Source organism: Aethalodelphis obliquidens, unplaced genomic scaffold (genome assembly GCF_003676395.1).
Source record: "Aethalodelphis obliquidens isolate GAN/ISIS:26980383/991018 unplaced genomic scaffold, ASM367639v1 scaffold37, whole genome shotgun sequence".
NCBI classification, from domain to species: domain Eukaryota; kingdom Metazoa; phylum Chordata; class Mammalia; order Artiodactyla; family Delphinidae; genus Aethalodelphis; species Aethalodelphis obliquidens.
Window position 1 is genome coordinate 10,144,454 of NW_020837981.1, and position 288,358 is coordinate 10,432,811.

At 41.1% G+C, this 288,358-nt stretch overlaps 4 protein-coding genes across 14 annotated transcripts in view; 1 reads left to right on the forward strand and 3 right to left on the reverse strand.

Annotated features, from left to right (window-relative positions):
• The window catches only part of SAMD8 (sterile alpha motif domain containing 8), an 85,762-nt gene extending 81,073 nt beyond the window's left edge, over window positions 1-4,689 (reverse strand). The window contains exon 1 of the mRNA XM_027129796.1: window positions 4,582-4,689. The gene's annotated coding sequence lies outside the window, so the exon portion shown is untranslated. The remainder of the gene's footprint in view (window positions 1-4,581) is intronic.
• Window positions 4,690-8,889: 4,200 nt separating this feature from the next.
• DUSP29 (dual specificity phosphatase 29) lies at window positions 8,890-34,430 on the forward strand. The gene is made up of 3 exons (XM_027129806.1): window positions 8,890-10,639; window positions 24,490-24,710; window positions 33,692-34,430. The coding sequence occupies exons 1-3, from the start codon at window positions 10,398-10,400 to the stop codon at window positions 33,919-33,921; spliced, it is 693 nt and encodes a 230-aa protein (XP_026985607.1). The 5' UTR covers window positions 8,890-10,397; the 3' UTR covers window positions 33,922-34,430.
• A 4,624-nt stretch (window positions 34,431-39,054) lies between these two features.
• Window positions 39,055-234,445, reverse strand: KAT6B (lysine acetyltransferase 6B). Of its 6 annotated transcripts, none has more exons than XM_027129789.1 (18): window positions 233,840-234,445; window positions 209,013-209,082; window positions 204,482-205,360; window positions 105,364-105,472; window positions 95,688-95,803; window positions 95,379-95,460; window positions 92,799-92,931; window positions 89,033-89,964; window positions 87,919-88,040; window positions 86,251-86,366; window positions 83,819-83,960; window positions 80,216-80,377; window positions 77,011-77,104; window positions 49,833-50,064; window positions 49,357-49,516; window positions 48,423-48,761; window positions 45,866-46,157; window positions 39,055-43,191 (listed from the first exon to the last, which is right to left on the reverse strand). In XM_027129789.1, exons 3-18 carry the CDS (start codon window positions 205,100-205,102, stop codon window positions 40,667-40,669), a joined length of 6,177 nt encoding a protein of 2,058 aa, XP_026985590.1. In that variant the 5' UTR covers window positions 205,103-205,360; window positions 209,013-209,082; window positions 233,840-234,445; the 3' UTR covers window positions 39,055-40,666. The 6 variants fall into 6 exon arrangements, with proteins under 6 accessions (XP_026985590.1, XP_026985589.1, XP_026985591.1 ...); XM_027129788.1 differs by lacking the exon at window positions 233,840-234,445 and adding an exon at window positions 220,739-220,792; XM_027129790.1 differs by lacking the exon at window positions 233,840-234,445 and adding an exon at window positions 219,633-220,004 and having other exon boundaries at window positions 89,582-89,964.
• Window positions 234,446-277,291: 42,846 nt separating this feature from the next.
• Window positions 277,292-288,358, reverse strand: part of ADK (adenosine kinase) — a 486,725-nt gene continuing 475,658 nt past the window's right edge. For 4 of the 6 annotated variants that reach the window (XM_027129820.1, XM_027129819.1, XM_027129818.1 and 1 more), the window contains one exon: window positions 277,980-278,104. In XM_027129820.1, coding sequence (XP_026985621.1) covers window positions 277,980-278,104 — 125 coding nt within the window. Of the gene's footprint in view, window positions 278,105-288,358 lie in introns of all 6 variants that reach the window. The other 2 variants (XM_027129816.1, XM_027129817.1) reach the window with 1 other exon arrangement.

Here is a 288,358-nt window from a genome sequence, read left to right on the forward strand (position 1 = left end):
AGTGGCCCCTCACGGGCCTGGAACCCAAGGAGTGGGGGGCTCTGACTGTTCAGAAAAGCTGAAAACATTCCAAAGGGAAAAACTGCTGAGTAAGATGGGACAGGGCATGGGGTGTATGTGGGGCGGGGTCTCCTCGCTTCCGATCCCAGCATCTGAGGGGCTCTGGTACTCAGTGTTTGTTCTTTTGCCCTTCCTTGTTCTCTTCATGGCACAAGCAGATTGTTCCCACCAAATGACATTTGCAAACAACACCTGAAGGGCTTCTGACTGAGTCCCGTACAAGGGAAGAGCCTTGGGTATTGTCGGGGCGGGGGGGCAGTGGGACGTGGGAGAGGGTCTGAGGAGTGACGGGGAGGTCGGAGACTCTTCGGGGGCAAAAGCAGATCTGGGCTGAGGGTGAGGGGGGGACATTGGTCCTCTACCATCTGATAAGCTGAAGCCCTCACGGTGGACCTTTCGGTCCTGGGGTGGCACTGGGTTGGAGGGAACTGAGTCCTGACGGAGGGTGGAGTTCCTGTGGCTGTTGACAAACTCGAGGGGTACAAGGACCAGAGAGGGGCCCTGAGGCCGGGGGCTTGGCTGTTAGTGTTCCCTGCAACCCTGGTGATGCCCAGCTGGGTCCACTTGGGGAGGGGGCAGCCTGACCTCCACAGAGCCAGGGTTGGCCTTCCCCCGACGCCGTGCAACTCCGTGAATCGTTAAGGGGCCCTGGCTGACCGTGTGCCAGGCACGGTTCCGAGAGCTTCCCTTCTGAGTAGCAGCTCATGTACTTACTCCTCAGAACTGCGGCAGCCCTGGGCGGGGTGTACCTTGTCGACGTCGCTTCAGATGAGGAAACTGAGACACAAGGCCGTGGAGTGCTTTGCCCGACATCACACAGCCCAGACCGCAGTGAGGCCAGTGCGCCTCAGGGCCTGACGGCAGAGCCACTGAGCTTGGGTGTCCCTCCCGCGGGGTGAGCTGGGGGCGGGGGCACGCCTCTCTCTCTCGCTTCCCCCCCCTGCCTGAACTCCCACCTGGGCCTGGGGGCGGCCTCTCCAGGTCCCGGTGCCGGGGAAGCCGGGCTGGGGCCGCGCGGGGGGTAGCTGCGTTAGTCCTCTTCAGCCTGACTCCAGGGCACGCACGTGGTGCTTGACTTTTCGCTTCAGGTGAGCCTTGATGGTTCTGGGCCTACCACTTGCGCAGTAAACAGGGGATCAAGTCTCATCACAGCCTGGCATGGCCACCAGGTATCAACAGGCTGGAGAGAGACCTTACTCCCCCTCCCAAAAGCCTTGCCTGTACTTCACCCATGAGCAAAGGCGCCCCATCACTCAGAGGAGGATGCTCAGACTCATTAGCGCCCTGACCCATTTGCCACAAGTACAAAAACCCTTGGTCCCTGCCAAACTGCTTTACCCCGCTCCCTTACTCTCCCTTAGCTAAGTGCTAAGCTCAGCACTTAGCTCCCAACACAGCTGGGAATTCCCCACCCGCCCCCGCCGCTCCTGTCCCCCTACATGACACGCTCTCCGAGTCCACGTCCATGTGTTAAGGACTCATGTTATCCCCTTTAACCAACAAGCAGGGAGGCGCCGATGTTATCCCCATTCTGCAGATGAGGAAGCTGAAGCCTGGGTACGTGAGCCCCCAAGGCCGGTGAGGGCTCTTCCACAACTTCCCACTGCTCTGGGGTTCACGTGGGGAGGGAGGTCTAGGCCCAGGCCCGCCCTCAGGAACGTATACCTTGTGACTAAGATACAGTGACCTATCTAGTGGCCTGGGTGCGGATGCTTGGCTGCCTGGGTTGAGGCCCAGTCATACCACTTACTAGCTTGGTATCATGTGACTAAACTCTCTGACCCTCATTTTTCTCATCTGTAAAGTGGGGGCAGCTATTCCCTATCGAGGAGGTTTTGAGAGTAGATAATCACCAGGCACACGTTAAGAGTCACCGAGTATACTGGTCATTTCGCTGGGTCCTGCCAGGGCCTGGGTTTCTCAGTGAGCTTTTGTGGCATCTTTAAGAGGTGGGAGCATGGCCTACAGCCTTCCCAAGGTCCAGAGCCTGCCCCGTGCAGCACTGAGACACCGGCCTAGTGAGTAACAGTGGTGGGGACAGGAAGTGAGAGGTGGTGAGACCATGGTGAGGGCTGCACCCCGCCAGTCTACCCCCCCATCTTTCTCCCACACAAGGAAGCCTAATGTTCTGAGGTGACACAGAGTGGGCAGTGATTCTCAAAAGAGCGGGGCTAAAAGGCCATCTGTTCCTGAATTCATGAGCTGTGTAATTGCCTGCAGTGTTTCCACCACAGCTGGCCTGGTCAGACATCATGGCCTCTTGTCTCCTGACCCAGAGCTTCCTCAGCCCCACTGGGCCGACCACAGAGATCAAGTCCATCCCGGCCGGCCACCTTGTCTAAGAAGGAAGCCACATGTGAGCATTCAGCCCCCTCACAGTTTCCAGGAGGCCCAACTCTGCCAGACTGAGATTGGAAAAATCAATTAGGAGTTCATAAATTACCACCCCAAAGCATTTTGAAACCATCTGAAGAGTTAATCAAACAAGTTAATGACATCAACACCATCTTAGAAGAAATATTAAATTACCTCTTTAAATGAAGTCATTTCTGTTTTTTAAATAAAAGGGTTTTCTATTAATTCACATAATTGCCTCCTATTAACATACTTGCCAGAATCCAAAAGAAAAAAGTATCTGTTAAACTTGGATTGTATCTGATACATTAGGAATTAAACTATAGCAACAAAAAATTCCTAGGGTTTTTACGGCCAGGTTTTAACTTTTTAAAAATCCCACAACTTTTATTTCCTAGTTGGGATCGTTTTTGTAGATTTAAGATGAGTAAGGACAAGCATGACTTGCAGTAAATTAAAAATATGTATATGTATATATGTATACTGCTGCCAAATTCTGCCCCTCCACGTACCCTGGCAGTAGGTATTACTCTCCTAATAGAGTAATTTTCCCAACCACAATAACATTTGTACCCTCCCTCTTCTTTCAAGGCACATTCCAAACCCAACTTGGGTGGTGTCATGGAAAAAATGTGGTATGCATGCAACACACACTAACTTTCCCCCATGAGCCCAACGCATTAAGGAACGTAAATATGTGATATCCACAGATACAGAATACCTTCAAAGGAAGAGGACACATTTTTAAAAGATTAGATTATAACTGCTCTACTAGACCAAAAACTTGAAGAAGGCAGAGACCTTTCTGGCCCAGCCCATCCCTGGTGCTGAACAGAGGGATGTGAAGGCATGTGGGGGCAGGCAGGGCCAGGCCGAACATCTGAGGTGAAGTAAAAAACAACAAGGGAATTTCCTGGGTCCAGTGGTTAGGACTCTGAGCTTTCACTGCGGACAACTCGGGTTCAATCCCTGGTTGGGGAACTAAGATCCCACAGGCTGCACACGTGGCACGGTCAAACAAACAAACAAACAAAACAAGGCCACTTCCCATGCCCACGCATGACCCACCAGAGCACCCCTGATGCTGGCTGACTTAGCCTAAACCAAGACCAAGGGCAGGAAAGTCAAAGAGCCCCAAGGGATGGGGAGGGATGCTGCCCTCTTCATCTGAGGTCTGCCTCCAGTCAAAGGGGAAGGAATCTTCTTTCAGAGGTAGATTTACCCCAAAGCTTCAGAACCCCTTGCACCAGCCTCTTCTAAGGCCCTGCACCTGTTTGTTTTTCTTTTTCTTAAAGAAATGGTATACATTTCAGGAGCCATAAAACTTGACTTCCTTCTGGTTTCCCGGGAAGCACTGAGGGATTAGAACGACTTTGTGACACGACCTAGGCCTGGTTCTGCCACCAGAGGGCTCAAGGAGGACACAGGCCCGCCTTTGGGGAGCTCACACTGACTGGGAGGGCGCTCAGTGCCACATGTGATGTAAAGAACACCTGGTTAGGCCTTGTCCTGAAGGCCTCCTTCCCGTGCCTCAGCCCGTAGGTTTAGGGTGGGCATCTGCTACATCCAGAACGGTTCTCAAATACAACTTTCACAGGCTCTTTTTCCCCCTCCATATACTCAAGTAATATATGTTCAGCACAGAGATTTATAGAGAAGATGGTTCCTTAAAAAAAAAGAATCGCATATAATTTTTCATCATTCTAAAATAAACATAGAGCCAGTGTTAATATTTTGGTGACATGTATTTTTCTATAAGAACGGAATCAGACTGTCCACGCTGCTGCATAAACTTCTGGTCTCTTCTCTCTACCAGCACAAGCCTCTTCCCCTTTGATTTCTCAAACCCACCACGAACACAGCTGTCTGTCCTAACAATTTCACTGAAGGTTTGGGGTGACAAAGAGAGGGCTGACGCTGCCGGGGGCGCCGCAAAGTTAGGCATTAGGGTCACTTTTCTCAGGAGTCCCGTGGCTGTGTGCCCTGGATGCTTCTCACCTGGCTGTCTCTGGCCCCAAGCCCTCCCTTCGCCACTCCGCAGCAGGGTCCCTCACACCCCTTCTGGGGATGTTCTAGAGGCTTGGAACGCCCCTTGGTTTCTTGCACAGAACAATTTAGCTCTCTTTGTTCACTCCATCACTTTCTGAATCACGCTTTAGGACTTACCTTTTCCCCAAGAAAAGGATCCTTAAATTGTGTTTTTTTGTTGAGCAGGAGGCCTGTTCTGTGGCTCACACTCCTGGGCATGGCTACCCGGCCAGTCTCTGCAGGCTCAAGGGGTCCACTTAGGGGTTTAAGTTGCCCACTCAAATGAATGATGCATCTCTCCACTGGGCTTCTCCCATCTTCCACCTTAGAAAGCAAAAGAATTCAGGTTGGGTTTTTGTTTGTTTGTTTTTAAAATCGCCTTTACCTCTCTTGTTACAGCTCCATTTTATTAAAGAAGAAAGCGAAGCTCAGGGAGGATAAGACGTGTAGATCTGAGTCCTCAGTGACTGCTGGGGCTCTGAGAGCAGAGAAGAGCCACAAGCCAGTGAATGTGGGGAGAGAGGGACAGAGAGGTAGAGGAGCCCCAGGAAAGAGCCAGGTCCTGGGAACACGTAAGATGCAGTGAGAAGTCACAAGCAGCTTCCAGCCCAGACTGTTCTATTTGGCCAGCATAGTTAAAAAAATATAGACATGGTTATTTATTATAAAATAGGATTATTTATTAAAAGAATCCCAAAACAGAAGACAGGAAAAAAATCTCCCTGAGTCCCGCCACTGTCCACAGTATTGATCTTTTGCTGGGTTTTTTTTTTCTAGTTAAAAACAAGAACAAAAATATACAAGTTAGTTTTTTTCTTAATTGAAGTATAGTTGATTTAGAATGTTGTGTTAGTTTCAGGGGTACAGCACAGTGATTCAGTTATATACTATATATATATATATATATATATATATTTGTTTTTTTCTTTTTCAGATTCTTTTCCCTTATAGATTATTACGAAATATTGAGTACAGTTCCCTGTGCTACACAGTAGGTCCTTGTTGGTTATCTATTTTATATATAGTAGTGTGTATGTGTTAATCCTAAATTCTATAAGGGTTTTTTTTTAATATATAAAGTCAAATCATGGTGTCAAAACTATATTTTTGAATTCAGATTAAAGCCTTTCCTCACTGGGCAAGGGAAACCTTTAACCAAACACGAGCTGTACCACTGAAAAGTCTGAAATGGAGTCAGGATAGGGATCCCTATTTTGATTATTCCTGGATATAGCTCCTCAAAGGCAAGGGCACTGTTTCACAGAGGAAGATGGCACTCCAGATTTTATGGGTCAAGTAACACTTGGCCCTGCATTCTCTGTTATCACAGTGTCTTTAAATGCTTTAAAATTAGCAGTATCTTAGTTTGGGTTCCCTCAAAGGTGGACGCTGAGACCAGAGTTTGGGAACAAATTGTTTGTGAGGTGTTCCAGGAAGCAGGTAACTCCATGACCAGCACAAAGACCAGAAAACAGCCTCAATCAGGGAAATACAGGGGCTTGTGTGAGGAAGCCTTTTGTGTAAGGGAGCTGTCCACTTATACCACAGTGATCTCAGCTGAGGAATGTGACACGACAAGGATAGCCTGTTACAGCTGCCTGCTGACTTAAAATTTTAAAATCAGCAGATTTCCCACAAAACTCTGGCTTTCTGACTTTTCATAAAACCATCCGACCATCTGGGCTTGCATTCCCACATGGAATGGCAAGCTGCCACCCCCTTCCGTGGGGGCATTTGCTCTCTACTCTGCCACAGTCCCCACCACTCCCTGATGCCTCCTACCTGAGGCCAATAGTTAGGTTCTTGCTTGTTTGTTTTATTCTTTAACACCCAATGCACTTAACTCCTCTGTGTTACCTGCCTGGCCCATCCAGGAAGGAGCCTGAGTCTGCTATCCTTTGAGGAAGAGGCAGGCTGCTGCTGCACATATAGGCCATATAGCCTTCAAGTTGGCATGTGGTTTCCTGGGACCAAACCTTTAAATATGAAGCTGTAACAGGAACCTGGAGGCCTCTCTTGACAACCTGCCCAGCTCTCATTATGACATTTAGCCTGTGATTGATATTGTATGTGTCATCAAGACCTTGGCAGTTAATCTCTAGGTCGAATCTATGGAAACCAAACAGAACAGATTTGTCTTCCCCTTCCATTTTGGCTGTGATCTGGGAAACAGACACTCCCGGCCTTTCTGAGATTCAAAGATCTGGGAGCCATGCAGAGAGGGATGCACACAAGCCGCCTTCAGGATTTGGAAAGATTACAGGTCTGTGGTTTCTGGACGGCTCTGTGCTTTGTTCTCGTACCCCATCCAATCTGCATGCTGGAGGATAATAGATCCCAGAGCTCCCTCTGCGTGCCAAGCCGCTCTGGGTAGACCACACCACTTCCTCTTCTGTCTAGAAATCCAGCCGAGGCTTTCAGCACGGAGATGGGGATGGGGATGGCTCCTTCCACAGTATAATGAAGGAGGACCAGCCTCCGCAAGGGTGAGGTCAGCTTCAGTAATACAAGGAGGCGGGCAGAAGGTTCAGCATGCAGTTACTCCAGTGTCTCCCTAAAATCCCTTCTTCTGAAGCCTCCTTTGGTGGCAGGCAGGGTTCAAAATGGCCCAAACCTCTAAATTTAGGTAAATGGTGCCCAGCTTTGACTCCCTTGGAAACAAGAAGAGCTGGTGCCACAGACGGGCAGAACTCCAGACTTCTCAAAGTCAAGGCGCCTCAGGCCTGCAGCGGGGAGGGCGTGGCCACTCTCAGGAGACTGAGGTGTCTGGACTGGCTCTGCTGTAGAAGTTTCAGACCATCCCTTAAAATAACACCTCCTTTGGTGACTGGATATGCCAGCCGCCAGGCCCCAGAGTGAAGTTCGGGTCTGAGCAAGTCCCTGCTGCAGAGGGCTGTCCATCCTGTACTCTGTTCCTCGCTCACCTTCCCCCGCCTCCAAATTAGCCCAAGGCTCCATCCTGCCTCATCAGCTCCAACTGAGCCCCTAGCACAGGCCCCCCAGTCTTACTCGTTCACCCCGAGTCACTCCTTCCATTCATTCACTAGGCCATCCCCTCATTCACCTTCTGAGCACCTCTTATGTGTCAGACACCGAGGCTGAAAACAACATGAAAGAGCATCTTCAAGGAGCCTTGGAATAAGGCTGTCCAGCCCTTCCCTCGTCCCAGTCCCACACCCTTACTCTGGGCTAAATACCTGGGTCTGCACGTCAATGAGAAGATGGAAAGCATATTGAGCACCCTTCCTACCCTTCTCTTGACTCAACAGCTCCTTGACTCTTTTTTTTCTTTTTTTTTTGGCTGCGTTGGGTCTTAGTTGTGGCACGCAGGATCTTCATTGAGGTATGCGGGCTCTTGGTTAAGGCGCGTGGGCTTCTCTCTAGGTGTGTCTCGCAGGCTCCAGGGCGCGTGGGCTCTGTAGTTTGCAGCACGCGGGCTCTCTAGTTGAGGTGCACGAGCTTGGTAGTCATGGCGTGTGGGCTTAGTTGCCCCGCGGCATGTGGGATCTTAGTTCCCTGACCAGGGATCGAACCCGCGTCCCCCGCATTGAAAGGCAGATTCTTTACCACTGGACCACCAGGGTTATCCCAGCTCCTTGACTCTTGAACCACATTCTTGGGCAATTATTATCAAACTTTAGTGAGCAACAGACTCACTTGGGAGCTTGTTAAAATACAGACTCCTAGGCCCCACTCTGGCCTAGGGTGCAACCCAGGAGTCTGTATTTTTAGCAAGTGCCAGATGATTCTGTGGGAGGTGGTCTTTAGATCATGCTTTGGCAGACTCCAAAGAAGGGTGGCCTCTGTAGCCCATGGCCCCCCCACACCTCAACTCAGGATTCTGCAGGAGAAAGTCACAGATCCAGGCTTCCCCCCAAACACTGCTAGCCAGTGATCCTTTAATTCATCTCCTGTGAACTTGGGAGAATCAAATTTCCCAGAGCGGTGGTTTCAGCATTTTCCTGTTCTTTTTTTAAAAAATTTAATGGACAATTTCAAACACAAAGAGGAACAGTATGACCTTGCAGCCATCATCCTTGGCAAATCCTGCCTCATCATACCTCCACCTATACCCCTCTCTCCGACACAATATATTATTGTATTTTCCAATAGTATTATTTTTGAAGCAAATCCCAGACATTATATCATTTCATCTGTGAACATTTTACTACGTATTTCCAAAAGATAAGGCCCTGAGGTATAATTTAACTGTCTTCTGAATCTCCTGCAAATTGGTTGCTAGATCTAGACTCTGAGGACTCTGTTCAAAGATCCAGGTCTTCCTTTGGCGAGGCTCCTTTCATGGTAGCGGTGGTGTGTTCCTCCATCAGAAGGCCCGTAACGTCTGACGTCTCTTATGCTGCCAGCAGTCAGTGCTCAGTGCCTACATCCATTAGCTCATCGGGTGTTGTAAAATGGTGCTTCCTTCCTTCTTTATTGAAGTTCTTCTATAAAAGAAGATTTCCCTCATCTATCCAGTAGTACAGTTTGCATCCAAAAGGAATGACAAATGCTAGCTCCCTTCCTTTCACTGGCCTGTCTTCATAATGAGCTGACTCTCTAGCATCTTCCAAAAGTGAATAATTGTTTTCAGTATCATTATGATTTAAATGTTTGATGTGTTTCTACTAACTGCAGTTATTTTTATTATTCATGCTCAAATTGTCCCATTTTTGATAAGTGGGAGCCTCTTCAAGATGTGTTCTGGGTCTTTTCGATAGGATCCTAATGGTCTTTGAAGCTACTGGGGCTTTATTACATTCTTCAAGTCCCTGGCCTGCCCCTCCCCACCCTGCATCCTCCACCCCAACCCCTACCCTCTGGGCAATTTTTTTTTTTTCTCGGAAGACTTAGACCATGTGTTATAAGCATCCTCAATTTACAGTTTTCCTCATCTCCAAAATGGAGATAATCATGGTGCCTGTTTCTTAGGGTTGTTAAGAAGATTAAATGAGTTAATAATTGCAAAGCACTTGGAACAGTGCCTAGCACACAGTAAGTGCTACATATTTGTTATATAAATGAGTAACGTTCCCTCCCCATCACTCACCTGCACTCACATTTCTCAGTCACTCCACCCTTTCCCCCTTCCCTCCAGTCTCCCAGCAGGACGAGTATAACCTCCCTTCCCAGGCTGCCTGAGTGTATCCGTCACTCAGCTCACGGAACACATGGTGCCCAATTCCTCAATGAATTCATTTCTTCGGGGACAATGGAAACTCTTCACCCATATTCCACCCGCAGAGCCTGACAAGCTCTGCAAATACACGTTCCAATCTGCAGACACAGCTTTCTAGCTTGGAATGTCTCTTCCAAACCCCTGGTAAGCTAGCACAACTGCCAGCCTCCTAGTGTGAGAGCAGCCAGCGTTGACTTCAACTTCCTAACAAGTTGACAAACCCTCACACAGCCAAGTTTCCTTCCACCCCAAGACTTCCGAAGCCCCGGAATGTGTGTGGCTGCCCAGACCACACAGGCTCTGGATTTCCAGGTGTGCCCTTTCCACTGGATGACAGCTCTCTGCAGACGCTGAATACCACAGGCCTGGAATGGCAGGGACCTCCTGGGCCTTCTTATTCAGGTTCTAAATGGCCTGAGCCAGCAGACTCCGGTCACATAAAGGAAAGAACAGGCACCAAAAAAGGGGTTAAATCTAAAAGAAAGGTGGCAGAGGACAGGCAGCCTGCAGGGATTTCTTAGACCTGAAGCCTGTTTGTGTCTGCAGCAAATGCCCACTTCAGAGGGTGCCCAGCATGCTTGCTTTGCAGGAGAATGGAATCTTGGGGAAGTGCTGTTTAACTGCTATTATGGCCTTCCCTATTGACCTCTGTGGCCTGGGAAGAGGAAGCAGGAGCATAACAGGCTGGGGAAATGCCAGCTTATATACCCTCCTCTTTTTTGTAAAGCCCATTCCCTTCCTCTGTCCCTGCTAACCGCAATCCTGACCCTCTTTCATGACCAGCTGCAGAAAGGAAAGAAAATCCCTTGGCTCCAAAATGACATCCAGAGAACCGAAGACAAGCCTCAAGAATGCTTACCCGTCTGCCAAGAAGCTGCTGCCGAAGGTGGAGGAGGAGAGGGAGGCTGAGGATTACTGTACCCCCGGAGCCTTTGAGCTGGAGCGTCTCTTCTGGAAGGGCAGTCCCCAGTACACGCATGTCAACGAGGTCTGGCCCAAGCTCTACATCGGCGATGAGTAAGTGGCGAGGCCCAGCCTCACCTTTGGTAGCCAGCCCTCCCCAGGGCACAGCCCTCGCCACCTTCCTGCCATGAGCTCTTGCTTTTTAGGTTGGTTCTGAGAGAACTCTATTAGCTAGGGCTGGGTTTATTTTCCTATCACAGAAAACTCAGAAAACGGGCTTGGGCTTCCCTGGTGGCGCAGTGGTTGAGAGTCCGATGCAGGGGACGCGGGTTCGTGCTCGGTCCGGGAAGATCCCACATGACGCGGAGAGGCTGGGCCCGTGGGCCATGGCCGCTGAGCCTGCGCATCCGGAGCCTGAGCTCCGCAACGGGAGAGGCCACAGCGGTGAGAGGCCCGCGTACCGCCAAAAAAAAAAAAAAAAAAAAAGGGGCTTAAGCAAGATAGAGATTGGTTTCTCTCTCACATAAAAGAAGTGCAGAGGAAGGCGAGCTGGGGCTGGCATAGTGACTCCAGGGTCACCAGGGGCTCAGGCTCCCAGGCTCGGCCTCCACCATCCCCAGGGTGTGGTCTCTTCCTCCAGGGTTGCTTCAAGGTCTGACACTGCTAACAGGGACCCTGCCATCAACTGTAGGATCCAGACCACCGGAAGGCTGAAGGCAAGGAAGAGGAAAAGGACATCTTCCCGAAGGGAAGTCCCACCCAAGACTTCCCCTGCCCTTAGCTGCAAGGGAAGCTGGGAAATGTAGTCTTTTATTTTAGATGGGTATAAGACCGGCAAGAATAAAGTCAGTTCTCAGGTGGGTGGCATAAGAGCACATCACCATATGTGTCAGGAAGCACGGTAGACCTAGCAAAGTTGAGGTCACTGTCCCCTCTAGATTTTTATAGTCACCATTCCCCACTCTTCAAACAATTAGGAAGTGCCTACTGTAAATAATAATAATAATTGTACTTATTCTTTATTGAATACTATGTGCCAGGCACTGTGCTAAGCATCTTGCATGCATGACCTCACTTTATTTTCACTACAGCCCAATGAGAGGTCATCTAATTACTCCCATTTTAAAGACAAGGAAACTGAGGCACAGAGCAGTTAAGTAACTGGCCCAAGGTCCACAGCTCAGTAAATGGCTGAGAGCTGGGATTCAAATGCCGTTTGGCCTAACCCAGAAGCTTTCATCCTGACCAGCACTCCTGCTCCTCCCGCCATCCCCCAGGATTCCAGCTCATGGCTCATCTCTCTGAGATGGTGCAGGACCACTGCATGTGTGATTTTTAATAAACACCTTGCTGCTTAAAAACCTAGAGATAACTGTCTAGTCATGGGAAATCAGGGGCAGAACCCATTTTCTTTTTTTTTCTTAATATTTTTAAATGGAAAAAGTTACAAAAATTATATGCCCTTTTACACTAAATTAAACTAAATAGAGGGTTATAAAAAACTGCATAATCTCCCTTTGTCCTCTCTTAACTCTGCCCTGAGTAACCAGCATTAAGCTCACTTTATGTATGTTATTGCAAACATAAGGAAATATATGCATACATTTAAAGGATTTTTGTGTGTATGTGTGTGTGTGGTACGCAGGCCTCTCACTGTTGTGGCCTCTCCCGTTGCGGAGCACAGGCTCCGGACGCGCAGGCTCAGCGGCCATGGCTCACGGGCTCAGCCGCTCCGCGGCATGTGGGATCTTCCCGGACTGGGGCACGAACCCGTGTCCCCTGCATCGGCAGGTGGACTCTCAACCACTGCGCCACCAGGGAAGCCCAAGATTTTTATTTCTTTTAAATAATTTTTAGCAGAAAAAAGGAATTATACTCTTCTGTACTTTCAATATTCCTTAGTATAGCTGTACCATAATTTATCCAATCATTTCTCAGTTATGAACATTGGAGAATGTGGGTTCCCCTAAATAGGGACTCTATTGTTTACTTTTTAAAAAACAATAGCTTTATTGAGATATAACTTGCATTCCATAAAATTCACCCTTTTAGAGTGTACAATTCAGTGGTTTTATTATATTTACAGAGCTGTACAACCACCAGCTAATTTCAAAGCATTTCCATCACCTCAAAAGGAAACCCTGAACCCGTTAAGTAATCACTCTCAATTCCCCATATTCCCCCAGCCTTAGGCAGCCAACAATCTGCTGTTTCTATGTATTTACCTATCCTGGACATTTCATATAAATGGAATAATAATAAATGGCCAATTGTGACTGGCTTCTTACACTTAGCATACTGTTTTCAAGGTTCATCCAAGCTGTAGTGTGTATCAGTGTTTTATTCTTCTTTATTGCCAAATAATCTCTGTACTATTTTTGCAACTTTTCTGTAAGTCTAAAATTAGTTCAAAATAAAAAAGGCATGCATACACTTTGACCTCAAATATCGCTTTCAGAAATGTGACTTACAGAAATAAGAGTACCAATACACAAGGAAATATGTACAATGTTTATCATTATTTGAAGTAGCAAAAAAGGGGGGGAAATCTGAATCTCTTATCTTTTAATAATAAAATATTACATAAACGTAGTAACTATATTGTTTTCCTATTTTAAAAGTAATGTAAACTCATTGTATAAATATAGACCTCTTAGCTTCCCTATTTGTAACAGGTTAACAAGAGAACCTTCCTCATAGGATTGTATGGATTGAGATAATATATGTCAAATATTAGTGCAGTGCTTAGTACAGAGTAAGCACTGAAAAAGTTTAGCTATAATAATAAAATAGTGATTAATGTAAGGAAGAAAACTTTTAAATATCTCAAAACAATCACCCAAGTCCATCACGCCAAGCCTACTAAGACTGCAGTACATTTCCTCCTACACTTTCTACATGATACATTTGGTTTTAAATTCTTTTTATATAGTTGTGACAATATTGATTATTCATTTTATCTTGTCTCTTTTCCACATAGCGTCATTCATAAACTTTTCCCTTACTATATACTTCTCATATATTTCATTATAATATAATAGTAACTATAATTATATATGTATTATATCAAATGGATAGAAGATCATTTATTTAACCACCTTCCCTACTATTGGACATATCGGTCACTTTCACGTTCTCACTTTTATAAATAATGCTGCAGTGGACATCTTTACTCATAAACTTATTTTTATATTTAGGATTATTTCCTGAGATCTGACCCTACAAATGGTATAAATAGGGAAGGAGGATTAAGATTTAAAGATTTACACTGTCTCTGTGTCTTTCTCTGTGCTGTTCCCTTTGCCTAAAATGCCCTTCCCTTCACCTCATCTCCGTGTCCAGATTCTATGCATTCTTCAAAGTCCACTCAAATCACTTCTGCCATGAAGTTAGCTTTCCCAATCCCCATGGTGAGAAGTAAGTTTTTTCTCTCTGTATATTACATACTACATTTACCTTCCCTACAGCTTATAATAGTAACAATAGCCAAATTATATTGGATTCTTACCATGTGCCGTGCCCTGTGCTAGGCATCATTGAACCCCCCTAACAACTCTATGAAGGAGGTACTATTATCTCTCCCATTTAACAAATGAGCAAACCAAGGCTCATGGAGTTCATCCATTTAGTCAGTCAGTATTTACTGGGCACCTTGCTAGGAGCTTTGGGGGATACAAAGAGGAAACTGAGGTTCAGAGAAATTAAGTGACCAGCCCAAGGGTACACCACCAGGCAGTGGCAGGATATATTCTCAAACCAGGATCAAGAAAATGTGGTCAGTCAGATAAAGAAGCTGTTTTCCAGTTGAGGAGAAGAGATGTGTAGACATGTAACAGGGAATAGAAAGAGAAATAGGTAGTGGGTTGGAAGGAGCATGGGGTTGAGTCTTGGCTCTGCCATTTACCAGTGTGTGATTTTGGACAAGTTATTTTACCTCTCTTCCTCTTCTATGGCAACAGTAACAAGGCTTATCTCACAGGTGAAGATTAAATGAATTAAAACAAGTGAAGTGCTAGAGTAGTAGCTGCCACATAGTAAATGCTCAGTAAGTGCTTGGTATTATGGATCTGAGAAAGCATCATAGGAGTGGTGAGTTCTAAGCTTGGCTTTGGAAGATGGATAGGATTTCAACAGAATTCTAGGCAGAGGGAACAGGGTGAGAAAAGGCATGGAGGTGCGAACAAACAGGGTGATTCATCTGGAACATTGGGGATGAATGCAGTAGAGAATGTGCTTCCAGAGGGTCTGAGATTAAGCCAAGTTTCACTACTGTGTGATCGGCTTAGACTTAGCTATGCTGTGATGACGGGTATCCCCAACATCTTGTTGGCCTACCAGAACAGTGGTTTACTTCTCCCTCATGTGACATGTCCATGGTCTCTCCACTCGACTCCAGGACTCAGGACTCAGCCCCTCTCTGGGATATTGTCAGGCTCCCGGCAGAGGGAAAAGAGAGACATGGCAAACCACAGACTGACTTGGAAGTGACACAAGACACTGATGCCCACATTTCACTGGCCAAAGCAAGTCCATGCCAAAGCCTCATGACAATGGGGCAGGAAAGTGTAACACACCCCTCCGGATGGGCAGCAAACATTCCAAAGGGTAACACACAAGGTACCACAGCCACAGTCGTCTCCAGGTGCAGAGGCTTTGGGTAGGTCCTTTCACCTTTCTGGGCCTCAAAAGATGGTTACTGAGAGGATTAAAAGAAATAATGGAATGTGAAGCATTTTGTAAATTATGAAGTAGCAGACAAATGCAAATGTTGTTATTATTGCTACTTAGTGAGAAAGAAACCTGGGAAGGTAGGTCAGGGCCAAGGGACTTTATTCAGGAAGCCACTGAGTGTCTGAGCAGGATACAAATGTCCTAGTGTAATAGAGTGACAGACAATAGGGTTTGACGCAATAAGATATGCTTACTTCCTTGACATCTGACCATAAGTTTGCTTCCTTCAAGCAAGGGAATGTCACTGCCCTTTTGATTCAATCCAGCTCTGCCTAACTGAGCCCCCAAACAAACACACATGCACAGTCTAGGCAGGCTCCACAGTCAGCGTGTGTAACCTGCGTGCACAGCCCAGGAGAGGACCAAGGTCAGCACCCACCTGACCTTGTCCCCATCTCTGCTCAGGGTCCCTCCTTGACACCCACTTAACAAGGTTAATGAGACTCACAGATGCTTACTGAGAAAGAAGTTAATTCCACCGTCAACGCAACCACACCAAGGTTACAGCCTGGCTGAAAGCAGGCACAGCTGCCCGTGTCTCTCCGTCTCTTTGTAGGTATTGGCCAGAGCAGTGAAATGCTCATAGCTGGCTCCTCATGGACGAAGCCTCAGTTTTAATTTGATATTTGCATTTAGGTTGAGTGTTTCCTTCCCTAAAAGCGCCTAAGATCCTTAAAAGCCAAGGATCTGAAAGTTAAGGTGGTTAGGATCCAGGAGTGAGAATGGGCGTCCTGAGGCAGCTAGCGCCACCGGCTGCTCCTGAAGTCTAGACCAACGATGCCTAGACCTGCCTAGACCTGGGACCTGCTGGGCACCAGACTGACCCCCAAGAAGCAGCTCACTCTTTCCCCACTCCTCTCTCCTCAAGCACAGAATGGCTGGGCATCTGCTCTGGAGCCACAACGTCTGGGTCAAATTACTGGTTCCCATGTGGCCTTGGGCAAGTCACTCAAGCTTTCGGAGCTTCAATTTCTTCACCTAGAAGATGTGGATTCAATGGGTTAATACATCTGATTCTCAGCACAGTTCCTGGCACACCCACTGTGTGTGAACTACTAGAGATCAGGCAGCTTCTGGAAATCCAACTCACAGTGTGAGACGGAGGTAAAGAACAGTCACTACACTTTGCCACTCAGCGTCCCTCTGCTAAGGGCAGCCTTGGGACAGAAAACACCCCTGGTCAAATTTCTCCCAGGAGATGCTATCATGAACCCAAGTCCAGGTTGGAAGGAAGGAAGTCCCTCTTAATGGGCCTTCTCCAGCCTACTCCCTCCATGGATGCTGTCCCGGCCTTCCAGGGACCCGGGTGGCCTAAGGCCTGAGGGGGCAGTACCACATCAAAGCCTCACACGCTTGTGGGTTTCAGAACGTCTAAAGCATTTTCTCAATCTCAGCTTATTCCAAGGGGATCACCAAATGGGATGCCTGGTGACTCCAAGTGTCTGTTGCTTACCAGCCTGAGGAGAGCAGAGATGTCCCCCCCATCCTCCCACCCACTCCACCATCACCACAGCCTGGCGAGAAGAGGCCACTGACAGAGGGATGTGGCTGGTGTGAAATGTGCTGGGTCAGCGGTGGGGGTCAGTGCAGGCCAGGCAGCTACCTTTTGGTGGCCTCGTGGGGAAGTCTTCCTTGCTCAAGGGCTCAAAGCACAGCCACCCTCTCCCACCCATTTCCTACAACTTGGTAGGCGGTCTGAATCTGCAAGTGGGAACCTTGGGAACAGTGTGGAGCAGAGCGAAAGCCCTCCAGCAGGATTCGGGGCAGAGAGTTCAAGCCTCCAGTGTGGGTGGCCATTCCGTGTGGCCTTTGGCAAAACATCTTATTGTTCTGGGACTCAGTTTCTTTATTTGCAAAATAAAGGGATGATTTCCAACGTCCCTTCCAGCTCTAAAGTAAAATTCTTTAAGAAATGTCTTATTAAATAAATTAGGCTTTATTAGGCTCAAGCACGTACTTGTTTTACTACTTTTAAGTCATACAAATTAGATTCAAATTAGGTTAACCAAGGGTTGCCCTCCAGAGAGCCAGGGACCGGCATTGATGATGAGATAAGAATAATTCATCACCTCTTATCAATCAGCAGTCCCTAAATGGGTGCTTCAGAAGTGCTTGAGGATGCTTGAAAGCACTAAATTTCTGTAATTTAAATATTCTCACTTTAATCTCACTCACATCTTCCATTTTCTGAGCAAATTCTTTTTTCTTTCTGTCTTGCTTCTCCCCAGTAGTCAGCAGGAGGGGAAATATCCTGGCTACCATCAAAGAGATTGTAAAGTCCCAGGCAGGACAGGCTCCCCATAGTAAGGCTTGGTTGCAACAGGATAATTGAGAAATCTCTCTTCCCTCTCACGATAGAGGCAGCCCTATAAGCCAACACCAAGGCTCTGCGAAGCTGCTCTGCCTCTGCCTGAATGGTGGGAGCCCTATTTTTATTATAACTACAGTTGCCTCCAAGGTCTGGCTTTTGGGGTCATCGACAGCCAGCAGCCCCTCCCTATAAAGCCTGACTCTTCAAATGCCTGGGCCAGCTCCACCCAGCCTGAGCTCACTTGCCAGGGGCCTCTCCAGCTCACCCTTTCTGCTTTTCTGCTCCCAACCAGACCGACAGCCTCTGAAGCCAGTGGCAGCTCTGGGGCTGGCCTGTAGTCGAAGAGGCTGGAGAGTGAGATGAAGGCAAATCAATGGCTGAGACGGTGCTCAGCTCAAGAGAGGACCTCTCACTGGTGCACCTGGACAGCTGCAATCTCTCCCCCCAAAAAAGAAAGGACTAATTCAGCCTTGAGGCACCAAGTAGAGCTAAAACTTGACCTGCTTGTCCAGGGTGGGCAGCAAAAACACAGCCAAGGTTGACAATTTAACATGCTGAATGTCACCTGAAAGAACTAGAAAACCTGGACTCTGAGCCTCCAGGTACCGAAGGCGACTAAGGTACAACTGGGCACCAGTCGTGGGCAAGGTGCCCAGGGTGAGACGCGGTGGCCCTGGCCTGGCTGGGCCTTCTCATGCTGGGTGACAGCTTTTCACCCAGCGATGTCAACCATTTCCTTTCGTGGTTAGCCAAATGCCTAGTCTAGTGATTAATACAACACCATTTCTTGAAACCAGGCTTCCCATGCATTGTCTTTCCCCTCTTAGCCTCCATCCTTGGAGGTCTAGAGTCTAGGGGGGTGGGGAAGATGATGAAGAGATTTCTAAGGAGTTAAAAACACCGAGACCACCTTATGTCTTTGCAACAGTCTCTCCTGAGAACTAAGGATAGAACATCAATAAAAATCATGGTATAGATTTACCCACTAAGTGAATATACGTTATGTTCATTACTGAAAATTTACAAAGCACAGACAAAAAGAATATTAAAATTCCCTATAATTCTGTTACCCAGAGATAACCACTGATAACATTTTGTCGTGCATCTTCCTATTGTTTGCCCCCCACCCTGGAATTTATCTTTTAACCTTTTAAGGAAACTTGAATATTGCATCACTCAACTTTACAAGAATCTTGTAAGGAAAGTACTGCCAATGTAATTGGTTCTATTTAACAAATAAAGAAAACTGAGGGTCCCAGAGGGTCATTGTTTTGGTTCATGCAGCAGTTTAAGCTTACAAACTACACCTGTGAGCCCTGTGTTTTCTGCAGAGCCTCACAGCCAAACAGCTTCATCATCAGCAAGTAACAAGAACACGCAAAAAACCAGACAGCTAGTGAATTTTGCCTTCATATCAGGTGAATTGAGGGAGATCAAAAGCTAGAAATGTGCCTGCTGTTTTAAAATTCACTTGCAAGGAGTAGGTGTGGTCAAGACTCCAGAGAAGGAGAAGGTCACCATCAGGGTCATGCCCACGAACTGATGTGCCACCACAAGTGTCACACGCATCAGAATAAATAAGGTGCCAGATTACAGGATGTGGGCCGTGGACGAACAGGAGTCCATGATTAGGTGCGGGAACTCAGTGGGTCCTCACAGACGTGAGGGTACGGAGAACTGCCCAAGCTTTAGTGGACTTTCGTCAATGCCCAGTGCAGAATCCTGGCAACATGGAAGCAGCTGGTTCCCCACTGCAAGACAGCTGGTGGATGGCTTGTACAGATGCGTACTTGCATGTCCCTCCTCCTCTCTGTGACAGCACACATCTGTGGGAAATAGACTTCCGGGCAGGGGCTGAGGTATGTAGGCTAGGAATCAGGAGGGCCCCCAAGAGGTCCGAAAAAGTGGAATGCCAAGAGCTCTGCCCAGGGAGACTGCTCTTACTTGCCACTCCTCAACGCTGGTTAAAGCAAGTTTCCTGGAGGAACTCTGAGGGGCTGAAAGGAGGCTGGTCCAGGCCGGAGAAGGGGGAAGGGAGGGAAGGTCTCTGAGGAAGAAAGTCCCTTTCTCGGCCCTCCAACACAGATTCAGAATCCAGAGCGAGGCCAGAGGTTCACAGGCAGGAAGAAGAGCTAAAGAGATCTGGGTCAGAAACAGGGATGTGACAACGTTCTGCAAAAGTAAAACCGTACAAGTCCAACAAATGTGGGAGAAAATGTTCAGCCTCATTGCTAAAATTAATGAAAATGAGATTTTTTTGGTCTATGAAATTAGAAATGAACAAAAATCAGAATGTTAATTTGAGCAAACTTTCTGGAAGACAATTTAGTAACGAGTATCAACTGTGTTTAAAATGCTCATATCTGTTGACCAGCAATTCCACTTCAAAAAAATCTCTCCTAAGGACACAGAGATGTGCCCAAAGAAACACAGCAAGTTGTTTGTTTACAGTGTTTCTCATTGTAACACCCATCACTCTGTCTCCAGGAGAGAGACAGACGAGAGAGACAGACGAGAGAGAGAGAACACAAATGTCCAAAGCTAGGGGCTTGGTGAGATAAAATTGAGATTTACCTATGGAATGGAATAGTATGCAGCTATTGAAGGCTGTATGTTGACCTAACAAGATGTTTACAGGGACTTCCCTGGTTGCGCAGTGGTTAAGAATCCACCTGCCAATGCAGGGGTCATGGGTTTGAGCCCTGGTCCAGGAAGATCTCACATACTGTGGAGCAACTAAGCCTGTGCACCACAGCTACTGAGCCTGAGCTCTAGAGCCCGCGAGCCACAACTACTGAGCTTGTGTGCCACAGCTACTGAAGCCCATGCGCCTAGAGCCCGTGCTCTGCAACAAAAAGAAGTCTCTGCTCACCGCAACTAGAGAAAGCCCGCGCGCACAACGAAGACCCAACGCAGCCAAAAATAAATAAATAAAATAAACTTTAAAAAATGCTTCCAAAAAAAGAGTTTACAATATATCACCATGCAAAGTTTTGGAAACTGTATATATAGTATTGTATATAGTATTGTAACCCCCACCCCAACCTTTATATAAAATATACAAATCTATTCATGGAAAAACAACTGGAAGATCTTTTTTTTTTTTTTAACATCTTTATTGGAGTATAATTGCTCTACAATGGTGTGTTAGTTTCTGCTTACAATTGGAAGATCTTATATCAAAAGGCAAATAGTCTTTATCTCTAGGGAGTAGAAATACAGGTGTTTCGTGTGTGTGTGGGAGGGAATATGTTTTCCACATTCTGCATAGAACATGTGTTATTTTTGTAATTAAATGACATATTTTAATTCTTTAATATCTTTATTGGAGTGTAATTGCTTTACATTGTTGTGTTAGTTTCTGCTGTATCACAAAGTGAATCAGCTATGTGTATACTTATATCCCCATATCCTCTCCCTCTTGCGTCTCCCTCCCACCCTCCCTATCCCACCCCTCTAGGTGGTCACAAAGCACCGATCTGATCTCCCTGTGCTATGTGGCTGCTTCCCACTAGCTAACTATTTTACATTTGGTAGTGTATATATGTCCATGCCACTCTCTCACATCGTCCCAGCTTACCCTCTCCCGCCCCCATGTCCTCAATAGATTACTTACACCTAAGATTTTTCTTAAACAACCAGAAACTGATGTTTAGGCTCCTGAATCACCTAAATCCTTGAAGTAATTTCTTAACCCTGTTTTTCTTCTAAGCTTTTCTCCTTCAGCAGAGGCACATTTCTTAGTCTTTCCCACATATCTGAGCAGGTGGCCCTGAAAGTTAAGAAAATTAAACAACGCAGCACCAGGCAGCACCCTTCGACCCTACCCCACTCCCAGTGATAGATGAGCTAGGTGTCTGGGCCAACTGGGCATCTGCCTCCCAAACAGCCACTGTCTACTGAGAGTCACTCTGTGTATTTGCAAATCCCCATCCTGCCGTGGATACCACCCAGAGCCCTCAACTGGACTCTAAGTAAGCCAAGCTGGGGGAAATCTCCTGAGGGGTGTGTGAGGACGCCACCTCCCCTTCCGGGCCCAGGTAGCCACAGAGCCCAAAAACCTGCAATGGGCTTCAGGATACCCACCAGGTCTAATCCTCCGCATGAGCCCCTTTCTCTCCCTCAGACACAGTCAAAACCAGCTCTGGTGGGGCGGCACGGTGAATGTAGAGGTATCATGCAATGAGTCTTGTTGCATATCTACCCTGATCCTTGACCCCCAAAGCAGCAAAGTGCAAACTGTTACTGCCAGTTGATTATGTTGAAACCCAGCTGCAGAACCCAGCGAGACCAGTCGTTATGGTGGGTAGGAACTTCCTGTCAAGGACAGTTAATTTTAATTTTTCCACTGAGCTCAACCTCAAAGTAAGGTTGATTGCTACTCAGCAAGATGGACTGCATTAGTGGAGGCTTTAATTGAGCGCAGATCTATGTCCCCAAAGCATAATGTTTGTTGTATACATACTTTGGGATGAGGAGAAAAATGAAAAACAGACCTTTCTGAGGAAAAATTGAAAGCAGAATGGGTTTCGTAGTCAGGATGGCAGCCCTAAAAGCCAGCTGCAGGGCTTGGTGTAACTCCCCATCTCCCCACGCCTCAGTTCCCATGGGCTGTTTGCACATGTTTCTAAAAGCTCAAGGCCTGTGTTCAGGTCTTCCAAACACTGGACTCCACTGTGGTTCCTCTCATGACCAATAAAAAGCCCCAGGAAAGCAGCGATACCCAAGGGGCCCTTGGCCGAGGGACCATGGCTTGTGTTTCTACTGCATGGAGCCTCCCCGCTCAGGGTGTGGATCCACATTGGCATCCAATATGCTCACTTCTGTCCACGTCCTTTTACCAGTGGCCTTGAGATGAGTCCTCAGCTGGAGCGCATTGCCACTTTTAGCCTCCTACTGTTACAGTTCCAGACCCTTGTCACCTCTTCCCTGAGCTGTAGAACTGGGCTTTGTGCTGTTGAGGGAGACGTCATCTCGAAGCTCAGATGGGATCACCCTCCTCAAACACCATCAAAAGCTCTCCCTGACGCCCAAATGCAGATCCTGACATCCAAGCACGCCACGGTCAAATCCCACACTCCCTCTCCAGACCTTTCTCATCTCTCCTCTCATATGCTATGCTCTGGCCAAACCAGTCCCCTCCTCCCTGCCCCCATTCCCCATCCATCAGCAAGTCTGCTGTGACTTACTCCAGCCACCTTCCTCTCTTGGCTGTATAACCGTGACAGCCTCCAACAGAGCTCCCGCTTCTATTTTATGTTCCTCTCCAACCCATCTCCATGCATCAGCCAGACTGATCTTTAAAAAAGCAAACAATGCTCAGCCCTTCCTTAAACTCCTCTGTGGCACGTGGCACACCACATTACTCAGAGTAAAATCCAAACTCTTCCCTATGGTCTACAGGGTCCACCGTGAACCAGCCCCCCTTTTCAGCTTCCCCTTGTACCACTACTACCTTTGCTATTACAGCCACACTAGTCTCCCTTCTGTTCTTAGCATCTGCTGTTGCCTCTGCCTGGAGGAAACACTTTCCCTCCAAATCTTCCCCTGCCTAGGCCCTTATCACCCCTCAGTCTTAGCTTAAATGCCACCTCCCCGCAGGGGCCTTCCCTGACTACCTTACCAAAAACAGGACCACGGTCACTCTACACAGCTCTTACTGCTATCTGAAATTATTTATCCACTTATTTGCTTTCCCCATCAGAATCTAAGCTTCCCAAGGGACCTTGACTAACCTGCTTATTGCTGCATCATCAGTACCCAGGACAGTGCTCGGCACGCAATAGATTCTAAATCATTAAATTGGGGATAAATGATTGGTTACAGGAAATAATAAACATTTCCTGGAAGCCCTTCATTATCTCCAGCCTCCATCCCTTAGGTTGTGCTATTTCTTTGGCTTGGGCATGCCCTTGCCTCCCTCTTCCCCTCCATCACCAAGTGTTGACACTTGTAGTAAGGCAGGCTCAAAGCCCTCTCTCCAATAAAGTATCCCCTGGCCCTTCTAGGCCGAAATAACTCCTGCTTCCTTTGCCCCATGTTCCAAAGCCACCTACTTTAACATGACTTTTACTCTTTGCTCCTGGAAATTCTTGGCTTCAAGAACTTCCTAAAATCAATTCCAGTAACAGACTGCTCAAACAGCTCTCCTCTTCAGAACAGTGCTTTGCCCAAGTAGACAATGATTCACTTATCAAAGCAAAGGTTTTGCACTGTGTTCACCATCAAGATTAAGAATTTTGCCAGATCCCAATCAAACATCAAGATTAAGAATTTTGCCAGATCCCAATCAAACCGTCACACTGAATGACCCATCTTATTTTTTTTTTCAAGTTTTTGTTTTTTTGGGGGGAGGGCACAACACACTGGCTTGTGGGATCTTAGTTCCTCTGCACAGGGATCGAACCCGTGGCCCCTGCAGTGGAAGGGTGGAGTCCTAACTACTGGACCATCAGGGAATTCCCTGAATGACCCATCTGAAACCATTCATTCGAGCCCCAACCTCCAAACACTGTCAACATCCAGAGGGTTCAGAGGAGGGGCTGGCTTTAAAGGGTCTCCCCAAGGCTCTATGAAGGTGGCCCTCTCCCTTACATTCAGCTTTGCCTGATGAACAGGTTATTCTGATGGCCTTAGAGGGGATCTGGCAGCTGACAGTCCACTCCCGCGGACCACTGGGGTCTCCAGCACCAAGCTCTTCTGTATTTGGTGAATGAAAGAATGAATGGACAAAAGAATAGGGCACAGTGGCCAAGGGGTCAGTAAGAGCAGGGCTTGGAGTAGGCAAGTCCTTCATTTCAACGGCTAGGCCTTATTTTGGAAGCCGGAATCGAGAGTGGAAACCCATGGGCTGCACCCGACTTTCCCCCAGATCCAGGCCAAGGCTCCGCGCAGCCGACCAGCCTCTTTCCCTCGCACCCAGGGCGACGGCGCTGGACCGCTACAGCCTGCAGAAGGCAGGCTTCACGCACGTGCTGAACGCGGCCCACGGCCGCTGGAACGTAGACACCGGGCCCGACTACTACCGCGACATGGCCATCGAGTACCACGGCGTCGAGGCCGATGACCTGCCCACCTTCGACCTCAGCGTCTTCTTTTACCCAGCGGCCGCTTTCATTGATGCTGCGCTCCGCTACGATCACAGTAAGAGACATTCGGCCTGCGCACGGCCCCGCCCCCAGCCCTTTGCCACCTCAAGGCCCCGCCCCAGCCCGAGGCCCCACCCCCAGCCTGAGGCCCCGCCCCTCAGCCTGGTGGGAAGAGGCATCTGCACACTTTAAGTAAGCTCCCCTTGCAAATCCCGCCCTGCCAGGGTTGCTGGAAATGTCTGCTCCCCTGGAGGCTGTGAGCACCACTGAGCTTGCTGCTGCTGGGGTCTGGCCCTTGGTTGCCGCTATGGGAAATCAGACTCAGGAGGGCTCAGAGGAGAGGCCTTTGGCCTGAATCTGTCTTCCCTGAGGCACAGCAGCCATCTTTTGAACGCCAGGGGTGGTTGGGAGCCCTCAACGGTGGGATGCTGCCAAGGTGCTAATTGTGCCTGGGTCCAGACCAGACTAATAGCCAAGGGCCTCGATGCTCGAAAACCCTCCGGGAGCTGACTTGAGTGGGAATCTAGGGGAGACTTCAGATTCTTCTGCCAGCCAACCAAGTTCATACCTGCCTCCCTCATCCTCCCACCCTAGTCATATTCAGTCTAGTGAACCCTCCTGTAGAAAGCTGACAACCTGTTCTTTCTAAGTGGCAAACTATATTTGAGAATCTGAGTTTTACACTTATGATGTCCAAGTTTCCCAAAGTTAATTAACCGTCTTTTAAATCACAGTACTAGTCCTCGTAGCCAAAATGCAGTTTTAGCGGCCCTAATCCAGGTAAAGTCTACAAGGCTACTCTGGAGAGAAGGGCACAGTGTAGGTATGTATCTGGCTGAGCCAATATGCCGTGATTACTGCAGGATGTATCTCAGTGACATTCCACAGAGGCCAGAGGGACTTCAACTCCCTGATCTATGCTCTGACTTCAGCCCCACGTGTCACACCCTTTTATGGGGCCATCACATAATTCAGGGTATACAGCTACTAAAGGCCTTTCTTACCACAAGTGGTTGGGATTACAAGACTCAGTGACTGACCAACGGGCCTGTTTCAGGAACTGCAACCTGCAGCTGGGCCTAGGCCACGTCTGCTGGACGGTCCCAGAGTTTGTCTTTATTTTGGCTCAGAAGGCTATGACAGAGGGAAGGAAAAAAAAAAAAAACCCCACAGAGCTGAAGTTCTTGTCTTAGGGGATACCTCATTTCAAAGTCATCCTTTTTATGAGTCTATTTATGGACCATCTTTTGAGTTAGGCACATTCTGGGTTTCCAAGCAGGATCAAAAAAGCAACTGGACTCTGACTCATCACCATAAGGTGAAATTCGCCTCACAGTATTTGAAGTTAACTGAAAACATATTTGACATGAAAAAACAAAAAGCTACCACCACACGATCCTTCCGATTCTGTTTAATGTGCTCAACTTGCCGTTACTACATCTTCAACCATCCCCTTAATGCAAGGGGCCTGGAAGGCTTTGGAGAAGACGAGGCTGCATTCAAATTCACGCTGCACAACAATGTGATTTCTAAGCCTTGATTTCTCCATCCGGTGATGAAAATATTTACCTTGAAAGGTTATAATGAGGATCAGCAGTAACCCACAAAAAGCACTTAGCCTAGAACCTGGTGCACAGCAGGCTGTCAGATGTGTTTGATAAAGAGAGGTCTCGCACCACGAAGCACATAACCACACCAGCACGTGCACATCATCATAATAAAGTTTCCAACCCCCAGAGGGGGTAAAAAAAAAAATGAAAAAAAGACATTCCAACTTTGAACTACAGTGGTATGATACACGCAGAGGACAGCCTGCCGGGGTCCTGGCATGCCATTTTAGAGTCTGCCCCCACTGCCGGATTAGGAAAGAATGGGCTTTGGGGTCATATGTTTAGGCCTGGACAGATCTCAGAGCATCGATGTGGAGATGTCAGGCTGGTGTGGGTCGTGACGGGTAGACCGGGTGGTCGCAAGCACCTAGCCGAGAAACAGTCAAGAGGGAAAAGCACATCCACAGGTCAGAGGACATGCAGGGAGTGTGGGCCTCGCCCAGCTGGCTAGGGATGGGAAGCAGGACAGGACCCTGTTGCCAGTGGGAGGCCAGACTCCCTTCTCTGTGCCCTTTGTATTTGCATATCTAAAGAATTCCTCAAGCTGAGGGCTCAAACCCCAACCCTTCAGGACCAGGAAGAGGCCATAAATGGATGACGCTGGCTGCGTGTGGCCGCGGGGTCAGGGGAGACGGTGATTGTGGCTGAGCTGAGAGCCCCATATCCCCCCCAAAGGGGACAGCTGCTACTCAGTCCCAAACCAATGATTGTCTTGTGAGAATCAGTGCCAATGTGGTAGATCTGACTTTTCATGAAAAGTCTCCAATCTGGATTTTAACGTAAAATTGCTCAAGTTTTAAGTGTTGGCAACAAATTGAAAATCTCTTAAAACGCGGCACAGCCCAGACAAAAGAAACCCAGTGGCCATCAGTTTGTAACCTGTGCCCTGAGTAGTCAGAGTAACAAAACAAAAAGCTCGTCAGCATTGTCAGAGACTCCATACGTGGAGATGGCGTGTGCTCAGCATGTATGGCACAGGCAGTAGGCAGCCTGGACGGGTCTAGTCACTCCCTGGAAAACCACGGGACACTCCTGTAGCATTTTAGGAGCCAGACGCACTCGTATATTCCTTATTATACTCTCGATGTAAGAGGTGTTGATGGACAGTCTGGCCAAAAGGCAAAGACATGTCCTTTTCCTCGCTCTGTCTTTCCTGTTCTTCCTTGGCTAGCTTCAGCTTAGTGTATAGCGTTTCCCACCACGGCTCCTCACAGCCAGTCTCGTTCCCTCTTTTTGAAAAGCATCCCTTGTGGTGCTGCAGAGCTGTACCTGTGGTCTGTAATCTGCCACATGGGGCCCACCCCTGTGTCTGCCCTACCCTGATCTGACCCTTCCGAAAGAACTCCCCAGGCAACCTCAGACACTCTTGAGAAATCTTAGAGATAATCTAGTCCAGTGTTCTGCCCTGAGAGCTGGGGAAACAGAGACCCAGAGAAGCCAGCTGATGTGCTGAGGGTCACAGAGTTAATCAGGGGCCAACGGGCATCGCTTCTGTCACTCAGGCCTCACGGAAGAGTCCTTTGTCCTTATTTTGAGCATCTGGTGACTTTGCTGTATAAGAGGTCACCCAATATCATGGAAGGTGAGACATTCCAGCTGGTTATAGGATCTAAAACAACTGAACTTGTCCTTCTTCATCAGAAAAAGAAGTACAGACAACATACTGCCTCGGGAGCCCCATTTGGACTGCCTTCACTGCTCCTGGCACAGCATCCTCAGAGCTGAGTTACTGTGGTTTTAATTTAATGAAATCTTCTAAGAAATCCCAGGGCGGATACCATGCGGCTCTAAAGATCAGATTGTAGTATCACCACTCTCCTTTTATTCTTTCTTTTACTTGAACAAACAGTCCACAGGCTGCTTTGGAAGCCATCTTATAATCTATTATGGATACGGTAGGTTTGAAGAAATAAATGAAGTCTGTGTTTGAGCAAGAGGCTGTTTCTCCGGCGCTTCTGAGCTTTAATCAGACCAGATTTTCAGGGTATTTTAAGGGTATCCTGACCCACTGCAGCACATACAAGCCTGCCCCCTGGCAGTTCTAAAACATGCCATGCATCCTTTTTCTGAGGACTTCCATGTGTGCAGAACTATTTTGGGAGAAGTAGGAACTCTGCTTTTGCAGGTTCCAAGGTAGTGAGTGGGAGACAAAGGGCATCCCACACAAACCAAGGAAGTCAGGGGGGTGGTTGGTGATAACAGGCTTAGCCTATACGTCTGATTTGAGTGACAGAGGCCCACCTTCTGGTTGCCAGTGAAAACGTGCCATTAGGTAAACAGTAGAGGTTCTGGATTTGGCTTTTCTTCATAAGATTGTGGGAATTCACCTTTTGGTGAAGGCCAAAGGAGAAATATTTAATTGAAACCATCATTTTTCAAACATAAATTGTGGCCTATCAGTGGGTTATAAAATCAATTTCGTGGCTTTGACTAGGATTTCTTTAAAAAAAAAATTGAAAAGATTAGGAAAGAATAGAAGACCTCAGCGTACACTGCATGTAAAAAAAGCACAAATTGTGAAAGTCTTGTCTGATACACACGTACCTGTGAAGCCCCCTTAACATCTAAGTCCTCTGGCTTCAGTGGCCTGGGCTTGAATCATAGTCCTGCCACTTCCCAGCTGTGTGACTCAGACACATGGCTTCTCTGCACTTCAGCTACCTCCTCGATAAAACAGGGATACTAATTTCATCTACCTCATCAGGTTGTTCTGAGGACCGACTACAACGAACATATAAAGTGCTTGGAAGATATGGGGTAGGCTGAACCCATGTACTTGTTAGCTGTGAATTTTATGATTTGCGGGGGGCGGGAGGCGGTTGTCACACAAAAAAGTGTGAAAGCCACTGACCTAGAAAATGCCAAGCCTGACAATGCTCCCTTCGGCTTCCTCTGGTATGGACCATGCTGTGAACAGGCTGAATGCAGCCTTCCTTGCATGTCTCCCGAACTCTCCTGAGAGCAGTTTCTCACCATCCAACGCTGGGCCCCAAAGGGTGGTGCTTAGCAGAGCCACACAGCAAAGAGGGAGCAGTGCCCTGAGAGTCTGGGGACGGGTCCTCTACCCTAGGAGGCCCACCAAGCTCACACGGCTGACAGCATTAGTGCTGCTGTCGTGAAAGCAAAGTTTAGCCGGGAGGACCTTCTGCTGGAGCGGAGGACCCCCATCCCCTTCCCCCTCTCTCTCCCCTCCCCCCTCCCACTTAACAGACTTCAGGCTCCCTAAAGACTTAATGAACTACAGCTTTCGTCTGTTTCAAGTCTTTAGTCATGACAGAAAGAATTATCCTTTTTGCCAGGGGAGGAAGAAACGCTTTAGTTATCAGCAGAGCTGGCAAGGGGCCAGGCAGCCTCTGGAACAGTCTGTGGGGATTAGAATGCCAGAGGTAGACGTTCCAGTCCAGGAGGACAGTCATGTCTATGAGCTGGGCCAGCCACCCCCAAACCCCACCCAGCACTGAAGAAGCCGCCCTGCTTCTCGCCCTCTGGCCTTTCTGGCCCAGGTGCACGGGGGGGAAAAGGCAGCCACACTCTTGCAGCTCAGCGATGGGGATTGGAGGCCTGCATGGTTAGCCTGTGGAGATGCGTGGAAACGAATCGTGATAAAATTAACAGTTCTTTATGGGCGCCTTCTGTGTCAGCACTGTGTGTGCGGAAAGGCCACCAGCAGGGTCCTTACCATAGGGCAGGGTGTGCAGGCCTCTCCAGCTGGGGTGGGTGGGGAAAGAGAATCCTGGTGCCTGGTATCGGGCCCATCTGCACGGCTCATGCTGCCACGGTTGCTGACCATCACCGCTGTCCTGGGCTTGGTCCCATGAGGCAGGTGGGGAGTGGAGGTGAGAGGGACACGGGGAGCCACGTCCATTCAGAAGTGTTCTTTGCCAAGCTCATCTCCTGCTGGTGCTCCATAAACCCGGTGATGTCCGTGAGTGTCTCCTTGGTCATCCTTCCAGGCCTCAGGCATAAGAATCAGGAACAGGGACAGCACTGGGGTCACACAGCTCAAGGTGCCCCAGCCAGCTTGACCCCAGCAAAGGGATCCCAGAACCACAGGAGAGGGCCGCCACTGGGATGGCAGTGGTGGCAGTGCTGGGGACAGCCAGAGACGCTAATCTCATTACTTTTTCTGTCCCCAGAGCACAGCAGCAAGTAGCCACCACACAGTAGGGTCTCAACAACAAGTTGCTTTGAACTATTTCTGGAGATGGCGCCATCTTTCTGGGTGACCTCTAGCAGTCATTTCGCCTCGACTCTTTCCCCATCTGTAAAGCAGGGATGCGGATGATGAAATCTTGATGGTTGTATTAAGGATGAAATGAGATAAAACATGTTGAGGTGCTTTGTGAGCTCGAGTGCCACCAAATGGAGGCCTGAAGGATGGAAAGCTGCTTCTCATGGTGATTTCTCATTCGGCCCAGCTGTTGCCATGATAGTGGTGGAAGGGAGCTTTTTTCTTGTGGAGGGTTTTCTCTAGTTGTGTAGTCGTGGCGAGCGGGAGCTACTCTTCGTTGTGGTGCATGGGCTTCTCACTGCGATGGCTTCTCTTGTTGCGGAGCACGGGCTCTAGGCGCACGGGCTTCAGTAGTTGTGGCTCACGGGCTCTAGAGCATGGGCTCAGTAGTTGTGGTGCACCGGCTTAGTTGCCCTGTGGTATGTGGGATCTTCCCAGACCAGGGCTCAAACCCATGTCTCCTGCACTGGCAGGGGGATTCTTAACCACTGGTCCACCAGGGAAGTCCAGTGTGGAGATGCTTCTAGATCTTCCAGTTCTCAAACTTTATGGTCTCAGATCCCTTTCACACTCCTAAAAATTATTGAAGGCCTCAAAGAGCATTTATGTAGGGTAGATCTATCAATATCTACTCTATTAGAAATAAGAACTGAAAATTGTAAAAATATTTATTTAAAACTAATAAAGTGAACCCACTGCATATTAACATATTTTTATGAAAAAAATTATATTTTCCAAAATAAAGTATGGAGAAGCACGGCATTATTTTACATTTTTGCAAATCTCTTTGATGTTAGGCTTATGAGAATCCAGGTGGGTTTTTATATCTGCTTCTGCATTCAGTCTGTTGTGATATGGTGTTTTGGTGGAAGTATATGGAGAAAATCCAGCCTTACTCAGATATATAGCTGGAGAAGGAAGGGCTATGTTAACAGCCTTTTCAGAAAACTGTGGATATTCCTCTTTGATACTACACCAAAACTTGACAAGTGATAGCGTCTTAAAGGTGAGTTGTGATGTGGAATCTGAAACCATACCTATAAACTTCGTACTCTGTTACATGAAAATCCATTGGTCTCTCTTGCATTTTGAATGGATTTTTTACCCACACATGATTTTGTAATATCTCACATTGGTTATGTGGAAAATCTTGTTCACTAAGTTATGCAGATCTTCCAAATGTTGACACTTTCACTGTACATTGTCAGAAGACACATTTGTTAATATGACTGCCGATCTTAACAGAAAAATCTTAAGCGTATTGTGAAACTGTCAATCTCACAGTAGATACAAGTTTTCCAAAATTCTAATTTTTGCTTGAAAGCTTGCATTTTATCACTGGCAACGGATACTCTCAATTGTTTTCTTTGATGTGACAGGCTCACTTTGTTCACCTTCGAGAAAAAGTCTGCCAAATACCCGTTTGAATTACCATGGTTTTTCTGTCATTTACTCTTTTAAGTAAAAATGGTGTTTCATGAAACAGTGGCTAATTCAGCTTGCAACTCAATCTCCCATAAGCTTTTCCTTGAGATAACAATCGTACTTCGGTATGCAGCCAGAGTGCTTTATGTACACGTCCCATTTCATCACACAGAATATTAAGAAGTGTAACCAAGGGCTGAAATTCGATAAAATTAATTTTTACTGCTTCATCAAAGATATTCTTAAAGGAAATTGGCTTGTTTTTTCCCCAAGAGTGCTTGGTGGTGAATGCAACGATTACTACTACAGTTCAGTGTCCCTGCCATAATTCACGCTAAGGCACCAGCAGTTCTTCCCACCACTGCCTTTGTGCCATCAGTGCAAATGTCAAAACAGTGAAAGAGACAAACACCGCCGCAGTACTATTTTGAAAATAATGTTAACTCCACAGATCTCCTCAGAGTACCTTGGGAACCCCCAGGGTCTTGGCTCATGCTTAGAGAACCGCTGATCTAGATGACAATTTGGTCACCTAAGCTATAAGACTATTCATCCCCTGGTTATACCACATGACACAATAAAACTATTTTAATTTTTAAAAAATCTGACCGTGTGATTTTTACTGAATTGGCTTTGCTCACAGCTGATCTGAGGTTGCTGCCCCTTTTGACAGCTGAGGAAGTAGAGGCGCCACAGGCTGAGTGGCTTACCCCACACCCAGGTGGTTAGTAGCAGAACCGATCTCGAACCCAGGACTGCAAGAGAGAAGGCCAGGGCTCTGCAGGCTCCTGAGGCCACGTGAATGCTCACAGACTCCACGGCAAGCAGACTGCACCCTCTGTCTCAGCCCCTCAAAGGGCCCTTTGGGACTGTGGGTGCTCTCTCCTTATCCGAGGTCAAATGCAGCAGCACTGCAAATGGTGCAGAAAGCCTGCATTCCTCCACAATCCACCTGCAGCCGTGGAATGCATCCCGTTCAAAGTGGATTATGGTTCATCCCTACAGAGGAACTCTGTGCTGCCACAAGAAAAAAATAACAAAGAGAGAACTCTTCAGAGACTGATATACAAAGGTCTCCAAGATATATTGTTAAATGGAAGAAGCAAGGTATAGAAAAGTTTGTAAAGCTTGCTACCTTTTGGGCAAGAAAAGAAGAGAAAAAATATGTTCTTGCTATGTATATGCACAGATAATTCTCCGGAAGAAGAAACTGGTAATACTTGTTGCTTTGGGGAACTGAGGAGGTGGGTGCGAGGGAGGCTTTTCAATGCCATCATTTTATACCTTTTGAAATCCGAACCCTAGTGGCTGCCCTATTCAAAATAAGTAACCATTAAGTAAATAAATAATATGAATATATTATAAATATAATAAATTAAAAGTGAGCGTTAAAAAAAAACTCATAAGGCTCTCCCTTGGAGGTGCTTTGGCAGGTAGGAAGCATCAGTTTCAATCCCGCCTCCTCCTCACCGAGGCAACAATTATAACATCTGTGACTTATTGAACCTTTAATACGCACCAAGCAGTGTACCAAGTTGCTTTGCACCAATTGCCTTCACACCGACCCTAATGAAGAGGATACTGACAGTATCCCCATTGTACAAATGGGGAAGCTGGGGCTCCCAGCCACTCAGTAACCTGCCCAGGGTCCTACAATAGTGGGAGAGTCAGGATCTGAGCTGGCTCTGCGTGAGCCTCACACCTATGCCCCACCCTCCAGGCCACCCTGCCCCTACAACGCAGGTGTTTCTTCTCCCCACTCCACTGCAGATAAGATCCTGGTTCACTGCGCCATGGGCCGCAGCCGGTCGGCGACTCTCGTCCTGGCCTACCTGATGATCCACAGGAACATGACCCTGGTGGACGCCATCCAACAAGTGGCCAAGAACCGCTGTGTCCTACCCAACCGGGGCTTTCTGAAGCAGCTCCGGGAACTGGACAAGCAACTGGTGCAGCAGAGGCGACAGGCCCGGCGCGGCGCGGACGGTGCGGAGCTGTAAGGCCCCCTCACGGGGTGAGCAGGATACTCGGGAATGAAGGGGCAAGGTTGAAAATAGCTCTGGCCTGTGACTTCCTTTGTCACAGAGAAGGGACGTGAAACCAAAGCTTGACTCCTTCCAAACAATCTTAAACTTCCCAGGGGCCGGTGAACAGAGCGGGTAATTCATAGCGGCCTCCGGTAGGAGGCCAGCACTTGGCTTCACCGCAAAATGGGGCAGACGGGCTTCCCAGAGGAACTGGCTGCAAGTGAGCACGCATGCGCCGTTTTTCTGTTTTTTTGTTTGTTTGTTTGTTTTGTTTTGTTGTTGTTGTTGGTAAGACGGATGCGGAGAAGGATTTAAAGATGCGTAGACATTGTGCTGATTAAATATTTGGCTTTGTCTGAAAGTCACATTCTTTAAAAAATAATTTAAAAATATAACTATTTTCTAACCACAGAAAAGTGCCTGCGAGAGCTGTTACAGGAGAGTTTGCACCGCTTGTTAGTCAGTCGGCTGTCTGGGGTAGGGGGTGGGCATGGGGAGGACGCGCATTTCCTTACCGGCGGCTCCTGCATCTTCCTTTCGATGGAATCCCCAGGCTCAGGTCACCATCCATAGATGCTGCTCTGTGGAGGAGGCAGAGAGCAATTCATCTGGTAGGGGTAGGGAGTGGCGGTCCCCTGCACAGAGGCCGCCCGCTTTGGGCTCCCCTACCTTCCTCAGGGAGCCAGGGCTGTTCAGAATCTTAGCCAGAGGCGCCACTACCCAGAAAAATTCAACAAATTCTGGTAAATTTGAACAAGAGTTTGACTTTATAATTTTGGAAGGAGACAATCTTTGGGGGACCGGAACTTGGGGAAGCTTCTTTTGCTTTGATTCTAGTCAAAGCAACATGAGCTTGTTTTCAGTCCCCGAAGAAAGTATTTGCAAATGTGTTTGCCCTGGAATGAGAGAACCAGGCAGCCGGGTGAGCTCAGGTGTGGAGATGCCCCCGCCCCTGAGAGCTAAGCCATTCACCATGATGGCGTGATTCTCATTCTTGAGGAGAAAACAGCAGCAGGCACCAAGCGGGGAGAGATGGCTTCTAGAACCAGGAGCTGGAAACCAGACAGAACCCAGAGAGAGATGCTGATGGAGATGCCAGCAGTCCAGGACCAGAAATCAAAACTGCCTGATAAAGGCCTACGGGGAAAACAGGAAAAGGGGCCCACTAGGGGCTCAGCAGCTTTGTAAAGCCACCCGAGGGTCACCCTGTAACCTTAGGGCGGCTGCCCTGCTTTTGTGCCAGAGAGGAGGACCTGTGGCCTGGGCCCCTGTGGCTGGTAGGGCTTCCTGGGACTGCCTAGTATCTGCTCTGGGATGGTCACCTTGGCCCATAATGGGTCCTTATAATGACTCAGATTTGGGTGTAAGGGGAGCCATATACACAGGCTTTTGGGAAAGAGATGTAGACCAAAAGGGATTCTAGTGGCCCCTACCTAGACCTTCCCATCATAGGATCCCAATAGCCCCCTCTAAACTCAGTTATCTCCTAGGTCTGATCTATTACTTATCCAGAAAGAAAGATTTCCATTTTAATAAAATGTTAACTTTTATCCATCATAATGAAGTATTTACATTTAAATGAATCCGTATGTGGGAAGGACAGGTCCAGTGCTGGTGTTCCTGGAGTGCTCTTTCGGTGTTCTCTCTCCAACCTTCCCACACGTTCCCACCTCTTTGTGGGGCTGTAAGTCCTGCTAAGGAAAGCAGAAGTTGGAGGTCTGGTCTCTTTAAGATGGGAGCCAGGGGTAGGGGAAAGGAGGAACAGAAGTTTTTTGTTTTTTTAATAAATGTATTTATTTTTGGCTGTGTTGGGTCTTCGCTGCTGCACGTGGGCTTTCTCTAGTTGCGGCGAGTGGGGGCTACTCTTCGTTGGGGCGCACGGCCTTCTCATTTCAGTCGCTTCTCTTGTTGCGGAGCACAGGCTCTAGGTGCATGGGCTTCAGTAGTTGTGGCTTGCAGGCTCTAGAGCGTAGGCTCAGTAGTTGTGGTGCACGGGCTTAGTTGCTCCGCGGCATGTGGGATCTTCCCGGACCAGGGCTCGAACCCGTGTCCCCTGCATTGGCAGGCAGATTCTTAACCACTGAACCACCAGGGAAATCCAAGGAACAGTTTTTGCAAAAGCATTTAAATTCTTCAGAAATAAACTATTCATTTGGTCAACAAGTATTTGAGAACCTACCACATGCTAAAATTTGGGTTAGGAGGCCAATGCAAAAATGTATGCTGTGATAAAGTGGAATGAGGGAAGCAGGTACTGAGGTGGAGAAGCATGGGGATGGGATGGGGAAAAACCCACTTTAGACGAGGTGGTTGAAGAAGACCTGAGCGGATGGGATGAGTGAGACTTGAAGGAGAGCACCTGCCAAATGGGGAGGGAACATTCTAGGCTGAGGAACAGCACAGGTGAAGTGGCACCAAAGTGGCAAAGAGATGTGTTTCTAACCCGAGGTGGTGTGTTTCAGGAGTTGCCCATCCGTGAAGCTGGAGCTTGTGGGTGAGAGGGCAGGTGGACGCAGAAGGGTAGAGAGATTGGACTTTATTCCAAGTACAAATAAGAACCACCGATGAATTTTAAGCAGCAGAATGGTCTGATCTATGTTTTAAGAAGATCACTCTGGAAAGAAAAAAATATCACCCTGACTGAAGTAGAGAGAATGGACTGCAGGGAGGAGGCAACCAGTAAGGAGGTTGTGGAGCTGTTGACAGGAAGGAGGAAGATGGTCTGGACTAAGCTAGTGCCAGGGGACTAGTATTCAAGATTATTTTGGAATTATCTTGGGGAATACACAGAACCTGCTGGGAGGGGCGAGAGAATTAGAAGATAGTGATTCGGTTTCTTGGTGGTGCCTTAATACTGAGATGGGGTTGACAGGGCCAGAAATGGGGGTAGGGGGTTGGACATCACCAGTTATATCATGTCTAAGACATACAAAAGGCGTCCCATGTCATTTCACCTTGAATCTAGAGAGAGCTCAAAGGAAGGTCCACTACTAGAGACATAATCCTGGGCATTATCTGCATAGAGGTGGTGTTGGAAGTCATTGTACTGGGTGAGATAATGAGAGAAAACAGAGAGGGAGCCCCAGGCCTGAGTGTTTGTTTGTTGGGAGGCAGATCCAGGAAAGAAGATGGAGGAGGGGGAAGGAAGACCAGGAGTGTGGGTACGGAGAAATTGAAGGTCCTGCTTCAGAATATAACAGTACTTGTACTGTAAACCAGGACTGCTTGTAACAACAAAGTAACCTATATATGTAGAGCACCTAACAGTTTTAAAAGCATCATGTATTTGTTACCTATGCCTTTAAATCAGAGAGATGACAAGTTAGGGCTTTTTCCCAGAGGGAAGTGTTCTAGGACAAAGGGCTGCGATTTGGAGAGAACCAAGTTTGTTTCTGCTCACAGATTTCAGCTGAGTGTGTTTGGGCAATTAGGTTAGCTTGTTTGAGCCTCAATCCCCTCATGTGTAAATTGGAGAAACTGCCCCATTTCCTACATAGGGTGGATGTTTGTGAGTCATTATTTTTGTGATACTATTTGTGAGCCATTGTTTCTAACACGTAATGTTGGCGAGGAAAGCCGATGCCTTCACACCTGGGTAGGCACGACTTGTGCCGGTAAAAAATAAAGGCTGCAACTGACAACCACTTGTTAAGCCTCCTATAAATGAAAGAACACGTTACTGGGTTTACAAGATGGGGCCTGCTGATGAATCTCACCTAATGGTGACTCTGTTTCAGTCCTGATGAATCCAAGCTCCTGTTCTCCCAGATCGTTGGTGCCACATTTAAGGCCGAGCTGATTTCTCTGAGAGTAAGGAAGTGCAGAGCAGCGGGCAGGGTGATCTGAGGCCACCTCAGATCAGCAGTTTCCCTCCTACACCAAGCCTTTCCCTTCTGTCAATGAACGTTAGGACTTTGGGCCAGCAGAGGGGCTCCCCTTTCTGGCTATGCCGCAATCCCTAGGGAGCCTGTGAAACACAAGGAGTCCCCAGTACTGTTCTTAAATTATGGTGCGGCAGGTCTGGGGCAGTGACTGGGACTTGTCCTCAAGTTCCCGGGAGGACTATGAGGCAGGCAGAGTGGGGGGAGCCCAGATGCCCCACACAGACCACAAGTGTGTGGTTACAAGCCATTGCAACACATGGAACAGAGGACCATCTCAGTTCCCAAAGAACCTTACTTAACCCAAGAGGAGACCAACCATGAGAAGGTTTCAAGGTGGGCCCTGTGGGAGGTTCTGCGTGGTTTCTCTTCAGCTGGTTACCAGGTTCACCCCCGCCCCGCCCCCACCCCCACGTCCAGGCTGGCAGCCTCTTGCCTGAGGTGTGGATCCACTGGGCTGCTAAGATCCTCAGCAGCTCCCACACAGATGCCAGCAGTTGATTCCAACAGGCAGCACACCATCGCTTCCCGCTCTGGAGGGGGATGAGAGGTTTCCTTTCCTACCAGCAAAGCACCTTAAAGCTTCTCTTCTCCTCGTGGTGATGACAGCCCTTGCAGACGCGTCTTCTTGGAAGCCCTCCTCAGCCACTACAGATACTCCCCGCACTGGCTATGCAGTTGTGGGGAGAAGGGACCAAAAGATAAAATCTTGACACTAAGCCCAGACTGCTTCGTAACTGTGGGAAAAGATAATAAGGGTGAGTGCAGAAGGCAAAACCCTGCCGGGCATCCTCCCTCCATTGGGACCTATGATTCGGGGCTGTATGTACTGTCCTCCTTTCCACATGGGTGCCAAGTCAAGCATTCATTTCAAGGCCTGTCACTTGAATAAGTAAATGTTTTAACAGTCAGACAGAACTTTCTCTGAATGCCGTAAGATAACGTTTGTGAACAATAACTTTTTTTTTTTAGAATCTAAACTTTAGATTCTAAAAAATAACATCCAATCACTCATTCACAACAGAGCAAAACTTTCACGCCTTTTTCAAGAAAATGATTTTTCAAACATACAAGTCCAAATTGGGTGTTTTTTGTATTAATCTTTAAAAAAATGAAGTTTGCTACCACTGGACTAGGCCCTGAGGCGAGTTTATACAGACTGTATAAATGAGGCAGCTGGGTATTTGGGCAGGATCCCTTTGCAAATGAAGATCAAAGTCAAAAAGAAAAAAACAAATTCACTTTATTTTAAAGACAATGATTGGCATACAGAAGGTATGCACTAGCATAAAATAAACTTTCATGAAAAGCATTAAAATCCATTATAAATTAATTTATTAAATAGGTATTTGGTATATGTGATGGTTTTATTAGATATTACTCTTATTTATTGCCAACCCCCTCCCACAAAGTCAAAACAAATCAGAAAACCTCTTAACTCTGATTTACACTAAATAATTTATTTTCCCAAAATGTGTATGTGTTCTGAGATGTGACACATGATACAGTTCAATTGGTCATTCTCTATCAATCATAATATGACAGGACACAAGAGGCTAAAAATGGCTCATCATAATTTATTTTATGTTAAAATGTACAGCTTTTTTTGTTTTTTTTGTTTTTTTTTCTTGAAGTGACTGACTAAAAAGAGAACAGATAAATACAAGAGTGTCGCTGGCTCCTATTTTATACAAGGATTACGCCTCTCCTGCTTGGCCCTTACAGTCACCCTGTACAGGTACAAAGGCTACAAAAAAGGAAGCAATATAAACAGACACAAATAACTTTTTTGCTTTTTTACATGCGATTTGTAAGCTTAGTTTGAGCTATTCACAAGCTACTTCTCTATTTTTCCTTAAAAAATAACTCCAATATTTTATAAAGATAGAAAAATCTACAGATGGAATGAAAATGTAAAGTTAGAGGCATTTCCATAAAATAGCAACTTTACACCAAATTCACTATTTTTTTTTAAATCCTGCCAAGTATTTGGACATATATGAAATGTTTCAAAACCTGACAGATAAACACTGAGATATGCTTCATTCAATAAACAGAAGTCTGCATTTATAAAACAGAAAGCTGCCTTTTTTTCCCCAAAGAAATCTGTCACCAAAATGGAAAAGGGTCTCAACTTTACACCAAACATTTAGCAATAAAACCCTTTTGACTAACCAAATGGGAATAGCTTTTATAGCTCTTTACAGTTTTATAATTAACAAAAATATAGTTTTTTTTTAAACCCTCAAATTAGGGCACCCTAATCAAGGCAAAAAACTTAAGAAATGGCTTACCGTTAGCACAACACTTGTACAGTACTACAAAATGCACTGTCACTAACAAAGACATTAGCGGCATGCTGAAGTGTCACCTCAAACAAAATATACAATAACTGAAATGCTAAAGGCATTTACATGGAGTAGACGGGGAAGAAAAAAAAACTCTAGGTTCAGTATTAAAACAGATAATTGGGGGTGGGCTGGGGCATGGGGCTTGATATCCACATTGTTTAATGGAAGCAGGCACAGCAAGTGGCTGGCTCCAAACTGTAGTCCAAAGAGAGGCCTTCCTTTGCAGAGAATTTCATATAAAAGGAACAGAAACAAAGGTACCAAAAAAGAAAAAGGAAAAAAAAAAAAGAAAAAAGAAGAAAGAAAAACAACTTGTATAAGGCTTTCTGCTGCATACAGCTTTTTTTTTTTTTTTTTAAATAAATGGTGCCAACAAATGTTTTTGCATTCACACCAATTGCTGGTTTTGAAATCGTACTCTTCGAAGGTATTTGTGCAGATCAATCCGAGAGTGATGCCCAGGGGTTTTGAGACTGCCCATTTTGCCTACCTTCTCATGTAGGACCCATTGAGAGACTGTTTGGACATGCCCGGGTTCATGTAGCCGTGATGCCCGGGGGCCGTGTACATCATGTTACTGTGGGGTGGGGTCTGCATTGGCTGCTGGGCATATGGCTGGGTTCCCATCATGCCCATCTGCATCTGCATAGGGTATTGGGGCGTTTGATTCATGTAGCCATGATTGCTGTGGTAGCCACTGTTCATCATCGGCTGGGACATGCTGTACCCATTCATGGCATTGAGAGTGTTCATGTTCATGTTCACAGAGTTGACATTGTAGGCTGGGGATGGCATCAAGTTCACACTCATGTTCATGCCTCTTTGCATCGTTAAAGTCCGTGCAGGACCCTGCATGGCTACAGTCTGGGAGCGCCCATAGATTTGCGACTGATGGGTGGCAGCGGCTGGTGACAGAGATGCCGATTTGGTTCTCATGGAGACGTGGCCCTTGCTGGCAATCTGGGTTTGCAGTCTTTGGCTGTGGGAGATGCCAATGTTTGATGCAGCCATGTTCCGTTGCAAAAGAGGCGGTGGCAGATTCATCGGAGGAGGAGTCAGGTTGGGGGGTGGGGTCATGGTAGCTTGTGCTTGGGGTCCCCCGGGGACGGAGTGTGGAGACTGAGAAAGCTGAACAAGCCCTGTGTTACTTAATGGTGTGGACAAAGAGGCACTGTTTGCATAGGAAGTTACAGCAGCGGAATGGCTGTAAGGCAATGAATGATCAATAAGTGTATTAGTTAACTGCTGTAGTTTGGCAAGGCTGAAGGTGGCTGACGGCTGTGGATAATGCCCAGCCCCAAAATCACTCTGACCCATTCGTTCATATAAGCCAAGGTTGGAATTGCCGGTCTCGGGGATCTCAGCCAGCTGCATGGGCGGCGTGAAGTTAGCAGCCATGCTACACTGAGCCAGCTGCTGGCTGCTGCTCGGGGGCCTCTCCACCACGCAGCCTTGAGGAGACTTGACACTGCAGGTCGGGGGAGAGCTGATGCTGGTCTGCTGCAGCATGCTGCAGCTCCCACTGATGTTGGACATCTGCTGGGTGACAGCACAGCTGCTCTGTGTCAGATTGCTGGAGGTGAGGTTGCTATAGGAGCAGCTGTTCTGTGAAGAGCCGTTTCCACAAATGCTGCCACCCATAGTAGAATCATAGCTGCTTGGGTTCTCGTAGTTCTCAGTTGTACTCTCGATACTGCCCAGGTCACTAAATCCGCTGTCTACGACTTGCTGTGAGTGATCTGAAACGGATGGGACATCCATCATTGGACTGGTTTCCATGTTCTGCAAAGATGGCACTGAGATGGCATTTTGATCTGGGCTGATTTGGGCATAGCTGTTTTCCAGGGCAGGGACACTTGGGCTGTTGACAGAACGTACTGACTGGCTGGGGTGGGAATGGACGGATGAAACTGGGCTGCTGTGGTCTGACTGTTGGCAGTCGTCTAGACTGGCGGCGACCTGTGGGCTTTGGTCTGCGTGAGTGTAGTTCTGTAGGCTTCTACAGGCCTCTTGAGTCTCGGCACAATCCTGAAAGGTATCGTCCTGTTCACTGTTCTCCTGGGTCAAGGACTGAACCGCTTGGACGGTCTCAGAGTCGATTTCCAAGGTTGCTGTGTTTCCCTCTTTGAACTCAGAATCTACTTCTTCACTGTTCTTTTGGTCCTGCTCCTGTGCCTGTTCTCCTGCGGGTTCCTCATCAGATTCAGGGGCGGTTTCAGTGGCTCCAGCAAGCTCCTTAGGTTCACTGTTACACGAAGCTGTAAGGTCAACGCCGCAGTCCATTAGGACCTCTGCGTTTGAATGACTAGGCTGCACACTAAGGTCTAAAAAAGCCTCCTGGGTTTCCAGCACTTCTTTGAAGCCTTCTCTTGGGCGTTCTTCCTTCTCCGATTCGGCAGACTCCATGTGACTGTCATCTTCATCGTCTGCATCATGCCCCTCGTTGTGAGATGGCTCTTCATCCTCTTCCTCCTCCTCTTCATGGTCATCCAAACGCACGGGGTCTTCTTTGTCCGTGCAGACTTCTGGCTCCTCTTTTTCCTGGCTTTGGGCACCACAGGGGTCTTTTTCTACATTTCCTTCTTCTTCCTCTTCCTCCTCCTCCTCCTCCTCCTCCTCGTCCTCCTCGGGTTTGATTAGATCGTCTTCAGGTTTTTCACCTGGCGATTTATTTGGACTTACAGGTGCACACATTTCCTCCCTTCTGTTTTCGTCCCCAGGCAGCAGGGGTTCCACGGCTTCCTTGACCTCCTCCTCAGTCCTGGTGGGAGCGGGGCTGGTTTTGTCTGCTGGAGTCTCCTTCTGTTCTTCCACTATTACCTGGTCATCGGGCTCCATGGGTGTTTCTGGTGGGGTGTACAAGTTCAGTTTAAATCCAGTCTTCCTCTCTTTGTTTGGTCTCCACTTAGATAGACCACGCTTTGTTCCTTTTGGCCATTGTTTGCACTTTAGAGGTTCAGGATTGTCTCTACTGGCTTCTTTCAAGTTATTTGCATCATCATCCATATTGTCTTAGTGAGGAGACAGACAGAAAGAGAGAGGAAGGAAAATAAAATCTTAGAAAGCATCACCATGAACAACTTGAATTTCTTCTTCTAAACAATTTAGCACATACTGCTTTCAATTTAGCATTTTAAGAGTTGATGCTAACGACACAGTCAAACCTAATACAGAATAATATTGTGGTATAAATGGAGTAAATAACCTAGGCCCGGAAAACAATATATGGCGCACACACCACACACCTCCACACACAACCCACTCTTAACAGAAAGCTGTGCTTTTTATAGGAAGCACATGGATACAGGCCACTATAATAAACGTATTTGAGTTTGACAAACAAGACATTGTCTGATACAAAAGCCTGGAATTCCACAATGTAAAGAGAATCAATTTGAATATTTGCAAATTAGGAAATGCAGGGGAAAGGGTTAAAGTTAGCTCAGATCCCAATCACCACTGTACTGGAGAAATGAATAGAACTAACTTGCATATTTATCCTGAGAAAGTGAACTTCAGCTTGTGGACATTTACTGGATTGAAATGATCTCAGATGACATTATTTACTTTGATGCGAATGTTCTCTCTGGCATAAAAATAAACTATGTACCTCTGAAACAAATGAATAAATAACTAAATAACCAGAACATAAATACATCTGTAATCTACTCCAGGATCATCATTTCTGGATGACACAAACTATAATGTATTTACCATGAAATTATTGAACATTTAAAATACAGGTATTCTTTTTATCACTAATTCTATCCACATTGCATTTTGGATCAATGTGCAAATGTATGGTATGGTTTGAATATTAAATAAGAAGCAAACCATAACTGTCAAGTTCATTTTAGCTCAGCTAATCTTATTTTTACTGTACCTATATGCATATATGAATATAAATAAATATGTAAATATATTTATATATTATAAATATATTTATATAAATATAAGCAAGCAAACAAGTAAATATATGAATAAATACAAACATAAAACACCCAAGTCTTAAGATATTTATAAAATTAAAGATTATACTAATCTCCTAGAGGGGTCAATTTAAAGGAAAAGCTTCACAAAGAGAAATAGCCTTATTAGAAACACTATTTTGGAGAACAAAAACAAGATCTAATAATCAGTGTGGAACAGAGATCCCTTTTGCCAGATTGGATATCTAATCCTATCAGTGCAGAACAGGGTAAGCTCTTAGCTCATTTATGTAATAAAAGGATTACATGTAAACTTACCTGAATGTATTACATTCAAATTGGTTAGCTGAAAAGATACGGTGCTGTAGACTGATTCCTTCCGAAGTGCAAAGTACAACCTCCAGTTAATAGACATCTCACTAAGTTCATATGTCTATACGTATGGACAGGCAACAGGCATGCCAATGACCTTGGATTCCACATTCTTATTCCACGTGCTACTAGACCTATCAGCATTTGTAGGAAACCCCTCTAAGTCAGAAGATGAGCTTTCCAATAATTATTTTTTAAGAAAGAAGATCCTGAAAGGAATCAGGTATAATATGGCAACTTGGAATTTTTAAAGCAAGTGGCACAAAGTGGAGCATGAAGGCAGTGATGATTCATGTACAGGCTCCCGAGAAGACAGCTAAGAAGTGGAAATAAGGCTCAAATTCCAGACCAAAAAATGACCTCTTTCTGCAGTTGTTTCGTATGTTTATTTGTTTAAGGAAACTAACAAACAAGGCTTGGTTCCTCTATACCCAGGGCGAAATGTCACTGCCTCAGCGAAGTATGTATGTGGCAATAGTATTCTTGTTAATTAAGAAAGTCAAGGAGCTGCTTGCTCATGTTCTTAAAACAGTGGCTTTTCAAAGGCAGGAGTGATAACCTGTGGTTTCCAGGGAAGTGAGATGGCCTGTTCTCTAGACTGAAATAAAGTAAGGTTTTGAATAGAGTCATTTCCATTGTAGAGTACAGACTGTCCCACAAATCCTCACGAATTCAGCTGGGAGCTCAAGTTCCCAGCCTGACAGGCAAGGGATGGTTTCTTTTAAATAGGGCATCAAACAGGAGTCAATGGTGTTTAATATTTTTTTTAGAAGATGGGGTGGGGTGTCCCTGCCAATAGCAACTGTAAAACAGTATTTGAAAGGAAGGATAATCTCCTGATTTCCACATTATCCTATATTATCAAAGCTAATAGTGATGGTGTGTGTAGGTTTTAGATGATTCTTGATAAGAACATATCCAAAGACACCACTGATTATAGGACACATCATCAATTTACTAATATTTGTTTTTCAGGAAGAAAGAAACTACTGCATTCAATGCTCACATCAATAATAATATATACCCTGATTTCAGAAATGTTAAATGTGAAAAAAAGTACATATTAGAATCAAGGAAGTGCAATGTGTTTCTTATTGACAGACTTCAAAATTTTGGAGGATAAGCCAATTTCTGGAAAGTAAGATGAACCCACCTAGAGGGATGTTCTGGACTATGTTAAACTTCTAAAGTTGTTGAACATAAAAATCCAATTCCAAGAAGAAGGGATAGAACCTTTTATGAATGAGAAAGGACAGATGAGCACTTATTTCTGGTGGGTTGGTACAGCCTCAGAAGTGCCTTTGGGTAGAATTCAGCTGCCTGCTTTTTGGCAATAATAGACAGATATTCACAAGGGTAAGGTTCTTATAATTCCTCCACTTACTTCTACAAGGGTCAGCATTCTTAAAGCAATGATTGTCTTTTCCTTCCTCTTCCTCTGTCTGTCTTTTCTTCCCAGGCTGATGTTGGAATGCTTTTCTCAGCACTGGCTTCCCGCCATCCTCCTCTACTTCAATCTCACAGGTAGGCTCCAGCTGTGGCATTGGCCTCTCTTCGTCTGAGTTGTCAAAGGGCTCGTTCAGTACTTCTGTCGTCTCTGAAATGGTCTCAGTTGTTACACTGCTGTTGATCCTTCTGCGTTTACGACCCCTTTTCTTCTTTAGCACAAAAGGCCTCTGAAATTAATGCCAAACATAATACATCAGAGCTCATGAGAAATTACAGTGTTGAGTCGATATGCAGCAAACATGTACTGAACACGTGTCTGAGACTCTTACACGCAAAAACTTCTGTAATGTCTTTGTACTTAACCTTCCATGTGATGTTTAACATCCCTCTCGGGCTCCTACTACAGAGACAAGTGCTTTCCAAATAAAACAATTGTTTACTCAAGCAGATGCTTTGAGAGGGAACATCCTAGCAGCTGAACTGTAGATTTTAAAAGCTAAGGTTTGCTTTTCTAGCATGTATTTTCCAGTAGTACCTGCTGGCTTCAAAATCCTGTATACCATAGTGATTAAGTCATCATGGACACCAATGTTTCTATAAATGTTTCAACAATCAACTAGCCACTGGGTCACTCATTTTAATACTTGATAACTGTTCAAGGAGCACCTACTCTGTGCAAAGCACTGTAAGATATATGATGGTGTACAAGACTAGCCTACCTGTTCCCCATTTCATAGGACGTCAGGAATGATGCAAAGGAAGAAAGGGTACTTGAAGAAAGAATTAGTCTGTTTACAATGTTAGAGTCATATATTGGTGGCTGCAGGGATATCACTGATAATTTTACTTTTTTTCTTTTTTTGGCCGTTCCACGAGGCTTGTGGAATCTTAGCCCCTGGCAGTGGAAGCGTGCAGTCCTAACCACTGGACCGCCAGGGAATTCCCCAAAATATTTCAACATAGATGGCATCTAAAGAAAATCTAAAGACATGTGGAAAGTGTCTTATTTACATAAGATATAATTTTTTTTTCTAATTGTACTACGGGTTGGCACAAATGACTCTCCATAATTGCAAATATAAAATGTTTTTTTTTTTTCCAAGCAAAAAGTACTCAATGATACAAAATTCAAATATAAGAACAGGCAGATTTGCTGCTAAGATGTAATCTGTCAATAATGGGTCTGAAAAATTATTGGAAATACATTGCAAAGAAGGGTTCAATATGCGTGGTTAAAACTCAAACTCTAAGTAAACTGTATCCAAGAATTATTGTGTCTCACATTTTTAACTGCCTGAATGTTCACTGAAGTGCACATATAAATCCTGACAGTCACATTCTGTAATTTAACACTTATAATTATTAATCCCCCCAGCTGGCCTGCTCTCTCCCTAATCCATTAGAATTTTCCCAAACATAAATATAGCCAATATACAGAACTGGTTTTCTTTAGGTTGAGTCCACTTATATGACAGTAGGCATTTATCATGCCTTGGATAATTCTGGTTTTTGATGTTTTTAAAACAAATTTCTTTTGTTGTATACATAATGCATGAATACATTTTCCTTGTAAGAAATCGAAATATTATTCATAAGCCTAAAGTCCACTCTATGGGATGCTCCTTTCTAGCACCTCCCCACAGCTGCCCTTCCACTAGAATATTGCCAGGCTTAGATGAAGGCACACCAAGCTGGGAGTCAGAACAGCAGGTTCTTTGACAGACACCACGTAGGGTGGCCTTGGGGCACAGCCTTAACTTGCGCTGTCACTATTAGTCTTGGCTATCCTGCAGTGTCTGGTCCCTCTCTATGTCACAGACAGATACTAAAGACAAAGACATCAGCTCTGGGTTGAGCAGTTACCTAAAGACAAAAGCAATTTTTTACTTTCTGCACAGGGTATGTGTATCTAGAGGAACCACCAGGCTACTAAGATATGAGACATTTCAGTAATGTGTACTTGCATAAATGCAAAATAGCATTAAACTGAAGGGCTTAAAATACCTTCTAACAATTCTATGCCAAGAACAAGAAATAGCATCAGGAGTGCTGGGCTTGGAGTCTGAGCACTCATCTGGTTCTGCCTCCATCTCTAAAGAGTTGTGTGACCTTGGACAAGTCTCCTATCCTCTCTCAGCCTTGCTGTTTTCATCGAAATTCACTGAAGGGTGGTTTAAGTGCTCCCCTGGGCCCTTTTCTGTTCACATAGCCTGATTTACTCCAGTCCTATGAACCAGCAGGTGGCAGTAACTACCAGACTAGCAAGCCTGCCTGTCCCTGGTTTCCTGTCACAGCACTAACAAACCACAAAGAATAAACACAATCATAACTGGAAGATAAACAATGACGATACATGATCAGTGGGACTGGATACAAATAAATTACATCTAAAGAATGGAGAGTGAAACAAATACTAATAGATAGAATGTTTGCAATGACAAATAAGATGTGATTGAAACTGACTCAGACGGAAAATCTAAACAGACACATACCTTTCTCTTTATGGCAACTGACTGTGGTTTAGTCAACCTTGGAGGAGAGCTTTGAATATTTTCTTCTTCCTCCTCCTCTTCCTCCTCCTCCTCCTCCTCCTCTTCCTCCTCCTCCTCCTCCTCCTCTTCCTCTTCCTCTTCCTCTTCCTCTTCACTGCTCTCTTTAGACAGCTCCATTAGCTGCCCTCGCTCCCCTGCCACGGGCCGGCTCTCCGGGGAATGCAAATATTTGTTTTTCGATTGTACTTTTGCAGGTGATTGCCTACTGTTAGCTCTAGATGACAGGATTTCTTGCTCCTCCTTTTCCCAGCAGCTAGCTTGTTCCATTAGCCGCTCAGCCTAAGGGGGGAGGGTAAAAATAGCGGGCCAGTGAGAGGGCAGTTACAGAGCCAGAGCCTCTAAGGATCAAAGGCAAAGGATCTCTAAGTCGTTTCTGATCAGGATAGTCAGCCAGCCAAGCAGCATTCCAGCTGCATCATCTCAGAACTCTTTTGCATCAGTTAGGATAACAAATCAAAGAAGATTGGGTTTCATGGGATATTTAGCAGTATTAATGATGCAGCGAATTGGTTTGAGTCCTTTATCACTACATTACATGCTCACTGGCATGGAGCACTTTAAGCAAGTTCATAAACACAAAGAATCGATTGACATTGCAGCCTTGGAGCTCAGCACCGAATTTGATCTGATTACATGCTGTCAGTAGTGAAAAATGCTGCTTTGTGATCAATGATAAATGTTTCATTTTTCATACTCAATTCAATAAAATTATCATGTCTTACCACACAACCTCAGTTAGGATAAATTAGTGCCCTATCATTTCACGAGCTCTCTCTAGATAACCAAGCTTTTGACAATGACGTTAATGACTTTCTGAGCTTCAGAATGCTACAAGATTGAAGTTACACAACTTAGGCTGATGAAGCCGAATTACCTCTTTTTCAGCTTCTCGTTCTTCTTCAGAAACTGCAGCATTAGAAATTAAAATTGGGGTCCACCTCAGACTCTCTGGATCAAGCTCATTAGTCCGGGAACAGGTTTTCAACTTTTCCATGTGGCCCAATATCAACTTTTCCCGTCTAATGATGACAAACCTGTAATGTGAGGAGGCAGAACAAAGTGCAATCAAAAGCTGAAATTTCATTTCACCTTCACATACTGACGTATGCCAGCACTAATATTATCTGTTTAGGAAAAGCCAGAAAGCTCAGCAATGAAAGGGTACAGCAAACTGAAAATCTGGGCAGCAAAAAGTGTCATTTCCTGTTTTCTTTTTAGGAGAAAGGTTTTGATAATACCGTTGGGGAACCTCTTGTCTTTAACTGGAATGAATCCACCTCACTTTAGGGACCCTTTCTGATGTAAGATGCTTAAGAGGCAGCCAGCTCGCCCCAGGGCACCAGTACTCACCTGCCGTCCCTCTTGTCAATCATGTGGAGGTGCTGCAGCGTGGTGGCGATGTCATGTGGGCACATGCCCGTAGCTCTGCTGATGGCCTTGATGCTGATGTGCCGCTCATGGTGGTGGTAGAGATATTCTAAGATGACACTCTTCCAGTAGGCCAGGTAGGAGAGACGGCCCAGATCAGAGAGTGGCTTTTCAGGAGATCCTGCTTGGCCTTCTCTTCTAGAAAGCAAATAGCCTAGGGCAGAAAAAGCAAAAGCGGACCTCACTGTGGTGTTTTCAGACATTGGAACAGGGGCCACTTGAAATAATATAAGTAGCAACAAGGTTAAAACATCACATCAGAGAAGTGCATTAATTTTATGTATAGTCTCTTCCCAGCTACAGTGATTTGATCTCCACGAAGTTTATGCTCCTGAGTCTTTTATAGCAGCCCTGTAAGTCAATTCACGCACGTAGCTGGTGGCAGCATTCGACATACACTGTGGCATATTTAACGAAGCTAAGGTTGAACACATTACTTCTGATAAGTTTCAACGTCCAAGTTCCCCAGCTTTAGATCCTTTCAAGAACTAAATGTCAGGCACTCACTCAGAAATCCTGTCGAGGGACCACCCCAAACATTAATGGGCGAGTTGTTTTCCACAGGAAGGACCGAATGACCCTTTGACGGCTGGGTCTTAATAAAAGAGAAGGGCCTCTGTTGACTGAGATCCTATATTGCTACATTTAACTAGCGGCTGATCTGAAGCTTTGTTTTAGGACTAATAAAAGAATGTCTTTTAAGTCAACTGCTGCAACTCATATCAGCTCCACTAGCTCTATTTTCACCTCTTTCATGGAAATTAATTTATAATCCAACCGTTGCTCCTACAAATTAAAGCAAAACAACCTCCTTAAGACACACTGTTTCACATGAGCTCAGGAAAGCCCTGAGCACGGTATGCTTCTGAACGCGCACTCGACAGCATTGCTGTGAAGGTTCCTTGGCAAAGGAACTTTAAAATGAGAAAAACTTTAAACCCACTTGAAGGTAATGAATGAAAGCTGGCGGCTGTCTCGGTAATTAAGAGCCACTTATGGAGTAGAGAAGAAATGTTATAAACTAATGATGTCTACCTTGCTCTAATTATCTATTTCAACAGCCTCACCTTCATGAACTTCCTAAATTTAAACAAACATCAACCACATACAGTAGGTGGCAGCAATTACAAAATCATGCTGCTCTGTAAACCACCCAAATCTTCAGCATTTTTCTTCTTTATCTACATTTTCAAAATGGCCGCATTTTCAAGGATTTTCTCAATTTTGGATTTTTTGTTAGAAGAAATCAATGCCTCTGATGCATTTTCCTGCCTCAGAATCACTGTAAATGCAAAAATATAGAACAAGAAATTCACTCTGACCCTGGAGCGGTATAACCACAACATTTTGCATTTTGATGGTTTTAATCTGAACACTATTATAAAGGATAGGCATATATTTAACTTTAGGTTTTGTTGAAGTCTTTTTGACTTGTCTCTTTAACTCATGTTTAAGTGCAAAGTATTTGATTGAATGCAAACAAGCGCCGCAAAATTTGACAGTCACACCACTGTGGACACGTCATTCGGCTCCACACCAAGGCTTTCAAGAGCAGTATGTCAGGAATCCTAACGCTGACGGCCACCGTGCAGAATCCAGCCCAGATCGTGCCCTGTCAATGTGAAGAAGAGCTCTCTGTCACCAGAGTACAAAGTGTGCCCAAACTTCAGAACACAGATAATTGGCACATCTGTCACCTGCCCCCTAAGTGCCTGGCACATGCTGAGAAATTTACTCCGTCGGCTGGAGGTCCCAGCTCTGTACTTCTGGGGCAGTGGGTGGGGGGGAGGGGAGGGAAAAAGAGCCACAGTATCGCAGATGTGGGACTATCTACTTTTGTCCAAGAGACCCCGCCATTAAAAGTCTCCTGCAGTGACTGTGAAATTCCCTAGCCCCTCGTTGGTTCTTATCTGAACCCCACAGCTGGGGACAGAAAGCACCCCCTGCCACCACCCCAGCCCAGCAGAAAAAAATCTCTGTACAACCAAAGTGGTCAGAAGGTAGTATGTGCCCTCCCTACCTTCTGTCCCCACTGTGATGAGCAACCTTACGCAGGAAGCACATGTATTTCTTTGTTCTGTCTTCTCTTCCCACAATCCCTACACTGGGCTAAGAGAAAGCAGCCAGAATCCCTCCCAAAGGTAGTTTACACAGTGCAAGCTTTTACACCCTGAGGTAATAGCATATACCTTCTCAGGGTCTGAGACCAGATGGGTTAGCCCCTGGAACTCTCAGGCAACCTGGAGTCTGTGGAGAGAGAGCATCTAGGCATGGACCTTTCAGCACCTGCTGCTCCCACTGTGTTAAGTGGCTGTCTCCTGGGACACTCCCTTGGACACAGTCTGTGGTCTATGACTGAGCCCCACCGAGCCCACCGGACACTGACAGCGAACACGTCTGTACTGTGCTAGCGAAGGCTGCAAAGGCTACCAACACCTGCCAGGAAGTGATACTTTCCTGGATGCGGGAGAGAAAAAACTGCAAACCCAAACTCCAGCCAGAAAACATCAAGCAGGTTTTCAGGGATGATGGGCACCAACATTACAGACCCCACAACACCACTGTCCGAAGGCATCACTGCACTGCCTGCAGTTAGTTTTTCCTTCTCCTCTCGGACTCACAAGCCCCTCAAGGAGCTTACACCAGTGGAAGGAACTTAAACTTATGCTAAGAGCCATTTGTAAGCCCACGAAGTCTCCTCCTGAAGGAGAAATTTTTGGTTTAAATGGAATCCATTTCAACAACCAAAATGACCAAGGACAAATTTCTGGTTCCCTACGAATTAACTGCAATCACTGGTAATATGTTAAAATATGTACAGTAGCTTAGCAGGAAAAGTTGTGCCATGTCTCCTCTACTGCATTTGTGCACAAGGTTGATGTAATACATGATTTAAAGTCTACCTGCAGCAGCACTTGTCCTCAAAAAAGCTGTAGCTGGTGGCACTTCATGACTTGACCTCCATAACATGGAATGTTTTAAATAATGAATTTCTTGCCATCTTTTGTTTCCTTCTAATTTTTCCAGGCTCCTTAAATCATCATTACTATAGAGCCCACTGACATCATAATTTTTGGTAAGAACATTTACTTATTGAGTGATTATAGAGATGTGGTGCTTTAAGTTACAGCTCTTAAATTTAACTTACCAAAAAGATTCCAAATAATTGATCTAAGATGCAGGGAAATAAAAAGCACTTATCTTGGAAGCCGGTGTATTATCCTGAAGCATCTGAAACAAGTACAATACACCCCTGGTGAATAGATTCCCGTGGTGCTCTAACACCTTTCCTTAACTCAGGATACTTTCAATCAGAAAACCTGAACTACCCCTGGGGAAACCTGGCTGTTCAGACTGGAAACAGTGATGTCTGGAGGACAAATCCCAGTAGCTGCAGTATAATTAATCGCTGGTGAAATTATTCCCTTTAAATTGTCTGTGAGCCAGAGGCGCTGGTGAACAGCACTTACTCTGTGATCGGGAGACTTGCAATTGAAAGCTGACTGGCCCGTATAAACCTCATCCACACATCAACTATCTTGATAACTATCTCGAGGAAACTAGCTGCTGCTTTTGCTTCACTGGAACTACTTACCCAAAGGAAAGTGAGGTCTGAGTTTCAGTGTATGGACCACACACTATATTCAAAAAATTATCAAGGTATTTGCTTACAGGGAAAGTAAGAACAAGGTGATGTCTGCAAAAAAGTAAACGTTTCTAGGCTGTATTGCATGGGACCCAAATTTAACCTCACCTCTGTTAAGTCTGACCTACTTGTAAGATAATCAGTCCTCATGTTAACTACCTCTGATCTCTAATGTTTGAAATGGTTAACTCTCTCCTAGGGGTTGGAAAAAAAGTGGTAGAGAGTTGCCTTCCTGTAGTCAGATCCATTAGGATAAGGAAGGAACTATCTGGACAAGGTCACAATTTGTTTTCGCAGCCTAAATTCCCAAATTAGCTGAACTCCCAGCATATTAAATGCAAGGTTAACCCTTGCTTAATATGAAACATTCCTTCCTTTTAAACAAGTAATATTTAAAGAATATTAGACTAGACCAGAGTGGAATAATGTTCTTCAGCAAGGGGGTAGGCACAGGTAAGGATTTCCCTCCCAAAGGCAGCCACCCTCACCCTTGCACACCTTTTTCTTCTACCACCTGGAGCCAAACCATATGAACAAAAGGGCAGACTTTGGCAAGGTACTCCCAAATCCCATCTATCTGGATTATATGGGTTTGGAGTAACTAGCTGCTTCTAGGGAAAAATAATCTTCAAGGATTATACACTTTTCATCGGACACCTGTTCAGTTCAGCAAACCCCGCTGAAGGGTTCTTATCAGTAGTCAGCACTGGGTTTACAAGCCTGGGAACTAACAGCAGGCCAGGGATTTATGGCCGCTTTCGATCAGAGGAAATCCAATGGCTCTAACCATGTATCTCATGACTGGGGACGGAAATTCAGTGGTCCACGCTCATCTGTTACTGGTTTCTGGGGTTAAGCAGCTCTGTGACCAAGTGGACAAATGGCATGTTATCAGTTTAAAAAGTGGAGATAAATGAATTTCACAGGCTATTTATGTCTCCTCACTGAAATTTTGTGGTGATTTTGCAATTAGTAAAGAAGGAAGCTGAACCTTAGCCTTCCTACTGCCTGTTGCAGAGCACAGGCTACGGACATGCAGGCTCAGCGGCCATGGCTCACGGGCCCAGCCGCTCCGCGGCATGTGGGATCTTCCCAGACCGGGGCACGAACCCGCATCCCCTGCATCGGCAGGCGGACTCTCAACCACTGCACCACCAGGGAAGCCCCTTTCCTACTGTTTTAAGAGACTAGGGGTATTCTAAATGATCTGGGACCTGCCTGAATTCTTACTGCTTTCCATTTATTAAAAGATACAGATGCGTCCCCAGTAAAATTGGAAAATTTGAATTTTTGAGATATTTTGTATTTTAAAAGTTTGGTTTTGAAAATGTGGAAGTTTAAGACATCGCTCCCATAATTATATGGGCTTGATGTAATTATGTAACAACTTGAATAAACATTGCTTGACTTCTCAGTCTACTGTCTACAGACCAGTGGTTTTCAGAGCATGGTACCAGACCAACAGTATCAGCATCACCTGGGAACTTGCTAGAACTGCAAATTCTCAGGCCTATGAATCAGAACTTTTGGGGGCAGAACCCAGCGCCCGGCCTTTAACAAGTCCTCCAGGTGATTCTGATGCACACAAGTTTGAGGACCATAAACTCTGCTGTGGGGCTGCTGACTTTGATGGGGATGTGAAAACCGTCTTGTGCAGTAGGAGAGCCAATGAAGAGACAGTGGGACTGAAGAATCTCAGGTGAGGAGACCTCACCCAGATCCTTGGTGGTAGAACACTGGGGGCAGGAATCTCCAAAGCCCCACCATACTGAAATTCAGCCAGGGTCACTGAGTCGCAGAGTGCCTTTGTCCATAGCTTCTATGCCTATGCTTCTCAACCTTCACTATGCAAACAATCACCTCTCGTTACAACTGGTTTCTGATTTAGTAGGTGTGCGGTGGGGCCCGAGATTCTGCATTTCTAACAAGCTCCTATACCATGAACCACACTTGAAGAGCAAGGGTTTATACATTAAATCAGTGATTCTCAAACTTTTGGGTCTCAGGATCTCTTTACATTAAAAACAAGTTGTTTAAGAGCTTCTGTTCATAAGGGCTATAGGTATTAATTTTAGAGAGAAATGTGACAAATATTTATTTACTCATTCATACAAAAAAAAAAACCCCATAAACCCATTATGTGTTAACATGATTTTCTAAAATACAAAACAAAAAGTGAGAAGAGTGGCACTGTTTTACATTTTTGCAAAACTCTCACACAACTGGCTTGAGAGAAAACAGCTAGATTCTCATATCTGTTTTGGTATTCAATCTGTTGTGATATCACAGGTCATGAAATTCTTGACAACTCCGCTGAACACTCGCGGGAGAATGAGAGTGAAAAGGACAAATAGTATCTTACTATTACTTTGAAAATAGTTATCTTGCATATTCCCTGAAGGGGCCTTAGGGATTCCCCAGGGGTCCCTAGACCATCTGCATTAAATAAAAGGTGATAAGAATTTTTAAAAGATGGGCAACAAGGTCACAAGTATTTTAAAACAATATGGCACTTACTGAATACAGTATAACAGATCATAAGAGGCTTTACAGGTTGGTTAAGGGCAAGGGTTCTAGAGCTAGACTGCCTGCAATGTAATCCAGGGTCTGCATGTACCAGCTATGTGGCTTCGGGCAAGTTATTTAATCTCTTGTAGGGATCCTTCATCCATACAATGTGGAGAGTAATCATACTGACCACTTAGGGTTGTCATAATAATTAAATGAATTAATACAAAGCATGTAGAACAGTGCTTGGCATATTACAGAAACCTTGTGAGTGTTCGCTATTATTATTATTCAACATATTGAATCAATAAAATCTCAAGGTGATCATTTGGTGACTAGATATCCTTACTGTAGGGGAAATAAAATTTGGACAGAAGGAGACAGACTGCTTGCTGTATGGAGTCAGACTGAGGAGAGCTACTTTTCCTTTTTCCTACTTTTGCCTGAGACGCCTGAAAACCATTCCACCCACTCTACTGCCTCAGACAGTTCTCCTCCCACGCCCACCCACATCTAACCACCCAAATATAAATTTAATTAAAGGAAGAAGCTATGAAAAAGCAAACAAACAAACATATTCTGCCTCGAGGAACGATCTTAAGAAACTGGCGGCTGAAAGCTCCCAGCAAGCACAGTTCTGTGCTCCCTAAATTCCCTTTGGCCCTGAAGCCCTTAACTTCAAGGACTACCCTCAGGAAACAGCAAGGCTATCAAACCACAATAACAATGATGGCTGGAGGGCTTCAGCAGAACCCAGGGACGGTCCCAGGACAGATGAAACAAAGACCAAATGTTCTAGAAGACCCAAGTGTGTCCCTGGGAACATGGCCTGAGCCAGTGAAACCCAGAGAATGGAAACAGCCAGTCTTTGGAGAAGGAGGCTGCCCTGGGTCACATGCCACCCTGTTTCTCTAAGACCCCTTTATTTTGTTTTTATTTTTACTTTTTTTAACATCTTTATTGGAGTATAACTGCTTTACAATGGTGTGTTAGTTTCTGCTGTATCACAAAGTGAATCAGCTACACATATACATATATCCCCATATCCCCTCCCTCTTGTGTCTCCCTCCCACCCTCCTTATCCAACCCCTCTAGGTGGTCACAAAGCACCGAGCTGACCTCCCTGTGCTATGTGGCTGCTTCCCACTAGCTATCTATTTTACATTTGGTAGTGTATATATGTCCATGCCACTCTCTCACTTCGTCCCAGCTTACCCTTCCCCCTCCCCGTGTCCTCAAGTCCATTCCCTATGTCTGCATCTTTATTCCTGTCCTGCCCCTAGGTTCTTCAGAACCATTTCTTTTTGTTTTTTAGATTCCATATATATGTGTTAGCATACGGTATTTGTTTTTCTCTTTCTGACTTACTTCACTCTGTGTGACAGACTCCAGGTCCACCCACCTCACTACAAATAACTCAATTTTGTTTCTTTTTATGTTAGCCGCCCTTTAAAATCTCCCTTCTCAAAGATCCCACCAGCTCCTCCGCAGACTGCTCTGGTGCTGGGCTCTCAGTCACGCAGCGGGACCACTGGTCTTTCTTACTGCACACCCCCGCCTCTCTCCCAAGTCTAGTGGAAGAGGAATGAGGGGAAGCTGTATGATTGGGGCATGATGTCCCTGCTGTGCTGTGTGTGCGCGCTCGCGTGCATGCAAGCCTACAAGACCATGCTGGAATTTACCAGATGAGTTCCATGATTCTGTGAACAGGCATGGCCTCTCTTGAAGGGGGTGGTCATTTTGTGGGTCAGTCACTCAGGGAAAAGGTAGGTATTTATATGAACTCACGAAAACAAACTCATAAGCAGGGCACCAGGAGGCAGGAAAGGGGACTCTCCTCCCTCTGTGGTGCCCTTGTGTTGATGAGGGTGAACATCTGTGAATGAGTTCCTAAGTTGGGGGTGACCAGGGCTAGAGACAGACCCCTGTGAGACAGCCACAGGCCAAAGATGAGTTAATGGTGTTTTATAACCGATAATCTAATTGAGTGAGACTGCATCGCTTTATTTCTCCTTTTTCTATCTTCTGGTCTAGCCCAATGGTTCTCAACCCTGGCTGCACACCAGAATCACTCAGGGGCTTTAAAAAACTACAGATGTCCGTATCCCACCCAGTCTCAACTCTTGCCTCTCAAGCCACTCTGGTCTCAGATGTATTAGGGGGTATATTAGGCAAAGGGTCTTGGGGACTACACCTTGGCCAGAATATTAAGTTGGGGTGCAACACCAATCCCAATTCTCCATTTGTCTCCCCAAATGGCTGTGGTTGTAGCAAGCAGAAGGTGAATCTTGGGCGAAACAGAGACCTCTAAGAGCTGAGGCCAGGGAGGAGAGGGTCACTTGGCTCTGTGATAGACTTCACAGAAGCTTCACTTATTTAAACATCTAACTGAGAAACATTTGTTTATGTATGGCATGTCCCACACCAGCAAGGTCCTGGTCTGGTGTCTTAGAACAATATAATTTTTCTTTCTAAGAAGATGATCATGTATGAAATAGATTCAGTCTCTCAATTTTCTTGTTAGGAAAACAAGGCACCTCTGACAAGGATAAAATGATGAGGGAATGAGAGATGTTATACTTTGTCAGTATCACTTATTCCCAAACTAAAATCATTTGGGGAAGGCAAGAATTTTAAAAAATATCTTTCCTTAAATATATTTGGGAAGTAACCAGATTCTTCATGAGGCCCTTGCCTATTGCAAATTAAGTAAAGCTCTGACTCATCACTCAGAGGCACCTCTGGTTAGGTAACAGCAATACAGTACGGGTACCATGACCTCTGAAGTGACAGAAATTAGAAAGACATGTCAGAAGAATGCCCTCCTCTTTGATCTTTTGTAGGTTTCCACAGTTCAAACCACTTTTAAATTCTGGAAAGTTTTGGGAAAAACAAATTTACCCCCCCAATTTTTTTTACGATATACTCCCCAAACTTTTTTACGATGAAGTAATTTGGCATTTAAAAATTATGTCCTTTCTTGTAAATAGGCAAAGGTCCACTTTGGAGATTCAATCTGAAAAACGATTTCAGAAACTAATTTCTTCCAAGTTGAAACCTGGAAAAAATTTTCATATTTAAGTTACAAAATCCTGGTAACAAAAATTTATCTTTGAACAGTTACAACATTTTAAATACCGCATTAAACCCATACACGCTTCAAATAAAGCATCTCCTCTGAGCAAGTAACTGTATGTACTCATAATACTTCACCTGTGAGACCATTCTCCTGTAAAACATTACAACTGAACTCTCCTTTAAGTAAAGTACTAAAACCAAAAACTGGAGTTTCTTTTGACTACTGAGGTTCTGTGGTTCTGGGGGGGTAGCTGAGAGAGTTCACTGTCTGGTCTAATCCTCCTGGCCGACTGAGGAGGAGCATTTAAACCAACGTGGACACTGGCCACTGATTTCAGACCAAGTTTGGAGATAAGACAGAAGAGCAACTTGCCTTTCCATTTGCTCTCCCACAACTCCCCTAAAATACTGTGTGTGTGTGTGTGTGTGTGTGTGTGTGTGTGTGTGTGTGTGTGTATCTACCTGCTAATCCTGGGTGATAAGCTTTCACACAGCAAACATAAGAATACAGCAAGACTGAAGAAAGAAAAAAGTGGGAAGAGAAATCTCTCTAAAATTTTTCTTTGTTTTCAAAGTACATTTCAAAAGGGATTTGTCAGTCTTTGAGACAACTTTCTAAAATCAAAGCACGGCCTATCTCTCAATCTGACTGATCAACTAATGATGAAAATGTAAGGCAGAGAAACTATCTCTAGTTGTCCTCAGGTCATCTAGACAACAGTCCTATTCTGCTGGTCTACAGAAGTCGAAAACTTCTCTTTTCATTTATTTTTTATTTATCTCCTATAAGCTTTCAAACAGGATTCTAGGTAAAAAGCCTCTGGCAATAAATTGGTATCCCCACAGGGTTACCGATGAGCCCATTCTGACAGATGCGCAGGCTTCGGGGGGTGGGGTAGGGAGCTGGGCTGGGGTGAGGTATTCAGTCAAGTGACTGGCTGGTTTGCCAGTGGACTTGGTATCATGTAGGTATCTAGCCATTAATCCTATAGGGATCTTAAAGCCCAAACTGGCTACAGTCAGATGTTAGCTGTTGGAAAAACAAAAACCTATGCAATATCATCACTAGCAGTATGAAAAGACATCAGTTTTTACCCCTTTAGTTAGTGGGTGATACCTTTCTCAAAGTCCACTGTTTAGATTGGCTCCCAATTCTAGCAGTACTTAGAGCTGAGACTTCAGTAACAATATATTAATATTACCCCCCATAAGCCTTTATACTCTGTGGTCACTGTTAATCAAAGAATGTCCATCCAACTTTCCAAGCGTTGGGATGGTTTAGCAGTGCGTTTAGCAGCTGAGCGCCCACTACGTTCTAGGCACTTTTCTAGTTAAGCTGTAGACAGACACTCCATTTTCCAAATTTAATAAGCAAAAAGGCTCTGGGAGTTTAATTTGTTAACCAGTATGCAACTGTTGAACACAAGAACCACAAACTACGTAAATAACAGGAACTCAAATAGACATGTTAACAGCTAACGTTCATTTTTAAGAATCAATTCAATATGCTACTTGCAAGCAATCAATTACACTGCAATCATCATTTACGAATCAAACTATGATGCGGATACTCATGGGGGTATATACAACTAGGTGGAAGTGTGTGATTAAGGACAAACAGATTGAAACTGTGAATTATGTAACTGTCTCTTGTAATTACCCTGCTTGAGAACCAAAAGAAACTTCCTGTATAATTTTGCAGGAGAATGTGGATCGAGATATAGAATTGCTTTTTATTTGGTTTTAACCCTTCAACACTTATTTAATTATGTGTGATGAGGTCAAAGAAAGTTTATGCTTAATTTATGAAAAGTTGGCAGGGAGGTATTTCAAAGTGATCCTCTGAAAAGCTCCAGATTATTCACGAAAACTGAGGATTTCTCTTCCTTTTCAAGAAAGATTTATCTAAATTATTTGGTAAAATAAACAACATTTAAAACAAATTCACAGTCATCATTCATTTTATTTCCTCTCTTAAAACATTCTTTATGGTCTGCAAGTTTTTAACTGGATATAACTGAAAGCTGCAGGGGTAGAAGGCTGTCAGAGCCCTCAGACACGTCTTCTGCTTTGGTAGGAAAAAAACTCTCATTAGCTTCCTTAAGTCACGGGGAAAAGCTCCAACACTGGGCAAACCATAGGGCAGGACTTCTAATCTATGAACAGAGAATCATCTGCTTCTTAAGAAGGAGGAAGCCTGTTTTTGCAATAAATAATCAGCAGAACCTTGTTTCAGCATATTTTAAGACACTCTAGCCTTTTTCTTTCTCTTTCTTAAAATCTAAGTTTTTAACATCTTTTCTCTTCTGTAAGTGCTGTTTCTAGTGCCTAAAAATCTTCCCCAAATATTAGAACTGCTGAACACCTAGCATTCTAGGTGGAAGGAAGGGCAATTTCCTACACTTATAATGTCTTCCAGTATTGCTTTCCCTCATTTTGGATAAAAAAAAAAAAAAGGAAGGAAGGAAAGATGGAAGGTAGGAGATGGAGGAAGAGAGGGAGGGAGGGAGGGAGGAAAGAGAAAAGTCCCAATGCTGCAGTGTCTCTATCTCTTTGGCCTTTCTGTTCCATATTTTCTCCTCAGTCCACCCAGTTCTGCACAGCTATTCCTTGCCCAAATCCTCTATTTTATCACCTGTATTAACACACAGCCCTTCATTTATGTTTCTCTAGGTTTAAGAGTGGAAGTGTAATTTACAGGTATGCTATTTTTCTAAAGGACTTGACTCAACACGTGAGAGGATATGATTCTAGTAAATTTCAGTACCTTTCCTTCACATAAAAATGATTCTGCAAAGTCTGACATAAAGGTGATACCAATACACCAAATACCCTTGTACTCATGTTTCGATCTCAAAGCAGAAAAGGTGAAAAACTACATCTTTTAAAAACATCACTAATATAATGCCACCAATAAATAAAAAAGTTTTCCAGTTCTAAGAGTTACAAAAATCTAAGCCCTAAAACACACCATAGGGCACAACCTCCTATTTTAAGACCACCACTTTCTTTAAAAAACAAACAACAAAAGCAAAAATAAAACAGAGATACGAAAAACTACATTAAACAAATATATACAGCTTAATGGATTATTATAAGACAACCACCCTTATAACCATCACTCGGGATCAATAGAAGTTTGCCAGCTATCCCCCAAAACCTCCCACCTGTCCCATCCCGTTCACCCCTCCTTTTTCCCTCATAAGTGACCACAATCGTGACTAATAGTAATCCCTCGTGTTTCTTTATACTTTTATCACCAAAATGTCCCCAGGCACTACAGTATAATCTTGTCCATTAAAAAAAAAGAATAAGCAATGTCTTTTAAGTCTCTTTTAATCTATGAGTTCCCCCCTCCACTCCCTTGTTTTCCTTATAATTTATCTGCTGATGAACAGGGGCCATTTGACTAGTTTCCTAAATCTGGATTTTCCTGATTGCATACATCCAATGCAGTTCAATTTGTTCCTTTTTCCTCTGTTTTCCTGCAAAATGGCAGCTGGATCCAGAGGCTTGATTAGACTTGAGTTCGATTCATTGGCAAAACTACAGATGATGGTATGTTCCTTGATCACGAAGCATATAAATTCTGTCCCCCTTTTTGCAATGTTTGCTGCTGCTCTTGTTCAATGTCTAGATCCATTAATTCACTGGCCAAACTGCAAAATGTGATGTTTTAATTCTATCATTTTAATTCTATCATTTCATTTCATTTATTAGCTGGAATACGTTTATAAAAAGATGCTTGCCTTCATTTACTATTTGGTTACCTAGTGGTATAGTTCATATAGGAAAGGCAGGTTAAATGCTTTATTTACCAGTTTGCAAGATAAGATACTAGTTCCCATCATCCTCTTTTGTTTGTTTTAAAATGTCATCATGAATGTGTGAGGTTATACATTTGATGAGTTTCAATTAGTTGCAATTGTTACCTTTATTATTATATTTAATGTCTAGTGGGAGCCTCCTCAAGTTGAATCCTGAGTCCTTTTGACAAGACCCTAATATAATTTTTGCCTCCTTGCTGTCTAGTATGAAACAAAGGAAAACTCCTTTTACAGAAAGAATTCTCTACATCATTCTATTATTTATTGGCTGCGTTGGGTCTTTGTTGCAGTGCGCGGGCTTCTCAATGCAGTGGCTTCTCTTGTTGTGGAGCACGGGCTCTAGGCACACGGGCTTCAGTAGTTGTGGCTCACAGGCTCTACAGTGCAGGCTCAGTAGTTGTGGCGCACGGGCTTGGTTGCTCTGCGGCATGTGTGATCTTCCCAGACAAGGGCTCGTGCCCCCTGCACTGGCAGGCGGATTATTAAACATTGTGCCACCAGGGAAGTCCCTCTACTTCATTTTAAATAATGGTTCAATTTGGCCCCCGAAAAGGACACATGCAAACATATTGGGTATAGTGAGGTCTACTTATATTACATTTTCCTCAAGATTTCAGCAACACTTCTTTCAATACCTTCTGCTGTATTTTTTTCAATGTGGATAAATGCATAACTGAATTACTTTTAATCCACCCAACTATTTTTAAGCAGTTTATAAACATTAATTTAAAACAATTTTGTTGAAAAAAGGAGCTCCTCCATGATGTTAATTCAAAGCAGGACTCAACATGAATAAGTATAAAACAAGGTTTTTATATTGGCAAACATGAAAATATAGCACTAATATTAGAGCAGAAACACATTAAACACAAATCTATGGGGGAGAAAAAAAAATCAGATTTCTTTCTTTCTTTTTCTTTTTTTTTGGCTGCACCGCACAGCTTTCAGGGTCTTAGTTCTCCAACCAGGGATCGAACCAGGGCCCCCAGCACTGGAATAGCAGAGGACTAACTCCTGGACCGCTAGGGAATTCCCCAGATTTCTAACTAGTATTTTCCTAACAGAATTCTAAACAAATGCAAGAAAATTGCTTTACCCAAAACAAATTGATATTAAAAAATTACTACCTTACAACCAGCTGAAATTATAAATATATTATTTAGAAATACCCTCATGAGAGGATGTTATCAAACTATTATCTTAGAAAATTCTACTTCAAACATACTACTACAAGCTGGAAAATATGTTTATGGGGAATATAGTTCCCTTGAAACCAAAACTAGGTATAGCACCAAGTTCTACCAATCAGAACAAAATCTTTCTTGCTCTTGGTTTAATAATGGAAAAATGCTTCCCTTGCATATATCTTAACTGGGAAAATGGAAACGAGAGTTGGAAGCATTTCCTCCTCTGCACTGATGAAGCCCCACACACATGGCATACATGGCAGGGTGAATCCTCGGTGTCTCTATCCACTTCCCTGTGGGCAAGAACTGGAGCATTTATCCTAATGGTCTCATCACCAAGGCCAACTCTGGCAGAGCATGTTGACTGAAGGAAAGGACGAAGGGATCAATGTTTATTGAAGGGATCAATAAACAAAGACAGAGAGGAGATCTGAGATCAAGCACCAATTCTGTCATAAGCTGGCTGGGTGAATCTGGCAGGTGTTGTCAGTGACACAAAGAAGAGGACTGAGTACATTTGGGGATTCATTTATTCACTCACTCCCTCAACAAACCTTTTGTGGGCTGGCCTCCTACGTGCATGGCATTGTGCTTGTGGTTTGGATTTGGCAGTGAACACGTCCTAGCCCCCGTGATGGTGTTGCCAGGGTTCCCTTTACTCCTTTTATTTAGCCTCGCTGCACGGCTTGTGGGATCTTAGTTCCTCGACCAGCGATTGAACCCGGGCCCTTGGCAGTGAGAGCATGGAGTCCTAACCACTGGACCGCCAGGGTATTCCCAGGGTTCCCTTTACTCTTGAAGGCTAGGTTTCCTCATACTAATTATTGGAGTGGAATTTGCCCAGTAGTGGGTTTCAAAATGACTTGCTGAAAATGCTGGTCAATGTTAGAAATCTAAACAGACAAAAGATTTGTTAAAAAAAAAAAAAAAAACCACCTGCATGCCAAAACTTGAAAAATTCTCAGCTCTGTAAGGCAAAATGGTAGCTGCAGACCGTATGTTTCATATTTACAATGTTTTCATTGAAGCAATGAATACAAACTATTCTATAAGAGCTATTTATTTGCTCTTATTTATGACAAGCTTAGTTTAAAAAAAGATACATAAATAAATCGTTAGCTGCACTGCCTCATGCAACTCATTTCAATGTATTCAGTAAAAGTCACCCTCTGAATAAATCACCGAGAGCTCAATTTTCAACCTTGATGTTATCTTTAGCATATTAAAATATAGTGTACTTCAGCCCAATGTAATAAAGCAGTCATGACAAAGGCTTCTAGTGCAACATATTATAATGAGAAAATAAGGAAAAATAGCCATTTTCCTTATTATATTATAAACTAGGAGCCTATTAAAATATATGTCATCATTATACTTGATTACACAGGTCAAAACATGTCTTCTAAAACCCAGCAGAAGTCTGAGGATACAGCTGCTGGTTCTATCTTCCAACAAGTGTCATGGTGGAGGTGGGGAAGCAGTTATTTTCTCAGAAAAGGCCAGAAAGGACTCGAGCACCATTTCAAAAGCATAACTTATTATTCTTTAATGGTTGCCTTGCCTGTGCTCACCCAGGGAGGACAGCTGCTGGGAAAGCTCTGCAGAGAGAAGCGTTCTTGACAGTTTCCAAGGACTAAAGTTGGAATTCTCCTTCCAAAATAAATGCATGAAGAAACGAACTATCTGATAGAAGTAAGGAAAAGATAAGTGTCTCTTCGACCAACTGTGTGTAAATGTGAATTCTGTCACAGCTCTCATTTCTCTGCCCAAGGTTTATAGTAACTTAACGACAGCCTCCTTTCTGATGCAACTTATATGATCCTAAGATAGAGGCTGCCCTTGAACAAAAATACCAGACCTCAAAAGAAGGCAGGGCGTACCTGACATCATTTGGAAGTAAGCAAACCAAATTAATTTGGTTTGATTAATTATGTTCTAATAATATAAAATTCTTCTTCCTAAGAATCATGTGTGAGAAGAGAAAGTACATTAAGAAAGCTCTTTCAGAGGTAATTCATTTAACATTTATTCAATATATAATATTCAATATATAATAAGGACCTACTCAGTGCCAGGCTCTTCCAGGAGGTGAGATTACAGCTGAGAACAAAGACTCTACCTCCATCACAGGTAATAAACCATGAATATATAAGACATATGCAACTTTCTAAATGATTTTGCACTTACTCAGTCTAGAACATGTTTTTTATGGTCAGTGCCATTGAAAAAAGAGAAAACTATTAAATAAAAATTGCATAAGTAGGTAAATACCACATGTCAAATGTACAGCTCTTTCATTCAGTTTGCTTAACTCCTCACAGGGGGTCAGAGTGTTTCAGTCATAGATCATGTACCTAAGACACACTGTCATGGTCTCTCAGAACACATCTTTGATGCTTGGCTTATGGGGCTCACAAATGGGGGAAAGTGAAATATTTACCCTGCAGCTTACCCAACAGAGAGTTGATGCCCCTAGGGAGTGCTGCATGACTTCTACCCCACCAGGGAGAAGACAGAATTCATATGCCTGCCAGGGTAAAAGGATAAGTCTGCTCAGGGTGAGGTGACTGGCACCAGAGCTATTAAGTTAGCACCATCTCTGGCTACCTGGACTGGTTCCTGGTTCACTTGTTGGAAAGTGTAGCCCTAAGTCAACCACAATGGTGCAGAGATGCCCACAGACCCTCGCTAGAGCATCAGGTGTCTCACCAGGGCCTGTCAGGCTAGGACCCAGTTCCTACGGGCTCGCCCTGATGTTGTACTCAACTTGCCCCCCGAGAGAAGCTAGTGACTCCTGTCCAGTTTTGGTTCTTTAGAATTTATGGTAAAATGTGGTACACTGGAACCCAACCAACCAAATTTCTAAATTAAAACTCCTACTTTCTGGGCTTCCCTAGTGGCGCAGTGGTTGAGAGTCTGCCTGCCGATGCAGGGGACACGGGTGCGTGCCCCGGTCCGGGAAGATCCCACATGCCGCGGAGCGGCTATACCCGTGAGCCATGGCCGCTGAGCCTGCGCGTCCGGAGCCTGTGCTCCGCAACGGGAGAGGCCACAACAGTAAGAGGCCCGCGTACCGCAAAAAAAAACAAAACAAACAAAAAAAAACCCTCCTACTTTCTATAGGAGATAGGCCAGTCAGGATCAAAAACTCGTTCCAAAAAAGCAATTTTCAGGTAGGATGAAATTACTCTAAATCTTTGCTTAATAGTATTCTTAAATTTTATTTAAATTGCGTTTTGAAAAAAAAGTTTGTAAGTGGTAGCTCTTTTAAAGTAATCTACTGAAGGCTGTTAAAACCGGAAGTTGCTAGCTGATAACCTGAGATACTGTGAAATGTATTCCTCTATTTAGATATATAATATAACATTTAAGCTAGTAGCTAGCATCTAAGATACAGGGGAAGAAGTTTTCTCTTTGAGAGAGTTAACATGATTAGCCTCTCAACATCACACCCTTCTAGGCAGAGATGCAGGATGTGACTTTCTAATTCTGCTTGATGGACCTAGAAGGGCAGAGAAGTAGGGAGAGCAGGAAAGCAGAGAGAAGATGCTTTCTCATCTAAGTGGTGCTTCCTCAAGAAATCAACCAAGAGTTATAAGGAGGCTAAAGGAAAGACAAGCTTAGGTCTGGACTCTCTGAAGTACCTAACGAAGAGATCTCTGTCATTAGAACCAGACCAGCGAAAGAATGAGGGCGTGGAAAATTAACCCATTAATTGTCAGTGAGAGTGAAACTAGATATTAAATTGTACCCAGAAGCAACCTTCCATAAAAGTTTATTGTATTTCTTATTTTCCTTAAGTCCAGGTGTGTGTGTGCACACACACCATTCTTAAGAAATCGGAACAAGTACAAGGACACTGCTAACCACACTGCGACGTGACCAAGTTCATAACTTGTAGGCACAAAACTGGGTCATCTGCAGCCATCTTCTAGCAGCACGCACTAATGACAGACTCAGTTTGTAAACAGTATACATTCCCCAGGAAAGCCAAAGTGAAACCTCTCAACATATAAGATCATAGAAAAGAACAGCAAAGGGGATTTCCTGAAATGAGTGCCTAACTCATTCCACCACTCCTAATTCCTCTAGAGTGAGTTCTGTGCCATTAAGTACAACCCTGACACATCGTACAGTATTTTAATATTGAATAAAGAAAGCCAAGAACTGAAGCTGCTTACAAACTTTTATGATTAGCCTACAAATAGACAGTCGTTTTTAAAATGACTGAAGGTAGAGCTAACTGACAATTTATGTAATTGACAAACTTGTCATCTGTATACCAGTCTCAAGAAAACTATAGATTTATGTTTGTAGACTCTTGGACCCAACTGTCATCTACCCTTTATAGCTCCCCTAAGAGTAAGTCAAGTCTGAAACAAAGAAGAAAAAGTTAATACAAGATTTAGAATTCTTATAATTCAAGTTAGTATGTTTGATTATTTTAAATTAGCAAAGAGTATTGAATTTCATCAAATGCCTTTTCTCAGTTTGTACTAAACAACCCATCTGGTTATCACTTTTTGTTTTCTCTTTGATTTTATCCATCAGTGCTCCCCTCTCCTCTTTCCGCCAATGCTCCAGTCTCTCTAGCTTAAAAACAAAAACAACCTACAGCCCTTGACAGTCGAGCTTTTTGAATCTACTTCTTTAAATTCCACTTATACACAGTCCTCCAAAGTATACTTTTTACACCTTATCTTAACCTTCTTCTCTGGGGCACTGAACAGTGGCTTGGGAGTGACCTTAGACAAGTTTCTTAGTGCCTCTGTGACCTGCAAAGAGATATGATAACAGTACCAACCTCCTAGGGTCTTTGCAAGGATTAAGCGAGTTAATGTGTGTGATTTGGGTGACAGTGCCTGACACATAGTAAGTGCTCTAGAAATGTCAGCTATGATTATAAGTACCACTGTTGTTGAAATACTGACCTCTTTTGGCTTCCCTGACACCATTTTTTCTCTTGATCCTCTTCCTACTTCTGGATGCTTTACAATTTTCTTGATGACTTCATCCTCTATTAGCCCCTGGAATGTTGGAACTCCAAGAACGCCATTCTCAGCCCTGTTTCCCTACACTCTCCCTGGGTTGTCCTCATTCACACCTATGGTTTTAACCACTATGGCACGCCCACGATTCCCTGTAGCCTCCCCCTACTGCATACCCTTACTGAACTCTGAACTCCATGGGAAGCTGCACATGGATGCCTAAAATCACAGCAAAGGCGACGTGGCCAAAGCTGCACTCACTACCTTTCCAAGCTCAGTTCATTCACTTATTCAAATAGTATTTACTGAGCACCACTAGGTGCCTGGCAGAGTTCTACCTGCTGCAGAACGAACAGGAAAACACCTGCCTCATTTCCACACATCCTCATTGCCACTGCCCTATATCAGGCCTTCCCTGACTCTTGTTTCTTAAATTAATTTGCTTTTTAGTTACAACAAAAGGTATAAGGAAATTAAAATTGCCTGTAATTCTAATTCTAGAGTTAATATGGAAGTGTATTTCCTTTCTTTCTGTCCATATACTATTTACATAATTGAGAACATATTATATATACAATTTTGAAAGCCACTTATTTATCATAAGTATTTTCTTATTTTATTAAAAATTCTTCAAAACATAATTCTCAATGGCTAATAATATTCCATTATATGAATGTACCGTTCTCAGGGGAATGGTTCTCTCTTACCTTTGAATACTGAGGTTATTCTGTTTTTGTTTTTTTTTCTATTGTCAGTAGTTTCCTCACCCGTACAATGAGGTTAAAATAAAAGCACACATCTCAACAGCTGATGTGAGGACAGAATGAGTCAGGACTCCTAGGACAGTGACTGGCACATATTAGACACTCAGTAAATGTCAGCAATGTTGCTGCCCCCAATGATTTTCCTTTTCTGCACATTCTGTGTTCATGTCCTCTGCTCATTTTTCCATTAGGGTTTATGTTTCAACACTATCAAACCTTTACTTTTATATTCATTTAAATACTATAGATATCAAAACTTTGCCTGGTATATTTGTTGCAAATATCTTTCCCATTATGTTTACTTTTAAATATTAATACTTTTTCCTACATAGAAGTTTTACGCTTTTATACAGTGAAGTTTATGTATTTTTTGTGTGACTTCTTTCATTCTTTTAATGCTTAGGATGTCCTTGACCATCTAAAGATTAGATAAATAATTAGATATCCTTTCTTCTACTTTTTTTCTTTTTAAAAAAATTATTTATTTATTTATTTAGTTTTAAAATTTTTTGGCTGTGAGGCATGTGGGATCACAGTTCCCCGACCAGGGATCGAACTGCACCTCCTGCATTGGAAGCGCAGTCTTAACTGCTGGACTGCCAGGGAAGTCCCCTCTTCTTCTTTTTTTAATGTCTTTATTTTTTATTTTTGTTAATCCCTAAGTCTTTAATCTACTTGGAGTTTCTCTTGTTGTTATCCAAACATCTAACATGTTTCCTTAGGTGGCCACGCTTTTGAATATGCTGTTTCCCTCAGCCTGGAATGTTTTCACTTTAACTTCTCATGCCATGAGCTCTCAATATCTACTGTAGAAATGTACTGCCCAGCAACTGATGGCTTGTCACACCCGTCAAGAGCTATGTCTTCTTCATTTTTGTTGCTGGTATATAGCAGAGTGTAGACTAAGGTGCCCCAATCAACAAATGTTAAATGAAGAGGTAAGAAATGAATCTTCTCATCCTTCTCCATTATCCAGTTTAGAATCTGATAAATGCATTTACACAAACACACAAGTAAGTGCTGATGCCAGCCTCTTTCACCATGACCTGGCACAATGTCCTGCAACCTACTGCTGAATCAGCTGCTTTCCCTGGGTCTCTCCCAGGTCAGTCAAGGAGCATGGATTTTGTATCCTGCTCCCCAGGCAGGGTTTGGGCTCTGCAGACTTGACTAAAAGCTCGTTATCTGCTGGGTAATGGCCCAGCCAAGCAGAGTCCTAAAAAACTGAAAGTATATATAACAGACTCTCACCGCTCTGTAAGAATGTATCAGTCAAAATCTGCCCAAGCTACTTACTATAGCACTTTTTAAATTGTGACATATTGGAAACAACCTATATGTCTATACCTAGGAGACTAGGTGAATACAGTACATACATCCACACACTGGAGAACCATGCAGCTGTAGAAGAAAATAAGAAGATCTCTATGAAGTGGCATGGAGTGATTTCCAGGATATATTCTTAAGCGGAAAAAAGCAAAACATAAAAGACCATCTATAGTATGCTACCTTTTGTGTAAGAAAGGAGGAGAAATTAGAAGACACACATCAATTTTCTCATTTGTACCAAAAGAAACACAGGAAGGATAAACTAGATACTAATAAGATTGGTGACCTGCAGGAAAGGGTCAGGAATGGGACTGGGGGAGGGAGGGGAGGAGGGGAATGACACTTGTCTGAGTATACCTTCTAATATAGTTTCAACTTTGAAAATCATGTTAATGTTTTATAGTCTTAAAAAAAAAAAACAAGGATAGAGAAAAACTAAAGTGGATAACAAACAGAAACAAATAAGCCTAACTGTATTTCAAATGAATAATATAACCTCCCTGAAGGGGGAAAAATTAAAAAGAACTAACCTCACTAACATTTGGAAACAGTCCTTTAACTAAAAGTACACTCAGGGTAAAGTCAAAAAGAGCTACATACAAAAACTGACCTCTGGTTAGGAGGTTTGTTTTACACAGTGGTATGAGCTAGCAATTCTAAAACTACTTAATGTGTATTCTAGGACTGAGCCCATAAATAAATATATTGTGGGTAATGGAAGTCAGGTTTCTCACTATCGGAGAAGAGAGTTACAAATGCAGAAATATGGAAGGATAGACTAAAACCTTGCAGTGGTGTTGATCTGGAATGCTAAGGAAGTGGCTGAAGGGTCAGACATGTCAGAAGGACACAGGAGCCAGCTTGAAGCAGTTCCCACTGAATAAATCTGGGGCAATGTAACATCAAAACACACAATGGCAGCAACAGGTTATAATCCAAAGAATAAAATAAAAATCCATGAGTAGTCCATAATTATATAAATTAAAGACTAATGAAATAAATGAAGTAATTATTTAACTAAAAAATTAATAAAGGAAGCTCTTCCCTACAGCAAATGTCAACAAATAAGTAGAATATACAATGGGATTTAAAAAAATCACCATTTGGTAGTTACCAAAGTAATAACTATTTTAGCTAAGAATCATAAATAAATGCTAAACGTAGTAGGTAAAAACTGGATGAGAAACAGGATATTTACACAATCCCAAAGTATCTTCTTACCAGATATTTACTGATTACAAAGGGAAAAATGTTATTTTACAATGAAGAAACCTGAAAGGTACCACCTTAAGCCAGTGATGGGACAAATAAATGATCATGTAATCCTGATAAGAGGCACTGAGGAGGACCCAGCAGCACTTCTGTGGTATTCCTGCCAAAAAAATCGAGAACTTGAATATGACCATGAGAAAACATCAGACAAGCCCAAATTGAGGGACACTGTACAAAATAAATGGCCTGTATACTTCAAAAATGTCAAGGTAACAACAAAACAAAACAAAAAAAATGACTAAGGTATTATTCCAGATTACTCAAGAGACATAACTCAACATGAGATCTTGGACTGGGGAAAAAACATTTTTCCCCACCCCTGGAAAAGGGCTTTAGTTGAAAACTGGCAAAATTTGAAATTTGAACAAGGTAGAGAGATTAGATAATAGTGCTGAATTAACATTAACTTCTTGGTTTTGATAATTTGTGGTTACATGCGAGAGCATCTTTGTTTTTAGAAAAACACTCTGAAATAGTAAGGGTAAAGGTGCTACAGGTCTGCAATTTACTCTCAAATGGTTCCGAAAAAGAAATACATCTCAATATGATAGAGGGGGATGGGGAGGGAGTGGGAGGGAAATAAAAGCAAAAAGCAGATGTGATTAAATGTCAATATCTGGGGAACTGAGGTAGAGAGTCATATGGGAATTCTTGGTGCCATTTTTATAACTTTTCTCTAAGTCTGAAATTATTTCAAAATTAAAGGAAAAATAGTAAGCTGGATAAGGCATTGCTGGGCAGCTCTGGCAGCAGGGGCAGGGCATGGCCTGGCAGGGAACACGCGGCTGCCCCAGGATCCAGCAACACCCTGGGAGGAAAAGCAGCTACTTGCCTTGTCCTGGGCAGCTCGGAAGCAGGAATCACAAAAGTTTCGTGGGGCGGGGGCTTCTCTGAAGTTTTGACATGCCTGGTGGGGATGGAGAATGGTGTGTATGTGTGTGTGTGTGTGTGTTTAGAAAGAGACGGGGAGGACTTTAAAATTTTCTGACTGAGGGAGAAAGGGAATCTCAGAAACCAGGAGAGAAAAGGAGATGGAGTATCAGCTTCAACCCATGACAAGCCACTCCTTCCTCTAGCCACTTAAGTTTAGGGCAGAGTTACAAAACCCCTGAGTTGGTTTATGAGCAGATTGGGAGTTGGTGCCCGTTAGTCACTCTGGCAAAGCTCTGCAGATGACCTCCTGGGAAGCCCTGCTCAGACACATCCCAGACAAGCTGTCCTAGGAAGAGACAGACAACAACATTATTCCAAGGACAGCATTTGGTCCTGGGATGACCATTCCACCTCTTGACTGTCCTGGAGAACAGTGTTCAAAGCTTTGGATTCACAGTTCTTTATATACACACAACACATCATTTTTCACTCATGTCTGTGATCCAGTGTGCCAATGGGCAGCTGGGCAGAGAACAGCTTTCCTTCTGTCGGTATCTTGTTTTGGCTTCCTGAACCAGCAGTGATTACAGACAAAATAAAGATTTCCTGCCTTACAACTTTCTTTGAATTACTGAAAATACCTCCCCGACCAAAAGACCCTCAGGCTCATGTACAAACAGAAATAAAATAAATCTAACCGTTAAAAGGTTCCTTTAAAAAACAGAGCAGATTTTAGAAAACCTGTAACCCCAGTTATCTGTTTTTCCCTGAGTTCTGAAATGTAAGGTTGACAAGGATTATGCGAGGTCATGGGGTTTATCTCCTACTTCTGCAAAAGACTGGATCTAATCATCATAGAAAGATATTTATCTACTATTATTTTAAGTAACTCCAAAGAAGGAGATGCTATCAATTTTTTCAGCAGCCTACTCTATCTTCTTTAAAACCTGTGTAGCCAAGGAGTTATTTTTTCGCTTTAAATTGAATTTCTGTTGGGTTTACACCAGTCCCTATTTTCTCTGAGCGCTATAAAATTCTTCCCCTGGTCTTCTCTTCTCTGAAGAAATAGCACCAATTCCCTTTCAACTTTATTCAAATCATTCATCATATTCCTTAACCCTCTCCAGTGCAGGATGATACCAAGGGTATATGAAAGAGAAAATCTAAAATGACACCTGTAGCACTGCATTGCCTGGATGCACCCTAATGGATGGCATTTATCATGATGGCCCTGAGACATCCAGATAGGTTCCACTGTGTTCCCTAGTTCATGTTTTAGAAAAACAGAGTAGACTCTAATACAGTTTTCAAATAAAATGGTTAACATAAAGATTTAGCATCTGAAGGGAATGTCTTTGTTCCTGGGTTGTTATTTTATGCATTAAGGCCTCAGTACCAGATCACACTGTACAAGTCAGACGCTACTGTATTTAGAGACTTGCATTTTTACCTGGTAAGTACCAGTCTCTTTTAAATTTTAGGTGGAAAATTATCGTGGGCAGTGACCATATCACTTAGGAGATTCAATACAACTAAACAAAAATACATCTAATGCAGATTATTGAGTGCACTGTCCACCTGAATACAAAAAAGGTATCCAAGGAGTTGACAGTAAGTTGGAAGTATGACACTTAGATCAAATAATTACCACAAAAGAATGAATTGAGTCTAAGTGCTATACTGCAGAGATACGGAGCGAAGAAGAGAACGGGATGAAACTCCAGGAGGTGGGATCAAAAAGAAGAGGCTCCTGAGCTAGCTCTGTAACAATGGGTAGGATTTTGAACAGAGGCTGGAGAAGGAAGAAGTGGTCATTTCAGGAAGGGACTGCACAAAGAATGGAAGTATGGGAACCTGCTCAGAATATTTGAGCAAATGGAGATTAATATATGAAATAATACATGAAAAAGCCTAGAACATAGGCTGGAACTAGCTGTCGGAAGACCTTGAATATTGAGCTAAGAAGTTTGCCTTACTCTGTAAGCATGCAGATACTATCCAAAGTTTAAGGCTCGAATGGCTGCTATGCATACCAGAAATTATAGTATTTAGGATCAGCTTGTGAACAGTGGCCCCAAAAATCTCCAAAACAACACAATCGGATTTGCCCTTAGAACTCATTACAACTAGGACTGTAAAGTAAAAATGGTAAACTTCTGGTAAGACGGCCCTCCATGGGATGACTAGATCAAGAAAGAAGAGTAAGACTAGGGTAACGAATTAAATAACTAGAAATGCCATCTGAAAATGTAAAAATAATCAATAAAGATACTTCAAAAAAGAATATCCGGGCTTCCCTGGTGGCGCAGTGGTTGAGAATCCGCCTGCCAATGCAGGGGACACGGGTTCGAGCCCTGGTCTGGGAAGATCCCACATGCCACGGAGCAACTAGGCCGGTGAGCCACAACTACTGAGCCTGCGCGTCTGGAGCCTGTGCCCCGCAACAAGAGAGGCCACGACAGTGAAAGGCCCGCGCACTGCGATGAAGAGAGGCCCCCGCTTGCCACAACTAGAGAAAGCCCTCGCACAGAAACGAAGACCCAACACAGCCAAAAATAAATAAATTAATTAATTAAAAAAAAAAAAAAAAAAACGAATATCCTTCGATGTCAGTAAATTATACAAATCCGTCCAAAGCTGCTATACGGTTATATTTTACACCCAAACTTTAACATTTCAACATCTAATAATATAGATTTAGACTCAACATGTTACTTCATGGTTTTCCTTGAGGACATTTACATTTTGCTTTTGCATCTGATGTACGTTATGAAGATTACATCATCTGCTATATTTTCCTTCTTTCAGTTTAAAATCTGGTAATGAAGAAGCACACAGTTCCTAGCGACAGATTTTTACAAGTGATTATTATCATGGGATACCCCGCCTTCGTGTTATCTGGATACTTTGAATCCATTCTCGAAATGCAGCCTTAATACTACATTAACACATCCAGTATAATATAAACAGGGAGAAAAAAACTACCAATTTTTAAAAAACATTACCCTATGCGTACTTTAAAATAGTATTCCGATTTTCACTGAGGAGACTCAGAAGATACAAATGTGTATAAAAAATATTTCTTGGGCAACCTCTAGATACGAACACTGTAATAATTTCTGTAATAGAAAAGGGAAATTAACAAAACAAGATGTTTATTTCTACCAGACAGCCAAGAAGGATAGGCTACCTAAAGAATTGTTTTTCTGAAGATAAAGATCCCTTTCCTGCTCTGTACTGCACAAGATTATAGGCAAAATTTTAGAAAGCTGAAAATCCTTTTAAATAACAATTCCTTTGGCTTTAATCACAAATAATTGCCTCTTTTGGTGCTAATGAGCATGAGCCCCACAGAATGGAATGTAATTCTGCCGGTTCATTCAGGGTAATGGCTTTGTGAGCTGGTGACACTGCCGAGAGATCGAGTCTCAATTTCCTAGAGTACAATAGTGAGCAGCAGTACATTTTTCACTTGAGGAAGATTTTCTAACCTGTGTAAATATAAGTAGTAAACCCGTTATCTATTGATAAAAACAACAAAGTAGATTAAATAAAGTTTTATGTGCTACTCTCCTTTAACAGCCATCAGCTCCCTGGATCATGAAAGTAAATAAAGTACTTCACTTACTGAAATCAATGAGAAACCGTCCAAATCCTTGCCTCTGGTGCTGGGGCATGATCATTATGCAGGAGACGTTATACTTCTGCTGGCAAAGCTTTTCCTGAGGGAAAGAGAGACAGATCAAGTATGTCAGAGCACTGCTGAAGTGGGCAATTCCCTGCACCCGCCATCGTCCTTGTACCACCGTCCACTAAGGTGAGCCAATGTGTTAGGTCAGGATCAAGCAGAATCATCCTACCGTCCTAATCAATCAAACTATCAGCTAACAACAAACTACCCACTCCAGGCATGCCTCTCAATTACATCTTTATTCTTGAATGTCAGTACCATGAAATACGAATAAAGAATCCAAGGAAATGTGAGTCAAATGAAACAGAACACAGACAGTATGGAAGAAATGTTTTCCGTGCTCAAACAACCTGGGAGATGGGGATTAAAAAAAAAAAAAAAAAACCATCCAGAGAGTCACCCAGTGGGGTCAGTTAGGAATATTTTGCGAAAGGCCCCAGTGAAACTAAAATACTGTATGTGTGGGTAGACTTACACAAATACATTTCTCCTATGAGTAAACAAAGTAAAAAGCTGGAGAAATAATTCATCTGCATTTCAAAGTAGGACAACAAGACAAAAAAGACAACAGCAACAAGAAATCCCCAAGCCTCCAAACCAAAGTGGAGGCCAAAATATTACCAACAGTCTGAAACCAGGAGGAAGACTGGAAAGAATATGGTGGGAAATGGTTCTTATAGTTCAGGAAAAATTCGCAATTTTCATGGGATATGGCATCAGAGCAGCAATATTTTCTTCAGGGTACATAGAAGCCGCCAAAACCTACACAGGGGAGATCTGGAAAAGGCTTTTGAGGTTGTGAATGCTCTGGCCAAATATAAACCACAAATTAGACTGACCACAAATGGTACTAACCACACCAAAGAATTACTTAGGAACACCCAGATCTTTAATGAACCTATTTGAAAGATCACAGGAAATGGTTGTAGAAAAAAACCCTACAGGGCAGAATTAAAGATTCCTTTGTGAAAAAGATATGCTCCTGACTTTTGCACATTTGTAGCTGTCTGTGGAGTCTCCAAGAAATGAGGAGGAAGAAATGATGTGTGTCAATTTTCCTAAGAAACTGGATTGTCCATCACTGGCTGTGCATATCTGTGGCAAAGATTCAAATAATTAGTCTACTTTGCAAAGTCAGACAAATGGGTCACAAATCTAAAAAGAGATGTACTCTGGGTTTAAGGATTCATCCTTGATGCCGGTCTTTTCTTTGTCCCAAACTATTCTTACCTGTATACGATTTTTGGAAATCCCACTCAAGAGTTGTCCTTCCCCCACCCCAGCCCCTGCCCCCTGCCCTTTAACACATTACTACAGCTAAACTCTAATCTATGGATAAAATAACTCCTCCTCCTTTCCTTCCTGTTTTGAGTCATCTATTATGTGCTTGGAAAGTCACATGCATGTAATGGTTTACACTGAACTTTTCTAGGTCATCTTGGCCATTCTCTGGCTATAACATCTAGAATTTGGTTTAAGTATAACCCCAAAGGGCCATAGTCCTTCACACTCCAATTGACATGTTAGAATATGGTTTAATTTGAGTCTAGTCTTTTAACATGGCTGTTTTTCTAGATTGACTTTTGTTTTACTGCACTGCCAAAGAATATAATAGCATTCCGGGTATAGTAAGAAATGATAGTAGTTGCTGCCATACTATAAAAGAAACTGTGACAAAATGTAAAAACTTTAGCTTGTTCTAAGTAAAATGTTGGGCTCCCTGGGAGGAAGAGAGGCAGAGATTCGAACCCCAAGAGTTACCAAGAACTGAGACCCAGAGGCCAACTTGAGACAAGGCAGGACAAGGGCAGCAGGCACCACTGAGCATCTGTTTTTAAACTCAGATACATTTAAAGAAACACCATTTTTGCACAGGAAGGACAGTTATGACCACTATTCTTTTCAACTCTTTGGAGAAAAAGATGTTTACACATCTATACAGAACGTAAAATGTTTAATAAGTTATATAAATAGATTTCCTAGTTATTGTTTCACCTTGTGTTAATTCTCTATCACCTTTCGAATCCATAACCTATAAAGTTAACTTTCTTCTTTTTCGTTTTAGAGCTTTACCAAATATGTGGATTAAGACGTTGAGGCTGTTTTCCACGAGTGCTGTCACTTATTCCTATTTTTGTTTATGGTCTCTGGATTGATTCGTAAATTTAGAAAAACTTCCGTATGCAAAGGACCTTCATATATATTCTATCTTTTGATCTTCCATGAAAATGACACTTCCATTAGGCATTCCATTTACATTATGCAACAGTAGAGTCAGTGAAATTCACTTATCACCTAACATGCACACATACATCATAAAAAAAATAAGATACAGGGTTTGGATCATTTACCTTCTGCCTGGAAGTCTTATAATTACCATCCTGGCATATTAAACTATTTCCTAAGTACCTAAGAAAAGTTAAGGTCATTACCTGGTAAATATTTCCAAACTCAGATTTCCTTTATTACATATGAGTTATTGTTTCTCAGAAGCCTTTGAACAGAAGAATGTGAGAGAATTGCTCTGAACCAGTGAAAAAGACAAACTACATCCACTCACTATGTCAAGGGCTCCCCTATGTTAACAGCTGGAGATAACTTAGGCTTTCTAAAGGTGGGGCTGCTTTAGATCTTAAAACAATAGCACAGAGAATAAGAGACAAAAGAGTAAAACCAGCCATTATATTAGCTTAACTGTCCAAATGCCAATGTTCTAACTCACTGAGATACTGATGATCACAGAGGAAATGCAACGAGGAGAAATGAGAATTATCTTTTAAATGCTACGTTACATTGAAAGCTTCATGTTGACACCACTTAGGGGGAAAAGGGAAATAAGCTTAACATTTAGAAGATGAAAGATGCTAGGTGGTCTGCAAGGCAGCAATTATAACGTTATGTGAATGATGACAGTGAGACAGCAAACAGTGCTGAGGTCCTTTACACACTTCCTAGGCACGTTGCTTATTGTTTTTTTGTTGTTGTTGTTGTTTTTAATGAGCTCTGAATAAGAATCTGAGCTTTTCAGAAACATGTGTCACTTATTCAAATTAGAGTCATAAAAAAGCCCTGTTTGAAGAATTGGGCTCTACCAAAAACACTTTGAAAAAGAAAATGAAGGTCATACTGGCTCTTGTTTTACCTTAGAGAAGTATCCAACCAGATGACAGCCCTTTTCATCATTTTTTGTAAGGACATAAAAAAGGAATGGCTCGACATCATAATACAACGTTTTGTGGTCCAGGAAGAGCTTGGCTAACAAGCAAAGGTTTTGGCAATAAATTTTGCTCATATTCCCATCAACCTAGCAAAGAGAAACAGACAACATTATTTAACATAAAAATACCACTCAAAATAAAATTGTTTCTTTCATACGGTATTTTGGAAAGTATATAATTTTATTTCCAAATCCCAAACTGAGCAATTAAAACACTCCATTAACCAAGTATAAAGTTTACCAGAAAATAGCTGTCATTTGGCAAATCAGAATTCCACCTTTTCTCTTAAATTGGAGTAAATTTTAGGTAGCTTAAATTTCTCTTTACACTACCTGAAGAAAGACCACACTGCTAACAAAGAAGTAATTTTTATTTGCAATTTATTACGAGTAAAAAATGATTAGGCAGGTCCTCTCTGTTTGAACCAAGTAAATTGGAATTAAAGAAATGTAAAACGATCAAAATACTGCTCGAGGAAGTTAAACTTTATGTTGCTTTCAAAAGGGCTTCACATAAAAATAAAATAAATAAACTCTATTATCCTGATTCCTTAGAAGTGTGGATTAACAAAAGAGGCTTCCATTTTGGTTTTATTCCAAGCATCATGTTAAATATAATTGGAAAAGATAAAATTTCTGTGTTGGGAATACAGAGAAAGTGAGATGAATTTCAACCTACAATAAGTACCATGATTACCGTCTACTTCTCTTCAAAATAAAAGAATCAAGCTGTGATACTGACGGTTAGACAGAGAAGGCTAGGCACAAATGTCAATTTCTTTGATCAAATGTAGTTACTTGCTGAAAACAGAAAGCACAGCAGATTCTAGAATTTCCCTAGCACTTTTCTAAGGGGAAATGGATGTTTGCTAACCAGAGCTCTTTAACAATGAACTTGACCGTTCTCAAGTCTCCTGTGGACCATACAGGTTCTCATACTGCAAATTATTTTTAGACTTCGTATAACTATTTCCCTTGGATGAGACCTAGGTCCCACACATGGCAACATAATCAAATGTGGGCAAGGGGCACAGAGGATACAATTGTCTCTTTAATTAAAGGAAGTTTTTATGTATTTGGGAGGATGGTCCTTTTGGAAATGGTAGCATATTACAAAAAGACGGAGATAGATGTATGTATCCCTGAACCAGAAAAACAGAGAGATGACAATGCTGAAGCAAAATTCTTGTCAGTTGTGAAAGGTCTAAAATGGCATGCTTTCAAGAGGGATAAAGAAAAGATAGGAAAGTAGTAATCTGTGATTATTATTCATTTATTTTATAAGTTACTTAGGACACTGCTAAGAGAAAATTTCCTACATGCTGTACTCTTAGTATTAACTCAGATTCTAGAATAGGGACCTTGGCAATTATCCAATCCAACTCCTTCAATAATTTTTATGCATAAATTTTACAGATCTGCTTCTGATTTTTCCCCTTTCATCTCTGTATGGTCCCAAAACACCCACCCTGAAATAGACCATTCTTATCAGGATAACAAGACTGAGTCTCTCTTACCCCTGAGAAGACTCTCTCTGGATTTATGAGAGTTTCGCCCCCTCAGGCAGAGTTATACTCATTTATTTAACAATTACTTAAAGCCAACAATGTGTTTCACCCTTTGAGAAACAATGAGACAATGATTTTCATTTTCTTTTGGTTAGAAGAAAGCTTCCAAGGCATTAAGAAAGGTGCCAAAGGTTAAGTGGAACTTGTGACATTCAATAATTAAGGTTCAACTGAGAGCAGCTCTGTTGTCTCAACCTGTTGGGGCTGGCCAAGTAGCATCCCAATACTAACAACAGGAAGACAGCGACTTGCATTCGGCTTTCTCGTTAGCCCAGTGGTCCTCACTGGGGGGTGACTTTTGTTCCCCAAGGGACATTGGCTATGTCTGGAGATGTTTTTCGTTGTTCTGACTGGAGGAGGTGTGGTGCTACTGGCATCTAGTGGGCAGAGGCCAGGGATGCTGCTAAACGTCCTACAATGCACGGGATGCCCCCTACACCAAAGAATCATCCAGCCTGAAATGTGAACAGTCCCCTGGTTGAGAAACCCTGTGCCTCCTGTTTAGTAAAAACAAACATATTACCAAATCTTCCTAGCAACAATACCCTTCTTCCTTCAAGCTTGCCGAAAGAGCCTGATATAACCAGGAAGAGGAGTTTTAAAAAATCATAAGATGGGCTTCCCTGGTGGCGCAGTGGTTGAGAGTCCGCCTGCCGATGCAGGGGACACGGGTTCGTGCCCCGGTCCGGGAAGATCCCACATGCCGCGGAGCGGCTGGGCCCACGAGCCATGGCCGCTGAGCCTGCGCGTCCAGAGCCTGTGCTCTGGAACGGGAGAGGCCACAACAGTGTGAGGGCCCACATACCGCAAAAAAAAAAAAAAAAAAAAAATCATAAGATACAGTTGGAGTTACATGCGTTCTCTGATGAGTCTTGGGAAAAAAGTAATGGGCCCAAGACTGTCTGAGAGAGGAAGCCTGGTCCATGAGAGAAACCTATGTATGACCCTCCCCTAAGTTAAATTTAATGCAAAACATTACAGACAAGAATTAAAGAGAAATGTGGTTCAGAATAATATATTTCCAGTCTGAACAACTCAGAAAAAGAGAATCCTAAAGTAAAATTGTTATCTCAGAGAAAGAAGATATCATATCTGCTGTCCAAGGAAGGCTTGCTCTGAGCATCCAGGAATGAAAGCAATGTACCAAGATGGGTAACAGAAAAGAAAATAAGTCAGGGCAATGGAAGTGCTCAACCAGAGTGACAGAATTAAGAAGGCCTGTGACCAGGCAATAACAGGAAAAAAGGCATGGCCTCCTCAAGGTACAACTGACTCAGCTAAGCTGGATCCCTGAAACTGACAATAGAACATGATGAAACAATGATATGATATAGCGGCAAAGACCTTCTGCTACTAAATCATTTCTGAAAACACAAAATGTCTTCAAGAACACACAGTGACAGACACATGGCCACAAGGGGTTCGTGTGAAGAGCAGAGTTCTCCAGGGGTGGCCATCTACCCAGATGGGGGTCGGGGGAGTCCCAACATCTGCTGGGATCTCACCAAAAGGATTATCTACCCTGCCAAGAAATGGACGGAAACACAGGTGGTTGTGTATTGAGGAGATATGTACAGCTGCTCAATTCCCTGGAAGAGTGAGCACCTGCCAGACATTGGCTGGAGCTGCTGAACAAAGCTAATTTCTCCTGCCAAAGAAAGTAGAATTTACGAAGAGCTGAGGAGACCATAAATTCACTGGCGAATATATCTGGTGCAGACAGGGATTTGGGAGAAGACAAAAAAGTTAATGTGATGGAGTAGGAATTCATCATCAATCTCAACGGTTGCTTAATATGGTTAGAAAAACATTCCAAAACATGGAGATATTTGAAAAAGCAGTCTGAATTTCAGTGCCAAAACTGAATATACTTTGTACCTTCTACGAACAAATCAGTACATAGTCAACAATTAGAAACACTAGGTTTCAGATGCTGAGTTTTTTATTTATACATGCTTACCTCAAATACTGAAAGGTCTTTCCTTCGGTAGATTTCATTTGCTGGAGGATGAAACCATCCACATTTCCTTGAGTGTCTTAACAAAATATTTTTACTTTTCATATATTTAAGACAGAATTCACACAGGTAAAGCTTTGGTAATCTGTTGAAATTTTAAAATCAAAGAATATAATCAGATTGACTATACTCCTGGGGAAAAATATTAAATATTGTTCTATTTTCTCTAAGCCATAAAAAGGCTGTATAATAGTATTTGAAAGAAGTAGTTTCAACAAAAGAAAAAGGAAAAAGAAAGCCAGTAGTAGAGTGTACAAACCTTATAGTATTTTTCAATCTAATAATATTTGCTGCCTTTACTGTGTGAACAAATAATTTGTTTCCTTAGAAATGTCCTATAGAAAGAAAGGTTTTCAGACTTGGAACTATGACTCTAAAAACAATGGCGTCCTGTCATCCATGCATATTTTTTAAATTTCAGACTTAATGTCATAATTTCAACAGTACGTGTAATCAGTGGTGTAACTATAACAATCTTTTACTCAGAGAGAAGTGAATTCATTATTTTTAAAATGATCTGTGTACTTATAAGGCAGAGAAGTCCCAGAATTTAGTTGTTTCCATTTCTTATGGATGAGGTAACTTTAAAGTTATCATCAGTACATGGTCTAAAGGAGTAAATATAGTCAAGTCAAAAGACCTTATTTGTTCCTACCAATTCCACCGACTCTTTGAATAACATTAGACAAACAGCTTTCTCTCCTCTGCTGACTTTTTCTCCACCTTAAAAATTATACCATTTTTTACTTGTGCCCTATCATGCTTGAGTGGACATTGCTAATATTTACAAGAGAATGTTTAAAAGCACTTTCAACGTCTTTGGGGCATAAAAATGGGGAGAAGTGTTTTGGGAAGAATTAGATACAGACTCATCACAGTAATTTCAAATCTTGGATTCGTATGCAAAATTATTCAAAGCTCTTAGAACACATGATTTACAATTACCCATACAAGTAAAAGCTCTTAGGTGTTTTTCAAAAGTTTTTAAGATATTGGCTCGGTGCTTTGTGACAGCCTGGAGGGGTGGGATAGGGAGGGTGGGAGGGAGGGAGACGCATGAGGGAAGACATATGGGAACATAATGTATATGTATAACTGATTCACTTTGTTATAAAGCAGAAACTAACACACCATTGTAAAGCAATTATACCCCAATAAAGATGTTAAAAAAAAAAAAGTTTTTAAGGAACATACAGCTAAGTGATATGAGCTGGGAAAAGAAACCAAGACTCCTGACTCTTAGTTTGTCACTTAACTTCTAGAACGCCCTCCCCGTTTTCTCTGATGATTGGGCAGACACCCACGAGAAAGAGAAAAGGACGATATCTATTCTACAAGAAAAGCAAATTTGTGATTACCAGAAACTTTGCAGGCTAAAGCATTTGAGAAGATACTAATAAACTGTGCCCTGACATACCTGAAGGAAGAAATCTGTTCACAAGATACCCATTTTTAGATATATTAGTTCAAGACAATTTCACAGCTAATCTTAGTTCAAGACAAAAGAAAATTCTAGTACCATTATTTTCTCTTCATTTTTAACAAGTTAGTCACAAATGGCTCTAAAAGTCAAGATTTGGGGAAGGGTCTCTTAAGGCTACCCACGCCTACCTACTTTCTCCCATTTTTCCTTCTTTTGCTATAATTTCGCTAAAAAAACTTGACAATAAAATGCCAGAAATCAGAGATAAAAGTAACAGGCCTAATTAGGAAAACGAAAAAGGCAACTGAGAAGAAACCACCAAATGTTTTACAACAGCTAATTTTTTTTCTTGATTTGGTTTCTTACACAAACAATACTTCCCCAATTAACCAAAGAGAGAAAAAAACGATCTAAAAGTTAAAAGGCAAAATTTACAACACTTGTGTAACTAAGGAGTATAAGGCATTTACATACGACAGTGAATGCTATAAGAAGGTACTGGCAAAAGTAATAGTTTTGCAATCACTTAGACTTGACTATCAGGACAGCCCTGTGGCACATTGGTTAAGAATCCGCCTGCCAATGCAGGGGACGTGGGTTCGATCCCTGGTTCGGGAAGATCCCACATGCCTCAGAGTGACTAAGCCCGAGAGCCACAACTACTGAGCCTATGTGCTGAAACTACTGAAGTCCACACGCCTAGAGGCCGTGCTCCGCAACAAGAGAAACCACCGCAATGAGGAGCCCGTGTACCGCAACGAAAAGTAGCCCCCCGCTTGCTGCCACTACATAAAGCCCACACGCAGAAACGAAGAACCACTGCGGCCGAAAGAAAAAAAAGAATTGACTATTAAAATTTATGTCCTAAAAATCACCTAATTCCAGCTTCAGAATGTTCCTTCCTCACATGAGAGACATTAAGGTTGTATACCTGCCTGGCTTATTCCATTACCTTGCATATTCCTGTGGGTAAGGCGAGGAGTACCAGGTTTGGATTTCATATTTCCCAAATTCTATTACAGAAGGGTACCGGCCACAGTCTTCTACTCCACTTTCACACTCTATTTTCTGTCAGACAGAAAGAAAACAAAATATGAGGATTTCTTCATTTACATTTTGGTTCTTTCACCAGTGGATATGAAAATCTATCAAGACCAGAACACTAATCGTAATTGTGAATTTTCATGTTGTTGAAAAAAAACATTATAGGCCCTTGTGAAATAATAATCAACTTTGTATAAGATTCATATATAAATACCCTAAGAAACAGTATTACCAAGATAGGAAATGAATACCTGTTAATACATACAAATGTCTATTGAATTAAATTTAATGATCTGCTACAATGTATTAAAACTGAGGAAATTATAAGATGATGTGGCTGTTACACACTGTCACACTGTTACAGTCCCCTGTTCCTCCACCAAGTAATAGTTAACCGGACTGTAGATAAATAATCAATTGTGAAGTTTGCAGTTTGATACCCATCTCCTTTTACTCCCATGCAGGAGGTTAAGAACTCTGCTGGCCTGATTCACTGTGGCATTCCCTGGGTCTAGCCCAGTGCCTGACACAGACAAGAAATGTTCTTGAATGAAAACGCCAGTGTTGCCAGTTGGAAAGAAAGGCCTTGGATTTAGCAGTAACTTTCATGTAATTGCCTGCTGTTCATCACGTCTATATATGAACGCCAGATACGGTCCCCCCAAATGGTCATATTTAAGGACTTCAAATCTCAGTGATGGCGGGGCAGGGTGGGGGGGATTTAACATTTTATCTTAGCCAAAGGAAACACTACAAAGAATGCAGAATGAGGAATGGAAATATCCAATGGCCCCGCAAGTAGAAATAAGCACAAGTATTTAGCCCAAGTGGTTGCTACAAAAAATAAAGCTTAAGAGCCTATAGATAGCCTCCTACTCCCCCAAAAAGGAAGTGAGGTGGGGGTGGGAATCTATCCATGAATATGGTGCCCTGGAAACAGAATGTGGTCTACTGACAGAAGAATTCACAATCCATAATAAATTTGTCTTTCAGAAGTCCAACAGCCTTTCCTTTCAATGTTTTGCTGACAATAAGCTATGTAGAGTTAACATGTTAAGGGAAATCATTTAAAGAAATTACTGGACGATGAAAATAAAAGTGATTACAACTGATAATGCAACACGATATTGCCTTCGCCAATGCCCAACAGTTAAAATCAGGAGACATTTTTCATATGGTTGGCCACCTGTGCTGGAAGAAACATCGATCACTTTAAAAGTGATGTTCTTCTTTTTGTGAATGATTTAAAAGGACTATTTTCTTAATTTGAGCAAAAATAATCAGAAATCTATTCCTTCACCCCTAGAAGCGTTTTTCAAAATCTGCCTCAATAACTGCTACTCTGGCCTATTCTGTGAGACCACCTGAGCCATTACTAACTTTTAAGAGTGGAGACAACACTATATAAAGTGATTACTTTCGAATGTAGAGTCAACAGAAATGATGGTAACAGTTAAAGAACCACAAAAGATTTTGAGGGGGATTCTTTATAAAATCAAGGCAGTTAATTTCATAGTACTCATATATAAAGGTCACGTATTATCCTCATTACTAGAATGCAGTATCCTGGCCTTACCTCCCAAGACAGTTCCTGGGCCTGCTTAAAAACATCCAAATCCTCTTCAGTAACGGTATCCTTGTTTCCAATCACATTTATATCTGTACTTTCTTGTTTGATGCTTATTTTGATTTCTGTATCTGTCATTTAAAACCAGCAGAAAGTGTATTCACTGACTTGCATCATGAATAACCACCATATAATTACCAAAATGGCACCAAATTACCAAAGTGGGCAAATATGGATTTTTTTTAAAGCTTTATTAGCTTTTACATCTAAGCACTGCTCACAGATCCAGCAGTACCTTTTCCCTGCTGTACCCAAATTGTTATTTGAATCATTGCTGTTGTCATCTTTTTATAGCTTCAACAAATAAATGACGGAAAGAGCGAGCAATACAAAGCAAAATCATAGTTTTCAACCAAGATTAGAAGGCATATCAATGTCTAGGTATAGAATTCCCACGATCACGTTTGAGATAATAAAATCTACCACTTTGTCCAAATGACACATTTTTGGCTTTTGTTTCATAAAGGGTAGCAAATGTAACGGGCCAATTTGTTAAATGAATTCATGAAATCAGTTTTCTCCCTGAGGTGAGTACACACACAGACACACTCACATCCAAAAGCACACTTCACAGAGTCACAGATCAGGCTTTGTTGAGAAGGAAGCAGGATGAACTTTGTCATGAGAAAGCAATGGACAGAGGGAGACGAGGAGCTGATGTCCCCGCTGCCGGAAGCACGGACAGCACATGGCCACGCAGTGCTGTGGCTGAAGAGGTAGCACGGGGAGGAACATGGCAGAGGCGTTAACAGTGGCTACTCATGCGGGACTACAAAGCCATAAGCAATGCTACGGACGCATCTGGGGGGGTCCTAGTGTCACTACAAATGGAAATAAGTCATAAAAAGTGGGAGAGTATTAGTTGGAAAAACAACATTTTGGAAGTTTAGTCAGCATTAGAAAAAGGTCAAAGTTTCACTGCTTCTGTATGAAAGTGAAGTGAGAACAAGAGAAATAGCTAAGACCTATGTGACAAATAGGAATTGACTGATTCTTTTTTTGGGGGGGTTGGGGAGAAAGGGACGGGACGCAGGTTTGGTTGGAGCTTTGACCTTTTGCTTACCATCATCCTGATCAGGTTTAATCCTTCCGTCTGTCAAGCTCCCCTTCCCTGGTGAGGGGGTCCCCATCTGAGGGGTCACTTTATATTTTAACCTGCCTAGCATCCTGTGCTTTTTAAGGAAAGTTGTTCGCTTGAAGTGAGCAATTGCTTTAAAAATACGTCCTCTAGCCATCCCCCAGCTAGAGGAGGAGGGGTGAGAAATAAATCTACTTCTAATATCTCTTTTTCCAAAGAAATGGGCTTTTGATTTTGCCGTGGAAGGGAATTCGATTTTACGACGCATACGTTTAGGTGGTGCATAACTTGGGTGTCCCTTTTGGCGAGACTGTCCCTGAGTGGTATAGATATGAGAGAGCCCATCAAAGAGTGCCTTCAGCTGGCTGTTATTAGTGAGACTGCTAAAGGAGGGCACACTGGACTGGCTGGAAGAACTCTGGGGAGAGGTAGAAGAAACAGAAGTGCTGGACTTTTGTGAACTGGGGCTCTGACCAGAGATGGGGGTTGTGGGTGGGAGTGAAGAAGGTGGAGGTTTTAGCTTTTGTGTGGTACCTGGAGCCAACACATGAGAAGTGCATGACTGTTTCTGAGAGACCTTTTTCCTTGGACGATAGTGCTTTGAAAAGTCTATTATTTCACCTCGTGATCTGCGACCATCAGGTGATGGTGTAAAAAACTTAGTAAGGCCATCAATGAGCCCTTTGGTTTTCTTGTTAACTTTAAGTGTAGAGGCAGAAATGTAGGTGGAGGTGGTGGTGATTTTGGTGGTGGCACCAGGCCGAGTGGGGTCTGTAACAGCCAATCTGCTGCTTGAGTCCTTCCCAGATGCAGCATGACCAGATGAAGGTGTGGTACAGACTTTAGTCTTTTGACCCCTACCAGGTGACCCCCTTCCTGTGAATGCATTCATGGATCCTTCATCACTGGTTACAGACCTAGGCAAAAATTTAGAGAATAGTATCAGCATTTAATAATAGAATTATAAAGGTATCTAACACAAGTTTATAGCAACTAGATGCATTCAATGTGCTTAAACTTAAGAAACTGAATTGCAACCCTAAGCGCTGCTTGTGTGTGTGTGCCTCCACCTAGGTGTTTCTCTGTTGAAACAGGTTGTAGCCCCTACACTGGCATGTCATGATTCTCCCAGGGCCCATCCAACAGGTACTGGAAAAATCATGTGGAACCAAGGGCAATATGGATAAGAAAATTTTTGAAGAGACTAAAAGATCACCCAATGCTTTTAAATAAAAATGTGACCCCTTGTGTCGTCACAAGTAATTATGATTTCCTGAAATGTCTTTTTTAAAGTATTAAAGGAAATAAGTCATAAGTATTATCTAGAAGCAAAAGAAGAAGCTTATCTAATCTCTAGTTAGAAGTAATTTTAACTCAAATGGAAAATTTATATAAATAGAATTTGGTTACATCTATAAATTAGTACATCTTTTTTTTTTTTTAAAGAAAACATTAAAAGATTTCCACTTAGCACTTTATGCTTAGGATGACAAGATAACCAATAATACTCTCTAAGTAGAGGAGACAATTAATTACAGCATAAAATACTGCTGAAAAAAGGACAACAATAGCAAAAAACTGAAGAAATGATTAAAGAAAAGCTACAGCGGGTCAGACATGACATGGAAAGTCTGGTGAAGAAGCAGCACATTTACCATGGTCATTATCAGACACTTGGCATCAGAATCTTTATACACTGGTTCTGACTGCTGTTTCAGTTCATTTGATGCTGGTTCTGCCCATACAGCTGTGTGGTCAATGGAGACCGGAGGTCACTCCCCTAGCACAGCTGCTTACAGAAATGGCAGCTGCCTGTCCTCACCTCAGGCTAGGGCTTGGAAAGCTACCCATTTTGCAGCAGAATTTTATTCAACAGAAACACTTGCATGTGAATTATGGCAGTGCTGGGGCCCAAGAATGGAGCTTAAAAATTATCAACTGAGCTGAAGGCTAGTAATGATGAAATGGAAGCCTGAAAATGATATGATCTTGAATTATAAAAATATCTTAAATAATTACAAATAGAAGAGCATAGCTTAGTGGTCATCCTATACACAGAGATTTAATGAATAATTCTGGCAGTCAGCTAAAGGGGAGGCTGGCGCAGATCAACAGAGTGAGCTACTAGGCTCATCCGAAGCAGCTCAACTGCCAGGAGCTTCACCCAATGCCACCGAGTCAGCCAAATCAGGTTAGAGCTAGAGATCTCTAGTGTCACAGTGAGAGTTACCAATAAACTACTCATCCAGGCTAAAATGTTTCACATCAGAATGCTACATTTGGACTGTATCTGGAATCAATTGTCCAGAAAGGATAATACGTTTATAAAGCATGTAAAAAGGAAAACTCCCTAGACTGTCTTAAAAATTCCTAAGCTCAAAGGACAATTTTGGACAAACAAAAAGTTAGGATTGGTGCCAGATGCAATTTTCAGCTGTGTCCTTTGTTTAGAAAGTTATATCCTAATTTGGTTTTTTTAATTGGGCCCTGAGGATACAGTCCCATTTCGGGAAAAATGCTTACACTGGACGAATGCAAAAACATATAATTTCTACTTCAAGAGATGCTAATATGAAAGATTTTATTCATGAATAGGTTTCATGTTTGCCTCTAGAAATGAACACAAATTCCATATTAAGATGTCCACCAGTTAGAAGGTTTTCATAACGTTTCATAGAACACTTTAGAAAGGAGCATGCATTTTTCTATTTCTCCTTTGGGAGGTAAAGGTGCGGGAGAATACTGTTTTTCTGAGAGCAGGTAATAAAGTGAATTGCTTCAGATAAAATTGGGGGGGGGAAGAGTAAGCAAGTAAATTAGACACCTGGTGTTTCTTCACTGTGTGTGCAGAGCTCTATTCATTTCTACATCACAGTGACCCTTTCACTAAGCCTAAAGAGAAGGGCAACGGTCTTATTGATAGAGCTGCTTCAGATATGCAAGTCTACTGATTTCATTTCTAAACATCTTACCTAATGCTGATAGTCAGTCAGTTCTATACTCTATATAGGTTAAAAAAAAATACATCCATTTCTCCTCTTATCTTTTCTCTACTTCTCCAAGTAACTCCTACTAAATGTTCTACTTGGCTTTAAAGGCATCTATGTGGCAACAGGCTAGAGGAAATGGGGCTATCATAGTAGAACTGCAGGCTACTGCAAATATATTATTTTGTCTGTATGTTTGCACACATGTGCACATACCAAATGGTCTTGTCTAACTCTTTGGAGGCAAATTAGGACAGTAGTTTGCAGGTTTCTTAGAAGCTCCTATTTCAGAAAAGGGATCTTAAAAAGTTGTAATACTAAATTAGCACCAGAAAAGAGAAGTATTTTTCTAAAACGTTATCTGGGGTAACAAAAGAGAGTCACTAGAGATGTGAACAAATCCCTCTCTTGTTTTAAAAACCCCCAGAAAAAATATTCATATAAGTAAGCTCTTCTAATGTTCAGCCAATAATAAAGTAGACAGAAAAACTGTTTCCAATTCTTACATTCTGCTTCTATCCTGCTGCTTGAAAAATGTCACTTAGCATCACAGATACTGCCAACAGAAGACCCCGAAATGCCAACTGTAATTTAAAATGTTATTTTCAAAAAAATTTCCACAGCTTATGCAAAAGGAGAAATAGTCCTCATCCCTTGAGTTTGTAAAAATGATACTAAAAAGATAATGGAATCTAAGGGGGTTACAATCAACTATATCTTAAAGCACAACATTAAAGATTTCTTTTGATAAGATCTCAACCTACAACAATCGTTGCTTTAATTTATTTTTCGGTCGTCCAATGGGTTTTGCATATCGTCGTTTTATTTGTGCAGCTTTCTCATGAAGTAGTTTTCTTCCCTTTTTCTTTGGTCTGCAGACTTGGCAAATCCACATCCCTGAATTAATATATATATGAGAAAAATATTTTAATGTTTGATTTTAGGAGAGAGATTAAATATAAACTGCAGCTGTAATAAGCTGCCCAAGGATGCCTATATGCAGAAATTGACCCTAGAAGATGGATCACTCCCTTCTGTCATTCTCCTCAGGAAGCTGTCATTAAAGGTCAATTTCCCCAGGGTCAAGGTGCTGAGAGCAGAGGGCTGACCCATCTCAGAACTCTTCCAATAAGGCTTTTCCCAACATGTCACCAAGCTTCCCTAGACCATGTAAACACACATGAAAACCCAATCTTGTCATATTATATATCTTTTGATTGGAGGGAGACATTTTCAAGTCAATTGTTTTTTTGAAATTTCTGGGAAAAAAGTATTTGTTTTGTCTCTTTTTGAAAATTTTCTAACTAAATTATAAGATATAGTTTTTAAAATTAAAACTTAAAATGTTTAAGTACTATGGAGCTACAATAATTAAAACTATGCACCTGGCATATGGAAGCAGGTCAATGGATAAGAACTGAAAGGCCAGAACAACTGAAAAGTTTAGCATATCATGAAGGTTGTATTTCAAATCAGTGGGGAAAGGATGAAACGATTGAGTAAAGGGTGATAGAACATACAGCTGTCTATCTGGAAGGAAAATAATTATTTCCTATCTTTTATAAACACAAATTCTAGGCAGATGAATATTATATGGCAAAATTAAATGTTACAAGCACCAGGAAAACTACGTGGATATTAATATAATCTAAGCATGACTGACATGTAAGACTGAAGCCATAAAGAAAGAGATTCATGGATTTGACTACCTAAAAATATAAAGAGCTTCTGCAAATCAGTAAGAAAAAAGTGAAAACCCCAATGAAAAATGATTAATGAATAAAAACAGGTACTTTACAAGATGATATACAAACAGCCAATAATCAAACACAAAAAAGTTCAATTTCATTATTTAAAGAAAAAAATCATCAGACATCTTTTTTCTGTTACCTAATTGGTAAAAATTTTAAATAAAAACACTGTATTACATTGAATCTAAGATACCACTGACTATAAGATGCATCTGATTTCAAAGATGTTAAAATGTTTTTTAAAAAAGTGTGTCTTAGATTCAACGAAATATAGTAATAGTGAGTGCTGGTCATTTATACAGGGAAACAGGTATTCTCATACACTGGTGGTTGGTCTGAAAACTGATACAACCTTTCATGTACACAGTCTTTGATCCAGCAATTCCTCCCGGAGGAATTTATCTTAAGGCAATAATTGTGGATGGAAAAAATTGGAAACATTTGTAATATCCACAATAGGGGATTGGTTAAATAAGTTATTCTTTTCTTTACATGGGGTTGCAAAATCAATTATGTTCAGGAACCACCCAGGTATAATATATATGACTGAAGCAAGCTGGAATGTAAGGCAACAGGTTGCAGTGAGACTGAGGCAGAATGGGGCACTGACAATTCAAATGCAAAATTTTAAAAATATTGCACCAGCTCTTCTGTAACGCAGTTAAGAGAAGTCTTTAAAAAATATATAGAGAGATACAGATAGATAGATGATAGATAGATAGATAACCAACAAAACATTTCTGTGGCCCACAGTCACCAGGTTTGTAACCCCTGCTCTATGTACTATGGAGTTCTACACACTTATTAAAAAGTGTGTTTAGGAGAACATTTAATGATGCGGGAATGTGAAAAGCTATTGTTAAGAGGGAAAAACCATAAACATGTACAGACTGTTCCATTTCTTTTTAAAGGGGTGGGTGGGGGCAGGGAAGGAATTTCTAACTGATTGTTCTTATTCCTTTTTGCCAATCTATATTTTCTACATCTTTCACAATGAAAATGTATAAATTTTGTAATAAGAAAGCAAAGTTATTTTTAATGTTTAATATATTATCATATGAGAAAAAGAAGGCTGAGCTTGGCTGACTACCCGATAAACAGAAAAGAAAATCCATATTCTATATGGATATATCCATGTAAGATAGTTCAGATCCTCATGTTCAAAATTATCAACTAATGGCCAAGAAAATGGTGATGGCTCCTGTCATAGGACTTTTCTGGAGTCATCATTATCACCATCATTGAAAATAGGTAATTTCTTACCTCTGAACATTGTACTGAATAACATGGAGAGTACTCTAAACTTTTGACCTACCTAATCTAAACTTATTCTAATAGGGGAGTGGTTTCAGGACAGGAATGGTCTTTTTAGTCCTGTGGATGAATTAGAGTATTTATCATATACATTACCCCCAAACTCAATGCTTTTACACTTCTCTGCTCACAACCTGTACTAAACCCTCAAGTATAGGGAAGGTAGGAGGGATGAAAAAAATGCTTAAGGAACCTGTATACTTCTGAGCTGTCAGACATTAGGACAAGGCTAATGTGTACACAATAAAACACATTTTTAAATATGGTTTAAAATTTCACCTTTTGGCATTCTGGAAAGTGGGGGATCACAGCACTCCATATGGAATCCTCTATCGCAGGAGTCACAGAAAAGCATATTATCCTGCAATATAACATATTAGAGACTAATTGAGACTGAAATCAACTGTAAAAGGCCACAAATTCTTATGTTATCCAATTAACAAAAATAAAATATAAGGAAGGAGCACCACGATCCCTGTTGAAATGTATTTAAACATTTAAAAATAGCAACAATCTATAAAAATGAAAAACCTTAACACTGAAAACTAACAATTTACCTGGAGACAGACTACTGAGAGCCATACTTACTGCATTTTTGCCTTGGATTCTACATGCACTGCATGTCTTGCATTCGATGCACTGCCACCTTAAGGCCTTTACGTTTGTTGTTAATTCAGGACAAAATTTCAAACAGGATGGGTGTCCTATAAGAATAAAAAGCAAATTGCTTTATGGGACTGGTGCCTTCAATTTTTTAAACTCCCGTTCCCTAATATTTAATAGATGGTGATGATGCCAGCCAAAGAACCTTAGGAACCTGAAAGTACAAAAAGATCAAAGAGGGAATTCCCTGGCAGTCTAATGGTTAGAACTCCGAGCTTCCATTGCAGGGGGCACAGGTTCGATTCCTGGTTGGGGAACTAAGATCCCCCGCAAGCTGCATAGTGAGGCCAGAAAACAAACAAAAAACCATATCAAAAAAAAATATATATATATATCAAAGAATCCAAATTACACTTTCCTTTCTGTCTCCCCCGGCCCACCCCCATATGTGAGAGAGTGACTGTACAAATGTTTTCCCTAAGAGAAATTTGGAAAATTTACGCCAATTCTAATCACAGGTGTTGGAGAACTTGAAGATAACGTATGCTCAAGATCATGTTCTCATGCCTGTGCCTTCTGTTAAATCTCTTGACCTCGCCCTCTTCATCGATCACCATCTACTCCGAAGTTTTTTGGCTTGCCAGCCTGCGAGGAGAGTGCCGAAGTTCAAACAATTCCTGCTCTCTGAGTATAATGAAATCTTAAAACAACAGTTAACTAACTAAAAATCTGCGGCTGCTTAACATAATACAACAAACAAATGGAAAAAAGAAAAAAAAATCCAATAGCATACAAAGAATGTCCCATTGCTGGGATACACAAAGAAGAAACTATTGCCATCTTGCCCCTGGGACGCTGAACTTAAAATCTGTAAGTAGGAGTAGAAACAGTGAATTTGGAAGTTGCAAGATCCAGGCTAAATGGAATATGCCAAGAAACATACCCTTAGCAAGCGTTCCCCCATTTTTCTGAGTGTTCAGCTTTTCTGCACTGTTTTGTTTGTTTGTTTGTTTGTGGTTTTTTTGCGGTATGTGGGCCTCTCACTGTTGTGGCCTCTCCCATTGCGGAGCACAGGCTCCGAACGCGCAGGCTCAGAGGCCATCTGCACTGTTTTGGACACACTTTTCATCTAGCAGCTCTCACCTCACAGAGGAAAACTGGAGACCCAGAGGGGCAACGCCATTCAAGGAAGCCAGCCAGGCTACGCTGAATAATAGATTGCTCCAAAAGGTTTGGGGAGTGTGAGCCTAGACTCTTTGGAAGGCAGTTCAGTTTAAAATTTGATGGTCTTTTATCACATAAACCTAAGATCTCCAAATTTGATTTTACTTTTCTAAATCTGGTCTTAAAACAGTAAGAACGTTAGTAAATTCCATGTGAAAGAACTTATTACCAAGCTGCAAAAGAAACCTGAGGGGTAATAAAAAAAAAAAAAAAGCAGATCCTGAAATTTCAAAACTGTTTTATAATTTCCTGACTTTGGCAGGCTCATTGTTTAAATATGTAGTTTGGGTTGCTGCCAAAAAGGTCCTCCTCCCTAAAGCTTAACAGGTGCTTCATGAAATTCCACCCACCAGGAGACTTGGCTTTTTGAAGTAAAAACATTCAAAATCAATCATCAATACTGTTAATAAAAGCACACTATTACTGAGTTAAAAAAAAAAATCTAAACATCTGTATTTAAGATGTTGAGCAAATAAAATGTTGTCATAGGATTACGACCTCAGGCAGGAGAGACACCCAGGCAGATGCATTTAACCTATGACACTATTCTTTTACAAGGGCTTCTCTCATTCAAATGAATGTCGGGGGGGGGGGGGAAGAGTTTAAATATATAAAAATGGTTATCAATCACCTCTGTCTGCTCAGGAACAGCAAAGACAGCTTGCTTTTTGACTTTAAGAAGTACACTCTGAAGGGGGAGGGGAAGTTCTACTTTGATCAGGTTTTTCCCCTCCCCTTAGGTAGGAAGGGGGGTAAAAACTCAAGTTTTAAAGAACAGCAATTTAAATTCCACCCTTAAAATGGGTCCCATCAGCTTAAAAGTATACCATTTACTTCTCTTTTTTTCTCCCTTTTTATTACTTCCTGTAAGTCATACATCACCAGCACATATGACCTCAATTTCATGCACTAAATTTTTCTCTATATCAAAATCTGCTTCTGTACTTTATAGCTCAACATCCAGCAACTAAGGTAATTCACATCGTATTATATAGCTCAGTATTTATTCTCGCAGATATCCTATGAAAAGTACTTCTTAATAATTAATTGTACCTTTTGAAAGTTAATGGATTTCAGCCACTTTTAATCAAGAGCAAGGAATATGTTTCCTCTTATTGCTTTCTCTCAAAGTAATATTATATCTCAACTACTACCACTTAAGCTACCCTATCAAATTCTAAAATCTTCAGCCTATCTTTTCTTTAGGCAGCAATCTTACCTTTATTTAGCTCAAGAGAATTGGCCATAGATCCCTTCCAGCTCTAAATTTCTATGATTCTGTAAAGGATGCTGAGAGATGAAGAAACATTTCCTCTTTACTTTCTCACGGCCAACTTTAAAATAACACAAAAGACTGTAACTGAATCTTGACATACTACTACACAATCTATAATAATTAGATAAAGGACAACAATACTATTGATAATGCAAGTCCTTACCTCCCATTTAGCCATTCCATAAATTCAACAGTTCCCCCTAAAATTTGGGTTCTCTCTGATGACACAATTCAGGGCGGTTTACCCTTCTGGAGTTTGTTTTATTTTTGTGGTTTGCAATTTATCTGATTTGAGAACATAATATATATATTCATTCACTCATTCATTCCTATTACCAGCACATACTAAGCACTGGTAGCTTATAACAGTTTTATCTAGCAAAACCAGAGGCGTATTGTTTAAAATTAAACAAGTACCAGTGAGACCACAAACCAGTAGAAATGATTTTTGGAGTAAGTACTATGGGAGAAAAAAAAACATGGGCTCTGTAGTAGACAGAATAATGCCCCCCAAAGATATCTATACTGTAATCCCTATAACTTGCCAATATAGTACCTGACATGGCAAAAGGGGCTTTGCAGACGTGACTAAGGGTACAGGCCTTGAGATGGGGAGACTATCCTGAATTATCTGGGTAGGCCCAATCTAATCACGAGTACTTAAAAGCAGAGAATCTTCCAGCTGGGTTAGTAAGATGAGATGAAACGAGGAGGAGGAGAGGTTCAAAATAGCAGAAGGACTCCACCCAGTGTGGGGGAAGCCACACACAAGCCAAGGAATATGGGTGTCCATTAGAAGCAGGGAATGCCGTTCACCTGACAGCAAGAAAATGGGGATCTCGGTCCTGCATACGCAAGGAACTGAATTCTGTCAACAATTTTGTGGCAACGTGTTATAGCAGCAACGGAAAACTATGAAAGATTCAAGACACTCGGTCCCTCGGATTGGCTATCTGACCAACCATCTGTCCATCTGAGACACAGTGAGGAAAAAGACAGACATTTCAGATCACACAGTCCACCAGGAAAGACAACCATTAGACAAGAATTAGGATGGGGTGGCTTGGAGATATGGGTAAATCTAGCAGGAGGTTAGAGGCAGGCCTTCCTAAAGAAGAGACCCAAAGGATGAGTGGGAACAGATGGGACCAGAGGGGGGAGCAGGGTGGGAGAAGACGGCATGTGCAGAGGGAGAGGAGAACACGGTGACATTCAAGAAGAGGAAAGAGGTTTGATATAACTAGTGTGAAGGGGATGGTGATGTGCAAAGGGGTCAACAGGAGCCCAATCCAGAAGAGTGTTTTGGGCTTGGATTTTTCCTAAGGTTAACTGGAGGACACTAAAAAATTCTGTAATTAGATTTACAATTTTAAAAAGTAAGTTAGGCTTAAGTATGGAAAATGGATAAGGGGAAAGAGGGTAAATATTAAAGTTAGGTTATTACAATAGCAGCTCTGAGCAGGTCTGGTGCGGGTTATGGATATACTGAGGATGTAGGATACATATTAGGACATAAAACCAATGCATTTTTGGTGATTTCTTGCTATGAGAGAATAGGATAGAGGAGGGCTTGTAGAACTGAATGAGTAGCTGGTGGGATGCCATTTGCTGAAATGGGAAATCCCTGAGGAGAAGCAGGATGTTGTCTGTTTGCTAAGATTTCTTTTTTTATTGTGGTGGTTGTATTTTGGGGGGAAGGAGCAGTGTAAGGTTCATCAGCTGCTTTGGATATTATCTCTGAGGAGCCTGCAGGGTGTCAAGTGGAGAAGTTCTGGAGGCATTTTTATCTAATGGTCTGGAACTCAAGAGAAGCTATGAAGCACAGTGAGGAAACACAGGGCCAAGGACAGAATCCTGAAGAAACTATGAGGGGATGAAGAGAGGCCAAGGAGCTCACAAAAGATCTGAAAGAAGTGGTAGAGAGAAAACACAGAGAATATGAAATCACGGAAGCCAAAGGATGAGAACATTTCAAGGAAAAATATTCTCAACAAGTCAAGTATGGCTGAGAGGAATATCTGGTGTGGACTGAAAGATGTCCATTAGATTGTGACCAAAACTTAGAAGGCACCTTTAGATTTTGCTACATGGAGGTCACTGTTAATCATACCAGCATAAGTTTAGTGAAGTAACAGGCCTGAACAAGGCTTCTGCTTCCTGTTACTCTGCTTGGATGGTCAATCCAGCTTTGGGCTTGTGGAGGGTGGGGCTCACCAACCCTTCCTCCTCCATCCCTGTCTATTCCTCTTTGGAGTCCATCTTGAGGTTTCTTTCTAGTCAAGGGTCTCCTTCTAAACCTAATTATTTCTGTATCTACTCAGTGTGAAACTGGATGACTAACCAACAAATCCCTGGGGCATTTTCTCACAGTAACCTTAAGAAACTAGTGATTTTAAAAATACACACACACACACACACACACTATACACACACTGGTATACCGGTATATTACACCAACAAGCTCAGTCTGGGAACAGAAGGCAGGCAAGTTTTGTTTAGGGTTAACATACAAATAAAGACGAGCCCAGGAGAGACTTCAGGTCTCCTGAGGGTGGGCTGACATTGGACCCTGTGGCTCTGGCTCCCTTTACTGTACAAAGGTGATATTCCATCTCTCCCAGCTGCATCACAGCAGCCTTGCTGTCTCCAGTGTCAATGAGCTTCCACTTAGAATGATGCTATAATTTTGAACTGTGCACTTATCTTAGATTTGCTAATTTGAAAACACACATGCACACAACTCATCTGTAAGTAAGATTTAACCACCCAGCAATCTGAGCAGCAGACACAAAATTTCATTTGGTATAATATCTAATACTTATGTGAAGCTAATTAAAGATAATTTGGTCTTAATGAGGCAAAGAGAATATAACAGTGTTAATTTCAAAGTAGGCTGATCCATGAAAGTCAAGTAAAATCACTTCCTAGTCCCAACATTTCCATAGACCTGAAGACTACGTAATGAGTCCCACATTCATTTTAGTGCTTCGAATAATCTTTCATCTTTGGGTAATGTTTTATAGTTACTGATAATCTTCATAGCATTATCTCACTGGATCCTCACAACAGCCCTGTGGATGTGGGGTGCAGACGTCACCCTCTGAATTTCACAGATGTCTAAAGTTACAGTTCCATAGCCAGCAAGCAAAGAGGACTGGAACACCACATTTGGGTCTCCTTGTACTATGTACCTCACTTCACATTTTTACTACCTGCAAACTTGAATTATTTTTTTCAAAAGAACTTCCAGCAGGAAAAGCATAGTTAAAGAATATACTGCCCATTTGCAGCACTGAGCCATCTTTAAAAACACAGAAATTTCTAATTGGCTTTACTTTATGATGTAAGCAGAAGGAAACACTTATTACTCAGGTCTATGAAATCTAAGCAGAGTCTAAATGTGATATCATACAAATGGTACTTCAGATAGAGGTGACTAAAAACCTACAGGAACATATGGGAAACACATTTAAGAGTGATCCTCCTTATGGGCTGCCATCTATATTTCCTTTTTTGGGTTTTATACTGCTATGGGTATTTTTTTCACAGAAACATCTTACATTAGGGATTCCTTTGATCATTACAAACAGTCTCAATGCAATCCCAGAACCAGTGGACTCTCTTGAGTGTTAGACAGTGGCCACTTCCATGAGGCCAACCAGGGCTACCAGCCACTCTGTAATTCCCACTTCCGAAACTGAACTGGACCATGACAATGGGGATCTCACCATTACTGGAGGACACCATTGAGCCAGCGGTGTCTAGCCTATTTTATTCTTTTTCCTTTATAATCACCAACCTGTCACAACAGAGCATTATAACTACAAAATCCCTCCAAGCTCTCTAAGAAGAACCATATTTTATTTTGGTCCTTCTATTTCAAGACTAGCAAATTGCAAAGTCCACTCATATACTAGATGAAGTAAATGTCTACAGTGCATCTCCCTGAGTTTGGAAAAAAAATTTTTTTTGGGGGGAGAAACTAAACTAGCTAAATCCAGACTGGCACAGTACACTCAAGGGAAGATTAAGTGAACCTTAACACTAGAGCCAGATCACACTGTGGAGTCCAGAGAAGTACTCCGAGCCCGTCCTCTACCCTAAACAAAGGGACATGATGACCCCAGGGCTTGAATTTCTGCCACGACCCATATCTCAACTCCAAAGCCTCTAGCTCATTCTACCTGAAGGGAGGAGGCTCACAAAATGACTCTGGATAGAAGCCTTCTAGATAGCATCCGCAATCCATTCTTCTCCATTTGTTAACACATTCTTGGCCGGAGACATATTTCGGCCACAGGCGTTAGTTTCTGCAAAAATCCCCCAGTCAATAATGTGTTAAAAAAGAAAATAAGAGATCATTTTTGAAAAGAGAAAACATAACACTACACCTATACACCCTGGAAAAGTAAGAAACTTCAGGGGGAAAAATATTTCAGTGACCTCCAAGTATAAAGGAAATCAAACCTCTCCTTTGGCAGGTCTTCCATCTGGGAAAGACGAAGGGAGATTGGTTACATCAGAAGATCTAAGATCTACCTGTTTAGAATTACAAGCCTTTATACCCTGTGAAAGAGGCCTTGAAGTTATGATCTAGGAGATAATGATCTCTTATCAGCTCAAGTAAGTGTATCACCAGAGGTAAGGAAATATATGAAGGGAACTTTTCTTTCCAGATTTAAGTATGTCTTTAATCTGTCTAGGCGCCCAGATAAATAGATACTCAAGAAATGAAACAGTTAAGGGTGTTTTTAAAGTACCACCTTAAAAATCACAAAGGGTAAACCCTAGACAAGAGAACACCACTAAATTTATCAGGCAGTTACACAAAACAATAATTCATTCAGAATGAGCCTCGTGGGAAAACCCAAAAGATAACTACAGAGTCAGAACTGATGAGTGAGGCACTACCTCACCAGGATAAAACAAGGAGATTGCAGGAGTGAAATTTATTAACCTGAACATACAGATAATGTTTCCATGCCCTTTTGTCACTAGCTATGATACCATGGGCAGGTGAAAGAGTTTTAATGAATCTGTAAAGCCCATCAAAAAGACTGTCAGAAAGCATTTCTCAAGCAGAGTTTGAAATGTCTTATTTCCAAGGCTCTCTCCTCTTAGTCAGGTTCTGAGAGCTGCAGAACCACTCAGGGCCTATCAAGTTAAACCTTCACAGGAGGAGGAAGAATCATCACACAACAGTGCCATTCGTCAGTGTGAAACATTTCCTCTATCCAACCAACAAGCAGCTGTCATAAATGATAAGATTTTAAATTACTTGCAGCAATCAAGAAAAATATCAAACATGCCAAACAACAACAAAAATCCCACAACTGCTGGCATTTATAACACACTTACCAGAGTTGTTGCAGACCTTATGTTAGGCTATTTACTTGTGTTCTCTCCTTTAACTTCCATACAACCCAAGAGGTAGGTGCCACCATTATCTCTAGTTTTCTAATAAGGAAACTGAGGCTCAGAATGGTTAAGTAACTCATTCAAGGCAGAGGAGCTGTGGCTGCCTTTCTACTTTGCTCTTAACCACTATACTAAACTGACTTCCTAAATGAGAGTATGCTATTGTGTTTTGCAGATTTGTTGATGTTTTTAAAGAATTAACTGTAACCAGAGAAATACTTGGTAATTAATTTTAAGATAACATTTTGGGGAGAAAAGTTTCAGTAGGCTGGGAGAAGAAAATTTAAAGATTAACACAGAGATTAATTTTTAAAAACCCAATAACTGCTACTCACTCTGTTGAGAGAGATACGTATGGAGACACACACACACACACACACGCACACGTGTATGTGTGTGTGTATACATACATACATATAACCATATATATCTCACCTGGGCAACTTATCACCTGCTTAACAGGAAGGAAGATTGGCTGGTAAGACAAATTCTTTTAGTGTAAGCACAATTTGAGTTTTTTGGGTTTTTTTGCGGTACACGGGCCTCTCACTGCTGTGGCCTCTCCCGCTGCGGAGCACAGGCTCCGGACTTGCAGGCCCAGCGGCCATGGCTCACGGGCCCAGCCGCTCCGCAGCACGTGGGATCTTCCCGGACCGGGGCACGAACCCGCGTCCCCTGCATCGGCAGGCGGACTCCCAACCACTGCGCCACCAGGGAAGCCCAATTTGAGTTTTAATTTCCATTATAAAAGTGGAGGTGCGGTCTTAAAATCCTATGCTGAGAAAAAGCGGTGACAGCAACCTTGAAAGCTCTTTGGGTATTGCAATTTGCCAAAGGCCCAGTGTCCCTACCCAGCAATTCCTTGATTGCAACATCACCTTCTGCATAGACCACCCTTTTCCTTTCTTATCCTGGGCAATATAAATTTCTTTCATGCCTGATGACTTCTGGATTCTATCAATGTGGTTTCCAGAATACTGTCCATCCCTTTCCAGCTGTCACACAGAGCTGGGCTGTAATATTATATTTCACCAGTAGGTGTCAGGACCTGAAACACTATGTATTCCAACTGAAACGTCTTAAATTGAGACTTCAGGTTATAGAAAACTAGTGATTCTAGGTGCATTCAGCATGAAAGTTTAGAATTCTCTACCTTGAATTTACCTGCAATGTAGAATAGTCCAAGTTGAATTATTAATGCTGGTATGAAATCAAGCTTAATTTAAAAGATGAATATACGGGCCTCCCTCGTGGTGCAGTGGTTAAGAATCCGCCTGCCAATGCAAGGGACATGGGTTCAAGCCCTGGTCTGGGAAGATCCCATATGCTGCGGAGCAACTAAGCCTGTGAGCCACGACTACTGAGCCTGCACTCTAGAGCCCTCAAGCCACAACTACTGAGCCCGTGTGCTCAGAGCCCATGCTCCACAAGAGAAGCCACTGCAATGAGAAGCCCGCGTACCACAAAAAAACTAGAGAAAGACCCAACGCAGCCAGAAATAAATAAATAAATAATTTTTTAAAGCTTTTTAAAAAAATTTTATTTATTTTATTTTATGACATATGGTTTATGTCAGTGTTAATATACTCACACTTCCCCCCCACCTGCATTTACTTTTTAAATTTAAAGCTTACTCTATTATCAAATATTGCTTTAAATAACAAACTTTTTTTCGATAGAGAGAAATCGCATGTAGCTATAATGGGGAGTCATTGTACACACATACACAAAATACCAACTTACCACTACTGCCACAATCTGCACAGGAGAGGAGTTCTTCTGGTTTCTTTTCACGATTAGATTCTTTTGTCCCCAGACAGAAGCTGCATATTGGAATGGGATCGGCACGGGGCTACGAAAAAAATTAAAATGAAAAAACACTGTTAGTTTTCCATTTCAAAATTTAAAACAAAACATTAAAATCAAAAGCTTCTTACATATTTCTTTACCAAAGAAAAACTGCTGAAATAAGGTATTCATATCAACATTTTCTGCTAATAAAAAACCCCTCGAATTATTTGACACTAAAGTATTGCCAGAATAATGCATTTATGTGTAATGTATAAGAGTCAGAAGTAATTTTCATTAACCCAATGAAATCTAAAACCTTTATATATTACACTACCTTCCTGAAATAAACATTAAGAATTCATTTGAAGTCTCAATTGTTCCCGTAATCTATATGCCTACTATAAATTGATTCACCTATTCAGTATTACAGTCTATGAGTATCTTCTAGTCAGACCAGATTGTTTAATTAAACTTTATCAAATGTTTTAGTACAGGTTACTATTATGCATCAATTAAATATTTGACATAAAATACTGGTATGTTAAAAGGTGACATAGTAACAGCATTAGAACTAAGCAAGAACTTTAAAATTCTATGGGATCACTTGAGATGATCAAAAGACCATTAACAAGACCTTTCTGGCACCAAGGTCTTCAAAAGTAAACCACACCATGCCACACAAAGGAGACAAACTCTCAATCTCTGACATTCCCACTTTCAATAAAAGAAAGAACAAAACATTTGTCTAACCCCCAGCACCCCTTTAACTCTCACTATGGAAATTGCTTCTAACAATGTATAAATCTGCATACATTTTAGTGCCTCCATTGTTATTTATGAGTACCAGCAACACTAGTATTCCCATCCAAATGAAGAGTTGACTGTGTCTACAGATCTGGTCACATTATTTTGAACAGCCAAACTGTATGAAAACTAAAATTTTATTTCATATTCCAAGCTTCACACATGTTGTCTGCTAGCCATCTGAATGTAACTATAATGTATTTATATTTGAATCTCATGAATCAAAAATTTAGGGCAAGAAAGCTTAGTATAATCACAAATTTTTTTAATGTAAATTAAAAACAAGATTTTGCTAGGCCTAACTTTCTAAATATACATCAGCGTAAAATAAACCTCATTTGTTCAGCCACTCTGTTCCAAACGCCTGATACATTGCCTGATGCACAGCAGGCACTCAAAATGTATTTGCTAACTATATAAAAATATATTTGAATATAAATGAAAGAAACATATGCTAGTTTAAAAACACTTATCTCTAAAATAATATTTCAAATGGTAATAATGATTCCAACAAACGTTCAATGTGACATGTCATCAAAAACCAGAATTCACCTTATGACCAAGCATTTGCAAAACTGTTCGTTATGACTGTTAATTTCATCTTACAATATAAGTGTTCATTATCTTGCCCTATTTTTCGGTTTAATTTGTTCTTTTAATATGCACAGGTTTCACTTTCTGAGGTAACTATGCAAATGCGTTTTTGTAGCCCCAGTTAAAAAGCAGAGTATAAAACACTGTATTAGAAAAACCAAAAAAGACAAGCTACAACAAACTGGTCACTGACTCCTGCCACCATTTTTTAAATGCCAGATAATCAGCACTGCATAATTATGGATCCATAGTTATTACTCACAACTGCTCAACTGCAGCACCTCGGGAACACTTTTGTTCCTTTAAATAGCAATTAAAAGAACAATCTGGTTTTCAAGTGACAACATTCCCCTGATAGATTCTAGCTAAAACCCAGTCCTTATACTAATGGGATTGCTGCTTTCATTTGATATAACAATGCTCAAGCCATTGCTGCCATCCTTGCACTGATAAATAATTTACAAAATGTCACATATCATTCATGCAGTGAAACCAATCCAAATCTGCAATCCCATTTTTCCTTCCCAGATGAATTTTTAGCTGTAAGAAAGACATGGCCATCAGCCAGCATTCATGCTCATTTTTCGTTTTTAACTAAAGGTAACACAAAGGACAAAGGTTGCTAGTAGTTCATGGCCAGAAAGACCGATGTCCCACACTCTGCTCAATAATAGAAAGCATAGATGATATCACTTCACGCCACACTCAAGCAAGCCCCACCATGCTGATGTATGCTCACAACCATTTATTTTAGGGATAACTGTCTCACAATACTCTATAAAACCACTACATTATACAGAAATGTCTGCCCTGCTGAATTATTGATAATTCAAAGCACTTTTTGCTAACCTCAGTATAGCGGAGTCTAATTAACTTTAAAAAGCTGTCACTTGTATGAAATGAAACTTTTACAGTAATGCACGTAAATGGGTCACAGAATTATTATGATTCACTATTCTCGATCAGACTACACATAAACTGTTTCAAAAAATAATCCCTGGTAATAGATTAAAATGGATTGCAGTCAGAAAGAGGTCTGAATCAATGGCAACTCAATTCTATATAAATCCACTACTGACAAATCATATTTAAGAGGTCTGAAAATGGAACCAAACATCTCCCAGTTCTGAATTCCTTTCTTTGAAATTTCACACCACCACCTAACCTGTTGATCACATTTTCTTATCAACATGCCTGAATACTTCAGTCTGATCTTGAGAACGAACACTCACGGACAGGTTTAAACTCTGCAAACTGCTCGGGAAGCATTTCTTCCTCACCTCCCATGTGATGGTCCTGGGGCAGCTACTAGGCTAGAGGCCACTCATACACTAGCTCATTTAATCATCTTAACAATCCTGCCAGGAATGTATATTATTATGCCCATTATAGGAAAGAAATTGAGGCTCCGAGAAGTGAGGTAACTTTTCTAAAGTTGCAGAGGTTCAAGTGTGGAGCTGGGATTCAAACACAAGTGTGTCTTCTTCGGTAAAGCCCATTTCTCACCTTTACTACCTCCCCTCCTTATCTCTCCTCAAGAAAAACCAATGTTTAAAAATTATTTTCCATCAGCAGTAATAACTCTAATGTGCTCATAATCTCTGCCATCCAATTTCTCCCATGACCAATGGCATACGTTTTGTAAACTATTAAAAAAGCAACCTTTAATATGCTATAGATTATTTATTGATTACAATGGGGAAATGGTACCTTTACAATGGAAAAGTCTGGTAGACAAACCCTTAACTGAGCAATCGAACCTATCAGCCATTATGGGACAAACTGACATGAGATGCCTCCCAAGCATGGTGCTGAAGGACTCAGCACTGCCTATGCAGTGTTCTTACTGGAAACATTTAGCCTCAATCTAATCATAAGGAGACAATCAGGCAAATCCAAATTTAGGGACATGCTGGCCTGGACTCTTCAAAAACTGTTGATGCCATGTAAGACCCAAAAAAGAGCAGAACCAATTTAGGCGATTAAAGTGGTGGGAAAACTAAATACAATTTGCAATCTTTGCTTGGATTTCGAATTTTTAAAAAATAACTCACGGCTGTAAAGAACACTATTTGGATAATTAGGGTAACATGCACTAAATAGCAGACAACACATAAACTAGACTGTGATTACATAAGAATTGTCTTAGGAGTTATGTGCTGAAATATTTTGGGGTAAAGTGTCATGATGTCTGTAACTTGAGCTCAAATGATGCAGGGGGAAAAATCTATGTGTATTACTAGTGTATGTGTGTGCAGAGAGGAAGAGAGAAAGCAAATGTGGCAAATGTTAACGGCTGGTGAATCTATATAAAGGTACTTGGATGTTCATGACATTATCCGTTCAATTGTCTAATTATTTGTTTCAATGTTTACAAGTTTCCAAGCAAAAAGCTGGGGGCACTTTCAAAAAAAAGATACAGAATGAGTTATTATATAGTTGGATTACAACATTTCTAAAGTAAAGTATCTCAATCCAATTACTGCTTCACAGGAAATACAGAGGACAGAGGAACATGTCAATCTACACAGCAGAGGGATGCAAGTACCAAAACTCTTGAAGACAAATGACCCAGTTTCTTCAACAAGTAAATTAAAAGGGTGAAAGAATGAGTGAGGGAGACAGAAACAGATATGGAAGAAGAACCAATAGATTAAGAGATTTAAAAGGCTTATCAGCCAATTACAACATATAGTCCTTATCTTGATTATGATTCGAATAAACTGTAAAACAAAACAAAATGACCTACTGAAGCAACTTGGGGCTGGTTGGCTGGGAAGAGACTGTTGGGAGGGGACAAGCAGGGTGTCTTCATCCAGGGGTAGGGGTTAGATTTGTTCTCCATGCCTCCATGCCCCAATGAGTCATCTTAGACTCCAACTTTCCAACAGAGCTGTCCAGCAACGAAATGAAATTTTTTCTTGCTTCTTTATTTTACTTTTTACACTGGTAAAATGTGTGTGTGTACGTGTGTATGTATGTGTATGTATGTGTGTGTATATATATATAACATAAAATTCACCATGTTAATCATTTTTAAGTACACAGTTCAGTGGCGTTAAGTATGTTCACAATGTTGTACAACCACCATTGATCTCCAGAACTTTTTCATCTTCCCAAACTGATACTCTGTCCCCATTAAATACTAACTTCCCATTCCCCCAGGCCCCAGGCAACCGCCCTTCTGCTTTCTGTCTCCATGAGTTTGAGTAACCTAGGTACCTCATAAGTGAACTCACACAGTCTTTGTAATCAGAAGCCATGGAGATACTGCATGGACCCTATCAGGATGGCGAGGATGCCACAGTGGACAAAGGAGCCTCCCGCGAGTTGGGATCTGGGACCTTTTCAAAGGTCCTTTCCAGATCAAATAGTTTAATGGTTCCATGGCTGGATAATTTCTAAGGCCCTTCCCAACTCAGCTCTAATTTTTCATTGCTTCTATTATACTTTTTTAAAAAGAGATTTTAAAAGCCTTCAGGACACTTGATATCAAAATAAGACAGCCTTTTCTGAGGAAACATTCTTAAATCCAAGACAACACATCTTTGATAAGTTTTATATTTACATACGGTTACTTTTATTTCTACCCTGAAGGAAAAAAAGATGCTTGTTAGTCTTGTTAGTCTGAGAAACTGGAAAAAAAAGGAACGGAGGGAGGGAGGGAGGGAGGAAGGGAGGAAGTTCATGCACAGATCAGAGCCATGGGCATCCAGGCTCACATCCTCTTCCTGACAAAGACACCAAAAGGGGTTTTGCCTCCACGGTCTCCACTCACAATGATCAGAGACACAGCCCTCTCTTTCCATAATCCCTTAAGGATTCTTCTGGAGTCATCTACAAAATTTCCTGAATCTACTTATAAAACATACCATTTTAGTAATTCCAAGTGTTGGAAACAATTCAGCATTTTTCATTCATATATTCACACTTGTATCATGGAAAGACCTGAATTTAAATTCTGTTCTCTGAGCCTTGGGTTCCCTCTTTTGTGAAAGGGCACAATAGCGTCCACCTTGTCTTGCTCCAGGGTTGCTAAAGTTCCCATGTGAGTGAGTGTGTGAAGCACTTTTGTAAACTATAAGGTTCTATTCAAACATTGTTAACAATTATTGCAAAATTCACTCTGGCTATAAAAACAAACAGGGCAAACAAACAACTTCAAGTCCTTAATAAACATCAGTGCAAATAATTTGTTCTGGAGTTTAGAATTACTCTATAAAAGATGGATGTTGTGAGCCCCCATGAAAAGTATTCATCTTAGAGGATTTTTTTGTTTTTTGTTTTTAATGGATTAATCAGGGAGTACAGGAACAGCGTAGAAAATGCTCAACTGAGAGTCAAGAGGACTGTAACTAATTTAATAAAAGGAAAGCTTCAAAGGAAAAGCAAAGAAAAAGATGTCAAAGCAAGAAAAGCACAAACAACTATAAAATCTTAAACTAATAATACCACAAAAGCAAACAAAGATGAATATAAATCCTGTACACCCCAGTATCAAACAGTTCATCTTTAGAGAATGTTCTCTACACTTTAGCTCAGACAACTCAATTCAATAACTCCACAACAAGCTGTATGGAAGGGCTGTTTTAAGACTCTGCTGTATTTATCTCTTTAATTTATACCCTCTTATCGTCTCACACTGAAATTTGAAGTCGAGGTACTACTTTCCTTTACCAAAATGCTTTTCTCAAGTGTCTCACTTGTGCCGAACACAAACCCTGTGAAATAGGCTTGGTGGCTCTTTCTGTCTCCGTGTCACAGGTAAGTTAAATGCCTCCCTATGGTCACAAAGCTATAAAGACAGAGGGAGCCCAGCCTGCTGACTCTAAGCTCTTAGCTGTTTCGCTTCCCATGGCTGCTCCCTCATTTCCTTTGGAGCTGGATTCACGTTATCACCTATCAGAAAGGCTATCCCTGACCACTCTCTCTAAAACAGCACTCCACCAGCACCTCTGGATCCTCCATGCCTTGCTGTATCTTTCTGCATAGCACTCATCACTATCTGACATATGATGTATCATTCATCTATTTTGTTTCACTTACTAAACATTAAGAGAGCAGAGATTAGTTGTTGTAGCTCCAGTCTCAAAGTACATTCATGGAATAAATGAATGAACAAATGAACAGACTGCTTTCAGGTTTGGAACTGGCTCCTCCGGTTCAACAGGTCCCAAAATACTGACTACTGTTCTTTATTTTAATGTATATTTTTAATGACTACAATATGAAGCAACCATGGCAAGGTGGGTCCCATCACTATCTAATCTGAATGCTTTTTTCCTACTCTGACCATTTATAATGAATGGCACTTATGTTTGTACATAATTGTACTTCCATGGGTCTAATCTGACAAGATAGAACCAAAATTTTAAAATCAGCTGGGAGGAAAATTGCCTCACCACTCCCACAAGTATTAACTATTGGGACTCACTCACTAATAGCCACTATAGGTTGTATGCAAGATAGCTTTGGGGCCACGCCCAGCTGCCAGTACCTAACTGTGACCACCGTCCCCTTTGCCTCTCAAGAAATAACACAATAAAAATTTAAAAAAAGAAATCAAGAAAGATGAATACACTGCAGTGAGAGTAACAAAATTATAAAAAAGCATCTATCTGTTCAATCTATTTAACAAATATTTTATAAACTTTGGTGTTTTATTATTGGTAATGAATTATTTTCCAGACTGTACAACAGATAGCACTGGGACAACAGAGGTTGAAACTGTTCATGTTGTTTTAGGTAACATACTTTTTTTTTTTTTAGCCACCTCAGCACTATACTTGACACTTATCTAATAAAGAGCTAGACTTCATTTCTTGCCACTTAACCCACTTATTCAACTGATATATGTCTGAACAGATGAAGCCCACTCCTAATTAGGATATGGATCATGCACACTCAGGATTTTCCTTTACAGCAATCTGCTTAAGCTGTGGTCTTGGGAAATAAACTAACTCTAAAAGTAGAGTATATTCCTGTGATAATCTAAACCATTTTGTATTTTAAGAGCATTATCTTGTCCCCGTCAGCATGTGCTGTAACAGTGGTCAGTGCAGCCATCCCTCTGCAAGGTTTGGTGAGCAGCATGCCCTCACAGCAGTCCCGGGGCTACTTCAGATCCTTCAGGCACAACAGAACTCTGTTCACAGCATGTCTACTGCCATTTTCTCTACACTCATGTACCCTTTTGCTTTATTCTAAGGCAATTCTTGCACTTCTGTCATGAATCTTGACCTGAATAGATGCCTAAATAATTTCTTCTGGAAGATAATTGGAGATATACTTATTACAAGACTTTTCATAGCAACAATTTTACCCTAATTTTCCTCTGGCCATATAGGTTTTATTGTATCACCTCCCCTGCTCATTATACTTCTCTGTGGGTGATTGGTTCTGTGAGGGAGCACTATATCATCCCCACTGGCTCTAAATTGAGTTTCTGTTATTACTCAGGGCAAAAGGATTTATTATTGCTAATGTATGGAGATCTTGAATGTGACTGCTGTATTTTACCTCCTTGTCACAGTCAAGGGAGTTTTCTGTATTTTAAGAGTGATAACGAGTAAATTAAATCTAATAAAAATATTTAAAAGCATCCCTACACATATCCATAAATACATCACTTCTTTTTTAAGGAATCACTTAGAAACAAAACCAATATCAATGACCACATACGGATAAATTCCCACAATCAAAGGCTGATTCAGAAGTATAAAATTATAAAAAGCTTAGCCACAGAGGAATAAGAAGAGGAGAGAAGGGAAGACTTTCTAAGCACATCAGTCACAATAGTTATCACATGTGTGGAGCTAACTGAAATGCTCACACTGTATCCTGTTGTCTAGAACTTGTTCTAATTAGGCAGGTGTGCCATTTATAAGAGTGCTGATTAAGGAAAGGGATTCTATTGGAAGGAAACAAATCTAATCCTGCACACTGCATTTAACAATAGCATCTCATTTGTTCTTTTTTTGGGGGGGGGAGTAAATAAATGAGGCCTACAAGTTGGTGGGAGGGGGGAGAAGGTAGGACAATGAAACAACTGCCTTCCCCAGGGTCTTTAAATTCTTATCTGGGCAGAGACTTGGCTTTGAAGATTTCGTCTGAAAGTCTCTCCTACACCCCTACCATTAGAAACTGCAGATATTGCATTTATCTTCTTAAGAGGGATCAAAGTCTGATTCAACACCGCTGGAAATTCAACACATGGTTATAGGAAGTCAGCTTAGGATTTACAAACTATTCTCTTCAGCAAGTATGTCATAATATTAGCAATATAATATAAACGCTACCCTATATTTTGAAAAATGGAATTTTAAAGTCAATTCATATTCAAGTATCACAAATCTTTAATAGTTTCTCTTTTTTTTAAAATTTTTTTTGCGGTACGCGGGCCTCTCACTGTTGTGGCCTCTCCCATTGTGGAGCACAGGCTCCCGACGCGCAGGCTCAGCGGCTCACGGGCCCAGCCGCTCCGCGGCATTGTGGGATCTTCCCAGACCAGGGCACGAACCCATGTCCCCTGCAACGGCAGGCGGACTCTCAACCACTGCGCCACCAGGGAAGCCCTAGACTTCTTTTTTAAGAGCAATTTTAAGTTCACAGGAAAACTGAGAGGAAGGTACAGAAATTTCCCACATGCCCCCCGCCCCCACAGGTGCACAGCCTCCCTCATTAACAACATTCCCCCACCAGACTCATACATTTGTTACAACTGATGACCCTACACTGACACATCATTATCACCCAAAGTCCATCCAAAGATTACATTAGGGTTCCCTCTTTGTGTTGTACATTCTATGGGTTTGGACAAATTTATGATGACATGTATCTACCACTGTAGTATCATACAGAGTATTTTACTGCCCCCCAAAACCCTTGCGCTCTGCCTATTCGTCTCTCCCTCCCTCCTCTAATCCGTTAACCGCTAATTTTTTTTTACTGTATCCATAGTTTTGCTCTTTCCAGAGTGTCATATATTAGTTGGAATCATACAGTGGCTTGCTCAGTTGCCCCAAGGCATCCGTTTTAATCTAGATGGTGCCTACATACAACTCCACCTAGGCAAGATGTGAACATAAACATTCTCATTACCAGTTCAACCAAGAGAAACCTGAATTAACTGCTCAGAGACACAGGCAACTGAATTGATTGTAATTAGATACAAACAGGGAAGTAGAATGAAAAGATGAGGCATAGGTAGATGGATATTAACAAGCTAGAAAAGTCACATGGTAGTCACTTTCTCAATAAGATTACCATCACCACCACCATCCCCTCCAACAATGTCCTGTCTTCACAGAGATTTACATGGTAGTTGAGATGCTAGGCACTATTCAACAAGTTACTAATATTTACTCAGCACCCAAGTATGCCAATAGAATACAACTGGTACTCCAAGCGCTTGTCCTCACAGAACCAATAAAAGTAGTGTGATTCCATTATCACACTTAATTTGCGATTGCCCGGTGGGCACATTAAACCCACTGGTGGGTAGAATTTCCATGCCCCTGGCTTTTCTGCTTTTGTTTTCTTCACTTTCAGAGTACCTTTGACCCCTTCAATTACAGTAGTCCTAAGACGTAGGAAAGGAGGATGGTAATTACTACCTGAATGTCAAGAGCTCTGACCTTGTTTTTTGGACTCTGCCCTAAACCTCTTTGTGGTGGAAGTTCTAGATCCACTAATGCTTTAGGCCAGGCACCAACCCAGCACTTACAGGTATATTATCAGTGAAAGTCTGCTCTCTGGTCCTTTAGCATCACTGCAGGCTATGTAGGGAGGGCACAAAACATAAACCCCTCCCCTGTCAATGCAAACTACAGCAAGGCCAGGAAGAGAAACACCAGAGTGACAGGCTTTACCCCAGGGCAAGGATTTTTAAGCTTCCCTAGAACTTCAAGAGTCTACAGAAACCTACTAAAGGGTATACAGTAGGTTGAAGAAAGCTCTTTATTTTTGTGAAATCAATTTTTTTTTGCATATTTTAGGTCAAAGCTTAGTACACTATGAGCTCTTTGAAGGAGATCCTTGTTTGCTTTATCTTAGCAAGAACTATACCCACTGTAGCTATTTGATAAATATTTGTTGAATATATAAATGTAACATTATTTCTCATACATGGTTCTTTCTCATCATTTTCTAAATTACATTCTTATTTTAGTATATAAATGGTAAATAGAGAAATAATAATAAAACAGCGCATTATATGAGGAAAAATAAACACTTTAAATGTTTGTCCATTTAGAACCTTCATATCACATCCACCCACTTACATTTTTTAAACTGTAAGATACACGTAACATAAAATGTACCATTTTAACTGTTTTTAAATGTATGGTTCAATGTAAAGTATATTCGCAACATTGTACAACTAAGTTCAGATATATTTTTATATACAATGATACAGTTCAGAGAGTTCTGAAAACACCCCTTCACTCATGTAACCCATATTGCTATCAAGATATAGAGCATTCCATAACCCCAGAAAGTTCTCTCCTGTTCCTTCCCAGTCAACCCCTTCCCACTCTCCTTCCCAAGCAACCACTATTCTTTTTTTTTTTTGCGGTACGCGGGCCTCTCACTGTTTTGGCCTCTCCCGTTGCGGAGCACAGGCTCCAGACGCGCAGGCTCAGCGGCCATGGCTCATGGGCCTAGCCGCTCCGCGGCATGTGGGATCCTCCCAGACCAGGGCACGAACCCGTGTCCCCTGCATTGGCAGGCAGATTTTTAACCACTGCGCCACCAGGGAAGCCCCCTCAACCACTATTCTTTTTTTTTTTTTTTTTTTTTTGCTGTACGCAGGCCTCTCACCATTGTGGCCTCTGCCATTGCGGAGCACAGGCTCCGGACACGCAGGCCCAGCGGCCATGGCTCACGGGCCCAGCCGCTCCGTGGCACGTGGGATCTTCCCAGACCGGGGTATGAACCCGTGTCCCCTGCATCAGCAGGCGGACTCCCAACCACTGCGCCACCAGGGAAGCCCTCAACCACTATTCTTGATTTCTACCTCCACAGTTTGGATTGGCCTGTTCTAAAACTTCATATGAATGGAAGCAGACACTGAGTTCTTTTGTGTAGGGTTTCTTTTACTAACCGTATTATCATATTCATTCATACCGTCGCATATATCAGCAATTCATTTCTTTTTATTACCGAGTAGTATTTTATTGTAAAATATACAAAAATTTATTTATTTTCTCTATAGTTGATCAACATTTAAGTCTTCTTCAGTTTAGAGCTAAAATGAATAAAACTGTTCTGAACATTCTTGTTTAAGTATTTTTGTTAGGTGTTTTCATCTCTTTTGAGTAAATACCTAGGAGTGGAAATGCAGGGTCATAAGGTAGGCAGATGGTTAATTTTATTATTAGAAACCTCTAGTTTGAATAATTAAGAAAAATGCTAATTAGCAATACCAGGAAGTAAGCAGGGGATACTACTACAAATCTTGAAGACATTAAAATGATGGGAAATATTATGAACAGCTTTATGCCAATAAATTAGACAACTTAGTAAAATGGACTTCGCTGATAGACTAAACCAACAAAACTAACACCAGAAGAAATAGAAAATGTGAATAACTTTAAATCCATTAAAGAAAATGATTCATAACTTAAAACCTCCACACAACAGACCCCAGCTTTGCTGGTGAATTCTTTCAAAGATTAAGAAGACTACAATACCAATCTTTTTTTTTTTTTTCCGATACCAATCTTAAATGATCAACTTCAAAAAACAAAAGAAGAAATATTTCCCTGCTCATTTTATGAGGCCAGCATAATTCTGATATCAAAATCGGATAAAAGCATTACAAAAAAAGTAAGTTAAAAGAACAACCAATATCCCACATGAACATAAACCCTCATCTGTTTTTCTTCTTCTTAAATCTTACTTAAAAAAAAAACTTTACTGAGGTGCAATTTACAATAATAATATGTACCCTTTTAAAGTTTGGACAAATATACATATCCGCATAATTATCACAACAATTAAGAAACAGAACCCTCAAAAAGTTCCCTCAAGCCCTTTTGCAGTTCCATTTCCTTTGCAGACCGGGCAACTATTGATCGGCTTTCTATCATTACAGATTATTTTGCCTGCTCTAGAATTTCACATATGAAATCACACAGTATGTACTCTTTTGTGACTTCCTTATGCTTAGCATGTTTGTGAGATTCATCCATGGTGTTGCATGTATGAACAGTTTATTCTTTTTTTTTTTTTTTTTTTTTTTGCGGTACGCGGGCCTCTCACCGCTGCGGCCTCCCCCGTCGCGGAGCACAGGCTCCGGACGCGCAGGCTCAGCGGCCACGGCCCACGGGCCCACGGGCCCAGCTGCTCCGCGGCATGCGGGATCCTCCCGGTCCGGGGCACGAACCCACGTCCCCTGCATCGGCAGGTGGACTCCCAACCACTGAGCCACGAGGGAAGCCCAGTTTATTCTTTTTAATGCTACATACTATCTCATTATATCAATATACCTAAATTCATTTATCCATGCACCTGCTGATGGACATCTGTGCTATTTACAGTTTTCAGCTGTATGAATAAAGCTAATACGAACATTTGTGTTAAAGTCTTTTTGTATACATGTTTTCATTTCTCTTTGGTAAATACCTAGGAGTGGAATTGCTGGGTCATATGTTAAGTATATGTTTAACTTTATAAGAAACTGTCAGAGTGGGGACTTCCCTGGTGGCACAATGGTTAAGAATTCGCCTGCCATTGCAGGGGACACAGGTTTGATCCCTGGTGTGGGAGGATCCCACGAGCCGCAGAGCAACTAAGCCCGCGTGCCACAACTGCTGAGCCTGCGCTCTAGAGCTCAGGAGCCACAACTGCTGAGCCTATGTGCCACAACTACTGAAGCCCACACGCCTAGAGCCAGTGCTCCACAACAGGAGAGGCCACCATAATGAGAAGCACATGCAACGCAACGAAGACCCAACGCAGCCAAACATAAATTAAAAAAAAATAAATTCATTAAAAAGAAAAAGAAACTGTCAGAGTGGTTTCTAAAGTGATTATACCATTTAACACTCCTGGTTGCACTTGGTTTTGCCAGTCTTTTTAATTTTAACCGTTCTAGAAAATGTGTAGGAATATCTCATATATCCTTGATGGCTAGTGACGTTGCCTGTTTTCATGTGCTCAGTGGCCATTCATATATCTTCTTTTGTACAGTTTCTGTTAGACTCTTCTGCCTGTCATCATGGTCTAATGCAATACATTGCCAAACCCTCTTCCAATGAAAAACCTTTGGCCCCAGCTATTGAAAATGCTACCAGCAGGCAGTTTTCAGTTGTCACTCCCTTCAGGGATTGCTTCAGTTGTAGAGTCATGTCACCCAAGGACATGCCCCTTCCAGCAGTGGCCCATATACAAGTGGTAGAGGTTCTCATCTCTGAGTGATACAGAAATATAAAGGCTTGGTCATCTTGGCCCAACTCTTGTACCAACTCTGTCCCAACTCCGAAGGACCAATGTAGTTCTAGAGCTACATATAAAGTCAGCCAAGGCTGTTATTGAGCTGCATCACTGCTCAACCCCTTCCTCTGCCCAATAATGCTTCATTGCCATTCCTTCCACAAGAGTTGATACTAAGTAAGGGCTTCCCTTAGTAAATACTCCACCATAAAACTTTATCTCAGTGCCTGCTTCCTAATGAACACAAACTATAACACCTATTTTTTAAATTGGGTTGCTTGTCTTACTGAGTTGCAAGACCTTCATATATATATGTGTTCTAGCTACAAGTCCTTTGTATACATACATACATAACATATAAAATATATGTACTGTGGGACATCTCTGGTGGCCCAGTGGTTGAGAATCCGCCTGCCAATGCAGGGAACACTGGTTCGATCTCTGGTCTGGGAAGATCCCACATGTCGCGGAGCAACTAAGCCGGTGTGCCGCAACTACTGAGCCTGTGCTCTAGAGCCTGCGAGCCACAACTACTGAGCCCATGTGCCACAACTACTGAAGCCCGTGCGCCTAGAGCCCATGCTCCACAATGAGAGAAGCCACTGCAGTGAGAAGCCTGCACCACAAAGAAGAGTAGCCCCTGTTAGCTGCAACAAGAGGAAGCCCGTGCGCAGCAACAAAGACCCAACACAGCCAAAAATAAATAAATGTATTAAAAAAATATATATATGTACTGTGAATATTTTCTCTCATTCTGTGGCTTGTCTCTTCATTTTCCTAATAATTTCTTTTGAGAAACACCAGTTTTTAATTTTTATGAGGTCCCATTTACTTATTTTTCTACTTTTTATGTCCAATCTAAGAAATCTTTGTGTATTCCAAAGTTGCAAAGGCTTTATCCTATATTTTCTTTTAGTTTCCTGGTTTTAGTTTATAAATTAAGTTCATGATGCATTTTTAGTTAATTTTTATGTACAGAATGAGGTAAGGGTCAAGATTCACTTTTTTTCCATATGCATACCCAGTTATTCCAGGACAATTAGCTGAGATTTTCTTCTTCCCATTGAATTAGTCCTTCAACTTTGGTCTTCCTTTTCAAAATTTGTTTTAGCTATTCTAGATCCTTTGTATTACCATATCAATTTTTTTAATCAGTTTGTCAATTTCTAGAACAAAGCCTGCTGGGATCTTTATTGTGACTGTATTGACTGTATAGATCAGTTTGGGGAGTGTTGACTTGGTAACATTATTGAGTCTTCCAACCCATGAAATGTACATTTCTCCATTTACTTAGGTCTTCTTTACTTTCTTTCAGTAACAGTTATAGTTTTCAGGGTACATATTTTGCTAAATTCATCCCTATATATTTCATACTGTTTGATGCTATTGTAAATGGTATTCAATTTCTGAATGTTCGCTGCTACTATAGAAAATACAATTGTGTTACCTCCTTCTTTCTGAAAGAATTTATCTAACAGTTGTATTTGTTAAATGTTTGAGACTTCACCATTAAAGTTGTGTGTTGTCTGAGCCTAGAGTTTTCTTTGTACCACAGTTTTAAATTTTGAACTCAATTTCTTCAGTAGATATAGAGCTACTCAGAATTTCTATTTTGAATGTATGTGAGCTGTGGTGATCTGGGCATTCAAGGAATTTTCCCATTTCATCTAAACTACCCAATTTATTGGCATAAAATTGCCCATAATATTCCCTTATTATTCTTTTTATGTCTTCAGTGATATCCTCGCTCCCATGCCTATTACTGGTAATTTGTGTTTTCCCTTTATTTTTTCATTGGCCTACCTAGAGATTTCTGAATTTTATTGATGTTTTCAAAGAATCAGCTTTTGATTTCCCCTATTTACTTTCGATGTTCTTTATATGAGGAAAAATGTTGATTCTTATGCGGAAACCTGATTTGTTATTATCACTATCATTATCATTTTTATTCTAATACAACAGCTAGAGCCATGTGGTTATTCAAAATGCCATTCCCTTTTCTTTGGCTGTAGAGCAGAGGGTCCACGCATTCTACTCCGGTGCCACATCAACTCCTGGGAGGCTGGAGCAGGGAGGAGGTAACAGTTGGTGCCTTAGTGTTAGAGGAACCCTACCGAGAACTGCTCTCTAGACAGTGGTTCTTAAACAGGTATGAACATTAGGATGTACACGCCTAAGCAACATGCATGGATTTTGATTAAATAGGTCTGCAGCTGACTTAGGCATCTTGATTTTTTTAAAAGCTTCGAGGAGATTCTGGTGGTACCCCAGGTTGAGAATCACAGCTCTGAATGATTAGGACATCAGGCAGTTTATGCTCAGAAGAGTCTGAGAAGCACAAGAGTAAATACAGAGCTGAGAGGCTACTGAGAATTTGTTGCCTACTCCTAAAAACTGTGGGTCTGAGGGCCCCAGAGACATAATAAGTTTATGTCACATGAACATGCTTTAAAGGTAGGGGGAAATATACACATGCATCTAAAACATGGCTTAAATTTCTTCAATACGAGGGCTATTTTGTTGATTTTTAAAGTTACGTTTGTGTGTGTGTTTTAATTCAAATAGCACAAAGATATACAGAATGGAAAATAGGTTTCCCTCCTATGGTTAATCCCTGGACACGCAAATTCCCTCTCAAAAGGTTCACTGAGACACTTCCATCTCAAAAAAAATTAAAAGTTGAGGTGTACTAAACCAGTTTTATTCTAATAGATATTGAGGTTAATACCATTCTTTTGCTTCTACGGAAATGTACACATGTGCATTTGCATGTGCAAATACACCTGCAGAATAAATGCCTAGCTGTGAGATTGCTGGGTCACAGAACATAGGCATTTTTAACTGCATGAGGTTGTGTCACTCTATACTCCTAACATGTTTTATCAAATTTTTTCCTTGCCAATTTAACAGTTGGAAACCATACCATATTTTAACTTAAATTTGTTTTTCAAATTAACTTTTAAAAACTGGATTCAAAGGTCATATTTTAAGTAAAAAAACTAGTAATTTTCTTTATCCCCTAGTATGTGATAATACAAATAAAGCTGTGCCTCCACAACCATCCATAGTTCAAGGTTAATCAAAGACCAGTGTTCTTATACGTCCTCACAACCTCTACATTGGAGTAAACAAACCAAACAAAGTGGAAGCACTAGCCAAGGGACAGGGAGGAAAGTAAATGAAACTCTACTCTCCTATCCACTGATCTTTTAGGATCAGTACATTAAGAACATCATCTTCGCATCAAAAAGCTAAATGAAGCATGATTATAAGAGGACTGCACTATGTACGTGTGTGTTTAAGAAAATAAGGGGTGCATACTAATTTTTGAGACCAAGTTAAAAGGAAACTTTGCAAGGTAAGTTTGACAGATCACTGGAACTTACAGAGCCACAGAAATTTGCTAGCAGCCCATAAAATTTCAGTACTTCTTTCCACAGTCCGTGTTACAACAAAGAACAATCTGAAATCAGTGAGCACAGACCCACCTATAGAATTACAGTAACAGTACTGTCAGGCATGGTTTTTCTTCCTCCCTCCTTCCTTTTATCTTCCCTTCTTTCTAATTAACTGCCTGTCTGTTTTGAGGGCCTGGCTCACGTGATACTGCTTGGTGGTCCACTGCTGGTAGTCATCTCTAAGTTATTCAGATGATTTTGAGGATAGGGGAGGGGCCAGGAAATGATAGAGATAAATACTTCTCAAACTTTAATATACAAACAAAACACCTGGAGATCTTGTTAAAATGCAGGTTCTGGTTCAGTAATGCTGGAATGGGGCCAGAGATTCTGCATTTCTAAGAGGCTCCCCCATGATACTAACGCTGATCTGTGGTCCACACCTTTGAGCAATCAGAATATAGATACTTTTAAAAAGTAACCCCCAGGGCTTCCCTGGTGGCGCAGTGGTTGAGAGTCCGTCTGCCGATGCAGGGGACGCGGGTTCGTGCCCCGGTCCGGGAAGATCCCACATGCCGAGGAGCGGCTGGGCCCATGAGCCATGGCCGCTGAGCCTGCGCGTCCGGAGCCTGTGATCCGCAGCGGGAGAGGCCACAACAGTGAGAGATCCGCGTACCGCAAAAAAAAAAAAAATAAAAAATAACCCCCAAATTATTCATATTCAACTCTGGGATGTGTTTTACCATTTCAATATAAGGATTCACGGAAGAGCAGAACCCTGGAGTTAATGCCCTGCCGGAGGAACTATTTTATTAGTCACAGTAATGCAGTAGTTGGTGTGGTAGCAGTTGTAGTAGCAGCAGCAGCAGGAGTAACAGTAATTAGCAGCAGCAAATATTTGAAAAGCACTAAGAACAGATTTTCAGGTTAGCACTTAATCAATCATTAAAATGCCAGAAGGTAGGTACTATTATCTCCACACTACAGATGAGAAAACAGAAGTTAACTTTCCCCAAACAGTTAGGCTCCAGGACCACTGCAGTACCTCTCCGGTTATCAAGTTCACAATCACTGTGTTGTTAGTAATGAATGTCATCATTTCTCAAGTTGACACGTGGGAAGGGGCAATTGTTTAAAGGCCTTATTTTCTAGCTCCTGTAAAGTCCAGCTTAGATAAATAAATAGATCATTGTAACTGATCAGTCTGGGGCAAGGTCAGGAAGAATTTAAACCTATTATTTGACACTACAGACAATCTACTTTGGATAATCAAGAGTGGCTGTGAGTTCAGAGGCCCCAGAGATGATAATGTTGTTGTTTTAAATCTTCTGGCTTTATTTGTTAACTAAGGTGTGACAGAGTGGAATGGCTTGCTTTAGAAGTTATCCAAAGACTAACACTGGTTACAATATGAATTCCAGCATATTTGGCTTCGAAGCTACATTTTACGTTTCCTAAAAAGAGATCAAACTAAATATACAGTTCTCAGTCAAAAAGCCCTGTAGAGTAACCTGATCTGAGCAGGGGCACTTTAACTCACTGCCAAATAGAAAAGCATGATCGCCTTATTCCACACACACAAATACCATTCTAGGAGAGGCCAATTAATCATGAATATAACTTTTCAGACATTACATAATTTCACATAGACTTGCTTCTAATGCCTGCCAAGGAAAACAGCAATTTGTATCACCAGGAATAAATCTACATTTGAAAAGAAACGAAAGTTACAAATATGAAACAGTGTAACTCTGGTCACCTCTTTCATGCCACCCTTCCTCATAAGTTCTCTAATTATTTTATTTTATAAAACTGGCATTAATAAAACAACCGAAAATGATGTAAGCTGTAAAATTACATAAATAAATGAAAATAGGGAAATCCAAGTAATTTTTATATCTACAAGAGTAGCAACCTCTAAGATATGATAAATAGCAATGCACACACACACACACACATATAAAATAAAGTCATATGCACACTGCATACTTCTGGGTCCTTCAATATTACACAAAAAACACTGGTATATTAAATCATTTATTATAATTTTTAAGAGATTCAATTTTCATATCTAAAATTATTTCTGTTTTCTACATGTTTCACTGATATAACCCTGGTAAATCAGGAATAAGTGATTAATTTGAAAGCAATCCAATGATATCTACAGTCAACATTTTCAAATATAAATAATGAACATAAGCCTGGTAAGTATTCTATTTAGAAAATATACCCATCAGCCCAGGATTACCTTCAGTACGTTTATAAAATTCCTTAACAGAATATTTATAAGCAACAAAACTAGGAAAACAAAACAAAAGCAATTAATTATCCTCTTATTAAATAATGGCTGTACTGAAGAACATCAGACTTTAAAGGGGGATGCATAAACTCATGACAGACTTATCTGAATAGTTCCCTTCTACAGTCATTTTTTAAAAGAATGCTCTCCTTCACACTATCCTTTTTTAAAAAATTAATTTCTCCTTCATTTACTTAAGGTTGGGTGGACTAGCTCCTGCTTTTGAAACTTCCCTAAGGAAAACCTGACACCCTAATCATGGTCACTCAAAAGCAAGCCAAGTACCCATACATGCATCTGAGGCTCTGGTGCTTTTAAACAAAGACCAAACCACTAATGCCAGACCTTTAGTAAATGTGCAGAAACAAATGGTACAGTGCACTTCCCCACCTCTGTTGAAACCCTTGCCTAGCCAGCCAAGATTTTGTTCTTTATGTGTTTTTCATTTAAAAATAAGTATTTTTCACTTTCTAAAAAAGAAATGATATTCTGAATGTTTCCCCAAAACTATGTAACTATGTATGTGAATGTAGATGTGTGCACATATGTATACATGTATGTACATGTGTGTATGCATGTGTATGTGTGTAGATATAGATATGGGCATATTAAATAGGGGTGTGTTCTTCATTCTCTCCCCCAGTTAAAAATAATAATAATAACAGCTAATATTTATTGCATGTGACCATGTGCCAGATACTGTATGAGGTGCTTAAATTATTTCAACAATCTCAGCGAGGTGTTCTTATTGTTCCAGTCTTATTAAGGAGGAAACTGTGGCACAGAAAGGTTAAATAATGGGCCCAAAGGAGCACAGCTGCCACTGGCAGAGATCAGATTCCAGTCAGGCAGCTGACCTCAGAACCTGCTTTCTTCACCCCCGTGTAAGCCTCTAAATTAGGAACAGTAACCAGAGCAGGAATGGGATACACACATAAGTCAAGGGCAAGGGTCATTTTGGAATTAGGAAGCAGAGGTGAGTTTATAACGGGTGTAGATATTAGAGGAAGAAGCCACAGGAGGTTTTTTATTGTCAGAGTGGATGAAGAGGAGACCATCAGCAATTCTCTACTTAATTCAAAATGACTTTTACAGAAGATTGGCTTTCAGGAGTTATTTAGAACAGAAGAAAAAAGCACAGTTTGTTGAGAAGAGAATCTAAGAAAATGACAGTGCTTGGGAGACAGCTCAGAAGACTGATGTAATGAATTCACAAGGAAGGTGCTACCTAGAGGAACGGAGCCGAATGGAGAGAGAGAAGGCTGGGACCTGAGCAGCAGATGAGGGAAATGAGATAATCCAGAGCCTGCTGGAGGCTAGCTTTGATGCATGGGGCGAACAGCCAGAGGAGATGCAAAAGGAAATGAGAAGCCCCTGTAAAGATTTAAGGAAGGGGTTGGCATGGTCAGGAAGTCCACCTGGCAGGAGGTAACAGCCCATTCTAGGAACTTGGAAGAGGAGGCAAGGAGAGGAGAATGACAGGCCTAGAAGCTACTGAGTTCAGTGGATTTCATGATGATTTCATAAAGACGTGTTATTCTGGACATGTCTGTATGTTGAGGAAGAAAAGTCAGCCAGAAATTGCTCTAAATTTAATAAAGTCTTCAGAAAAAGTTGCCAAGGCAGAAAACTTCCTAGTGACTCTGCCAATACAGCTAATTGCTTAGCAATTACTGGCCATAAGCATCACGGAAATTGTAGACATTTTTAAACCCTTACACTGTGAGGACCTATGTCTCAAAGCCCTTGAAATTTTTATCAGTATTTGGGTGTGCTCTGAGCCAAGTTCTCTACCCATGTCACCAGAAAAAAAGATGATAATTTTCCAGAGAAAACTGTTATGTTGTCTCCTCCATTGGGCCAGAGTCATCCTCAGCTAAGATGTACATGTGAATAATTTATATTCACCTGGAATGGTTAACATACGAGCATGCTGTTCCAAAGGTACAGTTGGTTTTCTTAACAGTCCAGATCATAGAAATTTCTCATGGTCCTTCTCATTTAGTTAAAGGGATAAAATACAAATATTTATGGGAGAAAAACAACTTTTGTAGCCTATTGATTTAGCTTAAGGAGTATTTCACAACTGAGTCCTTTTTAACAACATACAACCAGGGACATAGGTCTAATCAATACTGAACATCTACCTTGCAGTTGGGGCTTATGAATTAATCAGCATCTACTCTAACTCAAACCATCAGACAAAAATCAACAGTGACCTACATTTTTTTGAACACTGTAGAACCACCTAAACAATGTTATCATTTACAATAATGACAACAATCTTGAACCCTGACCACAAACACCAAAACTAGTGTCTCTACTCATGAGTTATTTATTTCTAGGTTATCTCTTTTTCCAGGGAACTAACAGCAGGAATTCAGGTTGTCACATGCAACACTTCCTATATACATTAGCCACATCATGTTAACACTGCTAACCAAAAGCTGGGAAAGAGCACCTGATGACCCCAAGGCCACACAGCAAAATTAGGCAGTATGGGGAATCTGGATCTCTCCACCCAATTCAATGGTCTATTGTTAGGCCAAGTAACCTGTTTCCCGATTAGCATACGAAACAATAGAGGATAAAATAGTGTGTAAGCAGAAAGTCTTTCCTGGTGAGCTGCAAATTATCTAAAGAAGGTTTTATTTCTAATTATGGTCATATAATTACAGACACTTTAAGGAGAAGAGCTTGTTTGTTCTGCCTGATGTGAGCAACTCACTGATTTAGGCTCTCTTCAAGCCAGCAGCCAAGTCGCAGTGGCAAAGACCCAGGAGTTCCTGGAGGAGAACAGATGGACAGCTATCCTAAAAAAAAAAGAGCTCCCCAATGTCGCCCAGCAATAAGATGTGAGAGCTTGATAACTCTACCATCCCCATTCAGGTGTTACATGTATAAAATGAAAGAGTTCACCGTTAAGTAGATATATTTTTCATTGGGTAGCAGAGAGTACCATGCTTGGTCTCCCATTCTCTCATTTTCTAACAAGGCCTTCCCAAGGCTTCCTACTTAGCATAAATTGGCTTCACCTAAGTTTTTATTTTTCCAATTGGTTTTGTGAAGAAAATATTCATATTTCATCAAATTTTCAGAACTTCTTACAGAAAGTTTCTGAAAAGCTGGTGACACACACTGTAGCAAAGGAATTGAGGGCCTAGAATCTGGAATCAGATTCTCTGGGTTTGAGTTCCAGCTCTACCACTTTCTAGTTGTGTGACCATAGCCAAGTATTTGACTCCTCCCTTAGTTTCTACATCTGTAAAATGGGAATAACAATAGTTGAGTGACTTATATGAGATCATATATATAAAGTGCTATGTGCTACAGCATGTGGGAACTGCTCAGAAGACGTTAGCATCTGTGAGTTATCACTGTATTTGATGTAGACATTTTGGCCAATCAACATTTTTTTCAGTACCTGATACTTACTTCAACTGTGCAAGAGCACAGACTCTCTATCCACTGGGCCACAGAAGATTCAAAGAATGAGAACTTACGACCCATGCCTTTGCAGAGTTTACAAATCACAGGTGGAAAGAGCATACATATACAATTCAAGAACATGTTTCAGACAACACAATCCCACAGACACATGGGTTTCTTGCTTTCTTCAATAGTATATTCTGTGGAAAGTTGGCAAGTCACATTCTAAAAGGCCAGTTCCTCTACCTCCTTTAAAAGAAAGGTACGGTGAACACTTGAAAATTAAACATCTCAAGAACTGTCACAGGTCAATTATAACTCAATAAAACTGGGGGTGGGGTGCAGGGAAAGAACTGTCCTATTTTCTTTTATAGGTTCATATGGCTAAAGAAATATTTGAGCACTTACTATACATAAAGGACACTATATTTAATACTAAAATTCAACTGTTTGAAGTTTTATTTCATTAAAGCTATACAGATAGTATATAAATTATCAACAGAAGTATAAAAGTTGGGTAGAGTCAATCCATAGGGCTTCTAAAAGGGGGTGAATTTTGATGCAAAATTTCAAATGGAGGATGGGAGGGATTTCAGGTAGAAACAAACAGCAGGGGCTAAGGGCAGCAGACTTGGGTGGAAAGGGGAGAGGTGGCAGCTATAATGATGATAATACATAGACTTGAGCAAGGATTCATGTGGGGACAGGATAAAAAGGAGGTCCTTTAGATGGAGAGCCAAGTTAGCAAGAGCCTCAAATTTAAAAAAAAAAAGAAAGAAAGAAAGAAAGAAAGAAAGCTCTCCTCACTGACTACCATGTCACAGCTTCACCAGCCCAGAGCTCTTGATTTCCCCACAAAATGCTCAACACTGGTGGCTAATAAGCTATTGTCTAGGACACCCGTGCACTTCTGCTTCCACCTGTTGAGTTCTATGCTTAATTGTGTTTGTTTTCAAATCTGTTTATGTCAGTTATGCCTGTTACTATAATTAAGTACCTTAATTAAACACTGTTATCCAACACCCAATAAACTATGTGTACAAAGAGAGTTGTAGTCTCTATGGACACTTTGTTGAATGTTTTCGGACAGATCTGACTAACAGTGAAAAAAATTATTACAAGACTGGAGGAAATTACAACTAGAAGAATTGCTTCACAAGTGCATCTAAGGAAACAGATTGAAAGTTGTAGAGGAAAAAGATGGGAAACTCCAACCTATGCTCAAAGAAAAGGCTGGAGCCTCCACCAAACAACTGGCAAATATATACACATGATACATATTTTATAAGATAAAATATTAATAAAATGTTGCCATATATATATACAGATATAATTTTTTATTCCCTACTTTTAACCAGCTTTTTGGGTTAACCAACCAATTCTTAATCACATCAAATACAAAAGCTTCTACTATAATGAAATCAAGTGGACTGCACAGTCAAACTTGAAAGAAAACTATCAAAGAACTGCACCTGCAAATAGGTGGGGGAAGTTCTATTCAAATACATAAATTTTTATATCTATATTCACTATATCTCATTTCAGCTATGTGAGTCAAAAGAACGGGTAAATGAAATACAAACTTTGTTAAATATTTTGCCCACAAAACTCCAATCTGAATACTGAATTTAAATAGATATTTGCATTTGTAGACCCAAACTTAATACATTGTCATTTTATCTAATGCACAATACTTTATTTCTAATACAAAAGAAGTCAAAATGGATATTAAGTATTTCGAAGTACCTTAAAATGATCAAGCAACGATAAATAAAAGCAAGGATAATCAGTCTCTGAAAAGCAATCATTTTTCAAACAATATAATTTGCTCTTGACTGATTTTAAGACCTAAATAATATTACTATAAAGAATGGTAGATACCTCCTACCTGTGCTCACTTTTTTCTTGAGTGGGTTAAAATACAGGTAAGAACCAACCTAGGATTATTAAAAAGAATTATTTTATTTACTGTGAATTATTTTGAATACACACTCACTGCTTATATATCTGAAACGAGCAGCCCAGTATGAACCACGTATATTTTCCTATTAATTACCCAGAGCAGGTTATTCATCAAGCAATTAATTGCAAACAATTTGCCCAACTGATGGCTCCTTGTTTTTAGTTTGTTTTTTTTTTTGACATCACCATTTCACAGATTAGACTATAAAACCACTAAATAGGGATTGTGTCTTGGACTATGTTCTGTACATGATGAATACACTGGTGGCGCTCAGTCAATGTATGACTAATGATAACACTGTCATTCGTTTATTTTTCAAATACTTTATGTTCACTGAAAAATATTTATCACAGGATTTCACTGTATGCAAGAGCATCTGTAACACAGGGTAGAAACGGAATGTTTTCAAAACAGAGAGCCTGGAAACATTAGCCAGAACTCAGGCGGCCAGTATTTTGGGATTTTTTGGCAGGCACATAAAATAGATCAGACATCCTGGTTGAAAACTAAATCTCCCAACAGTAAACAGAAGAAACCAATTTCATTCAAGATAAATGACTTTTTTTCAAATTCCATTAAGAGGAAAGAATCTCCGTTTTGCAGAGATAGGCATAAAATTGTGAAAGATGTATCCAGATATACGAGATGAGGCCCAAACCACCACCAGCACCTCGTACTATGTAGTGTTTCCCATTACAGAGCCTCACAAGATTTGCGAATTTTTTTCTAATTAATTATAAATCACTAAACAAATCCTGACAATAGTGAGAATGCAGCTTGGACAGAAACAGTCTGAACATTTCTAATTCAAGTTCTACCACACAAGAAAAGAGAAATATATTCAGCAAGGGAAAACAAAGGTTCTTGGCTAAAAGCTCAACTCACCATCTTGTACTTATCAAAGTCATCTTAAGAGACATTATTCTAGGGTTATACTCAGCTGTTGTTTAAAAATGAAAAAATGTACATGCACTGGTCCAAGGTCAGTGCTCAAAAAATACTTGTTGACTTGATGTCTTAATTTTTCAAGAAAAGGACTCTGAAAATTTCAACAACTATGTATAAAAACTAAAGATTTTTTTCTACAAAAAGGTAAGTTCATATGTCAAATGACCTAAAAACTGTAAGGCACCAAATAAAACCCAGGCTCTCTGTCAGTGATTAAATCAGTGATTCAAGATGTTCTTCTTGACAGGAGAATAGAAAATATTACTAATATTTATTTCTTCTGTAGTAGTGGATTTTACTAAATAATATCTATTTTTTATCTCTCTTTCTGCATACACGGCACTTAAAGCTGAAATCAATCATACACTATTACACTTGATTACTACTCAAAATATCAAGTATTCTGTTTCACATGCATAATCTTATCCATTTAATCATACCACTAGTTTCTTGAGAGAGGGTCTTATACTTTCTATATCCTTTTCGGGGCCTAATGCCCCATTAGGATATAAGAGTTTTTAAAAATTACTTATCTATCAAGCAAGTGATAATCTAACCATGGCAAGAGAAGCAAACTCTTGCATCTGGCATAAACAATGGATACTTGATTTATTCAAGTATCCTGGTTCATAAAGTGGGATTAACAATTTCACAAATTTTGAGCAGAGTAAAAAATCTGGTATTACAGTCAAACAAAATACAATTACTTTTCCTTGAGTTTTGCATTGTACACTCTTGCATTATTACCCTTGACGAAATAAGAGGACTGCCAGCTAAAAGAAATGTACAAATAATAAATGCCAGGTAGACCATTTGTTTCTCCTAAGAGCATTCTTTGTTGAGTTCAGATGCCTGACTCATGACGCGGGTTAGCTTACGTAAGCCTGTGGAGTCCTCTGAGTTAAGGGTGGCTCAGAGGGTCTCTCTACCTCCCAGCATTGGAAAGCAGTACATGACCACTGGTCTGCATACTTCCCAGGCTGGAGAGCACACGGTCCAAGGGCAAAGATCACTGTGGAAGCCACCCAATAGCCCCCCAGCAGCACTGCAGTGGTGCTGGATGCCTATAAACAGCAGAGGACACTAACAAAGGCGGCTGTGTGGGAAAAACAACATCCACTCCAAGCAAGCATGAGAAAGACACGTGAGGAAGGGCAAGGAGCTGGGGAGATGGGCTACTGAGAGAACCCAGAGCTCCCTGAGGCTTCCCCCTCCTCCCAACCCCATCAGTGAATAATCCAGCCTATCACTACTTGCTGACATTCTGAATCAGAAAGGATCTTAAATTATCTGTTTCTTAAAAAGGAGATTTTCAATTTCCCCAACAAGTCTGTCAGAGCCCCCATCCCCCAAAAAAGGTTTCTTACAGCAGGTTCTAGTCAGCCAAGGAGGGGTGCCTCCTGCTGAGCCACTGGCTCCCCACTTCAGATTTTCTGAATCATTCAGGCTCTCCTGGAGGTTTCTTTATACCCACAGAAACAGCGAGGTCTCACTCCACGGGGAACTGCTCTAGGCAGCCCCTTGCCAGTCGACAAATATGACTCCTAATTCATTAGCAGCCTGTACTATTGGAGCGAGGGGTTGAAGTGATATTACAGAAGCTTGAAAGGGGCCTTGTCAAGCACCTCTACTGGGCCAACACACTAATTGGTAGAGAATAGTTTATTATATTAACATCTAGGTCAAACCTAGAACGCTGGCGTCTTCAGAAAGATTTTGTAATTACATTTCTGGAATGTGTATTGTAAGGAACAACAGCAGTGTAGTAATAATTAATGTTGATTATGATGATTCCACCCCCTTACATTTATTGAACATGCTTAACTCTTACTTCATTACTACATTTAATCCTCACAGCCCTGTGTGAGAAGAGCAAGAATAAATACCCCAAAATGAAGGAGTAGGACACACAGCTGACCAGACTAGAGGTCACTCCTTCCTGAGAGCCAAAACAAGAGGTCTCCGGTGTACACTGAGGAAAGTATGGAAACAGTCATTCCTTAAACAAACCTCTGTCTGACGCCTCCATGGGAAATGATGGACCAAACTCTAGAATTTCAGATACAATATAACATAGTCCTTGTTCTAAGGGAGTTGTGAGATGACACGGAAGGAACAAGGTGGCATTTAGGCTGGGTCTGGAAGGGTGAGTGGGTGTTGCTAGTGAAGAAGACTAGAATATGTATGTGAACATGTTCAGAGGCGTGGACCCAAGAAAGAACTTGGGTCAGGTTATCTTAAAAAATAAATAAATAGAATAAAATAAATAAGTAGTTTACATTTTCTCTTATAGGCAGTATACATACAATGGTGTTCCCCCCCACAATGGTGTATATTAGTATGTATACACAGCATACATATTAATATACATATTAGGTACCGAGTTACACATTCACTGTGCTCCGCACCTATCACCACTGTAACTGCCCAGGTTTACTGCCCCCACTGCCCTCCACCCCACCATGGGCTGTGAGCTCCACACGGCACAGACTGTGTCTGTTTTGCTTACTACTGTGCCTCCAGCACACACGCCATGTCCATGTCCGGCACATGAGGAGCAGTCAGTACACTCTTCCAATGAATGAATGAATGAATGAATGTATAGCGGGCACTATGTTATAAAAGAATTCCCACAGAATAGAGTGACACCTAAAAATTAATAATACTAGGTAATGAGTGTTATAAAAGTTATTGTTAAAGAGCTTTGAAAACACAAAGGAGCAAATAAACTAGTTCAGATATCCTCCTACACCATCACCCTGTATAGACAGTTTCCACCCTTAATAATTTGCTTTTATAACAAATGCTCGTCCAACAGAAACTACGTTATTCTGTGAAGGAAATTTAAGCAGTAAAAGTGACTCAACTTCCAGGTATAAGTTTCACAGAATGCTTTATTCTCTGCCAACCACTGTGATTATCAGTGCCTTTGTGAGGATTATGAAAAAGAAATGTTACTATATAGAAACACTGGAACAAGACTAACCTCTAGATCTACTCAGGAAATCCTCTTCATTGAAAATTTTCAGTGGGGGAAAGGGGGTGGCTTAGAGGGAGAGGAAGTATAGAATGATTATCCCACCATATTAGAACTTTAGCTTTCAGATGTTAAAACACACTTTATGCCCCAAAGGCTCAATTAAAACAAAGTTGGAAAAAAATTCAATAGAGCAAACTGACAGATTTCATCACAGAGCAGCGAGAAGTGTTTAACTGGCCTATGGAGAGATCGAAGAGTGGTTCTCTTGGCTGGAAGGCACTACATCCAATGCTGTTTTTTGGCGAAAGGAGACATGTCCAAACATCATAGTAGAGAGCATGTCATAGACTTTCTAATTTTAAAAAGGCAGTTTCATGGTTAAGAAGGATGTTTTGATGGTAATCAATACCTTTTCATTTTAAAAACCTGACCATGAGAACATCCAACTAAGATAGTTATTTCCAAGGATGTCTCTTCCTTTCAAAGTTAAAACTCTTCATATTTACTTGGCTTGGACCATGTTTTTTAGTCATTCCCATTCTTTGAATCTTTGCCTAATACAAGCTTTCATTTGGATACACCACTCCCTTTGATGTTTCTAAGAATGTCTTGCTATTAACCTCTAACCCAATTAGTCACCAAATTGGCAGAATACATTGCTATTTGGAAGCCAACAGCTTATGAAGGACGTTTTTAAAAATCTGCAAAATGAGCTATATTATGACTACTTTATTTATAGTTTTTAAAAAGCATTCCAGGAAATCTACAGTAACAAATTCGGAATAAAGGCAAGTACAGGTCCTTTGTGTGCAACGGGGTAGGGAGGTGTGGCTATTGTAAACAAAAATAAGTTAAAAACTTAAATGTACAGTCCACCTTCTCCTTTTGCCATTTCCCCCCTTTCCTCTCCTCTGTTCATCTCAGTAAAGGAAAACTTCATCCTTCTAGTTACTCAGGCCAATAACCTTGAAGCCTCCTCTTTTTCTAACACTGTACGTCGAAGCCTACCTACACATTCTGTTGGCTCTACTTCAAAATATATCCAGAATCTGTTCACGTATCACCACTCTCCACCATCACTCTAGCCTAAGCTATTACCTCCTGCTTGATTTACAGCCCTACCCTCCTAGCTGGCCCCCTTGGTGCCACCCTACAGTTTCTTCTCAACACAGCAGCCAGAACATCTGGTTAAAACTAAGTCAGTCAGATCATGACCCTCATGGCTCAAAACCTTGCAAAGCCTCCCCATCTTAGTCCCAGAAAAGCCAGAAGCCTTACACTGGTTCCCAAAGCCTGGCATAAGCTGGGACCTTTCTTCCCCTCTGTGCTCATCTCTTACTACTCTCCTCCTCCATTCCAGCCACACTGGCCTCCCTTCTGTTTCTCAGACAGTTCACAACACACTCTCATCATCGGAGTCTTTGCACCTGCTATTCCCTTGTCTAGAACACTCCTTCCCCATGCACGGCATGCTCCCTCCTGCACTTCCTTCAGAATCAAATATCACTTTCTCAGGGAGGCCTTTCCCTAATCAAACTAATTAAAATAGCAATCCTGCCTCCCCAATCTGTCACTAACTCTGCTTTATTTATCTCTATAGTACTCATCACCAGGTGACATGCTATATATCTACTTGTTTATTATCTGTCTCTTCCCATTAGAATGTAAATGAATTTCATGAGGGCAGAGAAATGCCTGTTTTGTTCCTTGTGTATCCCCAATGACTACAACAGAGCCTGACATACAGCAGGTGCTCAGGAAATACCGGTTGATTTAATGAATAAATAAATGCGTAAATGCCAGACTTTTCCTTCTCCTTCCACTCCTTCTCCATACTACTTCCAGTAGTAGAATTATTTGCCCATGATTTGTCAATAAAATTGTCTTGAGTTCATTTCTCAAAGATCTGTTTTAAATATAACTCTCATTATCCTACCTGAGGGTACACCTAATAAATAACCAGGAAATTAAGAAACCAACTTATTCACCTTCTAGCTAAACATTAGGGACTTGAATCTTTCCAATAACCTCTGCCTGATTCTGAGGGCCTGCAGTTTCTTCTGTGGCAGTGTACAATCCAGACAGTGTTTTCCAATCCTCAGTCACTCCCAGACCATCCTCAGCAATTTTGCTTCATCTACACATCACCAGTGCTATTATCTTCTTAACAATGTTTTAAACTTAGCTCACTTTTGCTCTTTTTAAAAAAACGTACGTAGGGCTTCTCTGGTGGCGCAGTGGTTAAGAATCTGCCTGTCAATGCAGGGGACACGAGTTCAAGCCCTGGTCCAGGAAAATCCCACATGCCGCGGAGCAACTAAGCCCGTGTGCCACAACTACTGAGCCTGCGCTCTAGAGCCCGTGATCCACAACAAGAGAAGCCACCACGATGAGAAGCCCGCACACTGCAACGAAGAGTAGCCCCCGCTCGCCGCAACTAGAGAATGCGCGGGTGCTGCAACGAAGACCCAACTCAGCCAAAAATAAATAAATAAAAATAAATACATTTAAAAACATGTATGTAAGAAGAAACTCATCTTAAGCAGTAATATCTATGAAGTGATAGGTCTGAAGCAGGTTTTGCCCCCCTAAAACATAAAAATAAAAGTATGACCACATGAATGAAGTGTTTGTCTATGGTCCACCACCAGTGTACAATACCATACTCCAGCATTCACTGATATAAGCCAAAAAGTTTATCTTGAGGCCTGCAATACCTTTAGGAAGTAACACACACACACACACACACACACACACACACACACACACACACACACTCCCCTTTGCTTTACACCATGTAAGTTAAGAATTCAAGTCCCAAAAGAATCAGATCATCTATATACTCCAAACATATCATGAAGAAATGTCTAAGTTCCTAGTCAGATTAATTCAGACCATCAAAGCTAAGCTCCTACAGGGAATATCTGTTCAATTACTCACTGGGTCCTTTTGCAAGATATTATCTGCTAAAATGCTCTAGTAAAGAGTAAACTTGTATGCTTTTCTAGATAAGTTCTTTTTTTGAGCATCTACCTATCTATCTGTCTGTCTATCTTCTTTCCTTCTTCCCTCCCTTCTCTCCCTTCCTTCCTTCCTTGGTTTCTTCTAGGAGGGGGTCAGTTGGGGTAAAAAGACCTGGGAGACATTTCCTAAACTTGATGATTTCTTCCTAATAGCAATTTTACAGTTTATTTCTAGTGCTTTATCAAATTTGACTTCTAAAGATTACTTTTCTATTTTAGAGATTGATAGTAAGAAATCTCTTGATTGAGAATAATGATCTTTTACAAACTAAAAGGCCATTCTTATATTCAAACATGTTTTAAAATGTGAGCAGTATTCTAAACTTGCTTCAGACAGCCCATACAATCGCAAGAGTTATTTTAAGAAAAAGACTCAGATGGACACATCCACGGAAGCTAATACTAATGTGCTGTTCTTCCAACGAAAAGGTTACTGACCTATCAGTAGGAGTTGTCTTTTCTGGCAGAGATGATAGATTTGCCTTGTCTTATCTACACCCCCTGCTCTGTCCCCATAATGAGCCATGGCATACATGTGCAAGACAGCTGGCAAAGGGGGAGTCAGAGTCTGTGGCCATGGGCCAGAGCAAAGATTACCAACCCACTCAGAGCCTGGACCTATGACCCATGTCTCATTAGCACCTTGCTCCAAGCAACTGAGCTGCCACAAAAATCAACAGTGGCTTAAGCCATTTTGTTTACAAGTGAAACAAATCAGGTCAGTCTGACAACCAATAGTTCAAGCAGCCACTAGAGAACTGCCAAAAATACAGAAGAACCAGTGGTGAGGGGGAATTATAAGGGTCTTGCTGTCTTGCTTTTGCCCTCCATCCACCAAAGTAAGGACGAATTTGGAAGGGAAGTGAGAATATAATAGGCAAGTCCATTTGTAATATACCAGGTATTCAGTGCATGTTAACAGAAGATAATAAAAGAAGAAAAGCATATTTACAACTTCCTAGGTGACACCCTTCTTACTCAGTGGTTAGAATATACTTGAAACATGCACAAAAAAGAGCAAGAGACAGTTGTACTTGAGAACTGCAAGCTTAAAAAATCTACAGTCAAAAAATACTTGGATTACAGTAATCCATTTACATTAGGAAACCATTTGATCTTAAGGCAAAATGAAAGAAACAAAAATAAATCCACAGCAAATCAAGTTCAAGAGAAATCATTACATAATTTTTTTTTTTTTTAACAGTACGCGGGCCTCTCACTGTTGTGGCTTCTCCCGTTCCGGAGCACAGGCTCCGGACGCGCAGGCTCAGCAACCATGGCCCACGGGCCCAGCCGCTCCGCAGCATGTGGGATCTTCCCGGACCGGGGCACGAACCCGTGTCCCCTGCATCGGCAGGTGGACTCTCAACCACTGCGCCACCAGGGAAGCCCTAAACCTAACTTTTATATGCACTAGGAAACCAAAAAATTTGTGACTCGTTTTATTTCAGTATTCACTTTATTGCGGTGTTATGGAACTAAACCCGCAATATCTCTGAGGTCTGCCTGTATTGAAAATACAGGCAAACGTTAAAAAACAATTACATTTACTATATTCAAAGAGATAAAAACCAAGTTTAAAGATTTGGCAGGGAACTGTCAACTATTAAAATGTGACAAACTTGAAAAATAACTAAATAAAAATTCTATAACTGAAATAGACAATAATTGAAATTAGGAATTCAATAAATGAATTTAATAGCTTATTAGATACGGTTGAAGAATGACCTAGTAAACTGCAATTGAGAAGAAATCCTGAGTATGGCTCAGAGAAAAAGTTGAAAAATACAGAAGAGAGGGTAAGGGGCACAGGGTATACAGTGAGAAATTGTAACATATCTTTTATGTTACAAACCCAAAAAGAGAAAAGAAAGAGGATGAGGCAGGAACAGTATATAAAGAAATAATGGCTTAGGATTTTTCTAAACTAATGAAAGATACCAATCTTCAGATCCCTAGCAGAATACATAAAAAGATATTCATATCTAGACACATCATAGCAAAACTTCAAAGATAAAAACCAAAGAAAAGAGTTTAAAAATCAACAAGAGAAAAGGCATTTGCCTTAGTTTGACAAATGAAGTCATAAGACAATGGAATATCTTCAATGTGTTCAAAGAAAATAACCATCCAGAATTCCATACCTAGCAAAAATAATCTTCAAGAATGAATGTAAGATAAAGATAAAATTATCTGTACCATCAAACTTATACTCAATAAAACTCTTTTTCTTCTTTAAGACCCAGTCATATATTTATTCATTTTTTTTTATCCTGTGTATTACATAAGGTAGGCAGGAAACAAATGCTTGACAAACTGCCCTGCCCTGTTAACTCAAATATATTACAACAAAAACCACTAGAATGTACTGGAACAAGAATAGGAATTTTTATCTGTTTTCTTTGCTGCTATATCCCTCACTTTAAAAAGTGTATGTCATATAATAGGTGCTCAAAGATATTATAAAATAAATTCATATTATTAACAGAATTTTTAAAAGATTTTAGGTTCTACTACAAGAGCTGAACATAATTATTTGTTCCCTTTGTTTGTCCAGACAATAAAATCTCTATGTTATACATTCTAAAATTAGAAACACTAATTACAAATTAAATACCCATAAGTATGGTTAACTTGAAATTTTTTTAAAAAGTCAAAACTTACCTCATAAGTATGAGAATACATCTACATTATTAAAAAGCAGTGAAAAAAGGTGGTTCCTAACTGTGTTACTAGTTTCATCTTTCACTATGGTCTCCACATACCCTATGCTCCATTTCTATTAAGTGATGTGCCAGTCTACACAGTCACAGTCTGTCTGTCATGCATTCATGCCAAATACTGTTGTCTCTGTTCACAATGTCTTCTTCCATGCCAGTTCTCCAAGAAGAAAAGTTCTCTTATTTTTTAAGACCTAGATCAAATGTCCTTTCTTCTGAAAAGGCCACCTCAACACTATCACCCCATGAGTTAGTATTAACTCTCTCCTCTTATTCAGATAGTACGAAGGCCTTTTATAGAAGGTACTACATTGTGTTCATCATTTGTATATGGTGTCTACCTCATGAGACCTAGAAGGTAAGGGCCATGTCTTTTCCATTCTTTTATCTCCCTACTGCCAAGCACCAATCTTAGTGTTTAGGACATAGTGAGTATCCAAAACTGTTTGCTAAGGTGATGAAAGAAAGAATGAGGAAGTGTAACAACCTGGAGGAGACAAAGAAGAAACAACAACTAAAGGCAATGTGGGATCCCAGATTGGATCCTGAGACAAAAAAATACAGTAGGTGAAAAACTGGTGAAACTCAAATAAGGACTGTAGTTTAGTTTAATAGTACTGTACCAATAAATTTCTGGTTTTGATAATCATACTACAGCTATGTAAGTGGTTAACATTAGGGGATGCTGGGTAAAGGGTATATACAAACTACTATTTTTGTAACTTCTCTGTATTATTTTCAAAATAATTTCCTTAAAGTGCTTGCTGGATTGAGTTATTTTATCAAATTGTAGAAACATCACAAAGAAATGTTCAGTTTTATACATGTTCAGATATACAAAGTAAATAAATAACGGGATAGGTCAAAGGAACCATTACCAGATCTACACTATCTGAATTTTTACCAAGAATGAATTCATATACACATGTATCAAGTATAATTAAAAAACAAAGCCAAGCAAATAAAGTATATGAAAACTACAAAGCAAATTTAATATAACTGCAAATATGTCTACGGCCAGCACAGTCAATAAAGATACAGGACTCTGAGCCACTTCTATAAGCATTCCCTGGATAACGTGGAACTTGGTGATATACAGAAGAATATGGAAATCAAAATACATGAAATCCAGTACTACTGTGCAGATATTTCATTCTGACTCATCACTGCACATGAAACCAAGCTCTATATAAAAGCACTGTGCCATGCTAGAGAATACAATAGAAAACTATGTCCCTGATAAAACTGTTGAGATTGTAAAACTACAAATGTGAGAAGGTCAGTTTAACTTAGACAAAAGTGAGAATTATCAAAGAAAGCACCAAATCAACAAAACATTTAGAACTATAGATATAAGGGAAAATGCAAACGGATCTACAAGACACATTACCATTAAGGCATTATGATATCTCGCAGGGCCACTACAATGGCAACAGCAGTATAAAAAAATTATACATTTTACATATCATCAAGCAATGTAAGTGAATTTTAAATCACCTTTGGAATACCGATAACAGTGGCAATGGGCAGCAATATTGGAGTGCGGTGTTATTTGAATTGATCTGCCAGCACATGTAACCTTTAAATTATTTCAATTTAAGACAAAGGTAACTAGATAATTCTTTATCTGAAAGACTGGTGACAAGAAAGGAAACAGTCTTTCATTCTACAGATATTCACTGCAATTTAGTATGTGCCAGGCACTGTGGTAGTATTGGGGACACAGAAAGATACAGTTCCTGCCTTATTGGGGTTTATAATGAGACAGCACTAATAAATGTGATGATGTTACGTGAGAGAGAAACAGGAGGCAATGGAAGCTCAGAGCCTGGTCAGGGAAGGCGCCTCCCAGATTCCAGTTACATTGACCCTGAGGTCTAAAGGATGAGTGAGAGTTGGCTAGACAAAGGGAGTGAAGGCGGGAAGTGGGGTTCTTGGCAGGTGAGGCACCTTACATGAAGGAAGATCTGGAAGCACATGGAGCATGGCAGATCAAGGAAGTGAGGAGAATTCAGAATGCCAGAACGCCAGTGGGATGCGGTAGTATATGCATTTATCAGCCCATAGCATGATTTTCAAAAACACAGAGAGACTTATAAGGATGTTTTTCTTAAGCTACATATAGTAATGGTTTATCATTATGATTATCACTACTTTTACCAAAGTAAGAACAGGTTTTAATGAAAAGCTGTATTTCAAAGATGTTTTCTTTGCTTTTAAGGAAACTGCATAAACTAGACTTTGAAAACAAAGTAGAATATGTCAACAGGGGGAAAAAGATCAATTTGCACTAAGGGTACACTGGAATCATAACCTAACTATCCAGGCCTTTTAAATTGTTGAATTCAAAAAAAGATGGCTCATTATTAAAGAAATTCCTAATTTCTTCAGCCAGCTACTTTGAAAAAGTTACCAAGTCTGGCTGAAGTTCCTTACTCATAAGATCCTAAAACTTTCCAGAAGAAATAAAGTGCTTTAACCTTGGCAGTAAATAATAATTAAATGTGATAAATACTGAATTAACCAAATCCAAATTAGTTCTACGCATCTAATATCAAGAAAATTATGTTGAAAGCTACCCACGTAACAATTCTTCTATTTAAAAGGAATTCATTTAAATAATAAACCTGATTGAATTTTATTTCTCATTTTTTGTGAGTTCAGCATCTGCTTTCTGTCACAGGTCTTTTAATTTCTGGGTTAACTAATTATATGTTGAGAAAGCACAGTGATACACTGTATGAAGAAAATGCTACAGACTTGCTAAATAAATAACACGTAAAGTTCATGCTGGTCTTGAGGACAGGTCTACTGTACTGGCCTAAGAGAACTGGGTAGCAGGAGACTCAGGCACTGGGCGCAGCTCTCTGGCAGGAAAGGCCTGGGTCCGATCTCCGCAGGTCAGCTTGCTTCCTGTCTCTCAATGTATTGATAGACCTGTTAGCGGGACTCGGGCATACAAGTTTTCTTCCACCTTTGTGCACTCTCTGAAAGGGGCAAATTTCTAAAATACAAATTGTTGCTTGACTAACATCAGGTAATGTGCTTCTGTAGCAAGACCAAAGTCTATTTCAATCCTTGTGAATTCTAGAAGCAATTAACATTATGTGAATATTTTGAAATCTATTTCGAAGTTTATGTGGGGGGTGCTTGACTTCAGATTTCCCTAACAAAAGTTATCTGCAGAGTTCCCAATGAATAGCTTGTGACACCAAACTTCTCCTTCCAACCACCTGCCTACCCCCTTCCCTCTCTTTACACCCTCAAATGCAAGTAACACTTCACATGACACTTATCTCTGGGATTATCATATAACTACCATTTATGGTTAGATCCATTTTTTTGGCACTTGACTGAACAATCCAATCAATAGCAACAAGGACACTCTGCTGTCAAAAACAGACGCTGCTCCAGCTGCTGGCTCCCCTGGGGCCGATGCTGGGGCACCATGTTGGAGAGTCCTGCCAGGCCGGCCCCACGTGCCATGATCACTCTGCTCCATCACACACACACAGACATAGACATCAGGTAGAGCACTAACTCACATGGGTCATTAATGAACTTGACTGTAATTAGGCAACGCTACAGGCCAATATATGATAGCCTCCTTTGTAATTCCGAAAGCCTAAATATTAGACATGGCTGCCCATACTATAAACTGCATTCATATCTGTTATAACTGACAAAAAGAGGGAGAAATAAGAGAAAGCAAATGCTCATATAATAAATAACCTTTCTACAATACAGGCAGAGAGCTAAATACAAGATACATGGCTGAGCTGCATTAACATACTCACAATATAGGAAATGATATACCTGAATGACTATTTAATAGAAAACCTACTGAAAGTTAGGATTCCTCCTCCAACCCTATCCTCTTCAACCTTTATCTATCACACATATATATGCGAAACAGTTGAGTAACATGCCCAAACAACCTAGAAATTAGGATATTTGAATGCTGAAATCAATAGCTACTGAAGACACGATTAGAAGGAAACCAGTTTAGAAATCCTTTGTAATATAAAAGGGAATATAATTTTACAAAATACAATCTGCTTTTAAAAAAGTAATCATGGGACTTTCCTGGTGGCGCAGTGGTTAAGAATCCGCCTGCCAATGCAGGGGACATAGCTTCAAGCCCTGGTCCGGGAAGATCCCACATGTCGCGGAGCAACTAAGCCCGTGAGCCACAACTACTGAGCCTGTGTTCTAGAGCCCATGAGCCACAACTACTGAGCCCACATGCCACAACTACTGAAACCCGCGCGCCTAGATCCCATGCTCCGCAACTAGAGAAGCCACTGCAATGAAAAGCCCACACACTGCAACGCAGAGTAGTCCCCGCTCGCCACAACCAGAGAAAGCCCGCGTGCAGCAACGAAGACCAATGCAGCCAAAATAAATTTTATTAAAAATTTAAAAAAGTAATCACAAACACTTACTGTTTTTCCCCCAGATTATGGACATACACATTCCAGAAAATGTATCAAATATTTTTAAAGGAAAGATAATTTGAAATGGATGTAAGAATCTCAAATACTACAAAATAATAATTTAAAAATCATGATGAGAAGAAAGACAGGGAATTCATCAAGAGAAAATGACATGGCTCTATAAAACTGGCATAGAACAGCAGGTGGACTAAGTTCTAAAGTAAGTGAAGACAGTTAAAATTTATGCTCAATCAACTTAAAAAAATATGTTCACACATGCACACAAGTCTCACACACATATATGCTGTCATTTAACAGCATGAATCCCAGAGGAATGCAAACATTGTTTATCAAATATCTTCACACATATAATACTCCGCTAGGCTACCCACAGTAAAGAAAAATAAAAGTTGTTTTGAAGATTTTAGAGGAAAGATGCTTTACATGATAAAGTACCAATCTCAAAATATATTTTAAAAACATATTCTTTCAGGAATGAAGAAAAATACCCAAGATCCTCTAACAAGAATCAAAGGAAAAGATCTTGAAAATGGCAAAGGGTAGGCTAGACAAGACAAACAGCTCAAGCCCAAGATCAGGGAAGAAATGGTAACAGAGGACCTAGCTTCTGTATGTATGTGTATTTACTCCCTGCATTCATCCATAAAAGATGAGTGTTGATACCTGTTTTATACAAGTTCAAGTTTCCAGGTCTCAGCAAACTTCCTCTTAAACCCAAGAGGACTTACCAGGGAGGTAGCAGACCTGCAGTCAATTAAGTTTTTAAAGTCAGGGAGAATGGCTGAGATGCCAGAAGTCTGAATATGAGCAAATGCCAACAACAACAAAGTTAAGGACGAAAATTCAGAAAATAACAGGCAAGAAAATAATGCACTCACCCTCAGCAAAAAACTTTAGAAAAAATTAAACAGATTATTTCTGAGTACCCAGAATTAAAGTATCAATATCTTTAGATGCCAGGATGGAGTTACTAGGCACTAAACCTCAAAAACTAAGCTCATTTCTCCTCTTAATAAGGCAGGTGACAAATTATTTTCATGCTATAATTATGGAGAAGAGAGAAAAATAAGTGTAAGGCAGTTAGGTGAATTCACTAATTGACTTAAAGACTAAAATATAAATAACCAAAGTAGACTGATTAGTAAAGCAACGACAATGGGAGGGAGGTCTCCCTTTGCCCTATCCTACTCAATACATACGTAACCTCAATAAAGCAGGAGTAAAACAGTGAGAATGTTAGGAAAGATGAGATAGCTGAATGCAAAAGCATAATAACCTCCTCCCTCAAAGTAGTTTGGGATGTAAGTGCTCTGGGGTGGGGCTTGGATGCTGGGCCCTCTGCTCATCCTGTAGGGACTACAACTGCTCCACGAAATTTCCTTTGAAATAACAACAGGTAAAGGACACTAAGCACACATGAAATATGAACAAAAAACTTAAGAAATTTAAGCCTGCTGTAGAACTCAAGCTGGTCCAAACTTAAGTCAGAAAGTACCTTTGGCCATAGAACCCCCTCCTCATCAGAAGGCCAGTATCCATGCAGAACCCAAGAGAGCTAAGGGGAAGGTGCGCACAGCCACGAGGAGGAGGACATGAGCCGGGAGCTTTTTTTTTTTTCTGCTGTACACGGGCCTCTCACTGTTGTGGCCTCTCCCACTGCGGAGCACAGGCTCCGGACGCGCAGGCCCAGCGGCCATGGCTCACGGGCCCAGCCGCTCCGCGGCATGTGGGATCTTCCCGGACCGGGGCACGAACCCGTGTCCCCTGCATCAGCAGGCAGACTCTCAACCACTGTGCCACCAGGGAAGCCCAGAGCCGGGAGCTTTTGCACAAAGCGGGTGGGATTACCCAGAAGGATGTGGGAGTCCAGTTTTGGCGTAATACTAACCCAAATCTGAGCACTTCCACCTGGTATCCAGCCAATAAAGAGCTAGACAGGGAACAATTCTGCACAATCAAGAGGATAAGCTCTAAAACTGATTTTAGGGAACAGGCCTGGCCTCGTTTACATATTAATAAGGCCAAGATGACGACCTTTACTATTACTTTTCAGATGTCTCATGTCCCCACTACTGACTCCCCCCGCCAACCTCTTCATATATATATTGTGGATATTGTGATTAAGAAACCTTGGTTCAGAGTGCAAAAAGGAGAGAAGTTGAGGAAGAATTCACAGTTGATCTGGGGAAGAGGAGCCCAGGCAGAATCTGAGCTGCCGTGGGGTCAAGAGCCTGTGGTCTCCCAGAGTAAGGATAAACATAAATAATAAAAACATATAAAAGGAAAAAAAGAACTATGAACTTATAAGTTAAGTGACAGGAGGTTATTTAAACTAGAAGAATATATAAACTGAAAAAAAACCCAGAGAATCAGGAGGAATATATTGGATTGACCCACGTAAAATTGCCATTTTCATAGATCCAAAAAAGTCCAGTATCAGCAATTTTATAAAGTTCAAATGAATAACTACACAGTGCTTTGCACTGAAAAATTCAGTGTAACTACACTGGAGAGCACCAGAATGAAGAGAAGTTTCAGACTCAGTGTGAAGGATGCACCTCTGACAAACAGAGCAAATGGAGTATGCAAACAAACAGAACAGGGTAACCCTCTCTCAAGAGATTTCTGTATTGGGTGGTCTCTAAAGTCCCTTCTGAATATTCTGAAAGTTCTTGCCCACTTAGTCTAAGCAATTTCTGGTGGGTTTAAGACAGGTGGATTTGAAAGGAATGTACCCTGAAAAGAGAATGGGACGAGAGAAATTCAGGAAGGCAAGAAAATGACCGCTTCCACCACGTTCAGCCCACTCTCTGCAGAACCGAGTGATCATCCTGCCTTGACCACAGTGAAATCTCAACCAACATCTTGCAGGCAGGGGGAAGAAATGAGCCCTATAAACAAGTGCTTGCTATAAATTTAAAGGAAGGATTTAGCACCAGTAAAATGCAGAACAGGGTCTGGAAGGTAAGGCTTCATTGAGCTAAAGGGACTTAAACTGCAGAACTGTGCCTTAGGTAGTAGTTAGGGACACAGAATGGAGAGCATTCCAGGGGCTGAAGCCCAAGAAGCAGCCCAGCAGAGACAGAGACAATGAATTTGAACAGTCTGGGGTGATAACTCAGAACAAGTGGGTTGAGGCCAAGACTAGAGACAAGGACCATCCTGATTGCCAAGCTCAGGTTGACACTGTAAGTTTGTTCACTATAGTCTTTTAAGTATAGTTTATAGACAAAATGGAAGACTGAAATAATAAGTGAAGGGATAGTTCATGTCTTCATGCACATGTTTGAAGTATCACCATGTTTAGGACCCAGACAAAGAAAAAAAGCAAAAACATGTTTTGATTAATCAGTTGCTGCTTCATTTTTCTTTCAGGTCAGATCTTGCTACATTTTACTCTTAATGGTTTACAAGCCATATTAAAAATGTCTTGTTGTTTTTATTACGCCAATTTTTCTACACACTTCTACCACAAATGTTATTAGCCCATGTTTACCTTGCATTTCCTCTCTAATGAAAACACCCACCTCAGCTCAAATGTGAGAAAAGCAGTAACAGCAAACATTTTTGGGGCGTTTACCGGCAAGGCAGTGGCATTTCAAGGGGCTGAATGGGGCTTCCCTGGTGGCGCAGTGGTTGAGAGTCCACCTGCCGATGCAAGGGACGTGGGTTCGTGCCCTGGTCCGGGAAGATCCCACATGCCGCGGAGCGGCTGGGCCCGTGAGCCATGGCCGCTGAGCCTGCGCGTCCGGAGCCTGTGCTCTGCAACGGGAGAGGCCACAACAGTGAGAGGCCCGCGTACCGCAAAAAAAACAAAAACAAAAACAAAACAAGGGGCTGAATGGAAGGATTGGTCCACGTGGGGTACAGGCAACAGGGGGTACACCTTGTCTGTAGAGAATTTAAAATCAGTAATAAACTGACTACAGTCAGTCTGCCGCTTATTATCACTCTGCATAAGCAATTCTAAACAATTCTGACTCTTCCCTGCTGGGGCTGATGCCTCCCATCTCAGCCATCTCTCCTTGGTCTACCATCAGTACTAGTGCTCAGCATCATATGAAGTGTTTTACACGAACTCTTCTTTAACCCTCATTTTACAGATGGGAAAAGAGGCTCGGGAGACTGAGGTAAATGGGAGAATGAGGATTTACCCCAGGCAGCCTGATTACCAGGGCTGCATGTTTAACCTACAAGCTACTACCACTCAGGGAAAATGAGCAAAAGACAGGAGAAATCCCCAGTTTCTCCAGCATTCATTTTAATGAAGTCCAGCATTCATTTTAATGAACAATGACATCTATGTTTAGGTACTGTCAAAACTGACATAATAGAATTTTTTTTCTTAATTGCTTTAATTTTAGACTGTGCCTTTTACTGGAAGTCATCACATTGAGAGAATGTAGAACGCAAATAAGCAAGAAACAACGTACTTGCATTTCTTCAATGGTTAATAATTTAACTATGTAAACAACTCATTTCCTCTCCTAAGTTTCTCCATCTATTAAGTAGAATGTTAAGTTACAGTCTTCAAAAGTTCAGTGAGGGCAGAATTTCTCTAATAATATAAAATCTTTAGACCATAAAACTACAAAGAGGGACTTCCCTGGTGGCGCAGTGGTTAAGAATACGCCTGCCAATGCAGGCAGGGGACATGGGTTCGAGCCCTGGTCCAGGAAGACCCCACATGCCGCAGAGCAACTAAGCCCATGCGCCACAACTACTGAGCCTGCGAGCCACAACTACTGAAGCCTGCACACCCTAGAGCCCGCGTGCCACAACTACTGAGCCCACGTGCTGCAACTACTGAAGCCCGTGTGCCTAGAGACTGTACTCTGCAACAAGAGAAGCCACCGCAATGAGAAGCCTGCACACCGCGAAGAGTGGCCCCTGCTCACTGCAACTAGAGAAAACCCCACGCACAGCACGCGCAGCAACGAAGACCCAACATAGCCCCAAAGCAAAACAAAACAAACAAAAACTACCAAGAGAGGTCACTGTTGTCAGGACCTTGGAAATTACAGTGAAGACATCTTCCCTCATGCCATCCCCCAAATACTGAAAGGGAAAAGATAAGAGAAATAAACTTGCCTTCACAAATTTAAACTTAAAAATCAATACATACTGAATATGAATAGAACCATGTAGTAGCTTTAGAGATGCAAAAACAGCTTCCAAGCCCAGACTTCCAAACACTGGATGTATTAACACAACTAAAGAAGGAAGTGACAGACAGCAGGTAGTCAGCAATGTATGCAGAGAGACTAAAGCAGTGGTAGGCAGAATTCTAGGATGGCCTCCTAGTGTATACATCCTCTATAATTCCCTTCCCTTGAGTGTGGGCAGGACCATGAATATTATGGGTTTCACCCTCTATAATTAGGTTAAGTTATATGACCAAGGTAAGGAAATTTTGCAGATGTAATTAAGGCCCCAAATCCATTGGTTCTCAAGTCCATCAAGACGGAGACCATCTAGGGTGAAACTAATAATCAGATGGAGGCTTTTCAAAGGATCAGAGATTGTAAGTCTGTAAAAGATTCTCAAAGTGACCTTGAAGAAGCAAAAAACTATGTTGTGGAGAAGGACATGTGGCAGGGCAGCCTCTAGGAGCAAAGGGCTTCAGTCCTACAACCACAAGGACCTGAACTCTGCCCACAGCCACTGAGCTTGGATGAGGAACCCAACTTTTGGAAAAGATCACAGCCCCAGCCACCATCATTCACACCAAACTGCACAGCATTTTTTTTTTTTTTTTTTTTTTTTTGGTACGCAGGCCTCTCACTGTTGTGGCCTCTCCCGTCGCGGAGCACAGGCTCCGGACGCGCAGGCCCAGCAGCCATGGCTCACGGGCCCAGCCGCTCCGCGGTATGTGGGATCCTCAGGGACCGGGGCACGAACCTGTGTCCCCTGCATCAGCAGACGGACTCTCAACCACTGCGCCACCAGGGACGCCCCTGCACAGCTTTTAATACAAGTCTCACAGCCTGAGTATTCCTACACATGTCATGTAGTACATATGAAGACCTTTAAAACATTACCATTGTAAAGCAATTATACCCCAATAAAGATGTTAAAAAAAAAAAATTACCAATATGATTCTGAATTGGGGGGGCTGTTTAATGTATATTCACTTTTTAATGTGTATTCAGTTTTTAATGTGTAAACAAGAAAAAATATGAGAGGAAATATACCAAAGTGGTTATTAGCTATTTGAATAGTGGGAATCACAAGAGATTTTAACTGCATTTGTATTAATTTTTAATTTTTCTCATTTTTTTCCCAATAAGCATGTAACAGCACTTTCATAACCAGAAAAAAATATATATGTATATTTATATGTGCATTTATCTTGGGCAAGTCTTGGTATTTGGTCCAAACAAACTTTCTTTCAAGCCAAAACCGATCCTGTGGATACGCCTTGCTCTAGAAAACACAGAAGCTTTGACAGAGCACCCGACTATCCGGAATCTGAATAAGGAAACAAACTTGTTAACAGCAGGAACCAGAGCTGAAAGGATACAAGAGAGCTGAAACTAACAGGGGCCACAACAAATCTGTGGCTTGAGAAAAAAGAAATGCTGAGTAAACAAGAAGCTATGGGGTGGAGGAAAAGATGGAAAGAGGGTGAGGAAACCAGCAGGTGAGAGTGGAGAGCAGAGCCCATGACATGCAGAGGAAGGCAACAACACAGAGACCAGAGGGGACTAAAGGAGAATGAATGGGTGGGCAGACAGACAGGAAGATGGAAGGACGGACAAACAGATGGACAGAGAGCCATAGCTAGCATCCGCTTCTCCTAGGGCTCCTTTGATTTCTAAGAATTTTCCAGCCCCCTTGGCTAGAATCTTTTGTTTGTTTTTTTGATGTGGACCAATTTTAAAGTCTTTATTGAATTTGTTTAAATACTGCTTCTGTTTTATTTTTCATTTTTTGGCTGCGAGGCATGTGGGATCTTAGCTCCCTGACCAGGGATTGAACCTGCACCCCCTGCATTGGAAGGCAAAGTCTTAGCCACTGGACCGCCAGGAAAGTCCCCAGAATCTTTTTTTTTTTTTTTAACATCTTTATTGGAAGTATAACTGCGTTACATTGTTGTGTTACCTGGAATCATTTTTAATAAATGATTTTTCATTCCTTTCAACCAAAATGAGCCCAACTAAAATTACATTAAAAACATTACTTCCGTAAGGCTAAAAATTAAAACAAAAGACCAGTTCTTAAAGGTCTTTTATTTATTTTTTGCAGTACGCGGGCCTCTCACTGTTGTGGCCTCTCCCATTGCAGAGCACAGGCTCCGGAAGCGCAGGCTCAGCGGCCATGGCTCACGGGCACAGCCGCTCCGCGGCATGTGGGATCTTCCCGGACCGGGGCACGAACCCGTGTCCCGTGCATCGGCAGGTGGACTCTCAACCACTGCGCCACCAGGGAAGCCCTCTTAAAGGTCTTTTAAAAGACAATTTCTTAATTTAGACTTTTCGCTTCTTCAAATCTAGCTCCTCCCCAAAGCTGGTGAGAACGTGGGAATCTCTGGCCCTCCTCATCCACAGCACTCACAAACACAATAATCCCAGCCAGAAAAGGATTTGCCTATTAGCCACGCTATCTCCACCAAGACATCAGCCTTATTAAATTACAACCGTTTGAACAAGGTCAAGCACTCAGAGTTTAATTCAAAGTGCTTCCAGGTATAATGCTGTCAGGTCAACTTAAACAAGCCAACAGAGGCTTGGAGCCTGATTAAATATTAAAACAGAATCTTTCACATCTGTTTTTACCCAAGGATGAAATTACTGTACATCACTTCCACCAGCTCATTAATACACTACACACACATCTTGCCTCAAAGGTTACAGGAATATCAATGCTTCAGAGGCCTGCAGTGAAACCTGCCCACACAGCCAGAAGTGAGGTCACTGCATACTTCACAGGACGTCAATATTTCTTTATAAAATGTGAGAGATAATCAGTTAGACATAGACACATTTTAAATTAAAGGATGAAAAAAAAAAAAAAAAAAAAAATTAAAGGATGAAAATCTCCATGAAGTTAAGCCAGTTGCTTTTGATCTGAACCTTTTAATCATTCATTCAGTTGGCTTTGATAGGTAACTTGACGGCACACGTTGAGCAAAAATTTTGATTCAACAGTAATTATTTTATAAAATGGAGGGCTGTCATATCCAAATAGATGGCCATGGTGATTACATTTTTTAACTTACAAAAGCACAAATATAAAAGATACATATAAATATTTCAAAGCACAAACACTTGGGACACTAAGAATATATACTTTCATGGTGTATTAAGTAGAAGAGTAGTTGAAGATTGGCTACTTTAAAAACTATAATAGGGCTTCCCTGGTGGCACAGTGGTTGAGAGTCCGCCTGCTGATGCAGGAGACACGGGTTTGTGCCCCGATCTGGGAAGATCCCACATGCCGCGGAGCGGCTGGGCCCGTGAGCCATGGCTGCTGAGCCTGCGTGTCCGGGTGCTCCGCAATGGGAGAGGCAACAACAGTGAGAGGCCCGCGTTCCACAAAAAAAAAAAAAAAACAAAAAACTGATAACAGGGAATGACACCTGGACCAACTGTCTAGAATTACTCAGAGTATTCCCCTGCGTTTAACACCCCCATACCTGAACCCACTGAACAATTTAAAAACTGTTTTGCAGTCCTATGTCGTAGACTATGATAGATATTATTTGCGCTGCTGTGCACATTTCCCACTCTCTCCTCTTCCTCTGGTACATCACTCTTTCTCCTGGGGAACCCATTTCCACTTCTGGTCCTGGAGAACTGTCAATCATCGTGTCCTCACCCCTACTCACATGGATGGGAACATCCTCCAAACCACGGTCCCCCGGCCTCCAGTGACAGTAGCTAGTCTAAGGGGCGGGCACATGCTTCAGGAAGGCTGTTTCTATATATGTGCTGGGAGAGAAAAGTCTTTGGGGGCTGGAACTGCTCACCTGGCAAGATGTATGAGTGGCCATTTTCCCAACTCCAAGGAGAGAGCCTATAGGCACAGCAAGCCCATATACAGAGGGAGCAGAGCTCGAGATGCAGAGAAACAGCCCTGAACGCATCCTCTGAGCAACACAAGCCAATTGAGCCTAATCCATCTCCACTTTCTGTTTTGAACATTAGATGTCTCCAGACAATATTAACGTTAGTTAATGCCAGATTTATCTGTGTTTAGATATTAGCAGTAAGATAATAGAAAAAAGCTATTTTTTCTGACCAAGACGCAGCTAAACTCACACTTCCTCTAGGAAATCCTACTGATCTTTTTCTTTTCTGAAGTTCTACAGAACTTCACCTTCTACAACATTACCTACAGATGTTTATCTTGCACTGTTTTCTTACTGTTTCATCTGTGTAATTAATTTAAAGTTTTAAATCTCATTGGTATATATTAAAAAGAATATAAAGGCTGCTTAAGTCTAAGATATTCTAAATTTGACTAGGATAAGGATGATAAATTCTAGCTATGTAATACACATCTGGCCAAAAATAACGACGCTGGTACTGATGTGTGACTTGTGGAGTCTGTTTCGTTACAACACTGCCATACCTCATATATTCAGGTTTGTTTTCAACAAAAGAGATGATCACTCATTTTCTCAAGAGTGGAGGTCAACTTCACACCCAAAGAACAGTGGTGACAGTGCAGAGACCCCAAGCGATAAAACGTTTTCAATCCAACTTACACGCTTCAGGTGAAGATTTATTCAAGAACTATTCGTTGGATTATGGAGTTTTTAAAAATCCATTTAGAATGGTGATATATTATCTAACCTTTCATAGAAATAGTGGTTGCTTCCATAAATATATGAAAAACATTTCCTTTCTTTGGACTAATTGACTATAAATAAAAGAATGATTTGGGAGATGAAAAATCAAAGATTCATTTCTTCCCCCAAAGATATAATCACACTGGAAAATGAAAGTGACTATCAGCAGAGAACTGCTTTATGCTTCTTTCTTCTGCCACTGCACAGTATTAAATAGCACGTCAGTGGGGAAAATGGGGAAACCATGGGATGTGGACCAGGAGACCCAAGCTGGAGTTCTTGCTCTGTCACCGACTGGCCATGAAAAAGATAGGACATACAAAGCACAAAACTTCTCTTGAACCTGTTTTCTTAGTTGTTCAAGGACAGTAATGCCTGCCTTACCCACCGTCTAAGTGGGCAGTAAAGACCCAAAGAGATGAAGTTTAAAAAATAAATAAAATAGCATCACCTGAAAGCAATTCACAAATATAAGTTGCTGTCTAGAGAAAATAAATTAGTTCATATCATGTGCTATGTGCAAACATGATCTTAATCCTCTTCCAATTTATAAATGAGAAAATAAAGCTTCGTCAGAGGTTAAACCTAACTTGTGCAAAGTCACACAGCAGGTACAAGAAGCAGGTCAGACAACAGCCCCCATTCTTCCCGTCACAACCCTGCCTCCAGTGACTTCAGAACAAGGAGGCTACATACCTTGACTCGAGAGGATCCAAATTCTAGGTGGCTTCACCTAGTTTACAAATGCATTTCATGTGTGTTGAGAGGATGAACGTTCTATAAGAAGCACTTTGCTGTTGTTCTTTTTTACTAAACAAACATACAGTTTATTATTAACAAAGAAAAGGACCGGCAAATACACATAAGGACCTACTGTGTTTAGTTGAACAAACTAATTTAAAAGTGTCTGTTTGTCTTCTGTGCTTGGTATGGTTAAAATTCTAATTTAATATGGCAAAAATATCTGCAACTGAATTACAGTTAATTTCCTATGGAGTTTTCAAGTTCTAAGAAACATAATAACTCCCAAATTTTCAATTTGCAAAGTCTAAAAAGCAACATAGATCCTTGCTTATAGGTTCACAGTGTTCATTTACCGAATGTAAACCATGAAGAATACATTTCAATTTTTAATAGAATTAATTTTTATAGAAAAGCTGAAATTTCTTGACTAGTAATTTAAATCATGATGAAAGCTAAAATCATTTAAAAATCAAGACCATTTGGATGAAGTTCACTGCTAAGACACAAAACAGATGCTGGTCTCATCTCTTATATTCTGTAGGATGCAAGCAGCACGCCTTGTGAGAAGGTAACAGAAAAAAGAAAGTCTCCAGCTAGTGGTGACTTACTGGATTTTCACTGCCCACAGGCTTAATGGAAGTCAAAGGAACTGACCAGCCTATTGGGACAGAAGATAAGAGGTCTGCCTGTGGGATACCACAGTGGGGAGGGGAGCTGCAGTACCACGGCCACGGGACTTGGGCCACCACTCTAGGCGCACTGCTCTCAGTGCTGTCAGGTGGGGGTGAGGAGCAGTGGGGGGCGGATGGGCTCACCGGGTGAGCGCTGGAGCGAGTGCCTGTGCCTGCGCTTGTTTCAAGGGTGGGGAAGGATGCAGTGAAACCAGAAGGTTAGGCTGCAGGATTATAATAAAAACACTTGAAGACTTACGAAACAAGGCTTTTTGAAATCCTAAACCATTAAATTTAAACACCAGTCGTTAATAAACCATAAAGTAATTTGTTTAAGAGAAAATAGAATTTTAATACGGCACAATCTTACATCAAACTCACACTGGAACAATAAAATCGAGCAGAGTAAACCACACTAAATGTAAAATCAATAAATTCTTTTTTGATTGTTGAACCCTCCCCCCAGTCATCGCCACCATCAAAGAAAAGACTATAAGGAACTTAACAGAAGGAAATTAATCATCATAATACTTTGGGTTCAATACTGATCTACAGTGCAATAATTTGGGCATTAGTTCAGTTTATTTGAAATAAGATTTAAAGCAGCACATTTAAAAGAAACAGAATTCATTAAGCAACCTCTCAAAAGAATCATTTCCTCTAATTATTGCTTTTACAACAGAAGACAAAAGCAACCCAATGTAAGTTCATAAAATCCACAATTAGCTGCCAAACTCTTACCAGATAAAATTAGAAGAGAAAAGATACTTCAGACATATAACTGGCAAAAAGTTCTGTTACTTCTAGAAAGGCATTTTCTGTTTCTTTCTATCCATAACCATTTAAAAAAGACAAATACTTTGGGCCAGATATTGTGGCAGGTCCACAGGAATGAAGGACTAAAAAGACAAGACAAAGCTGGGTGCGCTAAAAGTTTACAGTGCTGGGTTGGGGGGGGGGGTGGGTAATAAAAATCCTCACAATATCTCCAGACAAATGTTCGAACCTGGGCTGTATGTAAGAAGCTATGGAAGAAGGAGGCTGCTGATTGACTGGTTGAGTCTTAAAGGAGCATGAGCCTGCAAAGGTAAAACAAGAAGGAAAGTAAGGCTCTCCATATTCCATAGACAAGAAACTACAGTGTGTGAAAGGGTACAGACAGAAGGATGAAACCGAATATTTTTAGGGAATCTTTGGACAGAGGAGGAGCGGGAAAGAATAAGGAGGAATGATGATGGAGTGCACAAAGCTGGAATGGTTGATGGGAACCAGATTATGCAAGAGCATTTTAGTCAAATGATGGAATTAATTCAAGCTTCATGCCCTAATTCAACAGGGCCTACTGGGAAAATGTTGAAGATCTGATCAAAATGTCATACTATTTCCTAAACTTTTCAGTATTTCAAAATACTTAAATCATTATAATTAGTGTTTTAACTGCAAAAAAATATATGATTAAAGGACAAAGTGAAAAGGCAACCTATGGAATGGGAGAAAATATTTTCAAATCATATATCTGATAAGAGGTTAACATCCAGAATATATAAAGAAATGCTACACTCAACCACCAAAAATGAATAATCTGATTAAAAAATGGGCAAAAGACTTGAACAGACATTTCTTCAAATAAGATATACAAATGGCCAACAAGCATATGAAAAGATACTTGGGCTTCCCTGGTGGGCCAGTGGTTAAGAATCCTCCTGCCAATGCAGGGGACACGGGTTCGAGCCCTGGTCTGGGAAGATCCCACATGCCATGGAGCAACTAAGCCCGTGAGCCACAACTACCAAGCCCACGTGCCACAGCTACTGAAGCCCTAGCACCTAGAGCTCGTGCTCTGCAACAGGAGAAGCCCCTGCTCGCTGCAACTAGAAGAAAGCCCATGCACAGCAACCAAGACCCAATGTAGCCAAAATGAATAAATAAAATAAAAAAATTAAAAAAAAAAGATAATCAACATCACTGATCATAAGAGAAATCCAAATCAAAACCACAATGGGGGGTTTCCCTGATGGCGCAGTGGTTGAGAATCTGCCTGCTAATGCAAGGGACACGGGTTCGAGCCCTGGTCTGGGAGGATCCCACATGCCCCGGAACAAATAGGCCCGTGAGCCACAACTACTGAGCCTGCGCATCTGGAGCCTGTGCTCCGCAACAAGAGAGGGAGCGATAGTGAGAGGCCTGCACACTGAGATGAAGAGTGAGAAAGTCCTCGCACAGAAACGAAGACCCAACACAGCAAAAATAAATAAATTAATTAATAAACTCCTACCCCCAACATCTTAAAAAAAAAAAAACCACAATGGGGAATCACCTCATATCCATCAAGATGGCCACTATCAAAACAACAGAAAATAACAAGTGTTGGTGAAGATGTGGATAAATTGGAACCCTAGTGCACTGTTGGTAGGAATATAACACGGCCACTATGGAAAATAGTATAAAGGTTCCTCAAAAAATTGAAAATAGAACTACCATATGATCTAGCAATCTCACTTCTGGGAACATATTCAAAAGAATTGAAAACAGGATCTCAAAGAGATACTTGCACATCCATGTTCATTGCAGCATTATTCACAATAGGTAAGAGGTGGAAGCAAGTGACCATCAATGGATGAATGAGTCAACAAAAGGTGGTATATACATAAAATGGAATATTATTGCCTTAAAAAACGGAAGGAAATCTTGTCATATGCTACAATACAGATGAACCTTGAGGATATTATGCTAAGTGAAAAAAGCCAGTCACAAAAAGACAAATATTGCATGATACCACTTATATGAGGTATCTAAAATAAGCAGACTCTTAGAAGTAGAAAGCACAACGGTGGTTGCCATTGGTTTGGGGGAGGGGGGAACGGGCAGAGGAATAGTGTTTAATGGGTACAGATCTGCAGTTTTACAAGATGAAGTTCTAGAGATCTGTTACATGACAATGCACATAGTTAACACTACTGAACTACGCACTTTAAAAATATACTGTACTATGTACTTTACACTTTAAAAATGGTTGAGATGGTAAATTTTATTATGTTTTTCACCACACTTTAAAAAAGGGGTTCCAAATGCCAATATAGGGACATGACTTGTACTAGCTATAAAATTAGTTAGCAAGTTTACAATGTTCAGCTTATAGTAAATTTCAGCTTTCTCAGATGACAAAGTAATTGCTGGCAAGTTGTACACCTGAAATCTTCAGGGTACAAAATAAGTGAAACTACACTTAATTGTAAAACCCAGCTCTAATCTGCTGGTGCTGACAACGTTGACTGTGCCATCATGGAAGGCTTTTTCCAAGTTCAGTAACAGAACTACTGATTTGTAGTTAGAGTTTAAAAAAGAAATTATCTTAAATAAATAAAGCCAAACTTTCAGGTATTAAAAAGTCCAATCTAATCTAAATCAAAACTAATTTCATCCAATGTGAAGCTTTTCCCCTAAGACCAACAGTGAGGAAAGTGTGGGGTGCCAGAGAGTGAAAAGAGGCAAATGTCAGAAAAAGGAAACGGAAATGTCCACCCATTTGTCTGTGGTCCTCCGGCCTGTAAAACATCTGCCAATTCCAAGAGTCCAAATGCCAGATCTCTCTGGTGAGACCCCGTCTCTGGAACCTCCATGCTGCCTGATGCAGGCAAGGGGGGCCTTTGGCTTGTCTCTCACAGCCTCCTCTCAGCCCCTGCCCCTGTGGTTCACCCACAGCCTCTTTCCCCTGGGGTCTCACACCCAGCGGACAGGCTGCACCTGCAGGTAAGGTCTTTCAAGGTGACTCAGTGGCTGCCTCCAGGCAGACCTCCTGGCCAGCAGGAAGTGTCAGGCGTTTGCTGTTCCCTCTCTACACACTGCTCCCCCCACTCCCCACCCCGGGTAGCCCCAGCCACAGAGAGGAAGACACCAGGCTCTGTTCACAGACACCTCCAAACTTCAGGAGAGACATGCCACACTCCCTCAGTAACTGTTCCTCAGGATTCCATCCTAATCCCATAGCAGCACCTGGCTGGTGACTGCAGTTCAATAAAATGTCCATCTCCTTTTGCAATCAACCCCGACCTTTCCTTTTTCTCTTGGGGCCTCTCTCAAATGAGTGGGAGAAGGACAGAGAGGAAGAAACCTTCACTTCCCTTGGGAAGAGCAGTCCCTCCTACTAGGAGTTCCTTGCATGAAATCCATTTCTAGTCTTCCTGACACAGGCTGGGTTATAGGGTGGAGGGTATAATAGTCGCTAGACCCATTTAGCCACCTCCTCACAAGCCCCACAATGGATACTTCTAGAATCCCTTGAGACTATGTGGGTACTTACTGCCTACTGGTTACAGCTTTGGGACCTTGGCCAGAATTTTAGGCAACGGAAAACTCACATTTAACATGCTATCATATATATTTGTATAGTAATAGGACAGAAAAATGAGACGGACTATATCAAATTGAGGTACCCTGTTATCAGGTGTCTAAGGTACCTCCATGAAGTGGACAATCCCTCTAAGGACAGTGTGAAATTCAACTCTATTAAGTATTCAAATAACTGCACAAATAAGCACTGTTGCACAGAAAAAGCAGTCAACCCTGATGAACCCAAGCTGCTAGCTGGCAGACAGTGTCACCACGCAATAGCTTGAACTGTCTGTCACCAATGCTCAGGGTTCTGATTATGTGCACAAAAGCTGGTTAGAGGTATCAGTGCGAAATGTACAAAAGTAAAGGCTAAGCCCACCTGTATTAACACTCATGTGTGTGACAAGGACTATCCAGGGAAGAAGAATCCTGGCAATTTTAGTAACTCTACTGCCACTACTAACTGTCCCTGCATTTTATACCATTCTCTCCAGATTCAAACTCCAGGGTGAAAGCAGTCAGCAGGCTGAGCCTAAGTAGTGAGCCCACCCCTGTAACTCCCAGGAAGCAAGGCCAGGAAATTTGACCTGCGCCAACTTCCATAGCAGAAGGTCCACTCTACCATGGACCACCAGAGGGCAACCCATAGTGGATGCCAAATGTCTGTTATAGATGCTCCTATCTTCCTTAAAGAACTCATAACTCAAAACAACCCTGGCAATGATAAACAATGTTATTTCTGCCAGTCTACATTACATGCTAATAGCATTCTGACTAAAAAAATAATTTATAAAAGCGTATCACTACCACAGTCTGCCATCATCAGTCAGAGTCAACAAAAAATGAAAGCTCCCAGGAAGGCTAAAATAAAATCATTAATGCAACGCTGATGACAAAGATGCCAGGAGATTATTTAATTTTTTATGTCAGATCATGTTAATTGTCATGTTTAAATTTGTAAATTGCTGCTTGTTAAACTATCCATTTACTAAAATAATAAACAATCCATGTTGTGACATATTAGTGAAATTATTATTTTTAAAAGCATCACAGACACAGATTAATAACCATTTCAGTGCAACCCCTTGTACCATTTAGGGGAAAAGAAGACCTGTTAAGTTATACTGTGGCAGAAAAAGCAAGAATTGCTATCACATTTCCCTACCCCAAACTAACCCTCCACATTTCAGATTCCTAAGGTCAGTTCAGCTCAGCAAGGCACCTGGGGAGCCAAAACCAGAATCCAGAAAGTTGACTGGAGGCTTCCTGCCAAAGACAGCCATCGAAGCAGCAGCTCCAGCTAACATCGAGGGTGAGCTGGCAACAGAAGGGTGGTCAGGTTTAAAAGAAAGCCTGTAAGGAACTGCCAGGACCAGAGAAGCTGTTCCAAATCATACCTCAGCAAAGGTAACAAGGATCACAGCTTTCTCTAAACAATGCTCGCCCATTTTCATCTGCCACTAATCTTACTCAGTAAATCTTTCATGTTCAATTTCACCTCTTCATACAAGGGCTCAGTTCCTCACTTTCATTGAATGGAGATAAAAACTAGGGTCTCCTATGATCTCCTGTGAAAGGAAAGTGGTTATTTGCAAATGCTGGCTGGCAGAGAGTAAAAACAAAGTTTGTAGAACAAATGTAATTTTGAAATTCCATCATTTGATTGAAAACAAAAACAACCCTGTGCTCTATATACTTTTAACACAAGATTTGAACATATATCGAAAAACTCTCAGAAAAATCTAAAGTGACCACATTTTTAAAAAATCAAACCAATGATGGTACAAAAATACTTGATAACCAAAAGATTCAATATAAAACGTGTGCCTACTGAATCAAGGTCAAACTCCTAAACTGGCACCCTCAGCTCTTCATGGCCTGGCTGTAAGCTACGTTTTAAAATCTTGGACTTTCCTGGTGGTACAGTGGTTAAGAATCTGCCTGCCAAACAAATCAGGAGACACGGGTTCGAGTCCTCGTCCGGGAAGATCCCACATGCCGCGGAGCAACTAAGCCCGTGCGCCACAACTACTGAGCCTGTGTGCCACAACTACTGAAGCCCGTGCGCCTACAGCCCGTGCTCTACAACAAGAGAAGCCGCTGCAATGAGAAGCCTGCACATCGCAACGAAGAGCAGCCCCTGCTCGACGCAATTAGAGAAAGCCTGCGCTCAGCAACGAAGACCCAACGCAGCCAAAAATAAATTTAAAATAAAATAAAATAAAATAAAATCTTACTTCCTACTGCTTCCCTTTTATAGACCTTTTCCATCTACCTGTTTATATGCCTGTACCAAGAAACTGTACTGCTCACACTTCCTCATATTCTCCTTTGTGCCCCTGTTCACAGTGATGAGCCCTCCTTCCCTTCCTCCCACATCCTTCCTTAAAAAGCAACAGGTTCAAATTCTACTCTTCCTCCAATGACTACCTCAAATGACATCTTGGCCAAGAAGTCTTCCTGGGTTTCCCAGAGAGTGCTCTCTTCTTCCTCTGGCTCCCAAAGCCCTGGCTGACCTCTTACAATAAGCTACACTCTGTACTTTTTTAGTAGTCATCTCTTTATAGTGTTTGTACTAAACTCTTCGTGTTTATCTTCAAAACGCAGCTCTTGCTTTACGGAGAGGCACCCACACTCTGCTCTGTGTACAAAGGTTCCTTGCTCAGGCCTCCAGAACAGAGCAGACCCTACCTCCAACCTATGGCTCCTGCCTGCCTTTTTACGCCCCTCAGATTTAAAAGTCCACTTAACTCCTTTGGCTCTTCACCACTAGGGCTTAGTTCTCCACCCAGACAATGCACTTTCCTTTCAACAGCATTGAGTAACACTCTGTGGTCTGACCTATTTTCTGCCTCACCATACAATTACCTTATCCAAACAGTGGATGGGACATCACCGACCAGGCTTGTCCCAGGGAACCCCCAGTTGGTAGATGAGTAACTCTACAGTAATTACCCCTAGCTAACCTGGCACCACCTTGCAGACTGACACCTTCAGCCTTTTCACACTGACAGTGAAGGTTATGATGGACCAACTGGCCCTGGGCTCAAGAATCCTGCTCCCTGCTTTTCTTGGACCTCATACTCAATTCTCTCCCACTGAACCTTCACAACTACTTAACTTCTTAATGGAGCTGAACAATCTCTCAGCCATGCAAGCCTTAAAGTCTCAGATGAAGCTGAGTATCAAGCAAAACGTAGAGACAGAAAAGTGACTCAAATGACACAGATAACCAGTCAGCTCTATCTATCTCCTCTGATATATATATATATATAAAATTTTTCATTACACAGTAAGTGAATACATTTTCACTGTGAAAAAAATTCAAATGATACAGATGAAGTCTCTACTGACACCACCTCAATCCCATCCCATTGCTTCTTTACAGTCGCTGATCAATGCATTTACCTACCATCTTCCCTTAAGTCTAAGATCTTATCACATAGGATTTACATTATGCTTCACCAAAAAAAAAAGCTTAACTATTAAACTATGCCACCAATTGTTAGATACACTGATTTCAGAAACGTTAAAATGTGAAAAACACATTTCAAAATCCACAAAATACACTTAGAACCAAAATGAATTTATTTTATATATAGATTTCATATGCATAATACATAAAGAATGCATGAAATGCAATACATATAGAAATATATCTAGTTCCGAGGGGTTTTTTTACATAAATGTGATAATTTTGTAATTTATTTTTCTCACTAAGAATGTATCTGGGAGAGTTTCCCATACCAGTTGCATATAAATCTACCACACTCTTTTTAGGTGTGGCATAATATTCTACATGCTGGCTGTACCACTGTGCATTTAGTTATTCCAATATTTCACCAGTGCTAACCATGATAGAATAAGGGTGTGCCCATGTATATTGTGCTAGACACAAAATTACTGAACCAAAGGTATGTAACTTTATTTTCATGGATACTGTCAAACTGCTTTCCAAAAAGGTCTGAACATTTTATATACTCACTATATATAAAGTATACCCATTTTTATCTCACTGTTGCCAAAAGAGAATATTATTAATCTTTTTAACTTCTGTTAATCTAACAGGAAAAAAATCATATCTGATTGTTTCACAGAATTTATAAAATAAATAAATATAAATATATTCTCTATATTTATCCTTTGTCTATTACACATGGTCTATTTTCTCCTAGTCTCCTATTTGTCTTTTAATTATACTTGTGATTTTGTCTTTGGTGATACAGAGATTTCAAATCTTTGGAAAGTCAAATTTGCTCATCATTTCCCATCTGTACCTGAGATTACTTACATGTAGGTAATATTTTCTTCTAAGAGGAAACTCATTCTTTGCAATTCCACTGGGTTCTGGCCTGGCAGTGCTTAGAGGGAGATGGGATACACTGCCACAACACAAACGCTAGAAAATTTCCACAGCTATCCTAAGCCCACCTCTGAAAGGGGCAGGTGCCAGTCAGTGCTCTGCCAGCCTGTGGGCACAGGAAGGACTAACCAGTTCCCTTCCTTAATGTCTGAGGCAGAAGCCTAACCCATTCCAGGCTATGTGTGCCAGCCTGGTCAGCCTGACATTATGGCCCGAGGCCAGAGACCAAGGACCAGACACACAAGAGAGGCGAGCATCCCACTCTCCATGGCTGAGTTCCCAAACCACGAGTGTCTGGACACCTTGTGTGAAGGTTGCCAACCCACCTCCCCACACACTACCACCACCACCTCAGCCTCAGATGTAACAGACCGTAACAGGGATGTGGCACTACATCCCTGACCTGGCAAAAACAAACCCACAGTGACAGTGTGTACCCACAGTGGGTAACTCTGGTGGCTGGATCCTGACAGGCCCAGCTGCCAAGACACAGCCCATGTGACACGGTCTCCTTCCCCAGGGGAAACGGCTGGCTCTTCTCCCTCCACATCTGCACCATGAGATCAGATCATTAACTCTAGCTCCCCACTGTTTATGCGGCCTCCCTCTCTCCGTCTTTAACCTACTGCTTCCCGCCTGCCTGAGCTTCACCCTTCAGGCCCTCATGACCCACCCAACTGCCACAAAGAGGGCCCAGGACAGTTATGTTCCGAGTTCCCTGCTTCCAAGCAGTGCCTAGTGAGTTCTGGTTAGTGGCTTGGTGGCAAGATGTGGGGCTGTAGATGGGTCACAGATTCGTGGGGACACACCCCCCTCTGCTCTAAATTCATGATTTATTCAGCTAAAATCACAGAACTTAACGGGCAAGTGAGATGGCTGCACAGAATAGGAGCAGATGCAGCCTGTTTTCCTGTGGCTTTTTCTTTGCCCCTAGGTTTCCAACTAACAGCACAGCCAACTGAACTCAGGTGGGATCTTGCCAGTTTGGAGAAAAATAAAAGCTGAATTCTTGCTGCAGCTTTTAAAAAATCTGGCTTACCTAACACTCGCTATACTTTTGTTTAAGGGAATATTTATATATATTAGATAATCCTGGTCGTTGAGCCAAACTCAGCATTATCGAGAATTCCTCCTCACTTAGGTGCGGGTGGGGGGGGTTCCTGTCCAATATCTCTGCCTCCAGCTTTCCAGAGTCTTGGGAAGGTCCATCTCCCAGAAGTGGTGAAGACCTAAGGGGCCTGCACAGACACATCTGGAACTCATCAGAGCTTCTCACAGTATACACCTGGAGAAATCCCAATCCCACCTCAACCCTCTCTCATCCCAAATTAATCTTCCATGTCGGGATCCTAATGTTCCCAGATGTAAACGGTTCCTCCTTGTGCTGTTATAGCCTCAGCCATGCTGCAAAGAACTAAAGCCAAATCCTGACTTTAACAGCCTGATGATGATACCCTACTTGGCATTCTGTGCTCTAGAAGAGACCCCCTTGGACAGGGCTGACCCTTTGGCCTATCAAAGGCTCCCAAGTAAGACTCAAATAGAAAGCTCCGTGAGGGGACTACTTAAGTTCCACTCACTCAGGCCTCCACATTTAGAGCAGTTCTTTACACACAGGAAGTATTTTCTAAATATTTGTTCAATTAATTATATTGGAATTTTTTTTGGAATGATTTGCTTTCTCAGAGAAGTTCATTTCTAATACCTTTAAGTCTGATAAACTTACATCTTTGTTGAAGAAGTCTTTCCCTATGGCTAACAGCAACACTATTCATCATCAACTTCAAATTTAACTAGCCTCAAATATAACCAGCTTCAACTTCTCAACCCAAAACAAGAAACCTTGACAGCTCAGGATGTCATTACACTAAATGGTGATTTTCTACATGATCTAAATCTCTGTTGTCTAATATGGTAACCACTAACCACATGTGACTATTTAATTTTAAAGAAAACTTAAAATTTAACTCTTTGGTCTTGCTAGCCACATTTAAGTACCCAACAGCCACATGTGGTTACCACATTGGACAGTGTAGATATAGAACATTTCCATCATTCTTTTACTCAGCACCACACTAGATGCAATATAAATCTTGAAAATCTGAAGAATTCTTAGCTTGCAGCCATTAAGTATCAGATCATCAAAGTGCCATAATTAAATTAAAAAATACCACCACTCCTTTAATTAAAGCAACAGAAGGAAACACTCTCACTGATGAGTAGAGCTTTTATAATAATAGATTTGTCTCATCACAATGAATAATTTAAACACAGCATAATTCTCATCTTTCTCTGGTTGCCAAAGTTAATATGCTAGGCAGAGGGCAATGCATACTTGAAGTTACAGGAATCCTCTCTCTGGACAGATAAAATTTCTAGTTAATGGTCATTTAGGGAACTAATTTTTACATAACCCTTAATATCCTAGGCTGAGTAGAGTGTGCAAACATCTAGAAATTTTTTCAACCCAGAGATTCCAACACGTATGCATACAAAACCAAAATATCAAAGTCCTCTAAGAGCTCAGAATTTGAAGCTAGAAGAAAGGTTGCCAGGAATATGTTAAGTACGTAAATTAGAACAAAGAAAGCCTCTACTACATGGGTCATCCCCCCACCACCTCCCCACTAAATGCCAACGTTCCTTAACAAATAAAATACCCACATAGGGAGTTAGAGAAAAGTGATCTTCTGTGTCTTCTGTAGACTTCTAGGAACATTAAGACTTCAAGGTAAAAGGCCCAGGCATCAAAGTTACATCACTTTGACAGAAAAGTTTTCCCCCACAGTGAATCAATAAGAGGGATAATAAGTGCACAATGGAAAAAAAAAAAAAAAATCAAAGCCAAGGTGTATAATGATGGACAAAACAGGAGGCCTGAAGGTAAAAGACAAGATAACAACTTATCCAGAAGAGTCAAGGTATAAAACAGTATGTTAGAGTCTGAATTTTACACATTTTCAGTATGTATTTGTGACACTCTCACTGGGCTGTCCACCACCCTGTCTAAGAAATTGAGCTTTACTTACCACCCAAGGTCATTTACCACTTCTTACTAAGATGTACTCTACCTTAAGGACCACTCAAACAACTCGACTCTTTTCAGGTCAGTTTTCTGCTGGATCCTAAGGCCAGTGATTTCCTACGAACAGAAGGTCAAAGGAAATATATCCCTAAAATACTGCCAGAAGGGCAGCTGGAGATCTCACAGGCAGCCAACAATTGGGAGCTTTAACTTTCATCTCCCTTTTCCTGTCACAGCATGTCATAGTCCTAAAACAGTGATCATCCTTTTATACCTGACTCCTTTGTCCTTAAAGAGCTATTTATCATCATGAAATAAAACTGTATTTTCTCCTTTGGGAATATACATGTTTTTCGACAAGACAGGAAATCCTTAGACCATGATGGGTAGAACCATACTGGGCTCACAATACTGACCCTGACTTCACTGGAAAATTTTAAGAGGTTAAAATTTCATCCAGGTAAGAGAGAAACAGATGAGAAACAATGTTCTCTCCCATTTTACACATCCATTATTTCAATTCCATTGCCAAATGTTTGGAACCTTTTTATAAACTCTCAGAAACTCAAGCAAAAACACTGCATGAGTCACTCTCTCAAAAGTGTATAAATGAGGAATACGTTACCATATGCACACTATCATTCACTGAATTTTTTAGTAGCTGTTTTTAATAAAGAAAATACATATGATATCAAAAGTACATTATAAGCATGTTACAGATTCTGGTACAGATTTCTTAAAATTTAGAAAAAAGTAGGTGGACCAAAAAAAGCATTAACATATCAACCTTCAGAAAAGAGGTTTAAAAGGTTTAAAACATTAAAAAACAAAATGTTTTAACCTCGATTTATCAGATTTACTAAAAAATTTCTTTACTGGCACATTAGGGAAGAAATTAACTTTTTAAACAATTTTTAAAACTAAGCAATCTTACAAAATGTTTATCTAACAGAATCCCGGCATGCTGGCTATTGCATCTTTATTGACATACCTAAAAAACCACAAATTACTATGAAATCAGTCTGGAAACATGTGGCCCATGGAGAAAAAGTCTTTAACAAAGAAAGGTTTCTCTCTAAATTACATTAGTATTCACAGAGCGGAACAGCTTGCTATAGATGCACGGCATTAGCCTCACGTTCAGTAATACCTTTACTAATAAGAGAATATGTCTGAATATCACACTTCTTTTTTTAAAAACTTAATTATCAGAGGCTAGAATTGAGAGGCCCAGGGATGAGTTCCAGGCTATCAGATAAGAGGATGGCTGCAGAATGAAATTATCATTAAATATTAACTAAAAGTTAAACATGTAAGAAAATATAAAATATGAATCAGACAGTTTGAGGATGAGGTTAAGTAAACGAGGCGGTCAGCCAGATTACTTTAACCAGCAAGAGGAGAAATAAGAGGAATCTATGTTTGAACAGGGAAGGGAGGACGATAGAGGAAATCTTGAAGATGGGGCAGAGCTCCAGGCTCTAAGTGAGGTGAAGAGGAGGATTCCAGCAGCCCCAGCAGACATATCCAATCCGGGTCTCAGCACAGATAAAGGAGTAGGGAAGGAAGAGAAGGTCTTTCCAATCCTACTCTCTCACCCCAGGTCACCCACCAAGGGTCTATCTACATTAAGACTACTTTCAAGGTCAACCTCAGCAGGAAGCCTGGGTGACAGGAGGACCTCTGGTGTCTAAAACTCCACCCCCACCCATGTGCTAGCTATAGCTGGCACATGCCTGCAACATAGGGTTTAACATGTAAATTATGCCTGAGATAACATACAATTGTTTTCAGTATCATCAGTCAATCAAGCAAAGGTATCAATAAATGATATCAGATTCCGGTGTTTTGACAGAAGGAAAGAAGACAGAGAACAGGTCTGGGGTGTCTGAAGGTGGCCAGAAGGCAAAGGTGGGAAGCATAGGGCAATGGAAATGCCAGAACTGAGTGATGTGCAGCTATGGGCCAGCACCTCACTTTATACAGGTTTATCTCGGAAAAGCCTCACAATAACCCCATGGCTGAAGTGGAGTGAATCAATGAGGGTAATTCTGATGTAAATCTACCCCCAAATCTTGGAAAACTAATGCTGTCCAGTGAGAATCAAACTATAAGCTATACAAGAGTATCCTTAAAGAATCATAAAAGAGCTGCCTGAAGACCCAGCAATTCTACTTCTAGGTATATTCTGGGAGAATGTAGGTATATTTCAAGAGATTTGAAAACGTGTGTCCACCCAAAAACTTGTACACAAATGTTCAAAGCATTATTATTCAAAATAGCCACAAAGTAGAAACAACCTAAATGATACCAACTTATAAATGGATAAACAAAATATGGTATATCCATACAATGGAATGTTATTCAGCATTTAAAAGGAATGAATTACTGCTACATGCTAACTTGAATGAACTTGAAAACATTATGCTACGTGAAAGAAGCCAGACACAAAAGAGGCCACATACTGTATGACTGCATTTAAATGCGATGTCCAGAAGAGGCAAATCCCATAGCGCCAGAACATAGACTAGTGGTTGCCAGAGGCTGAGGGAAGCAGGGAATGTACAGTGACTGTGAGTGAGTACAGAGTTTCATTTTGGGGGAATGAAAATGTTCTGGAATTAGGTAGTGGTGAAGGTTGCATGACTTTGTGAATATACTAATAAAACCAATGAACTTGTACACTTTAAGGTTAATTTTAGGATATATGAATTATACCTCAACTTTTGAAAAAAGATTTGCCTGAAGACAATAACATATCCAAAGACTGTCCATCAGAAGGGGAGACTTGTCAGCAACAGAAGCTCGGAAAGGGGGAAGAAACAAAAATGGCAGTGTCCAGAGAAGCTTTACCAGCAGAGAGACAAGGAACCCTGAGCTTGGTCCCGTTGGAAAGGCTTTTCTGAGCAGCATTGGCGCTACAGAATTCTCCCCAGGATGAGCAGAGTCCCCTAGGGTTGAGTAACATTGCAGCCCTAAGACCCTTTGTCCAAACCTCACATGCACTAAACAGCTTCTGCTTCCAGTATACTCCACGGATCCAATATCACTTATTTCTCATTGTAAATTAGTAAATTATTATTTAATAGTTTAATAATTATTTTATATAATTTATAATTAACCATTTGATATTTTTAAATTATTATTAAAATTAAATTATTAAGCTGCCTTTCAATCTTTGTAAGCCCAGGCAAGGCGGTTTCATCCTCAAGAGATAACTTACTTCCACATTTTTAGACCAAAGAATATGGTAAGACTAGGGTGACAACCACCCTGGCTTTCCTAGGACTGTCCAGGCTATAGTCCTGAAAGCCCTGCATTCCAAATTTCTCAGTCCCAGGCAAAAAAGGACAGTTGATCACCCTACATAAGAGCCTGAAATTTGTATCTACACCAAAATAATGTTGCCCTAATGAGGGCAGATACTGTGTAGATTGACTGATGCAAACTCATTCTCACCATCTTTTCCTTTGCCTTCTAACCAAAGAGGCTAGAAAGCTAAGTTCTTGATCTCCCAGAGTACCTGCAGCTAGTGACAGCCATGTGACTCAGCTCAAGGCAATGAAATATAAGCAGAGGCCCCTGGTGGAGGACAGGGTGCCTCATTTCCTGAACAGAAAGGAAAAGCCTCACCAGGAGAAAGCTTTTGCTGCTACCTCTGGCCCTTTCCCTATTTTCCTGGCTGGAACAAAGCAGTGATGTCTAGACATGAAGAAGCTGTGTTGTGAGAATGAGAAGAGCGTCAGGAAGGCCTCAACGCTAAGGATGGTGAAGCAGAAAGATGCAAAGACCCTGAGTCCTGGAGGCATCATAGCACCATGACAGCCTTGGAGCGCCCACCCCTAGCTGCTTCAAGAGACAAAGAACCCCTGCCTGTTCAACCTCCACTGAAGGTCTCTACTATCCATTACCTACTACCCCTCACTTGAACTATTTGTGAAACTTCTTAAGAAAGAGCCAGCAAGCCACTCCAGGCTTAAAGTAAGTCATTAGAAACAACTTTAAAAAGTGAATTGTTCTCATTTTTTATACCACATATGTATATTTTATTTTTAAAAAAAAGCTCAGGGACTGAGTTAGGCTTGGATCAGACCTGGGATGGGTGTGTTTGCTGGGTATACAACTAGGTAAATGTTTTAAAGCTGAAAGGTTAATAGTTTGTTTTGTGGTCAGGAAATAGGTGTGAATGTCAAGTCTACAACATCAAAATGGCCTCTTCAAAGTGTCATGTAGCTTTCTAGGAAATATTCCGTTTTGAATCAATAAATGCTTTTTCTTTTAAAGTTTCAACAGATACTAATCTTTCCACTTCACGGATGAGAAGACTAAGGCTCAGAGATTAAGTGAAAGGCCCGAAGTCACTCAGTTAGAAGGCAGAGGAGCCAGGATTGAGACCTAACACCAGCCCAAAGACTCTCTGCCTCTGCCCCAGGGATGTAAGGGCTGGACTGACTGGGTGCTTTGAAAAATGCACCAGTCTGTTGAAATGAAGGAGAGGACAAGAGGCTCTACACAGTGGCACATATAACTTCATCACAATTTCTTTTTTTAAAAAAAAAAAAAAGGTTTAAACAAGTTTGATTTCATTATAAAGAGGCTTTACCCTTAAAGATTTATATATATATATATATATATATATATGTATGTATATATTAGATAATAAGTTATCTTGTGGATAAAATAGTCTGTTGAGATATTTACTAATACAATTATTACTTACCAAGAAGAAAACGAAAAGTAAAATTGCTCAAAATACTCAATAAAATGAAGACCAGGTCCCCTTCCTGGGCTAATCCTTGAATGTTGGTATTCCCAGAAGCCTGTCTCTCCTCAGCAACCATCATCCCCCAGACTCCTCTCCCTCATCCCACACAACAGACTAGAAATGTCCCGACACTTTGGTGTGTCCTCTCCACCCACGGATACCGCTCCACACCAAAGACCTCGCTTCTCCTTTACCTCAATTACACATCACTCCCTGCCTCCAATCTCTCTGCTCCACAGTCGCGTCTCACGCTTCCACCTGTCATGTATCTAAAATATAAATCTCTCCTCCTCTGCTTAAAAGCCTACTGACAGAAAAAAGCCCAAATTTCTTCACTGGACACAGCTCTACCATCTTCGCGGCCTCATCTTCCCTCACACTTCCCCTACTCTGAGCCATACACTCTGTTCGGCCATCTGCTTCTTATCCGTTGCCCAAACATGCATTCTGGATCACACCTCCGGGATCACACTCTGGGCTCGCTATTCCCTCTGCCTAGAATGCCATCCCCACTTTTGGGCTGTCAGGTGCACTCTGACACTAAATCTCAACCTAAAAGTTCCTCCCTCTGCAAAGCCTTCCCCAGCAAAACAAATTTCTCCTTCTTTGTGCTCTCAGGGTAACTTATTCATGCCAAGCCCAGTTACTTAGCACACAGCATTAGCATTAGTTGTATGGTTAGTTACTGATGCACCTCAATGGACTCTCCTTGGTTGACCACTACATACTATACCCATAATAGGTACTCAGCAAATGAATGGATATAACATATTTGATGGGTCATTGACTGAAAGAGTGAACCTCATTTAACCTTGAGCTTCTTAAGGGAAAGAGTGCTGTCTTAATCATTTCCGTATCCCTAACACTGGCAAATCTCAGATGCCCAATAAATGTTTGCTAAACTCAACATCATCACAGCTCCTTACAAAAATATCTCCATTGAGTTGTGATTTAATGCCATCCCTTTCTGTGAACTGAGAAATGTCTACTCGGACAGAGGTCTGGTGTCATTCAGGGAAGCTTCATTTCAGTACATGTATTTTTGATTTGTTTTAACTCTTTCTTTTTGTACAACCAACATGCATTAGTTTTACAATCAGGTATTTCCCTTTGTGGGGAGAGGAGAGAAAAGAGTGGAAAGAAAGACTGTCAATGTTATTACTCATTGTTGATTATAAAGGATTAGAATCCAAAACAAATTACCCTTAAATTCAGAAAAAGCTGGAAAAACATTCTCTCTCCTCAAACTTCTATGCTTCCATATCAGACAATGAGAATGTTATAAACCACATTTCTCTTTCCCCTTAGTTTTTGGGATGTTTAGAACTAAATTATTCATTCTAGACATAGCGTTTATCTAGTCTTTCATCTTAATTATTTTTGATGCTTTGGAAAAAAGATTAGTATATTAAATATATTTTAATCACCTAAGTCACCTGAAATCATTCTTGGATCCAAGCATGGTAATAACCACCATGTATAAAGGTGAAATTAGGCAAAGTCACTTTCTGCCTCATCAAAACCGTAGTAAAACCTTGGAAAAAAGTATATATGTCTCAAATCTTGGCAAAAGCACCCCCCCTTTTCTAAATTATTTCAATGCATTTTAATGAGCTTCTTCATTTCAGCTGGGATCTTTAAACCACCACATATTTAAGCATCATTAAAAATCTTCTTCTGGGGGCTTCCCTGGTGGCGCAGTGGTTGAGAGTCCACCTGCCGATGCGGGGGACACGGGTTCGTGCCCCGGTCTGGTAAGATCCCACATGCCGCGGAGAGGCTAGGCCTGTGAGCCATGGCCGCTGAGCCTGTGCGTCCGGAGCCTGCGCTCCGCAACAGGAGAGGCCACAACAGTGAGAGGCCGTGTACCACAAAAGAAAAAACAAAAAATCTTCTTCTGTAAAGCATTAGACTGCCCACACTGACACAACACCTTAACACTACATTATTCTGCTCCCAGAAACCCTTGTGGTTGGCTTAATTTTGCCTTGGAATAAAAGGCCTACTTAAATTGAGAAATAATTCTGTACAAAAATTACCAAAGCAATAACTCCTCAAAATAAAATTTTGCCTTAGTACTTGGAGATGCCTAAGAAATAGTACCACGAAAAGCACACACACACATAAAAGCAAAGATTAGCTTTTAATAAAACAAATCTTTGCATGAAAAAAAGTAATGCCAGTCACAAAGAAAGAACACTTCTATGTACCTTCCACATTCCATACATAACAGAGCAGACATGCTCCTGAGAAGTTGAAGCCTAATTTTCTACTGCCATAGTGAAAAAACAGGAGATACACTTCCATTTTCAGAGCTCTTCAAATGGTGGGCAAAGCTGACGTGAAGTTGCAACTGTAAATATTTGTTCCCTTCTTGGTTTAAAATTTTCATGATCATAAAATCCTGTATATAGAACCCCTAATTAAAAAGGAATCGATTTGCCTTATAGGATGCTTGAATTTGTACCTTTGAGGTGAATAAAATGGTGCATACTAGAAAGCGGCAGGAAGTAGAATTTTGAATTTTATTGGTTTAACAAGTTCCTCCTGAGATTTCATTTGTCAAATCTAAGAAAGTCCTTCAGATGATAATTTGTGTGACAATGTAGCAGTACAGTAAAAATTAATATCTCCCCTTGACCTTGAAAGTATGGAAAGATGATGTGTGATGAACAAACAACAAATTAAATGTCTGAGAAAAAGGAAGACAATTTTCCATTACTTTGATTTTAGAGTCACTTGCTATCACCATTTACTGGTAATCCAGTAACAGGGTCCCCTCATTGTTCAAGACTACTTTAATATGCTACTCAGAGAACCAGCTAAACAAAATTGATTATCACACAGCATACACAGATGAACAGCCACTATTGCTACTATTTACCTCTATGCTAATCTGGAATATAGACCTTAAGCCTGAATTGATTTCTTATAATAAGCACCACTGCAACAAGCACCTAAGAGTTACTGAGTTCTTATTATGTTCCAGGGATTGTTTGAAGCACTCTGTGTTAACTAATTTAATTTACCGAATAGCTCTGTGAAATGAGTACTATTCTCCCCAATCTATCAAATAAAAAATTTAAAAATTTAAAAGCACATATATCTCACACAGAGAAGGAAATTCACTTACTGCTAATAGGTCCAGAGCTCAAAAATGGGGAATCAACACTACATAAATTGATATTGGGCCCTCCCTTCCCTCTCCACAAAAATTCTCTAGGCACCCACCTAACTTTCCTCCTTCTTTCCCTTAATGGCGCCGAGGCTCTGGCCCCAGGGCCTCTGCTCTTCTGATCCACACTCCCAGCCCACTCTCCCCCAACCCCCCCCCCATTCAACCCTCCACCCCAGGAAGCTCATCCAGTCTCAGTCCTTTAAATACCAGCTATATACTGATGGCTCTCAAATTCTCCAGTTTAGACTCTTACCTAAGACTTTGATCATCCAACTGACCACCCTGGGTCTCCACTTGTATGTCCAATAGGCCTCTGAAACTCATGCCCAAAACTACTGATTTCTTTTTCTCTACAATCATATTTCTACATCAGCCTCCAGCCTTCCCTACCAGTAAATGGCTCCATCATCCACCTAGATTCATCCCTGCATCCCTTCCCTCTACATTCTACATCCAATCCATTATTTGGTCCTGTTAGTTTTTTTTGTTTTTTAATTTTATTGAAGTATAGTTGATTTACAATGTTGTGTTAATTTTTGCTGTACACAAAGTGATTCAGTTATACATATATATATACTTTTTCATATTCTTTTCCATTATGGTTTATCACATGATATTGCATGTAGTTCCCTGTGCTATATAGTGGGTAGGTCTTGTTAGCTTCATCTCCAAAAAAATGTCCTAAATCTCACCTCCTCTCCTTCCACTCTCCCTGGATGCCCTCACCACAGTTCTGTCCCTCCAACTCAGGGCTTTTGCCTGGGCTGCTGCTTCTGCTTGGGACACTCTTCCCTGAAGCAAAGCTGCACCTTCAGTTTCACTCGGGTCTGAACTCAAATGTCACCTTCTCAGAGAGGCCTTCCCAGATCAGTCCTCCTAAATCTTTAGAGCACCTATCACTCCAAAACCTGAAGGAATCTTAAGGTTTCACTTGGTAACATGATGAAAGGTAAGTTCCTTGAGGGTCAGGTCTATTCTGCTCACTGCTGTTGCCTAAAACAGTGCCTGGCACACAGCAGGCACTCAATATTTATTGACTGCAAGACTGGAAGGAGAGGATGACTATGGAGTCAACTGAGAAAACACTGACTTACAACCCATTGATCATTAAGGAAATAAACAACACAGGACAGCCAACAGTAGCCACCCAAGTGAGTTTATCTTTTGCTCTCTTATTCTCATGGGGATTGCAAGACCTGTTTACAATAATCCTGTGCATGGCTTTCCAACTTTCAATGGTAATTCAAAGTAAATAACACATTTTATCTCATGACCTAGAATATACCTATGTGCATATTTAACTAAGACAGAAGCTTCATGAAACATTACTTATCCTTTCCAAGTGGGACATGCTGTAATGTTTCTTTTCTCTTCTTTTTTAATGCTGCTAGCAGCTACTACGTTAATTTCCCAACCAACTAATGGAACAGAATTCGGTATCAACTACTACATTGATTTCCCAACCAACTAATGGGGCAGAATTCAGTTTGAAGAACACTAAACTCATGCCTATTATTTTGGTCTTCTGGGTAAAGAGAGTAAGATCTCTGCCTATACCTGACAACTTCAAATGAGTCACTTCACATCCCTGAGCCTCACCTCACCCGTGGGGTGTGTTAAATCGCTGTGTTAACTATTCATAGAGTGGCTGCCTTGAGTAGAACGGACTGGGGGTGAGAGCACCTTGGGAAGGAGAAGATTCTTTTGGAATTCAGTCTGTAACCATAAGGGGGCAATTTCTACCTCCTGCTCTTCCCCCCGGCCACCACATCCACTCCATCAGCCAGTTCCATTAGTTCTACCTCCAAAACACATTTCAGATCTGTCCTCTTCTCTCCATTCCCACTGTCACACCCCAGACCATGCCTCCATCACCCCAACAGCCTCCTCCCAGGCCTGCCTACCCCTCCTCTGGCCCCCTGTAATTCCTCCCACACACAGCAGCCTCAGAGACCTTTAACGTTTTATTTTTGGAAAAAAAACTCAAACCTACAGAAAAGTAGCAAGAATATTACAATAAACACCCATACGCCCTCAGACAATTTGCCGTCTAATATTTTTTTTCTGAACCATTTGAGAATAAGCTGCAAAGATCACAACTCTTCCCCCCTCTTAAGAACAAGGACATTCTTTTCATCACCACAAGGCGTTATCAAATTCAGGAAATTTAACATTGATACAATACTATTATCTAATAGGCAGGCCATATTCAAATTCTGCCATTTATCCCAATACTGTCCTTTAGAGTAACATCCAGGGTCACACATCTCATTTAGTTGTCCTGTCTCTTGGTGATTTTAAAAACACAAACCAGATCCTCTTGTTCCCCAACTTTAAACTCTCTGCTGCTCTGGTTCTCTCTGCTGCAGCTACAGGAGCTGCCTTTTTCTTCCTCAAACACAAGGGAGGACCCTTCCCTCCCTGAGCCCTTCAGCTCTTTCCACAGCTGACCCTTCCTCATCTTTTCATCCCTCCTCAGGGACTTTCCAGAGCACAATGTCTACAGGCACATCCTTGGCTTTTCTCTCTCTCACTTCACTCTTGATTTCTTTCCTGTCACTTAACACAGCCTGTAATTACCTTGCTGTTTTTTGGGGGGGGCTGTGTTGGGTCTTGGTTGCTGCATGCAGGCTTTCTCTAGTTGCAGTGAGCGGGGGCTACTCTTCGTTGTGGTGCGCGGGTTTCTCATTGCAGTGGCTTCTCTTGTTGTGGAACACGGGCTCTAGGCGCGCGGGCTTCAGTAGCTGTGGCGCGTGGACTCAGTAGTTGTGGCTCACGGGCTCTAGAGTGCAGGCTCAGTAGGTTTGGTGCACAGGCTTAGTTGCTCCGTGGCATGTGGGATCTTCCCGGACTAGGGCTCGAACCTGTGTCCCCAGCTTTGGCAGGCAGATTCTTAACCATTGCACCACCAGGGAAGTCCCTACCTTGTTGGTTTATTTGCTTATCCTTACTTCTCCCACTAGAATATAAATTCCATGAAAGGAGGGGTGTCTCTGAGAACAGTGGTTGGCTCGGAGTAGACAATAAATTTTTTGAGTGAATAAAGGAAAGAATAAATAAACTGCTTTAAAAAAAAAAAGTGGGGGGTTTCCCTGGCAGTCCAGTGGTTAGGGCTCCGTGCTTCCAATGCAGGGGCCGTGGGTTCAACCCCTGGTCGGGGAACAAGGATCCTACGTGCAGTGCAGTGCAGCCAAAAAATGAAACATTAAAAAAAATTTTTTTTAACATAAAATTTTTTTTAAGTGGCCTTGTCAAGACTTTGCTGTGTAAGGCTGCACACTGAAAGGGACACATCAGTGAGACCCCTTCTCTTCCAAGGGACAACACAGCATGTGGGCACAGCCAGGGTGCTGTCAACGTGAACGCTCATCCTCAGGTAAGAACTGTAAAGGTTACCAAGACCAAAGACGACAAGAGGGTTTAGCAGGCCAGAACGAGGTAGTTTCAAGTGCTAGAAAGACTCACGTCCTCAGCTTGAAAGAGGAAGCCCACAGCATTCTAGAGAAAGGACTGGCTCTGAAGTCAGAAGACAGGGTTGGCCGCCCATCTGTGTGGCCCTAACTCTCTCTGGGCCTCAATTTCCTCATACGTCTAGTAATGGATAGTTACTAAAGTTAAGAATAACGCTTAACTTAGTCCATCTGAGAGGAGTGGATGCCGCAAGAAAGATACTGGGTGGCAGGTCCTTTAAAACTACAAAGAAAACAGCCTCCTGAATAGAGGTGAGGAGGCAGTGAATTACAGCACACAGCTGAGCAACAGTAAATGATCACTTCCTAACAACAGCCTAAGTGAGATGCCCGGCTTCATGTCTGGCACAGACCAGGCTCTCAACAGTTCCTGTCTCACTCTTGTTCAGCCCTATTTGGACCCAGAGCAGAGAGCAGCTCAAAATATGCGAGTAGATGCCAACAGAAAGCAGAGACAAAAGCTGCCTCTGGGCACAGGGGCTCCCATCCTAGAAGCCGTGGGAGCAGAGGCTGCACGACCACTTGGGAGGATTCTGCGGAAGCGATTCAAGCACAGGCTCAGCTCCACAACTCACAAGGTCTCTTTCAACCTTGAGACTCTACGATTTCTTAATTGAATTAAGTATGTCCCTGTGGTAGGCAGCATGGAGGATATCAATTTAAGCTCTAGTCTCAATCACCAAGGAACTGACAGCCAGCCTAGAATGTCAGGGCCCACAGAACTGAAGAGTTACAGACAGTGCCGAGAAGCAAGATGGACAATAAAGATCACGGTGCTACAGCGGCTCAGAGGAGGCCAGGAGACTGTCCAAGAAGAGGCGAAAGGCCTGCTACGATGCGAAGGCCTGTATGTAACATAAGGCTATTTAGGAGTGTATTCTCTGCTAATGAACATTAGTGGTAGTTTTCTTCTTGTGCTGCTGGCTCTGGCCTCGGCTTGACACACGTGGCCGTGTATTGACATGTCCAGGACAGGAGGCATGTCTAATTGTTGGTTTAACATCCGGCACAGGTTCCAGAGCATGTGGTTATTTGGCAAACAGTCTGCTACGTGGAGTGAGATGGCATGGGATGGTGGGAAGGAGAGAGGAAGGAATGAAGAATCCTCTATGGGAGCTGGAGGAGCGGGGCGAGCCTGCAGGAGAAGGAACAGGGCTCCGGCAGCAGAGCGTGCCCAGAACACAGCCCGCAGAACCAAAGAGGGCGGTGGCTGGGACACGGACTCCAGTTTCCACTTGTTCTCCGAAGACTCAAAGGGCAACCTTCTACCCTAAATTCAAAACTGGTTTTTAAAATGTCAGAGATTGAAAACGAACTCTGTTTTTATTTGACTCTTTTGACTTTTTTCCAGGTGCAGATGTCTACAGATGACCTTGTCAAGATTTTTATATCACCGGGCTGTTGGCTTGCTTACAGATCTGAAGTACCTAATTTATTTTTGACCTTCCTAATAATCACTACAGATCTCACAGCGTTGTGTATAACACACAGAGTCTCTTATTTATTTTATTGAAGTATAGTTGATTTATGATATGTTAATTTCTACTGTATAGCAAAGTGATTTAGTTATACATATTCTTTTCCATTATGGTTTATCACGGGATATTGAATATAGTTCCCTGTGCTGTACAGTATCAAAGTCTCTTCTTTTAACCAAATTCTAGCCTCAGACATTGATAGATCATGTCTTTTGTACTACAAACACCTGTACTGTTTAATTTGTTTCATTAGCTCACAAAAGTGTTTCACAGAAGAGAAATGGCAATTAAAAATCATCTCTTTCAATAGACAATGTATGTTTAAAGAAGGAAAGTGAAAATGAAAAGATCAAATGTATCTATTTGAAATTAGCCGATATGTGATTGTGAGATTCACACTGGTCATCAATAAATAAAGAGATTCTTGTTGCCTCTCATCCTAGATCAAGATATGGAGTAGCCCAAGTGAGAAGCTACTCAACTCTAAAATGCAAACCACAGGCTGCAATTCCAATAATCTGTCCTTAGGACTTTCAATTTAGTTCTCATTTCTTAAATCTCTGTATATTACCTCAGACACAGGATCAGAAAACATATGACACATGTCTCCTGATCATCCTAAACACACTCTCCCAAAACCCTCCAAGTTTGGTCAAAATCTGTCTAGCTGTTTCTGGACAGATTGTATGTTTCTGCAATAGAGTAACAGACAAATGGAAACTTAACTTTAGCTAAAAAATAACATAATTCCTTGCACTCACTCAACAGAGGTGATCAAAGAGACCAGGCCTCATCTTTATGGAGCTCTTCAATCTAGAGGGGACAAATGAAGTTAAATAATAACCTGACAAATAAATTATAAACTGTAATAAGTGCTAATAAGAGAAAGCATAGGGTACTTTGTTGGAATTACTAAAGGGACTTCATTTGGACTGGGAGGTTCAAAGAGATTAGGAAAAGACTTTAAAGAATGACATTTACAATCAAAAATATTTATGAATTAATAGTATGTTTTTTAAAAAGCAGAATATATAGCTGTGGATATGCTTTGATTATAGTTATATAAAAGGACATGCACAGAGACTAATCTGGAAGAGAAAATACAAAACAAAATGGTTGTGTTAGGGTGGCAAGGTTATGGACAAGGTTCACACTTCAAAATTTTTCTTTAATGTTGTTATATTATTTTTACAATAATTAAGACAAGCATAGACATAGAATCTGAAGGCTTAAAGGAGAACTTTTCGTTTACTCTTAAGCTTGATGGAAAATCTGTGGCTTAGATCTTCATTAAAATAGCAGCACGGAAGAATAGAGCAGGAGCCTTGGAGGCTGAGAGCTCTGTACTGCAGTATGGCCCACACACTAATGAGCTGTGTGGCACTGGACGAGTTACTTACCCTCCCTGGGAGACTGTCTTATCATCTTTGAGAGGGAGCTAATGAGATCCACCTCATAAAGCTGTTGACAGGATAAAATGAAAGAGCATATGTAAAGAACCAAGCCCAAAGCCCAGCACAGAATATGTGCTTAATAAATGTTGATAGACATTATGATCATTACTAGCATATAAATCCAAATGAAAAAGTGGGCTTTGAATCAAAAGTCTCCCAGGCCCAACAGATGACCAAACTAGAGAAATCAGATGGCTCTTCATCAATCACTGTTAAATGACTTCTCTTTGATAATAAGGAAATCAACCGGTGGCCACAGTCATTTTCTCTGAGACCCCCTACACTGTACTCTGAGTGAAGCCAAAAAGATGAGTCCAAGAAAAGTTTTCCTAAAGGAGAAATGAGCCACACAATTTTGGCAATTTACTAAAAACAATTTAGAACCCCTTTATTAAAAATGAAGCCTCCTGAAATGGTTTCCAGAAACTGTGATAGAATCCATATAAAAACACAGCAGATTCAAAACAAAACAGCCCTACAAAAATTATACAGCTGGAATTTGCTAAGAGATGATATCGCTAAGGCATGCTTTTAGTTTCCAGGATATCTGTGAAAATAAACTAAAAAGACAACTCCATTAGTCTATCATGCCTCTTCAAACACAGACTCTGCCATAAAACTAGTATGCTTCTAACATCAAATATGATAGTATATTTTCTTCAACTTAGAACATTAGGTTAAAAAATGCATTCATCCAAACACTCAATAAACCACTGCTTTAAATCTTTTAGTTAATTGAGCAAGAAGTAAAAATGTTCTTGTTCATTTGCTTCTGACAGAACAGAAACCAGTATCAAAGGAGGAAGAAGGCTTTCACTCTTGCTTTGTTGAATACCTGGATTAGACTGACCACCCTTTAAGATAGTCTTTGTGTGCTTCCAAACCCAAACCAAGGCACACAGAGCAGCTGCTCATTGACCAACTGGTCTGCAGAATTCAATGAATGACAAAAGGTTACCTTAATTCAATAAGATAATCGGCACACATTTATCCACCACCCAGAGCCTAACCATCTGCAAAGCGGCAGAGCCAAATGCCTGTAAAACAACTGGCAGTGTGCAGACACTTTCTCGTGTCCCTCAGGTCTATGACGTTTCTCCCATAGCAACAGCTACAAAGAAGCTGAACTTTCAGAAAAATTTCAAGATACCATGATCCAACAACTTGTTGGTAAGTTATTTTGAGTGCCACTGAGATTTCCAGGCCAGATGGGTAATATGTTTTATTCAACTGAGTCTTGTACTGGGATAACATAATGTGAGACAGACACGATCTGGATCCTTTCATTGTTCAAGACGCAAAGCGACCTACTGGCTTCCAAATAACAGCAGGAACAATGTAGCATGGAAGAAAAGAAAGAGAGAAAGAAAAACAAAACAAAACAAAAAACCAGCGAAACCCCAACTACAAGAGCAACTTCAGAGCAAGAGACTAGTAATGACTTAGACTGCAAAATTTGACATCTGCCTTAGGCCAGGATGTCATTCAGCTAAACAAGCATCTGTAGCAATCAAAACTACCAAATAATGATGATGATGATAATTCAACACAGAAGGTTTAAAGACAAAGATATAATGGGCACTATAAACAATTCGGTATACAAGTTTGTTTTCTTTCTGACACACCAACTAAAATCAACGGATGTAGTATTTCCCAAAGTGTGGGATTCAAGATGCTTTCAGGTGAGATGCAAGATAATTTGAAGTGATCTAAATCACACAGAGTGAGGAAGCTGTTGTTCCCTTTTCAATTTTCTCTCATACCTCCTCATTAAGGAGAAAGTCTCAGTTGGTGCTAATATGCCTTTAACGCCTCTCTAATGTTTGCTAATCTTCCTTTCAGAGACCAAGGCCTGAGCTGAGAGCCTCGGCACATAACAGTATCCAAACACATTTTAATTTTTTTTTTAATTTTTTTTTTTGCGGTACGCAGGCCTTTCACTGTTGTGGCCTCTCCCGTTGCGGAGCACAGGCTCTGGACGCGCAGGCTCAGCGGCCATGGCTCACGGGCCGCTCTGCGGCATGTGGGATCTTCCCGGACCAGGGCATGAACCCGTGTCCCCTGCGTCGGCAGGTGGACTCTCAACCACTGCGCCACCAGGGAAGCCCCATATTTTAATTTAAAAAATTTTAATAATAATTTTACAACTATATACCTTCTGTTTATGAAGAGGAATACATATTTTCCACTTATGGTAATGATAAAGTTTCCTTTTCCAGTAGATTTATCAAATTAAAGAAAATGAGGCAATTTAATTTTTTTAAAATTTTCATTTATTTATTTATTTATTTATGGCTGTGTTGGGTCTTCATTGCCACATGTGGGCTCTCTCTAGTTGCAGTGAGCAGGCTTCTCATTGCGGTGGCTTCTCTTGTTGTGGAGCACAGGCTCTAGGTGCGTGGGCTTCAGTAGTTGCGGCACGCAGGCTCAGTAGGTGCGGTGTGCGGGCTCTAGTGCACAGGCTCAGTAGTTGTGGTGCATGGGCTTAGTTGCTCCATGGCATGTGGGATCTTCCTGAACCAGGGCTCGAACCCGTGTCCCCTGGACTGGCAGGCGGATTCTTAACCACTGCGCCACCAGCAATTTAATTTTTAATGAGCATTCTGATTATATTTATTTTTCCAAATTTACATTTTTTTAAAATTTCAAGCCTACAGAAAAGTTTAAGAGGTATGATGAATGTTTGTATGCCCTTCACCTAGACTCACCAGTTATTAAGATTTTTGCCTCACAGCTTTATCTACACCTGTATCTATCTGAACTCACACATATATATTTATACACACATACTTTTGTTATGGTTGTTGATGAACCACTTGAAAGTAAGCTGCACCAGCATGACACTTCACCACAAAATAGTTCAGAAGGCATTTCCTAACTCATAAGGAGATAATCTTAGATGACCAAAATGCCATTATCACATAAAGAACATTAACATTAATGGCTTAATTTGCCCTAAGATCTGCTCCAAATTCAAATGTACCTAATTATCACCCAGTTCTAGTACAGAATTTATGCATGGCACTTGGTTGTTATGCCTCTTTAGTGGAGCAATATGAAAGAAAATATTAAGAACATAACTAATAAACAGTATATGAAAGTGGCAAAAACTGTGATGAAGGCACACGTGGATCCAAAAAACACTGAACTAACCAAAAACTTGAGAGAAGTACGGGAGAAGTAATCTAAATAATTAATAAAGAAAAAGTTAACCTCTGCTATTAAACTAAACTTACATTTATAGCACACAAAGCTATAAGGAAAATATTTAAGACCTTCTCTTTTTTGATTAGGCCTTGAAAGAGGACACAGTAAGTCAAAAGATCACTGTCAGAACATAGAGGTATATGCCAAAACGTGCTTCATTAAAAATTCCAAAGCTAGGGGCTTCCCCGGTGGCGCAGTGGTTGAGAGTCCGCCTGCCGATGCAGGGGACACGGGTTCGTGCCCTGGTCCGGGAAGATCCCACATGTCGCGGAGAGGCTAGGCCCGTGAGCCATGGCCGCTGAGCCTGCGCGTCCAGAGCCTGTGCTCCGCAACGGGAGAGGCCACAACAGGGAGAGGCTCACGTACCGCAAAAAAAAAAAAATTATTATATTATAGTTTGCTACAACAAAGATTTGGATATATCATGCATTACAGTTTATCATACTGTAGCTTTTAAAACCAACATTGTGTTGTATCTCTCTTCCTCCTTCCCCTCTCCCTCAAGGGCACTCGTGCACACTCTCTTTCTCCTGCTCTCTCTCTCTCACCTACACACACAAACACACACACACACACAATCTAGCCCCCTAATATGAGCATAACAAAAGGATGGGCAACAGAAAATAAGCTTACTAATAAGAACAATTCTTTACTGGATAGACATTATTTCTAAAATGTTGTGGGTGAATTTATTAAGACTGAAATTTTTAAATATGCCAGGAAAATTTACTATTCAAAGGAATGTCACTTATTAAACAAATAATACACCATGAACACCTGGGATTCATACTCAGAAAGCAAGGATGGTTAAATATTAGGAAATCAGTTATTATAATTAATCATATTAAAGATCAAAGGAAAAAAATCATTATCTCCATAAATGCTGAAAACACATTTAATAAAATTAAAAATCTATACCTGATGAAATTTCTTTAACAACATGACAAGTTCATAAGCCAGCAACATGTTTAATTGGGAGATACTGAAGTATTCCCCAAAAACATATCCACTATCACCAGTACTGTTTAACGTCATTAAGGAAGTACTAGAGCCAATAAAAAGAGACAACAGAAAAATTTAAGATATGTAATAAGATATGTCAATAAAAAGAGACAATAGAAAAATTTAAGATATGTAAATTAGAAAGGAGGAAATACAATTAAAATTATTATTTGCCAGCACAGCATTGCTTGCCTGAAGAACCCAAGATAATAAGCTAAAAATTATTATAAATAAGAAAGAACTCAGTAAGGTGGCTAGGTACAAAACTAATATATAAAAATCAATAACTATCCTGTATTTTGAAAAGAACCAATTAGAAAGTGTAACAGAAGATTCCATTTACAAAGCAGCCCAAAAAGATCATATTGAGGAATTAATTTAACAGAAAGTTAAAATCCTTCAGTATATGCTACTCTATACTCATCCTCTATATTCTACACACTTTCATTCACATACAAAAGACTTTAAATGGATGATAATGGTCATATTACAAAAATATTTATAAACAAAATGATGTATGTCTGGGATTTGCTTCAAAATAATTCAGTAGTGGCAGGGGGTGGGACAATGTGTAGGGATATAAATAAACAGGAGTGGTCATGAGGCAATTATTGTCATAGCTGGTAATGAGTGAGCATGGTTCTTGATTTTTCATATGCTTAAAATTTTACACAATAAAAAATTTTAAGTAATAGAGTAATAGAAAATGGAAGGATTAAAAAAATGGAAAGATACACCTGTTCTTTGGTATGACTCAATATTAGAAGGCCCTAAAAACTGTAATAAAATTACAACAAGATCTTTTGAATAAACAGCTGATTCTAAAGTCTGTATGGGAAAACAAGCAAGCACAATTAGCCATGAAGAGTCTAAAAAGGAATATAATGGAGCATTAGCCTACCAAGAAAAAGAGAGAAAGAAAGAAAAAAGAGAAAGAGAGGGAGAATAACAAGTGATGATGAGAATGTGGAGAAACTGGAAACCTCACACACTGCTGGTAGGAATGTAAAATGGTGCAGCCACTGTTGAAAGCAACTAGGGAGTTCCTCAAAAAATTAAACATAGAATTTTCTGTGACCCAACAATTCCACTCCTAGGTATATACCCAAAAGAACTGAAAACACAGATACAAACAAATACTTTTACACAAGTGTTCATGGCAGCATTGTTTATGCTGTATACAAGAGATATACTTCAGATTCAAAGACATAAATTAGTTGAAAATAAAAGAATGGAAAAGATACACCGTGCAAATAATAACCAAAGAAGGGTGAAGTGGCTATATTACTATCAGAAAAAAGATTTTAACATAAAAATTGTTACTGAAAGAAAAAAAGGACATTGTATAATGACGAAAAGGTCAATGTATCAAGAAAACATAGCAATTATAAATACATATACACCTAACAACAGAGCCTCAAAAGACATTAAGAAAAAGTGACAATAATGAAAGCAGCAGACAATTCAACAATAACAGTTGAAGTCCTCAATATTACACTTTTAATAATAGAATAACCAAGCAGAAGATGAGCAAGGAAATAGAAGTATTGAACAGCACTACAAACCCAACTAGACCTAACAGACATCTATAGATGTCTTCACCCAACAGTAGCAGAATACACATTCTTCTCAATTGCACTCAGAACATTTTTCAGGACAGACCATATATTAGGCATAAAGCAAGCCTCAATAAATATAAAAGGACTGAAATCATATAAACTGCATTATCTGACCACAATGGAATGAAGTTAGAAATCAATAACAGAGGTAGATTTAGGAAATTCATAGCCCAGTATAAACCTTTGGGCAATACTGAATGACAGTGAGATAGCTGGAAAGATCAGATCTTAGGGCAGGGAACAGAGTCTGTGGGCAACAGCTCAAGGCATGTCCAACAGGAAACCCACTCACTTCCAACTGTGTCAGGTTTAATACAGCAAGGATCTCTGACAAATGCACTTTTAGGTCATTAAAACCAATAGCTGGACCTCCCTGAAGCCACAGTGGTTAAGAATCTGCCTGCCAATTCAGGGGACACAGGTTCGATCCCTGGTCCGGGAAGATCCCACATGCCACAGAGCAACTAAGCCCGTGGGCTGCAACTGCTGAGGCTATGTTCTAGAGCCCACGAGCCACAACTACTGAAGCCCCCGCACCCTACAGCCTGCGCGTCACAACTACTGAAGCCCACATGCTCTAGGGCCCGCGTGCCGCAACTACTGAGCCCGCGTGCAGCAAATACTGAAGCCGGCACACCTAGAGCCCGTGCTCTGCAACAAAAAGAAGCCACCGCAATGAGAAGCCCGTGCACCACAATGAAGAGTAGCCCCTGCTTGCTGCAACTAGAGAAAACCTGTGTGCAACAATGAAGACCCAACACGGCCAAAAAAGAAAACAAAACACCAACAGCTAATCAGCTAAAATAAACCCTTCCCTGAACCTCAGTTTCACAAAATGGTCATAAGGAACTAGTGAAACACAGGCTGACATAATTAGGGCTAGCTAAGACTCTCTAGAGATCCACAGAATTTAGGGAGCAAATGATTTCAAGTGACATGTATTCCAGAAATCTTTGAAAATGGGAATACTGTACCATGAGGCCACTGCCTTTTGCCTCCTCCCTCCTCCCCTACATTCCAAAGCAAAACTGGAGACAGCTCCACAGGCTAAATGAGGTTAAGTGAAATAAAAGTTGCAAAGTTAATTTAATTAAAATTTTCAAAGGTAAAAGCGAAGCTGAGCATTAAGAGAGATCTAACTTTCTGATAAAGTTATGTGATTTTTTTTAAGGCATCATAAATTAGTGGGGAAAGTAAGAATTTTATTATATGATCCTGGAACAATCAGTCAGCTATTAAAAACACAAGAGGTTCTTACACCATTAACCAAATTTAAACTGCAGATGACTTTAAGGATCTAAGTATCACACCACTAAAGACAAACAAAAAATTAGAAGGAAATATCAGTAAATGCTTCTCTGAGCTCAGGATGGTAGGATGGAGAAGATTTTCTTAAAAAAAAAAAAAAAAAAAAACAAGAAAAAAAATCACAAAAATTGATAACAGTATACTTCATGGCACAACTAAGTAATATTTGTATACTGGTAAAAATATAAACACTGAATACAAATACTTAAACAAAAATGAAGACTTAATTACATTGAGATGAGAAGGGCAATGGGAAAGGGAAGGGTATATAAGAGACCTTTATCCTTATTTTCCCTGGCAAGAAGTCAATAGAAAAATGTCTAAAATTGAAATTCAAGAAATAGCATTATAAGAATGCTGTTTAAAAACACAGAACTCTAACTTCCAGAAGAAATGACTAAATATGGTTGAAGGGTTGAAGATGGTTGCCTCCGGGGCATAGGAATGAAGGATGGGGAACTAACTGCAACACTACAGCTATTGAGCAATGACCATTAAACAAAAAACAAGTCATTTGTAATCAAAGAAATACAAAGCAAAGTAAAAGGGAGCCACTCTTCCCTCTACCACATTACCAAGATAAAAAGTACAGGTGAGGAAGCAAGTAGATGCCCAAGGCCTCTCATACTCTGCCCAAGAGTATAAACTGGTACTACCTTTTGGAACACTTTTTACAATACATTCCGAAAGTCTTAGAAAAAGAATTCATGTTTATGTCCCAGTGTACCTCCTCTAATAATCTATCCTATAAGAAACAATTACCCACTTATACACAAAAATTTTTAGTAGCAGCATTATCCGTAATAACAAAAAAGTCAGGAACACCCTAAATGTTGAGTAACACAGACATGAGAAATACTACCAGCCATTTAAAATCATACTTCAAGGGACTTCCCTGGTGGCGCAGTGGTTAAGAATCCACCTGCCAATGCAGGGGACACGGGTTCAAGCTTTGGTCTGGGAAGATCCCACATGCCACGGAGCAACTAAGCCTGTGCCCCACAACTACTGAGCCTGTGCTCTAGAGCCCATGAGCCACAACTACTGAGCCTGCGCTCTAGAGCCTGTGAGCCACAACCACTGAGCCCGCATGCCAAAACTGCTGAAGCTCGCACACCTAGAGCCCGTGCTCCGCAACAAGAGAAGCCACCTCAATGAGAAGCCCGCGTACCACAACGAAGAGTAGCCCCTGCTCGCCGCAACTAGAGAAAGCCCGCGCACAGCAATGAAGACCCAATGCAGCCAAAAATAAAAAATAAAGTAAAATAAAAGCACACGTCAAAGAATCAATAAGAATACGGGAAAAGGTTTACAACATGGTTTTTTTTTTTGTTGCTGTTGTTGTTGTTGTTGTTGTTTGCGGTACGCAGGCCTCTCACTGTTGTGGCCTCTCCCGTTGCGGAGCACAGCTCCGGACGCGCAGGCTCAGCAGCCATGGCTCACGGGCCCAGCCACTCTGCAACACGTGGGAATTTCCCGGACCGGGGCACGAACCCGTGTCCCCTGCATCGGCAGGCTGACTCTCAACCACTGCGCCACCAGGGAAGCCCTACAACATGTTTTAAATGTAGAAAGCAAGCTACAAAATTATATAGCTAACATCTTTTTATTTAAATAGAACAAATGTACATGTAGGAGAAAAAAAGACTGGAAGAAAATACAAACTTTTAACAGTAGTTATCTTTAGAGTGAAATCTGCAGTCATAGTATATCACCTCTGAACTTTTCTGTATCCTTCGAAGTCTGTACAATAAGCAGGTGTTACTCTGAAAACATACTTGTTTCCTCATTATTTAAATAACAAGAAGTGGGGGAAAACAACAAAGGAACATTAGTTTTAGCCATTAGTGGCCTATGTGACTAGAGCCAGTCTCCAATAGGAGAGGCAGCCTTCAGCAGAAGGGGACAAGGGTATCCATTTGCACTTCTCCTTCAAGTGCAGGAAGGCCAGGGAGGAAGTGCCGGGGCAACTACCCCTCCCACAGCGCTGGACTCTGCTCAGCTGTCCTTTCTAGCCCGGCCCAGGAAAGGCTTGCTGCCTCGCTATCTCAAGGCCCCATGGCTGTAGCCAACTACCCCTATGCAGTCTGTGCTTTTATTATCTCCATTTGTCAGCTGAGGAAACCAAGACAAAGACCTTACTTGCCCAGCGGAAAAGTCAGGATTTGAACCTAAGCATTCTGCCCCCCAGCGCCTCTTCCTCCTAAGACTCCTTTCAAATGACCTCTAAGGTCTCTTTTAGCAACAACAAGGGCCCTGTCCAGTTAACGTATCTAGACTGTTTCCTCAACCACAAAAGTCCCTGTTTGCTGCACACTGGCATCTCCCAGAGATATGAAAAATGCCTGCCTCCCACCCCGACATTCTGTATTAACAGGCGTCGTATGGTCTGGGCATCAGAATTTTTAAAAGCTCTTCAGATGATTCAAATGTGCAGCAAAGTCTGGGAACCACTGGCCTAAGTCAAATGACCTGCTGAAGGAGGGGAGAGGGGAGAGCCTCCAGAAAAATACTCATAAATATATAAGCCCAACATTCTGTATACAATTTCAGGGTTTACAACCACTGAAAGGAGTCCTTGGATGTCAGCTTAAAACCCTTGAACTTGGTGACCCTGAAGATCACCTGCCCCTCTAAAATGTTATCCTACAGTTGAAGAATTATGATACAACAGTTTTACTACATTAATTCATAATAGAGACAAGAAATGAATGTGATGATTTTTGGTTTTCTGTTCTGAAGCACAAACCCTAAGTCAATTAGTCAACGGTTTCCTTTGGGATGAGTATTTGGGAGAAAAGAGGAAAGGAATTAGCAGTATAAGCTGACATCAGCACTATCACGTCAGCACCGTGTTTAACCAAATGTAAAGATTTCTAGATAAGTGGATGGCTACTGTGAGGAATGAGGAGAAAGGGAGAGGAGAGGGTCCATTATCAAATCATCTTGGGAAACTGTGGGCTAAGCAAGCTAAATTCCAGAACTTCTCAGGGACATTAGAACTCAGAACGTTATTAGCATCCTTAACATCTTGAAGAGTACCATTTCCTTCTACCTCAGAGGTTGTTTGGGAAAAGCCACCTCAAATAAGGTCACACCATAAATTTTAAGTCTTTTCAGCGACTCCTATTACAAACACTAAAAAGGCACTTAGAGGTCCAGCATTATAAGAACCTAATGTGTAACTATTTTCAATACCTTTTCTTTAAAAGAAGTTTTTCTTCATGAGGGAAAATATGAGGTAGTGTAGCATAATGGTTAAGCATACAGACTATGGAGCCAAGACACCTGGGCCTGAATCCTGGCTCCACTCCCCATACAACAGCCATGTGACTTTGGGCAAGTCCTTCAACCTCATGTACCTCAGTCCCCTCCCATGTAAGAACGAAAAGAAGTACTACCTCACAGGCAAGTTGCTATACTTAAAGCACTTTAAGTAGTGTCTGACTCACAGTAGGCAATATATAAAATGTTGGCTGTTGTTACTCATTCCTAAAGGAAATAAATTTTCAGTCACTGTGAAAATGAATGTCTTGGCATGTTTCAACTGGTAATTCTAACTACAATTTAAATATGGCTTGGGCTTCCCTGGTGGCGCAGTGGTTGAGAGTTCGCCTGCCGATGCAGGGGACTGTGCACCAGGCTGAAACACCAGCTCTGACACTTCCTGTGTACTCTTGGGCAAGGTACCATCTCTGGCCTGTCTCTTCATCTGTAAAATTCCATCAGTAACAGTACTTATCTCTCAGGGTTCATGTAAAATTATTTTGTATATGTTAAATACTTAGAACTTTACCTGGTACATAGTAAGCACTAAGTATTTAATACTAATATCTTCTTGCATATTTTCTGTATAGCCTTCAAATCTAATATGAACTGTTTATTATGCATACTTTACAAGGTATAAGTTTTTAACCATGTTCTTTTGCTCTTGTGTCTCACAGACAGAACTGAGAACTGAAATAGTCACAGACACAAATCGCACATTTCAGGAAAGTCAAGGCACTTACTGCAAGATACATGGTAATGTGTATTTCATTTTGCTCTGAAATTTTTAGAAACTGGAAAAATACATATAATTTGCCCCTGATCAAAACTGCCTGTAGGCTTTTGTTCCTACCCTAGCAAGACTTATTGCTAACCAATATACTATGTTAAATTGAAATCAAGATATTACACAATTTTCCAATGCAGAGATGATTTTATGTAAGTTGGTATAAATGCTTTGTGAGGATGTAATTGTTGGCATCTTATTATATTTCAGTAGCTGGTGGAAAAATGAGATAAGTTGGAAGGGAGGTTTATAGTGTCAGAGCTCATCAGATGAGAAGATCATCTTTTTTTATCAGCTCTAGAAAGCACATTTACAGGCTGATAACTAAACAGTTATTCTTTACCAACTGGAACAGTCAGTATTACCAAGGTATTCCAACTAACTGCAGCTACTGCAGAAAATTCTACTAAACCACTGTGGAATGAAAGGAAATGAAGAATTGTTAAGATTAACTGCCTTTGTGAATTTTGATGTGATTTTTTTTCTAACTTTTTACCAAGAACTAAAAGAATATAATATACATCCAACTGCATGATATTTTTCTTTTTTTCCCAACTTTATTGAAGTATAACTGACATATAACATTGTGACAATGATATTATTCTTTTTTAAATAAGTCACTTTCTTTTTCGGCCTGTTCAGAGTTCTCTGAGGATTCAAATTTAAATAACAGACACAAAATTCTTCAGATGTTACTTAGTCTTCAAAACGTCACCAAAGAGCCTCTCTTATTAAGTTGTTTTACATATCTTCATGCACTCTGTGGGCATTTAAATGAGAGATCCTTGTCTACAACTTTAAATGTACTTGTTAGAAAACGTTTTGGATATCCAAACTCCTATTGTTAAAAACTCTCAAGCTATTACTGCCAAATCCATTCTTCAGTTCTTTGACTCCAGAGTAAAGAAACACTAAGTGGAAATGGGAGGCAGCCCCTGTTTCTGCCCTCGTGGAAATGATTCAGGATGTACCACCAGACCTAGAACTCAGGCTGCCTGACTTCCAGTCTTCAGCTAGCATTATTCCCATAAATTGTGATTCATTCCTTTCCAAGCAGACTTAGACCATGTGATTACACTATAGCTCCAAAACCTTCAAAGATTTGCAACCTCTAGTGCAAAAACTGATTTAGGTGAGGATACTGAAACCACTGTGTGGCAAGCAGAATAATGCCACCCCCCACACCCAAATATCCACTCCCTAATGCCAAGAACCTGTCCACCTGTCACCTTACATGGCAAAATGACCTTTATAGCTGTGATTAAGTTAAAGACTTAGAGATGGGGAGATTATCCTGGATTATGTAAGTGGCCCCAATCTAACCACACGAATCCTTGAAAAGCTGCCCAGGTGGTTGGTCACAGAAAGAAGTAACTATGATAAAATGGTCAGAGATGGGATGTGCTGGCTTTGAAGGCAGAGGGAGGGGGCCATAAGCCAAGAAATGCAGACAGGCTGTAGAAGCTGGAAAAGGTGAAGAAACAGATTCTCCCCTAGAGCCTCCAGAAAGGAGCACAGTCCTACTGACACCTTGATCTCAACCCTATGAGACCCATGTTGGGCTTCCAACCTACAGAACTGGAAGACAATAAATCTGCGGTGTTTTAAGCCACTAAGTTTGTGGTAATTTCTCACAGCAGGTAATAGAAAACTAATATACAAAGGGTGAAAGGTTATTCACACGGTCTCAAAGTATCACTGTACAAATTACTTATTCACTGCAAAACGAAAAAGGTGCCTTTATAAAGAGAGATCTGGCAGACACCACCTTAACCAACTAATCAAATAAGCACTGCCAGTAACAAGACAACCTGAAAGGATGTGACAAAAAAGGAAATACACAACATGACCCATGCAGTATTCTCGCCGAAAATATTTACTCTGAACCTAATCATGAGGACCTAATCAGACAAACACTAATTGTGGGACATCCTACAAAACAACTGGCTTAGACTCTTCAAAACTGTCACTGACAGAAGAAGTAAAAGAAGAGGAAAAACGGTTCCCTATTAAAGGAGACACGACAACTAAATGTGATGCAAGATTCTTAACTGGATCCTAGCTGAAAAACAAAAGTTATAAATGACATTTTGGGTCCATCTGAAGAAATACGGACTATCTATTAGATATAACACTCTTGTTTCACTGTTGAATTTCTTACATGAGATAAAAGTATTGTGGTTATACAGGAGAATGTTCCTTGACATATAATTATTATAATTTAACATCATAATGTTTGCTATCATTTTCAAACAGTTCAGCCAAAAAGTGTGAATATGTGTATGTATGTGTGTATACACAAACACACACACACGGGAGAGAAAGAACAAATGTGGAAAAATGTTAAAAATCAGTGAATCTAGTGAAAGAAATATAGCACTTATTGCACTACTCTTTCAACTTTTCTGCAGTATTGCAATTTCGTAAATACAAAGTTAAGGGGGAATCGTCTTCCTGGCTCCCACCACTGCCTGCTTTTCCCAGTCTCCTCACGTCCTGCCAGTACTGTAGCTGGAACAGCTTATATTCTTCAAACTGCCCACACTCTTCCACTAGCAGATTCTGTGTTCTGCTGCTTCACTCACATCTCAAGGCTCAACAGCTGCAATTGGGTTTCGATATAAGGTAGAAGCTTGTACATGATATTAAAATACCGGTTTGGGAAACTAGTTGATCAAATATCAAACAAGAATCATCATTTCATGTCCTTAATACTAGATTTTAGTTTGAGCACTCTTTGCTGCTCTTATTATTGTTTCTCTTACGTCATATAATCTTTACTCTCTGTTTTCTTGAACTTCATCATCGCATTTATGATCTGAGACAGTCACAAGCATGGAAGTCAACCATGGACAAAAATCAAACCTGGTGGCATCAGAAACTACTACAGACACATTCAAGCGTGGCCTCTGGCTCCCAGCCCACACCACTGTGAGTATCACAGGCAGCCCAGACCAAGGCTCACCTCCTTCCTGTAGGCCTCATTGCTCTCCATATGGCAGCTTCCCAACATCAAAGAAGATGGAAGAAATTATCTAAATTTACCAGGCTAGTCCCATTCCCTCCCTTGAACTGTGGAAGAGTCACTGATATCTCAGTTACCTATTCTGCAATACCTTTTTCTGCATGCTGAGATTTTGGAATGCTAAAAAAAAGGGGGTGGGGTGGGGTGGTACTGGACTAACAGATGGAGGATTAGGAACAAAAGACCTCCCTGACAGGAGAAACAAGAGCTAAAATGTTTGTATACCTACTATAATAGCACAGAGGAACAAAAATTTGAACTTGTAAATAAAATTAAGTTGCTCTTCTGAAATGCCTGTCTAGCTACAGACAGGAAAAGGCCCAGCATGGTTTCTATGTATGCTTATGCTGTTTCTAATAGAAAGGATGCAATCAAGCCAAAACAAACATCTGTTAACCAGTTAAGTTTGTTAATGAAACAAAATTGCAGCTGGTTTTATCAAAGATCAAAAGTGAAGCAAATTAGAGAAAGGATGTATGAACAAAGCTGGTTTCTAAAAAATAATGGCTAAAGAATTCTAAACCCACTTGTCAAATTAACACAAATCCTTCCTGGATTTTGCTTAGACCACTGATTAGTATTTATTTTGTATCTTTGAAGAAACCAGCCTCACAGTTTAAATCTAATATCATTTACTCTAGAACTCTGCCTATATAGTTCACTTCGCAGAGCTTTCAATGTATTACATTTCACAAAACAAAGCCAAAAAAAAAAAAGTTACACTCTACCATTAATATTCTGCTAATTAAAAGGTTCGCTTATAAAAGGAAGAACAACAGTATACAGTTTGCAACTCCTAGAGACTTCTCTGGGAAAGCAGTCCAGTCCTAAGCATAAGCATGATAACAGTGATTGGCATTTCACAATGAGCCCTGCCAGGCCTCCTTCTCTTACTTCTATAAACTCCCCATCACCACCTGAAGACAGTGAGATAAGAGCACCCACACACAAACAAAACACACTTTCCTCATGGCGCTGCTAAATGAAAATGTCACAAATTACATGGCTGACTCATTTGCAAACTTTAATTTAGTGAGCTAATTGATGTTTATGTACTCAGAAACATTAATAGACTGGAGAGATCAAAGTACCTGAGAAGATGCAGATTCACATGCGAAATGCTGGTTTAACTGGAGAAGAACAGTTCAATCAAATCTACTGTAGTTTAATGTATAGGCCAAGAAAATTAAGTTTATAAACAAAACAAAAAGTCATGAATTTTCCAATCAAAATTTGCTATTGCAGTGATAAAACAATCACATTTTCTTGTGTATTCTTTTTACATTACGAATATAAAATATATAAAAAGAATATAGACCTTCGTTCTGAGAAACATTATAAAAATCTTCGCCATCCAAGATATGGTCAGAATAAATCAGCAAACAACACTTAACTGTTAAATAACTTCAAAGCTACAAAATATAGATTTTTCTTAGCACTCAAAGTATAACAAACACAGCTGTTATAATCCAAATAGGTATAGGGAACACAAGAGTAAATTCCTGAAAGCTGCTGAAAATATCCAAAATTAGTCAAGAAATTACACCCTTAGCATCCTTAATGCTTGGAAGAAAATACCATTAGGAAATCAAAAAATAGACTGCTCTATACATCATTCACATCAAGGTCAGGAAAAGGCAGCTATAATGTCAAACATATCTAAGATCCAAAGAGTTAAAAAGAATACTTAACACTCATTTTAAGAGTCCAAAATCCTCTGACATAATGTTTCTATTTTTCCTGAAACCTATTTCATTAGAAGTCTAGACAAGTCCCATCTCGATAAAAGCTCAAAAGTGGAACATGCTGTCACTCCTGAGTGCGAGAGAAAGACGCATCCTTCCCTTGACCCGACTAACTAGTCTTAGACAATCTGAGGGCTCTCTCAACAACACCCCAGCAACTGGTACTATCTGCTCACAAAAGCAGTCCTAGTGCTATTTTGAAGAACTTCTGAAGCTTACCCATAGGAACAACATAACACAATCCTTTTCCTTCCCTGACCCTGGAACAGCACTATGGATTCACCTAGCCATTCACATTATATAATAGGTTTCTGTCTGACTTCAGTCATTCTAAAACCTACTTTCATTCATACTGATCCCAAAATTCAGGTTACAGAATATGGAAGAGTGTATTCTGCCGTATTTAGGCCTTTATCCAACTTTCAGTTGAATGCACACAACTAAGCACTCTGAGAAATGTGACATCTGCAATACAAAGGACACCAATTCAAAGGAGAACTGAGAAGGACAACAGAGAGGAGGTCATTTGGACTCTATAATTAGCAGATAAAAAATACACACATTTCTGTCAAAAAGATCCAGAGTTGTCTGAGACCATGAACAGTTCTCCTAGGGCTGAGAAACTTCTGGAAGCCTGCCACATCATAGAACAATATGGACTAGGGAATGGTCCTTCACAAAGTACGGGAGATTGGAAAAGTTCCAGAGGGGGATGAGGAGGGTCTCTCTAGGGCAGGGAGAAAACTGAAGAAAAGAAAATCTAAAAATAAAGTTCTTTTTTTAAAAAATTTATCTACTTTTTATTTTATTTATTTTTGGCTGTGTTGGGTCTTTGTTGCTGCATGTGGGCTTTTCTAGTTGTGGTGAGCAGGGGCTACTCTTCCTTGCGGTACGCAGGCTTCTCATTGCGGTGGCTTCTCTTATTGTGGAGCATGGGCTCTAGGTGCGCGGCCTTCGGTAGTTGTGGCTCGGGGGCTCTAGAGCACAGGCTCAGTAGTTGTGGCGCAGGGGCTTGGTTGCTCCGCGGCATGTGGGATTTCCCGGACCAGGTCTTGAACCCATGTCCCCTGCATTGGCAGGTGGATTCTTAACCACTGAGCCACCAGGGAAGTCCGTAAAAATAAAGTTCTTTAAATTACACCATTTACACAACACGAGAAACTGATGTAGGATGTACATTAATCTTCTATTTATGGAAATATTTCATACTAATTACCCCACCAAAAACCCTAATAAAATATCTCCCTAAAAGGAGGTGGGGGACAAATAGAATAAACAACTGAACAGGCCAAGACCATGAAAAGTGATTTTTAATATAGTTCTGTCTCTCAACCCCATTTCTGATCATCTGTGCTCCTTCTGAAACTCATTTTTATTTTTTTCTTATTGACAGTACATTGTGGTAATTACGTTAGAAGGTTTTTCATAAGATTGTAATACAGTTATTTCATTTCTTCAAGAAAAAAACATCAGAAGCCCTACCTGGTATTAGAAGTGTCTCTCTTTCCAACTATAGCTGCCTAGAATGAGAGTTCCCATACTATGCACTGCACTAGAAACATACCAAGATTTGACACTTAATAAATTTTAGGAAGATATTCCCAATAAAGTGAAATACCAAGGAATGTTTAAAATTGAACCAAACTGATTTTATAAAAATGCTAAAGCCCAAATGTTCAAATGGAATCTTAATGCTACAAAATGTATAGTAATAACTGAAGTCTGTCTTAGAATATGTGACTTTCCAAAGTCCTCATAATCTGACCTAATTGAGCTTTACCATTTTTAATGAGAAACACTAATACTATCCTTTAGGAGTTCCCTCACCAAGTCAAAGATAAAGTTTTATCTTCAGTGGTTTAATTCATTTCCATATCACCTCACCAAAGAGAGCTTTCTTAAATAAATACAAAGAAGTTACGCTAAGGAGCCAGTATGGTAATATCCAGTTTGAATTCTAGACTATCAGAAGATGTGCAATTACATTTCAGAAAGGAAGGAGCTCTTCTATTTTAACTTGCATTGTATTCCTCCTACCAGTCATGCATAGGAATGATGATGATGTTACATTTAATTAGACACAGATTTACTATTTTCCCTACTGCTTTCCCATACTGCTAATATTATAAATAGTGCCTGCTTTAAAAACTGTACTAAGCTCATTGCAACTACCAAATTTAAACTGCCAGAAATCTATTTGTTGGGGGACAACTGCTTCTAAGCATTTGAGGAAATGGAAGAGATACTTTCACTGTTAATGAAAAGCCACCCCTGTTGACCAAGTATACAGCCCACTGGTAAAGAGGTCTGGAGTCAGACTGTTTCATTAGAATCTTGGCTTCACCACGCACCAGCTCTGAAAGTGACCTTGGACAAACTGCTTAGGCTTTGAGCCTCAGTTTTTCATCTATAAAATAAGGATAATAATCTATGGCCCTCACAGTTATTGTGATAAGGAGACAGTAAATGTAAGGCACCTGGAATAGTGCCAGCATTTTAACACTTAAGAAATGTTATTATTTTTACCATTTTTCTTTTCTTTTTTACAATTAAACTATTCAACAAAGGTAACCAGAATAACAGCTTCTTGAAAGCCATTAGTTGGCTAATTGTGATTGAATGACTTCATCTCTGTACAGTGGCCATTTATACCATAAATGTCCTCCCACAATGTGAATTTTACAGACCTCTAGCACATCAAGAACAATGATAATCTGCCTTTCAAAGATACGAGAACAAGTCCTATATACATGAAGCTATAGTACAACTAATCGACATATAGATCCAAGTTCAACAGCTGAAGCAAGAATAATCAAAAGCCAGCAACCAGCATACATATATGGTTTTAGTATAAGAAACTCAAAATATTTTCTACAGTACAAAAATGTTCACATTGGTCTTTGACACTTTAGATTCCTTTGAAAATCTGATAAAAACTACAGACCCTGAACCTAGGAAAACGTGTGGATACAAACGACTGTTCTATTTCAGGGGATTTGTTAGCCCACCTACCCCAAACTCATTCATGGACCCAGGTTAAGAATTTCTATTACATTGACCTAGAAAGTTTACAGGGTATTAAACTATTTATCCCTTGTAATCTCAAAGGGCAATATATTCTGATGTACTTTTTATTACATTTTTCAAGGGAAAAGGCTATTGTAATATACAATAGAAACAGTACAATACATTCTGGCCAAATCGGCAATCTGATTTTCATTTATGTTTATTTGTCCTTTTCTAAAAATTAGATTATGATTACTCAACACAACTAATCCCCAAATTTCATCAAATAAAAATTCTAGGACATATTTTCTCAGCTTTCCTTGTTATATGATGATGCTAACTGGACAATGTAAAGATCAGCACCATAAAAAGAGCAGGAACAACTGCATGATAAGCAATAAATCACTCTGTTCTCAATTCTAGACACTTTCAGACATGAGTCTTCCTTCAGACTAAAAATACTTCTGTATAGATGCTGTATGAAAAAAATATAAGGATGTCAAGAAATGATGGGCAAGGTTAAAGAGAAGGATAGGAAAGGGACTGTGGAAAATCTGTAGTATTTCCTCTATCACAAGTTGATACTCCCCTGGACCACAAAATTATTAAAACATGCTATTAAATTGCCTAAAGCTGCCTGAATTAGTCCATGCACCTGATAATTATAAAAGCTTAATATACCTTAGAGTAATTTATATATATTTAAAACAGATATCCAAAGCCATCAAGAAATGGCTCTATATTCCCTTAAGGAATTTCCTGATGGCATAAGCTTTTATAAAAATATTTAGGGCTTCCCTGGTGGCGCAGTGGTTAAGAATCCACCTGCCAATGCAGGGGACACGGGTTCAAGCCCTGGTCCGGGAAGATCCCACATGCCGCGGAGCAACTAAGCCCGTGCGCCACAACTACTGAAGCCCACGTGCCTGGAGCCCATGCTCCAACACAAGAGAAGCCACCGCAAGGAGAAGCCTGCGCATCGCAACGAAGGGTAGCCCCCACTCGCTGCAACTAGAGAAAGCCCGTGCGCAGCAACAAAGACCTAACACAGCCAAAAACAAACAAATAAATTTAAAAATATATAATGAGGGACTTCCTTGGTGGCACAGTGGTTAAGGATCCACGTGCCAATGCAGGGGACACGGGTTCAAGCCCTAGTCCGGGAAGATCTCACATGCCGTGGAGCAACTAAGCCTGTGCACCACAACTACTGAGTCTGTGCACTAGAGCCTGCGAGCCACAGCTACTGAGCCCACGAGCCACAACTACTGAAGCCCACGTGCCTAGAGCCCATGCTCTGCAACAAGAGAAGCCACTGCAATGAGAAGCCTGCGCACAGCAAAGAAGAGCAGCCCCTGCTTGCTGCAACTAGAGAAAGCCCACGTGCAGAAAGATCCAATGCAGCCAAAAGTAAATAAATAAACAAAACATACATATAAAACAAAAATAAACAAATGGGACCTAATGAAACTTAAAAGCTTTTGCACAGCAAAGGAAACCATAAACAAGACGAAAAGACAACCCTCAGAATGGGAGAAAATATTTGCTAACGAAGCAACTGACAAAGGATTAATCTCCAAAATATACAAGCAGCTTATGCAGCTCAATATCAAAAAACAAACAACCCAATCCAAAAATGTGCAGAAGACCTAAACAGACATTTCTCCAAAGAAGATATACAGATTGCCAACAAACACACAAAAGTATGCTCAACATCACTAATCATTAGAGAAATGCAAATCAAAACTACAATGAGGTATCACCTCACACCGGTCACAATGGCCATCATCAAAAAATCTACAAACAATAAATGCTGGAGAGGGTGTGGAGAAAAGGGAACCCTCTTGCACTGTTGGTGGGAATGTAAATTGATACAGCCACTATGGAGAACAGTATGGAGGTTCCTTAAAAAACTAAAAATAGAACTACCATATGACCCAGTAATCCCACTACTGGGTATATACCCTGAGAAAACCATAATTCAAAAAGAGCCATGGACCACAATGTTCATTACAGTTCTATTTACAATAGCCAGGACATGGAAGCAACCTAAGTGTTCACTGACAGGTGAATGGATAAAGAAGATGTGGCACATATAATGGAATATTACTCAGCCATAAAGAGAAACGAAATTGAATTATTTGTAGTGAGGTGGATGGACCTAGAGTCTGTCATACAGAGTGAAGTAAGTCAGAAAGAGAAAAACAAATACTGTATGCTAACACATATATATGGAATGTAAAAAAAAAAAAAAAAAGGTTCTGAAGAACCTAGGGGCGGGACAAGAATAAAGACGTAGATGTAGAGAATGGACTTGAGGACATGGGGAGGGGGAAGGGTAAGCTGGGATGAAGTGAGAGAGTGGCATGGACATATATACACTACCAAATGTAAAATCGACAGCTAGTGGGAAGCAGCCACATAGCACAGGGAGATCAGCTTGATGCTTTGTGACCACCTAGAGGGGTAGGATAGGGAGGGTGGGAGGGAGATGCAAGAGGGAGGAGATATGGGGATATACGTATATGTATAGCTGATTCACCTTGTTATAAAGCAGAAACTAACACACCATTGTAAAGCAATTATACTCCAATAAAGGTGTTAAAAAAATACATTTTAAAAAAAAAGAAAAAGAAAGAAATTCTAGGGTTTCGATTGGTCTGTGGAAAGGCAAATCACCTGGTCCCACCCAGTTTGTAGAACTGGGCCTCTATCAGCTTAAGGCAAGAAGGGAAGCAGGGTCTATCTTATGCGCAACAGTATCCAAAGAGGAAAAACAAGTCATCAGGAGCACAGCTTTTCCTAACACTGTTTCCATCACTTCTGAAAATGCAGTTAGCACATACAACCATCACCCTTTCTATCAACAATGGCTAATGGCTTACAAGGTGTAAAGTTAACTGCTATCAATGCATCCACTCACCCAAAGGACAGACAACAAGCCCGCAAACTGGAGGGCCGAAACCTTTATAAACAATTTGCTACTGCTCTGTTTTGGTTTTAGTTTGGGCAGTAATTTCAATAGCTTTGAAATAAAACAAAGGAAAATCCTACTTAACCAAAGACTTTAAATTGTAGCAGTAACTTAAGGAGAAATCTGCCATATACGTATAACTATTATGGAAATGACAGAAGGCCCAGAGAAACCAAAGATTATAAGATACAGTATGAGACAAAATAAACATTTACTTTCACCTGCTAAGAAGTGAACAATAACAAATGACTTTAAATTGAAACAGGCAGGATTTAGGTCACATATTAAAACAGTTCCAGTAATGCACAGACTATCAGTATTAAAATAATTAGTCTATAGATCCTTCTTCTCTGAAATAACAATAAAAGGAAAAATATATCAATTATACCTCACAAAGCTAAAAAAATAAATAATAATTTTAAAAGAGAAAAACATATAATGGCCTTTCTTGGATTTTTGAAATATATATGATCCTGCCTTGAGGAAGGAAGATTAAAGTTATCTATCCTGGTCCCTTCAAGCACCCACGGATTAGCAATCATAGTTTAAAAAACAAACCACATAATCATCACATTAAATTCTTAGTCAACCAGCGAGGAAGCCCTTAATACGTTGTAAAACAATAGAGAACAATTTATACTGTAAAACAATATATACCTCTTAAAATATATAAGCCTGCTCTGAGGCAAAACATTTTATTTTATCACACTTAACTCAGAACTTATGTCTGTATAAAACTTAACTGAAACTCTACAAGTCAAATGGGCAATATTTACAGTGTATTGACATTCTCTCTGCACTTACCTGGTCTTTCTCATGGGGTAGAAGGCTGACAGGTGGGAGCGACGATGGGAAAGCACTGGGGTATTTCGGAGCCCCTTTGCCATCTAAGCCTCCATAGTTGACCCTGTATTGCGGTCCGTCTTTCAGTAGCCTCCCATTGTTCACTGCACGTTTGGCCCCCAGTCGCAGCCGCTGCTGAAAGGCTGGGTTGGTGGTGGTGCTTGTGAGATCACTTTGACTTCTGAGATACTTCTCTATGTTCTTCAGGGAGGAGCCATTGGGCTCCTCAAGTCCTTCAATTGCTCTCCTCAGAAGTTTATTCCAATCCACATTGCGGAGATCATTACATGATCCTCTAGACCCCTTGGCTGACTTAGGAAAAGTGCCTGGTTTAACTGATGAAAAGCGCCCAGGGTTGTCTGGGTCCTTATAGGAGGCAAGGCCTTTGTTGGTGACTTTGAGAACTGAGCCATCCTGAACACTGAGTTCCAGCTGTTCAGAGACTGTCTTCTTATCCAACCCATGGGAAGTGCTGACTGCATGGCAGATTCTCTCTTCAGAGGGCCTTTGCTTTTGCTTTTTTATTTTCTGTATAGCTTCAAGAATCCACTCTGTATAAAGTGGGTTTGCAAGTTTTACCATGGTTGACAAATGACTTCTTCAGTACAAAAGTTACCCATAGAGGTTCTCCTTGTATTTAACAGAACTTGCACATTTGAAAGTCATTTACAATTCAACAAACGGCCAGAGTATTCCAGACCATATTAAGCAACATCTTACAAACATCCATCCTTTAGAGATTAAAAAGAGGACAAACAGGCAATGTTGATAGTTGTCTTATTTGACCAACAGGAAAAACTGCATTCGGGTGAAGAACATCTTTAAACAGGAAATCAAGACCTTAAAGGATTAAAAAGGGGGGAAAGGCTCTTAATAATGAAACTTCTAAAAATAAATTAAAAGACTCTTTAGTATTACCTTTTCAGATGCAAAATGACCACAGAAGTAATGACAGGCAGGTATTATGTAACAAAGCCAGAGCGACTATATTTGCCAACCAGAAACTGGGTCACAGCCTGAGAAGGAATTTCTTTTAGGATTTTACACGTTATTTATATGAGCTTTTCATGGGGCATTTAAGAGACCACATCTAAGCTATATATTTAATGGATAACCTTTACTGAAATTAATAAAATTACATGACAGTGGTTCAAGATATATGTCTACTATAAACATAAAATCAACATCAAAGAATAAGTCTATGATGCAAAAAATTTGATGGAAGTATATTAAACTTATGCAAAAAATCTGAAACTTAAAAAAAAAAGACGGAAAGATTTTGTAGTGTTTTGTTTTTATATTGATTCTATGCCTTTTGTATTAAATTATTTCTAAATATTTTAGACTTTTGTCACTATTGTAAGTGGAATATGCTACTAATATCCATTTCGTTCTGGTTATTGTTAACATAGAAAAGCTATTTCTTTAATGTTTGATTTGTATTTAGCCATCTTACCAAAATAGCTCATTAATTCTAGTATTGTTTTTCTATACTTTCTTGGTTTTTCTAAGTATACAATTATATTGTTACTTCTCTTCCAATAATTATATTGATTGCTTTATGTTGTTGTCTTCCTCCCCTTGCTAAACCTCAAAAAAATGTCAACTATAATAGTAATTGTAGGCATTTCTGTCTTGTTCCTAAACTTAATGTAAAAAATGTAGAGTCACCATTTAGAATGATGTTTTTTCTTGTCTTACTAATCAGTACATTCAGCACACTGTTGAAGTGCAGTAGTGATCATGATTATTTTCATCCTTTACTGATTATAAAGGAAATAGTGCTAACATTTCACCATTTAAAATGATGCTTGCTGAAAATTTTTGATGGATACTTTTGACCAAATTAAAGAAATTAATAAATTCATTTAATCATTTAAAAAAAAAAAGAGGGAATTCCCTGGCAGTCCAGTGGTTAGAACTCCACACTTCCACTGCATGGGGCAGGGTTGGGTTTGATCCCTAACCCTGGTTGGGGAACTAAGATGCTGCAAGATGTGCGGTGCAGCCAAAAAAAAAAAAAAAAGCAATGATCCTGATTCTTCTATTTCAGCTAAACATTCTATTTCCCAAGTCTCACAAGTAAGAAAATTTCCCATTGAGCCATTTCTACAGAATCATGTTTTCCCATCCCTTTGAAGAGGGTTGGTGACATTCTCTAACCCACAGGCTGGAAAACTGAAACTAATGTAGTAACATAACCGGTCACCTTTCGAACAATGGAAAACTCTAGGTGTCTTACTACCCAGTTAGCTCATGAAACTGCTCAATTCGAGCAAGGTTTGTACAAATCTGATACCAGGTAGGGAGTGATACTGCTCTCTGAGAACCTCCTGGTGTACACAAAAATCCCCTAGGTCTCCAATCTGGTATTGAGTACACCTGCCAAGAGCACCAGGCCAAAGCATCCTGGCCTGGGAGTTGGGTCATATCTGGGCTCTAACCTTGCTCTTCACAGATAATATCCACATCTTAACTCTTTCTTATAGTTTAAAGTTTACAGGGTGTGCTTGCGTATAACTTGTCATGTAATCTGCAGGATGACTCAATGGGTAAACTGAGGCTCAGGGGAAGGTGGAACTCACTCAGGATAACAGTCAGTAGTAGACTCAAGGCTCAAATGCCATTATTCTAAAGTCTAAGTCAGCGCTATCTTCACCTGAGCCATGACTGCCTGCTCTAGCTAGTTCCGCCTCTGCAATTAGACTAATAGTATGCATGCCAGTCCTACCAATGTCTAGCAGAGAAACCCTGGGAAAATGACTTAACATTTCCATCACTTTACCTGTAGGGAAATAACAGTATATCCCTCCCAGGATTGTTGAGAGAATTAAGTGAACACAGTATCTAATATTCAGTATATAGTAGCTATCATCACTTCCATCCAATACAATGTCTACACACTCTGAAAAATGTCTCATAAAATATAAAATTAAAGTTATCTCTGGTTGTTTACTTACATTTAATGTACCTCAAAGGGGAAAATAATGTCTTTCCTCAAAACTTTAGCCAGATACACTGAAGAGTTTAACATTTGCTCTCAAAGATTCTGTTGCTGAAAACAATTAGGCCATTGAACTATACTAGTTCAGTCAGCTTGAAAGAGGCAATTTAAAAAGGATTGTCCTTTTTGCAATCAGTAAGCTGTAGGTTCACTCCATTTTTCTCCCCTCAGATTTAGAAACTTGGGGCTAAAGGGACCTTTGAGGTTATCCAGTCCAACCTCTAGTTAAACAGTAAAAGATCCCTTTTTCAATATCCCCAACAGATAGGCCATAAAGTCTCAAAATACTTCCAGTGATTAGGAATTTGTCACTTCTTAAGACAGCTCATGCCACTGTTGGACAGCTCTAACTGTAATATATTTCTTGCTCACAGGAGCCAAAATCTGCCTTCCCATAACTTCTACCCACTAGTCCTAGTTCCCCTGGAACAATCTCAAGAAATTCTTTAATTATGAGGAGCCTTCATATACTTGAAAACAAGTATCTTTTGAAAACTGCTACAATCAAATCCCATTCTACCTCCAGCCCCACCTTGGACCACTCATATCCCAGTTCTTTAACATGCCCACATTATCACAGGTTTCCAAGCACCTCCTCCTCTTGGTCACTCATTAGTTTGGCTAATGCCCATCTTAAAATCTGGCATTCCAGGCATTATCCAATTATAAATGCAACCCAAGGTAACATGAACTTCCTTACCAGACCTGCCATACAACTGTCTCATGCCAAGCAGGCAGTCCAACTGAAAATCCCAGATATTCTTTCAAAAATTCTGTCAAGCCGAGTCTTTTCATTCTCTTCCTTATGCAAATTTAAATGCTGGGATTTTAAAATTTTATCACAGTTCAAGTACATCTTGTTGGTTTGAGTCTGTCTTCCAACTTGTTAAAAATTGTTTTGAATCTTGATTCTGTCATCTATGTCATCTGCAAATCTAATAAGCACTCCCCTTTGTGTCATTATATAAATTACTGACTGTTAGACTTGGAACAAGGTGTATTTAGGAATGAAATCATTGGCTTTCATAGTGCAACCACTTTCACGATAGAACACAGGAATCACACTGCTTTAGTAAGTTTAAAACAGGAAGCTGATCTTTCCAAGGTAAAATGGTTTGGGGCAAAATTTCATTAGAAGACATTTCACCATGTCCAAATAATTATTTCATCTTTCATCATTTATTCAGGATGAATCAACTAATTTAATTTGCTTGCACAAAATACAACTGCAGGAAGCAGGAAAAGAGGTCACAGAAAAGTATTCAATATTGCAAAGTTGCTTTCAGGCATTTTGGTTACACAAGCAAATGAACATACATTAAAACAAAACACATTTCATAACTAATAAACACTTAAAATATACCTTCATGACAAGCTATTACCACAATCTTAACCACAATCAAAAGAATTGTTCATCTCCATTACCAACACATTTCAACAAGACTGACATTTTATATCTTAAAAATATAATAAAACAAGGGAAAATACCAGAATTGGAACTCCAAGTGTTTTAACAGTCCATGACAAAAAAGAAGATTGTCCAGATCTTCAGGCAAATCTGCCAAAAGAAAAAAATGTAAATGTTAATTTGGGCATAAGGACATCCCTAAAATTCAGCAACCATCTATGGATCTCCACAACTATTCAATCCAAACAGCTGCAGTGAATTTACTGGTATACTATGTTTGGTGGTATGTTAGCTCTTTCATACCACTAAAGGGTATTTAAGAACATGGAATTCAGGACAGGACATGAAGCCCCACAGCGAGTGCCTAAAGAAGTAAACTTTCACTCTTCTTTAAGGCCAGACCTGTTCTCCGCATTTTAAAAAATCAGGTTTGTGATGGAGTCTAAAAAAGAATTCCATCATTTAAAAAATAAAAAATCCCACTATTACTCAAATAGCCAGGCAGGTATAACATTTTGTCTGGAGGAAAAAAAAAAGTCGAACATTGTTTAAAGATCAATATTAACTTTCCCAGGCAACATTCACTATTTGTCCCAAAGGTCACCTGGCATCTAGGTACTGATTGAACTATCAAGATATGGCCAATAACTGCACCTAAGAGAAGGATGCACCATTTTCCACAATAGTAAGTACGTGCTTGTACAGGTCACATTTCAGGGCAGTAATGATCATTTTTACTTCAAAGGCAAAAAATAAATGTAAAACAACACTGTGAATAGCTGCACTTTGATAGTGTACAAAACAACCAAGCAACCTTGGATCCCCTTTCTCCCTTCCCGCGGCCACAGACACACACCCCACTCCTCAATTTAATATCAAAATTAGCTCTCATCTGACACCAACCAACAGAGTTAACTAGGCAGAAACAGATGTAACACAGCAGCTCTTCGCTACAAGCCGAATCAGTGTTAAAAACATACACACACACAGAGCTAGGAGTGGAACAAAATCAGAAGTCTCTTATCTGCAGCCAATTCTCAACTAAACACATGTATATTATCCACTTTGTATATTATCCACTGCAAATTTTTTAATCTTAGGCTGGTTTGTTTCTGACATCCCACTGGCCCCACTGTAAATTGGTATATGCTAACAGAATAGATTGAAAACCAATTTAATTTTAGTCTAAGCAGTATCTAACTAGAAAGACAAATCTAAGGAAAAATATGCATAATTCATTCAAAAGGCAAATAGAAATGTTTCTTCCCCTGATTCAGAATTATCCATACCACTTCTCTTTTCCAGAGCCCTAGGATTTGTTTCATACGTAGACAGCATATTCTATTACAAGTACAACCCTAAAAACCATTATTCTCTTTTCATTTTTTTCTATAAAAACTTGAAAGTTGGACTAAAAGCCTATCAAAATGAGAATAAGTCATTCCAAATTAATTCTGGGGACTCATGTTACATCAAAATTAAATTATTCTATTTTCTAAGGTTTTGAATCATTTTATTTTTAACTACAAAATAACATCAGTAAATTATATGGTTGTATCATACAGTCTTATAGTAAAACACTATTTACATCACTCATTACACACTATTCTAAACAGATCTAGAGAAATGCTTAGTCCAACACTGAGCTTTTGGCTTCATTAGTATTATATAAATATCAACACTATTCATAAATACACATGTCAGCAATAAGAAGAGTCAAAATACCCTGGATCATAAATAATATGTGAAGCCTCCTCTAAGCTTTTGCTAATGTGTGTTGTTTCAAAATCAATGTCATAACACTCGTGTCATGAGATTGTGGATGAGCCAAAAACAGTGGTAGAAAAAAATAAAGATTAATAGTAGAGTTTACTCTTTTGTCATCCTGAGTTTCGCTTGCTAACAGTTATTTTTAGCTCTCTCACTTTCATAGGCTCCTGGATTTTTTCATAGCCTGCTATGTAATTGAGTGAGGATCCACAAATCTTAACAATATCTTCTGAAACAGAACATACACTGCTGAAGGGAAGGGACCTTAACTTTGCTTCTGTAACCACCCACCACAGAGCATTAGCACAGCTGCTCCAAACAGCATCCTCGGTGAACAAATATCTGCTGTCTGACAACAATCAGATACATCCATACGGTGATACTGGCTAACTTTCAAGTCCTGGATGCATCTATTTCCCTTAAAATTAATGCTCAAGGCCCAAAACGTGAATTGGGAGGTGAGGTTATAAATACTAATCAAAGAACAACCAACAAATATTTAGTGAGATGTTGTTCTGTGAGTACAGCCCTATGGTAGATGCTGTGGGTATAAGAAGCGATTAAGCACCATTTGGTAGCTCCTCAAAAAGTTAAACATAAAATTACCGTATGACCCCACAATTCCACTTCTAGGTATACACCCCCAAAGAACTGAAAACAGGTACTCAAATAAGTACACGTACACTCATGTTCATGACAGCACTATTCACGATAGCCAAAAAGTGGAAAAAGGTCAATATCCATAAACAGATGAATGGATGAAGAAAATGTGATATATCCATACATTGGAATATTATTCAGTGATAATAAGAAATGAAGCAGTGATACATGCTACAACATGGATGAACCTCAAAAATACGTTGTGAAAGAAGCCAGACACAAAAGGTTACGTATCATAATAATTCCATTTATAGGAAACATCCAGAACAGATAAAGCTATAAACAGAAGATAGATTGGTGGGGCCTAGGCAGGGATGGGGGAAGTGGTTAGGAAAAAATTGCTTAATGGGTAAAGGATTTTATTTTGGAATGATGACAATGTTTGGAAACTACATAGAGGTGGTGGTCACACAACACTGTGAATATACTAAATGTCACTGAATTGTTCACTTTAAAATGGTTAGTTTTGGGCTTCCCTGGTGGCGCAGTGGTTAAGAATCTGCCTGCCAATGCAGGGGACACAGGTTCAAGCCCTGGTCCGGGAAGATCCCACATGCCACGGAGCAACTAAGCCTGTGCGCCACAACTACTGAGCCTGCAAGCCACAACTACTGAGCCCATGCACCACAACTACTGAAGCCTGCACACCTAGAGCCCGAGCTCCGCAACAAGAGAAGCCACCATAATGAGAAGCCCGCGCAGAGTAGCGAAGAGTAGCCCCCTCTTGCTGCAAGTAGAGAAAGCCTACGTGCAGCAACAAAGACACAATGCAGCCAAAAATAAATAAATAAATTTATAAAAATAAGTACTAAATAAAATAAAATGGTTAGTTTTATGTTATGTGAATTTCACCCCAAATTATTTTTTTAAAAAAGAAATAAAGCACTAAACTATAATAATAGCAACCATTGTCCAACACCTACTGTAGACCAGGCACTTTACATAGATTATCAGTAAACCTTAAAATAACCCTGCAGGTAGCATTGTTGCCCGCATTTTGCAAAAGAAAAACTGATTCCTGAAGGTCAAGACCTCAGACCACTAAGTCATGAAAGATTTTAATTCAGATGCTAAAACCTAAACACTTTCCTGTCTCTCCATTGGTTTTCAAACTAGGCTCCTTGGATCTCTTGTAAGAAAGTGCCTTGGGTATGGGCACCACCTGAAGGTGCCCTTGTGGGTTAAACACTAGGGCCACCATAATCCTTTGCACCAAACAAAGATCTCTACCTTAACTATTCTATGTATAATGGGCTTCTCCATAAGATTCACTTCAGAGAAAGGGTTCCGCTGAATACAGAAGGAAAAATGTCTGAAAACAACCGTGACTATTCCTTGTTGAGTGTGGAGGGGTAGAACATCCCTTGGACGGAGAGGACTTAAACTGGACCTTGAAAGACAAGGCAGAACTTGGACAATTGCCTGGCCTCTCCACCCCAATTCAAATCCTTTGTGGCCCAGTGCAAACAGATACCTTCTCAGAAGCCCTACATCACTTTGTCTAACAGGAAGCTTTTAGCTTTCTTATTATTTGGCATTCATTTTCCACTTTGTATTTTGCTTACTCATACACGGACCTCATCTCCCCTACTAGACTGTACAATTCTTTTTTTTTTTTTTGAGTAGTGTTTTTTTTTTTTTTTTTTAGAAATGGCTTTTATTTATTTATTTATTTTTGGCTGTGTTGGGTCCCCGTTTCCGCGCCAGGGCTTTCTCTAGCTGCGGCGAGCGGGGGCCACCCTTCATCGCGGTGCACGGGCCTCTCACTATCACAGCCTCTCTTGTTGCGGAGCACAGGCTCCAGACGTGCCGGCTCAGTAGTTGTGGCTCACAGGCTCAGCTGCTCCACGGCATGTGGGATCCTCCCAGACCAGAGCTCGAACCCGTGTCCCCTGCATTGGCAGGCAGACTCTCAAACACTGCGCCACCAGGGAAGCCCTAGACTGTACAATTCTTAAGAACAGGACTCATGTTTGATTCATCTTGGCGCGCCCCAAGACTTCCCAGGACCACAACTTAACATAAGAGGGGCTCAATGCCTATTTGTTAAATGAATGCATCAGTAAATGAATGAAGGGAATCTAGGAGAAGGCACAGAGCTAAGAATGAGCTGTCAGACTAAAGGGATACCTAATCCATGTGCATGCCTGGAGTGGGGATGTGTTGAAGAGGAATAAGAAATAAAGCTGGCTGTGACAAAAGCCAGGCTGAGGCATGTGAACATGACAGATGAAGTAACAGAAAGCCACTGCAGGAGTAGTGACACAATAAGGTATAGTGGAGTGCAAGCACACACACACATGCACGCACACACAAATCTGTTGAACGTTTGAATAATTCTGGCAATGGTATCCATCCAGTATAGGCTGGAGGGAAGTATGACTGAAGGAACAAACAAAAGCAACCAGTATTTCCTCTCTCCACATATCAATCGTGTTCAACTTATATTTATGAGCCTAACTCAGCAGCAAGCCCAGAGTACGCACTCCATAAATGTTAGCTGAATTGAATATTTAATTCCCCATCTTTTGATAATAATACTAAGTTCTTTCTCACTACTCATTAACATAGAGAGTTTTCAATTCATAAGCTAATAATGTTTTCCAAGGATTTCTAAGAGGCTAAATCACCATGAAAATTATCATTTCAACTAATACATATTAGATTAATTGGAAGTTTAATTTTTCATGTCATGCGCTCCTAGTTGACAATATCCTTGTTATGTCATTAAACTATAATTGTGTAAATCTGCTTCAACAAACAATAACTGAACCATCAATAAACTATTATGGCTTCCATAATCCCTAGCAAAGATTAATTTCAATATCATCATCATAAATTAGTAGAGACATGTCCCAAATCTCCTGGTGAAGCCCATGAATTACGTTTGCATAGTCATCCCTGCATTTAAGTGCTCAACAGTTTCAGTCTCTAAACTTTAATCACACTGTTAGGAACCTCACAGGAAATTTGATCCCTTGTAAAACAGAGGATTTTAGAGACAAGATGAAAAGTCATGTGAAGTCATCAGGCCTTTGGAGCCAGGGTACACTGATTAGTAATGATGATATTATAACTAAGCACTTTCACTTAAGAAATAATCAACTAAATTTAGAATATCTTTTTTGGCATTTAAAAATTGCTATTCAATCCTAGTTTTCTTCCAACTCTCAGATGAGCTTTAGCTGGGTTTTAATGACAAAGACTGAGAATGACATATTAAGAAAAAAATCTGACATCTGAATTTTTTAAAGATTATTTTGAAAATACACATCATTTCAGAATTCTGCATTAACTTTATCACAGATGTCTTCAAACAGGATATCCAGTGAAGCCTTAAAACACATTAGGGTTGCCCTCTGAGAATCTCAAGAAAATTACAGATCTATTTTTTAAAAGGAACACATGTACATACAGACATTTGCATACAATTTCAAGGGCTTACAGAACCTCTACTGCCCATCCAAGGACCTCTTAAGGTCCACGCACTACTCTACCTATTTTAACATACACAGAGAGGTCAACAGTTTTATCCGGTTTCACAATAATTATCTCTATGAGTGCTTAAAGTAGCACATATTACATTAAAAGAAAGTTATTCTCATCGGTTTTGGATCTTATCAAACAGGTTTGTGTTAACAAGGTGATGTGCTATGATGGGATGGATCTAGAGAGTTCAGGAATCAAGTCCCCACCTTGTCAGCTACCTAAACTGTGGGATATTGGACATGTTACTGAATCAATCTAAGTCTGTCTTCCCGCTTGTAAAAATGAGAAAAATGTACAGTTTTGCAGAACTGTAAAGAGGAATAATTGAGATAACAAATATGAAAGAACCAAGGATGGTGGCAGACACATAGCAGGAACACAATAAAATGCTAGCTCATAAAAGGAAAAAGGGCAATACAGTCAGCTGGAGACCTGTAAAATCTAACCTGGCTGAACTTCCGTCTATATGACCATTTTCTCCTATGAGACAGGGAAAGTCAGCACCTGGCTCTTAGTTATAGTTGCAGACAAGTAAAAATTCAAGACAGAGAACAGAAGAAAGTGAAGAAAAGCAAAAACAGATTTGTAATGGCGAGGATGGGGTCAAAAGAGTGTATTTGACTCATAATCATACATCTTTTAAGGTCAGTAAAGCTTTTAGAATACTGATAGAATATCTACTTAACCTGAGGGTAGGAAAAGAGTCTTAAAACAAGACAAAAAAAAACACTAACCAGGGCTTCCCTGGGTGGCGCAGTGGTTGAGAGTCCGCCTCCCGATACTGGGGACACGGGTTCGTGCCACGGTACGGGAAGATCCCACATGCCGCGGAGCGGCTGGGCCCGTGAGCCATGGCCGCTGACCCTGCGCGTCCGGAGCCTGTGCTCCGCAACGGGAGAGGCCACAACAGTGAGAGGCCGGCGTAACGAAAAAAAAAAAAAAACACTAACCATAAAAAAAAGACCAGTAAATTTGACTCCATTAAAATTAATAAGTTCTGTTCATTAAAAGACACCAGGGCTTCCCTGGTGGCGCAGTGGTTGAGAGTCCGCCTGCCGATGCAGGGGACACGGGTTCGTGCCCCGGTCCGGGAGGATCCCACATGCCACGGAGCGGCTGGGCCCGTGAGCCATGGCCGCTGAGCCTGTGTGTCCGGAGCCTGTGCTCCACAACAGGGAGAGGCCACAACAGTGAGAGGCCCGCGTACCGCAAAAAAAAAAAAAAAAAAAAAAGAGAGAGTGAAAAGGCAAGCCAGAGAATGGAAGGCATTTGCAACACACACACAGGACAAAGAATTTGTATCCAGAGTAAATAAAGAACTTCTAGCAATGAAAGACACAAGAACCAATTTACAAAAAGGCGGGTGGGGGTGAGGGCCGACTTAAACAGGAACTTTACAAAGGAGGAAATCCAGGTAGCTGATAAATATATGAAAAGCTATTCAACCTCCTTACTAATCAAGTAAATGCAAAGTTTACCAGATTGCCTAAATTGAAAAAACTAAGTTGAGGAGGACGAGAAGCCAGGGATCGTATATATATATATATATATATATATATATATATATATATATATATGAGATAATATACTGGAGGGAGTATAACGTGGTACGACACTTTGGAAAACAGTCTGACTGGTACCTAGTAAAGTTGAAGACAAGCATAGCCCGTGACTAGGGCAACCATACAGCTCATCATCCAAATCCAGACACTGCTGAGAATTAAAGGTGCTATACTACTAATTACACCGGGACAATGGGCATAAACCAGCATAAACAGTCACGCTGCCTGTGAACCAGCAGTTCCATTCCTAGGTGTACACCTCAGAGACACTGTGCACGTGCACACCAGATGACGGATACGGGAACACTCACAGCAGCTTAGTTCACAAATATCCAGCAAGAGTGGAATGGATGATACAAAAATTGTGGAAGATTGTGGGAGTCCTAAAAAAAGGTGCTTAAAGGTGCTTTGTAAATGCAAATTAAAGCATTACAGGGAAGAAATATCCCTTCCTCACACTTCTCCCATCCACTAGTCATTTACTGTTCTATAAGCAAAGATGGATCACTACAGCTCACACATCTCTGCTTTCATAAAACAATTCCTTTTCTCTCGCTTGATAAAACTACAGGCATCCGTATACACGGTATGCACGAAAACTGAAACTATTGTGTCGAGAACTATCTAAGAGACTGAAAAGTCACCTGTGAGGAACCCTGGCATTTAGTAAAGCCATATCGGTTGGCTAAGTCTTTTAACTGGTATTCGAAAGTCCATAAAAGTTTCAGAAGTACATTAACATTATTTATGGAACTTTCTCAACTACCTTCCAATACTCACCCTATTTTACCTTTCATTCCTGTTATGCCTTACATCTGACAAGCAGTGCAGAGAGAAACATTTGGTGTAACGGCAATGACATAACATCCACTCTACTCAGAGGCCTGGGTTTGGCTGGTAGGCAAAATTTCAACGGACCGTGTCATTACCACCAGCCAGTCATTCCGCTAAGTTCCTCCTTTAATGTTAAAACCTTCCTCTGCCTCTATCTTTTCTTCTGCTTTTTTTCTTTAATCATCGCTTCACCTTCTCAACCTTCAACCCTAAGTATAAGTTCTCAGGTAAGAATCTTAACCTTTACTGAAACATCCATTATGCTTTCCTTCTTAAAAACATGAAAAAAAAAAACCTGCCCCAATTCATTTTGATAAATGTGTGAAGAATTTATGAATAAAAAAAAAATGGGGCTTCCCTGGTGGCGCAGTGGTTGAGAGCCCGCCTGCCAATGCAGGGGACACAGGTTCGTGCCCCGGTCTGGGAAGATCCCACATGCCGCGGAGCGGCTAGGCCCGTGAGCCATGGCCGCTAAGCCTGTGCGTCCGGAGCCTGTGCTCTGCAACGGGAGAGGCCACAACAGTGAGAGGCCCGCATACCACAAAAAAATAAATAAATAATGGAGGGCTTCCCTGGTGGCACAGTGGTTAAGAATCCGCCTGCCAATGCAGGGGACACGGGTTCAAGCCCTGGTCCAGGAAGATCCCACATGCCGCGGAGCACCTAAGCCCGTGCGCCACAACTACTGAGCCTGCGCTCCAGGACTTTGAGCCACAACTAATGGGCCTGCGTGCCACAATTACTGAAGCCCGCGCGCCTAGAGCCCGTGCTCCACAACAAGAGAAGTCACCATGATGAGAAGCCCGCGCACCACAACAAAGAGCAGCCCCCGCTCCAAGCAACTAACAAAAGACGGCGTGCAGCAACGAATACCCGATGCAGTCAAAGATAAATACATACATAAATAAACTGATTAAAAAAAAAAAAGAATGGAGTGTTTTACTTCAGGTCTATCCCAGAAAATCTAGGGTACCTAGACAGGAAGAATGTACTTTACTCATAGTCATACAAAACAAACAAGCCAACAAACACATACCTTTTTTGGAGTACCACATAACTATCCCAACATTCCCATTATCTACTCCCACCTCCTGTCCCTACATGGAAGAGTCTTCATATACTCTTTCTCTTTACCTTGAATTTCTGGGCACCTCCACCCCCAACTTGTTTCATTGGTTCTCTTTTCCTATTTTCCACGTTTGTAATCTAACCCCTCCTCTGCCTTTGCCCCTTGTCTCACACCACTCCCTGCACTCACCTCAGACCAAAGTACTTACAAATTCAAAACTACACAATGCCCTTTCCCGAGGTAGTACACAGGGAGCCTCCTTCTGAGACAGACACCCTGTTCCCCCTTTCCTGACCCCAGCTCAAGTTACACCCAAGAAATCCAGCCTATCAAACAACCCTATATCCCAAACTAACACCTTTCTCTGCTGCCCCATCCTCACTCTGGGTGCAGTCTAAATCACATTCACCCAGCCCCACCCATCTTTCTTCACACCTGTCACCCTTTCCAATCCCCTGACCCCATGAGATTTTCTGCTAGATATATTTTGCGTATATCTAAGTTCTAAGTAGCCTCACTTTACATTTAAGTCTGCTGTGCTGTCTTACCTTTCAGAGACTCCCAAGAATATCCGTCCCATCCCTCCATGTTTTTTTTTAATGCTTCCTATTCCCCAAAGCTAGCGAACCTTCCTATTCCAACATGCCAATTCACCCACATACCTCCTTCCCAGCACAGTAACTGTACATGTTTCTCAGTTTCCCCAATACTTTCTCCAATCCAATATCTACTTTGCATCGCTTTCTCAACACTACTCCACATCTACCACACCCAAATCCATTCTTACTCTGCCCCCAGATAACTGTAATCTCACCCTTCTGCACCATTTCACCTGCCCCTCGGTTCCCCTTCCACATCTCCAATTTTGCACTCTTCCCACTCTCCCCTCTCTCCCCTCTGCACCTGCCTGCACACCTCCACTTTCCCCTCCCACCCACCCCCTCACTGGGCGTGTACTTCCCAGACACTCACTGGCCCCCCACCGTTCCTACTGGGTCTCTCCCACTCAGAAAACCCCTCCAAACCCCCGCCTTCCGACCACCCGAGCCCCGCCCCCACCCCATATCGCCCCGCCTCCTCCATCCTCGAGCCCCGCCCCTTGCCCTGGAGGCCTCGATGAGGCGGGGCCTGTCCCTCCTCCCCTTTCCCCCGCCCCCTACCGTCACGCTCAGGGGCAGCCTGACCCCGAGCGGCCCCGCGGTGACCCTCGCGCAGAGGCCTGTGGGAGGGGCGTCACAAGCCCCCGATATCCCCCCCGCCCGCTCCCCTCCCGCCCAGTCTCCTCCCCCTGGGAACGCGCGGGGTGGGTGACAGACCTGGCCGCGCGCCACCGTCACCGCACCTGCTGGGGGCGCTGCCGCTGCCTGAGAAAGAAGCCGCGGCTGCCGCCTGGAGGAGGTGCCGTCGCCTCCGCCACCGCTGCCGCCGCCGCCAGGGGTAGGAGCTAAGCCGCCGCCATTTTGTGTCCCCCTGTTGTTGTCGTTGACATGAATCCGACATGACACTGATTACAGCCCAATGGAGTCTCATTAAACCCGAGCTGCGGCCCCGCCCCGGCGCTGCCCCATTGGGCTAGACCGCAGACACTTAGGGCCACCCGTTGGCCTAAGGATCTGTCCGTCACCCACACAGTAACCACTCTGCAGCCCATTGGGGTAGGATCCTGCCGGTCATCTCGCCTCCGCATAGCCACACCCCTCGACCCATCATACCCCCCCTCCGGTACCACCCCGGGGGAGGGTCCACTGCTAGTACCAATCAACAGACCTCTGGGCCCGCCTCTTCTGGGCACCTATTGGTCCAGCCCTTTTTCTCTCTCCCAGACACCGCGCCACCTCTACTTCCACCTACCCGCCCCTTCTACCTCTAGAAATGGATTGGGTCTACTCGCAGGAGAGGCGCTTGGCCTTATTGGCTGCAGACAACGCCAATCAGAGGGCCTAGTCCCTCTCCCCTCCCCCACAACCCCAAAGCCCCTAGCCCGCAGCTAAAGTTTGTGTGAGAGCTGATCGCTGGCGGCGGCCGCAGGATTTAGGGGTGGGCGCGGGCGGGCGCGCGCGGGCGGGCACGCGAAGTTAAAATTCGAGGTTCTCAGTCGCCAGCTCCTGCGGTGGAGCGCGCGGACGGGCGCGCCTCCTGGAGCGTTCCATCCCGCCCCCTCCTCCACCCTCTCCCGTCCCGTCCCGGGCGACTACTCGCCCGCCCCCTGGCTCGCATCCTTACCCCCCACGCACCCCTATCCTGCAAGCCTCAGGCCGGGTGCGGGCAGTACGATGTAGCTGCACCCTCCTCGCCATCCCATGCCGAGGGGGAGCAAGCCTTTACCCGCCGGGCGTGCACCCCCCCGGCTGCACACTCGCCAGTGTCTGCAAGCACGTGCACCGTTCGCCGCTGCCTCCAGCCACCCCGGTCCCCGGCTAACCTCGCCTGCAGCCCGGCCAATCGCTTGCTGCCCTTTGTTGCTGCAGCCCGGGTCTCCCCGCTGCCTTCCTCAGCCTCCGCCTCGTCCTTTGCCAGCCGCCCGGGTCCGCAGCGCCGCGCTCCCCCCGCCCGGGACCCACCGCCGCCGCCTCCTTCTCCTCCTCCGCCTCCTCCTCCTCGGCTCCGGGCTGCAGCGCACAGAGCCCGAGGCAGCGCCGCCCAGCCCCGCTCCCCCCGCGCCGCCAGCTAGCCCGCCCGGCCCGGCCGGGGGCGCAGCCTGGACCCCGCCCGCCCCAGTCCCCGCCCCGGGGGTACCTGCCTCCGCCCTGGGGGGCTCCGCTTGCCGCCCTCGGGGGAGGGCGGGGATGCCGGTGTCCGCGGGAGGATGGGGACGCCTGGGCCGTTTTGGGCGGGGAGTGTGCCCGCCAGGGCTGGGACTAAGAGGTGCGGTCCTCGCCAACGCGCCCCCCCTCCCGCCGCTGTGGGCCCCAAACTTCGTCCTCCGCCCGGGCCTTGTACCCTCGGGCAATCGCGGCAGTTTTGGGGTGGGGGGATGCCTCAGGAGCTGTGTCTACCCTGATCAGGAGGAAGAGGGAGCAGTGACATTCAGCGACTGCGGACAGGGCACGGCGGCGGCATCCTTGGGTGGGAGTGGGGATGTCACACGCGGGCTAGAGGGGGAAGCTGCCCCTCAAGATGCCCTCTCCCGGCCTGCGAGGAGCTGGAGAGCTCTAAGCTGCGTTCTCAGTGCTTTCTTGGGCGGTGTAGCCGGATGGCAGAGGGGCTGGGGGGCGGGGGGAGACGGCTGGGGGGCCCTTCCCCCTCTCCTCTAGCCAGCGCTCGAAGGAAGGCTGATGGCGAAGTTCGGTTTTCCAGGCTTCCCCTGGGCCCCCCGAGTTCCTGAGGCCCACAAGAGGGAGGCTGGGGACTCCTCTGGCCGCCCAGGCGAGGCCACTCTTACGCTGCCCACATGCCTCCCATCGCCCTCCAGACTGTGAAGAGAGAGTCCCTCGTTCTTCCCGGAGATGGGTGGGATGCTGGCAGGGGAAACCTCTGAAAATAGAAAAAGTAGGCTCGAGAAATGGCTCCTACAGAGTTTGAGTACGAAGTTTCCCTTCCGAGGCGCCATTTCTTGGTGAGGGGGAGGAGAACTATGGCTTTGTAAAAGAACCAAGTTTCAGGCATGGTGGCCTAGGTGGAAAGCCACCTGTTGACTGAAGTCTGTCCCAGGGCTATCTTGGGCCCTGGCAGGGTGACACATGGTCCCAGGGAGAGGAGTCCCCTGGTTGACTCTAGCATCCTCATGGCACTGACACTGCAACAGCAGCATCTTCAACTTCCCATTAGAAACCACTGTACACACTAGGTAGGTACTTTGTTAGAGCAACTTATCTCAAACAAAACAAGCAGCACAGCGCAGTCATCAAATGCAGAGCTCAGCACACACTTCACTTTTTAAAGATGGTCTGCTTCTCTGGAGTGTGAGCTGCCCCTACTGATATGCTTCCTGGCAGCAAGGTGAGAAAGGAGCTAAGACAAAGGGCACAGAGTTGCATGAAAGGATAGAAAAAGGGAGAGGGGGAGCAGAAGAGTTGTAATACTACACTCAAAACTGTCACTGGTTCCATTATAAATCCCTTTTATAGGTGTTTTATTACTTGGTTGTTAGTTTTTAAAACACAAACCTCTTTAGATTAAATCTTGGCATTCACGGGCTCAGCTCAGGGAAACAAAACACAGGGAAAGCTCCACCATCCGCCATTGGCTTGGCTACTTTTGAGTTACATTACTGATAAAACAAACAAGCAGCAGGTTGGGTTTCCTCAGAGTCTCTACCTCTTTTATTTAGTATCTTCAGTAGCTGACTCAAGGTGAATTTTTACAAGCCATTAGTTTATAATTCAGTCTAGTTCATTTAGGTATTTCAAAGAGAAGGACATTTATAAGGTGTGCTTTTTTTTAATAATGCAGGTGCTGGGATTTTTATTCCCCAAGAAATTACTAAGTAAACTTGAGAATCCTGGCACACACTTCAGCCTTTATGTTCTATCTTTTTTCCTATGGTCTGCCCAGATGCACTTTATTTTGTAACTTAGATTTGAGTCTCCCAGCCTGCATTTTATCTCAAGCAATAAAAATAAACCATGTCTTAATTAAAAACAAGTTTCAAAACCCCAAATCTGTACACTCAGAGTATGCTAAAGAAGCAACCAAAGACAATAAAACCCATAAGTCCACATTTAAGATGTCTTCAGCCAATGAATTGTGGAAGATTTATGAGCATCTAACACTTGTTATCACTAATGAGTTAGCCACATGGATTTCCAGTGCATCAAGACCTGAACAGATACCTTAGATAGAAATGGGTCTTATTTGTCTAAACTTGTGCTCCTGTAATCCCAGGAGCTGGCAAACACAGAAGAGGGAAGTATCTTTATACAACATCTTGATGTGTCTTTTGAGGTTCTTTTCTTAACAAACATAGTTCTCTAATGGGCATGGCAAGGAAAGGTACTGTGTTGCTTTCCCAATGATACTTCCCTCCAAGGTTACTTGTCCTTTGAGAAATCCTGGCTCTTCAGATAAGTGGGGCTGGAAAGGATAACAGAGACACAGCTGGAGATACTTAATGCTTCCTCCTAAACCTCTCTCTTTATCTGTGGTATCTCAAATCCTTGGCTGAGCTAAACAGCTCAATTAAGAAGTTAACCTAGAAATAACTTGAATTGAAAACCAAGCATAGTGCAAAATTTAAAAGCTGACTGTACTGAAGGATTGTGAATCCAGGGGCCCATCTGACCAGTCCTCCTCCCTCCCCCAAAATAGTTGCCAATGGGCACCAACCAGAACTGCTCAGTGTGGTCCACAGATCAGTGGCATCAAAATAATCTGGGAATGAGTGCTTAAAACACAGGTTCCTTGGCCTAACCCCAGATTCTGATTCAGTAGGTCTATAGTGAGGCTCCCAAATCTACATTTTTAGCCCATGACTTGGCTTGAAGCTTATGACCATAACCACTGGCTTAGGCTGAATCCCCTTCTTTCCCAACTGCAAAGGAATGTTTCTTTTGTGAGCTTCTTAGCCAGAAGGTTATAGTCCCTAGTACTGAGATGATTCCATGGTCTGACCTATTTGTCCCTGAGTCCTGAGGAAGGATAAAAAAGAATGCAGAGTAGCTTCAGGAGCTGAAGGGAACCTGGAGGGTTTGATCTTTTGGGTTTGCTTACCTGCTCTGAAGCAAGTCAGACAAATACTCTGATAAGAGGGATCACATCCATAGACTCACTAACAAGTCCTTCTGAAAGAAATTGGGTAAGGGAGGCAGCAAGCAGGGACCCTGAACTGATTTGTCCAGGCCACAGCCCATGATGAATTCTATTCACATTCAATTAGTCACTTAAAAACCATTGGTCTATACTGTCCTTCCACCTGCCACACGACTGGAAACTGTATCCTAACAAGGTCACAGTGCGGTTTTGTCAGTCAAGGGCAAAGGGGGTGGGGGATGATCAGTCAAACCATTCGTTTAAGTAAGCTAGCAAATCCAAGCTATAAATGTGTATGAGAAGCATGCATTGTTTTAAATAGCAGTATTTTGCACTCTTACCCCATTTGTTCCAGCTAAAAAAACCTTTAGTGTCTTTTATATGCATTCTGGACCAAGTCTACACTCCTCAGTCTACCTCTAAGGCTATGCACATCTGCACCCAACCATTATCTCATCTCCGGCTTCTCCAAGCCCCACACACTCCTCCAGGCCCAGCACACGCTGTTCCCTCTGCAGCCCTGCTCGCCCTCTTTAGCTTATCTGACGAAGACCTTGGAAAAAGATTCCTCCAAATCCCTGCTTGGCTGCAGGCTCTTTGTGAAGTTTCCCTGGTCTCTGCAGGTAGCCCACAGGACTTGAAGCAAAACTTTACTCCAGCTCTGGCACTTGTTAAGTGCTCTGTTATTATTTGTTGAATTACGGAATAAAAGAAAGCACTTATTACACTCTGTTGTCACATTTTGCCAGTCTGTTTTCCTAATGAGCTTTTTTCTACTGCTTAGCCCGGTTTGTTCATCTGTACAACTGCCCTAGAGCCTGACACATAGAAGCTACTTAATAAACACCATCCACACCTGTGGTTCCCCATCCCTGGCTGCACATTAGAATCACCTGAGGAACTTTTGTTTGTTTTTGGCTGTACGTGGGCCTCTCACTGTTGTGGCCTCTCCCGTTGTGGAGCACAGGCTCCAGATGCGCAAGCTCAGCGGCCATGGCTCACGGGCCCAGCTGCTCCGCGGCATGTGGGATCTTCCCGGACCAGGGCACGAACCCGTGTCCCCTGCATCGGCAGGCGGACTCTCAACCACTGCGCCACCAGAGCAGCCCTGAGGAACTTTTGAATCTGCCTAGCACCAAGTCCCACCTCAGGGCACTTAAGAATATTTGGGGGTGGGGCCTGATTATCAGTATTCTTTTTTAAGCACTTTGTGCAATCACAGTACAGAACCACTGGTTTATATTTACCAGGATGATGCCTCAGCATCAAGTGAGAAATTCTGAAGAAGACAGGAGGGTGGTAAAAGATCATAAAATTAGCTAAATGTTGCTGAGAGGAGAGAGTTCTCAGGGATGTTTTTGATATTGTTTTGAGACTTAAGGGAGTCTTAATAAAGACGCAGTTTTTAGCACTAGGCTATACCAAAGGAAAACTGAACTACCCCAATATTTAATTTAATGATTCCCAGTCCTTTGGATTTTGAAATTGGGGAAAATGACAAAGTTGCCAACTTTTAATTTTGATAATAAGGACATCTTTTATTTTATTTATTTATTTTTAAGGACATCTTTTAAAAGAACTAATTGCCATCCACTATCTGCATCATTCCATAAAAGAAAGAACTCTCTGAATAAGGGATAGTCCCGCCCATGAAATGAAAGTGAATAACTCTACATCAACATGTACATTTTCTCTCTTCCTCTTTTTTTTTTTTTCCATTTCAAGGCAGAGAGTGAAACTTTACCTCTGAGTCTGGCTACCCGACCAGAATGCATTTAGGAATCACTGGACTATTTTACACTTTTCCAGGGGTAAGAAGTATATAGATCATGTTCAATCTAATCATTAACAATTTTCTCCAATATGCCCAACTCAGTGTGCTCAATTAATTGAAGATGGTTTTCTCTTATTCTATCTTTAATACAGAAAGAAAATATATAGCTCAGAAGGGCAGTGGCAAAGGAATATGGAAGAGAGCACCAAAATAAAAGTAGGTACCAGATTTTTATCCATCTCTGCCACCAACTAATATGTGTCCTTGGACAAATCACAGAGTGGCAATGTCTTAAAAGTCAGGTTTTCAATGAGACAGTAAGCCCCGTATGGACAGTTTTGTCCTCAGAGCCTAGTACAATGCCTGGTACATAGCAGATGCTTAATAAATATTTGTTAATGAATAGATTAAATCAAGAGAGTTATTTTACATCATCTCTAAAGCCTTGGCCAGGCCCCAAATCCTACAACATATTTAAACAGTAAATTACAAATCTCTGCTCTCTGTAATTTATTATTGGCTTACCCTGTGATTCCCAAAAGGTCATCATTCTTGTATGTAAAGTGTCTAAACAATTGATGAAAGAGTGAAACTGCTGAATACCTTTCTTTATTTCCTACCGCATTTTAAAATTATAACATTTTTATACATATCTGTCATAGAAAGTGTGGATAATAAAGAAAAAGAGGGGGACTTCCCTGGTGGTCCAGTGGCAAAAAATCTGCCTTACAATGCAGGCGAGGAGGGTTCGATCCCTGGTCAAGGAACTAAGATCCCACTACGCCGCAGGGCAACTAAGCCCGTGGGCCGCAACTAGCACACCTCAGCTAGAGCTCGCGTGCCGCAAACTACAAAGCCCATGCATCCTGGAGCTTGCACTCTACAACTAGAGAGAAACCCACGCACCACAAGGAAGAGCCCGCATGCTGCAACTAAGACCCGACACAGCCAAAAATAAATAAAATAAATAATAAATAAATCTTTAAAATAAAAAAAGAAAAAGAGGAGGGGAAAGGGGGAGAATTAGTTGTAGGTCCTTACACTGAAATATAATCTGTTGGTGTGTATTCTAATTTTTTACCTCAGTCAATATTTCTGTTGTGACTGAAGTTTGCAGTAAAATTTTCAGCTAGGGAAACTGAAGTAGTAAAAAGCAACTTACTAGGACTTACTAGGATATTGAGACTTCTCAGACAGGTTGCATGTATGATAATCATTCCATGTCTGGAAATACTCCAATTTTTTAACAGAACTGCAGACAGAGGGCCTGAATTAGCCTTTTCATCTATAAGGTCCTCAATTCAGTCCACATCCAATCATTCAAGTTAGCAAGTTAAAAACATCCCAAAGACGGCCAAGAGGATCAGCCTGGTGAGCCATTTAACCAGCTCCATATCTTTCCCGGTATTAGTAACAAGACTGCTTGTGGGAGACCATGGTTGAGCTTGATCATAACAACCTTGGCCAGAAACTCCTTCAGAGTTGGGACTGGGTTTATCTTTATATTCCCCAAATTGCGTTGCACATGGTATTAATAAATGATGTTGATGGAACTTCCCTGGTGGTCCAGTGGGTAAGACTCTGCGCTCCCAATGCAGGCAGCCCGGGTTTGATCCCTGGTCGGGAAACTAGATCCCACATGCATGCCGCAACTAAGAGTTTGCATGCCACAACTAAGAAGCCCACATGCCGCAACTAAAAAAAAAAAATTATGTTGAGTAAAAAGGTTAAGGATCTGTTATCTGCTTATCTAAAACCTCTTATAAAATTCATAAATTAGACTGTAAACCTCATAAGTTTAAATATTTCTTGTATAGTGTGATATACATCATAGGCATTCATTAAATATATGATGGTTGGATGAATACATTCCCTAACCACTGTAAAATTGTACTTCCTGTTACCTAATCTAAAACCACTTTTTCTAAGCTATGTATTTGTTGGGGAGTGTCTTTAAACATTTAACGTTTCAGCATTTGATCAGTGGGTGTGTTTTATTTATTATATACTACATTTATTATATTTTACATTTGGTTTTTCTCTGCTATATGTGTGTGTGTGTGTATATATATATATACACACACACACATATATATATATAGAGAGAGAGAGAGAGAGAGAGAGAGAGATACTTGAAACCACTCTCTCTACTCCCACAACTGTTTTAGCTACCCACTTCTGGAGTTTGTGACCTATTATTCTGCTCCATGTGGCTCACTTCAGCGGCTGATGTGACTTGGCATATCTACTGGTTGGGACTGATATCTTCCATTTTCTTTCCATTGCAATGCCACACATCGAATGATAACCTTTAGTAAATAGTCTATAATGGCTCCTGTTTTGTTTCCTGAATCACAACTGATGACCTAAAATAACAACTCCAAGTTCAATTTATTTGTAGTTTGTAGTATCTCAACCTATGGCAGAGAGATTAGTGTTCACCAAGTATTACCTATCCTCCCCTATTTTCATAGCCTTCTTTTCAGTTAGGTTAGATCATGTGGCTAGTTTCAGCCAATGGACTATTAGCAGAAGTGGTATGTACTACTTCTGGGTCAAGGAAGTTAAGAACCAGGGTGGTTGTTCTCCATTCTCTCTTTCTCTGCAGAAGGATCTCAGAAGCCATGTGTTTACAGATGAGAAGCCATTGTACAATTCGGCAGAGCCATTATCAGCCTGGACCCCTGAGTGAATGAATGGAGCAGATTCCCCCAATCCCACAATTGGTTTGAATGTGTAACAGGAGAAATAAATTTTGTTGTGTTAAGCCGAAGAGATGTGTGTGGAAGTTTGTCTACTACAGCAGGTAGTAGAGTTGGAGAACCTAAATTAATATATTCCCTAAATGCAGTACTTTACAAATACCTTTTTAAAATCTCAGTAACTGTGTCCTTGAGGTAAAAGCACTTCCCTCCTAATTATCCTTTTCTCCAAGCACCCCAGCTGACTGCCCATTGGCCGTGGTATATCAGATATATCACATTATGTTGGACTTACCCCAGAATGCTTTAGTAAAACTGTTGGTGAGATGAAGAGAATTAAAAAGTGGATCAGTTTCTTCATTAAATAAAAGCTGTGGGGCTTCCCTGGTGGCGCAGTGGTTGAGAGTCCGCCTGCCGATGCAGGGGACACAGGTTCGTGCCCTGGTCCGGGAAGATCCCACATGCCGCAGAACGGCTGGGCCTGTGAGCCATGGCCGCTGAGCCTGCGCGTCCGGAACCTGTGCTCCGCAACGCGAGAGGCCACAACAGTGAGAGGCCCGCGTACTGCAAAAAAAAAAAACAAACAAACCAAAAAAGCTGTGAAAGCCTGGGGCGGTAGTGTCATTCTCAGGCTAGAATCTACTGTGTTTCTGAACACAGTAGAAGTAAGTTGGAATCACCTTAGTGATTAGCTTTTTGGCTTCCAAATAATTAACTTTGTCACCACTGTAAGTTGAGTTTGTTGAAACTCAAAAATGGAAAAATGTCTGCTTCTTAAGGGAAAGAAATTCTGCCCCAGTCCATTCAGTGCCCTTTTTGCAGCTTCTCGGCCTACTCTTGGAGCTCTAAGAAATGACAAACGACCTAGGAGCTGATTTGCAAGGTGGCTAGGAGAAGTGCATTTTGTTCCTGTCAATTAAAGGAGTAGGGGACTCAATCGTTGGGCATGGTGTTGTGTAATTCTGTGGCTCTACTCAAAACCTCTTAGGATAAACAGTGGGGGAATAAGGGATGTTGAAGTGGACTGCGGGAGCATGTTGGCTGAGCATGGCTTTTGAGTGCTTGGCCTAACAATATTATTAATAATAGCTACCACTTATGGAGTACTTACAGGGCTAAGTGATTTCCCTGAATTGGCTCATTTGACCCTCACAAAAATCCTTTTTAAATACTGCTATTATCCCCCATTTTACAGACAAGGAAACTGTGGCCCTGAGGTATTGAGTGGTTGGCAGGAGGTCAGAATTCCCTTTCCGTGCCTGTCAGTGAGGTCTGAATTCAAAGCCCAGGGCTACAGCCACTGCCCCATGAGGGTGGTCCCGCGGGGCTGTTCAGGAGTCCAGGCAGGTACTGAGCAACCTGCCCTCCTCACACTGCCCACATGGCGCCCTCCCGCAAACCAGAAGCTACACTGCGGCACCCATAACCTCACCCAGGCACCGACGCCGGAGGCTCTTGGCCAGAGAGGAGGCTGGCTCCACCAAGGAAGGGAAGGCGCGAAGGCAGGAGGCTCGGAAGGCAAAGCGGCCTCTGAGGCAGAAGCAAAGAGTCCTGGCACTCGACGGAACGGAGAAAGAGAAGGTGCTGCTGGCAGTGACAAAGAAGAACCGCCCAGGCCAGGCCTCAGGGAGGCCAGAGGCCCGACCACTTCCAGGCCGTGAGGACTCCGGAACAACCACTTTTCGGCGTGCCAAAGCCTCTCATTTAATTCCGACAAGAGTTTTTTTAGAGAGAGGAGGAAGGAGCGACGCCGCGAGCGAGGACACGAAGCTTCCGCAGACGGGTGCTGGGGCGGAGGCTCCTGGGCGCAAAGTCGCGCCCGCCGCGGCCTCACCTGCCAGCCACCGGGCGATGTTCTGTGCCTTTGTCATTCAGCGTCCCACGGTGCCACCTAAGTCACTCAGCTGTCACCGGCAGGCCCAGAGTCGCAGGACTCAAAATAACTCCGGTGAGACCTCCCGGAGGCGGAAGGCCCCTTCTCGGCGCGAAGGAGCATCAGGGGCATCTCTGCAAGTTGCTAAATTAGCCCGGCTGCTGTTCCGTTTTTAATTTTTTGTGTGAATTCAAGACTAGGCCGCGGATGTCTTGGCAGCGTGTGAATGAGTCCCTTTCTGAAAGAATTCACCCTGCTGAAGGGCCGCTGTCAGGCGCACCAAACTTGCAGCGAGCAGCAGGCGCTGATAGGAGCCCTCCCTGTGCCCGGTGCCTCGGCCTCCCTTCCCCGCCAGGCTGCCTCGGGGAGCCCCACGCCCTGCGCCACCACCTCCCCGGGAAGGGCCAGCCCGGCAGGACCTGGGCCTGGCGTGGCCTCTGTGCCTCCGCCATCGGGGAGCCCGCGCCCAGCATTTTTCCTCCGGCTGGACATGACCCCAGTGGCCTGCACAGAAGGAAGAAAGGAAATCAGGCAGAAGGTTCTGGAAACTGGCAGGTTCCCACCTGGAGGAGCTCTGTCTGTGCTGAAAATGTGCCTGCCTCTGGGGGGTGCCAGCCAGAGCGTCATCACCAGCCTGACATCAGCCATCATGCAGAAGGAAAGATCCATTTTAGTGAGGATGACCCCAGACATTTATTGCTCTAGCAGAAAGCAATAAATACGTAGCTGGGACATTGTAGTGTGGGTTTTTTTAAGCATCACATCCAACTCCTTGCTGCCACCTTTCTCAATCTGAATGTGCCCGATTTCTCCCACGGAGGTCCCATAAACCTCCTGGATTTGGACCTCCCGTGTAAAGCCAAGGACACAGGAGCTGGAACAACCCACCACCTTGCCTCGGCTGCCACTTTTGCCCACATGAGCCAGTGTTTTGACTGAGACTAGATAAGAATTGACATGATACATTTTAAAGAAAGTTTGATATATTTTAAATAATACATAGTCCAACATGAACAGTTAAAAAAAGAGGAAAAGTACAAATAGCTAATAAACCTATGAAAAATGTTCAGAACTACTAGTTATTGAAGACATGTGAGGGGCTTCCCTGAGTGGCTCAGTGGTTAAGAATCCGCCTGCCAATGCAGGGGACACGGGTTTGATCCCTGGTCCGGGAAGATCCCACATGCCGCGGAGCAGCTGAGCCCGTGCACCACAACTACTGAAGCCCGTGCGCCTAGAGCCTGTGCTCCGCAACAAGAGAAGCCACCGCAGTGAGAAGCCCCGCGCACTGCAATGAAGAGTAGCTCCCGCTCGCCACAACTAGAGAAAGCCCGCGCACAGCAACAAAGACCCAATGCAGCCAAAAATAAACAAATAAATAAATAAATAAATTTATATTTTAAAAAAAGACATGTGAGACCCTATTTTTCTTCCCTTCTGAATTAGCAAAATGAAAATATGGAATCCCCCCACATTGGCCTGGGTGTGGCAAGCTTAGCACTCTCTCTGGGACCGTAAACTGATGCGAAGTTTCTGGAAAGTAATTTGACAACGTTTATCAAGAGCCTTAAAAATGCCCCACGCAGTTGAGCGGACTCTAAAGCTGGGGCGTGGGAGTCAAGCAGATGTGAGTCCTGATCCTCACCATTCCAGTTGTGTACCCCAGGACAAGTCACTTGGCCTCCTTTAAGCCCCTTTCCTCAAGGATGAGAAAAATGGGATGCTTCTCCCTACCTCACAGGGCTGTTGTGAGGATGAAAGGAAAAAATACAGGCTGCTTAACAAACAGGGATGGTAGCTGTAGTGGTTGTTATCATAAATTCTCTTTGAGGCAGTAATCTGGACTGTCCTAAAGAAATAATCTGAAATGTAGGCAAAGATTCATGCACAAAAGATGTCTATCCAGCATTACCTATAATCATAAAAACATGGAAACACCGCACCCAGCATTAGGGGAAAAGTTAAGAAAGTTATGGTACAGCCACGTGGTTTTAGATATAAACTCGATTGATAGTATAACAGGGAAGAGCCAAATCCGATTACATGTTGGACCTGTTTCTTTTACTTTAACCTTTGCTTTCAGCTTCTTTTGTTCACTAAAAGGATACTGTCTATACATAATGGCCTGCCTTGGGGAACCCTGCCCCTCTGCCTGAATGTTAAACCAAAGTGCCTTTGTTCAGGGAAATATCCGGACCCTGTTCCACCTGTGGATGGCTACAGAAAGAAGAAATTAACACATCCCCTCCCCAAGGCTGCCCATTCCAGGTGATATTTGCAAAACTTATGACCTTTTTACTTTACTTCCTCATCTCCTCCCCTTCTCTGTGCTATGAAAGAAACTGACATCCAAACCCCAATAAGATGGTTTTTCAGAGACACTAGTCTGCCATCTTCTCGGTCTGCCGGCTTTCCAAATAAAGTCGTATTCCTTGCCTCCACACCTCGTCTCCAATTTATTGGCCTGTCGTGAGGTGAGCAGAGTGAGCTTGGACTTGGTAACAATAGCATATGATAATGCACGGTTCTGTACCTTGCATTTTTCACTTAACAGTGTAACATTTCGCAAGATACACGTGTCTGCAAGATAAGTGCCTAACATTGGAATTGTTGGGTCAAAGATGTGCATTTAAAAATTTGCAGCTATGGCCAACTTGCCCCACAGAGGTTGTTCCAGTGCACACTCTGACAGAAATATCAGAGGGCCTGTTTCTGCAGCTCTCCACAACAACATTATTATCAACCTTCGTTTTTGGCCAAGGTGAAAGTGGTATCCTGTAGAAATTTCAATTTGCATTTCTCTTATTATGAGTGAGGTTGAACACCTTTTCATATGTTTAACAGCCATTTGTGTTTCCTTTTCATTGAATTGTCTGCTTTGGCCTCAGTTTCTATTGAGTAATAGGCCTTTTTTTTTTTTTTTTGCATTCATTTAGCTCTTCAGTTGACACATATGCAAATCCTTTTCCTTTAGTTTATCACTTATCTTTTAATTTTTTTGTGGCTTTTGCCATTCAGCTTTAAAATAAAAAAACATATTGTCAAGGTTCTAGGTAATTGCTCTTTCTCTGCTATGACACAGTGTATTGTCCTAACACATTGACGCTTCTCCCTCTTTCTGAGCTCCTTAAGGGCAGGGACCCTGACCACTTGAACCTCTGGCAAGCACCCAAAAGATACCTGGTTAGTGACTGTAGTTCCACTTAGTGAGTGAGTGCCAAGAACCCATGCCTCCTAGGTAAATCTGCATAGTACACAAGGGAAAAATATTCTCCTGACCTATCAGCTTCTTCCATGAAACAGTCATGGTCAACTTGTAATGAAAATGTAGTGAATTTTCAAGATATTATCCCAGCCTCAGAGGAGTAGCCTCAACGTTCAAGGTCACACAGAATTGACAAGTCCACCCACAGCCTCCCACCTGGCCCAGTCCCACCCAGTCTAGCCCCAAGCAGGACAGACTCTCCCAGCCCGCGGGGGACTCACTGTTCTCTGGCTCCCTGCTGAGCGAGCTGGTGGGCAAATCTCCATCGGCAGGGCCTGGGGCAGCTTCAGAAGACCCACAACTTATCTTCTCAGGGACCTACAAGGAAAAGCAAAGTTCCTTTCCACCAGAAAAGAACAGGGTGGCCCAGATTGTGTTATGCAAATGATTAACTCCAATCTATGGAAACTTCAGAGCATTCCTGGCCTCACGGGGAAGGAACAGGAAAATTCAAGTTTAAAAAAAAGGAAAAGGAAGAGAGTACAGACAACTTTCAGCCTTTGGCAGAGGTGGGCCAGGTTAGGAATTGCTGCCAGGGTCTCACATACTGCTTGCTGTTCAGGGGCAAAATTGGGCAGAGGTACAAAGATAAACCTTGTCCCCAAAGCTGATTTCATTTTGGAGCTCAGCCATTGGTATCCTTTCTTTTCTAACAGCTGCACTCCATGAACAAGGGACATCAGAGGGCTGTGTTAGGGCATCCAATTCTGCTTTACTCGAATGGTTAGCCCCTTCTTCCCAGAAAGCATGATGGACCCAGTCTAAACAATAATCCTCCCATACCAGAGACATCTTCAGAGATGTCTCTCTAAAGACAGAGAAATTTCTTTATATCTTTACATATCTTAAAGGCTTTTTTATTTTTATTTATTGTTTTGGCCGCTCTGCGTGGCTTGCAGAATCTTAATCCCCGGAGCCCTAACCACTGGACAGCCAGGCAATTCCCAAGGCTTTTTTATTTTTCACTTCTTATTTTGAAAAAAAGTCAAATTTACAGAAAAGTTGCAAAAACAATTCCGTGAACTCCCAACGCTCCTCATCTATTTTCACCAGTTGTTCTTATTATTGCTACATTTGCTTTATCACTATCTATACAATATATACTATTTTTATCTTTTTAATGAACTATTTGAGAGCAAATTGTAGACTTTTACCCCTAAATATTTTCATCTTTGCTGCTAACAGTAAAGACATCCTTTTAAATAATCACAGTACAGTTATTAAATTCAGAAAATTTAACATTGTTAAATTACTGTTATCTAATCTGGAGTTCATATTCAAATTTTACTAATTGCCCCAATAAAGTCCTCAATAGCTTTTTCTTTCCCAGACAAGGATCCATTCTTGGTTGCATTTAGTTGTTTTGTCTTCTTAATTTCTTTTAATCTGGAAGAGTTCCTCAACCTAGTCTTTTTTTTTTTACTGTAAACTATTTTTCTTTTTATTTATTTATTTATTTATTTTAAACATCTTTAATCAACCTAGTCTTTATGATCTTGATGTTTTCAAAGATTACCGGCCAGTTGTTTTGTAGAATTTCCTTCAGTTTGGGTTTGTCTGATGTTTCTCTAAGATTAGATTCAGGTTATACATTTTTGATAAAAATATTTTTAATTGCTCATGATTCTTGTATATTACAACCAAGTTATCAGATGAGTTGCATTTTGAAACAAGTTTTTTTTCATTATAGTTCATATTCACTTGCAGCTGACTGTCTAAAACATTATTTTCTGTATTTTTGCACTATCTCCTTTTGGTAATCTTTAAACATGGTAAAAATTTTTTTTTTTTTTTTTTTTTTTGCATTTAGTGTTTGTCCCTTTGAACACAGATCAGGGAGTCTCTCTTGCTGACTCATTCTCTTTTTGTCAGTTCTATTTTTTGTATCTGTTTATAATATTGGATATTGACAGTTTATTTTGAAATAGAAGTTGTTCCAAATCTCTCTTATTCTCCTTTGTATCTCTGGATCTAGCAACAATACCTGGTACCACTCAGGAAACCTCTGGGAAATGTTGGTTGACAAAGTGGATGAATTTAGTGGCTACACACTGAATTTTCTGAATTCAGGTCCTATGCAAAAAATAGTTTTGGTTGCTATTAATTATTTTACACATTGAGAAATATAGAAATTCAGGTATTACAGTTTTACAAAAGTGTCTTCCACTAATGATTTAAGTGTCTCAATCTTCAGATGAGCCCAAAGTCCACCATCTCTGGCTGAAACCCTGCTTGAGCCCTGGTGCATTTGAAGGGGGAAGGCTGAGGGGAAGGGGTTGGTGGTCTGAAGTCAGGCTTTTCTGGAGAAAGTCTCCTCCCAGAAATAAAGGCAGAGGCAGGCTGTGGGCTTTCAGGCTCTACTCAAGGACACCAAGTCTGAATGCAGAGAACTGGACCTCGTCACTCTTTGGTTCGAACCTTCTAACTTGTAGTATAGTGCAGCTATATCAACCTGAAGCGCAACACACCTGCCATCTAGAACCTGCCCACCTCTCCAGGCTCAGGCTCTCTCTCCCCCTTTTTCCTCTGCCAGTAACGCGCCTTCTCCATCCACCCCCTCCCAGGATTTTTTTTTTTTTGCAGTACGCGGGCCTCTCACTGTTGTGGCCTCTCCCGCTGAGGAGCACAGGCTCCGGATGTGCAGGCCCAGCGGCCACAGCTCACGGGCCCAGCTGCTCCACGGCATGTGGGATCCTCCCGGATCGGGGCACGAACCCACGTCCCCCACATCGGCAGGCGGACTCTCAACCACTGCGCCACCAGGGAAGCCCCCCCTCCCAGGAATTTTGATACTTGGTTAATAGAAGGAAAGAGGCTTAAACTCAGAATTTTAAAAATTTAAATCAGAATGAAATTGTTTAAATTTATTAGCTTGGCAAAGATGAGAAAGATTAATTATATGCAAGAATATGGCAAAATAAGTACTGTTATACACTTTTCATACATTTTACAGCATCTGTTTAAACTTAAGATGCCTTCATCTGAGGACCAAGCAATTCCACTTCTGGGACTCTTTCCTATAGAAATACTTACACAAGTGCAGAAACATGTAAAAGCATGTTCACTGTAACCTTTTTGTAACGATGAAAAGATGGAAACTGCTCTCTCAACTGTCCATCTATAGGGGCTGGTTAAATATTGGGTTGGCCAAAAATTTCATTTGGGTTTTTCCCTAAGATGTTACAGAAACAAACTTTTTTGGCCAACCTGATAGAATATGGCACAGCATATAGTATAATACAATCTGGCTGTTAAAAAGAACAAGGTGGATCTGATCTCGGGTGGCCTCAGCCTGCAGCAGCTTGAAGCAGGGTTTCAGTTCCCGGCCAGTGATAGAGGTCGGGTCGCAGTGGTGAGAGCACCAAATCCTAGCCACTAGACCAGTGGTCAGTGACAAGGCCCTGGCCCTATGGCTTTGCTGAAAAAGAATTCCCACAGTAGTGAAACAAGTAAAGTATTTATTAAGAGAAAAAAAGAGTACAGTACGTGTGGATAGACACACGGATGGGCTCAGAGAGACAGTGTTGCCCCCTAGTGGCAGTCTGAATCACTTTTATGGGGCATTTCTTCTGGGTTTCCTTTGGTCAGTCATTTTGATTTGCCTGGTTCAAAGTCGGTATTTGGTATAGCTCAGGATTTTCCCATGTGTGCGCGTGCATCTCTTAGCCAAGATGGATTCTACCAAAGAGGCCTATGGGTAAGTGAGCATTAGCTGGAATCACTTCCCTTTTGACCTCCAAGGAGCCTTTCTGCACATGTGTAGTCGGAGAGGTCTTCTGACTTTGAGAATGAGGAATATGTGGTCTCTTATCTTGTATCTGGGCAGGGCCCAGCCGCCTCTCTTAATTGTCCTGTTATTCCAGTCTTGGAGTATCTGTCCACAAGGAACGAACTGAAACCATTTGTCCTGGGGGCCCATCTGTCTCCTGCCTCAGATCTACATGATCTAATATGGAACCTGTCCAAGATATATTATTAAAATGGAAAAACAATCTGCAAACCAGATTAAATATGGTTATTAATATTGTGAAAAATATTAACTAGTTTATATGTTAATATATTTACAGCAAAAAAAATCTGAAAAACACCTACACTAAACTATGAACAATGATTATTATCTGAGGAATGTGGGATTATGGGAGGCTTTCACATTCTTTGTTCTGTATATTTGTGATGTTTGACATTTTTATAAGAAATATTATTTGAAAATCAGGGAAGAAAACAAAGAATTAAAAAGCCCATGAATCAAAAAAATGGTAGTGTCTGGGGTCAGGGAGTCGTTGGGGTACAGATGCAGCAAGACTGACCATATGTTGACAAACGCTGAAGCTACGGGATGGGTCTACAGGGGATCCTTTGTACTCTCTACTTTTGCATATGTTAGAATATTCCATAATAAAAAGTAAAAGAAAAAAAAACACCCCAAATCCTAGGATAGGTAGGGTAAGAGGAAGCACCTGCTTGTCAGTTGGGAAAGGATGGAGTTCCATGGAGTCCTCTAAATATCTAAATTTAGATTTTAGTAGGTAGAGAATGAGGCTCATTACTGATTTTGTTAAAGTATGAAAACTGATTTTAGAAAGATTACTTTGTATAATTTGGGTTGGAGGAGAGAAGGATTAGAGGTGAGGAGACAGACTAGAAACCACTTTGCTACAGGCCAGTAGCAGTAAGGTAGAAAGGAAGGATCAGTTAGAGGTGCGATGGAGGCCTAACGGAAAAGTCATGGTGACTGTTGAGGAGTGGGGAAGTGAGAGGGGAGTCCCAGGTAACATCTCAGTCCCTCTTGAGAGCCCCTGGGAGGCTGGTGGGGCCAACAGACGCAGACAGAGATCAGTTTCTTGAGCGCCAGCTTCTATCTGCTTCCCAGTCAGGGAAACCTCCCAACCTCGGCAAGGGCCTTTTAGCCGGCTCTTCCCTGGCTCAAGTGTGGCTGGAATAACTGGCCTTGAACTTGACTCCACTTTTTCCTCTCCATTCCTCCCAACACTACTTTCCATATCTTGTAGGGTTCCCTAATGGGCTACAGGAGTTAGCAGGAGGATTTGTTTTCTAATGATCGTTTATTCATCCAATATCTAAGTAGTTACAACAAGCCCAGGCGCTGTTTGAGTACACACGATAATGAATAGAATGGACAAGGCATTGTCTCCTGGTGCCTACGGTCCATTCTTCTACCATCACATAAGTAGTTTATTTTCTCTTCTAAAAATTTATTATTATTATTATTGTGGTAAAATACATATAACAAAATTTACCATCCTAACCACTTTTGAGTGTACTGTTCTGTGGCATTAATTACATTCATATCTTGCAAGATTGAAACTCTATACCTATTAAATAATACCTTCCTATTTCACCCTGCCCCCCAGGTCCCGGCAACCACCATTCTATTTTCCATCTTGATAAATTTGATTATGAAGTTACCTCATATAAGTGGAATTATACAGTATTTGTCTTTTTAAATTTTTTTAATTTAATTTTTTATTGAAGTATAGCTGATTTACAATGTTGTATTTGTCTTTTTGTGTCTGGTTTACTTCACTTAGCATACTGTCCTCAAGGTTCATCCATCTTGTAGCATGTGTCAGAACTTCCCTCCTTTTAAAGGATGAATTAACATTCCATTGTAGGGATATATTATATTTTCTTGAGTTGCTTCTATTTTTTGGCTATAGTGATAATGCTGCTATGAATATGGATATACAACTATTTCTTTAAGTCTCCAGAAGTGGAATTGCTGGATCAAATGGTAATTCTATTTTTTAATTTTTTGAGGAACTGCCATACTGTTTTCCATAGCGACTACACCATTCTCACCAACAGTGCACCACAAGGGTTCCAATTTCTCCACATTCTCACCAATGCTTCTTATGTTGTTTGCAATTTATTTGTTAGTTTTTACAGTAGCCACCTCAATTGTTATGATGTGGTAGGATGGGTTTTAAAATATAAGAATTTTTGGGACTTCCCTGGTGGTGCAGTGGTTAAGAATCCACCTGCCAATGCGGGGGACACAGATTCGAGCCCTGGTCCAGGAAGATCCCACATGCTGTGGAGCAACTAAGCCCGTGGGCCACAACTACCGAGCCTGTGCTCTAGAGCCCGCAAGCCACAACTACTGAGCCCACGCACCGCAACTTCTGAAGCCTGCATGCCTAGAGCCCATGCTCCACAACAAGAGAAGCCACCTCAATGAGAAGCCCATGCACTGCAACAAAGAACAGCCCCCACTTGACACAACTAGAGAAAACCTGTGCACAGCAACAAAGACTCAATGCAGCCAAAAATAAATAAAATATAAAAAATTTTTACAACTAATATTGTTGAAGAATATGATTTTCAATTCAAAAGGTTATTTTCCTCTCGTATTAAGCCACTCAATCAGAGACAGAAAGCTTTGAGAAGGCTGTAGCACCTTCTTTCCAGGTGTCTCATTCCACTATTCTGAAAGCAACACACGTGGAGGGTTTAATTCACTCCGTATAGGGCTGTCCTTTAGCTTAGTTTCCCCATTTAGACAATGGGAATAATAATAGTATCTACCTCATGGGGTTATTATGAAGATGCAATGAGTTAATTAACATAAAGCACTTAGAACAGGGCCTTACATATTGTAAGCTCTGTACAAACACCTATTAAATAAAATAATAAAAATAGTTGTCCAGTTTTGTGGCTTCTTTGGAGGTGCTGACAAAATGTAAGAATTGTCTATTACACTGGAAAGAAACATGAACTGATCAAACTTTACTGAAGGCCTGTATGTCCAGGATTGTTCTAGGTACTGGGAGGGGAAATAGGAGATGCCCCAGGACTGCCCAGGATCTGTGGCTGCCTAGTGAGAAGAGCTTCTGAACTTCAAGTTTCAGCTTCTCCAGAATTAAAAACACAACAGCTCAGTTTGCCTACCACATTCTGGGCACTGTCCTGGGCATTTTATATGCCATTTCTAATTTTTCCAACAGCCCTGTAAAGTAGGGATTATTAATACCAGTTTACAGATGATGAAATTAAGGCTCTGAGGGGTTAAGTGACTTGCCCAAGATGGGAAGCATGGGCAGAGATGAGTCTAGGAGGGAGGCAGAGCCAGCTCACCCCAGAACTTGAGACCTTCAGGGTTAATGAACATCCATCATTTACTGAGCCCTGCCACATGCCAGGCCCGGGCCAAGTCTTCATACATTGGACTCACCATTCACGGAAGAATTCTTCCAGGAAGGGACTTTTGCAAAGAGGAACCGGAGGCAGAGTGAGGCTAAGTCGTCAGCTAGCAAAAAGTGGGTTCATTTCAAAGTCTCCAGACACCTGGAAGGGTGGCTAAGCACTACCGAGGAGTTTAAAAGGATTCTGCATCAAAATCACCTGAATTGCATATCAAAAATTCAGATTCCTGGGCCCCATCCCAGGCTTATTAAATAAAAATCTGGCTAGGATTTGGAAGTTTCAGTAAAGCTTTCCCTGCAGCCTGGAAATAAGGAGAATACAACTGCCCACAGAGAGTTAAACCATGAAATCAGCATTAAAGAATCCAGGCAAGATTTGCAAAGTCACCTCTAAAGGGACAGATCAGTCTTCCCCTTCCCTCTTAACACTAACCAGATTGATTGTATTAACAAATATAAAGGAATAATGAATAGGAGAAAATGTTATGACCTTGGCATAGAGAAACACTTCTTATACAAGATACAAAAATCTCAAGCCTTAAAAGAAAAGGATTCAAATATTCAACCGTATAAAAATTAAAAACTTCTGTACAACAAAAGATGTCATAAAAAAAAAAAGTAAAGACAAACCAGAGAAGGGGAGAATATATTTGCATTACATATAATCAACAACAGATTGTGTATAATCAACAAAAGATTAGTATCTAGAATATATTAAAAAACTTTAAAAAATCAATTTAAAAAGAGGGAGAAATACTTCTGTAGAATAGTGATCAAAGGACATGAACAGGCAATTAGAAGAAAAGCCTAAACCACAAATAAACATGTGAAAAGGTGTTCAACTATCAGGGATGGGGAAATGCAAATTAAAACCACAAAGAGATATTTCAAGAGCTGGCTAGGCTGTGCAGCAACTGAAACCTCTATATACACTGGTGCCAGTGTAAAATGGGACATGCTCTTTTCAGAGCAATCTGGCAATAGCTCATAATATTTAAGAAGCAAATACCCCACAATCTAGTAATTTCCCTCCTAGAAAAATTCTCCCACATGTGCTCTAAGGTACAAATTTTAAAATGTCTACTGTGACATTTTGTATAATAAAAAAGGAGGCAATTTAAATGTTCAATGTTAACCTAAAACAAGAAAATAGCCAGTTATTTTTTTTTACCAGCAAAATGGGTTTATTCAGGAGCAGCAAAGAATTGCAATTCAGAACCTTCAACTATGGGGAACCACATGCAAGTCCAATAAAGCAAAGGAAAGGAAGCTCTTTTATAGAGGAGAAAGAGAAGTTGGGAGGGGCTGTTAAAAACAAAACGTTTACTGGAGGAAACAAGAAGTTTGAGGTAGAGTGGCTTTTCATTGGCTGAGTTGTGACAGTCTCTCATTGGCTGAGTTGTTGCCAGGCAAGAAGAAAATCTTTCTTCATCATGCCAGCAGTAGTAGAGTAGTGTCACTTCCTCCTGGAGATGAAAGGTCCATCTCTTCCTGTTGGGATGTGTGTTGACTTGAGTGGTACACGTGTGAGAGCTCCCCTTCCTGACCTCCCAACTGGATAAGTACCCAGGTGGTTAATATGGTAAGCCTATTTTTTTTACTTTTTGAGGAAACTCCATACTGTTTTCTATAGTGGCTGCACCAATTTATATTCCCACCAATAGTGCACAAGAGTTCCCTTTTCTCCACATCCTTGCCAACCCATCTTTTTTTCTTGTCTTTTTGGCAATAGCCATTCTAACAGGTATGAGATGATATCTCATTGGGTTTTGATTTGCATTTTCCTGATGATTAGGGATGTTGAACATATTTTCCTATTGGCCATCTCTATGTCTTCTTTGGAAAAATGTCTCTTCAGATCCTCTTCCCATTTAAAACATTAGATTGTTTGTTTTTTTGCTATTGAGTTGTATGAGTTCTTCATATATTTTGGATATTAACCCCTTTTCAGATATATGATTTGCAAATATTTTCCTCCATTTAGTAGGTTGCCTTTTCATTTCACTGGTGGTTTCCTTTGCTGTTCAGAAGCTTTTTATTTTGATGTGGTCTCACTTGTTGATTTTTGCTTTTGTTGCTTTTGCTTTTAGTGTCAAGTCCAAAAAAAAAATCAGCACCAAGACAATGTCAAGGAGCTTATTGCCTGTTTTCCTCTAGTAGTTTTATGGTTTCTGGTCTTATATTCAAGCCTTTAATACATTTTGAGATAATTTTTGTGCATGGTGTAATAAGACAGTGGTCTGGTTTCATTCTTTTCATGTGGCTGTCTGGTTTTCATTTCTTGAAAGAGACTGTCCTTTCCCCATTGTATATTCTTGGCTCCTTTCTTGTAAATTAATTGACCATAATATGTATGTGTTTATTTCTGGGCTATTATGTTACATTGATCTATGTGGGTTTTTTTTAAAACGCCAATACCATACTGTTTTGTTTGCTATAGCTTTGAACATGGTTTGAAATCAGGGAGTGTGATACCTCCAGCTTTGTTCTTCTTTCTCAAGGTTGTTCTGGCTTTTTGGGGTCTTATGTGGCTCCATACAAATTTTAGAATTGTTTGTTCTGGCTCTGTGAAAAATGCCATTGGAATTTTGATACGGATTGTATTGAATCTGTAGATTGCTTTGGTAGTACAGATAATTTAACAATACTAATTGGGCTTCCCTGGTGGTGCAGAGGTTAAGAATCTGCCTGCCAATGCAGGGAACATGGGTTCAAGCCCTGGTCCAGGAAGATCCCACATGCTGCGGAACAACTAAGCCTGTGTGTCACAACTACTGAAGCCCATGCACCTAGAGCCCATGCTCTGCAACAAGAGAAGCCACCGCAATGAGAAGCCTGTGCACGGCAACAAAGAGTAGCCCCTGCTCACCGAAACTAGAGAAAGCTCGCACACAGCAACGAAGACCCAACATAGTCAAAAATAAGTAAAATAAAATAAATAAATAAATAAACTAATTGTTTCAGCCCATGACTATGGAATGTCATTTCCATTTATTTGTGTCTTCTTCAATTCCTTTCATCAATGTCTTATAGTTTATAGCTTACAGGTCTTTCATCTCCTTATATTTTTTCCTAGGTATTTTATTCTTTTTGATGCAATTGTAAATGGGATTGTTTTCTTAATTTCTCTTTCTGATTGCTCATTATTAGTGAACAGAAACACAACAGATTTCTGTAGTTTTTATTTTGTAATTTTTGGTCTTACCATGTGGCTTGCAGGATCTTAGTTCCCTGACCAGGCATCGAACCCGGCACCCCAGCAGTGGAAGTGTAGAGTCCTAACCACTGGACTGCCAGGGAATTCCCTTTTTTTTTTTTTTTGCCACACCTTGCGCCATGTGGGATGGGATCTTAGTTCCCCGACCAAGGATTGAACCTGTGCCCCCTGCAATGGAAGCACAGAGTCTTAATCACTGGACCACTAGGGAACCCCTTTAAATTTAAATAAATAAATATATAGATTTTGATCCTCTTAATTATTGTTGAATTTGGCTTGCTGGTACTTTGCTGAGAATTTTTCCATTTATATTCATCAGAGATGTTGGCCTGTAATCTTCCTTTCTTGTAACTTTGGTTTTGGTATTTTTCTCATTTCTTAAGGTAAAAGGTTAGGTTATTAATTTGAGATCGTTCTTCTTTTTAATATAGTACTTAAGGCCATACACTTCCTCCTAAGCACTGTTTTAGTTGCATTCCATAAGTTTTGGTATGCTGGGTTTTCATTTTATTCATCTCAAAGTACTTTGTAATTTCCCCTGTGACTTTTTTGACCCACTGGTTGTTTAAGAGTGTATTGTATGTTTTCCACACATTTGTGAATTTCCTAAATTTCCTTCTGTTATAGATTTGTACTTACATTTCATTGTGATCAGAGGCATATTTGTATGATTTCAATCCTTTTAAATTTATTGAAAAAAAATTTTATGGTCTAACGTATGATCTAATACTGGAAAATATTCCATGTGCACTTGAGAAGAAAGTGTATTCTGCTATTGTTAGCGTATTTTATAGATATCTGTAAGTTGATTTATAGTGTTGTTCAATTCTTCTTTTTCCTTGTTGATTTTCTACCTAGTTATTCTTTCCATTATTGAAAATAGGATATTAAAGCCTTCAAGTATTATGATTGAGTTGTCTATTTCTCCTTTCAGTTACGACTATTTTTGCTCCATGAATTTTGGGGCTCTGATTTTATATATATATATATATATATATATATACACACACACACACACATATAAAATAAACCTATGTTTATAATTATTATGTCTTCTTTATATATTGGTCATGTTATACTTATATCATCTCCTTCTTTGTCTTTAGTAACAATTTTTAGTATAAAGTCCACTTTGTCTTACATTTATATGGACATTTCAGCTCTCTTTTGCTTACTGTTTTCATGGTATGTCTTTTTCCATCTCTTTCTTTCAAACTATCTGTGTCTTTGAATCTAAAATGTACCTGTTGTAGACAGTATATAGTTGTTGTTTTATCCTTTCTGAAAATCTTGGCCTATTAATTGGAATGTCTAGTCCATCTACATTGAATTACTGATAAGGTAAGATTTATACCTGTCATTTTGCTATTTGTTGGCTATATGTCTTTTTTTCTTTTGCCTTGTGCCTATGGGTACATTATAATATTTTTTTTAATTTTTGTATTTTATTTTATTTATATTTTTATACAACAGGTTCTTATTAGTCATCAATTTTATACACATCAGTGTATACACGTCAATCCCAATTGCCCAATTCATAACACCCCCCCCCACCCCACCACCACTTTTCTCCCTTGGTGTCCATACATTTGTTCTCTACATCTGTGTCTCAATTTCTGCCCTGCAAACAAGTTCATCTGTACCATTTTTCTAGGTTTCACATATATGCGTTAACATATATTTGTTTTTCTCTTTCTGACTTACTTCATTCTGTGTGACAGTCTCTAGATCCATCCACGTCTCTACAAATGACCCAATTTCGTTCCTTTTTATGATTGAGTAATATTCCATTGTATATATGTACCACATCCTCTTTATCCATTCATCTGTCAATGGGCATTTAGGTTGCTTCCATGACCTGGCTATTGTAAATAGTGCTGCAATGAACATTGGGGTGCATGTGTCTTTTTGAAATATGGTTTTGTCTGGGTATATGTCTGGTAGTGTGATTGCTGGATCATATGGTAATTTAATTTTAGTTTTTTTTTTTTTTTTGCGGTACGCAGGCCTCTCACTGTTGTGGCCTCTCCCATTGCGGAGCACAGGCTCCGGATGCGCAGGCTCAGTGGCCATGGATCATGGGCCCAGCTGCTCCACGGCATGTGGGATCTTCCCAGACCGGGGCATGAACCTGTGTCCCCTGCATCAGCAGGTGGACTCCCAACCACTGCGTCACCAGGGAAGCCCTATTTTTAGTTTTTTAAGGAACCTCCACACTGTTCTCCAGAGCGGCTGTATCAATTTACATTCCCACCAACAGTGCAAGAGGGTTCCCTTTTCTCCACACCCTCTCCAGCATTTGTTGTTTGTAGATTTTCTGATGACGCCCATTCTAACTGGTGTGAGGTGGTACCTCATTGTAGTTTCGATTTGCATTTCTCTAATAATTAGTGATGTTGAGCAGCTTTTCATGTGCTTCTTGGCTATCTGTATGTCTTCTTTGGAGAAATGTCTGTTTAGGTCTTTGGCCCATTTTTGGATTGGGTTGTTTGTTTTTTTAATATTGAGCTGCATGAGCTGTTTATATATTTTGGAGATTAATCCTTTGTCCATTGATTTGTTTGCAAATATTTTCTCCCATTCTGAGAGTTGTCTTTTTGTCTTGTTTATGGTTTCCTTTGCTATGCAAAAGCTTTGAAGTTTCATTAGGTCCCGTTTGTTTATTTTTGTTTTTATTTCCATCAATCTAGGAGGTGGGTCAAAAAAGATCTTGCTGTGACTTATGTCAAAGAGTGTTCTTCCTATGTTTTTCTCTAAGAGTTTTATAGTGTCTGGTCTTACATTTAGGTCTCTAATCCATTTTGAGTTTATTTTTGTGTATGGTGTTAGGGAGTGTTCTAATTTCATTCTTTTATATGTACCTGTCCAGATTTCCCAGCACCACTTATTGAAGAGACTCTCTTTTCTCCATTGTATGTCCTTGCCTCCTTTGCCACAGATTAGTTGACCATAGGTGCGTGGGTTTATCTTTGGGCTTTCTATCTTGTTCCATTGATCTATTTCTGTGTTTGTGCCAGTACCATATTGTTTTGATTACTGTAGCTTTGCAATATAGTCTGATGTCAGGGACTCTGATTCATCCAGATCCTTTTCTTTCCCGCAAGACTGCTTTGGCTATTTGGGGTCTTTTGTGTCTCCATACAAATTTTAAGACTTTTTGTTCTAGTTCTGTAAAAAATGCCTTTGGTAATTTGAAAGTGATTGCATTGAATCTGTAGATTGCTTTGGGTAGTGTAGTCATTTTCACAATATTGATTCTTCCAATCCAAGAACATCGTATATCTCTCCATCTGTTGGTATCATCTTTAATTTCTTTCATCAGTGTCTTATAGTTTTCTGCATACAGGTCTTTTGTCTCCCTAGGTAAGTTTATTCCTAGGTATTTTAATCTTTTTGTTGCAATGGTAAATGGGGATGTTTACTTAATTTTTCCTTCAGATTTTTCATCATTAGTGTATAGGAATGCAAGAGATTTCTGTGCAAAAAAAAAAAAGAGATTTCTGTGCATAAATTTTGTATCCTGCAACTTTACCAAATTCATTGATTAGCTCTAGTAGTTTTCTGGTGGCATCTTTAGGATTCTCTATGTATAGTATCATGTCATCTGAAAACAGTGACAGTTTTACTTCTTCTTTTCCAATTTGTATTCCATTTATTTCTTTTTCTTCTCTGACTGCTGCAGCTAAAACATCCAAAACTATGTTGAATAACAGTGGTGAGAGTGGACATCCTTGTCTTATTCCTGATCCTAGAGGAAATGTTTTCAGTTTTTCACCATTGAGAATGATGTTTGCTGTGGGTTTCTCGTATATGGCCTTTATTATGTTGAGGTAGGTTCCCTCTATCCCCATTTTCTGGAGAGTCTTTATCATAAATGGGTGTTGAATTTTGTCAAAAGGTTTTTCTGCATCTATTGAGATGATCATACGGTTTTTATTCTTCAATTTGTTAATATGGTGTATCACATTGATTGATTTGCATATATTAAAGAATCCTTGCATCCCTGGGATAAATCCCACTTAATCATGGTGTATGATCCTTTCAGTGTACTGTTGGATTCTGATTGCTAGTATTTTGTTGAGGATTTTTGCATCTATATTCATCAGTGATATTGGTCTGTAATTTTCATTTTTTGTAGTATCTTTGTCTGGTTTTGGTATCAGGGTGATGGTGGCCTCATAGAATGAGTTTGGGAGTGTTTCTTCCTCTGCAACATTTTGGAAGAGTTTGAGAAGGATGGGTGTTAGCTCTTCTCTAGATGCTTCATAGAATTCACCTGTGAAGCCATCTGGTCCTGGACTTTTGTTTGTTGGAAGATTTTTAATCACAGTTTTAATTTCATTACTTGTGATCGGTCTGTTTATATTTTCTGTTTCTTCCTGATTCAGTCTTGGAAGGTTATACCTCTCTAAGAATTTGTCCATTTCTTCCAGGTTGTCCATTTTATTGGCATAGAGTTGCTTGTAGTAGTCTCTTAGGATGCTTTGCATTTCTGCCGTGTCTGTTGTAACTTTTCCTTTTTCATTTCTAATTTTATTGATTTGAGTCCTCTCCCTCTTTTTCTTGATGAGTCTGGCTAATGGTTTATCAATTTTTTTAATCTTCTCAAAGAACCAACTTTTAGTTTTATTGATCTTTGCTATTGTTTTCTTTGTTTCTATTTCATTTATTTCTGCTCTGATCTTTATGATTTCTTTTCTTCTGCTAACTTTGGGTTTTGTTTGTTCTTCTTTCTCTAGTTCCTTTAGGTGTAGGTTAGATTGTTTATTTGAGATTTTTCTTGTTTCTTGAGGTAGGCTTGTATAGCTATAAACTTCCCTCTTAGAACTGCTTTTGCTGCATCCCATAGGTTTTGGATTGTCGTGTTTTCATTGTCATTTGTCTCTAGGTATTTTTTGATTTCCTCTTTGATTTCTTCAGTGATCTCTTGGTTATTTAGTAACGTATTGTTTAGCCTCCATGTGTTTATGTTTTTCACGTTTTTCTCCCGGTAATTCATTTCTAATCTCATAGCTCTGTGGTCAGAAAAGATGCTTGGTATGATTTTAATATTCTTAAATTTACTGAGGCTTGATTTGTGACCCAAGATGTGATCTCTCCTGGAGAATGTTCTGTACGCACTTGAAAAGGAAGTGTAATCTGCTGTTTTTGGATGGAATGTCCTATAAATATCAATTAAATCTATCTGGTCTATTGTGTCATTTAAAGCTTCTGTTTCCTTATTTATTTTCATGTCGGTTGATCTGTCCATTGGTGTAAGTGAGGTGTTAAAGTCCCCCACTCTTATTGTGTTACTGTCGATTTCCTCTTTTATAGCTGTTAGCAGTTGCCTTATGTATTGAGGTGCTCCTATGTTGGGTGCATATATATTTATAATCGTTATATCTTCTTCTTGGATTGATCCCTTGATCATTATGTAGTGTCCTTCCTTGTCTCTTGTAACATTCTTTATTTTTTTTTTTTTTGTTTTTGTTTTTGTTTTCTTTTTTTTTTGCGGTACGCGGGCCTCTCACTGTTGTGGCCTCTCCCGTTGTGGAGCACAGGCTCCGGATGCACAGGCTCAGCAGCCATGGCTCACGGGCCCAGCCGCTCCGTGGCATGTGGGATCTTCCCGGACCGGGGCACGAACCCGTGTCCCCTGCATTGGCAGGTGGACTCTCAACCACTGCGCCACCAGGGAAGCCCAACATTCTTTATTTTAAAGTCTATTTTATCTGATATGAGTATTGCTACTCCAACTTTCTTTTGATTTCCATTTGCATGGAATATCTTTTTCCATCCCCTCTCTTTCAGTCTGTATGTGTCCCTAGGTCTGAAGTGGGTCTCTTGTAAACAGCATATATACGGGTCTTATTTTTGTATCCATTCAGCAGCCTGTGTCTTTTGGTTGGAGCTTTTAATCCATTCACGTTTAAGGTAATTATCAATATGTATGGTCCTATGACCATTTTCTTAATTGTTTTCAGTTTGTTTTTGTAGGTCCTTTTCTTCTCTTGTGTTTCCCAGTTAGAGAAGTTCCTTTAGCATTTGTTGTAGAGTGGGTTTGGTGGTGCCGAATTCTCTTACCTTTTGCTTGTCTGTAAAGTTTTTGATTTCTCTATCGAATCTGAATGAGATCCTTGCTGGGTAGAGTAATCTTGGTTGTAGGTTATTCCCTTTCATCACTTTAAATATATCATGCCACTCCCTTCTGGCTTGTGGAGTTTCTGCTGAGGAATCAGCTGTTAACCTTATGGGAGTTCCCTTGTATGTTACTTGTTGTTTTTCCCTTGCTGATTTCAATAATTTTTCTTTGTCTTTAATTTTTGCCAATTTGATTACTATGTGTCTCGGCGTGTTTCTCCTTGGGTTTATCCTGTATGGGACTCGCTACACTTCCTGGACTTGGGTGGCTATTTCCTTCCCATGTTAGGGAAGTTTTTGACTATAATCTCTTCAAATATTTTCTCTGGTCCTTTCTCTCTCTCTTCTCCTTCTGGGACGCCTGTAATGCGAATGTTGTTACGTTTAATGTTGTCCCAGACATCTCTTAGGTTGTCTTCATTTCTTTTCATTCTTTTTTCTTTATTCTATTCCGCAGCAGTGAATTACACCATTCTGTCTTCCAGGTCACTTATCTGTTCTTCTGCCTCTGTTATTCTGCTATTGATTCCTTCTAGTGTAGTTTTCATTTCAGTTATTGTATTGTTCATCTCTGTTTGTTTGTTCTCTAATTCTTCTAGGTCTTTGTTAAACATTTCTTGCATCTTCTCGATCTTTGCCTCCATTCTTTTTCCGAGGTCCTGGATCATCTTCACTATCATTATTCTGAATTCTTTTTCTGGAAGGTTGCCTATCTCCACATCTTTTAGTTGTTTTTCTGGGGTTTTATCTTGTTCCTTCATCTGGTACATAGCCCTCTGCCTTTTCATCTTGTCTATCTTTCTGTGAATGTGGTTTTTGTTCCACAGGCTGCAGGATTTTAGTTCTTCTTGCTTCTGCTGTCTGCCCTCTGGTGGATGAGGCTATCTAAGAGGCTTGAGCAAGTTTACTGATGGGAGGGACTGGTGGTGGGTAGAGCTGGCTGTTGCTCTGGTGGGCAGAGCTCAGTAAAACTTTAATCCACTTGTCTCCTGATGGGTGGGGCTGGGTCCCCTCCCTGTTGGTTGTTTGGCCTGAGGTGATCCAACACTGGAGCCTACCTGGGCTCTTTGGTGGAGCTAATGGTGGACTCTGGGAGGGCTCATGCCAAGGAGTACTTCCCAGAATTTCTGCCGCCAGTTTCCTTGCCCTCATGGTGAGACACAGCCACCCCACACCTCTGCAGGAGACCCTCCAACACTAGCAGTAGGTCTGGTTCAGTCTCCTATGGGGTTACTGCTCCTTCCCCTGGGTCCTGATGCGCACACTTCTTTGTGTGTGCCCTCCAAGAGTGGAGTCTCTGTTTTCCCCAGTCCTGTCAAAGTCCTGCAATGAAATCCCAGTAGCCTTCAAAGTCTGATTCTCTAGGAATTCCTCCTCCCATTGCCAGACCCCCAGGTTGGGAAGCCTGATGTGGGGCTCAGAACCTTCACTCCAGGGTGGCCTTCTGTGGTATAAGTGTTCTCCAGTTTGTGAGTCACCCACCCAGCAGTTATGGGATTTGATTTTATTGTGATTGCACCCCTCCTACCATCTCATTGTGGCTTCTCCTTTGTCTTTGTATGTGGGGTATCTTTTCTGGTGAATTCCAGTGTCTTCCTGTCAATGACTGTTCAGCAGTTAGTTGTGATTCCAGTGCTCTCACAAGAGGGAGATAGAGCACGTCCTACTCTGCCATCTTCTCTATTTGATGATACTTTAAAAAAAATTTTTATTATTTATATTTTTATACAGCAGGTTCTTATTAGTTATCCATTTTATACATATTAGTGTATATATGTCAATCCCAATCTCCCAATTCAAAACACCACCGACCCCCCTGCCACTTCCCCGCCTTGGTGTCCATACGTTTGTTCTCTACATCTGTGTCTCAATTTCTGCCCTGCAAACCAGTTCATCTGTACCATTTTTCTAGGTTCCACATATATGCATTAATATACGACATTTGTTTTTCTCTTTTTGACTTACTTCACTCTGTGTGACAGTCTCTAGGTCCATCCACGTCTCTACAATGACCCAATTTCGTTCCTTTTTACGGCTGAGTAATATTCCATTTTATATATGTACCGCTTCTTCTTTATCCATTCGTCTGTCAATGGGCATTTAGGTTGCTTCCATGACCTGGCTATTGTAAATAGTGCTGCAATGAACATTGAGGTGCATGTGTCTTTTTGAATTATGGTTTTCTCTGGGTATATGCCCAGTAGTGGGATTGCTGGGTCACATGGTAATTCTATTTCTAGTTTTTTAAGGAACCTCCATACTGTTCTCCATAGTGGCCGTATCAATTTACATTCCCACCAACAGTGCAAGAGGGTCCTCTTTTCTCCACACCCTCTCCAGCATTTGTTGTTTGTAGGTTTTCTGATGATGCCCATTCTAACTGGTGTGAGGTAATACCTCATTGTAGTTTTGATTTGCATTTCTCTAATAATTAGTGATGTTGAGCAGCTTTTCATGTGCTTCTTAGCCATCTGTAGGTCTTCTTTGGAGAAATGTCTATTGAGGTCTTCTGCCCATTTTTGGATTGGGTTGCTTTTTTAATATTGAGCTGCATGAGCTGTTTATATATTTTGGAGATTAATCCTTTGTCTGTTGATTCATTTGCAAATATTTTCTCCCATTCTGAGGGTTGTCTTTTCATCCTGTTTGTAGTTTCCTTTGCTTTGCAAAAGCTTTTGAGTTTCATTACGTCCCATTTGTTTATTTTTGTTTTTATTTCCATTACTCTAGGAGGTGGATCAAAAAAGATCTTGCTGTGATTTATGTCAAAGAATGTTCTTCCTATGTTTTCCTCTAAGAGTTTTATAGTGTCCGGTCTTACATTTAGGTCTCTAATTGTGGATATAAATCTTTACATGTGTCACTTGATCTTTTCTTCAGAAGAAAATTCTAGATACCATATTTCCAGGTCATGTTTTTAAGGTTTTTATCTGCCTCTGCAGTATATGAAGTCCTTGCTTCCCAGTAGTTATACTATCATTATTTAAATCATTGCCAATCTGGGATGAAAAGAAAGATAACTTATGTTGATCTGCATTTCCATGTTAGTTAGTGAGGGAAACTTTCTTTTTTTCATTTGTATTCTACTTCTGTGAATTGCCTTTTGTTCATTTTTTTCTACTGGGATATATGTCTTTTTCCTTCTGCTTTGCAAGAGTGTTTTTAAAGTTAAGGATATTAAGCATTTGTCTACATGTCATACTGCCAACATTTTTTTTTAACCCAATGGTTTGTTTGTATTTATTTATTACAAATTTAATTATTTATTTTTGGCTGCATTGAGTCTTTGTTGCTGCATGCGGGCTTTCTCTAGTTGTGGCAAGTGGGGGCTACTCTTCGTTGCGGTGCACAGGCTTCTCATTGCGGTGGCTTCTCTTGTTGCAGAGCATGGGCTCTGGGCGTGTGGGCTTCAGTAGTTTTGGCACGTGGGCTCAGTAGTTGTGGCTCATGGGCTCTAGAGTGCCCGCTCAGTAGTTGTGGTGCACAGGCTTAGGTGCTCCGAGGCATGTGGGATCTTCCCAGACCAGGGATCGAACCTGGGTCCCCTGCATTGGCAGGCAGATTCTTAACCATTGTGCCACCAGGGAAGCCCTCTTCTCTTGTTTCCTTTTTCTTTTCTTTTTTGTGGTAAGAATATTTAAGATTTACCCTCTTAGAAATTTCAAGTATAAAATAAAGTATTGTTAACTACAGTCACATTGTTTTACCTGTATTTATCTTCTTTTATGTACCTTGGTAAAATCTACCTCTTTCTTTCAGGTAGATCTTCACACATTTTAAGTTTATTTATTTATTTTATTATTATTATTTTTTAAGTTATAATTTTCTTTGGCTGCATTGGGTCTTCGTTGCTGCACGCGGGCTTTCTCTAGTTGCAGCGAGCGGGGGCTACTCTTCATTGCAGTACGTGGGCTTCTCATTGTGGTGGCTTCTCTTGCTGCGGTGCATGGGCTCTAGGCGTGCGGGCTTCAGTAGTTGTGGCATGCGGGCTCAGTAGTTGCAGCTCGCGGGCTCTAGAGCGCAGGCTCAGTAGTTGTGACGCACGGGCTAAGTTACTCCACAGCACGTGGGAACTTCCCAGACCAGGGCTCAAACCTGTGTCCCCTGCATTGGCTGGCGGATTCTTAACCACTGTGCCACCAGGGAAGCCCTAAGTTTATTTATTTATTTTTTCTAAGTTTATTTTTAAACTTTACGTTAAATACTCATTTCTGGTGATATATATACACGTACATACATATACACACACAAATATATATACACACGTATATACAGGCATACCTTGGAGATACTGTACATTTAGTTCCAGACCACTGCAATAAAGTCACAATAAAGTGACTCACACGAACTATTTTGTTTTTTCCAGTGCATATAAAAGTTAGGTTTACATCATACTATAGTCTATTAAGTGTACAATAGCATCATATATAAAAAATGTACATACCTTAATTAAAAACCTTATTGTTAAAAAATGCTAAATCATCTGATCCTTGATCATCTGATCCTTTTTGCTGGTGGAGGGTCTTGCCTTGATACTGATGGCTGCTGATTAATGAGGGTGGTGGTTGCTCAAGGTTGGGGTGACTGTGGCAATTTCTTAAAATAAGACAGAAATGAAGTCTGCCACATCAATGGACTCTTCCTTTCATGAATAATTTTTCTATAGCATGTGATGCTGTTTTATAGCATTTTACCCACAGCAGAATTTCTTTCAAAATTGGAGTCAATCCTCTCAAAGCCTGCTGCTGCTTTATCAAATAAGTTTATGTAATATTCTAAATCCTTTATTGTCACTTCAAGCTTTATCCATTAAAGTTTTATCATGAGGTTGCAGCCATTCAGTCACATCTTTAGGCTCTACTTCTAATTCTAGTTCTCTTACTATTTCCACCTGCAGTTACTTCCTTTACTGAAGTCTTGAACCCTTCAAAGTCATCCATAAGGGTTGGAACCAACTTCTTTGAAACTCCTGTTAATGCTAATATTTTGACCTCTTCGCATGAACCATGAATGTTCTTAATGGCATCTGAAATGGTGAATCCTTTTCAGAAGGTTTTCAATTGAATTTGCCCAGATCCATCAGAGGAATCACAATCTACGGCACCCATAGCCTTACAAAATGTATTTCTTAAATAATAAGACTTGAAAGTCAAAATTACCCCGTGATCCAAGGACTGCAAAATGGATGTTGTGTTAGCAGTCATGAAAACAACACTAATCTCTTTGTACATCTCCATTAGAGCTCTTGGGTGACCAGGTGCATTGTCAGTGAGCAGCAATACTTTGAAAGGAATCTTTTTTTTCTGAGAAGTAGGTCTCAACAGTGGACTTAAAATATTCAGTAAACCATGTTGTATACAGATGTGCTGTCATCCAGGCTTTGTTTTCCACTTACAGAGCACAGGTAGAGTAGACTTAGCATCATTCCTCAAGGGCCCTAGGATTTTCAGAATGGTAAATGAGAATTGGCTTCAACTTAAAGACACCAGCTGCATTAGCTCGTAAGAAGACAGTCAGCCTGTCCTTTGAAGTTTGAAGCCAAGCATTGCCTTCTCCTCTCTAGCTATGAAAGTCCTAGATGGCATTTTCTTCCAATAGAAGGCTGTTTCACCTACATGGAAAATCTGGTGTAGCCACCTTCATGAATTGTCTTAGTTATATCTTCTGGCTAACTTGCTGCAGCTTCTGCATCAGCACTTGCTGCTTCACCTGGCACTTCTATGTGATGGAGACGGCTTCTTTCCTCAAACCTCATGAACCAACCTCTCCTAACTTCAAACTTCTCTTCTGCAGCGTCTTCATCTCTCTCAGCCTCCAGAGAATTGAAGAGAGTTAGAGTCTCACTCTGGATTGGGCTTTGGCTTAAGAGAATGTTGTGGCTGGTTTGATCTTCTATGCAGACCCCTAAAACGTTCTCCATATCAGCAACAGGCTGTTTTTCTTTCTTATCATTTGTGTGTTTTCTGGAGTAGCACTTTTAATTTCCTTCAAGAACTTTTCCTCTGCATTCACAACTTGGCTGTTTGGCTCAAGAGGCCTAGCTTTCAGCCTGTCTCAGCTTTCGACATGCCTTCCTCGCTAAGCTTAATCATTTCTGCCTTTGATTTAAAGTGAGAGACATATGACTCTTCCCTTCGCTTGAACAGTTAAGAGGCCATTGTAGAGTTAGTACTGGCCTAATTTCAATACTGTTTTGTCTCAGGGAATAGGGAGGCCCAAGGAGAGGGAGAGAGATGGGGGAACAGCCAATTGGTGGAGCAGTCAGAACACACGCAACATTTATTAATGAAGTTCAGCATCATACATGGGTGTGGTTTGTAGCACCCCCAAACAATTACAATAGTAATATTAAAGATCACTGATAACAGATCACCGTAACAAACTTAATAATAATGAAAAATTTTGAGATATTGCAAGAATCACCAAAACGTGGCACAGAGACACAAAGTGAGCAAATGCTGTTAGAAAAATGGCGTTGACAGACTTGCTTGACACAGGGTTGCCATAAACCTTCAATTTGTAAAAAAAATACCATATCTGCAAAGCACAATAAATCAAAGTGCAATAAAACAAGGCATACTTGTATACATTTTTATGTACTTATATAAAATTGCTGTAATTGTTAATTTAATGGGAGCTTCTTCTCACTTTATTTTCCAATGGATTATTGACAATGAATATTCATTTAGTCATTCAGCAAATACTTATTGTCCACTGTGTGCCACGCACTGTGCTAAACAGCAGGACTATGCTAGTACAAAATAGACATCATCTGTGTATATTATTTATAAATTGTAAAGTTTTGATTACCCTTGCATTTCTGGGCCAAGCCCTGCTTGGTAATGGAATGCTATTATTTTAATATATTATACTAATGGATTAGATTTGATAGTATTCCACTTTGGATGTATGTTTATAAATTCCATATAAGTTGCTTAAGTGAGACTAGTCTGATTTGGATTGCATGTATGTGTGCATGTGTGTATGTTAGCTTCAAAATAAACTGAAAACCTTGCCATTATTTCTATAGTTTATATAGCACTGGAATTAAGTGTTTCATCCTTATTCCTTGACAATCACATTAAATCATAAAGTTCAAACTAGAAGACTAAAACTGAGAAAAGGCCCTAGGTTTCTTGAATCTCACATCTTTGAAAGAATTTATGGAATTGGGACAGAATAGAGATTTGAAAACAATAAGCCAGATGACAAGAAATGTGTCTCTTCATGCAGTGGAGCAACTAAGTCCGTGTGCCACAGCTACTGAGCCTGCGCTCTAGAGCCTGCGAGCCACAACTACTGAAGCCCATGCACCTAGAGCCTGTGCTCCACAACAAGAGAAGCCACCGCACTGAGAAGCCTGTGCACCACAACAAAGAGTAGCCCCCGCTCGCCGCAACTAGAGAAAGCCTGCACGCAGCAACAAAGACCCAACGCAGCCAAAAAAGAATAAATAAATAAAATAAATTAAAAAAAAGAAAAAGAAAAGAAAAGAACTCATTATAAGAAAAATACTATAGGAAAAAAAATGTGTTTCTTGTTTTGGTCCTGTCCCCTCATGGGAGAACAGTGGCCTTGTATGTTCACTTCCTGAAAGGACTGGCTTTTTTTCCAGGGAGGACACCAAGTATGCCCTCATCTTAGAGCTGTTCATACTCTCGGCCAGTACAAGACTGGACTAATGCTTTGGGGCAGGTGTGACCGACTGGCTTTGTATGAGTTAAGTAGAAAACTCCAGTAATGACAAGCTGGGGCCAAAAAGCAGTGGTACCATTGTTGTTACTTTCTCAAAGAATCCCCCGACATCAGATATAAATAAGGGTCCCACTTCTTGTCTTCATTCTATGAGTCCTTCTGAATTTGTACAACGGTAGCTAAATCTATCAGGCCAGTTCCATGCCTGCTGCAGAGTTCAATATCACAGCCAACCCGTGAGCCCCAAACCCTGGTTCTGTGATACAACATAATCCTTCTCATAATGTTTTTATTTAGATCTCTGAATGTGTCTTCCAATTTTTAAATTTAAGCACCTTCCCCCTTACCTTCCCTAAGAACTTTTTAAGCACATGGGGCTCCTAAACCCCCTTCCGATAGCTCTTGTATTAGTTTTCTATTGCTGTGTAACAAATTGCCAAAACATAAAAGAACACCCATTTATTATCTCACTGTTCTGTAGTCAGAAGTCTGGTGGGGGGACTTCCCTGGCGGCACAGTGGTTAAGAATCCACCTGCCAATGCAGGGGACATGGGTTCGAGCCCTGGTCTGGGAAGATCCCACATGCCGCGGAGCAAATAAGCCCGTGCGCCACAACTACTGAGCCTGTGCTCTAGAGCCCGTGAGCCACAACTACTGGGCCCGTGTGCCACAACTACTGAAGCCTGCACGCCTAGAGCCTGTGCTCTGCAACAAGAGAAGCCACCGCAATGAGAAGCCCATGCACTGCAACGAAGAGTAGCCCCCACTTGCTGCAACTAGAGAAAGCCCGCGCGCAGCAACTAAGACCCAATGCAGCCAAAAATAAATAAGTAAGTAAGTAAATAAATAAATAAATAGGGCTTCCCTGGTGGCGCAGTGGTTGAGAGTCCGCCTGCCCATGCAGGGGACATGGGTTCGCGCCCCGGTCCGGGAAGATCCCACATGCCGCGAAGCGGCTGGGCCCGTGAGCCATGGCCGCTGAGCCTGCGCGTCTGGAGCCTGTGCTCCGCAACGGGAGAGGCCACGACAGTGAGAGGCCCGCGTACCGGAAAAAAATAAAAAAAATAAAAATAAATTTATTAAAATAAATATAAATAAATACATAAATTTATTTAAAAAAAATGTCTGGTGGGCTTGGCAAGGTACTCACCTTCAGATCTCAAAATGTCAAAATCAAGATGTGAGCAGGGCTTTATTCCTTTCTGGAGACTCTGGGAAAGAATCCACTTATACGTTCACCTTTGCTATTAGTGAAATACAGTTCCTTGTGGTTGTATGGCTGAGGGCTAGTTTCCTGTCTGGCTGTCAGCCTGGAGCCCCTCTCAGCTCCTTAAATTTTCCTTGTTACATTGCTTCTACATCTTCAAAGCCAGCAATGATGCACTGAGTCCTCATGCTTCGAGTCTGTCTCACTTCTCTTTCTGCCTCAGCTCTCCTGCCTCCTACTGGAGAAAGTTCTCTGTTTGTAAAGGCTCATGTGATTAGACTGGGCTCACCAGATCAAATAGAATAATCTCTATTTTAAAGTTTGCAACTTTAATTACATCGGCAATGTCCCTTTTGACATGTTACATAATATGCTCATAGGTTTTAGGAATTAGGGCTTAGACATCTTTGTGTGTGGGACCATTATGTTTATCAAAGCTTTCATCTCTATTTTCTATGTGGGATATTTTAGAATCATCATTTCCTTTGAAGAAGAAGTGGAAGACAGTTCCACCCCTTTGGAAAAAATAAACTACCAGCCACCATCATGCCCAAAACTCACATAGACATCATGCTTTTAGCTTATGACCTATAAAGTTGTTTGATTCTGGCATCGAACTTAGTAAAATTCGTTTGGTGGATTTAGGATTTGATATAGCCGAATACTGACACACCATTAGGTGGCACTTGATTAGAAAACTTGCTTCTGTCTGAGTTTTTCCAAGGTAGCAATCTGCAAGATGGAAAGGAAACTCTGATGTAGATGCGGGGGGGGGGGGGGGGGGGGGGGGGGGGGGGGGGGGGGGGGGGGGGGGAGGCGGGTAGAGTTGGGGAAAGCATCCTTAGCGATTACAGAAAAATCCTTAAAAACTATCCAAAACTTGAATGTAATTTGTATATTCAAGCCGATTTTAGAGAATTTAATTATTGCTTAGCAAATGTAAATGGAGTATTTAAAATCTTTTACACATGATAGTTTTAAAAAATCCTGGGGTCAAAAAATTACCTCTAATATATTGTTATTGCCTGCAGCATTTGTCCTATGTTAACAATGAGCAAATATTTGTAGAACACTTAACATATGCAGGGAAGGCGCATAATGAGCACCACTATGTCCTCCTATTTACCTTTGGCCCATATTTTGCACCAAGCTGTGTTTCTCTGAAACAGCACTGTCCAACAGAAATAGAATGCCAGCCATATATGTAATTTTTCACAGTTTTTTTGAGATATAATTTACATACCATAAAGTTCACATGTTAAAGCATATGATTCAATGTTTTTTAGTATATTTATAGAGTTGTGCAATCATGTAATCTAATTTTAGAAGTTTTCATCATCCCCAACAGAAAACTTGTACCCATAAGCAGTCACTTCCCATTTTCCCCTACACTTAGGCCTAGTCCACTGCTCATCTACTTTCAATCTCTATAGAATTTCCTATTCTGGACTTTCTGTATCAATGGGGTCATATAATATGTGGTGTTCTGTGATGGCTCTTTCACTTAGCATAAATATTTTGAGGTTCATTCATGTCGTAACATCTATCAGTACTTGAGTCCTTTTTATGGCCGAATAATATTCCATTGTATGGATACAGCATATTTGTTTATCCATTGATCAGTTGACGGACATCTGAGTTGCTTCTGATTTTTGGCTATTTTGAATAATGGTGCTCTGGAGCATTCTTTGTGTGGAACGTGTTTTTATTTCTTTTGGACAGTTATGTAGAAGTGAAATTGCTGGGTTAGACGATAACTTCACGTTTAGCTTTTTTTTTTTTTTTTGCGGTACGCGGGCCTCTCACCGCTGCGGCCTCTCCCGTTGCAGAGCACAGGCTCCGGACGCGCAGGCTCAGCGGCCATGGCTCACGGGCCGAGCCGCTCCAGGGCATGTGGGATCTTCCTGGACCGGGGCACGAACCCGTGTCCCCCGCATCGGCGGGCGGACTCTCAACCACTGCACCACCAGGGAAGCCCTGGTTGCACCATTTTATATTCCAACCAGCTGTGTATGAGAGTCCCAGTTCCTCCACATCTTCACGTATACTTGATACGGTCAGTTTTAAAAATTCTATTGATTCTAGGGGCTTCCCTGGTGGCGCAGTGGTTAAGAATCCGCCTGCCGATGCAGGGAACATGGGTCCGAGCCCTGGTCCGAGAAGATCCCACATGCCACAGAGCAACTAAGCCCGTGCGCCACAACTACTGAGCTTGTGCTCTAGAGGCCGTGAACCACAACTACTCAGCCTGTGTGCCACAACTACTGAAGTCCGTGCGTCTAGGGCCTGTGGTATGCAACAAGAGAAGGCACCACAATGAGAAGCCTGTGCACCGCAACAAAGAGTAGCTCCCGCTTGTGGCAACTAGAGAAAGCCTCCGTGCAGCAACGAAGACCCAACACAGCCAAAAATAAATAAATTAAAAAAAAATTCTATTGATTCTAATAGGTGTGAAGAGGTATCTATTTCTGATTTTAATTTGCATTCTCTTAATTACCAGTGATGCTGAGCATCTTTTCATGTGCTTATTTGATGAAGTGCGTGTTCAGATATTTCTCTATTTATAAAAATGGCTTTTTTATTGAGCATAACAAAGAGCTTGTTATATATTCTTGATGCAAGTCCTTTATCAGATATGTGTTTTGAAAATATATTTTTCCATTCTGGGGCTTATCTTTTCATTCTCTTAACAGTGTCCTTTGAAGAGCAGAGCTTTTTTATTTTTTTTTTTAATATTTTGGCTGTGCAGCTTGTGGGATTTCAGTTCTCTAACCAGGGATCGTATATGGGCCATGGCAGTGACAGCACCAAATCTTAACCACTAGGCCACCAGGGAACTCCCAGAACTTTTAATTTTGATAAAGTCCAAATTATTGATTTTCCTTTTGGGGATTATGCTTATGGTGTCATACCTAAATTTTTTTCTTTGTATAATTGACCACAACGATTTTCTCCTGTTTCTTTTGTAGAAGTTTCATAGTTTTAGGCTTTATATATAGGTAAATGGCAAATTTTGAGATAATTTTTGTGTACGAGATATGCAAGATATAGATTGTGAGATATGGATTGAAGGTTTTTTAATTTTTCTTTTTTGGTTTGTTTGTTTGGTTTTTTGGCATAGGACTATCTATGGTGCTACTTATTCCAGCTGCATTTGTTGAAAAAACCTATTCTTTCTCCACCAAATTGCTTTTGGACTTTTAACAAAAGTCTGTTGCCATAGAAATAAAATTTCAGAAATAAACATGTACAATTATCATCATTTGTTTTTTGACAAGGGTTACAAGATAATTTACTATTTGTTGAGAGAATAATCTTCTCAACAAATAGTGCTGCAACAACTGGATATTCATATATAAAGAATGAAGGTGAAGCCCCTACCTCACACCATACACAGAAATTAACTCAAAATAACTCATAGATCTAAATGTAAGAGCTAAAACTATAAAAAGCTTATAAGAAAATGAAAAGTAAATATTTGTGACCTTGGGTTAGGCAATAATTTCTTAGGTATGACACCAAAAGCACAAGTGACAAAAGAAAAAATAGATAAATTGGGCTACATCAAAATTAGAATCTTCTGGGAATTCCCTGGCAGTCCAGTGGTTAGGACTCCAAGTTTCCACTGCAGGGGCCACGGGGTTTGACCCCTGGTTGGGGAACTAAGATCTGGCAAGCCATGCAACTTGGCCCCCCAAAAAATCAAAATTAGAATCTTCTGTGCTACAAATAATGCCAACAAGAAAGTGAAAAGACAACCTACAGAATGGAAGAAAAAATGTGCAGATCATATTTCTGAAAAGGAATTCCACCCAGAATATACAAAAAAAATTAACAACTTAATAACAAGACATAAGCCAATTAAAAAATGGGCTAAAGGGCTTCCCTGGTAGCATAGTGGTTAAGAATCTGCCTGCCAATGCAGGGGACACGGGTTCAAGGCCTAGTCTGGGAAGATCCTACATGCTGCAGAGCAATTAAGCCCATGCGCCACAACTACTGAGCCTGTGCTCTAGACCCCACGAGCCACAACTACTGAAGCCCGCATGCCACAACTGCTGAAGTCCATGAGCCTAGAGCCCGTGCTCTGCAACGACAAGCCACCACAATGAGAAGCCTGCGCACCACAACAACGAATAGCCCCTGCTCGCCCCAACTAGAGGAAACCCCTACTCAGAAAGGAAGACCCAATGCAGCCATAAATAAATTAATTAATTAAAAAAAATGAGCTAATGATTTGAAAATATATTCATCTAAAGAAGATTTATAAATGGTTGATAACACATGAAAAGATGCTCAACATCATTAATCATTAGGGAAATGTAAATCAAAACCACAATGAGATACCACTTCACACCTACTAGGATGGCTATAATAATAAAAACAAAACTGAAAAACAATAATAACCAGAAAATTAAAAATGTTGATGGGAATGTGGAGAGATTGGAAATCTTGCACATTGCTGCTGGGAATGTAAAATAGCTAAGCCACTGTGGAAAACAGTTTGGGGGTTTCTCAAAAAATTAAAAATACAATTACCAGATGATCCTGTAATTCTACTCCTAGGTATATATCCAAAGCAATTGAAAACAGGAACTCAAACACATTCTTATATGATAATAATTACTGTAGCATTATTCACAATATCCAAAAGGTAGAAAGAATTCAAGTGTTCATCAAGAGGTGAATGGGTAAACAAGAGGTGGTATAGACATATAGTGGAATAGTATTTAGCCATAAAAAGGAATGACAGCTAATACGTGCCATACCATGGATAAATTTTGAAAACATTATGCTAAGTGAAATAAACCAGAGACAAAAAGGCAAAAAATGTATGATTTCACTTGTATAAAATATCTAAAATGGGCAAATTAATTGCAAGAGAAAGTATATTAGAGGTTGCCAGGGGCTGGGAGCAAGGGGAATGGGATTTTATTGCCTAATGGGTACAGAGTTTCTGACTGGGGTCATGGAAAAGTTTTGGAAATAGATAGTGGAATGGTTGCAAAACATTGTGAATGTAATTAATGCCACTAAATTGTATACTTAAAATGGCATATTTTATGTTATATATATTTTACCACAATTAAAAAAAAAGATATACCACTTCACTTTTATTACAATGGATATAATAAAGACAAGCAATAACAAGTGTTGGCAGGATATGGAGAAACTGGAACCTTAATATAACGCTGGTGGGAATGTAAAAGTTTTTGGCTGTTTTGGGAAACAGTTTTGCAGGTCCTTTAAAAAGTGAAATATGTTCAATAATTACACCCCCTACATATATATCCAAGAGAAATGAAAACATATGTACACAAAAATTTGTACACAAATGTCCATGGCAGCACTATTCATAGTAGCCAAAAAGTAGGAACAACCCGGTGTCCATGAACTGATGAATGAATAAAGAAAATGTGATATATCCTCATGATACAATATTATTCAGCAATCATAAAGAATGGAGTACTGATGTATGGTATAATATAGATGGACCTTGAAAAAATTATGCAAAGTGAAAGAAGACAGCCACAGAAGATCAAATATTATATGATTCTGTTTATGCCAAATGTCCAGAATAAGCAAACCTGGAGAGACGAAAGTAGATTAGTGGTTGCTTAGGGTTAAGGGGAAGGTAGCAGGGGAAATGGGGAGTGATTGCTAATAAGTAGAGGGTTTCTTTTTCAGTGGACAAAAATGTTCCATAGATGGGAATTCCCTGGTGGTCCAATGGTTAGGACTCTGCACTACCACTGCAGGGGGCACGGGTTCAGTCCCTGGTCAGGGAACTAAGATCCTGCATGCTGTGCTGTGTGGCCAAAACAAAACAAAACAAAAAACAAAAAAAATTTCCATAGATAGCGGGGATCACTGCATAACCCTGTGAACTTACTAAAAAACAATGAACTGTACACTTTAAATGGGTGAAGAGTATGGCTTGTAAATTATATTTATAAAGCTGTTAAAGAATCACTGGTCCGTATCCATATGGTTCTATTTCTGGACTCTGCTCCATTTATCTGTCAATCTTTATGCCAATGCCACCCTGTCTTGATTATTGTGGCTTTAGAATACGTCTTGAATCAGGTAAAGTAAACCCTTTGACTTTGCTCTTCTTTTTCAAAGTTGTTTTGCCTATTCTAAGTCCTGTGTATTTCCATACAAATTTTAGAATCAGCTTGTCAGTTTGCATAAAAAAGAGTACTGGATTTTTTATTGTGATTGAATAGCTTCTATAGATCAACTTGGGGACAACTGATATCTTAACAGTGTTTTCTTCAACCCATGAAGGTCTATCATTTATTTTTATTTAGGTCTTCTTTAATTTCTCTCAGCAGTGTTTTCTAGTTTCCAGTGTAAAGGACTTTCACATATTTTGTCAGATTTATCCCCAAGTATTTCACATATTTTATGTTTTAGTAAGTGACATTTTATTAATTTAAAATTCTCATTTTCACTGTTAGAATACAGAAATGCAATTTTTATATATTAATCTTGTATCCTTCAACTTCGCTAAACCCACTTATTAGTTTCAGTTGCTTTTTTTCTAATTCCATTGGATTTCTACATAGGCAATTGTATTGTCTGCAAATAGACAGTTTTACTTCTCCAACCTGGCTGCTTTCTTTCTTTTTTTCTTGCCTGACACCAGTGGCCAGTACCTTTAATAAAATATTGAACAGAAATGGGGAGAGCATATATCCTTATCTTGTTCCTGATCTTAGGGGGAAACTATTCAGTTTTTCACCATTAAATGTGACGCTAACTTAGGGTTTCTGTAGATTCTCTTTTTCATGTTGAGGAAGTTCCTTTCTATTCCAAGTCTAATGAGAAGTCTGTTTGTTTGTTTTTAAATTTATTTCATTTATTTATTTTTGGCTGCGTTGGGTCTTCATTGCTGTGTGCGGGCTTTCTCTGGTTGCAGTGAGTGGGGGCTACTCTTTGTTGCGGTACGTGGGCTTCTCATTGCGGTGGCTTCTCTTGTTGCGAAGTATGGGCTGCAGGCACGTGGGATTCAGTAGTTGTGGCATGCGGGCTCAGTAGTTGTGGCATGCGGGCTCAGTAGTTGTGGCTCATGGGCTCTAGAGCACAGGCTCAGTAGCTGTGGCACACGGGCTTCGCTGCTCCACGGCATGTGGGATCTTCCTGGACCAGGGCACGAACCCGTGTTCCCTGCATTGGCAGGCGGATTCTTAACCTCTGTACCACCAGGAAAGTCCCCCAAGCTGCTTCAAGCTTTTGATTACTGTCCAGAGTTCTGAAAAAGTTGATTCCGACAGTTTTTGCCAGTTTTTAGGTGCACTTTTAGCGCAGAAGAATTTAGGTGTTCCTTACTCTGTTATTTTCACTGATGTCTCTCATCTAAGTTCTTAAAATCTGGTTTGCTTGCAACCCTACTCTTCCAATCAGTAGTCACATAATGCTAGTAGCTACCATGTTGGACAGTGCAGGTGTATAAGAAAATTTCTAAGCAGAGTTATTTAAAGGAATATAAATGAAAAATGAGGTCTTGGGGACTTCCCTGGTGGTCCAGTGGGTAAGACTCCATGCTCCCAAATTAGGCGCCCGGGTTTGATCCCTGGTCAGGGAACTAGATCCCACATGCATGCCGCAACTAAAAGCGTTCACATGTAGCAACTAAAAGTCTGCATGCCACAACTAAAAAGATCACACATGCCACAACAAAGATCCCGTGTGCCGCAAGTAAGTCCCAGTGCAGCCAAAATAAATAAATAAATTTTAAAAATATTTTTTAAAGAAAGAAAAATGAGGTCTTTAGTTGCTTTCTTATACCTTGCCATGAAATGATTTTCGTGGCAAGGTGAGGACACTATGAACCATAGATTGCAAATAATAATAGCTACCACTTCTTAAGCACTTTACTTAATGCCAGATAACATTTAAAGACTTACATGTATTAACACTTTTATTCTTTATAACAACCTAATGGAATAGGTATTATTGTCCTTTAACAACACAGAAAGCAAAACATCAAGAAGTTAAGCAACTTACCCAAAGTCTCACAGCTAAGAACTGGTAGACCCAGGATTCAAACCTTGAAAGTCTGTTTTAAAGCTCATGCTGTTAACCACCGCTCCATGCTACTTAGTGGACCTTAAAGGAGGAATTCAGAGAAAAATTATTTTGGCCAAGGGAGGACAGGGTGGGGAGGAAACAGTACTATACAGAATATTAAAAAAAAAAAAAGTCTAAAATACATTTACAAGAAAACAAACTCACATTTTTATTGAGGGCTATATATCTGCACCTAGCACTTTACTTGATACTTAGTAAGCAGTCAGTGAATATTTGTTGAATAACTAACTACTGCATATTTATACATTGTGCTAGGTCTTTACAAATGTCTCACTCCAAGTCATTTTAAAGAAGAGACACTGAAGCTCGGAATGGTGGAATAATTTTCCCCCTCACTTGCTAGGCAGTGCAGGGATTAGACTAGAGCTCAGTCCTCAAATTCCAGGTCTCCTACACTTTAGCTTTTTCTGAGTTCAAAAAGGATCAAAGTTACAAAGGATAAAAACTTACACCAGATTACACGATCACGTTTCATTTATGTGCATGTAGATAATGTGACTGGGGAGGGGGAGAGAAGACGGTCCAACTGTGGCAACCTGGGTACTCTTTTCTCTTGCTTGCTTAGGGGACAGACTTCTAAGAATGGAGCTACATAGATAGGCAGGAAGAGTTCCAGTATGGAGAATGTGAGCAGAAGTATAACCACATAGTAACAATTATAGTTGTTCTAGCAGCTAAAATCCTTGGTGACCCTGCCATCTCTGAGTAACTCACTGAGGAGATCTGGAGAAGTGAGAAAAGCCTTCCCTGAGCAAACATTTATTGAGCATGCACTATGTGGCAGTGGATAGTTCTGCTTTAGAAGAAGACATAGACACCAATAAAAATTATGATACATTATGATTGTATAAACTACAATAAAAATATGCAATGTACTTTGAGAGAAAAAAGGTTGGAGCAGCAACTAATTGCCTGAGAGGTTTAGAGAAAACTTTTTAAAGGATTTGACTTTTGAACTGGATCTTTAAACTTGAGTAGTTACAGTATGAAAAGAGGAATCCAGATGGAGGCATGAGTGTAGTTATAAGGTACGTTTGGGCTGCAGTGAAGGGTTATGAAGAGGGATGGCAGTAGGAAGGCTGTTACAGTGGTTAAGGGGTGGATGGTCAAGGAATTTAAACAGACCAGGGAATATGACTGTGTGTCTTCTTTAGCAAGGCATGCCCCATGGTGAGGGAGGATGACTAATGAAGGGGAAGAACTAGAGTTGGGCAAATTAGTTAGACATGATAAAGGTCTAAATTACACCTGAGAGAATGAGGAGGTGAGGAAGAGATTTAGGAGAGGTAGAACTGACAGAACTTGGTGATCAATTAGATAAATGGGTGAGGAAGGGAAAAGTCGGGAAGAATTACTTCTATTAATGAAGATAGAACAAGTAGGAAGAATAGACTGGGCTGGGGAGTTCAAGAGAAGTTGAGTTCTGTTTTGATAATCAACTTGTCTGCAGAATATCCCAAGGGGTTGACCCGTAGGTTTTGAGCCTAAAGCTTGAGAGGAGATCAGGGTTAGAAACAGAGATTTGGGAGTAATTAGATGATAGGTGAATTTGTGGCAGTCAAATTGGACACCTAGGAGGAGCTGATAGAGTGACAAAAAGCTTGTGGGGGTGGAGGCTCCTTGACACTGAAGAAAAGGACAGAGGTGTTCCTAAAGCAGGCTAAAAAGAGGCTGTAAAAGAGGCAATATAATGAGGAAAAAGTGGTTTTCTGAAAGTCAAGGGAATAAGAGGTCTCAAGAGAGTGTGGTTCTCCAAGTCAGATGCTGAGAGAAGATGAGATAGGATAAGGATTGAAAACTGGCCATTAGATTTGACAATTAGGAATTTTCTGATGATCAGGAGAAGGGATGCTTCAGAGAAGGCAGAAGCAGTTTGCAGTGGGTTTAGGCGTCTGGATGGGAAGAGGTCTGGTTGGTGTTTGCAGAGGTGAATATTCCAATTGCCAGGTGGGTTAGGGGATGAGGAGAGGGTGTTCCATACTCAGAAGAGGAGACTGGAGGTTGTGGTAGCCCCAAGAAACCCTGCAGCAGCCCAGGACTGGCTAATTTTGTCATGGAATTCATGCAAAAATTACTTTGAAGTAAATTTATATGTGGTTTTGTATCATGTGGTCTTTTATCTTCTTCATGAGATGCTGCCATCAATCAAATTGAAAAGGTTTTCAATAGCCAAGACATGGAAACAATCCAAGTGCCCCATCTGTGTATTCCATACACAATGGAATATTACTCGGCCATAAAAAAGAATGAAATATTGCCATTTGTAGCAACATGGATGGACCTAGAGAATATTATACTTAGTGAAATAAATGAGACAGAGAAAGATGAATACTATGCGATATCACTTATATGTGGAATCTAAAAAATAATACAAATGAAATCTATATACAAAACAGAAACAGACTCACAGACACAAAGCAAATTTATGGTTATCTAAGGGGAAATGTAGGGGAGGGAAAATTAGGAATATGGGATTAACAGATACCAACTACGTAAAACAGATAAGCAACAAAGATTTACTGTATAGCACTGGGAATTATATTCGATATCTTGTAATAACCTAAAAAGGAAAATAATCTAAAAAAATAAAACTGACTCACTTTGCTGTACACCTGAAACTAATATAATATTGTAAATCAGCTATACTTCAATTTAAAAATTTTATTAGGTTTTCCTACTTAAGTACTTTATATTCTTCAAACATTAGGACAGATTTCAACCATACAGAAATATTGAAAATTATACAACAAACATCCAACTATTTACTACCTATATTACCACATATATTTACTACCTAGATTCTACAATTAACATTTTGTTGTATTTGCCTTATCACTTATCTACCCATCTTACCATCCCTCTTTCCATTCATCTTATTATTTGATGCACTTCATTGCAAGTTAAAGACATCAATACACTTCATAATCTATCAATATGCATATCATTAACTAGACTTCAACATTAGCTTAGTTTGTGTGTGTGTGAGATTTAAAAATCATGCAACTTAAGTGGGACATTCTCTGAGTTTTGGCAAATGCATATACCTGTGTAACCCCTATGATGACATCACCATTAGCTTAGAAAGTCCTCTCATTTCCCTTCGCAGTCAGTTTCCCTTCCCTCCTCTCCCACAAAGCAGCACTTGTTCTGGTCTTTCTCACTGTAGGTTGGTTTTACCTGTTCTAGAACTTCACATACTGGGAATCTTACAGTATGCACTCTTTCGTATTTGGCTTCTTTCACCCAGTTAAAGTGTTTTTGAGATTGATTCATGTTGTATTAGCAGTAATTTCCTTCTCTTGCTGAGTATTATTCCATCGTTTGAATATACCACACTTTATCTTTTCTCCTGCTGTTGGACAACTACCCAGTTTCTAGCTTTTGGCAACAACGAATAAAAAGACTATAAATATTCGAATTCAAGTCTTTATGTGGACATATGCTTTCACTTCTCTTGCATAAATACCAGGAGTGGAATGGCTGGAGTCAAAGAATAGGTGTGTTTAACTTTATAAGAAACTTCCATGCCTTTTCCCAAAGTGGTTGTTCCATTTTACACTCCAACTGGCAATGCTGCTTCACATCCTCTCCAACATTTGGTATTGTCACTTAAATTTTAGTCATTCTAATGCAGTATCTCACTGAGGTTTTAATGTTCATTTCTCTCATGACTAATGATGTTGAATACTTTATCATGTGCTTATTGGCTATTCATATATTTTATTTTGTCTTTTCATTACTGAATTAGAGTTTTTTTTGTTTTTGTTTTTTTTTGCGGTACGCGGGCCTCTCACTGCTGTGGCCTCTCCCGTCGCGGAGCACAGGCCCTGGACGCGCAGGCTCAGCGGCCATGGCTCACGGGCCCAGCCGCTCCGCGGCATGTGGGATCTTCCCGGACCGGGGCACGAACCCGTGTCCCCTGCATCGGCAGGCGGACTCTCAACCACTGCGCTACCAGGGAAGCCCTGAATTAGAGTTTTTAATATATTCTGGATATAAGTTCTTTTTTAGACATTATATGTGTTGCAACTATTTTATCCTGGCCTGTGGCTTGTTTATTCATATTCTTAATGGTGTCTTTTTTTTTAAAAAATTTAATCAATTAATTTAAACATCTTTATTGGAGTATAATTGCTTTACAATGTTGTGTTAGTTTCTGCTGTATAACAAAGTGAATCAGCTATATGTATACATATATCCCCATATCTCCTCCCTCTTGCGTCTCCCTCCCACCCTCCCTCTTAATGCTGTCTTCATGAACAAATAGTTAAAATTTTTTTGGAATTCGATTTATCAATATTTTTTCTTTCGTGGTTAGCGCTTTCAAAGTCCTCTCTAAGAAACTTCTGCCTACCCCCAAGATGTTAAAATAGTCTCCTGTTTTCTTCTAGGAGCATAATCATTTTCGCTTTTATGTTATGGCCGTGATCCATCTTTATTTTTTATGTATGGTATAAGGTAAGGGGCCAAAGGTTCATTTTTCCCCATAAAGATATCAAGTTGTACATGAATGGACCTAGAGATTGTCATACTGAGTGAAGTCAAACAGAGAAAGACAAATATCATGATATCGTGTATATGTGGAATCTAAGAAAAAGGGTACAAATGAACTTATCTACAAAACAGAAATAGAGTTACAGTTGTAGAAAACGAATTTATGGTTTCTAGGGGGTAAAGGGGTAGGGATAAAATGGGAGATTGGGACTGACATATAAACATTACTTTATATAAAATAGATAACTAATAAGGACCTATTGTATAACACAGGGAACTCTACTCAATACTCTATAATGGCCTATATGGGAAAAGAATCTAAAAAAGAGTGTGGATGTATGTATGTGTATAACTGATTCACTTTGCTGTACACCTGAAACTAACATAACATTGTAAATCAACTATACTCCAATAAAAAGTAAAAATAAAATCAAGTTGTAATAGCATTGTCTATTGAAAAGATTTTCCTTTTCCCATTGGGTTGCTTTGGTGTTTTTGTAAAATATCAAACTACTTCACATTTAAATTTATTGTACTATTTAGAAAATGTTTTTACTCTCATATTCTCTTAACACTGTCTCACTGGGGGTGGATATATTTTCCTCCTTTTGAGTTGAGAAAACCAAGGCTCAGGGCAGTTCAAGAACTTGACCAAGGGGACACAAAGTGAAGGACGTGCACACAGAACTATTACTGAATCATAAAGAAATTGTTTACATTTTAAACCTACTTTATCCAGTGGAAATATTATTAAATGGACACTTTTTCTGAAGGTAACGGAGTAACAGAAATAAGTGCATATTTTTATATTTCAGCACTGGTGGTATTATCAGACTGCAAGCCAAACATATACTTTCTCTGTAGGCTTGTGTATGTCTAAGACAATCTATATTATGCATCTCTTTCTGAAAGGGTAAAGAATTACAATACTTGCTTTGCAAAATGGGTAAGAATAATAGTTTTTAGCCAAGGGTGCTTGGACTTTATTTAAGATAAAGAATGTATTTCTCTCACCCTGATCTAAAAAGAAAGTTACTCTTCTCTGATTCGAGGAAATAAAGCAGTACATAAAGGTACATATCATGTAGATATAAAAACTAGGAAGAAACTCAATAGCCACTCTTGCTCTTTTTCTTTCTCTCCTACTCTGCTATACTAATACTTGGGCATCCAGCCTGTCTCCAAATGTTTGGTACCACCTTCTTTTCCACCTCATGGAAGCAGTTTTCAAGCAAAATTGATCACTCGCTGAGACTAGGCCAATTTCAATGTTCTAACTCTCCAGACCACCTAGGCTCACCCTTGAAGTATCAGTCTCCTGTGCCCACCTGATTTACCCAACTGTAACACACAAATGAATGGCCTCAGTCTTTGTGGCTCACTCCTCTGGTAAGAACCCTCTTTTCCCACATTCAAAGAGGCAACCTTGTTAAAACCACTACTACATATTTTAGGGATGTCATAACCAAAGCATCTACATTTTGTGAATTACACAGAATAAGAGGGTTACACAACTATTTGAAGGGAACCTGAGGTCAGAATCCATGTCTTTTTTTAAAAAATATAAATTTATTTATTTTTTGCTGCATTGCATTGGGTCTTCTTTGCTGTGCGTGGGCTTTCTCTAACTGTGGTGAGCGGGGGCTACTCTTCGTTGTGGTGTGCGGGCTCCTCATTGCAGTGGCTTCTCTTGTTGAGGAACACGGGCTCTAGGTGCACAGGCTTCAGTAGCTGTGGCTTGCGGGATCTAGAGTGCAGGCTCAGTACTTGTGGCACACGGGCTTAGTTCCTCCATGGCATGTGGGATCTTCCTGGACCAGGGCTCAAACCTATGTCCCCTGCATTGTCAGGCAGATTCTTAACCACTGCACCACCAGGGAAGCCCAGAATCCATGTCTTCTTGACAACTTCATTATTCTTCCCCCATCCTATATGTCTTCCCTCAACTATCTGTTAAACCAGGATGAGATAAAGTGGAACTAGGTTAACTACTCTTCATTCCAAGATGGAAAAACTTAGGTCAGACTGGAGATTGCCTAACAACCAATTAAAGGCAGTTTTCCTGAGACCCAGTCAGCTAGGCTAGCCATTATTTTCCCTTTGTCTTTTACCAAAACTAAAAAAGTATACCATAAACCCAAGAACAAAATACACAACCTAATGACTTTTTTTAACACAAGAAAAGTTATGTGGGACTTCCCTGGTGGTGCAGTGGTTAAGAATCCGCCTGCCAATGCAGGGGACACGCGTTCGAGCCCTGGTCTGGGAAGATCCCACATGCCACGGAGCAACTAAGCCCGTGCGCCACAACTACTAAGCCTGTGTTCTAGAGCCTGCGAGCCACACCTACTGAGCCTGTGCGCCACAACTACTGAAGCCCGCACGCCTAGAGCCCGTGCTTTGCAACAAGAAAAGCCACTGCAATGAAGAAGCCCGTGCGCCACAAAGAAGAGTAGCCCCCGCTCGCTGCAACCAGAGAAAGCCTGCGCAAAGCAATGAAGACCCAACACAGTCAAAAAAAAAAAAAAAAAAGTTACATGATCTGTGTGCATGTTAATTACTACCAGTAGGCATACTTTAGAACCTGCTATAAATAGCGACTGTCATAAAAGTTTAGCTGGTGAGTGGCACTTGATCAATAGCCTTGGGGTAAGGGATTTTCTTATCAAAAAAAGAATAAGAAAGGTTTATTAGTGTCTCACCTACTGATCTAAGAGAAAGATATTCTGCAGTAGTTTTAATATGATACTCTAGCACTTAAACTAATTGTCCTTGAGAGTCAAAGTTGGAGGACTCAGACTTCCTGATTTCAAAACTCAAAGCTCCAGTAATCAAGACAGTCTGGATTGGCATAAGGATAACATACAGACATATAGACCAATGGAACAGAGTCCAGAAATAAAACCTTACATTTATGGTCAATTAATTTTTGACAAGGGTACCAAGACAATTCAGTAGTGGATAAAAGTCTTTTTAATAAGGTACAGGGAGGACTTCCCTGGTGGTCCAGTGGTTAAGACTGAGCTTCCACTGCAGGGGGCACGGGTTCGATCCCTGGTCAGGGAACTAAGATCCCACATGCCACAAGGGATGGCCAAAAAAAGTAAATTAAAAAAAAGAAAAAAAAAAAAGGTACAGGGACAACTGGATAGCCACAAGTAAAATAAATTAGACCTCCCAACTCAAATATATACGAAAATAAACTTGAAATGGATCAAAGAGTTAAATGTAGGAGCAAAATCCATAAAACTCTTAAAAGAGAATATAGATGTAATTCTTCATGACCTTGGATTAGGCAATGGCTTCTTAGATATGAAGCTGAAAGTACAATTGACCAAAAAGAAAAAAAAGAAAAGAAAAAAGATAAACTGGATTTCATACAAATTAAAAACATCTGGGGAATTCCCTGAAGGTCTAGTTGTTAGGAATCCAAGCTTTCACTGCCCAGGATGCGGGTTCCATTCCTGGTTGGGGAACTAAGATCCCACAAGTTGTGCAGCATGGCCAAAACAAAAACAAAAACAAACAAAAATATCTGTGCTTCAAAGGATACCTGCAAGAAAGTGGAAACACAACCCACAGAATGGAAGAAAATATTTGTAAATCATATGCCTAAAACTTATACCCAGAATATATAAAGAATGCTTACAACTCAACAACAAAAGGACAAACCACTCAATTAAAAAATGGGCAAGCAATCTGAATAGACATGTCTCCAAAGAAAAAAGTACAAATGGTCAATCAATAAACATAATATCATTAGTAAACAGGAAAATGCAAATTAAAACCACAATGAAGGGCTTCCCTGGTGGCGCAATGGTTAAGAATCCGCCTGCCAATGCAGGGGACACGGGTTTGAGCCCTGGTCTGGGAAGATCCCACATGCGGCAGAGCAACTAAGCCCATGCGCCACAACTACTGAGCCTGCGCTCTAGAGCCTACGAGCCACAACTACTGAAACCGGCGCACCTAGAGCCTGTGCTCCGCAACGGGAGAAGCCACTGCAATGAGAAGCCTGCGCACCGCAATGAAGAGTGACCCCCGCTCGCCGCAACTAGAGAAAGCCTGTGCACAACAACGAAGACCCAACACAGCCAAAAATAAATAAATAAAATAAATATATTTAAAACCACAATGAGATAGCACTTCATACCCTCCAAGATGGCTATAATCAAACAGAGAGTATCAAATGTTGGCAAGGGTGTGAAAAAATTGAAACCCTCAAACCATGTTAGTGAGAAGGCAAGATGATGCAGTCCCTTTGGAAAAAAGTTTGGCAGTTTCTCAAAACGTTAAGCGTATGGTTACCATGTGATCCAGCAATTCTACTCCTATGTATATACCTAAAAGAACTGAAAACATACATCCACATAAAAAACCTGTATGTGATTGTTAATAGAAGCATGACTCATAATAGCCCAAGAGTGTTAACAACTGAAATGTACATCATGAATGGATAAACAAAATATGGTATATCTAAAGAAATATTATTTGACAATAAAAAGAAGTACTGAAAATGTCCTAGGGTGGGCAAACTTTGAAAACATGCTAAGTGAAAGAAGCAAGACACAAAAGAACACATGACTCCATTTTTATGAATATCAAGAATAGGCAAATCTATAGAGTCAGAAAATAGTTTAGCGGTTACCAGAGAATGGGGAGAATTGGGTTTCCTTTTGGGGTGATGCAAGTGTTCTTGATTTAGATACTGGTGACAGCTGCACAGCTTTGTGAATATACTAAAGCCCACTGTATTGTATACTTTAAAATGAAAAATTTTATGGTATATGAATTATATCTCAACAATGATAAAGATAAACAAGCATAGGAGACCTAAAAGTTTACTTAAACACAAACAAAACAAAAACCTGAATGCTTTGAATTCAGTTTATAACTATCTTTTTTTTTCTTCAACAATAATCATAATGATAACAACAGTAGGTACTTATTAGACTTGTAACAAGCAGTTTATACTTAGTATTTTCTCTCAAATTATCTCAATGACCTTGTACAGGGGTTATGATCCCATTTTATAGAAAGGAAGTTGAAGTTCAAAGAGGCTGAGTAATTTGCCCAAGGTCATATCAAGGTAATTAAGTCTGACTCCAGAGGTTCTTTTTTTTTTAGAGATTTTTTTTTTTTTGGCCACATTGCACAGCATGTGGGATCTTAGTTCCCCGACCAGGGATTGAACCCGTGCCCCCTGCAGTGGAAGCACGGAGTTCTAACCACTGGACTGCCAGGGAATTTCCTGGAGGTTCTATTACACCATTTTGTCTTCCTTAAAACAGTGGCTTGGGACTTCCCTGGTGGCGCAGTGGTTGAGAGTCCGCCTGCCAATGCAGGGGACACGGGTTTGTGCCCCAGTCCGGGAAGATCCCACATGCTGTGGAGTGGCTGGGCCCGTGAGCCATGGCCGCTGAGCCTGCGCGTCCGGAGCCTGTGCTCTGCAATGGGAGAGGCCACAACAGTGAGAGGCCCAAGTACCGCAAAAACAAAAACAAAACAAAACAAAAAAACAGTGGCTTACTGGTCTCTAATACTAAGTTATTTTTCAATGTGTTATGTTGTTCTTTCTGTCTCCATCAACAAAACAGACATTATTTCAGGACCCAGGATTAAACAATGATCTTTCTTCCTTAGTTTGCAGAGCACAGGGCAAAGACAGAAAAAAAGTCCCATATGACAAGTTTTTATTTGTATCAAATTACAGAGTACCATAAGTAAATATAAGATTATGACTTGAATATTGTAATATAGCTTATAATTTGGCAAATTATTTAATTATCCAAAGTTTATTACATGTTTGAGTACACACTGAAGAAATTACTTGGCATAACTTGGCAAGATAAATATTTCTGTACCTTATTTAACCATTTATCATGTATATATGTGGTACATATATGAACATATGTGTGTATATATGTGTACACACACTTCTGAATTAAATATACTTGTATAAAAGCTAAAGATTTATATACTGATATTATCTTTAATTCCTTTAAAAAATCTATCATATTAAATTGCGTCTGCATTCAAAGCAGAAATGTAAAAAAATGATCACTTTACTAAGTACACATGAATTTACAAAGTAATAAAAATGAAACAAAATTTCTATTGAGATGTTATATTCCTGTTTAACTGACATTTAAGTGGCACTATCAAACTATGGAAATAAACCTCCGATTTTAGGTTGCTGAGAGAATAAAGATTCTAGTGTGTACTACTGTACCCTCTAAATTAAGATGAACATTATTATAGTAGGAAAGGTAGCATTTAATTTTCTTCTTTATTAATATGGGAATTCTCAGGAAGCCATCAGGGCAGCGTCTGTACTCCTGGGCTGCGGTTTCCTGCTTTTTCATCAGTGGAAGTCTGGCTTCTCAGGAAAGGTGCAGCCAGTCCGCCTAATTATGACACTTGCTGCATAGTGGCCAGCACGGATGCATTCAGTCAGGGGCTTGTTAGAGACCAGCTGAGACAGAAAACCTGGAACACAGACAAAAGGGAAATACATGAGTATTGTGTAACAGCATCAGAAATGTCATATGGGTCAGAACGAAAAATGGTCTACATACCTATGCCTTTTTTCAGTCTTGAAAGTGAAGTGTCAAACCTCTAGGGTTAGAGAGTTCTTTCCTAATATTTCTTTTAAAGAAAGAGCTCTTTTAAAGAGCTCAAGTCGGGATGTGACAACTCACCACGAAGTCAACCTAGTCTTTCTAAGCCTAAACTATCATGCTTTCCTTGATAAGGAGACTTTAACTCTGAGATTAAAAGGTTATAAGTAAGAAATACTGGCCAAATAATATTATATTGGGTCTTTACAGCTGAGAAATTATTAGTTATGCCTCTGCCTATCTCTCTGGATTCCTTCTGTATTGATGTTATTCCTAGAAAATTGCTATTTGGCAAAAATATCTGGATATCTCTCCAAGAACAAATTTGAGAGTTGAAAAGTTATGAATGACCTTATATCTCTTTCACTCCCAGAAGTAACAGCGAAATAATTTCTATAGTCAAGCACCATGGACGGGCTTGACATTAAAATAAATATGGTAAGGTAGGAAACAGGCCTTCTGCTTCTGACCAACATGAAATAAAAGGAACCAGATTTACCCTTTTTCCTGAAACAACTTTTTTATTTATTTATTTTTTTGCAGTACCCGGGTCTCTCACTGTTGTGGCCTCTCCCGTTGCGGAGCACAGGCTCCGGACGCACAGGCTCAGCAGCCATGGCTCACGGACCCAGCCACTCCGCGGCATGTGGGATCTTCCCAGACCGGGGCACGAACCCGTGTCCCCTGCATCGGCAGGCAGACTCTCAACCACTGCGCCACCAGGGAAGCCCAGAAACAACTTTAAAATAAAAACAAAGCACATGCAACAAAGTTTTTCAAATATTGTACATCAGCCACAAAAGATCCATGAAAGAAGGGAAACAAATGAGGTAAACTGCAAAAGTTACCAGGCCACAACACATGGAAGGACAGCCTAGGCAGAGCCTGACAGCTTCACTGACTTGAGAAGATGGAATTGGGAGTCAAAGTAGGATAAAATTAAACATCTACACAGACTGATCAGGAAAAAAAGAGGGGAGCTATAAATTGCCAATATTGGTAATAAGAGATATGACATCACTATAGCATCTACACACGCTAAAAGGATAATAAGGAAACATTAACAACTTTATGCCAATAGATCTGACCAGTTAAACTGGACAAACTTCTGGAGAGAGACACAAACTATCAAAGCTCACTCAGGAAGAAATAGATAACCTGAAGAGCCTTCTAGCTATTAAATATTTGATTTTATAATTAAAAAGCACATTAAAAGCACAAAAATAAAGAAAATTCCAGGTTCAGATGGTATCACTGGTTGAGTTCTACCAAATATTTAAGGAAGAAAAATAATGTCAATGCTATACAAACTATTCAGAAAACTGAAAAGGAGAGAATACTTCACAACTCATTATTTGAGGCCAGCATTACTGATACCAAAATCAGAAAAGATGCAAATATTTTACAAATCCAATCCAGTAGTATATTTTTAAAAAGATAATAAATCATAATCAGCCAGCATTTATCCCAGAAATACAAGGTTGATTTAACATTCAAAAACCAATCAATGTAATCTACCACACTAACTAAGAAAACCATAAGATCATCTTCACAGATGCCGAAAAAGCATCTGACAAAATCCAAGATCAGTTTCTAAAAAAAAACTTTCAGCAAACTAGGAATAGAAGGGAACTTCCTCAACCTCATAAAGGGCACTTGTGAAAAACTTGCATTTAATATCATTCTTAATGGTGGATGATGGAATGTTTTTCCCTTAGAATTGAGAACAAGGAAAGAAAGTTTGTTCTTAAACATTGTACTGGAGACCCTAGCCAGTGCAATATGGCAAACAGAAGAAAGAAGAAAAAGCATCAAGACTGAAAATGAAGTACAACTGTCTTCATTTGCAGATGGCATGACTGTCTATGTCTACGGTTCTCAACAATGCCGAATGTTCTCTGGGGGGCAAAACTGCCAATGTCTGGAGACGTTCTTGGTTGTCAAACCTGCAGCAGAGGGTGCTGCTGGCAACTAGTGGGTAGAGCCCAGGGATGCTGTTAAATATCCTATGATGTCAATAATGCCGAGACTGATAAATCCCGGTCTATGTAGAAAATCCTATGGAATCTAGAAAAAAGTTACTAGAGCTACTAAGTGAGTTTAGTAAAACTGCAGGATACAAAATCACTATGCAAAAATCAATTGGATTTCTGTACTAGTAATGTGTATATATAGCAATTGTATATGCCAGCAAAATTGATATTAAAAATACTATTCACCATACCATCAAATATGTGAAATACCTAGGGCTAAATACGACAAAAGGTAAGACATTTATTTACACTGCAAATGACAAAACAGTGCTGAGAAAACAAAACAACAATGCTGAGAGAAATTTTAAAAAGCTAAGTAAATGAATAGATATAAAGTGTGCAGAGATCAGAAGATTCAATATTGTTATCAGCTCTACTGATTCAATGTAATATCAACCAAAATTCTAGCAGACTTTTCTAACAGAAACTGACAAGCTGATTCTACAATTTATGTGGAAATGCAAAGAACTTAGACTAATCAAAACACAACTTTGAAAAGAAGACTACTTGATTAAAAAACTTATTACAGAACTACAATAATTGAGACATTATGGCATAAAGATAGACAAATCAATGCAACTGAATAGACGGTCCAGAAATAAACCTACTTCTATATGGTTGATTGATTTTTACAAAGGTATTAAGTAATTCAATGAAGAAAGGGTAATCTTTTAAACAAATGTTCTTAGAAGAGCTGGATGGCCATATGTGGAAAAAAAACAAAAACAAAAGCCCCCACTTCTACTCTTCCTCACATCAACCACAAAAATTAACTTGAAATGAAACATAGGTCTAAATGTAAGAGCTAAAACCATAAAACTCTGAGAAGAAAACTTAGGAGGAAATCTTAGTGATTTTGGACTTGCCAAAGATCTCTTAAGACATAAAAAGTATAAACTTTTCTTTTTTTTTTTGCGGTACGTGGGCCTCTCACTGTTGTGGCCTCTCCCGTTGCGGAGCACAGGCTCCAGACACGCAGGCTCAGCAGCCATGGCTCCCGGGCCCAGCCGCTCCGTGGCATGTGGGATCTTCCCCGACCGGGGCATGAACCCATGCCCCGGTAGGCGGACTCTCAACCACTGCACCACCAGGGAAGCCCAAAAGTATAAACTTTTATGAGAGAAAAAATAATTTTGACTTTGCCAAATTAAACATTTTTATACTTCAATAACAAGAAACAACCCAATAAAAAATGGGCAACGGTGTTGAACAAACACTTTAGCAAAGATAAACAGATATCAAATAAGCACATGAAAAGATGTTCAACATCATTATTCATTAGAGAAACGCAAATTAAAGCCACCATTAGATACCACTGCCCACCCGCCAGAATGGCTAAAATTAAAAAGACTGACAAACCAAGTGTTGACAAGGGTACAGATCAACTGAAACTCTCATATTGATTGTGAGACTATAAAATGATAAGCCCCCTTTTGAAAACCATTTATCTGCATCTTAAAAAGTTAAACATACACCTACTATATGACTCAGTTTTTCTATTTCTAGGTATTTAACCCAAGGTAAAGGAAAGCATTTTTCCATACCACGATTTGTAAATGAATGTTCAGAGCATCTTTACTTGGAATAGCCCGAAACTGGAAAACAATCCAAGTAGCATGGAAGCAGTAGATATGTCCATGGTGATGGTTTCATAGGTGTATACATCATTCAACATTTGTAAAACTGTACACTTTAAACATGTGCAGTTTACTGTATGTCAATTATACTGCAATAAAACTATATAAAAAATTGTTGTAGTTATAAATAAGATAGTCAAGAACAGAAGAATCTGGGGCTACTTCCCTCTTAGGAAAACCCGAGCTGCTGTAGCAGTATTCAAATACTCAGAAGAACAGATGATAATGAGAAACTGCTCCGTAGCCAGACTTTTAGGCCCTCCCATAGCCCCTGGGCAGCTGGGGGGTGAAGGTTAATTTAAAAGCTGTGGTGTAGTGACCTGTAGAGAGCATTATAAGAGATTTATGTTCTTTCTCTTCTACCATTCTGACCACACAGGCTTCTCCCTGTCAGATTTGGGGAATGCTCTGTATCCAATAAAATAAATAAGTACGCCCAACCAAAGAATAATTAATTTGGTTAATGGAGTGATGTATTTTGAAGACGTTTGCTTAGAAAGTGAAATCACTCTCTCAAGAGGTTTAGTAAGAGTATTTTATCAATGGGTTTTCAGGTAACAGTCAAAGGTCGATATTAACTTTCAGCCAAACTGTGAGACTAAACTGCTCAGTCCACACAGTGAATGGAACAGATGACAAATTTAGTCAGATCAGCTTACAATGGAAACACGTCTATCATAAGACTTACAAGGAACATCTGTTTTCCTCATTCCTCCTGGTATGTTTGAGAGAAAAGAAAGCTTATGTTTATGAAATATTTTTGTGAAGCCTAAATACCAGCATCCTCTTTCTAAGAGAAGAGCAAGCTGATGATTGAAGTCCCCTGAAGAGACATTTTCTTTGACAAGTGGAAAACCTGGATGCAGAAAAAAGCTAAGACCTTTGCCCCAGGTGAATATCAGTTCTTTAATAATCTATTTTAAAAAACGAACTGAGATGAACTACAGAAGTTATACGATCAATTTTAAGTGGAACCTTCATAAAGTAGCTGGTGTGAATCTTCAAAAGTTGTATAAAATAGTTTAAATAAAGAGAGCTTATATTAAAGTTCCCTTATATTATATTATATTATATTAAAGAATCATAGGAAATCCTTTTATAATAGGAATTAAACATTCCCAAGATACATTTTTTATTGTGTAAAATATACATAATCTAAAAATTACCATTTTGACCATTTTTAAGTGTACAATTCATGGCGTTAAGTACATTTTGCAATGTTGTGTAACCATCACCTCTATCGATTTCCAGAACTTTTTCATCCCTCCAACAGAAACTATACTCATTAAACTCTCCATTCCCCCTACTCCTGGCCTCTGGTAACTGCTATTCTTCCTGTTTCTATGAATTTGCCTACTCTGGGTACTTCACGTGAGTAGGATCATGCAATATGTGGCCTTTTGTGTCTGGCTTATTTCACTTAGCATAATGTTTTGCAATATAATTTTTTAAGTTTAGATTTTAATTATTAGCTGGTCTAAAATGTACTTTTAAAAAACTGTATTTGGAAATAACTTCAAATTCAGAGAAAACTTGTAGGAATAAAAACAATGCAAATAGTACCCACATATCCTTTACCTGGATGCACTTATTGTCAACATTTTGTTCCTTCTGTGCACATGCTCTCTTTTTGTACAATTTTCCCCCTAACTATTTGAGAGGAAGTTGCATCTGTCATCTCCCTTTACCTTTAAATATATCTATGTGTCTTCCCTGAGAATAAGGCTATTCTCTTACATAACCATAGTCACCAACTTCAGTAACGCTGTTAGAATACTGTTATCTAATCGACTGTCCGTATTCCAGTTTTGTCAATGACCCAATAATGTCCTTTATAGCATTTTTCTTCCTCCTAGGATAGAATTTAGTCTAGGATTTGTCATATTTTTAGTCTCCTTTATCTTGAACATTTCCTCAGTCTTTCTTTGACTTTTGTGAGAAGGACATTTACAAAGAATACAGTCTTCCGCTACTCTGTATTTAATAGAGTGATTCTCATTTTGGTTTGTTTGGTATTTCCTCATGATTAATTCAGACTATGCGTTCCTGGCCAGAATACTAGAAAAATTATGTTATTCTTCTCAGGGTATCACACATTTAAGAGCATATTATGTCTGGCTGCTGTTCATTGGTGACAATTTTGATCACCTGATCAAGGTGTTGTCCTATTTCCCTTGCATCTAACAGGGAGCCTGTTGGTAGACAGTTTAATACCATGCAAATATGCTACTCCCCATCAAAAATCCCAATCCGTTCTCCCAGATTTAGTATTCACTCATGATTATTAATGGAAGCAACTTAAACTGTGATGATTTTCTAACTCCAGCACTCCTTTCACATTTACCAGTCAGCTTCTGGCATTTTACTATATGCAAGAGCTTACCTTTTCTCCCATTTATTATTTTTAATCTATTTATTTATCAATAAGGAGCACAGACTTTTTTGTTTGTTTGTTTTTGTTCGTTTGTTTTTTTGCGGTACGCGGGCCTCTTACTGTTGTGGCCTCTCCCGTTGCGGAGCACAGGCTCCGGACGTGCAGGCTCAGCGGCCATAGCTCATGGGCCCAGCCGCTCCGCGGCATGTGGGATCCTCCTGGACCGGGGCACGAACCCGCATCCCCCGCATCGGCAGGCAGAGTCTCAACCACTGTGCCACCAGGGAAGCCCAGACTTTTGTTTTTTAATCAATGGTTTATAATTCATGACAGCCTTTAATTTGGTGCTCAAAATGCCCCACTTTTTGCCAGTAGGAGCACCTTCAAGTTGGCTCAGGTGTCCTTGGACCTGCCCTCACACTATTTCTGAGCACTTCCTTACTTTCTGGCATTATGTTCTGGGCTCTTAAACCCACCCTATCCCAGCCCTGGAATCAGCCATTTTTCCAAGGATACCTATTTCCTATCAGGGTGGAATAGTATTAGAGATCAAAGTGTGGGTGGTAAGTGCATTCTTTGCTTTTGGACTCTGTCAGTGAATTGAGCTAGGAAGTATGCATGTACACACATGCACAGATATACATACTTACACACATAAATGTGTACATATGTATATACATATATACACAGAACTATTTTAGAAATTGAGTTGACACCAATATTTCCAATTCCAGTCCATCCCCACAGAGTTCTTTCTTACCTTCCCCCCTTCCATTATCATGATTTTGTACTTTCTTCTATAGTGAAAACCCTAGCTCCCAACAATATCAACACATTTATTTATTGGCTCAGTTTTTTTTTTTTTTAGTTTTTTTTTTAATTGGAGTATAAGTTGATCCACAATTGGCTCAGTTTTGAAATAACTCTTAAAACAGCTTCAAAATTGCTTCACCACTTTATTCTACGAAAACCCAAATTTACTAAAAAGAGTTTGGAATTGGTTTGCTGTTCTCCAATGTACTCAAATACTGTGTTCAGTCTGCTCTTTTAGATTGGTTCTCTTTTTTACTCCACTTTAGAATGGTTCACTTTACTTAAGACTGAAAAAAATGTTGGGCAGTTTGCTTTCAGTTTCCGTTCCCTACTTTCATCCTTGTTAATTTAATGTGTCTTTAAAAATATGTAGAATATTAACATGTTTCCAAGTAAAAACTCTAAAAAAGGTATACTCAGAGAAGTGTCACTTTCTTTTACACTGTGCCCCTCTGTGCCCGTCCCCAATGTATGTATCCAATTTCACTGTTTTCTGGTTTGTCTTCCTGTGTTTATTTTTGTAAAGGTAAGCAGATATATGTGCATTTTCTTATTTCCTCTTCTTTCTTACACAAAAGGAGGGTAGCATAGAATACATGCCCTTTTGCACTTTGCTTTTTTCACTTAAAACACCACCTGGAAATCACTGCATATTTATACATAGAGATTCTCCTCATTCTTTTTTACAGCTGCATAGCACCATATTGTATGGATATACCATAGTTTATTCACTCCATCTCCTATGTGTGAATGTTCACATAGTTTCTAATGCTTTGAAATTATAAATAATTCTGTAATGAATAACATTTTGCATACATATTTTTGTGTTGTTGGGTGTGTGTGTGTTATCTTTGGGATAAATTTCTACAAGTAGAATATTCTGGGTTGAAGGGTAAATATATAAGCAGTTTTGTTAGATATTTCCAAATTCCCCCTCCTTGGGGTTGAACTGTTTTGCATTTCCACTAGTCATGTTTGAGGGTGTCTGCTTCCCCACAGCCTCAATAAGAGAGTATACTGCCAAGCTTCTGAATTTTTGCCAATCTGATGGGTTAGAAACAATATCTCAATGTAACTTTAATTTGCATTTTTCTTACTATGGGTGAGGTTGAACATCTTTTTATATGTGTAAAGAACAAATCTCTTTCTGTGAGTTGTTTATTCTGATCTTTTGCTTATTTTTCTATAGAATTTTTGGTCTCCTCTGCCCACCCCCACCAATTTTTAAAAGTTCTCTGCATTTTTAGAATATTATTCCAATAAAGTATTTTTTAGGTAGGAAAAATACAAATAATGACAATATGCTATTAATATATACAAATTCTGTGCCAGTAAGTAAACAAAGTGCTTATTCATATTTCATTCACTGAATGTGGTGAATTATAAAAAGTGTGGTTGGCAGACACTATAGCAGATAAATACGGCTTGCAGATAAATTTAAAAAAGAATTTTGCACTCTTTTACTAAAGATTTTGGGCCTAACAAGAAGTCAAGAAGTAAAATCTTAAATAACTGACTTGGCATGTGTACTCAATATGAAAAAGCACCTTAGAAGCTCCTTTTTAGGGGCCATTAGCTTACGGTCCTTGTCAGTACATCATGCTGAAAATGAAGGGTAAGGCTCTGCATATATGCCTTTCAGCACAGCCATGAGAAGAGGAACAGGAGGCATAACACTGGAGAACAAGAAATATCAGTAGTTTTCCAAATCAAGAACTCATATACTGAGGCGATTGTTGTTACCTTTTTACTTTGGTTCATTCTCTCTGTGACCTCTAACTCCCCTCTGATCCTTTTACAGATAGGCTTATCCCAGGGCCTCTCAGACTTTCCCCAAATTTAGGCCAAGTCACGGACCTTAGGTCTCCAGCTGTTGAGGCACAGGGTAGGTGAAGGCTTCAATGACATTGAATTTGGTTCCTAGGGCTAGTATCAGCTGGCTTTGAATCCTAGAACAATCACAGACCCAGAGCTCTCAGAATAAACCTCTGTCCATTAACAACTGGTACAGCTTATTACCTTCTGGTAAATTTCATTTGGAATTTTCTTTTACTGATGTTAAAGAGAGTGATCCGCACATATGGTCACCTTATCTTTGATAAAGGAGGCAAGAATATACAATGGAGAAAAGACAGCCTCTTCAATACGTGGTGCTGGGAAAACTGGACAGCTACAGGTAAAAGAATGAAATTAGAACACTCCCTAACACCATACACAAAAATAAACTCAAAATGGATTAAAGACCTAAATGTAAGGCCAGACACTATCAAACTCTTAGAGGAAAACATAGGCAGAACACTCTATGACATAAATCACAGCAAGATCCTATTTGACCCACCTCCTAGAGAAATGGAAATAAAAACAAAAATAAACAAATGGGACCTAATGAAACTTAAAAGCTTTTGCACAGCAAAGGAAACCATAAACAAGATGAAAAGACAACTCTCAGAATGGGAGAAATTATTTGCTAATGAAGCAACTGACAAAGAATTAATCTCCAAAATATACAAGCAGCTCATGCAGCTCAGTATCAAAAAAACAAACAACCCAATCCAAAAATGGCAGAAGACCTAAATAGACATTTCTCCAAAGAAGATATACAGGTTGCCAACAAACACATGAAAGGATGCTCAACATCACTAATCATTAGAGAAATGCAAATCCAAACTACAGTGAGGTATCACCTCACACCAGTCAGAATGGCCATCATCAAAAAATCTACAAACAATAAATGCTGGAGAGGGTGTGGAGAAAAGGGAACCCTCCTGCACTGTTGGTGGGAATGTAAATTGATACGGCCACTATGGAGAACAGCATGGAGGTTCCTTAAAAAATTAAAAATAGAACTACCATATGGCCCAGCAATCCTACTACTAGGCATATACCCTGAGAAAACCATAATTCAAGAAGAGTCATGTACCACAATGTTCACTGCAGCTCTATTTACAATAGCCAGGACATCTAAGTGGCCATCGACAGATGAATGGATAAAGAAGATGTGGCACATATATACAATGGAATATTACTCAGCCAGAAAAAGAAATTAAATTGAGTTATTTGTAGCGAGGTGGATGGACCTAGAGTCTGTCATACAGAGTGAAGTAAGTCAGAAAGAGAAAAATGAATACTGTATGCTAACATATATATATGCAATCTACAAAAAAATAAAATTGGTTCTGAAGAACCTAAGGGCAGGACAGGAATAAAGATGCCGATGTAGAGAATGGACTTGAGGACACGGGGAGGGGGAAGGGTAAGCTGGGATG

Coding starts and splice junctions, on each gene's coding strand:
- KAT6B (XM_027129789.1), bottom strand. CDS start 205,102: ATGGTAAAACTTGCAAACCCACTTTATACAGAGTGGATTCTTGAAGCT. Junction 83,961..86,250: donor TACCCACAGGAATATGCAAG/GTAATGGAATAA, acceptor AAATTTCAACAG/ATTACCAAAGCTTTACCTGT. Junction 77,105..80,215: donor TGGTTGGATACTTCTCTAAG/GTAAAACAAGAG, acceptor TCTTTCCCTCAG/GAAAAGCTTTGCCAGCAGAA.
- DUSP29 (XM_027129806.1), top strand. CDS start 10,398: ATGACCAGCTGCAGAAAGGAAAGAAAATCCCTTGGCTCCAAAATGACA. Junction 10,640..24,489: donor AAGCTCTACATCGGCGATGA/GTAAGTGGCGAG, acceptor CCTCGCACCCAG/GGCGACGGCGCTGGACCGCT. Junction 24,711..33,691: donor TGCGCTCCGCTACGATCACA/GTAAGAGACATT, acceptor ACTCCACTGCAG/ATAAGATCCTGGTTCACTGC.